General features: G+C 41.5%; 5 protein-coding genes and 4 long non-coding RNA genes across 22 annotated transcripts in view; 7 read left to right on the top strand and 2 right to left on the bottom strand.

Annotated features, from left to right (window-relative positions):
• Positions 1-5,981, top strand: part of mfsd1 (major facilitator superfamily domain containing 1) — a 9,419-nt gene extending 3,438 nt beyond the window's left edge. Inside the window, exons 9-15 of the mRNA XM_076099905.1 lie at positions 1-22; positions 938-994; positions 1,310-1,466; positions 1,950-2,047; positions 2,176-2,288; positions 2,420-2,467; positions 2,695-5,981. The exon at positions 1-22 is cut by the window's left edge and continues 90 nt beyond it. Of these exons, the coding sequence (XP_075956020.1) occupies positions 1-22; positions 938-994; positions 1,310-1,466; positions 1,950-2,047; positions 2,176-2,288; positions 2,420-2,467; positions 2,695-2,765 (566 nt within the window). The 3' untranslated portion in view covers positions 2,766-5,981. The remainder of the gene's footprint in view (positions 23-937; positions 995-1,309; positions 1,467-1,949; positions 2,048-2,175; positions 2,289-2,419; positions 2,468-2,694) is intronic.
• A 14,843-nt stretch (positions 5,982-20,824) lies between these two features.
• Positions 20,825-22,299, top strand: LOC142959680 (uncharacterized). The gene is made up of 4 exons (XR_012956235.1): positions 20,825-20,948; positions 21,067-21,099; positions 21,381-21,555; positions 22,249-22,299. It is a non-coding gene; the product is annotated as an uncharacterized LOC142959680 (long non-coding RNA).
• Positions 22,300-27,467: 5,168 nt separating this feature from the next.
• On the top strand, positions 27,468-29,347 carry LOC142959624 (uncharacterized). Of its 2 annotated transcripts, XR_012956229.1 has the most exons (4): positions 27,468-27,885; positions 28,004-28,036; positions 28,318-28,492; positions 29,186-29,347. It is a non-coding gene; the product is annotated as an uncharacterized LOC142959624 (long non-coding RNA). The 2 variants fall into 2 exon arrangements; XR_012956228.1 differs by having other exon boundaries at positions 27,468-28,036.
• Positions 29,348-54,763: 25,416 nt separating this feature from the next.
• On the top strand, positions 54,764-56,426 carry LOC142959661 (uncharacterized). Its single transcript, XR_012956231.1, has 3 exons — positions 54,764-55,559; positions 55,769-56,090; positions 56,372-56,426. It is a non-coding gene; the product is annotated as an uncharacterized LOC142959661 (long non-coding RNA).
• A 13,156-nt stretch (positions 56,427-69,582) lies between these two features.
• LOC142959665 (uncharacterized) lies at positions 69,583-71,234 on the top strand. Of its 2 annotated transcripts, XR_012956234.1 has the most exons (4): positions 69,583-69,696; positions 69,815-69,847; positions 70,129-70,303; positions 70,997-71,234. It is a non-coding gene; the product is annotated as an uncharacterized LOC142959665 (long non-coding RNA). The 2 variants fall into 2 exon arrangements; XR_012956233.1 differs by having other exon boundaries at positions 69,644-69,847.
• A 9,052-nt stretch (positions 71,235-80,286) lies between these two features.
• LOC142958954 (P2Y purinoceptor 3-like) lies at positions 80,287-81,276 on the bottom strand. The gene has a single exon (XM_076100022.1). It carries the CDS (start codon positions 81,274-81,276, stop codon positions 80,287-80,289), a length of 990 nt encoding a protein of 329 aa, XP_075956137.1.
• A 623-nt stretch (positions 81,277-81,899) lies between these two features.
• Positions 81,900-265,741, top strand: schip1 (schwannomin interacting protein 1). Of its 3 annotated transcripts, none has more exons than XM_076100927.1 (15): positions 81,900-81,922; positions 82,174-82,267; positions 88,675-88,742; positions 89,287-89,373; positions 90,359-90,500; positions 138,667-138,698; positions 138,943-138,999; positions 139,379-139,514; positions 232,054-232,857; positions 256,654-256,772; positions 258,352-258,469; positions 259,121-259,318; positions 263,556-263,679; positions 264,336-264,429; positions 265,686-265,741. In XM_076100927.1, the coding sequence occupies exons 1-15, from the start codon at positions 81,900-81,902 to the stop codon at positions 265,735-265,737; spliced, it is 2,148 nt and encodes a 715-aa protein (XP_075957042.1). In that variant the 3' UTR covers positions 265,738-265,741. The 3 variants fall into 3 exon arrangements, with proteins under 3 accessions (XP_075957042.1, XP_075957041.1, XP_075957043.1); XM_076100926.1 differs by having other exon boundaries at positions 138,667-138,731; XM_076100928.1 differs by lacking the exons at positions 81,900-81,922; positions 82,174-82,267; positions 88,675-88,742; ... (3 more) ...; positions 138,943-138,999; positions 139,379-139,514 and having other exon boundaries at positions 232,072-232,582; positions 232,661-232,857.
• A 1,713-nt stretch (positions 265,742-267,454) lies between these two features.
• il12a (interleukin 12a) lies at positions 267,455-270,017 on the top strand. The gene is made up of 7 exons (XM_076100600.1): positions 267,455-267,599; positions 268,488-268,633; positions 268,756-268,842; positions 269,169-269,210; positions 269,451-269,594; positions 269,680-269,721; positions 269,853-270,017. Exons 1-7 carry the CDS (start codon positions 267,455-267,457, stop codon positions 269,991-269,993), a joined length of 747 nt encoding a protein of 248 aa, XP_075956715.1. The 3' UTR covers positions 269,994-270,017.
• A 3,106-nt stretch (positions 270,018-273,123) lies between these two features.
• On the bottom strand, positions 273,124-286,993 carry LOC142959012 (uncharacterized). Of its 10 annotated transcripts, none has more exons than XM_076100121.1 (18): positions 286,531-286,984; positions 285,261-285,360; positions 283,894-283,925; positions 281,836-281,865; positions 281,541-281,603; positions 280,932-280,967; positions 280,785-280,820; positions 280,556-280,597; positions 280,402-280,463; positions 280,201-280,253; positions 279,879-280,105; positions 279,303-279,562; positions 277,676-277,801; positions 276,252-276,387; positions 275,952-275,999; positions 275,783-275,854; positions 275,326-275,601; positions 273,124-274,426 (listed from the first exon to the last, which is right to left on the bottom strand). In XM_076100121.1, exons 1-18 carry the CDS (start codon positions 286,646-286,648, stop codon positions 274,398-274,400), a joined length of 1,746 nt encoding a protein of 581 aa, XP_075956236.1. In that variant the 5' UTR covers positions 286,649-286,984; the 3' UTR covers positions 273,124-274,397. The 10 variants fall into 10 exon arrangements, with proteins under 10 accessions (XP_075956236.1, XP_075956235.1, XP_075956234.1 ...); XM_076100120.1 differs by having other exon boundaries at positions 275,326-275,616; positions 280,932-280,964; XM_076100119.1 differs by having other exon boundaries at positions 275,326-275,616; positions 286,531-286,982.
• Between the last annotated feature and the right edge of the window lie 1,365 nt (positions 286,994-288,358).

Here is a 288,358-nt window from a genome sequence, read left to right as displayed (position 1 = left end):
TCCCCTTTATCGGACTGGGACAGTGAGTATTGCATCAGGGCCACCTCACACACACACACACACACACACTCACGTCCCTCTAGTGGTCCTCACACATCTTTACATCACTTAAGTAATACACCCAGAACATTGGAATTTCTTTAAATTTGGCAGAGGCGCCCACCTGGACTAAAGGATAACGTGATTAGAATGTGTTGGTCACTGTGAGCTCACAAAACATGTTTTTGGCCATAACTCAAATGTCTGATGGGATGAAGCGATGACATTTTGGACAGACGTGGATACAAACATCGGTGTTTGGCGGAGGGATACAACCACGAGGCGGTAATCGTAGCTTCTCTACAAACCTTTACTCTGACAGAGAAAACTGAGATATGTTTTAATCACATACTAATTCTGAAAATAGGGGCTTTGTATTATAAAACGATGGAACACAATTTTTGGTTTAGTGCTGCTTGATGACAATATCTTGACAATTACTTGAAAAGAAAAAAATGTATTCGCCTCAAGATGGTGTCATGCTTAAATTGTGTGGTATGGATGAAATGGAGAACCTCCATTAAATCAGCACGATGCCTGTGTCTGAGGAAAGGCTCACAATGCCGCGTTGTCATCGAACCACCAAGAGAGGGGGAGGGAGTCCGACATGGAAAGAGGTCTGACAAATGGGTTTGCAGTGAAAGAAACCGATTTGAAGCTGTCACAACCTGCATTTCCTTCTCTGAAAGGCACTCTCAAATCACTTAGCGGCTGACATGGTTTGTCCACTGAGGGCTTACAGAGCAAACACTTGTTATGCAAATTGGGCAGAAAAACAATGTATGGAAGACCGAGAGCGCCCTGCTCCAGGAGTCCACTCGATTCGTCCTGCTGTTGTGGTCACATCGGTATGACGCCTGAGCAGCCCTCTGTACAGTGACCTTGTCTTTTATTACAGGGTGTTCTTCATTGAAAAATTCAACTTCTCCCCAGCTGAAGCCAGAGCTGTTAACAGGTAACTCGCAGTCCATTAAGACCAATCTACCTTAAGGCACTGACACCACTATAGTCTGCTGATGCATTTCCTTTGTGGGCTGCATTTTCTTATTCTAATGGATGACTTGTTCAGCTACCTGATACTGGGAACATGTTAGAAGACTACTAAAATCCCACACGACGTGAACTAAATAACACACAAAGACTGGCTGTTTTTCAGATACATTTTCTTAAGTTTGATTTCGGTCGTTAAGCAGCTAATTTTACGGTATGACGTTTAGATTTATACATTCCAGTCCTTAAGAAATGACCGGCCCTTCTCCGTCTTTCCCAGCATTGTGTACATCATCTCAGCCCCTGCATCTCCACTTCTGGGCTTCATGGTTGATAAGACGGGGAAGAATGTGATTTGGGTAATGATTGCCGTGGTCAGCACACTCGTCGCTCACATGATGCTGGCCTTCACCTTCTGGAACCCATGGATTGCCATGGTAATGCCCCCCGGCAACCCTCTCAGAATACTCCAACACAATCTAGTTTTGTACATTTAGAAACAGCTGTGGGATGAGGGAATTGTAATGTCAGGATGTTCACTGGAGCTGTTAGGTTAATGGTGGGTGTGGATACAAGTTCCTTTAAAAAAAAACAGGTGAATTTAAAGTTGTGAATTTTCTGTCCTCCGCTGTGTAGACACCTAACTTGTTTTAATGTAGAGTGTACTTACAGCCTTCCTTGTTAGACGTAATAGTTTGCATATAAATAAATGAAAACACTGGTTTTATTTCTATTTAATTTAAAAAGTACTAGTGTATTAAAATCTGTCTGGATAGCAGTGGGAGTTAAATCTGTAATTGAACACATGGTGTTGCTTTGAGAATGGAGTGGATGTATTTTTCTGTCGTACCCAGGAATTCCGGGACAGCCTTGAGTTGTTTAAAGCAATGTCCGCCTGTGTGTTTTCTCTTGTTTTCCAGTCCCTGCTGGGTGTCTCCTACTCCCTTCTGGCCTGTGCCCTTTGGCCCATGGTGGCCTTTGTGGTACCCGAGCATCAGCTGGGGACAGCCTATGGCTTGTATGTACCTCTACTGGCAATGTTATGACTGATCTCCTACACAGTCCCGCTTAAAACAAACACTTGTTATGACTGATTATTGTTGTGTTGTTAAACGCTCTGGTTGATCGTCTGCCTTCGTCCACCAGCATGCAGTCCATCCAGAACCTGGGCCTGGCGCTCATTGCCATGGGAGCAGGAGCCATCCTAGACACAAGAGGATACCTGGTTTTGGAAGTCTTTTTCTGCATCTGCATCTGCTGTCAGTATTTTCTGTCTGTCTGTGTGTGTTTTTGAGATAGCAGCCTTTCCAGCTCCTGTTAGGCACCTTTTGAGTGACAATGTCAGTGCTTTTCCTCATTGTCTTCCCCCCCCCCCCATTATTTCTTGCAGTTGCACTGATGGCAGTGGTGATGCTGTACTTTGTGGATTACCTCAGAGGTAAGAGAAGACTGAAACCTTGAACTCTTCGTCCCTTCTGTCACTCCTCTCTGCTTCCTGTCTCCGTACTGTCTTACGTTTTGTTTTTTCCCCAATATACATACCGCTCTTCTTCCTTTTCTCCCGCGGCGTCTCTTCACTTTACTTTGTCACTCTTCAGCCAACTCCTGTCCGTACCACCCGTCTCACTCGCTTCTTAATCTCTCCGTCTCCCTCGCTTGCTCCAGGAGGAGATTTGAACCTGTCGGCCGCAGCCAGAGCCAAGCTCCAGAAAGAAGCCACTTCAGACTCGGAGTGAGCAGCACTGACCCTTCACCCTCCATCACTGCATCTCCACCCACTTACTCAACACTAAGACCAGCATCTCAGAAAAGTAATGAACAACCCACTCGTATAAGCAAGTGGTACAGGCATATTTTGGAACACTTGTGAGAGCTCCTGCACTAATTGACTCGAGATGTGTCCTTAGCTGAACCTGCTGCAGTCAATCTACTGAAATTGGTAGATTTTTTTTTTTATTCTGTTCTAATCTGTGTCTCCGGCTAAATAAAGATAAATGATTTAAAAGATTGAACAAGATTCAACTAGTTACAGTCAAGTGATTTGTTACACATTTCCTTTTACTGTATTAAAACTCCTAGGTTTAGGGTTCAGGAGTGTAAAGAATTGATGAGTTACATTTTCATGGATATGTTGCCTGATTGGGCTTTGATTTATTCTTGAGGGGTTGTTCCAGCAAAACTGCTCATGGCCCTTCTTTTAATAAGTTACAGTGTGTTTATCATCGTCAGTCAATGTTGATCTATTTCCAAGTATTCAAATTTAAAGAGAACGATTTATTGTTATGGCTCATCTGGTCGATTTAATGGTTCTACCTAACGTATTGCAAACAATAGTAATGTGAACTAAAAGGGAACTCATTCTCAGGGCTGCTTTGAAACAAGACTTGTTCCTGAAACAAGACTTGTTGTTTGTCTGCAATATGATGGAGGAAACGCGTGCAACATCAGCAGACCGAGTGGGTACATTAATTTAGGTCGCATGTCCATAACACACCACCTGTGGTTGGTTTATTTTGTGTTTGACAGATAAAACGAAACCACATATTCTCTCTGTGGCCACGAATACTTTCTGTTCTCATTATTGGCATGAGAGTAAACGCAGTGAGCAGGAATTGATGCTACCTCTGTTTCTGTCTCTATCTCTGTCCCTCTATTCATTTATGTGTGTAATCCTATGTTCCTATGTTGTATATGGCTTATGCTGTGTGGAAATACAGACTGATATTTTCCAGATGAGGATTATAAGGGAACACACGAAGGCCACCCCCAAGAGCTGTCAATCAACTGCCACTGGGCGGGACTGCACTACAGACTCCTCCCAGTGCTGGCACCTGTGGCGCTTCCCATCAGATCTGACCACCTGGTCCCGGTTATTACATAACCAACCTTGTACTAATAGCTTATTATGTCCTTATCAGGACACTGACAAATGACACATCTCAGTTTGGACTCCACAGTTTCTCATATTGGCTTCATCTCCTCCAATATTCACTCTCCACTGTGTGTTTTTATTCCCCTCCGCCTGTGCGTGTCAAAGTCTCGTCAGTTACTGAAGAAAGTTAAGATGTTTCCAAAATGTTTTAAACAAAAAGATGAGACTCGTATCCTGTAGAAAGGTGCCTATTGATGATAAATAGCGCTTGATTTTATGACACGCTAATTCAACACACTATATAAGATTCATCTATTGATTTACTTGTTCTAAATGTAAATAGGGTAATTTTGTGGATGTTTTTATATGTTTGTTTTCACAAATTGTTTCCAGAAGTGCTCCGTTGCCGTATTGCAGAGAACTCAGCAGTTGATGTACATATCAGTTGTCAGCATTCGTAATAATTGCCAACCAAAATCCTCCTTACTGGGCTTTCCTTAGTGAGTACTTATTCAATTTTAATTATATGCGTCATTGACCTTCTATGGTGCAAAATGTCAAATAAAGAGCATAGCTCTTTATTTTTTAAGTCTTTATTGCTTAATTCTTTTATTTCTTAATTCCTTTATCTGCTCTTCGCTGGTTTTGGGGGTGCATAAAAATGTATTTTATGTTGCGTCATGAAATGGTACATTACGATAATGATAAAAAAGATAAGAAATGTAGAAAGGCTTTAGAATGCAGTTCCCTGTGAAATGATATTAGCAGTTTCAACTTTTTACAAACTGTTTTATAAAATGTGACCTTTTTTAAAGAATCAGTTCCACTTATGAATTATGTTTTATAGACTATCTTTTACTCGTTTATCAAGCTCAGGTAATTAACTTGTTGTAAGCACTGCCCCCAAGTTGTCGCTTGCTTCATCTGGACGGTGAGACGAAAAATGAATGCACTGTTTAACCCTCACCATCCCAGTGATGTAGTAAAACATTTGTCTCCCTGTGTTCTTATCGCGGACTCTGGCTCATACTCACTACCTCAGGTGGGACAATGTCATCAAAATGTTAAGAGTAACTTAACACCCCCTGAAAATCAAGTTCAACTTCCCACTTTGTTGCGGTGATGTAGAAGTGTACTCTAGGATGTGTCCGTACACTGTGACATCACTGTTTGCTGGTTACAGGTGCAAAAGAGCACACTTCCTGAGAATACCTATAAGTGATGTGGGGCATTGGCTAAATGGAGTTGAACCACAGAGAGTAGAACTCTGCTTTCCATTGTGGTGTTAAGTTGCTCTTTAGAGGCCAGCACGTGTAAGAAGACCGTTGTGTGTGATTGCACATTCAAATGATCACACTGTCATACAGCCAGAATCCTGCTGCGCTCCTCACCGGTCGCTCATCTGCACTATGGTGGTCTTTGCTTAACTGACAATGCTTGTGTTAAATTACCAAGTGTTACCTGTTATTGAGCTGTCTACAAGAAATGACATGATGGAGAAATTACAGAAGATCTATTGTACAATCAAAGACAGAACGGTTCAAAAAATGTCTTTTTGTAGAACCTAATCACATTTGATACAAGATTATTAATGGAACAATGACATCTAATTAAACACACATTTTCGAAAGTGTATAAAATCTCTTTTACTAACTTTTTCTTTGGAGTGTTCAGGGTGAACACTGGTATTTCTCAAGGCTGGATGCACACACACACACACACACACACACACACACACACACACACACACACTCACACACAAATGCAAGCACTTTCCAAAAGCTTTTGCATGTGGGTCTGCACAGCATGTTTTACCAGTTTGGGGATATGAGCTGGTCAGTCCTGTCTCCTAAAAATTACGTTCCCCCAAAACTAGAATGCATTCTCAATTACGTTTGACCATAAACGTATTTTCTCCCTGATTACGTTTGTGTTTGACGTAGCATTTTAGTTTTGGGGGAACGTAATTTTTAGGAGACAGGGTTGCAGTGTGTGTGTGCATACCTGTGCACTGCTGCTTTGTTTTGATTGTTAGTGTTTAGTTATTGGTACTTTAAATAAATGTCTATTTATTACTTTCCACTCGTCTTGTCTCCCTGTTGTTGCAGCCTTGGAGCCGGGTTGTGACAAATCCATAAGTGACTTTTATCATGAGTCAGTGGGTGCTAATAACAATGTGCCAACACAGTCTATATGCGCTGTTTAATAATGAATTTATTATTTCATACATAAGAATATTTGCAACATTCAACATGTAACAGTCACTGACTTGATCTTTCTATTTTTACTTATTGCAACCTATAAAACCTGAGGAATTGGCAAAAGGAACTAACTGACACTGTAAATACTGAGCCTGCAATGATACTGTGGCCAGAAGTGACTTTAAGAAGTGACCCTTAAGGGCTCGTTAAACTCTTTGAAATCTGAGATTACAGAGTTGAATAAGTCTAAATAAATGTTCTTTATTTCATAACATTTTAGAAGCTCTCTTTCTCACACACACTCACAAATGCATACAGGCAGTTTCCAAAAACTTTTGTGAGCATGTGGGCCTTCACAACATGTTTTACCAGTTTGTGAATATGATCTGGTGGACCTCCCAACACACATTCTGTGTGTTCTATTGAGCTGCTCAGCTGGTTATACGGTGATGAAGCTGAAATACTGCGATCAGAGAATTTTGAAATAGGATGTTTTTTTATTTATTTATTGTTAATCTATCTGTTACTATGTTGATTAGTGTTATGGTTTTACAACTGGCAACTTTACTGTTAACTTCTGTAAAACTGTCTAATTCAGCTGAATGTAAAGAGCTCCTTCCCCACGGCTGGTTCGGAGGTCTAACCAGAAGAAACAGAAGAAACAGAAGAAACAGGAGAAACAGGACAAACAGAAGAAACAGAAGAAACAGGAGAAACAGGAGAAACAGAGGAAACAGGAGAAACAGGAGAAACAGGACAAACAGAAGAAACAGAAGAAACAGGAGAAACAGAAGAAACAGAAGAAACAGGAGAAACAGGACAAACAGAAGAAACAGGAGAAACAGGAGAAACAGGAGAAACAGAGGAAACAGGAGAAACAGGAGAAACAGGAGAGGCTTGTTAACCCACATTGAGGTTCTATAAAACCAAGCTGTTCAGCTGAGAGGTATTGTGGTGAAGACTCTTGTTTCTGCAGAGAAAGGTAACGTAGTGTCTCTTCTGAATTTTTAAAAATGTGACTTTATGTTTAAATAAAAATCTATTTAAAACTGAGATGTTAAATAAAGAGTAAAAATGTGAAACATTGTAAATGTCAATGAATATTCATGTTATTTCATCCACCTCTTGAGAACTTATTTTGATGATGCAAAATTGTATTCATATCCTAAATGTAAACAACTTTCCTTACAGGTTTGAAGGTCCCGTATCTACCATCATGATGAAATTGGTAATGTATTATGTATTTGGTTTTTGTCAATGCAGATTTACATGTTCTGTATGCAGTATGCTATATTCTGTGATTGTAACCCTCTTGTTTTCTTTAATAGTTAAGTGTTGCCATTTTGGCCGGATTCTGCTTTGGTAGGCTCATCTTAATCACTGTAATGGTCAAGATCAAATGTACACATGTTGACTATTCTATAATCAGAAATATGCACTGTCACAGTAAACTCTGTTTTTCTTAAATTTCCTTTACCAGCAAGCAGCTGGGCTATGCCACCTCCAACGCCTGGTAAGAGATTATTTTCAGTGTCAATCCTGATATTTAATGTACAGACCAAACCATTAATTGTTTCGCTTTGTATAGAAAGGTCATTCATTGTTTTGTTTTTTATAACTCCATTCTCCATGGCCTTAATACTATCCCACCCATATTCAAAAGCAGATTCTACCTTTTTGTTTTTACATTTATTTCATCTCTCTTTTAATTTGACCGATCACAACATGTGCAATTACTGAAAGATGTCAAATGTCTTGTTGATAATTTGTCTAAATTCAAAAACCTTGGTCCAGTTTGCTGGACAGGCTGGTATAACGGAGATGACCCCAGTGGACGTGGAGACTCGGAGCATTTGACAATCCTGAAGTTTGAAAACCCAGGAGAAATCTGTGATATTCCTCTGGATTTTGAGGCTCGTACCTCTGACACAAATACCGCAGCCGCCCTCACAGGAGATGTCTTCTCTTTGTAAGTTGACTTATAGGGAAATACTTTAAAATGTTGCTAACAACCACCAAATAATAAATCCATACTTCTCAACATTAAAACTTACAGGGATGGGTCAAATGCAGAGACAAATTTCCCCCTTAACGGGATCAATATAGTATCATAAATTAAAAAATGTAATTCAATTAAAACATCAAGATGTAGTACCTGGAGCTGCTGCTTAAACAGTGAATAGGAACTAGATGCACATTTACATTAGATAAGATGTCATTTTAATGAACCCCACGAGGAAAGGCTAATAGGCACATAATGTCTAAAGGTTGTAGCTGAGCCTTACTTTATTCTGGTGCTAACAGCTTTATTTGAGATAACATGCTTTGTGTTCTGGAGAGTAACAAACAATTATAACCCAATTTATTGGTCTTCCTTATTCATGGTTACGTTCTTTTAATTTTGTTGCCTATCTAAGATATTTTTAATTTGAAAAGAACCTACACCTGGCATCACGAACAAAATGAGAAATGATAGATATATTTCATTTGTATTTGCCCAGCAGTACTTTCATAAGCTAGATCATGTTTTTAACATAGATCAACAATAATTTATGTCTTCAACATTTTGCATCACTAAATTGAAGTTCTTGTTTTATTTCAATATGGTTTCCTTGCTTTAAATTGTATATTGATTCACTTACTGCTTGGAATCATATTTCAGCTTGAGTCCAACCAAGGGACTCGTTTGCCTCAATCATCAGCAGGTCCCTGGGACGACGTGCCATGACTACGAAGTCCGGTTCTTGTGCCCATGCTAGGAAGGCCCGACAGCGCTTCGTAGACTCTACAGCAAACACTGCGATGGATAAGAAGAGACAACGTTCAAATTGTGATCATTTGAATTTTTGTCAGTTTTTTCTTTCATGTTATATTTTATTCTTATTTTGCCAGGTGGAGGAAGTGTAATAGGCCTTTTTTGCATTAAACGTTTAGACTTGTAGGAAAAGCAAAGCTTAATCGATGATGGATCTGTTCTACACCAGGACCCTGAAGCCTGTGAAGCGTAATGGAGCTCAGCCATAGTTTATTCTATTATTTAAGCTTCTGCTTCTACCATGCCAAAACGTCTTGTGGAAAAAGGCCCATTATGTGATTTATCAGTCTATGTATTCTCTTTTCTTTCTAGTGATTATGAAATCATTGTCTTGTATTGTAAGAAATCAATCAACAGTAAAAAGCAATAAAACTGCCAATGAACAGCAAATCCATTTTGTCATGAAGTTTTACTCAACAACTCTGCCCATCTTATTAGGAATTTATTAACAAGTTATGATTTGGTGTGTTTAGAACAGATGGTGGGAGCAGTTATGATATACAGACAGTAGGATGTATAGCAGTGCAACACTAATGTTAGATGTAAGAAAAACATACAGTATGTCAGTGAATCTGTATTTCTTATCAACACACCCGTGCACTAACAGGCACAGTTATAACTGTAAATACTTTAAATAAGCAAACATTTCCACCATCTGCTGTGTTAAAACCTTGTGTACTTTGGGTGTTTCGCTAATGCTTGCACTGCATCGATATTTGTGCCCTTTAGTGGAATTCCGCTTAAAGTATGCTCGTCTGTCTTCCAGTAAGACCATGTTTCAGTAGGCAAAAGAAAAGACATGGAAGAGGAGGGAAGGAGTGAACTGAAGCTGGGGGAATTTCCCTCTTAAGTAAATAAGTAATAAAAAAAATAAGTAAAATGAAATCTGAACTGAACAGAAGTACAACCAAAGTGTTGAAGTTCAGCACATTATGGTGTTCCATTAACATACCAATATTCCATGGCTGTGAAGGTCTATTTATAGACCAGGGGATGATGAAGTGAAATACTGTGCCACACAGGGAACCAAGCTCATGTTCTCTTCCCGTTTGTTCCCGTTCTCTCTCTACCTACTTCTCTTTCTTTCCCTCCCTCTGTGACTTTATCTTCTTTCTCACCATCTTCTTTCTCTTCCTCTTCGTCATCCTCTATTATCATGAGCATATACAGAATATTGTACATTAACCTCCTTTCACATAGTTTAGTTGCTTTGCAGTGAAATTATGTTAGATTCAAGGGGTTACGGATAAGTCCTTCAATTCCATTTCTTTCTGATTTGACAAAATTTAAGCATTTGACAAAAGGGTTTATGGAACTGTTCATTGTTATGAGTCAACACAGCTGAAGAGTGACAGCCTTAACAAGAGAGGGTAAAGCCCCATCCGGCATATATCACTAAGTCAACTGGATCAAGACTGAAGGGTGTCCATCGGAAAAGCAGGAGGAAAATATGCACACTGACACTGGCAATACATTAGTTGTTTAGTTTTTTTTTTTTAAGAAAGTCCAGAGGGGTTTGTTAAAGCTACACTTTATAATTAAAGTAACTCTTCCACTTCATCTGTAGTCTTTCTTCCACCTTATTCACCATCTTTCTTGTCCTCTCTACTCTCAGCTCCCAGAAAACTGCTCGACCCATCTGTCATCACTTGCCCACAGGAGTGTCCTGAAATGATGCCCTTCATTCAGCTGTCTGCTTCTCCACATTGTTCCTGTTTGAACAAGAAATTGTCACACTTTTAAAAAATCTTTAGGTGTTTTAACATTCACATGACTGACTGCTGTTCTGGGTGTTTCTTGTATTGTTACCACCATGGAGGTTATATTTGGACCCCTCTTCAATTATCTTCTATTTGCTCCACACCTGTGGCCTCTTTATAGAAACCACACAATATTAATATTTAGTTTTCCAGGAGATTGTATCATATAGTATACAATAGTATGATGCTTTATGATGCAGATGCTGTTTTATGGTCTTTTTTTAGAGACTCTGACCCTCTGCAAACGACGGAGGGCAGCGATTCCCCCAAATGTTTGTCACTTCTGGCCACAGTATCATTGCAGGCTCAGTATTTACAGTGTCAGTTAGTTCATTTTGCCAATTCCTCAGATTTTATAGGTTGCAATAAGTAAAAATAGAAAGATCAAGTCAGTGACTGTTACATGTTGAATGTTACAAATATTATGTATGAAATAATAAATTCATTATTAAACAGCGCATATAGACTGTGTTGGCACATTGTTATTAGCACCCACTGACTCATGATAAAAGTCACTTATGGATTTGTCACAACCCGGCTCCAAGGCTGCAACAACAGGGAGACAAGACGAGTGGAAAGTAATAAATAGACATTTATTTAAAGTACCAATAACTAAACAAGCAAACAATCAAAACAAAGCAGCAGCCGTGTCAGTGAAGAAGAATCAGAGAGGAGAGGAGCACCAGCCAAAGAAGAGGGGCAGCCTTTATAGCTGGCACCAAACCAGGCTCAGGGATCACCCATCAGTGGCCGATCAACATCCTGAAAGACAAACTGACAGGAAACAGGACACAGACCCCTGGTGGAAGGGAGGGGTCGTCACAGATTGTTGAGACCTCTGACGGATGCTCTCTACCCTCCAGACCTGTTTGTGCTGCCTGCTGATCTGCACGTGTGTTCATCTTGTATATTAGGTGAGGTGATTAAGCTGACAGACGTGAAAGACTTCCCCTTCCACCTGTGGCTCATCTTCATCATTTGTGTGTGCTACTATGTTGCTATGTTCCCCTTTATTGGACTGGGACAGTGAGTATTGCATCAGGGCCACCTCACACTTACACACACACACACACACACATACACACACACACACACACACTCACAAACTCACTTCCCTCTAGTGGTCCTCACATATCTTTACATCACTTAAGTAATACACCCAGAACATTGTCTCGTCAGTCAGTGCCTCCGGTTCTTCTAATCATATTTTTAGCACATATCAGTTGTACATTGTATGCACTGTGTTTAACCCTCACCATTCCAGTGATGTAGTAAAACATTTGTCTCCCTGTGTTCTTATCACAGACTGTGGCTCATACTCACTACCTCAGTTGGGAAAATGTTATCAAAATGTTAAGAGTAACTTAAAATCATGATTTTTATGACCTCCCAAAGTTCAACTTCCCACTTTGTTGCGGTGATGTAGAAGTGTACTCTAGGATGTGTCCGTACACTGTGACATCACTGTTTGCTGGTTACAGGTGCAAAAGAGCACACTTCCTGAGAATACCTATAAGTGATGTGGGGCATTGGCTAAATGGAGTTGAACCACAGAGAGTAGAACTCTGCTTTCCATTGTGGTGTTAAGTTGCTCTTTAGAGGCCAGCACGTGTAAGAAGACCGTTGTGTGTGATTGCACATTCAAATGATCACACTGTCATACAGCCAGAATCCTGCTGCGCTCCTCACCGGTCGCTCATCTGCACTATGGTGGTCTTTGCTTAACTGACAATGCTTGTGTTAAATTACCAAGTGTTACCTGTTATTGAGCTGTCTACAAGAAATGACACGACTGAGAAATTACAGAAGATCTATTGTACAATCAAAGACAGAACGGTTAAAAAAAATGTCTTTTTGTAGAACCTAATCACATTTGATACAAGATTATTAATGGAACAATGACATCTAATTAAACACATTTTTTAAAGCCTATAAAATCTCTTTTACTAACTTTTTTTTCTGCAGTGTTTTCTTCTCCCCTCCAACACCGATAGTAATATGTTTTCTTATCAGCCCTTTACAACAGGCTGTGACTGATTCATCCTTTGGGTTATTTTTAATATTATAGTGTTGGTATTGGCTGTAGAAATGATAAAGATGGAGACATTATTATTCCTGCAGGATTGAAAGGCAACAGAGTAAATTTAGAGGGTGACCTCGCTAGACAAGCACCCATGTCTGCTTTTGTCTTACGCAACTGGTACTTCTCAAGGCTGGGTGCACAGGTATGCACACACACACACACACACACAGACACACAGACACATACACACACACACACACACACACACACACACACACGCACACAAATGCAAGCACTTTACAAAAGCTTTTGCATGTGGGCCTGCACAGCATGTTTTACCAGTTTGGGGATATGAGCTGGTGGACGCCCCAACGCATATTCTGTGCTCTTTTAAAGGTAACAAAGTTAAAATGCTGCAATCAGAGAATTTTGAAATATGATATTCATCCATCCACCTATCTCTCTCAATTCAGTTCAGTTCAATGCAGTTTAATTCTATGTGACTTTATTGGCATTAAAGTTAGTAAAAAAACAATGTTGCCAATGTATCAAACACAAAAGTAAACAATATCAACATAAAAATTAACAGAACAATAACAAAACATTACGACTAATATAATAATGATATATTTAAGGCCTGGGACCCTGGTCACAACACACAGAGGCATTAAAGTGACCAGAGAAGAATGGTGGCGTTGCACATCTCGTCTCCAACTGTTGTTTTATCATTTATTTACTTTATTCAGTCTCAACAAAAACAATGCAAACTTCCGAGTGCTCTCTCATGATGCCCGGCTCCTCAGAGCGCACGTAGTCCAGCGTCCACAATACAGTCAGACTATGACAGGCTGGTGTTACTGTCTCTCTGACCTTATTGTGTGCCACAGCCACCAGAGCTCCAGCCTACTACTGATCAACAGGGTGAAGGATAACAACAATTAACAGCTGTGCCAATTAAACTCAACCAGGCACTGTTCCCCTGGACTACTCCCACACATCTCTCCCCTGAGCACAGATCATGCCCACTACCACAATCTTTCTCAGTCTTTTGAATGGGGCATTGTGTAATGCTTTCTGTGGGTGAGGTCTGCAGCACGTAATTCCAGTGAGTGTGAGGGTTTACCAGTCACAGTATAGTAATAGCTTCCAAAACCACGTCTGAGTGGAGAAACAGGAGAAACAGGACAAACAGAAGAAACAGGAGAAACAGGAGAAACAGGAGAAACAGGAGAAACAGAAGAAACAGAAGAAACAGGAGAAACAGGAGAAACAGAAGAAACAGGAGAAACAGGGGAAACAGGAGAGGCTTGTTAACCCACATTGAGGTTCTATAAAACCAAGCTGTTCAGCTGAGAGGTATTGTGGTGAAGACTCTTGTTTCTGCAGAGAAAGGTAACGTAGTGTCTCTTCTGAACTTAAGTTTTAGAATGTATTCTAATTTCAAAGATACTCTTATTGAACAATGTGTCTTTATAAAGTGTCATTTAAAAAAATGTTGACTTAATGTTTAATGAAAATGTATTTAAAACTTATTTTTGAACTTATTTTGATGATGCAAAATTCTATTCATATCCTAAATGTAAACAACTTTCCTTACAGGTTTGAAGGTCCCGTATCTACCATCATGATGAAATTGGTAATGTATTATGTTTTTCTTTTTTGTCAATGCAGATTTACATGTTCTGTATGCAGTATGCTATATTCTGTGATTGTAACCCTCTTGTTTTCTTTAATAGTTAAGTGTTGCCATTTTGGCCGGATTCTGCTTTGGTAGGCTCATCTTAATCACTGTAATGGTCAAGATCAAATGTACACATGTTGACTATTCTATAAACAGAAATATGCACTGTCACAGTAAACTCTGTATTTCTTAAATTTCCTTTACCAGCAAGCAGCTGGGCTATGCCACCTCCAACGCCTGGTAAGAGATTATTTTCAGTGTCAATCCTGATATTTAATGTACAGACCAAACCATTAATTGATTCGCTTTGGATAGAAAGGTCATTCATTGTTTTGTTTTTTATAACTCCATTCTCCATGGCCTTAATACTATCCCACCCATATTCATAAGCAGATTCTACCTTTTTGTTTTTACATTTATTTCATCTCTCTTTTAATTTGACCGATCACAACATGTGCAATTACTGAAAGATGTCAAATGTCTTGTTGATAATTTGTCTAAATTCAAAAACCTTGGTCCAGTTTGCTGGACAGGCTGGTATAACGGAGATGACCCCAGTGGACGTGGAGACGTGGAGCATTTGAGACACCTGAAGAGAGAATACCCAGGAGAAATCTGTGATATTCCTCTGGATTTTGAGGCTCGTACCTCTGACACAAATACCGCAGCCGCCCTCACAGGAGATGTCTTCTCTTTGTAAGTTGACTTATAGGGAAATACTTTAAAATGTTGCTAACAACCACCAAATAATAAATCCATACTTCTCAACATTAAAACTTACAGGGATGGGTCAAATGCAGAGACAAATTTCCCCCTTAACGGGATCAATATAGTATCATAAATTAAAAAATGTAATTCAATTAAAACATCAAGATGTAGTACCTGGAGCTGCTGCTTAAACAGTGAATAGGAACTAGATGCACATTTACATTAGATAAGATGTAATTTTAATGAACCCCACGAGGAAAGGCTAATAGGCACATAATGTCTAAAGGTTGTAGCTGAGCCTTACTTTATTCTGGTGCTAACAGCTTTATTTGAGATAACATGCTTTGTGTTCTGGAGAGTAACAAACAATTATAACCCAATTTATTGGTCTTCCTTATTCATGGTTACGTTCTTTTAATTTTGTTGGCTAAGATATTTTTAATTTGAAAAGAACCTACACCTGGCATCACGAACAAAATGAGAAATGATAGATATATTTCATTTGTATTTGCCCAGCAGTACTTTCATTAGCTAGATCATGTTTTTAACATAGATCAACAATAATTTATGTCTTCAACATTGTGCATCACTAAAATGAAGTTCTTGTTCTATTTCAATATGGTTTCCTTGCTTTAAATTGTATATTGATTCATTTACTGCTTGGAATCATATTTCAGCTTGAGTCCAACCAAGGGACTCGTTTGCCTCAATCATCAGCAGGACTCTGAGACGTGCCATGACTACGAAGTCCGGTTCTTGTGCCCATGCTAGGAAGGCCCGACAGCGCTTCGTAGACTCTACAGCAAACACTGCGATGGATAAGAAGAGACAACATTCAAATTGTGATCATTTGAATTTTTGTCAGATTTTTCTTTCATGTTATATTTTATTCTTATTTTGCCAGGTGGAGGAAGTGTAATAGGTCTTTTTTGCATTAAACGTTTAGACTTGTAGGAAAAGCAAAGCTTAATCGATGATGGATCTGTTCTACACCAGGACCCTGAAGCCTGTGAAGCGTAATGGAGCTCAGCCATAGTTTATTCTATTATTTAAGCTTCTGCTTCTACCATGCCAAAACGTCTTGTGGAAAAAGGCCCATTATGTGCTTTATCAGTCTTTGTATTCTCTTTTCTTTCTTGTGATTATGAAATCATTGTCTTGTATTGTAAGAAATCAACCAACAGTAAAAAGCAATAAAACTGCCAATGAACAGCAAATCCATTTTGTCATGAAGTTTTACTCAACAACTCTGCCCATCGTATTAGGAATTTATTAACAAGTTATGATTTGGTGTGTTTAGAACAGATGGTGGGAGCAGTTATGATGATCATGTTCTCTTCCTGTTCGTTCCCGTTCTCTCTCTACCTACTTCTCTTTCTTTCCCTCCCTCTGTGACTTTATCTTCTTTCTCACCATCTTCTTTCTCACCATCTTCTTTCTCTTCCTCTTCGTCATCCTCTTTTATCATGAGCATATACAGAATATTATACACTAACCTCCTTTCACATAGTTTAGTTGCTTTGCAGTGAAATTATGTTAGATTCATGGGGTTACGGATAAGTCCTTCAATTCCATTTCTTTCTGATTTAAGCATTTGACAAAAGGGTTTATGGAACTGTTGATTGTTATGAGTCAACACAGCTGAAGAGTGACAGCCTTAACAAGAGAGGGTAAAGCCCCATCCGGCATATATCGCTAAGTCAAGCTGGATCAAGACTGAAGGGTGTCCATCGGAAAAGCAGGAGGAAAATATGCACACTGACACTGGCAATACATTAGTTGTTTAGTTTTTTTTTTATTTTAAGAAAGTCCAGAGGGGTTTGTTAAAGCTAAACTGTATAATTAAACACAAGCAACTCTTCCACTTCATCTGTAGTCTTTCTTCCACCTTATTCACCATCTTTCTTGTCCTCTCTACTCTCAGCTCCCAGAAAACTGCTCGACCCATCTGTCATCACTTGCCCACAGGAGTGTCCTGAAATGATGCCCTTCATTCAGCTGTCTGCTTCTCCACATTGTTCCTGTTTGAACAAGAAATTGTCACACTTTTTTAAAAATCTTTAAAACCTTCACATGATTGACTGCTGTTCTGGGTGTTTCTTGTATTGTTACCACCATGGAGGTTATATTTGGACCCCTCTTCAATTATCTTCTATTTGCTCCACACCTGTGGCCTCTTTATAGAAACCACACAATATTAATATTTAGTTTTCCAGGAGATTGTATCATATAGTATACAATTGGATGATGCTTTATGATGCAGATGCTGTTTTATGGTCTTTTTTTTAGAGACTCTGACCCTCTGTAAACGACGGAGGGCAGCGATTCCCCCAAATGTTTCACTTCTGGCCTCAGTATCATTGCAGGCTCAGTATTTACAGTGTCAGTTAGTTCATTTTGCCAATTCCTCAGATTTTATAGGTTACAATAAGTACAAATAGAAAGATCAAGTCAGTGACTGTTACATGTTGAATGTTGCAAATATTCTTATGTATGAAATAATAAATTCATTATTAAACACCGCATATAGACTGTGTTGGCACATTGTTATTAGCACCCACTGACTCATGATAAAAGTCACTTATGGATTTGTCACAACCCGGCTCCAAGGCTGCAACAACAGGGAGACAAGACGAGTGGAAAGTAATAAATAGACATTTATTTAAAGTACCAATAACTAAACAAACTAACAATCAAAACAAAGCAGCAGCCGTGTCAGTGAAGAAGAATCAGAGAGGAGAGGAGCACCAGCCAAAGAAGAGGGGCAGCCTTTATAGCTGGCACCAAACCAGGCTCAGGGATCACCCATCAGTGGCCGATCAACATCCTGAAAGACAAACTGACAGGAAACAGGACACAGACCCCTGGTGGAAGGGAGGGGTCGTCACAGATTGTTGAGACCTCTGACGGATGCTCTCTACCCTCCAGACCTGTTTGTGCTGCCTGCTGATCTGCACGTGTGTTCATCTTGTATATTAGGTGAGGTGATTAAGCTGACAGACGTGAAAGACTTCCCCTTCCACCTGTGGCTCATCTTCATCATTTGTGTGTGCTACTATGTTGCCATGTTCCCCTTTATTGGACTGGGACAGTGAGTATTGCATCAGGGCCACCTCACACCACACACACACACACACACACACACACACACACACACACACACACACACACACACACACACTCACTTCCCTCTAGTGGTCCTCACATATCTTTACATCACTTAAGTAATACACCCAGAACATTGTCTCGTCAGTCAGTGCCTCCGGTTCTTCTTATCATATTTTTAGCACATATCAGTTGTACATTGTATGCACTGTGTTTAACCCTCACCATTCCAGTGATGTAGTAAAACATTTGTCTCCCTGTGTTCTTATCACAGACTGTGGCTCATACTCACTACCTCAGTTGGGAAAATGTTATCAAAATGTTAAGAGTAACTTAAAATCATGATTTTTATGACCTCCCAAAGTTCAACTTCCCACTTTGTTGCGGTGATGTAGAAGTGTACTCTAGGATGTGTCCGTACACTGTGACATCACTGTTTGCTGGTTACAGGTGCAAAAGAGCACACTTCCTGAGAATACCTATAAGTGATGTGGGGCATTGGCTAAATGGAGTTGAACCACAGAGAGTAGAACTCTGCTTTCCATTGTGGTGTTAAGTTGCTCTTTAGAGGCCAGCACGTGTAAGAAGACCGTTGTGTGTGATTGCACATTCAAATGATCACACTGTCATACAGCCAGAATCCTGCTGCGCTCCTCACCGGTCGCTCATCTGCACTATGGCGGTCTTTGCTTAACTGACAATGCTTGTGTTAAATTACCAAGTGTTACCTGTTATTGAGCTGTCTACAAGAAATGACACGATGGAGAAATTACAGAAGATCTATTGTACAATCAAAGACAGAACGGTTCAAAAAATGTCTTTTTGTAGAACCTAATCACATTTGATACAAGATTATTAATGGAACAACGACATCTAATTAAACACACATTTTCGAAAGTGTATAAAATCTCTTTTACTAACTTTTTCTTTGGAGTGTTCAGGGTGAACACTGGTATTTCTCAAGGCTGGATGCACACACACACACACACACACACACACACACACACACACTCACACACACACAAATGCAAGCACTTTCCAAAAGCTTTTGCATGTGGGTCTGCACAGCATGTTTTACCAGTTTGGGGATATGAGCTGGTCAGTCCTGTCTCCTAAAAATTACGTTCCCCCAAAACTAGAATGCATTCTCAATTACGTTTGACCATAAACGTATTTTCTCCCTGATTACGTTTGTGTTTGACGTAGCATTTTAGTTTTGGGGGAACGTAATTTTTAGGAGACAGGGTTGCAGTGTGTGTGTGCATACCTGTGCACTGCTGCATTGTTTTGATTGTTAGTGTTTAGTTATTGGTACTTTAAATAAATGTCTATTTATTACTTTCCACTCGTCTTGTCTCCCTGTTGTTGCAGCCTTGGAGCCGGGTTGTGACAAATCCATAAGTGACTTTTATCATGAGTCAGTGGGTGCTAATAACAATGTGCCAACACAGTCTATATGCGCTGTTTAATAATGAATTTATTATTTCATACATAAGAATATTTGCAACATTCAACATGTAACAGTCACTGACTTGATCTTTCTATTTTTACTTATTGCAACCTATAAAACCTGAGGAATTGGCAAAAGGAACTAACTGACACTGTAAATACTGAGCCTGCAATGATACTGAGGCCAGAAGTGACTTTAAGAAGTGACCCTTAAGGGCTCGTTAAACTCTTTGAAATCTGAGATTACAGAGTTGAATAAGTCTAAATAAATGTTCTTTATTTCATAACATTTTAGAAGCTCTCTTTCTCACACACACTCACAAATGCATACAGGCAGTTTCCAAAAACTTTTGTGAGCATGTGGGCCTTCACAACATGTTTTACCAGTTTGTGAATATGATCTGGTGGACCTCCCAACACACATTCTGTGTGTTCTATTGAGCTGCTCAGCTGGTTATACGGTGATGAAGCTGAAATACTGCGATCAGAGAATTTTGAAATAGGATGTTTTTTTATTTATTTATTGTTAATCTATCTGTTACTATGTTGATTAGTGTTATGGTTTTACAACTGGCAACTTTACTGTTAACTTCTGTAAAACTGTCTAATTCAGCTGAATGTAAAGAGCTCCTTCCCCACGGCTGGTTCGGAGGTCTAACCAGAAGAAACAGAAGAAACAGAAGAAACAGGAGAAACAGGACAAACAGAAGAAACAGAAGAAACAGGAGAAACAGAAGAAACAGGAGAAACAGGACAAACAGAAGAAACAGAAGAAACAGAAGAAACAGGAGAAACAGGAGAAACAGGAGAAACAGGAGAAACAGAAGAAACAGGAGAGGCTTGTTAACCCACATTGAGGTTCTATAAAACCAAGCTGTTCAGCTGAGAGGTATTGTGGTGAAGACTCTTGTTTCTGCAGAGAAAGGTAACGTAGTGTCTCTTCTGAATTTTTAAAAATGTGACTTTATGTTTAAATAAAAATCTATTTAAAACTGAGATGTTAAATAAAGAGTAAAAATGTGAAACATTGTAAATGTCAATGAATATTCATGTTATTTCATCCACCTCTTGAGAACTTATTTTGATGATGCAAAATTGTATTCATATCCTAAATGTAAACAACTTTCCTTACAGGTTTGAAGGTCCCGTATCTACCATCATGATGAAATTGGTAATGTATTATGTTTTTGGTTTTTGTCAATGCAGATTTACATGTTCTGTATGCAGTATGCTATATTCTGTGATTGTAACCCTCTTGTTTTCTTTAATAGTTAAGTGTTGCCATTTTGGCCGGATTCTGCTTTGGTAGGCTCATCTTAATCACTGTAATGGTCAAGATCAAATGTACACATGTTGACTATTCTATAAACAGAAATATGCACTGTCACAGTAAACTCTGTTTTTCTTAAATTTCCTTTACCAGCAAGCAGCTGGGCTATGCCACCTCCAACGCCTGGTAAGAGATTATTTTCAGTGTCAATCCTGATATTTAATGTACAGACCAAACCATTAATTGTTTCGCTTTGTATAGAAAGGTCATTCATTGTTTTGTTTTTTATAACTCCATTCTCCATGGCCTTAATACTATCCCACCCATATTCAAAAGCAGATTCTACCTTTTTGTTTTTACATTTATTTCATCTCTCTTTTAATTTGACCGATCACAACATGTGCAATTACTGAAAGATGTCAAATGTCTTGTTGATAATTTGTCTAAATTCAAAAACCTTGGTCCAGTTTGCTGGACAGGCTGGTATAACGGAGATGACCCCAGTGGACGTGGAGACTCGGAGCATTTGACAATCCTGAAGTTTGAAAACCCAGGAGAAATCTGTGATATTCCTCTGGATTTTGAGGCTCGTACCTCTGACACAAATACCGCAGCCGCCCTCACAGGAGATGTCTTCTCTTTGTAAGTTGACTTATAGGGAAATACTTTAAAATGTTGCTAACAACCACCAAATAATAAATCCATACTTCTCAACATTAAAACTTACAGGGATGGGTCAAATGCAGAGACAAATTTCCCCCTTAACGGGATCAATATAGTATCATAAATTAAAAAATGTAATTAAATTAAAACATCAAGATGTAGTACCTGGAGCTGCTGCTTAAACAGTGAATAGGAACTAGATGCACATTTACATTAGATAAGATGTCATTTTAATGAACCCCACGAGGAAAGGCTAATAGGCACATAATGTCTAAAGGTTGTAGCTGAGCCTTACTTTATTCTGGTGCTAACAGCTTTATTTGAGATAACATGCTTTGTGTTCTGGAGAGTAAGAAACAATTATAACCCAATTTATTGGTCTTCCTTATTTATGGTTACGTTCTTTTAATTTTGTTGCCTATCTAAGATATTTTTAATTTGAAAAGAACCTACACCTGGCATCACGAACAAAATGAGAAATGATAGATATATTTCATTTGTATTTGCCCAGCAGTACTTTCATAAGCTAGATCATGTTTTTAACATAGATCAACAATAATTTATGTCTTCAACATTTTGCATCACTAAAATGAAGTTCTTGTTTTATTTCAATATGGTTTCCTTGCTTTAAATTGTATATTGATTCACTTACTGCTTGGAATCATATTTCAGCTTGAGTCCAACCAAGGGACTCGTTTGCCTCAATCATCAGCAGGTCCCTGGGACGACGTGCCGTGACTACGAAGTCCGGTTCTTGTGCCCATGCTAGGAAGGCCCGACAGCGCTTCGTAGACTCTACAGCAAACACTGCGATGGATAAGAAGAGACAACGTTCAAATTGTGATCATTTGAATTTTTGTCAGTTTTTTCTTTCATGTTATATTTTATTCTTATTTTGCCAGGTGGAGGAAGTATAATAGGCCTTTTTTGCATTAAACATTTCGACTTGTAGGAAAAGCAAAGCTTAATCGATGATGGATCTGTTCTACACCAGGACCCTGAAGCCTGTGAAGCGTAATGGAGCTCAGCCATAGTTTATTCTATTATTTAAGCTTCTGCTTCTACCATGCCAAAACGTCTTGTGGAAAAAGGCCCATTATGTGCTTTATCAGTCTTTGTATTCTCTTTTCTTTCTAGTGATTATGAAATCATTGTCTTGTATTGTAAGAAATCAATCAACAGTAAAAAGCAATAAAACTGCCAATGAACAGCAAATCCATTTTGTCATGAAGTTTTACTCAACAACTCTGCCCATCTTATTAGGAATTTATTAACAAGTTATGATTTGGTGTGTTTAGAACAGATGGTGGGAGCAGTTATGATATACAGACAGTAGGATGTATAGCAGTGCAACACTAATGTTAGATGTAAGAAAAACATACAGTATGTCAGTGAATCTGTATTTCTTATCAACACACCCGTGCACTAACAGGCACAGTTATAACTGTAAATACTTTAAATAAGAAAACATTTCCACCATCTGCTGTGTTAAAACCTTGTGTACTTTGGGTGTTTCGCTAATGCTTGCACTGCATCGATATTTGTGCCCTTTAGTGGAATTCCGCTTAAAGTATGCTCGTCTGTCTTCCAGTAAGACCATGTTTCAGTAGGCAAAAGAAAAGACATGGAAGAGGAGGGAAGGAGTGAACTGAAGCTGGGGGAATTTCCCTCTTAAGTAAATAAGTAATAAAAAAAATAAGTAAAATGAAATCTGAACTGAACAGAAGTACAACCAAAGTGTTGAAGTTCAGCACATTATGGTGTTCCATTAACATACCAATATTCCATGGCTGTGAAGGCCTATTTATAGACCAGGGGATGATGAAGTGAAATACTGTGCCACACAGGGAACCAAGCTCATGTTCTCTTCCCGTTTGTTCCCGTTCTCTCTCTACCTACTTCTCTTTCTTTCCCTCCCTCTGTGACTTTATCTTCTTTCTCACCATCTTCTTTCTCTTCCTCTTCGTCATCCTCTATTATCATGAGCATATACAGAATATTGTACATTAACCTCCTTTCACATAGTTTAGTTGCTTTGCAGTGAAATTATGTTAGATTCAAGGGGTTACGGATAAGTCCTTCAATTCCATTTCTTTCTGATTTAAGCATTTGACAAAAGGGTTTATGGAACTGTTCATTGTTATGAGTCAACACAGCTGAAGAGTGACAGCCTTAACAAGAGAGGGTAAAGCCCCATCCGGCATATATCGCTAAGTCAACTGGATCAAGACTGAAGGGTGTCCATCGGAAAAGCAGGAGGAAAATATGCACACCGACACTGGCAATACATTAGTTGTTTAGTTTTTTTTTTTTAAGAAAGTCCAGAGGGGTTTGTTAAAGCTACACTTTATAATTAAAGTAACTCTTCCACTTCATCTGTAGTCTTTCTTCCACCTTATTCACCATCTTTCTTGTCCTCTCTACTCTCAGCTCCCAGAAAACTGCTCGACCCATCTGTCATCACTTGCCCACAGGAGTGTCCTGAAATGATGCCCTTCATTCAGCTGTCTGCTTCTCCACATTGTTCCTGTTTGAACAAGAAATTGTCACACTTTTAAAAAATCTTTAGGTGTTTTAAAATTCACATGACTGACTGCTGTTCTGGGTGTTTCTTGTATTGTTACCACCATGGAGGTTATATTTGGACCCCTCTTCAATTATCTTCTATTTGCTCCACACCTGTGGCCTCTTTATAGAAACCACACAATATTAATATTTAGCTTTCCAGGAGATTGTATCATATAGTATACAATAGTATGATGCTTTATGATGCAGATGCTGTTTTATGGTCTTTTTTTAGAGACTCTGACCCTCTGCAAACGACGGAGGGCAGCGATTCCCCCAAATGTTTGTCACTTCTGGCCACAGTATCATTGCAGGCTCAGTATTTACAGTGTCAGTTAGTTCATTTTGCCAATTCCTCAGATTTTATAGGTTGCAATAAGTAAAAATAGAAAGATCAAGTCAGTGACTGTTACATGTTGAATGTTACAAATATTATGTATGAAATAATAAATTCATTATTAAACAGCGCATATAGACTGTGTTGGCACATTGTTATTAGCACCCACTGACTCATGATAAAAGTCACTTATGGATTTGTCACAACCCGGCTCCAAGGCTGCAACAACAGGGAGATAAGACGAGTGGAAAGTAATAAATAGACATTTATTTAAAGTACCAATAACTAAACAAGCAAACAATCAAAACAAAGCAGCAGCCGTGTCAGTGAAGAAGAATCAGAGAGGAGAGGAGCACCAGCCAAAGAAGAGGGGCAGCCTTTATAGCTGGCACCAAACCAGGCTCAGGGATCACCCATCAGTGGCCGATCAACATCCTGAAAGACAAACTGACAGGAAACAGGACACAGACCCCTGGTGGAAGGGAGGGGTCGTCACAGATTGTTGAGACCTCTGACGGATGCTCTCTACCCTCCAGACCTGTTTGTGCTGCCTGCTGATCTGCACGTGTGTTCATCTTGTATATTAGGTGAGGTGATTAAGCTGACAGACGTGAAAGACTTCCCCTTCCACCTGTGGCTCATCTTCATCATTTGTGTGTGCTACTATGTTGCTATGTTCCCCTTTATTGGACTGGGACAGTGAGTATTGCATCAGGGCCACCTCACACTTACACACACACACACACACACACACACACACACACACACACACACACTCACAAACTCACTTCCCTCTAGTGGTCCTCACATATCTTTACATCACTTAAGTAATACACCCAGAACATTGTCTCGTCAGTCAGTGCCTCCGGTTCTTCTAATCATATTTTTAGCACATATCAGTTGTACATTGTATGCACTGTGTTTAACCCTCACCATTCCAGTGATGTAGTAAAACATTTGTCTCCCTGTGTTCTTATCACAGACTGTGGCTCATACTCACTACCTCAGTTGGGAAAATGTTATCAAAATGTTAAGAGTAACTTAAAATCATGATTTTTATGACCTCCCAAAGTTCAACTTCCCACTTTGTTGCGGTGATGTAGAAGTGTACTCTAGGATGTGTCCGTACACTGTGACATCACTGTTTGCTGGTTACAGGTGCAAAAGAGCACACTTCCTGAGAATACCTATAAGTGATGTGGGGCATTGGCTAAATGGAGTTGAACCACAGAGAGTAGAACTCTGCTTTCCATTGTGGTGTTAAGTTGCTCTTTAAAGGCCAGCACGTGTAAGAAGACCGTTGTGTGTGATTGCACATTCAAATGATCACACTGTCATACAGCCAGAATCCTGCTGCGCTCCTCACCGGTCGCTCATCTGCACTATGGCGGTCTTTGCTTAACTGACAATGCTTGTGTTAAATTACCAAGTGTTACCTGTTATTGAGCTGTCTACAAGAAATGACATGATGGAGAAATTACAGAAGATCTATTGTACAATCAAAGACAGAACGGTTCAAAAAATGTCTTTTTGTAGAACCTAATCACATTTGATACAAGATTATTAATGGAACAACGACATCTAATTAAACACACATTTTCGAAAGTGTATAAAATCTCTTTTACTAACTTTTTCTTTGGAGTGTTCAGGGTGAACACTGGTATTTCTCAAGGCTGGATGCACACACACACACACACACACACTCACACACACACAAATGCAAGCACTTTCCAAAAGCTTTTGCATGTGGGCCTGCACAGCATGTTTTACCAGTTTGGGGATATGAGCTGGTCAGTCCTGTCTCCTAAAAATTACGTTCCCCCAAAACTAGAATGCATTCTCAATTACGTTTGACCATAAACGTATTTTCTCCCTGATTACGTTTGTGTTTGACATAGCATTTTAGTTTTGGGGGAACGTAATTTTTAGGAGACAGGGTTGCAGTGTGTGTGTGCATACCTGTGCACTGCTGCTTTGTTTTGATTGTTAGTGTTTAGTTATTGGTACTTTAAATAAATGTCTATTTATTACTTTCCACTCGTCTTGTCTCCCTGTTGTTGCAGCCTTGGAGCCGGGTTGTGACAAATCCATAAGTGACTTTTATCATGAGTCAGTGGGTGCTAATAACAATGTGCCAACACAGTCTATATGCGCTGTTTAATAATGAATTTATTATTTCATACATAAGAATATTTGCAACATTCAACATGTAACAGTCACTGACTTGATCTTTCTATTTTTACTTATTGCAACCTATAAAACCTGAGGAATTGGCAAAAGGAACTAACTGACACTGTAAATACTGAGCCTGCAATGATACTGTGGCCAGAAGTGACTTTAAGAAGTGACCCTTAAGGGCTCGTTAAACTCTTTGAAATCTGAGATTACAGAGTTGAATAAGTCTAAATAAATGTTCTTTATTTCATAACATTTTAGAAGCTCTCTTTCTCACACACACTCACAAATGCATACAGGCAGTTTCCAAAAACTTTTGTGAGCATGTGGGCCTTCACAACATGTTTTACCAGTTTGTGAATATGATCTGGTGGACCTCCCAACACACATTCTGTGTGTTCTATTGAGCTGCTCAGCTGGTTATACGGTGATGAAGCTGAAATACTGCGATCAGAGAATTTTGAAATTTTGAAATTTTGAAATTTATTGTTAATCTATCTGTTACTATGTTGATTAGTGTTATGGTTTTACAACTGGCAACTTTACTGTTAACTTCTGTAAAACTGTCTAATTCAGCTGAATGTAAAGAGCTCCTTCCCCACGGCTGGTTCGGAGGTCTAACCAGAAGAAACAGAAGAAACAGAAGAAACAGGAGAAACAGAAGAAACAGAAGAAACAGGAGAAACAGGAGAAACAGGAGAAACAGAAGAAACAGGAGAAACAGGAGAAACAGGAGAAACAGAATAAACATGAGAAACAGGAGAGGCTTGTTAACCCACATTGAGGTTCTATAAAACCAAGCTGTTCAGCTGAGAGGTATTGTGGTGAAGACTCTTGTTTCTGCAGAGAAAGGTAACGTAGTGTCTCTTCTGAATTTTTAAAAATGTGACTTTATGTTTAAATAAAAATCTATTTAAAACTGAGATGTTAAATAAAGAGTAAAAATGTGAAACATTGTAAATGTCAATGAATATTCATGTTATTTCATCCACCTCTTGAGAACTTATTTTGATGATGCAAAATTCTATTCATATCCTAAATGTAAACAACTTTCCTTACAGGTTTGAAGGTCCCGTATCTACCATCATGATGAAACTGGTAATGTATTATGTATTTGGTTTTTGTCAATGCAGATTTACATGTTCTGTATGCAGTATGCTATATTCTGTGATTGTAACCCTCTTGTTTTCTTTAATAGTTAAGTGTTGCCATTTTGGCCGGATTCTGCTTTGGTAGGCTCATCTTAATCACTGTAATGGTCAAGATCAAATGTACACATGTTGACTATTCTATAATCAGAAATATGCACTGTCACAGTAAACTCTGTATTTCTTAAATTTCCTTTACCAGCAAGCAGCTGGGCTATGCCACCTCCAACGCCTGGTAAGAGATTATTTTCAGTGTCAATCCTGATATTTAATGTACAGACCAAACCATTAATTGTTTCGCTTTGTATAGAAAGGTCATTCATTGTTTTGTTTTTTATAACTCCATTCTCCATGGCCTTAATACTATCCCACCCATATTCAAAAGCAGATTCTACCTTTTTGTTTTTACATTTATTTCATCTCTCTTTTAATTTGACCGATCACAACATGTGCAATTACTGAAAGATGTCAAATGTCTTGTTGATAATTTGTCTAAATTCAAAAACCTTGGTCCAGTTTGCTGGACAGGCTGGTATAACGGAGATGACCCCAGTGGACGTGGAGACTCGGAGCATTTGACAATCCTGAAGTTTGAAAACCCAGGAGAAATCTGTGATATTCCTCTGGATTTTGAGGCTCGTACCTCTGACACAAATACCGCAGCCGCCCTCACAGGAGATGTCTTCTCTTTGTAAGTTGACTTATAGGGAAATACTTTAAAATGTTGCTAACAACCACCAAATAATAAATCCATACTTCTCAACATTAAAACTTACAGGGATGGGTCAAATGCAGAGACAAATTTCCCCCTTAACGGGATCAATATAGTATCATAAATTAAAAAATGTAATTAAATTAAAACATCAAGATGTAGTACCTGGAGCTGCTGCTTAAACAGTGAATAGGAACTAGATGCACATTTACATTAGATAAGATGTCATTTTAATGAACCCCACGAGGAAAGGCTAATAGGCACATAATGTCTAAAGGTTGTAGCTGAGCCTTACTTTATTCTGGTGCTAACAGCTTTATTTGAGATAACATGCTTTGTGTTCTGGAGAGTAAGAAACAATTATAACCCAATTTATTGGTCTTCCTTATTCATGGTTACGTTCTTTTAATTTTGTTGCCTATCTAAGATATTTTTAATTTGAAAAGAACCTACACCTGGCATCACGAACAAAATGAGAAATGATAGATATATTTCATTTGTATTTGCCCAGCAGTACTTTCATTAGCTAGATCATGTTTTTAACATAGATCAACAATAATTTATGTCTTCAACATTTTGCATCACTAAAATGAAGTTCTTGTTTTATTTCAATATGGTTTCCTTGCTTTAAATTGTATATTGATTCACTTACTGCTTGGAATCATATTTCAGCTTGAGTCCAACCAAGGGACTCGTTTGCCTCAATCATCAGCAGGACTCTGAGACGTGCCATGACTACGAAGTCCGGTTCTTGTGCCCATGCTAGGAAGGCCCGACAGCGCTTCGTAGACTCTACAGCAAACACTGCGATGGATAAGAAGAGACAACATTCAAATTGTGATCATTTGAATTTTTGTCAGTTTTTTCTTTCATGTTATATTTTATTCTTATTTTGCCAGGTGGAGGAAGTATAATAGGCCTTTTTTGCATTAAACATTTCGACTTGTAGGAAAAGCAAAGCTTAATCGATGATGGATCTGTTCTACACCAGGACCCTGAAGCCTGTGAAGCGTAATGGAGCTCAGCCATAGTTTATTCTATTATTTAAGCTTCTGCTTCTACCATGCCAAAACGTCTTGTGGAAAAAGGCCCATTATGTGCTTTATCAGTCTATGTATTCTCTTTTCTTTCTAGTGATTATGAAATCATTGTCTTGTATTGTAAGAAATCAACCAACAGTAAAAAGCAATAAAACTGCCAATGAACAGCAAATCCATTTTGTCATGAAGTTTTACTCAACAACTCTGCCCATCGTATTAGGAATTTATTAACACGTTATGATTTGGTGTGTTTAGAACAGATGGTGGGAGCAGTTATGATATACAGACAGTAGGATGTATAGCAGTGCAACACTAATGTTAGATGTAAGAAAAACATACAGTATGTCAGTGAATCTGTATTTCTTATCAACACACCCGTGCACTAACAGGCACAGTTATAACTGTAAATACTTTAAATAAGCAAACATTTCCACCATCTGCTGTGTTAAAACCTTGTGTACTTTGGGTGTTTCGCTAATGCTTGCACTGCATCGATATTTGTGCCCTTTAGTGGAATTCCGCTTAAAGTATGCTCGTCTGTCTTCCAGTAAGACCATGTTTCAGTAGGCAAAAGAAAAGACATGGAAGAGGAGGGAAGGAGTGAACTGAAGCTGGGGGAATTTCCCTCTTAAATAAGTAAAATGAAATCTGAACTGAACAGAAGTACAACCAAAGTGTTGAAGTTCAGCACATTATGGTGTTCCATTAACATACCAATATTCCATGGCTGTGAAGGTCTATTTATAGACCAGGGGATGATGAAGTGAAATACTGTGCCACACAGGGAACCAAGCTCATGTTCTCTTCCCGTTTGTTCCCGTTCTCTCTCTACCTACTTCTCTTTCTTTCCCTCCCTCTGTGACTTTTTCTTCTTTCTCTTCCTCTCCGTCATCCTCTTTTATCATGAGCATATACAGAATATTATACATTAACCTCCTTTCACATAGTTTAGTTGCTTTGCAGTGAAATTATGTTAGATTCATGGGGTTACGGATAAGTCCTTCAATTCCATTTCTTTCTGATTTAAGCATTTGACAAAAGGGTTTATGGAACTGTTCATTGTTATGAGTCAACACAGCTGAAGAGTGACAGCCTTAACAAGAGAGGGTAAAGCCCCATCCGGCATATATCACTAAGTCAAGCTGGATCAAGACTGAAGGGTGTCCATCGGAAAAGCAGGAGGAAAATATGCACACTGACACTGGCAATACATTAGTTGTTTAGTTTTTTTTTTTTGTTTTAAGAAAGTCCAGAGGGGTTTGTTAAAGCTACACTTTATAATTAAAGTAACTCTTCCACTTCATCTGTAGTCTTTCTTCCACCTTATTCACCATCTTTCTTGTCCTCTCTACTCTCAGCTCCCAGAAAACTGCTCGACCCATCTGTCATCACTTGCCCACAGGAGTGTCCTGAAATGATGCCCTTCATTCAGCTGTCTGCTTCTCCACATTGTTCCTGTTTGAACAAGAAATTGTCACACTTTTTTAAAAATCTTTAAAACCTTCACATGACTGACTGCTGTTCTGGGTGTTTCTTGTATTGTTACCACCATGGAGGTTATATTTGGACCCCTCTTCAATTATCTTCTATTTGCTCCACACCTGTGGCCTCTTTATAGAAACCACACAATATTAATATTTAGTTTTCCAGGAGATTGTATCATATAGTATACAATTGGATGATGCTTTATGATGCAGATGCTGTTTTATGGTCTTTTTTTAGAGACTCTGACCCTCTGCAAACGACGGAGGGCAGCGATTCCCCCAAATGTTTGTCACTTCTGGCCACAGTATCATTGCAGGCTCAGTATTTACAGTGTCAGTTAGTTCATTTTGCCAATTCCTCAGATTTTATAGGTTGCAATAAGTAAAAATAGAAAGATCAAGTCAGTGACTGTTACATGTTGAATGTTACAAATATTATGTATGAAATAATAAATTCATTATTAAACAGCGCATATAGACTGTGTTGGCACATTGTTATTAGCACCCACTGACTCATGATAAAAGTCACTTATGGATTTGTCACAACCCGGCTCCAAGGCTGCAACAACAGGGAGACAAGACGAGTGGAAAGTAATAAATAGACATTTATTTAAAGTACCAATAACTAAACACTAACAATCAAAACAAAGCAGCAGCCGTGTCAGTGAAGAAGAATCAGAGAGGAGAGGAGCACCAGCCAAAGAAGAGGGGCAGCCTTTATAGCTGGCACCAAACCAGGCTCAGGGATCACCCATCAGTGGCCGATCAACATCCTGAAAGACAAACTGACAGGAAACAGGACACAGACCCCTGGTGGAAGGGAGGGGTCGTCACAGATTGTTGAGACCTCTGACGGATGCTCTCTACCCTCCAGACCTGTTTGTGCTGCCTGCTGATCTGCACGTGTGTTCATCTTGTATATTAGGTGAGGTGATTAAGCTGACAGACGTGAAAGACTTCCCCTTCCACCTGTGGCTCATCTTCATCATTTGTGTGTGCTACTATGTTGCTATGTTCCCCTTTATTGGACTGGGACAGTGAGTATTGCATCAGGGCCACCTCACACCACACACACACACACACACACACACACACACACACACACACACACACTCACAAACTCACTTCCCTCTAGTGGTCCTCACATATCTTTACATCACTTAAGTAATACACCCAGAACATTGTCTCGTCAGTCAGTGCCTCCGGTTCTTCTTATCATATTTTTAGCACATATCAGTTGTACATTGTATGCACTGTGTTTAACCCTCACCATTCCAGTGATGTAGTAAAACATTTGTCTCCCTGTGTTCTTATCACAGACTGTGGCTCATACTCACTACCTCAGTTGGGAAAATGTCATCAAAATGTTAAGAGTAACTTAAAATCATGATTTTTATGACCTCCCAAAGTTCAACTTCCCACTTTGTTGCGGTGATGTAGAAGTGTACTCTAGGATGTGTCCGTACACTGTGACATCACTGTTTGCTGGTTACAGGTGCAAAAGAGCACACTTCCTGAGAATACCTATAAGTGATGTGGGGCATTGGCTAAATGGAGTTGAACCACAGAGAGTAGAACTCTGCTTTCCATTGTGGTGTTAAGTTGCTCTTTAGAGGCCAGCACGTGTAAGAAGACCGTTGTGTGTGTGATTGCACATTCAAATGATCACACTGTCATACAGCCAGAATCCTGCTGCGCTCCTCACCGGTCGCTCATCTGCACTATGGCGGTCTTTGGTTAACTGACAATGCTTGTGTTAAATTACCAAGTGTTACCTGTTATTGAGCTGTCTACAAGAAATGACACGACTGAGAAATTACAGAAGATCTATTGTACAATCAAAGACAGAACGGTTAAAAAAAATGTCTTTTTGTAGAACCTAATCACATTTGATACAAGATTATTAATGGAACAATGACATCTAATTAAACACATTTTTTAAAGCCTATAAAATCTCTTTTACTAACTTTTTTTTCTGCAGTGTTTTCTTCTCCCCTCCAACACCGATAGTAATATGTTTTCTTATCAGCCCTTTACAACAGGCTGTGACTGATTCATCCTTTGGGTTATTTTTAATATTATAGTGTTGGTATTGGCTGTAGAAATGATAAAGATGGAGACATTATTATTCCTGCAGGATTGAAAGGCAACAGAGTAAATTTAGAGGGTGACCTCGCTAGACAAGCACCCATGTCTGCTTTTGTCTTACGCAACTGGTACTTCTCAAGGCTGGGTGCACAGGTATGCACACACACACACACACACACAGACACACAGACACACACACACACACACACACACACACACACACACACACACACACACACACACACACGCACACAAATGCAAGCACTTTACAAAAGCTTTTGCATGTGGGCCTGCACAGCATGTTTTACCAGTTTGGGGATATGAGCTGGTGGACGCCCCAACGCATATTCTGTGCTCTTTTAAAGGTAACAAAGTTAAAATGCTGCAATCAGAGAATTTTGAAATATGATATTCATCCATCCACCTATCTCTCTCAATTCAGTTCAGTTCAATGCAGTTTAATTCTATGTGACTTTATTGGCATTAAAGTTAGTAAAAAAACAATGTTGCCAATGTATCAAACACAAAAGTAAACAATATCAACATAAAAATTAACAGAACAATAACAAAACATTACGACTAATATAATAATGATATATTTAAGGCCTGGGACCCTGGTCACAACACACAGAGGCATTAAAGTGACCAGAGAAGAATGGTGGCGTTGCACATCTCGTCTCCAACTGTTGTTTTATCATTTATTTACTTTATTCAGTCTCAACAAAAACAATGCAAACTTCCGAGTGCTCTCTCATGCTGCCCGGCTCCTCAGAGCGCACGTAGTCCAGCGTCCACAATACAGTCAGACTATGACAGGCTGGTGTTACTGTCTCTCTGACCTTATTGTGTGCCACAGCCACCAGAGCTCCAGCCTACTACTGATCAACAGGGTGAAGGATAACAACAATTAACAGCTGTGCCAATTAAACTCAACCAGGCACTGTTCCCCTGGACTACTCCCACACATCTCTCCCCTGAGCACAGATCATGCCCACTACCACAATCTTTCTCAGTCTTTTGAATGGGGCATTGTGTAATGCTTTCTGTGGGTGAGGTCTGCAGCACGTAATTCCAGTGAGTGTGAGGGTTTACCAGTCACAGTATAGTAATAGCTTCCAAAACCACGTCTGAGTGGAGAAACAGGACAAACAGGACAAACAGAAGAAACAGGAGAAACAGGAGAAACAGGAGAAACAGGAGAAACAGAAGAAACAGAAGAAACAGGAGAAACAGAAGAAACAGAAGAAACAGGAGAAACAGGAGAAACAGAAGAAACAGAAGAAACAGGAGAAACAGGAGAAACAGAAGAAACAGGAGAAACAGGAGAGGCTTGTTAACCCACATTGAGGTTCTATAAAACCAAGCTGTTCAGCTGAGAGGTATTGTGGTGAAGACTCTTGTTTCTGCAGAGAAAGGTAACGTAGTGTCTCTTCTGAACTTAAGTTTTAGAATGTATTCTAATTTCAAAGATACTCTTATTGAACAATGTGTCTTTATAAAGTGTCATTTAAAAAAATGTTGACTTAATGTTTAATGAAAATGTATTTAAAACTTATTTTTGAACTTATTTTGATGATGCAAAATTGTATTCATATCCTAAATGTAAACAACTTTCCTTACAGGTTTGAAGGTCCCGTATCTACCATCATGATGAAACTGGTAATGTATTATGTTTTTCTTTTTTGTCAATGCAGATTTACATGTTCTGTATGCAGTATGCTATATTCTGTGATTGTAACCCTCTTGTTTTCTTTAATAGTTAAGTGTTGCCATTTTGGCCGGATTCTGCTTTGGTAGGCTCATCTTAATCACTGTAATGGTCAAGATCAAATGTACACATGTTGACTATTCTATAAACAGAAATATGCACTGTCACAGTAAACTCTGTATTTCTTAAATTTCCTTTACCAGCAAGCAGCTGGGCTATGCCACCTCCAACGCCTGGTAAGAGATTATTTTCAGTGTCAATCCTGATATTTAATGTACAGACCAAACCATTAATTGTTTCGCTTTGTATAGAAAGGTCATTCATTGTTTTGTTTCTTATAACTCCATTCTCCATGGCCTTAATACTATCCCACCCATATTCAAAAGCAGATTCTACCTTTTTGTTTTTACATTTATTTCATCTCTCTTTTAATTTGACCGATCACAACATGTGCAATTACTGAAAGATGTCAAATGTCTTGTTGATAATTTGTCTAAATTCAAAAACCTTGGTCCAGTTTGCTGGACAGGCTGGTATAACGGAGATGACCCCAGTGGACGTGGAGACTCGGAGCATTTGACAATCCTGAAGTTTGAAAACCCAGGAGAAATCTGTGATATTCCTCTGGCTTTTGAGGCTCGTACCTCTGACACAAATACCGCAGCCGCCCTCACAGGAGATGTCTTCTCTTTGTAAGTTGACTTATAGGGAAATACTTTAAAATGTTGCTAACAACCACCAAATAATAAATCCATACTTCTCAACATTAAAACTTACAGGGATGGGTCAAATGCAGAGACAAATTTCCCCCTTAACGGGATCAATATAGTATCATAAATTAAAAAATGTAATTAAATTAAAACATCAAGATGTAGTACCTGGAGCTGCTGCTTAAACAGTGAATAGGAACTAGATGCACATTTACATTAGATAAGATGTCATTTTAATGAACCCCACGAGGAAAGGCTAATAGGCACATAATGTCTAAAGGTTGTAGCTGAGCCTTACTTTATTCTGGTGCTAACAGCTTTATTTGAGATAACATGCTTTGTGTTCTGGAGAGTAACAAACAATTATAACCCAATTTATTGGTCTTCCTTATTTATGGTTACGTTCTTTTAATTTTGTTGCCTATCTAAGATATTTTTAATTTGAAAAGAACCTACACCTGGCATCACGAACAAAATGAGAAATGATAGATATATTTCATTTGTATTTGCCCAGCAGTACTTTCATAAGCTAGATCATGTTTTTAACATAGATCAACAATAATTTATGTCTTCAACATTTTGCATCACTAAAATGAAGTTCTTGTTTCAATATGGTTTCCTTGCTTTAAATTGTATATTGATTCACTTACTGCTTGGAATCATATTTCAGCTTGAGTCCAACCAAGGGACTCGTTTGCCTCAATCATCAGCAGGACTCTGAGACGTGCCATGACTACGAAGTCCGGTTCTTGTGCCCATGCTAGGAAGGCCCGACAGCGCTTCGTAGACTCTACAGCAAACACTGCGATGGATAAGAAGAGACAACGTTCAAATTGTGATCATTTGAATTTTTGTCAGATTTTTCTTTCATGTTATATTTTATTCTTATTTTGCCAGGTGGAGGAAGTATAATAGGCCTTTTTTGCATTAAACATTTCGACTTGTAGGAAAAGCAAAGCTTAATCGATGATGGATCTGTTCTACACCAGGACCCTGAAGCCTGTGAAGCGTAATGGAGCTCAGCCATAGTTTATTCTATTATTTAAGCTTCTGCTTCTACCATGCCAAAACGTCTTGTGGAAAAAGGCCCATTATGTGCTTTATCAGTCTATGTATTCTCTTTTCTTTCTAGTGATTATGAAATCATTGTCTTGTATTGTAAGAAATCAATCAACAGTAAAAAGCAATAAAACTGCCAATGAACAGCAAATCCATTTTGTCATGAAGTTTTACTCAACAACTCTGCCCATCGTATTAGGAATTTATTAACACGTTATGATTTGGTGTGTTTAGAACAGATGGTGGGAGCAGTTATGATATACAGACAGTAGGATGTATAGCAGTGCAACACTAATGTTAGATGTAAGAAAAACATACAGTATGTCAGTGAATCTGTATTTCTTATCAACACACCCGTGCACTAACAGCCACAGTTATAACTGTAAATACTTTAAATAAGAAAACATTTCCACCATCTGCTGTGTTAAAACCTTGTGTACTTTGGGTGTTTCGCTAATGCTTGCACTGCATCGATATTTGTGCCCTTTAGTGGAATTCCGCTTAAAGTATGCTCGTCTGTCTTCCAGTAAGACCATGTTTCAGTAGGCAAAAGAAAAGACATGGAAGAGGAGGGAAGGAGTGAACTGAAGCTGGGGAATTTCCCTCTTAAATAAGTAAAATGAAATCTGAACTGAACAGAAGTACAACCAAAGTGTTGAAGTTCAGCACATTATGGTGTTCCATTAACATACCAATATTCCATGGCTGTGAAGGTCTATTTATAGACCAGGGGATGATGAAGTGAAATACTGTGCCACACAGGGAACCAAGCTCATGTTCTCTTCCCGTTTGTTCCCGTTCTCTCTCTACCTACTTCTCTTTCTTTCCCTCCCTCTGTGACTTTTTCTTCTTTCTCTTCCTCTCCGTCATCCTCTTTTATCATGAGCATATACAGAATATTGTACATTAACCTCCTTTCACATAGTTTAGTTGCTTTGCAGTGAAATTATGTTAGATTCATGGGGTTACGGATAAGTCCTTCAATTCCATTTCTTTCTGATTTAAGCATTTGACAAAAGGGTTTATGGAACTGTTCATTGTTATGAGTCAACACAGCTGAAGAGTGACAGCCTTAACAAGAGAGGGTAAAGCCCCATCCGGCATATATCACTAAGTCAAGCTGGATCAAGACTGAAGGGTGTCCATCGGAAAAGCAGGAGGAAAATATGCACACTGACACTGGCAATACATTAGTTGTTTAGTTTTTTTTTTTTGTTTTAAGAAAGTCCAGAGGGGTTTGTTAAAGCTACACTTTATAATTAAAGTAACTCTTCCACTTCATCTGTAGTCTTTCTTCCACCTTATTCACCATCTTTCTTGTCCTCTCTACTCTCAGCTCCCAGAAAACTGCTCGACCCATCTGTCATCACTTGCCCACAGGAGTGTCCTGAAATGATGCCCTTCATTCAGCTGTCTGCTTCTCCACATTGTTCCTGTTTGAACAAGAAATTGTCACACTTTTTTAAAAATCTTTAAAACCTTCACATGACTGACTGCTGTTCTGGGTGTTTCTTGTATTGTTACCACCATGGAGGTTATATTTGGACCCCTCTTCAATTATCTTCTATTTGCTCCACACCTGTGGCCTCTTTATAGAAACCACACAATATTAATATTTAGTTTTCCAGGAGATTGTATCATATAGTATACAATTGGATGATGCTTTATGATGCAGATGCTGTTTTATGGTCTTTTTTTAGAGACTCTGACCCTCTGCAAACGACGGAGGGCAGCGATTCCCCCAAATGTTTGTCACTTCTGGCCACAGTATCATTGCAGGCTCAGTATTTACAGTGTCAGTTAGTTCATTTTGCCAATTCCTCAGATTTTATAGGTTGCAATAAGTAAAAATAGAAAGATCAAGTCAGTGACTGTTACATGTTGAATGTTACAAATATTATGTATGAAATAATAAATTCATTATTAAACAGCGCATATAGACTGTGTTGGCACATTGTTATTAGCACCCACTGACTCATGATAAAAGTCACTTATGGATTTGTCACAACCCGGCTCCAAGGCTGCAACAACAGGGAGACAAGACGAGTGGAAAGTAATAAATAGACATTTATTTAAAGTACCAATAACTAAACACTAACAATCAAAACAAAGCAGCAGCCGTGTCAGTGAAGAAGAATCAGAGAGGAGAGGAGCACCAGCCAAAGAAGAGGGGCAGCCTTTATAGCTGGCACCAAACCAGGCTCAGGGATCACCCATCAGTGGCCGATCAACATCCTGAAAGACAAACTGACAGGAAACAGGACACAGACCCCTGGTGGAAGGGAGGGGTCGTCACAGATTGTTGAGACCTCTGACGGATGCTCTCTACCCTCCAGACCTGTTTGTGCTGCCTGCTGATCTGCACGTGTGTTCATCTTGTATATTAGGTGAGGTGATTAAGCTGACAGACGTGAAAGACTTCCCCTTCCACCTGTGGCTCATCTTCATCATTTGTGTGTGCTACTATGTTGCCATGTTCCCCTTTATTGGACTGGGACAGTGAGTATTGCATCAGGGCCACCTCACACCACACACACACACACACACACACACACACAAACTCACAAACTCACTTCCCCTCTAGTGGTCCTCACATATCTTTACATCACTTAAGTAATACACCCAGAACATTGTCTCGTCAGTCAGTGCCTCCGGTTCTTCTTATCATATTTTTAGCACATATCAGTTGTACATTGTATGCACTGTGTTTAACCCTCACCATTCCAGTGATGTAGTAAAACATTTGTCTCCCTGTGTTCTTATCACAGACTGTGGCTCATACTCACTACCTCAGTTGGGAAAATGTTATCAAAATGTTAAGAGTAACTTAAAATCATGATTTTTATGACCTCCCAAAGTTCAACTTCCCACTTTGTTGTGGTGATGTAGAAGTGTACTCTAGGATGTGTCCGTACACTGTGACATCACTGTTTGCTGGTTACAGGTGCAAAAGAGCACACTTCCTGAGAATACCTATAAGTGATGTGGGGCATTGGCTAAATGGAGTTGAACCACAGAGAGTAGAACTCTGCTTTCCATTGTGGTGTTAAGTTGTTCTTTAGAGGCCAGCACGTGTAAGAAGACCGTTGTGTGTGATTGCACATTCAAATGATCACACTGTCATACAGCCAGAATCCTGCTGCGCTCCTTACCGGTCGCTCATCTGCACTATGGCGGTCTTTGCTTAACTGACAATGCTTGTGTTAAATTACCAAGTGTTACCTGTTATTGAGCTGTCTACAAGAAATGACACGACTGAGAAATTACAGAAGATCTATTGTACAATCAAAGACAGAACGGTTAAAAAAAATGTCTTTTTGTAGAACCTAATCACATTTGATACAAGATTATTAATGGAACAATGACATCTAATTAAACACATTTTTTAAAGCCTATAAAATGTCTTTTACTAACTTTTTTTTCTGCAGTGTTTTCTTCTCCCCTCCAACACCGATAGTAATATGTTTTCTTATCAGCCCTTTACAACAGGCTGTGACGGATTCATCCTTTGGGTTATTTTTAATATTATAGTGTTGGTATTGGCTGTAGAAATGATAAAGATGGAGACATTATTATTCCTGCAGGATTGAAAGGCAACAGAGTAAATTTAGAGGGTGACCTCGCTAGACAAGCACCCATGTCTGCTTTTGTCTTACGCAACTGGTACTTCTCAAGGCTGGGTGCACAGGTATGCACACACACACACACACACAGACACACACACACACACACACACACACACACACACACGCACACAAATGCAAGCACTTTACAAAAGCTTTTGCATGTGGGCCTGCACAGCATGTTTTACCAGTTTGGGGATATGAGCTGGTGGACGCCCCAACGCATATTCTGTGCTCTTTTAAAGGTAACAAAGTTAAAATGCTGCAATCAGAGAATTTTGAAATATGATATTCATCCATCCACCTATCTCTCTCAATTCAGTTCAGTTCAATGCAGTTTAATTCTATGTGACTTTATTGGCATTAAAGTTAGTAAAAAAACAATGTTGCCAATGTATCAAACACAAAAGTAAACAATATCAACATAAAAATTAACAGAACAATAACAAAACATTACGACTAATATAATAATGATATATTTAAGGCCTGGGACCCTGGTCACAACACACAGAGGCATTAAAGTGACCAGAGAAGAATGGTGGCGTTGCACATCTCGTCTCCAACTGTTGTTTTATCATTTATTTACTTTATTCAGTCTCAACAAAAACAATGCAAACTTCCGAGTGCTCTCTCATGATGCCCGGCTCCTCAGAGCGCACGTAGTCCAGCGTCCACAATACAGTCAGACTATGACAGGCTGGTGTTACTGTCTCTCTGACCTTATTGTGTGCCACAGCCACCAGAGCTCCAGCCTACTACTGATCAACAGGGTGAAGGATAACAACAATTAACAGCTGTGCCAATTAAACTCAACCAGGCACTGTTCCCCTGGACTACTCCCACACATCTCTCCCCTGAGCACAGATCATGCCCACTACCACAATCTTTCTCAGTCTTTTGAATGGGGCATTGTGTAATGCTTTCTGTGGGTGAGGTCTGCAGCACGTAATTCCAGTGAGTGTGAGGGTTTACCAGTCACAGTATAGTAATAGCTTCCAAAACCACGTCTGAGTGGAGAAACAGGAGAAACAGGACAAACAGAAGAAACAGGAGAAACAGGAGAAACAGGAGAAACAGAAGAAACAGGAGAAACAGGAGAAACAGAAGAAACAGGAGAAACAGGGGAAACAGGAGAGGCTTGTTAACCCACATTGAGGTTCTATAAAACCAAGCTGTTCAGCTGAGAGGTATTGTGGTGAAGACTCTTGTTTCTGCAGAGAAAGGTAACGTAGTGTCTCTTCTGAACTTAAGTTTTAGAATGTATTCTAATTTCAAAGATACTCTTATTGAACAATGTGTCTTTATAAAGTGTCATTTAAAAAAATGTTGACTTAATGTTTAATGAAAATGTATTTAAAACTTATTTTTGAACTTATTTTGATGATGCAAAATTCTATTCATATCCTAAATGTAAACAACTTTCCTTACAGGTTTGAAGGTCCCGTATCTACCATCATGATGAAACTGGTAATGTATTATGTTTTTCTTTTTTGTCAATGCAGATTTACATGTTCTGTATGCAGTATGCTATATTCTGTGATTGTAACCCTCTTGTTTTCTTTAATAGTTAAGTGTTGCCATTTTGGCCGGATTCTGCTTTGGTAGGCTCATCTTAATAACTGTAATGGTCAAGATCAAATGTACACATGTTGACTATTCTATAATCAGAAATATGCACTGTCACAGTAAACTCTGTATTTCTTAAATTTCCTTTACCAGCAAGCAGCTGGGCTATGCCACCTCCAACGCCTGGTAAGAGATTATTTTCAGTGTCAATCCTGATATTTAATGTACAGACCAAACCATTAATTGTTTCGCTTTGTATAGAAAGGTCATTCATTGTTTTGTTTTTTATAACTCCATTCTCCATGGCCTTAATACTATCCCACCCATATTCATAAGCAGATTCTACCTTTTTGTTTTTACATTTATTTCATCTCTCTTTTAATTTGACCGATCACAACATGTGCAATTACTGAAAGATGTCAAATGTCTTGTTGATAATTTGTCTAAATTCAAAAACCTTGGTCCAGTTTGCTGGACAGGCTGGTATAACGGAGATGACCCCAGTGGACGTGGAGACTCGGAGCATTTGACAATCCTGAAGTTTGAAAACCCAGGAGAAATCTGTGATATTCCTCTGGCTTTTGAGGCTCGTACCTCTGACACAAATACCGCAGCCGCCCTCACAGGAGATGTCTTCTCTTTGTAAGTTGACTTATAGGGAAATACTTTAAAATGTTGCTAACAACCACCAAATAATAAATCCATACTTCTCAACATTAAAACTTACAGGGATGGGTCAAATGCAGAGACAAATTTCCCCCTTAACGGGATCAATATAGTATCATAAATTAAAAAATGTAATTAAATTAAAACATCATGATGTAGTACCTGGAGCTGCTGCTTAAACAGTGAATAGGAACTAGATGCACATTTACATTAGATAAGATGTCATTTTAATGAACCCCACGAGGAAAGGCTAATAGGCACATAATGTCTAAAGGTTGTAGCTGAGCCTTACTTTATTCTGGTGCTAACAGCTTTATTTGAGATAACATGCTTTGTGTTCTGGAGAGTAACAAACAATTATAACCCAATTTATTGGTCTTCCTTATTCATGGTTACGTTCTTTTAATTTTGTTGGCTAAGATATTTTTAATTTGAAAAGAACCTACACCTGGCATCACGAACAAAATGAGAAATGATAGATATATTTCATTTGTATTTGCCCAGCAGTACTTTCATTAGCTAGATCATGTTTTTAACATAGATCAACAATAATTTATGTCTTCAACATTGTGCATCACTAAAATGAAGTTCTTGTTCTATTTCAATATGGTTTCCTTGCTTTAAATTGTATATTGATTCATTTACTGCTTGGAATCATATTTCAGCTTGAGTCCAACCAAGGGACTCGTTTGCCTCAATCATCAGCAGGACTCTGAGACGTGCCATGACTACGAAGTCCGGTTCTTGTGCCCATGCTAGGAAGGCCCGACAGCGCTTCGTAGACTCTACAGCAAACACTGCGATGGATAAGAAGAGACAACATTCAAATTGTGATCATTTGAATTTTTGTCAGATTTTTCTTTCATGTTATATTTTATTCTTATTTTGCCAGGTGGAGGAAGTGTAATAGGCCTTTTTTGCATTAAACGTTTAGACTTGTAGGAAAAGCAAAGCTTAATCGATGATGGATCTGTTCTACACCAGGACCCTGAAGCCTGTGAAGCGTAATGGAGCTCAGCCATAGTTTATTCTATTATTTAAGCTTCTGCTTCTACCATGCCAAAACGTCTTGTGGAAAAAGGCCCATTATGTGCTTTATCAGTCTATGTATTCTCTTTTCTTTCTAGTGATTATGAAATCATTGTCTTGTATTGTAAGAAATCAATCAACAGTAAAAAGCAATAAAACTGCCAATGAACAGCAAATCCATTTTGTCATGAAGTTTTACTCAACAACTCTGCCCATCGTATTAGGAATTTATTAACACGTTATGATTTGGTGTGTTTAGAACAGATGGTGGGAGCAGTTATGATGATCATGTTCTCTTCCTGTTCGTTCCCGTTCTCTCTCTACCTACTTCTCTTTCTTTCCCTCCCTCTGTGACTTTATCTTCTTTCTCACCATCTTCTTTCTCACCATCTTCTTTCTCTTCCTCTTCGTCATCCTCTTTTATCATGAGCATATACAGAATATTATACACTAACCTCCTTTCACATAGTTTAGTTGCTTTGCAGTGAAATTATGTTAGATTCATGGGGTTACGGATAAGTCCTTCAATTCCATTTCTTTCTGATTTAAGCATTTGACAAAAGGGTTTATGGAACTGTTGATTGTTATGAGTCAACACAGCTGAAGAGTGACAGCCTTAACAAGAGAGGGTAAAGCCCCATCCGGCATATATCGCTAAGTCAAGCTGGATCAAGACTGAAGGGTGTCCATCGGAAAAGCAGGAGGAAAATATGCACACTGACACTGGCAATACATTAGTTGTTTAGTTTTTTTTTTATTTTAAGAAAGTCCAGAGGGGTTTGTTAAAGCTACACTGTATAATTAAACACAAGCAACTCTTCCACTTCATCTGTAGTCTTTCTTCCACCTTATTCACCATCTTTCTTGTCCTCTCTACTCTCAGCTCCCAGAAAACTGCTCGACCCATCTGTCATCACTTGCCCACAGGAGTGTCCTGAAATGATGCCCTTCATTCAGCTGTCTGCTTCTCCACATTGTTCCTGTTTGAACAAGAAATTGTCACACTTTTTTAAAAATCTTTAAAACCTTCACATGACTGACTGCTGTTCTGGGTGTTTCTTGTATTGTTACCACCATGGAGGTTATATTTGGACCCCTCTTCAATTATCTTCTATTTGCTCCACACCTGTGGCCTCTTTATAGAAACCACACAATATTAATATTTAGTTTTCCAGGAGATTGTATCATATAGTATACAATTGGATGATGCTTTATGATGCAGATGCTGTTTTATGGTCTTTTTTTTAGAGACTCTGACCCTCTGTAAACGACGGAGGGCAGCGATTCCCCCAAATGTTTCACTTCTGGCCTCAGTATCATTGCAGGCTCAGTATTTACAGTGTCAGTTAGTTCATTTTGCCAATTCCTCAGATTTTATAGGTTGCAATAAGTACAAATAGAAAGATCAAGTCAGTGACTGTTACATGTTGAATGTTGCAAATATTCTTATGTATGAAATAATAAATTCATTATTAAACACCGCATATAGACTGTGTTGGCACATTGTTATTAGCACCCACTGACTCATGATAAAAGTCACTTATGGATTTGTCACAACCCGGCTCCAAGGCTGCAACAACAGGGAGACAAGACGAGTGGAAAGTAATAAATAGACATTTATTTAAAGTACCAATAACTAAACAAACTAACAATCAAAACAAAGCAGCAGCCGTGTCAGTGAAGAAGAATCAGAGAGGAGAGGAGCACCAGCCAAAGAAGAGGGGCAGCCTTTATAGCTGGCACCAAACCAGGCTCAGGGATCACCCATCAGTGGCCGATCAACATCCTGAAAGACAAACTGACAGGAAACAGGACACAGACCCCTGGTGGAAGGGAGGGGTCGTCACAGATTGTTGAGACCTCTGACGGATGCTCTCTACCCTCCAGACCTGTTTGTGCTGCCTGCTGATCTGCACGTGTGTTCATCTTGTATATTAGGTGAGGTGATTAAGCTGACAGACGTGAAAGACTTCCCCTTCCACCTGTGGCTCATCTTCATCATTTGTGTGTGCTACTATGTTGCCATGTTCCCCTTTATTGGACTGGGACAGTGAGTATTGCATCAGGGCCACCTCACACTTACACACACACACACACACACACACACACACACACACACACACACTCACAAACTCACTTCCCTCTAGTGGTCCTCACATATCTTTACATCACTTAAGTAATACACCCAGAACATTGTCTCGTCAGTCAGTGCCTCCGGTTCTTCTTATCATATTTTTAGCACATATCAGTTGTACATTGTATGCACTGTGTTTAACCCTCACCATTCCAGTGATGTAGTAAAACATTTGTCTCCCTGTGTTCTTATCACAGACTGTGGCTCATACTCACTACCTCAGTTGGGAAAATGTCATCAAAATGTTAAGAGTAACTTAAAATCATGATTTTTATGACCTCCCAATGTTCAACTTCCCACTTTGTTGCGGTGATGTAGAAGTGTACTCTAGGATGTGTCCGTACACTGTGACATCACTGTTTGCTGGTTACAGGTGCAAAAGAGCACACTTCCTGAGAATACCTATAAGTGATGTGGGGCATTGGCTAAATGGAGTTGAACCACAGAGAGTAGAACTCTGCTTTCCATTGTGGTGTTAAGTTGCTCTTTAGAGGCCAGCACGTGTAAGAAGACCGTTGTGTGTGATTGCACATTCAAATGATCACACTGTCATACAGCCAGAATCCTGCTGCGCTCCTCACCGGTCGCTCATCTGCACTATGGCGGTCTTTGCTTAACTGACAATGCTCGTGTTAAATTACCAAGTGTTACCTGTTATTGAGCTGTCTACAAGAAATGACATGATGGAGAAATTACAGAAGATCTATTGTACAATCAAAGACAGAACGGTTCAAAAAATGTATTTTTGTAGAACCTAATCACATTTGATACAAGATTATTAATGGAACAATGACATCTAATTAAACACACATTTTCTAAAGTGTATAAAATCTCTTTTACTAACTTTTTCTTTGGAGTGTTCAGGGTGAACACTGGTATTTCTCAAGGCTGGATGCACAGGTATGCACACACACACACACACACACACACACACACACACGCACACACACACACACACACGCACACACACACACACACACACAAATGCAAGCACTTTCCAAAAGCTTTTGCATGTGGGTCTGCACAGCATGTTTTACCAGTTTGGGGATATGAGCTGGTCAGTCCTGTCTCCTAAAAATTACGTTCTCCCAAAACTAGAATGCATTCTCAATTACGTTTGACCATAAACGTATTTTCTCCCTGATTACGTTTGTGTTTGACGTAGCATTTTAGTTTTGGGGGAACGTCATTTTTAGGAGACAGGGTTGCAGTGTGTGTGTGCATACCTGTGAACTGCTGCTTTGTTTTGATTGTTAGTTTGTTTAGTTATTGGTACTTTAAATAAATGTCTATTCATTACTTTCCACTCGTCTTGTCTCCCTGTTGTTGCAGCCTTGGAGCCGGGTTGTGACAAATCCATAAGTGACTTTTATCATGAGTCAGTGGGTGCTAATAACAATGTGCCAACACAGTCTATATGCGCTGTTTAATAATGAATTTATTATTTCATACATAAGAATATTTGCAACATTCAACATGTAACAGTCACTGACTTGATCTTTCTATTTTTACTTATTGCAACCTATAAAACCTGAGGAATTGGCAAAATGAACTAACTGACACTGTAAATACTGAGCCTGCAATGATACTGAGGCCAGAAGTGACAAACATTTGGGGGAATCGCTGCCCTCCGTCATTTGCAGAGGGTTAGAGTCTCTAAAAAAAGACCATAAAACAGCATCTGCATCATAAAGCATCATACTATTGTATACTATATGATACAATCTCCTGGAAAACGAAATATTAATATTGTGTGGTTTCTATAAAGAGGCCACAGGTGTGGAGCAAATAGAAGATAATTGAAGAGGGGTCCAAATATAACCTCCATGGTGGTAACAATACAAGAAACACCCAGAACAGCAGTCAGTCATGTGAAGGTTAAAACACCTAAAGATTTTTAAAAGTACGACAATTTCTTGTTCAAACAGGAACAATGTGGAGAAGCAGACAGCTGAATGAAGGGCATCATTTCAGGACACTCCTGTGGGCAAGTGATGACAGATGGGTCGAGCAGTTTTCTGGGAGCTGAGAGTAGAGAGGACAAGAAAGATGGTGAATAAGGTGGAAGAAAGACTACAGATGAAGTGGAAGAGTTACTTGTGTTTAATTATAAAGTGTAGCTTTAACAAACCCCTCTGGACTTCTTTAAAAAAAAAAAAAAACTAAACAACTAATGTATTGCCAGTGTCAGTGTGCATATTTTCCTCCTGCTTTTCCGATGGACACCCTTCAGTCTTGATCCAGCTTGACTTAGTGATATATGCCGGATGGGGCTTTACCCTCTCTTGTTAAGGCTGTCACTCTTCAGCTGTGTTGACTCATAACAATTAACACTTCCATAAACCCTTTTTGTCAAATGCTTAAATCAGAAAGAAATGGAATTGAAGGACTTATCCGTAACCCCATGAATCTAACATAATTTCACTGCAAAGCAACTAAACTATGTGAAAGGAGGTTAGTGTATAATATTCTGTATATGCTCATGATAAAAGAGGACGGAGAGGAAGAGAAAGAAGATGGTGAGAAAGAAGATAAAGTCACAGAGGGAGGGAAAGAAAGAGAAGTAGAGAATGAGTTAGAGAGAGAACGGGAAGAGAACATGAGCTTGGTTCCCTGTGTGGCACAGTATTTCACTTCATCATCCCCTGGTCTATAAATAGGCCTTCACAGCCATGGAATATTGGTAGATTAATGGAACACCATAATGTGCTGAACTTCAACACTTTGGTTGTACTTCTGTTCAGTTCAGATTTCATTTTACTTATTTAAGAGGGAAATTCCCCCAGCTTCAGTTCACTCCTTCCCTCCTCTTCCATGTCTTTTCTTTTGCCTACTGAAACATGGTCTTACTGGAAGACAGACGAGCATACTTTAAGCGGAATTCCACTAAAGGGCACAAATATCGATGCAGTGCAAGCATTAGCGAAACACCCAAAGTACACAAGGTTTTAACACAACAGATGGTGGAAATGTTTTCTTATTTAAAGTATTTACAGTTATAACTGTGGCTGTTAGTGCACGGGTGTGTTGATAAGAAATACAGATTCACTGACATACTGTATGTTTTTCTTACATCTAACATTAGTGTTGCACTGCTATACATCCTACTGTCTGTATATCATAACTGCTCCCACCATCTGTTCTAAACACACCAAATCATAACTTGTTAATAAATTCCTAATAAGATGGGCAGAGTTGTTGAGTAAAACTTCATGACAAAATGGATTTGCTGTTCATTGGCAGTTTTATTGCTTTTTACTGTTGATTGATTTCTTACAATACAAGACAATGATTTCATAATCACTAGAAAGAAAAGAGAATACATAGACTGATAAAGCACATAATGGGCCTTTTTCCACAAGACGTTTTGGCATGGTAGAAGCAGAAGCTTAAATAATAGAATAAACTATGGCTGAGCTCCATTACGCTTCACAGGCTTCAGGGTCCTGGTGTAGAACAGATCCATCATCGATTAAGCTTTGCTTTTCCTACAAGTCGAAATGTTTAATGCAAAAAAGGCCTATTACACTTCCTCCACCTGGCAAAATAAGAATAAAATATAACTGAATGAAAAAATGAAAGAAAAAACTGACAAAAATTCAAATGATCACAATTTGAACGTTGTCTCTTCTTATCCATCGCAGTGTTTGCTGTAGAGTCTACGAAGCGCTGTCGGGCCTTCCTAGCATGGGCACAAGAACCGGACTTCGTAGTCACGGCACGTCGTCCCAGGGACCTGCTGATGATTGAAGCAAACGAGTCCCTGGGTTGGACTCAAGCTGAAATATGATTCCAAGCAGTAAGTGAATCAATATACAATTTAAAGCAAGGAAACCATATTGAAATAAAACAAGAACTTCATTTTAGTGATGCAAAATGTTGAAGACATAAATTATTGTTGATCTATGTTAAAAACATGATCTAGCTTATGAAAGTACTGCTGGGCAAATACAAATGAAATATATCTATCATTTCTCATTTTGTTCGTGATGCCAGGTGTAGGTTCTTTTCAAATTAAAAATATCTTAGATAGGCAACAAAATTAAAAGAACGTAACCATGAATAAGGAAGACCAATAAATTGGGTTATAATTGTTTCTTACTCTCCAGAACACAAAGCATGTTATCTCAAATAAAGCTGTTAGCACCAGAATAAAGTAAGGCTCAGCTACAACCTTTAGACATTATGTGCCTATTAGCCTTTCCTCGTGGGGTTCATTAAAATTACATCTTATCTAATGTAAATGTGCATCTAGTTCCTATTCACTGTTTAAGCAGCAGCTCCAGGTACTACATCTTGATGTTTTAATTGAATTACATTTTTTAATTTATGATACTATATTGATCCCGTTAAGGGGGAAATTTGTCTCTGCATTTGACCCATCCCTGTAAGTTTTAATGTTGAGAAGTATGGATTTATTATTTGGTGGTTGTTAGCAACATTTTAAAGTATTTCCCTATAAGTCAACTTACAAAGAGAAGACATCTCCTGTGAGGGCGGCTGCGGTATTTGTGTCAGAGGTACGAGCCTCAAAATCCAGAGGAATATCACAGATTTCTCCTGGGTATTCTCTCTTCAGGTGTCTCAAATGCTCCACGTCTCCACGTCCACTGGGGTCATCTCCGTTATACCAGCCTGTCCAGCAAACTGGACCAAGGTTTTTGAATTTAGACAAATTATCAACAAGACATTTGACATCTTTCAGTAATTGCACATGTTGTGATCGGTCAAATTAAAAGAGAGATGAAATAAATGTAAAAACAAAAAGGTAGAATCTGCTTTTGAATATGGGTGGGATAGTATTAAGGCCATGGAGAATGGAGTTATAAAAAACAAAACAATGAATGACCTTTCTATACAAAGCGAAACAATTAATGGTTTGGTCTGTACATTAAATATCAGGATTGACACTGAAAATAATCTCTTACCAGGCGTTGGAGGTGGCATAGCCCAGCTGCTTGCTGGTAAAGGAAATTTAAGAAATACAGAGTTTACTGTGACAGTGCATATTTCTGTTTATAGAATAGTCAACATGTGTACATTTGATCTTGACCATTACAGTGATTAAGATGAGCCTACCAAAGCAGAATCCGGCCAAAATGGCAACACTTAACTATTAAAGAAAACAAGAGGGTTACAATCACAGAATATAGCATACTGCATACAGAACATGTAAATCTGCATTGACAAAAACCAAAAACATAATACATTACCAGTTTCATCATGATGGTAGATACGGGACCTTCAAACCTGTAAGGAAAGTTGTTTACATTTAGGATATGAATAAAATTTTGCATCATCAAAATAAGTTCAAAAATAAGTTTTAAATACATTTTCATTAAACATTAAGTCAACATTTTTTTAAATGACACTTTATAAAGACACATTGTTCAATAAGAGTATCTGTGAAATTAGAATACATTCTAAAACTTAAGTTCAGAAGAGACACTACGTTACCTTTCTCTGCAGAAACAAGAGTCTTCACCACAATACCTCTCAGCTGAACAGCTTGGTTTTATAGAACCTCAATGTGGGTTAACAAGCCTCTCCTGTTTCTCCTGTTTATTCTGTTTCTCCTGTTTCTCCTGTTTCTTCTGTTTCTTCTGTTTCTTCTGTTTCTCCTGTTTCTTCTGTTTCTTCTGTTTCTTCTGTTTCTCCTGTTTCTCCTGTTTATTCTGTTTCTCCTGTTTCTCCTGTTTCTTCTGTTTCTTCTGTTTCTCCTGTTTCTCCTGTTTATTCTGTTTCTCCTGTTTCTCCTGTTTCTTCTGTTTCTTCTGTTTCTTCTGTTTCTCCTGTTTCTTCTGTTTGTCCTGTTTCTCCTGTTTCTCCACTCAGACGTGGTTTTGGAAGCTATTACTATACTGTGACTGGTAAACCCTCACACTCACTGGAATTACGTGCTGCAGACCTCACCCACAGAAAGCATTACACAATGCCACATTCAAAAGACTGAGAAAGATTGTGGTAGTGGGCATGATCTGTGCTCAGGGGAGAGATGTGTGGGAGTAGTCCAGGGGAACAGTGCCTGGGTGAGTTTAATTGGCACAGCTGTTAATTGTTGTTATCCTTCACCCTGTTGATCAGTAGTAGGCTGGAGCTCTGGTGGCTGTGGCACACAATAAGGTCAGAGAGACAGTAACACCAGCCTGTCATAGTCTGACTGTATTGTGGACGCTGGACTACGTGCGCTCCGAGGAGCCGGGCATCATGAGAGAGCACTCGGAAGTTTGCATTGTTTTTGTTGAGACTGAATAAAGTAAATAAATGATAAAACAACAGTTGGAGACGAGATGTGCAACGCCACCATTCTTCTCTGGTCACTTTAATGCCTCTGTGTGTTGTGACCAGGGTCCCAGGCCTTAAATATATCATTATTATATTAGTCGTAATGTTTTGTTATTGTTCTGTTCATTTTTATGTTGATATTGTTTACTTTTGTGTTTGATACATTGGCAACATTGTTTTTTTACTAACTTTAATGCCAATAAAGTCACATAGAATTAAACTGCATTGAACTGAACTGAATTGAGAGAGATAGGTGGATGGATCAATATCATATTTCAAAATTCTCTGATTGCAGCATTTTAACTTTCTTATCATTAAAAGAGCACAGAATATGCGTTGGGGCGTCCACCAGCTCATATCCCCAAACTGGTAAAACATGCTGTGCAGGCCCACATGCAAAAGCTTTTGTAAAGTGCTTGCATTTGTGTGCGTGTGTGTGTGTGTGTGTGTGTGTGTGTGTGTGCATACCTGTGCACCCAGCCTTGAGAAGTACCAGTTGCGTAAGACAAAAGCAGACATGGGTGCTTGTCTAGCAAGGTCACCCTCTAAATTTACTCTGTTGCCTTTCAATCCTGCAGGAATAATAATGTCTCCATCGTTATCATTTCTACAGCCAATACCAACACTATAATATTAAAAATAACCCAAAGGATGAATCCGTCACAGCCTGTTGTAAAGGGCTGATAAGAAAACATATTACTATCGGTGTTGGAGGGGAGAAGAAAACACTGCAGAAAAAAAAGTTAGTAAAAGAGATTTTATAGGCTTTAAAAAATGTGTGTTTAATTAGATGTCATTGTTCCATTAATAATCTTGTATCAAATGTGATTAGGTTCTACAAAAATACATTTTTTTAACCTTTCTGTCTTTGATTGTACAATAGATCTTCTGTAATTTCTCCATCATGTCATTTCTTGTAGACAGCTCAATAACAGGTAACACTTGGTAATTTAACACGAGCATTGTCAGTTAAGCAAAGACCGCCATAGTGCAGATGAGCGACCGGTGAGGAGCGCAGCAGGATTCTGGCTGTATGACAGTGTGATCATTTGAATGTGCAATCACACACAACGGTCTTCTTACACGTGCTGGCCTCTAAAGAGCAACTTAACACCACAATGGAAAGCAGAGTTCTACTCTCTGTGGTTCAACTCCATTTAGCCAATGCCCCACATCACTTATAGGTATTCTCAGGAAGTGTGCTCTTTTGCACCTGTAACCAGCAAACAGTGATGTCACAGTGTACGGACACATCCTAGAGTACACTTCTACATCACCGCAACAAAGTGGGAAGTTGAACTTTGGGAGGTCATAAAAATCATGATTTTAAGTTACTCTTAACATTTTGATGACATTTTCCCAACTGAAGTAATGAGTATGAGCCACAGTCTGCGATAAGAACACAGGGAGACAAATGTTTTACTACATTTCTGGAATGGTGAGGGTTAAACACAGTGCATACAATGTACAACTGATATGTGCTAAAAATATGATAAGAAGAACCGGAGGCACTGACTGACGAGACAATGTTCTGGGTGTATTACTTAAGTGATGTAAAGATATGTGAGGACCACTAGAGGGAAGTGAGTGTGTGTGTGTGTGTGTGTGTGTGTGTGTGTGTGTGTGTGTGTGTGTGTGTGTGTGTGTGTGTGTGTGTGTGTGAGGTGGCCCTGATGCAATACTCACTGTCCCAGTCCAATAAAGGGGAACATGGCAACATAGTAGCACACACAAATGATGAAGATGAGCCACAGGTGGAAGGGGAAGTCTTTCACGTCTGTCAGCTTAATCACCTCACCTAATATACAAGATGAACACACGTGCAGATCAGCAGGCAGCACAAACAGGTCTGGAGGGTAGAGAGCATCCGTCAGAGGTCTCAACAATCTGTGACGACCCCTCCCTTCCACCAGGGGTCTGTGTCCTGTTTCCTGTCAGTTTGTCTTTCAGGATGTTGATCGGCCACTGATGGGTGATCCCTGAGCCTGGTTTGGTGCCAGCTATAAAGGCTGCCCCTCTTCTTTGGCTGGTGCTCCTCTCCTCTCTGATTCTTCTTTTGATTCTCTCTGATTCTTTCTGATTACCAAGTGTTACCTGTTATTGAGCTGTCTACAAGAAATGACATGATGGAGAAATTACAGAAGATCTATTGTACAATCAAAGACAGAACGGTTCAAAAAATGTCTTTTTGTAGAACCTAATCACATTTGATACAAGATTATTAATGGAACAATGACATCTAATTAAACACACATTTTCTAAAGTGTATAAAATCTCTTTTACTAACTTTTTCTTTGGAGTGTTCAGGGTGAACACTGGTATTTCTCAAGGCTGGATGCACAGGTACACACACACACACACACACACACACACACACACACACACACACACACAAATGCAAGCACTTTCCAAAAGCTTTTGCATGTGGGTCTGCACAGCATGTTTTACCAGTTTGGGGATATGAGCTGGTCAGTCCTGTCTCCTAAAAATTACGTTCCCCCAAAACTAGAATGCATTCTCAATTACGTTTGACCATAAACGTATTTTCTCCCTGATTACGTTTGTGTTTGACGTAGCATTTTAGTTTTGGGGGAACGTAATTTTTAGGAGACAGGGTTGCAGTGTGTGTGTGCATACCTGTGCACTGCTGCTTTGTTTTGATTGTTAGTGTTTAGTTATTGGTACTTTAAATAAATGTCTATTTATTACTTTCCACTCGTCTTGTCTCCCTGTTGTTGCAGCCTTGGAGCCGGGTTGTGACAAATCCATAAGTGACTTTTATCATGAGTCAGTGGGTGCTAATAACAATGTGCCAACACAGTCTATATGCGGTGTTTAATAATGAATTTATTATTTCATACATAAGAATATTTGCAACATTCAACATGTAACAGTCACTGACTTGATCTTTCTATTTTTACTTATTGCAACCTATAAAACCTGAGGAATTGGCAAAAGGAACTAACTGACACTGTAAATACTGAGCCTGCAATGATACTGTGGCCAGAAGTGACTTTAAGAAGTGACCCTTAAGGGCTCGTTAAACTCTTTGAAATCTGAGATTACAGAGTTGAATAAGTCTAAATAAATGTTCTTTATTTCATAACATTTTAGAAGCTCTCTTTCTCACACACACTCACAAATGCATACAGGCAGTTTCCAAAAACTTTTGTGAGCATGTGGGCCTTCACAACATGTTTTACCAGTTTGTGAATATGATCTGGTGGACCTCCCAACACACATTCTGTGTGTTATATTGAGCTGCTCAGCTGGTTATATGGTGATGAAGCTGAAATACTGCGATCAGAGAATTTTGAAATAGGATGTTTTTTTATTTATTTATTGTTAATCTATCTGTTACTATGTTGATTAGTGTTATGGTTTTACAACTGGCAACTTTACTGTTAACTTCTGTAAAACTGTCTAATTCAGCTGAATGTAAAGAGCTCCTTCCCCACGGCTGGTTCGGAGGTCTAACCAGAAGAAACAGAAGAAACAGGAGAAACAGGACAAACAGAAGAAACAGAAGAAACAGGAGAAACAGAAGAAACAGGAGAAACAGGAGAGGCTTGTTAACCCACATTGAGGTTCTATAAAACCAAGCTGTTCAGCTGAGAGGTATTGTGGTGAAGACTCTTGTTTCTGCAGAGAAAGGTAACGTAGTGTCTCTTCTGAATTTTTAAAAATGTGACTTTATGTTTAAATAAAAATCTATTTAAAACTGAGATGTTAAATAAAGAGTAAAAATGTGAAACATTGTAAATGTCAATGAATATTCATGTTATTTCATCCACCTCTTGAGAACTTATTTTGATGATGCAAAATTCTATTCATATCCTAAATGTAAACAACTTTCCTTACAGGTTTGAAGGTCCCGTATCTACCATCATGATGAAATTGGTAATGTATTATGTATTTGGTTTTTGTCAATGCAGATTTACATGTTCTGTATGCAGTATGCTATATTCTGTGATTGTAACCCTCTTGTTTTCTTTAATAGTTAAGTGTTGCCATTTTGGCCGGATTCTGCTTTGGTAGGCTCATCTTAATCACTGTAATGGTCAAGATCAAATGTACACATGTTGACTATTCTATAATCAGAAATATGCACTGTCACAGTAAACTCTGTATTTCTTAAATTTCCTTTACCAGCAAGCAGCTGGGCTATGCCACCTCCAACGCCTGGTAAGAGATTATTTTCAGTGTCAATCCTGATATTTAATGTACAGACCAAACCATTAATTGTTTCGCTTTGTATAGAAAGGTCATTCATTGTTTTGTTTCTTATAACTCCATTCTCCATGGCCTTAATACTATCCCACCCATATTCAAAAGCAGATTCTACCTTTTTGTTTTTACATTTATTTCATCTCTCTTTTAATTTGACCGATCACAACATGTGCAATTACTGAAAGATGTCAAATGTCTTGTTGATAATTTGTCTAAATTCAAAAACCTTGGTCCAGTTTGCTGGACAGGCTGGTATAACGGAGATGACCCCAGTGGACGTGGAGACTCGGAGCATTTGACAATCCTGAAGAGAGAATACCCAGGAGAAATCTGTGATATTCCTCTGGATTTTGAGGCTCGTACCTCTGACACAAATACCGCAGCCGCCCTCACAGGAGATGTCTTCTCTTTGTAAGTTGACTTATAGGGAAATACTTTAAAATGTTGCTAACAACCACCAAATAATAAATCCATACTTCTCAACATTAAAACTTACAGGGATGGGTCAAATGCAGAGACAAATTTCCCCCTTAACGGGATCAATATAGTATCATAAATTAAAAAATGTAATTAAATTAAAACATCAAGATGTAGTACCTGGAGCTGCTGCTTAAACAGTGAATAGGAACTAGATGCACATTTACATTAGATAAGATGTCATTTTAATGAACCCCACGAGGAAAGGCTAATAGGCACATAATGTCTAAAGGTTGTAGCTGAGCCTTACTTTATTCTGGTGCTGACAGCTTTATTTGAGATAACATGCTTTGTGTTCTGGAGAGTAACAAACAATTATAACCCAATTTATTGGTCTTCCTTATTTATGGTTACGTTCTTTTAATTTTGTTGGCTAAGATATTTTTAATTTGAAAAGAACCTACACCTGGCATCACGAACAAAATGAGAAATGATAGATATATTTCATTTGTATTTGCCCAGCAGTACTTTCATAAGCTAGATCATGTTTTTAACATAGATCAACAATAATTTATGTCTTCAACATTTTGCATCACTAAAATGAAGTTCTTGTTTTATTTCAATATGGTTTCCTTGCTTTAAATTGTATATTGATTCACTTACTGCTTGGAATCATATTTCAGCTTGAGTCCAACCAAGGGACTCGTTTGCCTCAATCATCAGCAGGTCCCTGGGACGACGTGCCATGACTACGAAGTCCGGTTCTTGTGCCCATGCTAGGAAGGCCCGACAGCGCTTCGTAGACTCTACAGCAAACACTGCGATGGATAAGAAGAGACAACGTTCAAATTGTGATCATTTGAATTTTTGTCAGATTTTTCTTTCATGTTATATTTTATTCTTATTTTGCCAGGTGGAGGAAGTGTAATAGGCCTTTTTTGCATTAAACATTTCGACTTGTAGGAAAAGCAAAGCTTAATCGATGATGGATCTGTTCTACACCAGGACCCTGAAGCCTGTGAAGCGTAATGGAGCTCAGCCATAGTTTATTCTATTATTTAAGCTTCTGCTTCTACCATGCCAAAACGTCTTGTGGAAAAAGGCCCATTATGTGCTTTATCAGTCTTTGTATTCTCTTTTCTTTCTAGTGATTATGAAATCATTGTCTTGTATTGTAAGAAATCAACCAACAGTAAAAAGCAATAAAACTGCCAATGAACAGCAAATCCATTTTGTCATGAAGTTTTACTCAACAACTCTGCCCATCGTATTAGGAATTTATTAACACGTTATGATTTGGTGTGTTTAGAACAGATGGTGGGAGCAGTTATGATGATCATGTTCTCTTCCTGTTCGTTCCCGTTCTCTCTCTACCTACTTCTCTTTCTTTCCCTCCCTCTGTGACTTTATCTTCTTTCTCACCATCTTCTTTCTCACCATCTTCTTTCTCTTCCTCTTCGTCATCCTCTTTTATCATGAGCATATACAGAATATTATACACTAACCTCCTTTCACATAGTTTAGTTGCTTTGCAGTGAAATTATGTTAGATTCAAGGGGTTACGGATAAGTCCTTCAATTCCATTTCTTTCTGATTTAAGCATTTGACAAAAGGGTTTATGGAACTGTTCATTGTTATGAGTCAACACAGCTGAAGAGTGACAGCCTTAACAAGAGAGGGTAAAGCCCCATCCGGCATATATCGCTAAGTCAAGCTGGATCAAGACTGAAGGGTGTCCATCGGAAAAGCAGGAGGAAAATATGCACACTGACACTGGCAATACATTAGTTGTTTAGTTTTTTTTTTATTTTAAGAAAGTCCAGAGGGGTTTGTTAAAGCTAAACTGTATAATTAAACACAAGCAACTCTTCCACTTCATCTGTCGTCTTTCTTCCACCTTATTCACCATCTTTCTTGTCCTCTCTACTCTCAGCTCCCAGAAAACTGCTCGACCCATCTGTCATCACTTGCCCACAGGAGTGTCCTGAAATGATGCCCTTCATTCAGCTGTCTGCTTCTCCACATTGTTCCTGTTTGAACAAGACATTGTCACACTTTTTTAAAAATCTTTAAAACCTTCACATGATTGACTGCTGTTCTGGGTGTTTCTTGTATTGTTACCACCATGGAGGTTATATTTGGACCCCTCTTCAATTATCTTCTATTTGCTCCACACCTGTGGCCTCTTTATAGAAACCACACAATATTAATATTTAGTTTTCCAGGAGATTGTATCATATAGTATACAATAGTATGATGCTTTATGATGCAGATGCTGTTTTATGGTCTTTTTTTAGAGACTCTAACCCTCTGTAAACGACGGAGGGCAGCGATTCCCCCAAATGTTTGTCACTTCTGGCCACAGTATCATTGCAGGCTCAGTATTTACAGTGTCAGTTAGTTCATTTTGCCAATTCCTCAGATTTTATAGGTTACAATAAGTAAAAATAGAAAGATCAAGTCAGTGACTGTTACATGTTGAATGTTGCAAATATTCTTATGTATGAAATAATAAATTCATTATTAAACACCGCATATAGACTGTGTTGGCACATTGTTATTAGCACCCACTGACTCATGATAAAAGTCACTTATGGATTTGTCACAACCCGGCTCCAAGGCCGCAACAACAGGGAGACAAGACGAGTGGAAAGTAATAAATAGACATTTATTTAAAGTACCAATAACTAAACAAGCAAACAATCAAAACAAAGCAGCAGCCGTGTCAGTGAAGAAGAATCAGAGAGGAGAGGAGCACCAGCCAAAGAAGAGGGGCAGCCTTTATAGCTGGCACCAAACCAGGCTCAGGGATCACCCATCAGTGGCCGATCAACATCCTGAAAGACAAACTGACAGGAAACAGGACACAGACCCCTGGTGGAAGGGAGGGGTCGTCACAGATTGTTGAGACCTCTGACGGATGCTCTCTACCCTCCAGACCTGTTTGTGCTGCCTGCTGATCTGCACGTGTGTTCATCTTGTATATTAGGTGAGGTGATTAAGCTGACAGAAGTGAAAGACTTCCCCTTCCACCTGTGGCTCATCTTCATCATTTGTGTGTGCTACTATGTTGCCATGTTCCCCTTTATTGGACTGGGACAGTGAGTATTGCATCAGGGCAACCTCACACACACACACACATACACACACACACACACACACACACACACACACACACACACACACACACACACACACACTCACTTCCCTCTAGTGGTCCTCACATATCTTTACATCACTTAAGTAATACACCCAGAACATTGTCTCGTCAGTCAGTGCCTCCAGTTCTTCTTATCATATTTTTAGCACATATCAGTTGAACATTGTATGCACTGTGTTTAACCCTCACCATTCCAGAAATGTAGTAAAACATTTGTCTCCCTGTGTTCTTATCACAGACTGTGGCTCATACTCACTACCTCAGTTGGGAAAATGTCATCAAAATGTTAAGAGTAACTTAAAATCATGATTTTTATGACCTCCCAAAGTTCAACTTCCCACTTTGTTGTGGTGATGTAGAAGTGTACTCTAGGATGTGTCCGTACACTGTGACATCACTGTTTGCTGGTTACAGGTGCAAAAGAGCACACTTCCTGAGAATACCTATAAGTGATGTGGGGCATTGGCTAAATGGAGTTGAACCACAGAGAGTAGAACTCTGCTTTCCATTGTGGTGTTAAGTTGCTCTTTAGAGGCCAGCACGTGTAAGAAGACCGTTGTGTGTGATTGCACATTCAAATGATCACACTGTCATACAGCCAGAATCCTGCTGCGCTCCTCACCGGTCGCTCATCTGCACTATGGCGGTCTTTGCTTAACTGACAATGCTTGTGTTAAATTACCAAGTGTTACCTGTTATTGAGCTGTCTACAAGAAATGACATGATGGAGAAATTACAGAAGATCTATTGTACAATCAAAGACAGAACGGTTCAAAAAATGTCTTTTTGTAGAACCTAATCACATTTGATACAAGATTATTAATGGAACAACGACATCTAATTAAACACACATTTTCGAAAGTGTATAAAATCTCTTTTACTAACTTTTTCTTTGGAGTGTTCAGGGTGAACACTGGTATTTCTCAAGGCTGGATGCACACACACACACACACACACACACACACACACACACACACACACTCACACACACACAAATGCAAGCACTTTCCAAAAGCTTTTGCATGTGGGTCTGCACAGCATGTTTTACCAGTTTGGGGATATGAGCTGGTCAGTCCTGTCTCCTAAAAATTACGTTCCCCCAAAACTAGAATGCATTCTCAATTACGTTTGACCATAAACGTATTTTCTCCCTGATTACGTTTGTGTTTGACGTAGCATTTTAGTTTTGGGGGAACGTAATTTTTAGGAGACAGGGTTGCAGTGTGTGTGTGCATACCTGTGCACTGCTGCTTTGTTTTGATTGTTAGTGTTTAGTTATTGGTACTTTAAATAAATGTCTATTTATTACTTTCCACTCGTCTTATCTCCCTGTTGTTGCAGCCTTGGAGCCGGGTTGTGACAAATCCATAAGTGACTTTTATCATGAGTCAGTGGGTGCTAATAACAATGTGCCAACACAGTCTATATGCGCTGTTTAATAATGAATTTATTATTTCATACATAAGAATATTTGCAACATTCAACATGTAACAGTCACTGACTTGATCTTTCTATTTTTACTTATTGCAACCTATAAAACCTGAGGAATTGGCAAAAGGAACTAACTGACACTGTAAATACTGAGCCTGCAATGATACTGTGGCCAGAAGTGACTTTAAGAAGTGACCCTTAAGGGCTCGTTAAACTCTTTGAAATCTGAGATTACAGAGTTGAATAAGTCTAAATAAATGTTCTTTATTTCATAACATTTTAGAAGCTCTCTTTCTCACACACACTCACAAATGCATACAGGCAGTTTCCAAAAACTTTTGTGAGCATGTGGGCCTTCACAACATGTTTTACCAGTTTGTGAATATGATCTGGTGGACCTCCCAACACACATTCTGTGTGTTCTATTGAGCTGCTCAGCTGGTTATACGGTGATGAAGCTGAAATACTGCGATCAGAGAATTTTGAAATTTTGAAATTTTGAAATTTATTGTTAATCTATCTGTTACTATGTTGATTAGTGTTATGGTTTTACAACTGGCAACTTTACTGTTAACTTCTGTAAAACTGTCTAATTCAGCTGAATGTAAAGAGCTCCTTCCCCACGGCTGGTTCGGAGGTCTAACCAGAAGAAACAGAAGAAACAGAAGAAACAGAAGAAACAGGAGAAACAGGACAAACAGAAGAAAGAGAAGAAACAGGAGAAACAGGAGAAACAGGAGAAACAGAAGAAACAGGAGAAACAGGAGAGGCTTGTTAACCCACATTGAGGTTCTATAAAACCAAGCTGTTCAGCTGAGAGGTACTGTGGTGAAGACTCTTGTTTCTGCAGAGAAAGGTAACGTAGTGTCTCTTCTGAATTTTTAAAAATGTGACTTTATGTTTAAATAAAATTCTATTTAAAACTGAGATGTTAAATAAAGAGTAAAAATGTGAAACATTGTAAATGTCAATGAATATTCATGTTATTTCATCCACCTCTTGAGAACTTATTTTGATGATGCAAAATTCTATTCATATCCTAAATGTAAACAACTTTCCTTACAGGTTTGAAGGTCCCGTATCTACCATCATGATGAAATTGGTAATGTATTATGTTTTTGGTTTTTGTCAATGCAGATTTACATGTTCTGTATGCAGTATGCTATATTCTGTGATTGTAACCCTCTTGTTTTCTTTAATAGTTAAGTGTTGCCATTTTGGCCGGATTCTGCTTTGGTAGGCTCATCTCAATAACTGTAATGGTCAAGATCAAATGTACACATGTTGACTATTCTATAATCAGAAATATGCACTGTCACAGTAAACTCTGTATTTCTTAAATTTCCTTTACCAGCAAGCAGCTGGGCTATGCCACCTCCAACGCCTGGTAAGAGATTATTTTCAGTGTCAATCCTGATATTTAATGTACAGACCAAACCATTAATTGTTTCGCTTTGTATAGAAAGGTCATTCATTGTTTTGTTTTTTATAACTCCATTCTCCATGGCCTTAATACTATCCCACCCATATTCAAAAGCAGATTCTACCTTTTTGTTTTTACATTTATTTCATCTCTCTTTTAATTTGACCGATCACAACATGTGCAATTACTGAAAGATGTCAAATGTCTTGTTGATAATTTGTCTAAATTCAAAAACCTTGGTCCAGTTTGCTGGACAGGCTGGTATAACGGAGATGACCCCAGTGGACGTGGAGACTCGGAGCATTTGACAATCCTGAAGAGAGAATACCCAGGAGAAATCTGTGATATTCCTCTGGATTTTGAGGCTCGTACCTCTGACACAAATACCGCAGCCGCCCTCACAGGAGATGTCTTCTCTTTGTAAGTTGACTTATAGGGAAATACTTTAAAATGTTGCTAACAACCACCAAATAATAAATCCATACTTCTCAACATTAAAACTTACAGGGATGGGTCAAATGCAGAGACAAATTTCCCCCTTAACGGGATCAATATAGTATCATAAATTAAAAAATGTAATTAAATTAAAACATCAAGATGTAGTACCTGGAGCTGCTGCTTAAACAGTGAATAGGAACTAGATGCACATTTACATTAGATAAGATGTCATTTTAATGAACCCCACGAGGAAAGGCTAATAGGCACATAATGTCTAAAGGTTGTATCTGAGCCTTACTTTATTCTGGTGCTAACAGCTTTATTTGAGATAACATGCTTTGTGTTCTGGAGAGTAAGAAACAATTATAACCCAATTTATTGGTCTTCCTTATTTATGGTTACGTTCTTTTAATTTTGTTGCCTATCTAAGATATTTTTAATTTGAAAAGAACCTACACCTGGCATCACGAACAAAATGAGAAATGATAGATATATTTCATTTGTATTTGCCCAGCAGTACTTTCATAAGCTAGATCATGTTTTTAACATAGATCAACAATAATTTATGTCTTCAACATTTTGCATCACTAAAATGAAGTTCTTGTTTTATTTCAATATGGTTTCCTTGCTTTAAATTGTATATTGATTCACTTACTGCTTGGAATCATATTTCAGCTTGAGTCCAACCAAGGGACTCGTTTGCCTCAATCATCAGCAGGACTCTGAGACGTGCCATGACTACGAAGTCCGGTTCTTGTGCCCATGCTAGGAAGGCCCGACAGCGCTTCGTAGACTCTACAGCAAACACTGCGATGGATAAGAAGAGACAACGTTCAAATTGTGATCATTTGAATTTTTGTCAGTTTTTTCTTTCATGTTATATTTTATTCTTATTTTGCCAGGTGGAGGAAGTATAATAGGCCTTTTTTGCATTAAACATTTCGACTTGTAGGAAAAGCAAAGCTTAATCGATGATGGATCTGTTCTACACCAGGACCCTGAAGCCTGTGAAGCGTAATGGAGCTCAGCCATAGTTTATTCTATTATTTAAGCTTCTGCTTCTACCATGCCAAAACGTCTTGTGGAAAAAGGCCCATTATGTGCTTTATCAGTCTTTGTATTCTCTTTTCTTTCTAGTGATTATGAAATCATTGTCTTGTATTGTAAGAAATCAATCAACAGTAAAAAGCAATAAAACTGCCAATGAACAGCAAATCCATTTTGTCATGAAGTTTTACTCAACAACTCTGCCCATCGTATTAGGAATTTATTAACAAGTTATGATTTGGTGTGTTTAGAACAGATGGTGGGAGCAGTTATGATATACAGACAGTAGGATGTATAGCAGTGCAACACTAATGTTAGATGTAAGAAAAACATACAGTATGTCAGTGAATCTGTATTTCTTATCAACACACCCGTGCACTAACAGGCACAGTTATAACTGTAAATACTTTAAATAAGCAAACATTTCCACCATCTGTTGTGTTAAAACCTTGTGTACTTTGGGTGTTTCGCTAATGCTTGCACTGCATCGATATTTGTGCCCTTTAGTGGAATTCCGCTTAAAGTATGCTCGTCTGTCTTCCAGTAAGACCATGTTTCAGTAGGCAAAAGAAAAGACATGGAAGAGGAGGGAAGGAGTGAACTGAAGCTGGGGGAATTTCCCTCTTAAGTAAATAAGTAATAAAAAAAATAAGTAAAATGAAATCTGAACTGAACAGAAGTACAACCAAAGTGTTGAAGTTCAGCACATTATGGTGTTCCATTAACATACCAATATTCCATGGCTGTGAAGGTCTATTTATAGACCAGGGGATGATGAAGTGAAATACTGTGCCACACAGGGAACCAAGCTCATGTTCTCTTCCCGTTCTCTCTCTACCTACTTCTCTTTCTTTCCCTCCCTCTGTGACTTTATCTTCTTTCTCACCATCTTCTTTCTCTTCCTCTTCGTCATCCTCTATTATCATGAGCATATACAGAATATTATACACTAACCTCCTTTCACATAGTTTAGTTGCTTTGCAGTGAAATTATGTTAGATTCAAGGGGTTACGGATAAGTTCTTCAATTCCATTTCTTTCTGATTTAAGCATTTGACAAAAGGGTTTATGGAACTGTTCATTGTTATGAGTCAAGACAGCTGAAGAGTGACAGCCTTAACAAGAGAGGGTAAAGCCCCATCCGGCATATATCACTAAGTCAACTGGATCAAGACTGAAGGGTGTCCATCGGAAAAGCAGGAGGAAAATATGCACACTGACACTGGCAATACATTAGTTGTTTAGTTTTTTTTTTTTAAGAAAGTCCAGAGGGGTTTGTTAAAGCTACACTTTATAATTAAAGTAACTCTTCCACTTCATCTGTAGTCTTTCTTCCACCTTATTCACCATCTTTCTTGTCCTCTCTACTCTCAGCTCCCAGAAAACTGCTCGACCCATCTGTCATCACTTGCCCACAGGAGTGTCCTGAAATGATGCCCTTCATTCAGCTGTCTGCTTCTCCACATTGTTCCTGTTTGAACAAGAAATTGTCGTACTTTTAAAAAATCTTTAGGTGTTTTAACATTCACATGACTGACTGCTGTTCTGGGTGTTTCTTGTATTGTTACCACCATGGAGGTTATATTTGGACCCCTCTTCAATTATCTTCTATTTGCTCCACACCTGTGGCCTCTTTATAGAAACCACACAATATTAATATTTAGCTTTCCAGGAGATTGTATCATATAGTATACAATAGTATGATGCTTTATGATGCAGATGCTGTTTTATGGTCTTTTTTTAGAGACTCTGACCCTCTGCAAACGACGGAGGGCAGCGATTCCCCCAAATGTTTGTCACTTCTGGCCACAGTATCATTGCAGGCTCAGTATTTACAGTGTCAGTTAGTTCATTTTGCCAATTCCTCAGATTTTATAGGTTGCAATAAGTAAAAATAGAAAGATCAAGTCAGTGACTGTTACATGTTGAATGTTACAAATATTATGTATGAAATAATAAATTCATTATTAAACAGCGCATATAGACTGTGTTGGCACATTGTTATTAGCACCCACTGACTCATGATAAAAGTCACTTATGGATTTGTCACAACCCGGCTCCAAGGCCGCAACAACAGGGAGACAAGACGAGTGGAAAGTAATAAATAGACATTTATTTAAAGTACCAATAACTAAACAAGCAAACAATCAAAACAAAGCAGCAGCCGTGTCAGTGAAGAAGAATCAGAGAGGAGAGGAGCACCAGCCAAAGAAGAGGGGCAGCCTTTATAGCTGGCACCAAACCAGGCTCAGGGATCACCCATCAGTGGCCGATCAACATCCTGAAAGACAAACTGACAGGAAACAGGACACAGACCCCTGGTGGAAGGGAGGGGTCGTCACAGATTGTTGAGACCTCTGACGGATGCTCTCTACCCTCCAGACCTGTTTGTGCTGCCTGCTGATCTGCACGTGTGTTCATCTTGTATATTAGGTGAGGTGATTAAGCTGACAGACGTGAAAGACTTCCCCTTCCACCTGTGGCTCATCTTCATCATTTGTGTGTGCTACTATGTTGCTATGTTCCCCTTTATTGGACTGGGACAGTGAGTATTGCATCAGGGCCACCTCACACTTACACACACACACACACACACACACACACACACACACACACACACACACTCACAAACTCACTTCCCTCTAGTGGTCCTCACATATCTTTACATCACTTAAGTAATACACCCAGAACATTGTCTCGTCAGTCAGTGCCTCCGGTTCTTCTTATCATATTTTTAGCACATATCAGTTGTACATTGTATGCACCGTGTTTAACCCTCACCATTCCAGTGATGTAGTAAAACATTTGTCTCCCTGTGTTCTTATCACAGACTGTGGCTCATACTCACTACCTCAGTTGGGAAAATGTTATCAAAATGTTAAGAGTAACTTAAAATCATGATTTTTATGACCTCCCAAAGTTCAACTTCCCACTTTGTTGCGGTGATGTAGAAGTGTACTCTAGGATGTGTCCGTACACTGTGACATCACTGTTTGCTGGTTACAGGTGCAAAAGAGCACACTTCCTGAGAATACCTATAAGTGATGTGGGGCATTGGCTAAATGGAGTTGAACCACAGAGAGTAGAACTCTGCTTTCCATTGTGGTGTTAAGTTGCTCTTTAAAGGCCAGCACGTGTAAGAAGACCGTTGTGTGTGATTGCACATTCAAATGATCACACTGTCATACAGCCAGAATCCTGCTGCGCTCCTCACCGGTCGCTCATCTGCACTATGGCGGTCTTTGCTTAACTGACAATGCTTGTGTTAAATTACCAAGTGTTACCTGTTATTGAGCTGTCTACAAGAAATGACATGATGGAGAAATTACAGAAGATCTATTGTACAATCAAAGACAGAACGGTTCAAAAAATGTCTTTTTGTAGAACCTAATCACATTTGATACAAGATTATTAATGGAACAACGACATCTAATTAAACACACATTTTCGAAAGTGTATAAAATCTCTTTTACTAACTTTTTCTTTGGAGTGTTCAGGGTGAACACTGGTATTTCTCAAGGCTGGATGCACACACACACACACACACACACACACACACACACACACACACACACACACACACACACACACTCACACACACACAAATGCAAGCACTTTCCAAAAGCTTTTGCATGTGGGCCTGCACAGCATGTTTTACCAGTTTGGGGATATGAGCTGGTCAGTCCTGTCTCCTAAAAATTACGTTCCCCCAAAACTAGAATGCATTCTCAATTACGTTTGACCATAAACGTATTTTCTCCCTGATTACGTTTGTGTTTGACATAGCATTTTAGTTTTGGGGGAACGTAATTTTTAGGAGACAGGGTTGCAGTGTGTGTGTGCATACCTGTGCACTGCTGCTTTGTTTTGATTGTTAGTGTTTAGTTATTGGTACTTTAAATAAATGTCTATTTATTACTTTCCACTCGTCTTGTCTCCCTGTTGTTGCAGCCTTGGAGCCGGGTTGTGACAAATCCATAAGTGACTTTTATCATGAGTCAGTGGGTGCTAATAACAATGTGCCAACACAGTCTATATGCGCTGTTTAATAATGAATTTATTATTTCATACATAAGAATATTTGCAACATTCAACATGTAACAGTCACTGACTTGATCTTTCTATTTTTACTTATTGCAACCTATAAAACCTGAGGAATTGGCAAAAGGAACTAACTGACACTGTAAATACTGAGCCTGCAATGATACTGAGGCCAGAAGTGACTTTAAGAAGTGACCCTTAAGGGCTCGTTAAACTCTTTGAAATCTGAGATTACAGAGTTGAATAAGTCTAAATAAATGTTCTTTATTTCATAACATTTTAGAAGCTCTCTTTCTCACACACACTCACAAATGCATACAGGCAGTTTCCAAAAACTTTTGTGAGCATGTGGGCCTTCACAACATGTTTTACCAGTTTGTGAATATGATCTGGTGGACCTCCCAACACACATTCTGTGTGTTCTATTGAGCTGCTCAGCTGGTTATACGGTGATGAAGCTGAAATACTGCGATCAGAGAATTTTGAAATTTTGAAATTTTGAAATTTATTGTTAATCTATCTGTTACTATGTTGATTAGTGTTATGGTTTTACAACTGGCAACTTTACTGTTAACTTCTGTAAAACTGTCTAATTCAGCTGAATGTAAAGAGCTCCTTCCCCACGGCTGGTTCGGAGGTCTAACCAGAAGAAACAGAAGAAACAGAAGAAACAGGAGAAACAGGACAAACAGAAGAAACAGAAGAAACAGAAGAAACAGGAGAAACAGGAGAAACAGGAGAAACAGAAGAAACAGAAGAAACAGAAGAAACAGGAGAAACAGGAGAAACAGGAGAAACAGAATAAACAGGAGAAACAGGAGAAACAGGAGAAACAGGAGAAACAGAATAAACAGGAGAAACAGGAGAAACAGAAGAAACAGGAGAAACAGGAGAAACAGGAGAAACAGAAGAAACAGAAGAAACAGAAGAAACAGGAGAAACAGGAGAAACAGGAGAAACAGAATAAACAGGAGAAACAGGAGAAACAGAAGAAACAGGAGAAACAGGAGAAACAGGAGAAACAGAATAAACAGGAGAAACAGGAGAAACAGAATAAACAGGAGAAACAGGAGAAACAGAATAAACAGGAGAAACAGGAGAAACAGGAGAAACAGAAGAAACAGGAGAAACAGGAGAGGCTTGTTAACCCACATTGAGGTTCTATAAAACCAAGCTGTTCAGCTGAGAGGTATTGTGGTGAAGACTCTTGTTTCTGCAGAGAAAGGTAACGTAGTGTCTCTTCTGAATTTTTAAAAATGTGACTTTATGTTTAAATAAAAATCTATTTAAAACTGAGATGTTAAATAAAGAGTAAAAATGTGAAACATTGTAAATGTCAATGAATATTCATGTTATTTCATCCACCTCTTGAGAACTTATTTTGATGATGCAAAATTCTATTCATATCCTAAATGTAAACAACTTTCCTTACAGGTTTGAAGGTCCCGTATCTACCATCATGATGAAACTGGTAATGTATTATGTATTTGTTTTTTGTCAATGCAGATTTACATGTTCTGTATGCAGTATGCTATATTCTGTGATTGTAACCCTCTTGTTTTCTTTAATAGTTAAGTGTTGCCATTTTGGCCGGATTCTGCTTTGGTAGGCTCATCTTAATCACTGTAATGGTCAAGATCAAATGTACACATGTTGACTATTCTATAATCAGAAATATGCACTGTCACAGTAAACTCTGTATTTCTTAAATTTCCTTTACCAGCAAGCAGCTGGGCTATGCCACCTCCAACGCCTGGTAAGAGATTATTTTCAGTGTCAATCCTGATATTTAATGTACAGACCAAACCATTAATTGTTTCGCTTTGTATAGAAAGGTCATTCATTGTTTTGTTTTTTATAACTCCATTCTCCATGGCCTTAATACTATCCCACCCATATTCAAAAGCAGATTCTACCTTTTTGTTTTTACATTTATTTCATCTCTCTTTTAATTTGACCGATCACAACATGTGCAATTACTGAAAGATGTCAAATGTCTTGTTGATAATTTGTCTAAATTCAAAAACCTTGGTCCAGTTTGCTGGACAGGCTGGTATAACGGAGATGACCCCAGTGGACGTGGAGACTCGGAGCATTTGACAATCCTGAAGTTTGAAAACCCAGGAGAAATCTGTGATATTCCTCTGGATTTTGAGGCTCGTACCTCTGACACAAATACCGCAGCCGCCCTCACAGGAGATGTCTTCTCTTTGTAAGTTGACTTATAGGGAAATACTTTAAAATGTTGCTAACAACCACCAAATAATAAATCCATACTTCTCAACATTAAAACTTACAGGGATGGGTCAAATGCAGAGACAAATTTCCCCCTTAACGGGATCAATATAGTATCATAAATTAAAAAATGTAATTAAATTAAAACATCAAGATGTAGTACCTGGAGCTGCTGCTTAAACAGTGAATAGGAACTAGATGCACATTTACATTAGATAAGATGTCATTTTAATGAACCCCACGAGGAAAGGCTAATAGGCACATAATGTCTAAAGGTTGTAGCTGAGCCTTACTTTATTCTGGTGCTAACAGCTTTATTTGAGATAACATGCTTTGTGTTCTGGAGAGTAAGAAACAATTATAACCCAATTTATTGGTCTTCCTTATTCATGGTTACGTTCTTTTAATTTTGTTGCCTATCTAAGATATTTTTAATTTGAAAAGAACCTACACCTGGCATCACGAACAAAATGAGAAATGATAGATATATTTCATTTGTATTTGCCCAGCAGTACTTTCATTAGCTAGATCATGTTTTTAACATAGATCAACAATAATTTATGTCTTCAACATTGTGCATCACTAAAATGAAGTTCTTGTTTTATTTCAATATGGTTTCCTTGCTTTAAATTGTATATTGATTCACTTACTGCTTGGAATCATATTTCAGCTTGAGTCCAACCAAGGGACTCGTTTGCCTCAATCATCAGCAGGACTCTGAGACGTGCCATGACTACGAAGTCCGGTTCTTGTGCCCATGCTAGGAAGGCCCGACAGCGCTTCGTAGACTCTACAGCAAACACTGCGATGGATAAGAAGAGACAACGTTCAAATTGTGATCATTTGAATTTTTGTCAGTTTTTTCTTTCATGTTATATTTTATTCTTATTTTGCCAGGTGGAGGAAGTATAATAGGCCTGTTTTGCATTAAACATTTCGACTTGTAGGAAAAGCAAAGCTTAATCGATGATGGATCTGTTCTACACCAGGACCCTGAAGCCTGTGAAGCGTAATGGAGCTCAGCCATAGTTTATTCTATTATTTAAGCTTCTGCTTCTACCATGCCAAAACGTCTTGTGGAAAAAGGCCCATTATGTGCTTTATCAGTCTATGTATTCTCTTTTCTTTCTAGTGATTATGAAATCATTGTCTTGTATTGTAAGAAATCAATCAACAGTAAAAAGCAATAAAACTGCCAATGAACAGCAAATCCATTTTGTCATGAAGTTTTACTCAACAACTCTGCCCATCGCATTAGGAATTTATTAACAAGTTATGATTTGGTGTGTTTAGAACAGATGGTGGGAGCAGTTATGATATACAGACAGTAGGATGTATAGCAGTGCAACACTAATGTTAGATGTAAGAAAAACATACAGTATGTCAGTGAATCTGTATTTCTTATCAACACACCCGTGCACTAACAGGCACAGTTATAACTGTAAATACTTTAAATAAGCAAACATTTCCACCATCTGCTGTGTTAAAACCTTGTGTACTTTGGGTGTTTCGCTAATGCTTGCACTGCATCGATATTTGTGCCCTTTAGTGGAATTCCGCTTAAAGTATGCTCGTCTGTCTTCCAGTAAGACCATGTTTCAGTAGGCAAAAGAAAAGACATGGAAGAGGAGGGAAGGAGTGAACTGAAGCTGGGGGAATTTCCCTCTTAAGTAAATAAGTAATAAAAAAAATAAGTAAAATGAAATCTGAACTGAACAGAAGTACAACCAAAGTGTTGAAGTTCAGCACATTATGGTGTTCCATTAACATACCAATATTCCATGGCTGTGAAGGCCTATTTATAGACCAGGGGATGATGAAGTGAAATACTGTGCCACACAGGGAACCAAGCTCATGTTCTCTTCCCGTTTGTTCCCGTTCTCTCTCTACCTACTTCTCTTTCTTTCCCTCCCTCTGTGACTTTATCTTCTTTCTCACCATCTTCTTTCTCTTCCTCTTCGTCATCCTCTATTATCATGAGCATATACAGAATATTGTACATTAACCTCCTTTCACATAGTTTAGTTGCTTTGCAGTGAAATTATGTTAGATTCAAGGGGTTACGGATAAGTCCTTCAATTCCATTTCTTTCTGATTTAAGCATTTGACAAAAGGGTTTATGGAACTGTTCATTGTTATGAGTCAACACAGCTGAAGAGTGACAGCCTTAACAAGAGAGGGTAAAGCCCCATCCGGCATATATCGCTAAGTCAACTGGATCAAGACTGAAGGGTGTCCATCGGAAAAGCAGGAGGAAAATATGCACACTGACACTGGCAATACATTAGTTGTTTAGTTTTTTTTTTTTAAGAAAGTCCAGAGGGGTTTGTTAAAGCTACACTTTATAATTAAAGTAACTCTTCCACTTCATCTGTAGTCTTTCTTCCACCTTATTCACCATCTTTCTTGTCCTCTCTACTCTCAGCTCCCAGAAAACTGCTCGACCCATCTGTCATCACTTGCCCACAGGAGTGTCCTGAAATGATGCCCTTCATTCAGCTGTCTGCTTCTCCACATTGTTCCTGTTTGAACAAGAAATTGTCGTACTTTTAAAAAATCTTTAGGTGTTTTAACATTCACATGACTGACTGCTGTTCTGGGTGTTTCTTGTATTGTTACCACCATGGAGGTTATATTTGGACCCCTCTTCAATTATCTTCTATTTGCTCCACACCTGTGGCCTCTTTATAGAAACCACACAATATTAATATTTAGCTTTCCAGGAGATTGTATCATATAGTATACAATAGTATGATGCTTTATGATGCAGATGCTGTTTTATGGTCTTTTTTTAGAGACTCTGACCCTCTGCAAACGACGGAGGGCAGCGATTCCCCCAAATGTTTGTCACTTCTGGCCACAGTATCATTGCAGGCTCAGTATTTACAGTGTCAGTTAGTTCATTTTGCCAATTCCTCAGATTTTATAGGTTGCAATAAGTAAAAATAGAAAGATCAAGTCAGTGACTGTTACATGTTGAATGTTACAAATATTATGTATGAAATAATAAATTCATTATTAAACAGCGCATATAGACTGTGTTGGCACATTGTTATTAGCACCCACTGACTCATGATAAAAGTCACTTATGGATTTGTCACAACCCGGCTCCAAGGCTGCAACAACAGGGAGATAAGACGAGTGGAAAGTAATAAATAGACATTTATTTAAAGTACCAATAACTAAACAAGCAAACAATCAAAACAAAGCAGCAGCCGTGTCAGTGAAGAAGAATCAGAGAGGAGAGGAGCACCAGCCAAAGAAGAGGGGCAGCCTTTATAGCTGGCACCAAACCAGGCTCAGGGATCACCCATCAGTGGCCGATCAACATCCTGAAAGACAAACTGACAGGAAACAGGACACAGACCCCTGGTGGAAGGGAGGGGTCGTCACAGATTGTTGAGACCTCTGACGGATGCTCTCTACCCTCCAGACCTGTTTGTGCTGCCTGCTGATCTGCACGTGTGTTCATCTTGTATATTAGGTGAGGTGATTAAGCTGACAGACGTGAAAGACTTCCCCTTCCACCTGTGGCTCATCTTCATCATTTGTGTGTGCTACTATGTTGCTATGTTCCCCTTTATTGGACTGGGACAGTGAGTATTGCATCAGGGCCACCTCACACTTACACACACACACACACACACACACACACACACACACACACACACACTCACAAACTCACTTCCCTCTAGTGGTCCTCACATATCTTTACATCACTTAAGTAATACACCCAGAACATTGTCTCGTCAGTCAGTGCCTCCGGTTCTTCTAATCATATTTTTAGCACATATCAGTTGTACATTGTATGCACTGTGTTTAACCCTGACCATTCCAGTGATGTAGTAAAACATTTGTCTCCCTGTGTTCTTATCACAGACTGTGGCTCATACTCACTACCTCAGTTGGGAAAATGTTATCAAAATGTTAAGAGTAACTTAAAATCATGATTTTTATGACCTCCCAAAGTTCAACTTCCCACTTTGTTGCGGTGATGTAGAAGTGTACTCTAGGATGTGTCCGTACACTGTGACATCACTGTTTGCTGGTTACAGGTGCAAAAGAGCACACTTCCTGAGAATACCTATAAGTGATGTGGGGCATTGGCTAAATGGAGTTGAACCACAGAGAGTAGAACTCTGCTTTCCATTGTGGTGTTAAGTTGCTCTTTAAAGGCCAGCACGTGTAAGAAGACCGTTGTGTGTGATTGCACATTCAAATGATCACACTGTCATACAGCCAGAATCCTGCTGCGCTCCTCACCGGTCGCTCATCTGCACTATGGCGGTCTTTGCTTAACTGACAATGCTTGTGTTAAATTACCAAGTGTTACCTGTTATTGAGCTGTCTACAAGAAATGACATGATGGAGAAATTACAGAAGATCTATTGTACAATCAAAGACAGAACCGTTCAAAAAATGTCTTTTTGTAGAACCTAATCACATTTGATACAAGATTATTAATGGAACAATGACATCTAATTAAACACACATTTTCGAAAGTGTATAAAATCTCTTTTACTAACTTTTTCTTTGGAGTGTTCAGGGTGAACACTGGTATTTCTCAAGGCTGGATGCACACACACACACACACACACACACACACACACACACACACACACACACACACACACACACACACTCACACACACACAAATGCAAGCACTTTCCAAAAGCTTTTGCATGTGGGCCTGCACAGCATGTTTTACCAGTTTGGGGATATGAGCTGGTCAGTCCTGTCTCCTAAAAATTACGTTCCCCCAAAACTAGAATGCATTCTCAATTACGTTTGACCATAAACGTATTTTCTCCCTGATTACGTTTGTGTTTGACATAGCATTTTAGTTTTGGGGGAACGTAATTTTTAGGAGACAGGGTTGCAGTGTGTGTGTGCATACCTGTGCACTGCTGCTTTGTTTTGATTGTTAGTGTTTAGTTATTGGTACTTTAAATAAATGTCTATTTATTACTTTCCACTCGTCTTGTCTCCCTGTTGTTGCAGCCTTGGAGCCGGGTTGTGACAAATCCATAAGTGACTTTTATCATGAGTCAGTGGGTGCTAATAACAATGTGCCAACACAGTCTATATGCGCTGTTTAATAATGAATTTATTATTTCATACATAAGAATATTTGCAACATTCAACATGTAACAGTCACTGACTTGATCTTTCTATTTTTACTTATTGCAACCTATAAAACCTGAGGAATTGGCAAAAGGAACTAACTGACACTGTAAATACTGAGCCTGCAATGATACTGTGGCCAGAAGTGACTTTAAGAAGTGACCCTTAAGGGCTCGTTAAACTCTTTGAAATCTGAGATTACAGAGTTGAATAAGTCTAAATAAATGTTCTTTATTTCATAACATTTTAGAAGCTCTCTTTCTCACACACACTCACAAATGCATACAGGCAGTTTCCAAAAACTTTTGTGAGCATGTGGGCCTTCACAACATGTTTTACCAGTTTGTGAATATGATCTGGTGGACCTCCCAACACACATTCTGTGTGTTCTATTGAGCTGCTCAGCTGGTTATACGGTGATGAAGCTGAAATACTGCGATCAGAGAATTTTGAAATAGGATGTTTTTTTTAAAATGTATTGTTAATCTATCTGTTACTATGTTGATCAGTGTTATGGTTTTACAACTGGCAACTTTACTGTTAACTTCTGTAAAACTGTCTAATTCAGCTGAATGTAAAGAGCTCCTTCCCCACGGCTGGTTCGGAGGTCTAACCAGAAGAAACAGAAGAAACAGAAGAAACAGAAGAAACAGGAGAAACAGGACAAACAGAAGAAACAGAAGAAACAGGAGAAAAAGGACAAACAGAAGAAACAGAAGAAACAGGAGAAACAGGAGAAACAGAAGAAACAGAAAAAACAGGAGAAACAGAAGAAACAGGAGAAACAGGACAAACAGAAGAAACAGAAGAAACAGGAGAAACAGGAGAAACAGAATAAACAGGAGAAACAGGAGAGGCTTGTTAACCCACATTGAGGTTCTATAAAACCAAGCTGTTCAGCTGAGAGGTATTGTGGTGAAGACTCTTGTTTCTGCAGAGAAAGGTAACGTAGTGTCTCTTCTGAATTTTTAAAAATGTGACTTTATGTTTAAATAAAAATGTATTTAAAACTGAGATGTTAAATAAAGAGTAAAAATGTGAAACATTGTAAATGTCAATGAATATTCATGTTATTTCATCCACCTCTTGAGAACTTATTTTGATGATGCAAAATTCTATTCATATCCTAAATGTAAACAACTTTCCTTACAGGTTTGAAGGTCCCGTATCTACCATCATGATGAAACTGGTAATGTATTATGTTTTTGGTTTTTGTCAATGCAGATTTACATGTTCTGTATGCAGTATGCTATATTCTGTGATTGTAACCCTCTTGTTTTCTTTAATAGTTAAGTGTTGCCATTTTGGCCGGATTCTGCTTTGGTAGGCTCATCTTAATAACTGCAATAGTGAAGATCAAATGTACACATTATGACTATTCTATAATCAGAAATATGCACTGTAACAGTAAACTCTGTTTTTCCTAAATTACCTTTACCAGCAAGCAACTGGGCTACTCCCGCCCCCACAACTCCAACGCCTGGTAAGAGATTATTTTCAGTGGCAATCCTGATATTTAAAGCATTCATTGGTTCAATTTGTATAGAAAGGTCATTCATTGTTTTGTTTTTTGTTTTTTTTATAACTCCATTCTCCATGGCCTTAATACTATCCCACCCATATTCATAAGCAGATTCTACCTTTTTGTTTTTACATTTATTTCATCTCTCTTTTAATTTGACCGATCACAACATGTGCAATTACTGAAAGATGTCAAATGTCTTGTTGTTAATTTGTCTAAATTCAAAAACCTTGGTCCAGTTTGCTGGACAGGCTGGTATAACAGAGATGACCCCAGTGGAAATGGAGACTCGGAGCTTTTGACACACCTGTGGACAGAATACCCAGGAGAAATCTGTGATATTCCTCTGGATTTTGAGGCTCGTACCTCTGACACAAATACCACAGCCATCCTCACAGGAGATGTCTTCTATATGTAAGTTGACTTATAGGGAAATACTTTAAAATGTTGCTAACAACCACCAAATAATAAATCCATACTTCTCAACATTAAAGCTCATAGGGATGGGTCAAATGCAGAGACAAATTCCCCCCTTAATGGGATCAATATAGTATAATAAATTAAAAAATTAAATTAAATTAAAACATCAAGATGTAGTACCTGGAGCTGCTGCTTAAACAGTGAATAGGAACTAGATGCACATTTACATTAGATAAGATGTAATTTTAATGAACCCCACGAGGAAAGGCTAATAGGCACATAATGTCTAAAGGTAGATCATGTTTTTAACATAGATCAACAATAATTTATTTCTTCAACATTGTGCATCACTAAAATTAAGTTCTTGTTTTATTTCAATATGGTTTCCTTGCTTTAAATATTATATTGATTCACTTACTGCTTGGAATCATATTTCAGCTTGAGTCCAATCCACGGACTCGTTTGCCTCAATCATCAGCAGGACTCTGAGACGTGCCATGACTACGAAGTCCGGTTCTTGTGCCCATGCTAGGAAGGCCCGACAGCGCTTCGTAGACTCTACAGCAAACACTGCGATAGATAAGAAGAGACAACGTTCAAATTGTGATCATTTGAATTTTTGTTAGTTTTTTCTTTCATGTTATATTTTATTCTTATTTTGCCAGGTGGAGGAAGTGTAATAGGTCTTTTTTGCATTAAACGTTTAGACTTGTAGGAAAAGCAAAGCTTAATCGATGATGGATCTGTTCTACACCAGGACCCTGAAGCCTGTGAAGCGTAATGGAGCTCAGCCATAGTTTATTCTATTATTTAAGCTTCTGCTTCTACCATGCCAAAACGTCTTGTGGAAAAAGGCCCATTATGTGCTTTATCAGTCTTTGTATTCTCTTTTCTTTCTAGTGATTATGAAATCATTGTCTTGTATTGTAAGAAATCAACCAACAGTAAAAAGCAATAAAACTGCCAATGAACAGCAAATCCATTTTGTCATGAAGTTTTACTCAACAACTCTGCCCATCTTATTAGGAATTTATTAACACGTTATGATTTGGTGTGTTTAGAACAGATGGTGGGAGCAGTTATGATATACAGACAGTAGGATGTATAGCAGTGCAACACTAATGTTAGATGTAAGAAAAACATACAGTATGTCAGTGAATCTGTATTTCTTATCAACACACCCGTGCACTAACAGGCACAGTTATAACTGTAAATACTTTAAATAAGAAAACATTTCCACCATCTGCTGTGTTAAAACCTTGTGTACTTTGGGTGTTTCGCTAATGCTTGCACTGCATCGATATTTGTGCCCTTTAGTGGAATTGCGCTTAAAGTATGCTTGTCTGTCTTCCAGTAAGACCATGTTTCAGTAGGCAAAAGAAAAGACATGGAAGAGGAGGGAAGGAGTGAACTGAAGCTGGGGGAATTTCCCTCTTAAGTAAATAAGTAATAAAAAAAATAAGTAAAATGAAATCTGAACTGAACAGAAGTACAACCAAAGTGTTGAAGTTCAGCACATTATGGTGTTCCATTAACATACCAATATTCCATGGCTGTGAAGGTCTATTTATAGACCAGGGGATGATGAAGTGAAATACTGTGCCACACAGGGAACCAAGCTCATGTTCTCTTCCTGTTCTCTCTCTTACTCATTCTCTACTTCTCTTTCTTTCCCTCCCTCAGCGGCTTTTTCTTCTTTCTCACTGTCTTCTCTCTCTTCCTCTCCGTCCTCTATTATCATGAGCATATACAGAATATTATACACTAACCTCCTTTCATAGTTTAGTTACCAAACAGTGAAATTATGTTAGATTCAAGGGGTTACGGATAAGTTCTTGAATTCCATTTCTTTCTGATTTAAGCATTTGACAAAAAGGGTTTATGGAACTGTTCATTGTTATGAGGCAACACAACGAAGAGTGACAGCCTTAACAAGAGAGGGTAAAGCCCCATCCGGCATATATCGCTAAGTCAAGCTGGATCAAGACTGAAGGGTATCCATCGGAAAAGCAGGAGGAAAATATGCACACTGACACTGGCAATACATTAGTTGTTTAGTTTTTTTTTTTTTTTTTAAAGAAGTCCAGAGGGGTTTGTTAAAGCTACACTTTATAATTAAAGTAACTCTTCCACTTCATCTGTAGTCTTTCTTCCACCTTATTCACCATCTTTCTTGTCCTCTCTACTCTCAGCTCCCAGAAAACTGCTCGACCCATCTGTCATCACTTGCCCACAGGAGTGTCCTGAAATGATGCCCTTCATTCAGCTGTCTGCTTCTCCACATTGTTCCTGTTTGAACAAGAAATTGTCGTACTTTTAAAAATCTTTAGGTGTTTTAACCTTCACATGACTGACTGCTGTTCTGGGTGTTTCTTGTATTGTTACCACCATGGAGGTTATATTTGGACCCCTCTTCAATTATCTTCTATTTGCTCCACACCTGTGGCCTCTTTATAGAAACCACACAATATTAATATTTAGTTTTCCAGGAGATTGTATCATATAGTATACAATTGGATGATGCTTTATGGTGCAGATGCTGTTTTATGGTCTTTTTTTAGAGACTCTAACCCTCTGCAAACGACAGAGGGCAGCAATTCCCTCAAATGTTTGTCACTTCTGGCCTCAGTATCATTGCAGGCTCAGTATTTACAGTGTCAGTTAGTTCATTTTGCCAATTCCTCAGATTTTATAGGTTGCAATAAGTAAAACCAAAAATATCAATTGAGTGACTGTTACCTGTTGATACCTGTTGTAAATACATATTCTTATATATGAAATAATAAATAAATTATTAAACACCCCATATAGACTGTTGGCACATTGTTATTAGCACCCACTGACTCATGATAAATGTCACTTATGGATTAATGAGAACTCTGATGGATGCTCTCTACCCTCCATACCTGTTTGTGGTGCCTGCATCCACCAGACACACGATGGGCTGCACTCTTTTCCTCCTCCACACCCAGGCCCGAAGCTTCTGGCGGTGCCGACCACAGCCCAGAAAGTAGAGGAGAGGATTTGCGCAACAGTTGAAGCTGACCACAGGCTTCAACACTTTGAAGGAGATCATGACCACGTTGAGAAGATGACAGTCTCCGGGCAGGTAGACCCTCACAAACAAGTAGACGGTCCGAGCAATGTGATAAGGCACAAAACACATCACAAACATGAGACACACGACCAAGAGTGTGGAAATAGACTTGTTGTGCATACGGGCCGTCCTTGCGTTCGAAATGCGGTTCGCGGCCCTACAATAAAGCACCGTCATCGTGGAGCAGGAACAGGTGATGACTACGAGGAATGGAATCAGAAAACCAACTGTGGCTAAAAACAGCCCGTAGGGGAAGTACACCTTAAATTCCCCCGGGTTGGTCATTTCAAAGCACACAGTCATGTTGTTGATGACGCCCGTGTGCGCAAAGACCAGTGTCGGTAAAAGCTCCGCTGTGGCCAGGACCCAAACCGAGCCTGACGCGAAGAGGGCGAGCTTTTTGGTCCTGAGACGCACAGCGGCGATGGGGAAGCACACTCCGAGGAACCGGTGCACGCTGACGCATGTGAGAAACATCATGCTGCAGTGGAGGTTGACGAAGAAGAAAAACCTGACGCTTTTGCAGACGACGTTGCCGAAGGGCCACAGCTCGCCCATGGCATTGCTGATGATGAGAGGGGGCAAGGCCAGCACGTAGAGGAGGTCCGCCACGGCGAGGTTGGTCATGTAGATGACCGTGCTGCTCCAGCGGCGCGTCCGACCGCACACGCACCACAGCAGGGCACCGTTTAAAGTCAGGCCCAGCAGAAACACAAGGCTGTAGGACACTGGCAGGAGGATCCTTTGGTAGTAGTTAGTCACTGGACAGATTTGGAAGTCCTCCATTCAAAAGTTTGATAATTAGGAGGCCTTGTCACTTTACTTAAATGACGTAAATGAATATACCAGTTCTACAATCTGCAGCTCACCTAACTGCTGTGTGTACGGATGACTGTGTGCTCCTTTTATATGCATGTTTGTTCAACGTGTGCGTCCCTCCTGTTCCCAGCCCACACCCGTGTGATGTAAACCAATATAGCGCCATATCTAGGGCATGCGCAAATAGATTGGCGCACCGTGAGGCATTTCATGAGCCCGCAATAATGGACTAGATACCGTAGTATGCGATTGCCCTTCCCCAGAGAGAAGGCGTGCAGAATAATCAATGCTGTGATTAGACCCGATATAGCAAGTTAAATGACACCATCAACACACACACACACACACACACACACACACACACACACACACACACACACACACACACACACACACACAAACGCACACGCGCGCACGCATGGGCGCTGTATAAAAACGCGCACACGCTCAGCATCCCATTGGCTGCGAGAATTTTCCAAGTGTGGTCTCTCTCCGGCTGCTCCCGACTAAAAGTGTTCATCTCTGTCTGACAGTGAAGCGAGAGAGAGAGAGAGAGAGAGAGAGAGAGCGAAAGAGAGAGAGCGCTCGTCATGCTAAGGAACGGCACGTACAGGTTAGTGTCACATCCATCGACTGATCCGTGTCATTCATGTCAACAGTGTTTATTTAGGACAAACGAGAAGCTCCAGTACAGGCTGCTCCGACATGCACTGATGGGTGATAGACATCCTGCATAGCGTTACTCCTCTGCAGCCGCACAGGGATGAGTATAGGCTACAGGCTGTTCACATACCGGCTTATAGCGTGTTTCATTTTCGTTGGAGTTCTTTTTGTGTGTCCTAACTTGGTGCGGTGTCCTTCCAGAAGCATGTACCAGGGAGAGGAGGCGAGGCTGCGCAGCGGGAGTCTGGCTGTGGCTCGGGAGAGGAAACACCTTGCTCTGTGCATTAACAACCAGGTAACTCAGGAGAGAGCAGCAAGACAGTCGTTCTTACTGTAAACTGGATTATGTCATTACCTGCTGGGAGGGTATTGCGAATGGGTGACGGTATCTTCTCTTTTGGCGAGGGAGCATTTCAGCAATGATGTAATTCACTTTCTGATCTTTTTTTAGGAGCAGTGTGTAGTTTACGCTTATACTGCTCATAAGCAAAGTCTCTAAGCGGGAAAATAAGTTAATTGACTGTAAAAACATTACATTTATAGAGAACTATGATTCTTTGCAATATGACAACATTTAGGCAACTATTCCCTATTAATACAACATATATCAGCAACGGACAGTGGAACCCAAATCTCTCCCCTATACCTTCATGTGTTATTATTAACTGCTTTGAATATTGATCCCCTTATTCACCCATTCAAATGGCACAATTGACTGAATTCAATTTGGCTTGGGGAATTCCTTTTTCCTGTTGGCTTTAATTAAGGCCTTTGAAAGATTTATGTCTTGGCAGCAGCTGAAAAGGTCTCATTAAAATACTACATACTGTACCTCCCGCTACAAATGACTTCACAATCAGCAGGGAGTATTGAGGGTAAAGCTGAGCTGAAACGACTGAGGTGGCATGCCTTCCTCCTCAAGATGAGGCCAGAGCTCATGTAAAGGAATAATGCATGTTTTAGAACCTCAGGTTTGAGGAGAGCATGTTGCTGTAATTTACTTGATAATGTAAATCAGTTTTGCTGGAATCTAACAGAAGTCGATATGTTTTCTTTATGTGCTTGGGTGAGTATAGGTGCACAAGTTCACCTGGTTGTATTGAGCTTCTGAATATTTAATACTATGTGATGTAGTGTTGCGCATTATCGGCGGCTGGGGATATTGAGCGCATGAGCTCTGAAAGCACTGTTCCATCACAGCTTCCGACTTACTCTGCAATATATTATGATGGTGCAACCCTGTCTCACTGTCTCTCTGTCTCTTTCTTGTCCATTGCATGTTCACTGGAACTTTCTCATTTTGACTCCAGATTTGTTCCAATCCGTTTACACTGCATCACTTGACAGTTGAATTTCATTATCGCTCTCCAAAAATGACTTTTCCAAATTGATACAGCATTAACTCCATGAGACGCCATGTCAGAGGAGGTTCATATGAGAAGAAGCTTGATGAAGAACTAACCAGTAATTGGCGTGTGAAATATGAATGAGGATAGAAATGCAGGTTATTGGATATGGAGGCTGCTCCACATGCTGCATCTGTGTGAGTGATTCAGATTCATTGCCGAGGTGTGAACCCCCTGAGAAACCCATTAATCCATCCAGCTATTACTCCATAATCAATGGGACAGCTGCATTTTACGGCCACAAGGCCTTGTTGTTAACCATTTTACACAGAGCTTATTTAAACAGCATGCCAACGGGGGGTCACGTTTAATGGGATTAGGCATGAAATATACAGTACAGGTGATATTGTTGACACAGCACTTGCAAGTGGAATCTTGAAATCATTAATCAGTATCATGCATGAAGCCCATTGTTCCTAATTCAGTCAACATGCGGTAAACAGTTTATTAATGAGCAGAAATCCAGCACACAGAGCTGTCATCCAGTCCCTGTACAGGGCAGCACCAGTTCCCCCCACACTAACCGTGGGAGTCAGATACAGCGCTCTGTAATATATAGAGTGAGAGATGTGCATAGAGGGAGTGTGGCGCCGGGGAAGGGTGTCATATTTCAGAAGTGCATTATTGTCTCTCCCCCCAGTGGGATAGAGAGAGCTGTGCTGAGTGCTGTTTGCGCCAGCTCACTCAAACGCTCCGCGATTGAGTCGTAATAACCCGTGCTGGAGCAAGATGAGCCTTCACAATGTCAGATGTCTCTTGTCTCCACGGTCATGTGATGGAGCGACATACATCCTCTGTGTTTGTGTGTGTGTGTGTGTGTGTGTGTGTGTGTGGGTGTGTTTGTACGTGTTTGTGTGTGTACACTCTGGTTCAATGCTTTAGAAAAAAAATAAAATGGGCTATTTTAAAATGTACCATAACTCCTACAAACATACACAAAGATGCATGCATGGATTCACACATGCGCACCTGCAAACACTCCTGCCATTTAAAAATAATAATAAAAATGTTTACATCCCCATCCCATTACCACGTCTTGGAAGGCTGGTTTGGTCTAAATGAGAGAGCTTACTCAATCACTGAAGGAAGCCCCCTCAACGAATGTGTGCGTGTGCGCTCTCACTCCCTCGCCATATGTTAGTCAGAGCAGCTCTTCATTGGCAAATCGTAGCAGGGGGAATCGTCCCAAACGTTCCCATTTTGCATTTTGATAGACTATGTAGTCATTTTCTCACTCTCACACCTCCTTCATCTCTACTCGTCACACCCCACCCATCTTCTGCATTTCTCGCGATGTCTTTTTCTTCTTCCTCATCTCCCCAATTTAGAATAAACATATGGCCTCCTTTTTCTTGTTATTGATAGCCCCTCGCTCCCCTCATTTTACATCCCAGATATGCTCTTTCCAACCTCTTTAAATGCCTGACATTCTTCACTGCGCCACCATCGGTTCAACACATGTAGAATTAAAGACTCATGTTGAATATTCAGTGTGCATTAGTGATTAATCAGTGATCCAAAAACCTGCAGAAATCATCATTCACAAAGCAGAAATACCAAAGCTTCTCAAATGTGAAGATTTGATGCCTTTCTCTATTTCTATATCATCGAATACTTTGCAGTTATAGACTATTGGTTGGACAAAACAAGCACTTTAAAGACGTCACCTTAAGCTCTGGGAACTGTGCATTGTGCAACATTTGTTGAATTTACTGGACGAAACCATTGATGGAAAAAAAAAAAGTGCCACTTGTGCAGCCCTAGTGTGTGTGCTCATATTGGGTCTTCTACGAGAGCCATTTCTTTTGAATCATATAAACCTGTGCATGGCTCTAACAGAAATGGGCCTGTCTCGATTAAATTAACCTCACCTCTGTATATGTGCACGATGTAAGCGTCCTTGGTGCCACTGTTCCTTATCTGTGCCTCATAGGTCCGTTTATTAGGTCATTATAGGTCAGGTATTGATGGCTGTGTAACTGCAGCAGTCTGGGTATATGAGAATGTATAGGTCTGTAAACGCTGTTGACTGATGAGTATGAATCTGCTTTCTCACTGCAGCTCTTAGTCAATAAAATGTTATCACTTTTGATTCTTTGTCAATTTACGTCTCACAACCTGAGTGTCTTTTTCTCTGTCTCCTGCTCCCTCTCTACTCAAATATGATTGAAAGGTTTGAGCAAAATTACATAAATCCATCCATTTCTCTCAGTAAAAAGTACTTTTTTTTACCCCATAGCCATAACACTAAGAGAAAATAGCATTTCAAATCATGTAATCACATGAGCACATCAGTAACACCTCCATCTCTCAGCGGGCTCTTTTTGTACTCGGGGCTCAGTCGGAAGAGTAAATGTTGACTTCCATATTACTCCTTGCACGCACAGCGCATGTAAATTGATTTCCGATGTTACGATTAACAAGCATCTCGAACAGCTCTTCTCCTGATTGGACATTTCCCTGGGCTGATCGGACAGTCGAGCGGCGGCCAAACAGCCAATAGTCTGATGCAGATGTTTCAGCGCATCAGCATGCTGCAATCAAACCCTCTGAGATCAGATTGATGTGTGTGTGTGTGTGTTCTCTCAGTGCACTCAGGTGTGTGTGTGCTGTGTTCATGTGGGTGGGAGTTTATCTCACTGAGCGACCACACTAGTCTGAAGGGCACAAAGAGCAAACCATCTCACAGACACACAAGGGAAAAAGCTTGTGTGTGTGGGGGTGTGGGTGTAGTTGTGTGTGTGTGGACATCCAACTATGCCTGCCATCGATCTCTGTGATAGAACTAGGACTCTGAGAAATTATGATTTTAATAACTCATCAATTAGAGGGCAGCATACCTTCTGCTATGCGTTGTTGTTTTCTCTACCGTTTCCTTCCTGTTTTCCTTCCTTCTCTCATTTTTCAGTAACATTATGCATATTACTGTCTACCTTCACCTTCCCTAGCCTTTCAGTCTATTGATTGCCCTTATTTTATATTGGAAATAATGCGATTAAGCTGTTTACATGCCCAGCAGAATAGGATTCTGTTAATATACCGTTTATGCTATCGTGTACTCAGCTATTGATTTAACAGATTGTCATGCACCCTGTATCTGCAATAATGCATTTCTCCTGTCACAATCTGCAGTTGCATTGCTCCCTTAGTGTTTGTATTGCTCTCATATAACTTTAGTGAATTGTATCCGGTCCAGAGACCCGATACATTATGATTGGTTGTAAACACACAAAAGATAGTAGGCTAATAGTAAATTCATTGTAAACAATAATAGCAGCTGCAAAAAAAGGACCAACGCAAGGCAGCCTACATCAAGCAAGTGTTGCAATCCCTGAAAACGACATAACTTTTTTTGTCCCCATTGAGGCAGTTGGTTATACAATAGTGGGATACATATATTTAGCACACATTAAACCATATGGCACATAAATACAACACTAAGACAAAAAAAAAGAGCAAAAACAGTGAGTTAGAAAAATATAAAAAAATATATAAAAGTATTCGTTATACGTTTGTCCCCATAGAGTTAAGGAGGGTGCTGGCAGAAGGTATAAAGGAGTGAATGGATATATATGAATTGTGTTGATATCTGCTCTGTGTGTTGTTATCCGAGCTTCTCCTTGCTTTGCTAGACGCGGGCCGGCCGCGCACGCTTTTAGTGCATGTTAGTAGCCTACATGTGAGCGTGCCCCAGCGGTTAGCTCACAGCCGCTGCTCTACGGCTCATCAACATGTTTAAGGCTCATACGGTGCTTACAGAGCCGTCAGTGCACACTATGGCGAAAGTGCTGACAGAGCTAACCGTGTTTACCTGAGGGGGTATCCAGAAACTCTATGGAAGCGGAGAATAGGTACAAGGCTCCTAGACGACGCCAATGGTCGGGACAGAATGCCCAGCTGTACTTGCATGCACTGGATGCACGCGCGGCCGGCCCGGCTGTGTCAACAAAGCAAGGAGAAGCTCAGATAACAACATACACACAGATGGAGTGTGACTTTATTCTCTGCTCAGGTATATATTGCTCCACTATAGCTTTTCATAGCAAATAGTTGTTTGCTGCTATTAATGTTCAGAATGTTAAATACTGCACCGTTTAAACCTGCATCACTTCATTTGTTTTTTGACTCAGGCTACTGGGGTGCAGCAGTTCTAAAGTTTATATGGCGAACTTGATAGCACATAGTTGCTTATTATACATCCAGCAGACAAGGCAACATTAGCATTCATTTGGTGTCATGTTTCTGGCATCTCGATGAATGTAACTTAAGTCCAGTTATCACTCTTTTTGATCTGTTTTGGAAATCGCTGACCCCTAAGGAAAATCGCTAAATGTTTCACTACCATAGTCGCTTGCAGAGAGGGACTGTAAGGGCCCCCCCTTGGTTATTCAAAATAATTATATTTAAAAATTTGTATCAATTAAAATCAAAAGCTAAACATAATGTTTCCTAGGATAGAAACCCTTCATCTGTGTTGGAATGTAAAGGGTTAAATTAGTAATCCCCTGTGACACTTATCAAAAGAAAAGGGTTTGCCTTCAGCTCTGACCTTGGTGGTCGAGTTATAGATTTAACGTTACAGAGGTCCGAGCAGCAGTGAATTATTGAGACTAATTTCAGAAGGCAGTAAAAATGGCCAAGCCTATCGTCACTCTGAGCGAGCTGAATTTATCGTTACACCCTTAAGACACAAGAGACACTTCAGCACGAGAACACAAACATGGACAAATACTCGCAGCTTGCACCCTGCTAGCTAACATACAGATATATTGAATACTAGAGATGCATTGGAGCTGCCTGGTTGCTTTGGGAGCACATCCATCTGTCTAGTCCCCATTGAGCTGTATGGCAGTCGCCCCAGAGCCACCTGAGAATCGACCTCACCCCCTGGGTTGCAGCCGATGTCTGGCTGGTTGGCACCTGCAGAGCCAACGCATGCTGTTATGCATCAGCAATAGGATACACACACACACACACACACACACACAATTGTTTTTCCTGCCACCATGTGATTAGTAGTGCCTATATGTTGACAGACCCAGACAAGCTGCCACTCTTACGGTTGATAAACAGACAACAGAAAGGAATCATAAAAAGCAGCAGTTTTCCTCTGTTTAGGTTTTGTTATGTCACTTTGCCAAACAGACAGTACGCTTGGAAGGAGGACAGATTACACATACGTGAAATGCATCTGATTTGTTATTGTGTGTTATCGAAGCACAGCTCCTCTTGTGTCATATGCCTGGCGGAGAAAATTAAAAACCTTGTTGACATATTGGTGCTTTTCACTGTGCAGGAAGAAGTGAAGAGGTGTCATCGCTACTGTAATCACAGTGGAGGGCAAGCAGCTCCCAAGGTGGAGAGGTAAGACACTACACAATATTGTCCCTACTTTTCCATGAAAGACTCCTCATATTTTATAAACAGCGTTCAATCTACAATGAGGATGATACACTCTATTTTAAAGCCCTTGTTCTATTGTACTGTGCATATACATTTATACATTCCTGTTACATTCAATGTATTCATTTGCAATGCTGTCTAACTCAAATTTATATTACTTTATTTCATTAATGTTTATATTTTAGCCCTATATTTCATATATATATATTTTTTATACATATTTAATGAGCATTGTTGGAGGGAGCCTGAGAGCCGCGATTTTCATTGAACTAGTGCTAATTGTTGTGCATATGATAGTAAAGAATTTGAAACTTGATCACGCAAGACACTTGTTCTGCCATAACAAGGCCGCACTCTTGAACATAAACTCTACCGTGACATCCTCTTACTCTACCAAAAGAAGTGCTTATTAGGCTGTAACTTTTTTGGGGCTTTCAATGTGAGATGTAAACAGCCTTTGCTGTTTTTGTCATCATATTTCTGTTCATCCCTCTTATTGTCGTAGAAGCCACCCTCGTAAGAGTGAGGAAGCAGATGACAATAGCCCTCGTCGTCGTGAGCAGCAACAGCAGCTGGAGATAAAGGCTATCGTGTGAGTATCACCTGTGACTCATCTCTCTATCTGTATTTATTTTTCTGCATTTTGAGTCAATTTCACGTTGAGTGTCACCCATGTTACCTATGACCTCAAAAGTGAATTGTTTTCACTGTGTGGGAGGGATACATTCATGTGTGGGAGGGGTCAGAGTGCACTGAACCCTCGTAGCCTGCCACCTAGCACCATTTTATTTAAACACGGGGCCACGATTTTATAGGTTTAACAGGGAAGGACTGCTCACGCCTCAGGGTTTGACTTCCTTGAAAGTCGAGGATAGAGAAGAGAACGTTTCTGTGTAGAATCAACATGATGATAGAAAGGTGAGGCGGATAGCAAAAAACTCTCAGGAAAAACTTACACAGAGGGCAGAGGAACCGGAAACACGGACAGATGGACGGAGCAAGGGGAGGATAAAAGTGGAGAAAATAGGGATTGAAAAAGAAGAGGGCAAAGGTATTGGTTTTGGAGCTAGGAGTTATGGCTTAATTCAATTTGTTCCATTCGGCTCAGCTGTCTCTCTGCTCCACTGGAGGTGAATGTGTTTCTCCATCGGGTAATTGATCCTACACTTCATCCTGGACCCGGGTGTTGGGGTGACTGCAGGGATAAAAGAAAGTGGAAAGAGAGAGAGAGAGAGACAGAGAGAGCGATCTGTGGAGGGTGAAAACGGCGGGGAGAGGTCGGAAAAGTGTGTGAGCTGTGTAAGACCTACACGGAGAAAAGAAAAGAAACGTTGAGGACAGGGAAATGAAGAATTAATAAATGAAAAGATGTTTCGGAAGAAAAAAACGAGAAGTTGAGAGAGAAATGGGATATGGTGCACATTGACACCATTTACCCCCCCCCATCCATGCAGAAAATGAACATGACTTTTAAAAACCCTGGCCGCCCAAAATGACTCCTCCCACGTGGCCGCTGTAATTACGTTATGAGATGTAGATGTCGCTGATGTACATATTTTGTCCGTGTATGTCACCAGGATCCAGCGGGCCTGGCGTGCCAGCACCTCCCGCACAGGGAGCTGGCAGGGACAAGGCAAGAACCGCGGCAACCACCGTCAGGGTGAGATGGTGCCTTCTGAGAGCCTGCGGGACCCCGTGATGACCACCAATATTTCTCCGGTAAGCCCGCGTGAAGAAAATCCGACAGACAGCCATCTGGTGCAACATGGGAATGAGGCAGGTGGCGAGAGATCTAGACATCTTTACGTTGTCTGAGTTATCAGCTGTGATCTGTTGTTTCTGCAGAGGACGAAAAATGAATGGGTGAGTGGATGCATTGATGGATAGACCAATAAAGGAGAGCGCAAAGGAGGGAGCAAGGGAGGAGTGTTTACCTCTAGTGTCATCTGGGGGACCGCAGGGGTCGTATTGGTGGAGGTGGATTGGATGCCAGCTGGCACTATGCCCGGATCTCTAATTAGCCATTAATTAGGTTTTCAAAGCTGGTTGATTGATTAATGAAGTGGCTCTGCCCTTGTCCTCCCCCCCATCTCACCACCCACCCACCTCCTCACCCCTTCCTTCTCTGGAGGGAGCGTAGGGGAGAATTAAACAGTGCTCACAGGGCATGGCAGCCAAACAAATGCCAGAGGGAAAAAAAATGACTGTATGAGCAGCAGATAAACAGTGAGAAGAGAAGGGGAGAGACAGAAACAGAGTCAAGGGGGAAAGGCAGAGGCAGAGATAAGGAGATGAATGCGGAGATGCGAAAAAGATGCCTTCAGATCGCCTCAAGTTCTAAGTGACAGACAAGGACACGCAGACACAAACACGCACAGTCTGTTCTGCTGGTTTCTCCGTCTGTGTAGTATTCACACAAGCTACCCGCGCACTCCTGCCCACGCTCTTTGCAGAGACTCGGCACAGAAAACTATGATGTCATGTCTGCATACTCACTAGTGTGTGTGTGGGATTTCTCCCACTCTCTTTTTAAACAGCGCCAGAGGAAAGCAAGATTCCCTAAGCAAACAGATGGGCTGGTGTCCTGGTGAGAGACTGTGTGTGTGTGCTTTGTTTTTAGCTTGTTTGTTCTGCTTGAAAGAGTTTGTTGTTCATTAGCACAGCAGCAAATGTCTTCCTAATTAGAAAGATACAGTAACTTAAAAGCCAAGATGACAAAGAACCCCTCCTCCTCTCCTCCATCTCTACCCTATTAACGTCCTTTTTTTTTCAACATAATCTTTATTGGACATGTAAAATGATATATCTGCCACACATCCAATCACTTCAACGCAGTAGTTACTTGTAGGTGGGTATAGTGTGGCTTCTATACTCCTCTCCAACCCCCACCTTAAAGGAGCAGTGTGTTGGATTAAAGGGGATTTAATGCCATAAATGGAATATAATATTCGACTAAAACTCTGTTTTCATAAGCGTATAATCACCTGAAACAAAGAACTGCGGTGTTTTTGTTACCTTAGAATGAGCCGTTTGTATTTACACAGGGAGCAGGTTCTCTTTACAGAGTCTGCCATGTTGCACCGCCATGTTTCTACAGGAGCCCAGAATGCTCAAACCAAAAACTGTCTCTAGCGAATTTTTTTCTAGCGTTTTTATGCCACCTGAAGTTCACCGTAGTTCTCCAACTCGCTTGGAGAGGGAGGGGTGAGTGGAGGGTCGTTAAGATGGTTGCAATGTGCAAGTACAATTTCACAACCAATTTAGTTAAATATAAATTTGTAGTATTTGACTTGATTTTTACCATTTCATGCTACTTTAGATTATAACTACACTACATTTCATCAGCTATAGTTCAACGTTACTTCTTTACTAAGATTTTACATATAAAACATTATGATACGCTAATAACATATGATGCACGGTCATAGATTAAACATCAAAACACCATAGTTTAAAGTAGTTTAAAGACGTATTATGAAAAACTCACTTTTTCAAATACATGTGGGTATCTGCAGTACATACCACACACAATAAGAATTATTGTCTTATGAAATAAGACAACCCAGTCAGTTTTTTATTGGCTGTCTTAATCAGAAAGCATGTGATTCAACAAGCCATTCGTATTTGGCTCCCCTTCCTTTGTCACATAGAGTCCAATTAGAATATAGCGCCCCCCATCTCAGTATCTCCACCCACAAACCTGTTTTCTTTTGGGAATGTAAAACATGTCAAATAACGTGTGATGTACTGCAATTCATTTTTACTTGTATAGTGAGATTTGTTTGAGTGAGAGTAGCTCCTGTAATTTGGTGCAGTTTTGGAGGAAATGTAATTACTTAACAGTCAATGTTTTATTATCAGCATACAATTTAATTTCAATTTTCCATGAAAACAAAGTTATTAAAATGTTTGTGTGTATGCTGTCAATTATAGTTCTTAGAAAGCGTCTCAACAGACTATTATGTACCTTTTCTCTTTCCCGCACTCTGTTCTCATTCACACTGTATCACTCTCCTGTGCCTGTTGTGCTTTCTGAAGGACAGACATTCATCAGTGGAAGGCCAGAGTGCCACATTGTGTGTGTGTGTGTGTGTGTGTGTGTGTGTGTGTGTGTGTGTGTGTGTGTGTGTGTGTACCCATGTGAGCTCATGTGAGCTTATGTGAGGACCTTGGTCCTGACCTGTAGGGGGGGGGGGCGTTCAAACATACGTCATGCATATTTCATGGGACTCATATTGAACACCACACACATAGGCTTGTGTGTGTGTGTGTGTGTGTGTTTGTTTTTCCTCCCTCATCTACTCAAATATAGAAGAACATCCTCAAACCACACTCTGTCTCTCATAACACCTTGCAGAATTCAACTCTGATTATATCAATGTCAAGGTGTCTCTTATGTCTTCCTACATGTATCAAACATATATTGCAGTTGTCCAGCAATGGTGGGTTCAAGCCAGCCGTAGCCCTAGACCCAAATTAATTATTAATACACAGTGGGGCCAGGACCTACAGCTCCTGCTCTGGTCAATGCATGGCCCGTTGATAATAAATCAATAGATCGGACTGTTCTGAGCATCACTGCTGGCTGACCTGCGGGGCTGCTGTGTAGATGTGTGTTGGGTTGTTGCAAAACATAGAAAAACAATATGGACTATATTTGAGCATTTAATGCCATAAAATCCCCTCAGAAAGGTAATTGTGTGATATGTGACGGTGAAATTCTAAATTAAAGGAATGGTTGATATATTTGGGAAATGTGTGAATTGGCTTTCCTGACAAAAGTTCGATGAGAAGATTTTAGACCACTTTGCATTAGAAATGAAGTTAGCTAGTTTAACATGGTGAAGGCCAATCGCTAAGGGCAGTACTCATAGCCATGTTTCTAACTTACCTCCGGGCTAAACTTAACATTCTGCATGTCCACTTATCGAGGTGAATTTGAAAAAGATACCTGATAACTGATCGGCTGCAGTTTTGAATACAGATGAGGTCTTGGACACAGCAAAGAGCCTGTCGTTTTTTATTAGTTTAAATGTAGATTATGGTTTGACACCGGGCACAGTTTTCTCTGTATTTAGCTTTGAAACGATATGCTCTTTTTGTCGGGTGATGTGAATATGTGCTTGAGTGTAGTTAATTTGCATGTAAGCATCCGTACGTGCTGACTCTGTTGTTTGAGTGGATCCCTATGATTCACAGTGTGGCCCTCTGGGATGCCTTGGTGAGTTTTATTCTGAGACACAAGCCAGTGATCAAAGCTAAAGTATTGCGATGAGAATGAAAATGAGATGCTTCAGTACTGTGTCTGTCATTACAATCACTAATGAAATATTTTCAGTGACGGATGGTTAAGAGATGAGAAGGGCTGTCTTTGGAAAAGAGAAAAAAAAACACATTACATCATCTATGCTTGGTCGGCGCTTGTGCAAATGTGTGTGTCCGTGGCTGTGTTTGTTTGCTAACAGTGTTGGTTGACATTGATCTGTTCCTATCTGTGTGACATGTTTGCACTTTTCTCTCCTCCTTTTCTGGGGCCCAGGCGGAGGGAAAGTGTGAGTGTAAGCATTCCTGCTGCCTGCGTGGGAGATCATTCTCTCATCTCTCACCGCCAAGAATCTGACAAACTCGTAGTGACGGCTTCATCCATGCCTCCACATCTACCCCGCGTAATCCCTTTTTCCCGTCCTCATTCCTTGTCATCTCCCGCCTTCCCTCCCACTGCCTCTTGATGCACATACACACATCCATGTTCCCAAACACACACACACACACACACACACCAGACCCCCCGATTCAGCAGACAGATGCTAACAGATTACTTGTTTTATTGGTGTCAGTTGGTGTCTCATGTGAAATGAATTTATATACCTCTGCCTGCCCTGGAGTTGACATCGATCGGGCTTAACTCATTTAATAGCCATACCATTTGCCTATTAGCTTATTTACTGTCAAAGCAGGCTCAGGCTCAGGCTCAGCCGGCTCCTTGAGAGACAGTAACTCTTGCATTTGTATTCGTTGGGGAAGAGCAACATTTAAACTCAAGTACACACACAGACATGGACTTAACTCAGCTGCACAAGCTTATATTAGAAATAAACCAAATTGTCCTTTTTTTATAGTATATTTTATCATATTTTGGGAAGAGGATGTTTTCTAATGTGATCCTGTCTTAGTTTGCTGCTGTTTGCTGTTAATGCAAACTTAACAATTCCATATTGTGTCAGTGTTGTATAACGGCAGATATAATATAGTATATACTACTCTGTAATGGATACATTTACACACTTAGAATATGAATACTAACAGTGACTAAGAGGGGCAGGACTTCGCAAACTGTCAACAGTTTCTTGTTTGTGTATTAAAGAGAAATTCCATGCTAAAGATTGTTTTTGTATGTTCCCATGAACATGATATCTCAGGAACACCTGGATGGAACCTTACAACCTTAAAAAAAATGTCTTTGCCATAACTAATTACACCCGAACGTCTTCTCGGATGAAATGATAAAGTGATTATAATTTGGACTTGACTAGTTGGCGGAGGCATACAACTGAAAGGCTGGAATTCCAGTTCTCCTCATAATTTGCTTGTACGTGTCTGTGATGAAGACTCTGTGGTTTATGTTGTACAAGGACCCTGCGCCATGTATAACTGTTGTAACGCTGGCTGCATGTGTCCCCGTGTATCTCGCGGTGGACAGATATCGTCATATACATGAACGAGATTTATATTCCTCTTCAGTGGCAGTAAACAAAACGCATGGGCCCGCCAATAACTGTGCTACTGTATATTCCGCTTAACAAGATTTTTAGAGCTGACAAACAGTAACGTTAACCGTGATAAACAGTTTGACTGCGGCTATGTACTAACACTCCCCCATAGACAAACACACAGTGGGAGAGCGTCTAAAATGCCGATGGCTCCGCTGCAACACAGATACCCACACGTTGACCCTGTGTTGCATTTGTTTTAGATAAACTGTGATGGAGGGTTTTAGCTGAATTTCAGGGTGTAGTTACCCGTTAAGATTTCTAAACTCAATGCTTCCTACACAGATGTTTCCCCTTAAAAGCCTTCCAGTGGCTTAAAGGGCAGAAGCTCTTTCTCTTCTGCCATGCCTTTAATGCGAAAAATGTGCAGGAAATGTTATTTGCAGCAGCTGAGTGAGCAAAACAACTGCAAAGTAATTTATTTCTCTGCATATTTGTGGGTATGACTATAGACTATTGCACTGAAGGAACTAGTGCTGTGGAAATCCACATTGTACATGTGAGTCATTAACAGCTTCAGTGTTATTTACATCTTTTATTCGTTCATGCTGTCTGTCCCCCGAGCTATTGGAACTTTTTGATAACACCTTTGTATTTGAGAATTATCAGCATGTGAGAATCAACATAGACGTCGTGTACGTACCCCAGCATACACATAATCTGATACCTAGAAAGTGTGCTGCAAAATAGCCATTGATTTTGTGAAAGCCCATTGGGAAGATATCTTAGAGATGTATCATGTCTATGTGGTAGAGAGGGAAAATAGATGGATGGCTATAAAAGCTGAACAGCAGAGGTGAGAGAATATAGAGAAGATGTAGTGGATTTTTGAGTGATTATGAGGATAATAACTCTGCATTAGAGCCTCCATGAGCCTCCATTTGCTGTGTGGGTGCACAGCAAATCCATTTGGAGTGTATGCGCAGGCGCAGGCATGTCTGTCAAAGTGTCTAATTCCTTCTCCATCGCTGTCTCTGTCCAAACTGCGCCAGATTAGATTAGTGTTGACCATTACATCTGTGGGCCTGCAAAGAAACACACACTTACATGCTCACATCAACTCGTGTACACAAATATTAGCACACCGACAGTCCTCAGTGGCACATAAAGAGCATCTTATGACCCCTTCATAAAGAAATCAATAAAAAGCTGTTACACAAATGGAGAAGAGCTGACAGGTTGAAAAGAGTAGAGGGCGAGATAGATCTTGGTCAAGGTTCTGAGGGGAAGATGGAAAGAATATGGAGTGAAAAGGGAGCGAGCATTTGAGCTCAATTTAGTCTTCACAGTTTATGGGATTTACTGTTGTTTTTTGCGAGCACAGGATCCTGAATCACTTGATTTGATATTTACAGCAGGCTGTACAATGAGAGCAATAGTTGACAGATGGTGTATGGGGATTTGATTGGATGCCGTAACTCACTGCAGCCTCCCTCTGAGCTTCTAATTGCTTATTTATCTAGAAAACATGCCATTTAACTGACATTACTTAAACTAAACAAGCATATAGCATGCTCACATATGCTCACAGACATGGATGTGACTCATACACACACACACACACACAGACTATAACGAAACATAAATCTGCGTGTCTCCAAGCCATCTGCAGCAGTAATAACAATCTGGTACCTGAGGCAATATGCTCTACTGTTCTATTACAGCACACTTCTCTCTGCACACACACTTTCCCCGACCAGTTATGCCCACTACTCTCTTTTTCCCCCATTCTGCAGTATCCAGTTTTTCTCTCCGGAGCCTTTCCTCCTCCATCTCTTTTCAGTCTCTTGATTTCTCTCCCCCCCCCCCCCCCCCACTTGCTCCCTTCCGCACAGGGCTCGTCCCCCTCTTTAGCCCATCTCATGCGCATAGGTTCAGTCCTCATGGCCAGTGAGTCTTCCATAATGAGATCCCTGGAGGAGAGAGGAGTAGCGTAAAGAGCGGAGGAGGGCAGCAGCAGGGAGGAGACGCGTTAAGGGTTGATCTCCTCTCTGACCTGCTCAGATGAAACCTCTGGAATAGTTAACCCCGCTCTCTAACTCTAACTGCTCACCATCACTGTGCCCCTTCTCTCCATCTCCCTCACTCCTGCCGTCTACCAGTACTGTCAATTAATCAGATCAGAGCTATTATAATCCTCCTTCTGACGATACCCCTGCTGCGGTACACTTTGTGATGAGGAGGAGCAAGGGCTGAGTGAAGATGCAGAGACATAAGTTAGTAGCAATCCTCGAGGAGGAGAGGGTAGCTGCATTGTAGAGTAAAATCAAAAGTGTGTGCATGATGTAAAAGGAGGGTGGGGGAAGCCATAAAGGGAAGGAGAAAATGAAGTCCAGGCTGTAAGTTACATGTATTACCATGGTGTGCAGCAGGTCCATAAGGTATTCTCTTCTTCTTCTACTTCTGATTTAATCACTGACACCTTGCTCGCCACACGCAGAGTCCTTAGAGAGGAAGAAAGCTCATAAGACGATTCTACAAAACACACGTTCGCTTCCACACCTGTACTTGGGGGATTGCCAGCTACAGAGCTCATTTTAAGTTTGTCCGTCCTCTTTATATATTAATATTCTCTCTTCCGTTATTCAAATTCAGTTACGACCATCCACAGATTACTCCTCTTTCCATCAACCATAAGGAGGCTAAGTAGAAAGGAGTGATGAGTCGGTCAATGGCTGTTAAACTAGAGGCACCTCCCTGATACCATAAAGTCCAGGCTGTGACAGCTATAGCTGCTGATTGTCTCATTAGTCTGTGCCCTAACGGAGAGCCAAGCTTCTCATCACTGCTCTAACAGCGCAGTAACAGTTTAAGCAGGAGGAGTTCGATTAATGAAATGTTCTCTGGCCATTTAAGGAGACATCATTTTTGGCAATGTGGTGGTGGTTGTGCTTACACAGACATTGTCCTTACATTCCCTTTGTTTATCTAGCTACCAGTCTATCTTCCACGTGTATGTCGGCCTGTGTTTCCATCTGTTTCTCTCTCTGTTTGTCTGTGTCTGAGGCACACCTAAGGTCTTTAAAGAGATTATACTAAATAAGCATTCAAATGAGTATTTCAGTGGTCAGTGTGCTGTTGTGTCAGCTGCTGGATTCCCTGCTGTAACAAGCCTCGTGTCTCTCTCCTCTTTGCAAGGAGCTGCTGAATGGGCTGTTAGTTCGTCTTTTGGCTTTATTTTTAGATAGACATTGTGGATGTTCTGTGCCCATTGTCACAAATTACCCACCGGAATTATTTCTGAAGAAATATTGGAATTAATCAATGCCGTTGCACAGTCTTTCTACAATAGTTAGGTTAAATAGTGTGACAGGGGTTTGCTTTTTCTTCAAGCAGCTGCAGGGCTCAGTTGATTTTCATTCGACGTTTTCCAGTCTGATCTCCTATTCAAAACTGACCTGGTGAGATTACGCCTGCTTCTGCAAAGCTAACCTTTAACCACTCAGTCAAGTTGAATGTGCATGCATGTGTGTTGTCATATTGGATACGTGTGTTAAGTATGCCAGTGGAGGCTCTGGATGTCCTTTGGGTGGATTTCTCAAAGGCACATTTGATCTCTGTCTGCCCTTTCTCATGTCTTTTTGATCTACGAGTCAGGGTTGTAGGAGGAGGTGTTGTCCTCTGGTTTGATGCACATGAAGAGTCGGAGTACTTCACTGCATCACAAAGAACAGAACATAACACAATAAAGGAGTAAAAGGTGCTATGGGCCCAATGCCAGGTACTCCTCTATAGTGCGCTCTAGTGCACATGTTAGTGTGTTACCTAAAAACAGTGCATGTGTTGTTGGATGTGTGTTGGGGAATCTTCCCTGCCAAGATCCTCCTGCTTTGAAGTCTTTGTCTATCATAGATTATTTAATATTTGAAGTCACTGTGAGAACACGTGTATTTGCATATACACATATTACATCAACTATGAAAGTAGTGTACAGGCGTGTGTATGCGTGTGGACAGCGTGTGTGTGCCACGTACAGAGCACCTGTCTAGTTGCCCCTCTGGCAGTTTGAATATTGGTCCAATGTGTCCTCATAATCTTCTACCATCACCATGGTAACAGTGAACTTGCACAGAATGTCCTCATACTTATTCAAATGCCATCCTGTAGCTCTCTAACCTGTTAAAAACAACCCAGCCGAACAGGTGAGAACTGTCAGTCTCCGCTCTGAGTTATGTAACCTCAACTCACCACCAGTTGGTCCAAAGCACAAGATGTATGTGTGCCAAGTGTTTTCCATATAAATCAATGTCTGCTTTAAAGCTGTGGCTTATCTCACATTACCTCATGGCCATGTCGGTGAGTTTAAATTAGAACTTCAATTCTTGTTTATCCATTTATAATCCTATAATCCATGCTCTATGTTACTGTTTTTCAAAACTGCATTGTTAAATACCTGTGCAAGCTTCAAGCAGACCCAGCAGCATTTCACCTTCATGTGTTTGCTTGTTTATTTTGTTTGTTTACACATTACAAATGGTGGAAATGCTTTGGGAAATTAAGAGGGAAGATGAACGCTGCCGCTTTCTGGTCTGAGCTGAACAGGCAGCAGGATCCTTAGCAGGATCCTTATATGTCTTTCCTACGCCCTGCAAAAGCAACGGAAGTCCCCATTGTTTTCTTCCTTCTGTTTTAGTCTGACCTGAGTCTTCCCCCAAGCCTTACCTCTTGCATTTGTTCATTTTCCTCATTTTGAGATAAAATAAACTCTCCTCATCTCTCTCCTCTCCTCTTCTATCTGCCTTTCTTTACTCCCCTCTCCTACGCCTTAGCAGCTCCTTCCTAAAAACAGGTGTCATATTTTCTTTGCAATTGATAACTTCTTTTACATTTCATTTTCTGAAACAAATTGGATATGTTGTGCAATTCAGTAAAAAAGTTGTGTGTTAAAATAACAAATTATGCATTGAAATTAGTTTTGCCTTATCTGTTATTTGCTAATCCATCTGGGATGAGTGTCAGCACTTCTAAATCTGATGGTGGATTACCAGGGTAATAATGGGCTGTGAGATTGACAAGCAGACCAGTGCAGCACCTGCATTTGGGGATTGTACCACTTAATTAGCATGCCAACCCTCACCTATCAGTAGAGAGCTTGGCTCAGTGACCGAAAGCATGAGATTGTGGATAAAAGCAACCAAAATGAGTTCCCCTCGCAGGGTGTCTGGGCTGATCCTTTGGGGCAGCGTGAAGAGCTCAGATATTTGGACGTAACTCAGAGTGGAACTGATGCTCCTTTGCATTTAAAAGAGCCAGTTGAAGTGGTTCAGGTATCTGATCAGGATGCCTCCGACAGGGAGGGGACCCTGGGGCAAACCCAGAGTATGCTAGAGGAATTATACTGTACATCCCATCTGGCTTGGGGACACTCTGGCATCCCTCAGGGTGAGCAGGAGGAAGCAGCTAGGGAGAGGGGCATCTGAGATACTTTGCTCAGCCTGCTCCCACCGTGACACGGATAAGCAGGAGAAAATAGACGAAGTGAGAAAACAGTATCACCTTATCCTCACAACTTGTGAGGTAATAACGTTGGCTGGGATCCCTCACATTTCAAATGATTGGGTGTGGTGATTGTCACTCGTTGTCTTGAATAGATTATCCTAATCTTGGAATGTGAAACGCAACATGATCGTGTTCATGAAGCAATTTCAAAAGGCCCGATCAGTAATGGCAAGCGGGAAACACTTTGGGTCTATAGCCACTGTGAATGGTTAATGACTACCCATGAGTTACTGTTCTATCTCTGTGAACTTAATGGTGTGTGTGTGTCTGTGTGTGAGGGAGGTTTACGATACTGTTTACAGTAAAACATTTACTTTCGAGAATGATATCATGCATCAGCTCCAAATGTTCCTAAATACCTTTGCAGTTGCATTAGGTTTTTAATGTTCATTAATCCAAATTTTGCCTTATTTATTGTACATATATTTGCACTGCAGCTGTCTTTAAAAAACAACAACATCTATAATCACATACATGCACGTTTCTTACAAAGGCAGGCAGAAATATTTAAAAAAATCTGATTTTTTGAATTTGCTCTTTTGCTGTTGTGGGTGTATTTAGTAGTTATTCAGCAAAGGTATGGTGGTATATTGTGTGTTATTTCAAAACGACATGTGTTTTAGCTGCTCCAGTAACACTCTCACTGCACCTCGTCTCATCATTCTCACCCTGAGTGCACTTTGGAACTTTGAGATCATGTGCAAAGCTATATTACAAAGCAAGCAGGGGTGTGTATGCATATGTATGCAGGACACACAGAGAGAGAAACAGAGAGTCTAACACAGGCTTACCACTTCTTTTGTAGTTTAAGCACAAAAAATGTACACAGTGCATCAATTGTATGTATTCAATTCAGAAGTTGGCTCAGAGTCGTAAGAGACTAAGTTGGCAGGAGGATGAGGAGATAAAAAGCTTAGGTGAAGAATGGGGGGTTTGACTCTTTAAAACTGTAATATGCAGCTTTCAGGAAGAAAAATGACTCATAATATAATTTAGCTTTCTCTAATGGTCTCATGGGTCCTTGTTAAATGAGTCGACAATGAGGGAATGACGCCCTTATTAAATACTGTATGGTAGCACCGTTACAGCATAGCAGCTAATTAATAACCCCAGATGGCATTTTGGGGATCCAATTTTTCTTTTGCTGGAGTTTTATTTACTCCGCATTGAAGACAGTTAGTTAATTTCTAGAAGCTAAAAATGTCTCCTCATAAATTTTACTTCTTTTAATTTGTGCGATGGTTAACCATCCCAGGCTGCACAAAAGTGTAGGAATACCATTTAAAATATCGACGGAGGAAGAATTAATGCATTGGCTTATGTGCTCAGTTTTATTTACCTCCCATCTTACGATCTCTGTATATTTGTACATCTCGTCCTCTTTCTCTCACGCTGTGTGTTGACTGTTAAGTATTTTGGGGTGACAGACAAGCCAATTCTTTTCTTTGCGTGTGAGGCATATAAATATCCATTTTCTTTTAGTCTTATTCTCTTTTCCTGGTTCATTGTTCGATTTATATAAAAGTATATATAAAAAAACGTTTTGTGCTAAAGGAGATATTGTTGTTTGACAAAAGTGACATCTGCACTCACAAAATGACTAGCCTAGTAGATTCATACCTTAAGAATTTAAGTTTTTTTCTTTTAAGAAACGATAACCTATATAGCATAACTTCATAAAAGAGATTTTCTAAATATTGCAAATGTGAGAGTTTCATGTGTAGACATCCATTTTCCTACTCTATATCATATTCTGTTTTTCATACCCTCCATTTTTTCTCTCTCTCTTTCCTACTTTATTCTTTTTTTTCACCTCTCTACACTCCAAACAAAGTACGAGACCGTATTAAAGCATTTCTGGTGCCTTGTGCACATTTCACAGTGGCACTGCAGAATACTTGTGTACGGAGCATACACCTTTACACAGACGCTATATGTAGCCTACATCAGCTAGAGCTCAAGAAGAACAAGGAGCAGATCTGTGATTTCACGTCTTGAAATTTTTGCACCAACAAAAGTGCTAATTACCTTCTCATTAACATGACAAAGTGTGTGTGTGGTCTAATGAAAAAATCAATGTCAAACCTTCATCACCTCTGGCATCGGCAGTTTGTCTCTGACACAAAGAGCACAACTTCACATACACCAAAGCAGATGCCTCACAATGTCTCACTTCCTAAAATGAGACTGATGCATCATGTGAACTAATTAGCGGTACTGCAGAGCTTGTTTCATTGCATCTTAAAGTCGATCAGTAAAAGAACAGTTCAACATTACGGGCAATATGCGTATTGACTTTCTTGCTGAGAGTTAGATGAGAACATCAACACCTCAAGTCTCTGAAGTCTATACGGTAAAAGTGAGGCTCCCGCCAGCAGCTAGCTAGTTAGCTTAGCCTAGCACAAAGACTGGAAACGGGGAATCAGCTAGCCTGGTTCTGTCAGAGGCTGCCAAAATCTGTGTAACATCACCTCTAAAGCTAACTAATTGTCACGCCATATCTTGTTTGTTTAATCCGTACAAAAACCAAAGTCTTTTTACACATTGGTATTTGTACATGCTAAGCTAAGCCTGCTGCCAGTATCATATTTACTGTATAGACATGAGAGTGTTATCAAACTTATCATCTAACTCTCAACAATAAAGCAAATAATGTTATTTCCCAACATGTCAAACTATTCCCTTTGACGCCACCATCTACATCGACGGACGACATACAGCATGATGGAAGTTCAGAATATGAAAACACACGTCTGTCATTTTTAAAATCTCAGCGTCTACGTGTAGCGAAACGCACTTGAGCGAGATTACGATAATTCAGCAGCCTGTTGGAAGGAGCTTGGCTGTATCAGTGACAGCGGGGCTGGTGGCTGTAGTAGCATGCGTAGAGGCTCTGTAATGGTTATATTTAGCTCCTTATCTCCCAGACGGCTCTCTCAGCACACAGTCGCCTGGCACAGCAGCCTGTTCTGGTGAGAACGGTGGAAACTGGGAACAGCTAATGCCATTCTGGCCCAGACAAAACTACATCCTCAATAATAATATTTTGTTTGGACAAATAGTTTGCTCTGTATTTCTTGTCCATACATGTATGATAGTATTCTTTTTGCAGTGGTTGTCAGTTTTATTTTCCCGCAGCATCACTTGTAGCATAAGAAATACCGATTTTTTTCAATTCCTATGAGCTTTCCCCTCACCTGTGTTGTCTCTTTACCTTCTGTCATTCTCTCCCAGAGCTGTTTCCCTCAGTAATCCGCCTTGCAGAATGAGAGTCGGAAAAAGTGTTTGTGTGTGTGTTTTCTTTTTTTTGTGACAGTGTGTGATGTTCCTTTTTGATCCCTCTGAGTGTTTGAAGCTGCATTACATCAGATTCTCTATACTGTCTCTGAAGCCCTGCTGCCATTGTGTGTCTGTGTGTGAGGAGGATGGGCTGAGGCACTGATTCTCCCATGCATCCTGTATAAACATGAGAAACTCACACAAGAAGTCTGACTTCTATATACTCAAAGGATTGCACAAAACACGTGCATGGATGCACGCTGCACACTTTCACACAGGTGTGGAGATGACATCAGTATATTCTGCTGCTGACACACTGGGTCTTTCTCTTCTGCATTATAGATGAGGAAGCTGTGAACAGCTTGTTTGCTTTCTAAATTAAGTTTATTTCTCTCTCTCTCTCTCTCTCTGAGAGTTGTTGCATGTTGGCTCTTTACACCTCAAGATGAGCCAAAAGCTTGTGCACGTCAGCGTTTGTGTTTTATTTATTTATTTATTTTGCATGTTTGCACACGAGTGTCCACAAGTGTAAGGAGGCTCTCTGCTGGTATTTGGTGTGAGCAGCTCTCATCTTTAATGCATGCTGCCCTGTGTATATGGAAGTAACACCCTCTAAGCTAGAGGATTTCTTGCTGGATAGCCTCAAGCCTTGCAGCTAGTCACTAAGAACACACTCACACGCATACACACACAACTCCTTTAAAATAATCTACAGTGCAAGCCTGGAACACCTGTGATCTCTCTGACATTGAGGCGCCCAAAACACGAGAAGTATGTTTTGGGACATGTTTGACATTGACTCATGCTTGTTGCTATCTCATCAACAAACCTATAGGTCCAACAAGGATCCAGCCTTCAAAAATCCCTTCAGAAACCCAGCTGTGCCATTATGCCCATGTCAATGATCATTTTCCTCCATTCTCCCACTGCTTACTGTCTCTCAGTCTCTGTTCCCATATCTCAGGGTCTCCACAGATCACAAGATGTCAGCCAAAGATAAACAAAATGGGGATAGGAAAGTGGGTAAAGAAGAGTGTTTGCTTCTTGTCAGAAATAATGATCAATGACATTGTGCATATTTCTTTCTGTACTCCTGATTTGGTTTATGTCAGAACAACATAATACTATATTCTGAATTAACAAAAAGCAGACATACAACAAAGTGCAGAGCCATTTTAGTGACATTAATTCAAAACCAATCAAAGTGTTATATAATATATAGTGTTCCACTCCACAGTGTCTGTTACTTTAAGTAACTGTGGAACTGCAAGCACGAGCACACTGTGAATAATGGAATATTAAGTTGACTATCTTATCTAATTTCTTATATAGACTGTGGCATAAACAGTACAAACAGCCTTCTTAGAGTGTCTTGTGTTTTACTACAAGAGGGATTAGTGTGGGTAGATTGGCTTTGGTGTTTCCAACTATCAGCCATTCTGCCTTATTGACTCTGGTCTTTGTCTGTTTGTGTTACTCTGTCCGGCTCTTGCTGAGGTCAGGGTGGGTGGATCAGACGTTCTTGCACCTTTTGTGTAACCTTTAGTCTGGCTGGACACTACTGTCCTTTCAATTCCTCTCTGGTTTAATTTTCTCGTGGTCAGATTTTGACAGAGCTGGGTCGGAGGCCATTGATTCACAGAGAGACAAAGAGGAAGTGCAGGGAAGACAACAGAGTTGCTGCACTTTTTGCTGGTGCAAGTCATGCTCACACACAAACACACTTATATATCCACTTTGCTTTTACAAGAAAGACTTCCGCTACAAAGCATGCATGCACTATACACATACAAACAAACACAAATGAGAGCAGAGCGTCTCTGCTTGGCTGGACGGCAGTGATTGTCCTGTGAATGCCTCTGGGCTTGTCTCTTTCTTCTGCTGAGGTTGATTTCTAACCTTGGATGCTCACATGCTAACCTCATGGACACACACACACACACACACTCAGAGGCATAACATGGTCTATGTCATCCACAAAACATGATTAGGGTGTGTGATGTCTCTCTCTTGGAAGACTGTCGCCTATGCTGGACAGCCTATTCCCAAGCAGGCACCCCGACTACCCTGAATGTCGAGCAGAAATGACCAATCAGTCTCCCATCATCTCTTTGCCTCCTGCCCTTCTTGCCTCCCTCCTTCACTCTCATTCCCTTGTTCATGTAGTCTGCCAGTGTGGCACCCAGGGGATGTAGGGGGGGGGGGGGGGGCGAGCCAGGGGTCAGACCTCCCTTCTCTCCTTTTCTGTTCCTCTCCAACTTTCTGTCCACCCTGTCCAGCGGGACTGAGGGCCGCTGACTGACATTTATCTCCGCGGATAGGGAGGAGGCTTTCAGCCCGGGAAATGGCTTTGTGTGTGTGCATGTGTGGATGAAGATGTGGCCTTTGGCGCTGAGTAGAATCATTTTTGCTGCTCGTCCGCTAATGTGTGAAAGATGCAGTTTGTAAGACTTCATACACTGAACTGCTTCTAAAATGTATCAGGAGGAAAGATCTATTGGGAAAATCCCATTACCAAAGATTGGATTCTTTTAGCACTTTCAAAATCGAAAGTCTCTACCAAACGGGGCTTTCAAGGGTCTGTGACTTTGAAGAGGCAGAAATCTCAAAGGCTGATATCTCAACACCCGGGCAAAAAAAGGGAAGAACCTTCGGCATTGCCAGATATCAATAGAGGTAAGTGAGAAAGAGGTTTTCAGAGCTTTCAACTGGATCTCATGGTCTTCATCATTTATAATATATGAGGACTTGTTATTATTCATTAACATTCACACCAATTCCATTTATCTAATGAGGACCATGATATGTGTTTGCGAGCTCTGAAAAAGTAAGTGTACGGTGAGGTTATCTTTTCACACACATACACACATCCCAAGGTCAAGAATGAACTTAAATGCTGAATTGTTTTTGTTTTTTGAATATGGGTGAAGCAAACCCCTTTTATAGTCACTTTAGCAGGAAAAAAAAGACAATTTGGGTCTTGCAACCTGTTTAATTGTTTGGAACAAATGCAGTGTGGAGCCAAAAACTCGCATTTGTCACATGATGCAAATAGTCAATTTCACACGTTATTTAGCTTTAAAAAAGATGGCGCAAGGGACATTTTATGCCCAAACAAATATCCTCTGGGTGCAGCTGACAAGATGAAGTTTTGAGGTTAGCATAAAAACTGTTGGGATTTATTCAGAGCACTTTTATGGGTTCTCGTCTGTGTTGGCTTAAAGTTTAATCGTGAAAGTTAATTCTTGGCATTTGGAAATAGTAGTTGGACGAGCACAATTCCAAATCAAGGTTCACTTACTGTCTTTTCCCGTAGCTTTCAACCACATCAGAAGGTCTTCATCGGTGGATATAATTTGCTCAGTAATCATGGCGACGGATCTGTTGAAATGTGAGCTCAGTAATGTGTAAAAGCTCCAAAAAAACAGACATATTTTTGTCAAACTGTTTTTTCCAAGTCAAGAATGGCCTTTATGTCTTTATGCAGTCTTTATGCAGTATTTATGCCTGTCAAAAAATCATGTAAGTTTCCCCAAGAGGCACTGGAACTGGATTTAATTGTTTTCCTTATTTTATTGTTAAGTACTTTAAATGGACGTACCTCTCAGCAACACTCAGGTCCGGGCTTTGCAAGGATTTTGTGTAGGCCTTCTACTGAATTTTGAAATGCTATTGTTCACAGTGACTGCCTCTTAAAAGCATCACGCGTTTAGCATCTGTGATACAGAGGAGACTCTTTCTAGATGCAGTTACTTCGCTCATTATAGCAGTGTGGCAGAGTTTGTCCACGCTGCGATAACACAATGGCTGTTTGTCTTCTCAAAGGTTAACCACAGTGATGCTCTCATACCAGCAGATGGTAAGCCTCCCACCTACTGTAGCTATCACTTCTAACTGCCACAGCACACAGTCCCTGCCCTGCTTCTCAGGGGTTGTATTAATGGGCTGATTGCGATTCTGTTCCCGCTCTGCTCTCATTGCTTTTATCAGTGGACTTTTATCTCCACCCCCTCACAACCTCCATCCTCCACCCTTCATCCTCCCACCTCGACCCAGCAGTCAGATATCACAGCCTGCCCCTGAGCCCTGCAAGCTGCCTCGGTGGCCAGCTGCTCGCTCCCCCCTCCCCCCCCCCCCAACACACACACACCCACCACACCACTGCCCCTCCACCTCTCTCATCAAATGAACCATTTCCCTTCCGGGGATGAGTTAGATGGACAATGTTATGGGACACAAGCTATAGTGTTTTGATATGCATTCCTGTCCTTGTGTGCAGGCAGGTGTGAGTGAGTTAAAAGGGAGGATGAGAAGGATGTTGTAAATGCTTTGTTTACAGTAGAGATAAAGGGAAGGATGGCTTTATCAGTGAGTAGTTCTGCAGGCAGCTCATGTCTTAGAGCCATTCAATTAGATCTGGCCAATTTTCTCACTTGCCTTCCTTATCCTCCCTTTTGCATTTCTCGATCTCTTATCTCATTCACAATAAGTTGCGCGCGCACACACACACACACCATTTTCAGCTGTTGCCTGTTAGGGATGACCCCTATAGCTTGTTAGGAGTGTGGTTAAAGCAGAGTGTGAGTCTGTGCACACACATTCACACGGTCATTCACACTTCACATTCACACGCCTGTAATGTGTAAATATGTCAGCTGCATAAAAGTGGGCAATTTAAAGGCTGCCGGTTGGTTCACGAGACTGATATGTAAATCAGGTCACATTGACAAGGACGTGTGCATGCTTGGACATGTGTGTGTGTGTGTGTGTGTGTGTGTGTGTGTGTGTTTGAATATCTGCTGACATAGGCTGTGTGCCCTCCAGCACTTCTTTGCTTACCCAACCCTTATTAAAGCAGTAAATATGGCCGTGACATAAATTTAACGTCATGATTTAATTTCTCTCTCGCCCTTTCTCTCTTTGAGTCTCTCTACTCTCACACTCCCTATTTATGTGTGTGTGTGCGTGTGTGTGTGTGTGTGTGTGTGTGTGTGTGGTCATTAATATAGCATTAATGTTGCCTTCTAATTAGCCAAGATTTTGCTAGCGGACATCATTTGATGCATTCTGTTTCAGGGTGCTTCTCGATCTTTTGAAATATATGCCCACCTTCCCATTCATCATCAATCTAGTTTAGAGTTTGTGATATATTGTAGCCCGTGTGAGTTTTTATGAGTGTGTGTAATTGGAGTTTTATGTAGATGTTCTTGGGCTATTAAAGAGCCAAACATGCTCCAGGTGTTGTTATGCACACTGCTCCCCTATTAAAGGCACTTTGGAAGGCTACACCACAATATGATACAACAGGATGCGCACTCAGAAGATAACACAGCGTACCTACGAAGGAACGCACTGCATCATCTAGTGCACAGCACTGCAAAAGTGGAAACTACAGCCGATAAAAAAACTGGCAGATTTGTTGGAAAGATAATTTATTTCCTCCTTAATTTGGAGTTCAGCACATTTCATTTATATGAGGTTTAACTGCTTCAAGTAAAACCCACATCACATGATCCTTTTCCTTATGACACGTATACGACTCTGGAGGAAAACTTTAAGTTCATGCAGTAATTTAGTTCATTTTTCATGCTAAATATTTGGCGCATCCCACATGGGATTAGGAGATACAGCCAAAAGAAAGACATCAATTATCATTTTACGTACTTTATACATTCATGTATGTACAAATAGTGCTCAGAATAGCTTAAAAAGGACAGAAAAAGCTTCTAAAACGTTTAATCCCAAATAAAAAAAATGTTCTTCATCTCCCTGCCTCATGTTAAATTCGCACTCCACCAATTTTCCACATTAAGATCAGTTTAATCCATACCAGGAGTACTTTTAACCCCATGAAAACAGTTGTACATAATCATCTGTGATTCTTAAGGAAGCGATGTCATCAGGGTTATCCTGCCTTGGGCAGCCATACACTTACATCTGTCACAGGATGCAAATAGCTGATTCCACACATTAATAAGCGCTAAGAAGATGGAGCAAGAGGCAGTTTATGAACAAAACAATGTTATCATCTGGGGGGTCAAAGGTCAGCGTCACTGTGGCCTCAAGTCCGTCCAATTCTCGTAATACCGGGGGGGGGACGTCTGGAGTGTATTATTGCAAATGTGGCACAAGCGTCCGCTTGGACTCGAGGTTTGACTGATTCGATTTTGGTGGTCAATGGTCAAGGTCACTGTGACCTCACAAAACAATTCTTTCTCCATACCTCAAGAATTCATAAGCCGATTATGCCAATATCCCACCAATGTTTAACAGGATGAAATGATGAAGTGATGACATTTTGGATAGACATGGATGTAAACTGAAACTTCACTGATTGGCGGAGGCATACGTATAACCGCACAGCGGTAAATCTAGTTTCTATTATATAGCCTCCAGAGTAATGTCAATCTCGTAAAAATTGGCCGTTGTTCCCCTTTAACGATCCAGTTTCAAGGTTGTCCAGGCAAGCATTTGTGAAACAAATCCTCTCTCTACATGAATTTTTCTGATGAAAAGCCACTTTGATCATGACAAGTATTTACTCCAACATTTATGAGCCCAATAAAGTCATATCAAGCCACGGAACTGTCCTGAACAACATCGTTCTCGTAGTTTAGCAGACATTATGGCACATGTTATTAGTGGTTATGGTGCAAGGAATTGGCCTGGTAAAGGGAAGTAAGGTGATTGGGCTGGGAGAAAGGGGGGGGTGTTGAAGCAGATGACAGAAGATGGGACTGACACAAAGGGTTTGAAAGGAGATTCGAAGGAAATTTCTTTATGTTATAACTGATCTGACAATATAATCGTCATACTTAAAACCCCAGGTTGTACTTTTAATTGTGGGGAATTGTGTGGAACACCTGAGCACTTCCTCCTGCCTCCGTCTCTGTATCATAAATCTGAACTTCCATGCGTATCCTTGGTGAATAGCTGTGAAGGAGGTTTCTCCGACTTGTGAAGGATATATTTGGGGCAGTGCAGAGAAAAAATGGGATGGAATAGCACAAAGGAAAGAGCACTCTGCCGTCTCTCTTAACACCGCTCCTACTTTTCCTTTAGTCTGAGATTGAGGGAGACAGTGAAAGAGAGCATTAGTAAGAGTGTGAAAGGATGAGTGGGTGAAAGCTGAACACCTCAAGGCTCCAGACGGGAACATGGTTTTCATCATCCAGCTGATAGAAAGAACGGATTGACGTTTTGCAATTGTTCTGTTGAATAAAATTATATACTGCAAAAATGAGAATGCCCCTGCTTCGTACAAAAGACACAAGGTTAGAATGACTTTCTGTAGAGGATGCCTTCTAGAATTAACTTAAACCATGTCAGTTTGTCCTTTTAAATTGTTGAACGTCTCCTATTGAGTTACTCGTTTTAGATATTGCCTCTTCATCGTATCGGCCTGCTTTTCTTTCTTTTTTTGCTCATGCTCGCGAGTCTTCATATCCCCTCCTCTCTCCCCGGCCTTCGGTTACCTGGGAAACTGTTTCTGAATATTTTTCCTTCGGTGGTGATAGAATGAGACAAATGTAGTTAACTCCTTTCCTGTAGGTTGTGATGTAAAATGTAAATATAAATGTAAAGTGTATTCCATATGATAGTTTTATAAAGTCAACTCCACTTTTCTTTTTTTTATAGCTCCACCATTCAATTCAAGGGAAATGCTTCGGACGTTATATATTCCTCTAATATTAAGTTTGACAGATTGGGTGTCTTAAAAGCTCGCATTTAAAATAAGTCAGTGGTTTGTGTAAGCCTTGGCTGCACAGCTCAGGTTAGTCCACCTTCATGGTGATCTTATGGTGTGATCAAAATACCATGCATTTACTGTAACACAGCATGTGCTACCTTTCAACGCTGAGTTAACAATGACAGATCAGTTACATATTGCCAACGTGGATAATAATTATTAAGTATAATTATGTTACCTACAAAAGACTGTTGGACATAATCAGTTGGGAGTGTGTGATCATTATCAACAATTATTGGGTGTACTGTATGACAGGGACAGTTGGCATTTATTGGGTGTACTGTATGACAGGGACAGTTGGCATTTTCTATGATCCACACATGACATTAGGCTGGGAGGTTCTTCAGCTGCTGATGGTAAAACCACTAAATTGTGTCGGTAGTATAGTAGTAGTCGCATGTATAATATAGTATATAGTGTGAAAACAGGTTGCGGCCTAACAGCAACTTCACTACTTCAAATTCCAAGTGCCTTTGCTGTTCAGAACATGAAATAGTACAGCTTGCGTTCTTTAGTTGCACACCTCGGTGTTCAAATGAGATGTCCACACTTTGCAGTGTTCCTTACTGAGTCGTGCAGCAGGAGGGAAGGAAGAAAAAGACGAGCAGGTACTTACCCCGAGCGAACCCATTTAGACTGGATTGAAAGAGCCATGTGAGACCGGGAGTTACAATTTAAAGAACTGCCTGAACTTAACTTCCATCAAACACCTGTAAGCAATTCAATCCACAACGGGCACATGCAAACTGTTTACTACCCACTTAGTTTTATTTTCTTTTGTACATAATCTCATGCATTATTACTAATTCACTGCCATTTACTGCACACCAACAACAGAGCACCGAGACAGGTTTCCCGCCCTGTATCTTAGATTGTATCGCACTTTTCTCTACAAATAGCGGCGCCGCAATGCAGTGTTAGCCAGATCTTTATGTCTGCCTGCTTGCCGCTCAGTGTGTGTCTGTGTGTGTGTGTGTGTGTGTGTGTGTGTCTCTCTGCATACCTGGCAGGGCCCCAGTGTGTGCTAGCTAAGCCCTGTCACCCCTTCCCACAGCGAGTCAAAATCCTTTTCACTGCTCGCTGCTTTTCTTTTCCATGCTCCCCAGGCTGCATGAGCATCCAGGAGGGACAGCAGGCAGAGAATATTTAAACCCTAATGCTGTGGTGCATGTGTGTGTGTGTGTGTGTGTGTGTGTGTGTGTGCGTATGTTCCCTTGTTTTCAGGCACACTCTATGTGTAGCTGCATGACTTTCTACCAGCAGAGTGTATTCAAAAGCTGAGACATCGCTGTAGGCAGGCTTTCTCTATCCAACACTCCCGTCACAAGGCCCCCCCCCCCCCCCCGCTGCTGCTTTTACAGGGTTAGAGATGCCACCATCACCTTTCCTCTGTGTTTGTGTGGCTGTCTGCTTCACACTGAGAATGGCAGAGTGATTGGACAAAGAAGGAGAGAGCAATATCTATGATTACTTTCAGTCCAGATTTTTTTTTAATTGAGGTGATGGCAGCAATAGTTTTACTTGGAACACCTTAGCCCATCTCCAGTTTACTGAGTATGAATTTTTGCTGGCTGGCTTTCCTATTGACCATCATTGCACTCTCTCAGCCTCCACCTCATTAACTCTAGCATCATGCTGCATGACTAATAGACTAATATTACACTGATAACAATCCTGTTTGTGGTGGTAATTGTGTGAGGCAATTTCCATCTATATTAGCTCATCTGTCCTGGACTGATAAGAAGCAGGGAAACCTTTCCCAGCAGGCTAGAATTAGTCATTAGATCAACAAATATCAGGTCTTGTCCCTCTATTCTATTGCATGTCTGTCCGTCCTGGTGAAGGGATCCAACCTCAGTTGCTTTTCCCCAGGTTTCTCCATTTATTCCCTGTTAAAAGTTTTTTTGGGGGAGTTTTCCTTATCTGAAGCACGGAGTGAAAAGGGCAGAGGCTGCTGTATGCTGTGCAGATTGTAGAACCCCTCTGAGGCAGATTTGTGATAGTGGGCTATATGAATGAAATTGACTTGACTTGACTTGCCACTCCTAGTGGATTGCAGAAATATGTTAGGTGCAGATGGGATGTGTTGGGCAGCTGGCACTCGGTCAGATATACTATAGCTCAGTGTCAGTTTTTCGAAGAGTGGAAAATGAAACGGTGCAAGTAACTCTTCGCCAACCACTTATAGGTGGAGAAGTAGTAATCAAACTTCATTGATTATCCATTGTTTGTGCATGTTTGTAATTATTTGTTTCTTCTGTGTTGGCTTCCCTGTGTGTACCCCTACAGTATATATTACACATAGTCCATTGATCCTTTGATAATAAGAATATTCATTAGAGCACCTTTGAGGTTAGAGTATACGTCTCATGAGAATTAACAGCCTACTGTTAGTCTAAAACAATCTTCTAGGTTGAAAGTATACCTTTATATTTAAGACATTTGGATTCTATCAAGCAATAAAGCATCTTCTGTGGCACACACACACACACAATTGGTTATCTCCTATAGGATGGAAACATATGTCCAACGGGACACGTGGATGGTAAATATTAAAATCAAATTGTCTCACAAAATTGCTCTTGTGTATTCACAATGTCCAAGAGTGCCTGCAAATTCCTCTCTCACTAACTCTCTCTCTCACACACACAAACACACACACACACACACACACACACACATTCATACATGCTGCTCAATCATACATTGAGATAAGCAGTGGAGCTTATCAGTGAGGACCACGGGCTAATACATGGTAGCCAAGTAACCTGCCTGCTCCCTAGGAGGAGACAATGACATTCACAGAGCACACACCACACAGATATGCATGCTCTTCACCGTGAACACAATGAAGCCGATATACAATGTAGTCAGACATGCATTAGAGTAATGACCCACTCACTGACACAGACAAAGATGCATCTCCATTCCAAATTCATATTCCTGTTCAGGATTTATCCAAATTAGGGCTGCAAGTGTTCCAAGAATTGCCTTTATTGGCTTTCGCCCTCCTCCATAACAGAATATTGCAATATTGACATTCACCAATGCGGTAATTATACCAGAGATTACTTTTTCTATGTGCTACTGAGCCACTTACACATTGCAGGTGGCGTTGGCAAAGTGCCAGTAATCATAATGAAGAGAGGTTGAGAAGGTGAGATGGGTTGAGCTGAGTTCAGAATTAAATGGCCATTTCAGGCCTTTGCATACGTCTCCTTCTCCCACACTCCCTCTCAACACTGTTTAATAAGCCCTGAGCAATAAATTACAGAGATTCTGTGTGTGCAGTACTTCTACCCATAAACCTGCATACATCTTAATGGCCCAGTCAGCACTTCTAAATATTAAAGGGATCATGTTGAGGCTTCTGTATTGTACTTATATCACCTTAGATCCTCAGGTGGGGCCCTTCTGGCAGTTCCAAAGTCGAATCTAAAAACCAAAGGTGACCGTGCTTATGGCTCCTATTTGCAAAAGCAGGTCTTCTGAACTTGTGCTGCACAAATGAGGTCAATACATCATGACCTCATGCTGGAATGGCGACAGCATATAAAACGAATGTCAGATCATAAAACAGATGTAGTGCATCTTAGCATATAAATTACTGACTGCTGACCACTCCAGAGGGTGGGTGTTTCCATCCCATGCAGACGACACTCTCCTGTGAACCTGTAAAGTAAACCATGATACACCATTTTCTCTGGTATTTTTTTGTTAACTCAAACTACATGTTTTCATTCTGTCCCATCATGTCATATTTTAGTTAACATTTTCGTACTAGATAATAAACGACACAGGCAATAGTACGGTGCGTAGATTTGCGGTCTTCTCATATTTTGCACCATCAGATTAGCCTTGAAACGAATGATTTAATTCAACATCTGCAGTCATAATCCCTGTAATGCATATCAGACAAATCAACACCGTGACATTTATTATTCATTCATAGCGACTTTGCAGTAATTGGATATTCAGTACGAATGTGCAGTTGTGCACATGCCAGCTCCAAGAGGGTTGCTATCCAGAGCGCTAAACTCTCAGTGCAGCTACAATAGAGACGCACACGGGAAGACTGGGACTTGAAACATGGCATAGGTTCTGCTGGAGCTGTTACTGCATATATGTGAGCATGTGTAAGTATGCGTGTGTCCCCTCCACCTGTGAGTTGTTGAATAGAAAGATATCGTACTGGGAGTGAGATGGGCTTTCCAGCGGCTGGGTTGTGGCCCATTGAACATCCCCTCTCCCCCCCAGCCAGCTCATCTCTCCTCTCTCCATCTGTCCTATTTTGTTTCCCTGTCTTCCATTTACCCCCTCTCTCCACACCACTCTCCCTCTTTTCTCTCTGAACCCTTTCCTTTCAGCCAACTCTATGCCCATCTTTAACTTTTTTCTTACATCATCTTTTTGCAATCCTTCACATTGTCCCCTCCTTACAGTACCTAAATGATACCTTTTTGTGTCCTTTTTCCCCCTCTTTGCATCCTCTGCACTTCAATTGTACTCTTTTCTCTCCCTACTTCTCTTTCTACCTTCACGCCTCTCCTTTTCTTACATGCTACAATGTCTTTCTTTCTGCTCCTGATTCCTTTAGTGAATACCACCTCAATCCCCCTTTCTTGGTCTTTCTGTTTTGTCCCCGTTCTTCCCCCTCCCCATCACTATTTTGCACGTGGTTTTGTGCCTTTTCTTCTCTCTATCCAAACTTGTGACCATTTATCCCCTCAGCCTTCTCCTTTCTCCACCCTCACCTGTGAAAATAAACCCTTGATGTGAACCCAGCTGGGTAATATATCACTGGGCAAAGAAAAAAAATATTCTCAGTTTTGAGAAACATTACTGAGGCTCTGAAGCATCTGGCATCACCTCTTATTATAGCTTAATACCTCTAAATACAGGCAGCCGTACCTTATTGTTGAATGTTGTTGGGGCTGTATGTGTGGAAGCAAATAATAGCTATAAAAATTGGAATCCTATGAGCAAGCAGCCTGAGAGAAAGACCTGTAGGCACTTATCAGGGCTGAAATTTCCTTGCTTTGTTCCCCCCCGTCTCCCTCTGTGTGGTGGCCTTGTAGCTCTGCTTTCATCTTCTTCCGCCCTGAACATCAGTCAGTCACCAGCAACCCAACCTGTCACCTGTCTCCATTTCCCTCACATCACTTTTTTCCCCTCAGCTGGTCGTTCATCTTACCTCCCATCTCTCACACCCATCCTCCCAGTCTGTCCAAACTCTCCTGTCCTATTTCACGATGTTCAATTCCTCCCTCACATTCATCTTAAGTATACTAGGAAGACAAACATATCTTATCCTTATTTAAATATGTATCTCTTATCTTAATTAAAATGTCTAGTATGTCTGCACCTTCTAAATCTGATTTGTTAAAAGATAACCATTGACAATAGATGTGGGTGTTTGCTGTTTCATTCATCCATAATAGATTATTAATCGTTTGAATTAGCTGCAAAATTGGAAAATAATGTATTTTATATAAACTTCACCTTGAAATGAGGCTAATGAGACGTGACGTGTAAGAAGGGTGCAAAAAAAAAGCTATCCATCAGGGGGGGGTGGAGGGAAACAGGAGCAGAGTTGTTTGGGGTGAAAGGAGTGATGGGTGGAGATGTGAAGAAAGAGAAATGAGGGCAGGACAGGCAGACAGGTGGGAAGACAGAGAGGTCTGGTGATGGGCAGAGGGCAATCTCTGCGAAGACACAGAGAGGCCAGAGAGACAAAGGGAGAGGGATGAGGGGGGAAGAAAGAGATTGCTGTTTTAAGGAGATTCGCTTTCAGATGGAGCAGATGAGACAGAAAGCAAGAGAGAGCGAGTGATGACGAGAAAGTCACAGCTTTAAGGGTGGGGGAAGAGAACATGTGAGTGTTTGAAGAGACCGTAAATGCTTACAGGGTTTGTTTTAGCCCCGTCTGATTGACAAGGCTGTTTGCTGGCTGCAGTGTCCACAGTGCAGGATGTGGAAAGTGCTGATCAATTTAATGTCACCCTTGGAGAAAAAACCTAGCATGCTCCATAAAACCACTGCTCAGGTTATTAGTGACCCCACACTCATGAAATTGACAAAAGCGTTGATATACTACTAATTACAACAAATTGAATGATGCAGAATGTGTTGTTTTTCTCTGTATCTGTGTCTTGATTTATCAGATTGTGCGCCGGTGCAACTATGTTGTTCTGGTTGGGAGAAACTCGACCTGTTTATGAGGCACCATAGCACAGGATTTATATTGAGGGATAAACGAAACGCCAGCAGGAATGAGGGCGATGTGGGTGCAGGCAAGATGGATGGGAAGGTGAAGCGGTGGAAAGAGAGGGTCAGTAATTACGCAGCGGTCCACTTTCAAACATTACCAAAACTCAATATTTACTTTGTACTGACTGCCTGACATCAGAGTAAAAACAAATGCGGATTTCAGTCTGTGCCAGCTTTTGATTCTGAGAGAGATAAATGTATCAGCAGAGAAATCCATTTTACTACTTCTCCTCCCGCAGCTTATCGCCATCAGTGTTTTTTTTTTTTTTAGCTTTTCTTGGCAAAGCAGCAAAGTGCACGTTTATGTGCAAGGACACATGAACCACAACTCGACAAATGAAGCAATGCCCAGAGAGAGGGTCCACTCTTTTGAAATGATGGCGTTGGTTAAAATGATAGTGTCGTTAATAATTGCCTTGACACACTGCTGTGTGCGCTGCTGTTTTTATACGTTGATTCTTTGAGGGCGATATGGGGTTAAACCTGTTGACAGCATGTTCAAAATAAACTTGACCTCACTTAGTCAGACCGAATACCCTCCCCGTCTTTTCTGCCTTTCAACTTGTCTTGGACTTTTTTTCAGCTTTGTTTTCAGCCCTCCCTTCATCTCGAACATCTCTCCTCGCCGTTAGGTTGTCTTGGTCTTCTTTGGAGTGTTGCTATAGTTACTGATCTGAGAGAAAAAGGCTGCTGGTGTGAAGCAGCAGGGGGCCGTTCGACCGAGAGATTTAAATGAAAGTCAGGTTAGGACCTTCTGCAGTGCCACATGTGGCAGCCGGGCTAAACGCGCCTTTTAGGTCATCTTTTTTTTCCGATGCTTTTTCTTTCTCTTTCTTGAATTTATATTTTCATCGTTCTTTGCTCTGTCTTGCTCAGACTCCCTTTCATGTAATTTTTCTTGATGACAATCTCTCCTTTTCCACTTCCCCACCTTTGTCTCACCCTGACTCTGTCTCTCTGCACTGCCCCAGTCCCTCTCCGTTTCCCTGACTCACTGACTCACGGTTTTCCTCGATTAGCATTCACCCAGGGTGGCTAGACTCCACGATGTGTCATGTGTCACCTCACCAAAAGGCAAACAATGAAAAATGAAATGTCTGGAGAAACCCGGCAGTGCCGCTGCATGCGAGAGAGGAGGTGGAGGAGCAATAAGGAGGGGAAGAAGATGAGGAGAAAAAGGCCGAGATTGAGCCAGACAAACAGATGTGCTTTGTATTGGAGGGGCACAGACAAGTTTGGTCATCCATATGTATGGAGAGAGTTAGACGGACTGACTGGAACGTGCTGACTGCACGTGTGGAGTGAATAACTGCTCTTTTTCTCTGCTCCCCGTAAAAAAGGTCCCTGCTGAGATGTGCTGTGATTGCATGCATCAACGTGTTCCTGCACATCTGTGTGAGTCAGTGGATAGGCGTGTTTTTGCACTGTGTGTATGTGTGTGTGTGTGTGTGTGTATGTGTGTGTGTTCATGACAGACTTTGGATTTAAGATTAAAGGGTAAATCTGTATTTTTATATATTCAAATATAATCAAAACATTTGGCTTTCATACATGAAAAAAACACACTTCTGTGTTTCTCATTTTGTCATAATTAAAAATGCAGGCATTACTTATGAAAATGAATGTCATCAGACAACACAATATAACAAACCCATCAGTCAGTGTTGGAGCGGTCTTTTGTTTAAAATGTTGGTGATGTTGCTCCCCTTTTGTTTGCATCCAAGATTGTGCTTTCGAGATCAGAAATACTTGGTGCACTGGTTTAAGTGTAAAGGTTAAGGTTAGGTACGTGGCAGAGAGGCTTAATATTAGGATGAAAACATGAGTGGCCAGAATTTTCTACATTTTAAAGTTAAATGCATCAATTTGCTGCACTTTAAGAGAAAAAAATAAGGTGGTAGGTCTAAAATAACTTTGTTCGCTTTTTAGCCATTTTGTGCTCTGGCAGTGGTGAAATGTAACAAAGTATATTTTGGCTACTCGAGTACTTATGATGTATTATTAAGAAGCTGCAACATAAGAGAGAGAGGGCGCAGCGAGCACTCCACAGCCCCGGGAAGTGGGAGGGGTGCTGTAAAGCTCACTGATGGAGCAGCAATCCACTTTAAATACAATAAAAAGCACGACAGTTTGAGCTGTTATGATGGCCAATGTTAAAAAAAAAAAGACATCAACAAGTTAAAACATAGTGAAAAAAATGATTAATTGTTGCCAAAAGTTGCAACACATTATACTGAACATGATCAGACCCAGCTTGTCCATGCTAACCGCCGGTACATATGCCAGTGCCCAGTGTACTGTCAGAACCAGTTTTCTTATTACAACAGCACTGATGTAGAGAAGGAGCAGGTGCACTAATGGTGAGCGTTTGCCTCTTTTTTCCCTTTCTTCACTGCTGTTAGCTAAACAATAGCTGGCAGTTAAAATCCCTGAACAGTTCCGTCGTCTCTCAAGGTATTCATGAAATGCACGGGCAGCCATGAATATGAAATGCATGTATTATTCACTGTGACTGTGATCTAGTCCTGTGTCTGATGTGAACCTCATGCCTGTCTCTCTACAGTAAAATACCGCTGACAGGCCCACTCCTTTTTCATTTGCTGGAGAAATATAGTCTGCTCGAGGAGGGTCCTAACTCTTTTTTTCCACTGCTTTGCTTGTAGGCAGGTATACATTATACTAATGCGCACTACACACACATACACACTCATAGTGCACGCAGCAGTCAGCAATCCTCCAGCCGTCCGTCTTTAAACTCTCAAAAGCAAGCATGCACTCAAGGTCTCTCTTTTTCTTACACACACCACACCACACCCTACATAGGGAGGTGTAAGACATAGTGTGATACAGAGTCGGTCTAAGTGTGTGTGTGTCATGTGACGTAACTCAGGAGCAGGGTTAGTGACAGAGGGGGAGAGTGAGGGAGGGATGGAGGCAAACACCTTCCCTGGGGCCGAAAGATCATTCCATCTTCCTCTGAGGGTCTTGAAAGACCTGCAGCACCTGATCCAGCAGGTCCCCCACTCAAACACAGAAACAAGTGTGCTCCTCCCATACTGTCCTGGACCCTGTATGGTCAGTGTGCTAAATTGTGGCCAAATTGTTGTTGGGATAGTCAGTGGTAGAGTCTATAATGTGAATCCCTTGATATTAAATGTAAGTTTCTATAGTTTGGCAGCGTCTTTCCCGGTTCACTATGCTGATAACGATACAGCGCCAGTTCACCACCGCATGCAAATTCCACCAAGTGCAACGCCAAAGACACCAATCAGAGTTTTGACGAGAGGCGGGAAGACATTTGAGGGAGGCGAACCCCTCGAATTTCTACAGGAAAAAACCCTGCACACTCTATAGTGTATTGAGACCCCTGTTAACTGTTACACCGCCGAACGGCATGCTGGGTACTGCTCGCTCTCTGTCACTCGCTACAGTTCATTCAAGAACAGATAATGAAAGAGGAACCAACGGAAGCGCAGTGTCGAGTGTTTGGATGAGTGTTTGGATGAGCGGTATTGCAGCAATATCGGAGGCCAAGAAATCGTGTATTGTAATGTCATGTATCTGACAGCACCACTCTCAACAGGAGAGATACATTCAGTCGGGAGTTAACAACACTGGAAAGGAGAAAAAAAATGTATAATGAGAATATTCTGTTAAAGTGCCCCCTCCCCCCTACACATGCCACATGCACTCATACACACACATGCACTCATACACACACACACACAGACCTTCAGTGGTTACCTTGGTAGACAGGTGGTGGGGCCACTACCTGTTGCTAAGCAATTACCAAGTCCATTACCCATGCAACATGCCTGTAATGTGAATTTATAATAAAATAATAAAAAACTAAATGTTCACATGCTGTTTGGGCAGAATAAATACAGTAGCTATGAAGTGTAAATGTACCCAAGAAGATTTTTCAAACCGCCTTGAGAGGTGGGAGGAACCTTTGGCAGTTACTAAACAGGTGCATTATTGCCTGCAATTTTCAAGTTCATCTTAATATATGACTTGATGCTATTTGTACAGTATATGCTGGTCCGTGAAGTGATCCCCTCCTAGGCCTTTCATTTGTCCACAGTGGTCTCTTCAAATATTTTTCTATAATGTTTCAAGAGTGTTTTATGTTTTTTTTGTCAGAGCAAGAGAATTAAGAAGTGAGATTTATTGCCATGTGTCCGCATCCAATTCCAGAGCGTTACTTCATTGTGTGCTGGTGTGTGTGCACATGTTGTCATGTGCCCATTCTCGACGCATTCAGCCTGATATACGACTGGCTAAATGCAGCAGCGTGTGTTGGCTGTAAATAACCGGCAAGCTATTAGAAAAGGTTGGACAACTGTAGCTGGCGAAATATACTGCAGGCTCAGGCACACGAGGTATGTGCACAAGAACCACCTCGATCGCGAGCATTCACTCTCACAGGTACGTAGACAGATGGTCAGCTGGACAGACTCAAGCTGTTAAACAGCCCCACCCCTCCTCTCTCACTCAGCCAGGGGGAGAGTGGATGTGGTTTGATAGCCACTTGGAGTTATACCCTCCCATAACAGTCAGGTTATGCGGGAACCCACTTTTGCCTCCTAATGCAGAAATGATTGGTACTCTGATGCAATTACCTCTCCCCTGTATTCTATTAAAATCCTTGCACTCGGAAAAAAATAAAATAAAAATGTTGAGGGAAAAGGCGGCGCTTACCCTTTTTAACTGCTGCCTCCTGCTCTCCCACCTCATTCTGCTGTCACGTTCATTGCAACTTTCTTGAAGAGAAGGGTAATCAAGGTTGACCTTCCCATGAACGAACCCACACATAGATGTGCTTATGTGCAGAAATGATAGCATGTATGCACAAAATATACATTTACAAACCACAAAATGTAATTCCAAGTGCTTTTGTTTTATTGCTGAACAATTTCTTCTCTGTTTCGGGTGGTTAAATGTTCTAATATATGTTTTCACAGTATAGCAAAGATATGAATCGTACTAGTCGAGACAGTTGGTTGTTCTCTCTTTAAAACCCCCCTTATCTTAACTACATCCCGCAGTTTGTTTTCATCAGGTTTTTTTTTGTTATTTTTTCCTATATTTCACACACACAAATAGACTCATTTGCAAGAACAATTGTAGGTAAGCTACCATTCTTTAGATTGCCGCTAAAGACTCTTTAGTGACTCTGAGAGGACAAGTTCAGGGTTCCAATGTGTTCTGGAAAATCTGGAAAACAGTCGACCAATTTCTCCGCTCCTTAAAAACACATGGAAAATTAAAGAAAAAGTTAAACGTCCTGGAAAATAATTGCAATATTCTTGTATTTTCCTCTTGCTGAGAAAGAACTATAGGCAGTCTATCAGAACTCCCCAAAACAGATATCATCACCCTCTGAAAGGGCTAAGTTATGTTCAGGATCATATTATTGTTCAAATGGTAGTTTATGGATGAGTGTAGTTTGGCGTCACATGGTAGCACATTGTGTGACATTACATAATGTTGCTTTCTTCCTAACCTGTTTTAAACGGTTGAATAATGTTAGACTGGTTTGCATGTTTGTTTTGTTGCTTACGTTGATGTTCTTGCTAGTTAGTTTTGCATGCAAAGGTTTAAGGTTTGTGATGCAACTCTGGCGAGGAGCAATGGTTTCAAATGTGTGTTGGGCATTGTTGAGAGAGTTGGATAATGCTGAATGGGAAGCTGTGGTCAAAACAGGGAATGAGAGCCCAAACGGTACTTTTGTATTTTGCCAGCATTGTCTCTGCAAATGCGATGCTGTATTGCGATGCTGTATTGTTAAGGTAAAATGGACCGTAACATGACATGAAATGTTGAACATTGTTGTTGTGGCTGCTCACACTAGGTGTGATAAGCCTCGTGAAAGACTCCAACTGTGATACACTCAGGCTAGATGTGTCAGTAGGCAAAATGTTAGGCTACTATTTGTGTTATTGAAGTTCAGGTGGAAATGGTTCATATAGTTCATGAACGAAAGGGGATGTATTGGTGTATGCTGCGATCCCTGCATGTCATACCAGCTACATCAAAACTAAACATTTCTGAAAAAGACTCTAGAGAACAGTGGGAATCCTGAAGTTGTTTCTTCTCCGGGAGCATTCACAGGAGATCTAAATTCTGGATGTTTGCAGGTGCTGGGAGGCAAATGATGGTACATTTGGACAGAGCCATTTGGACTGTTTCCAGTCTTTTTGCTAAGTTAAGTTAGCAAGACGCTGGCTGCAGCTTCATACTTTGTGTACAGACATGAGAGTGGTATCATTATTCTCATCTAACTGTTCCCGAAAGTCTAACTATTCCTTTTGGTATCTCTATAATACATGTATACCATCCTCCGTTAGGGAGTGCGATTCCTTTTTTATCCATTGTTAACTTTTTATTATCGAACTATTGTGTATTGTCAGCTACAGACTGTAATTGATTTCAGTTTATTACTATTGCATTTTGGCATGACCTTTTCCTTTAGGACACTCAGCCTGTACATTCTGGCAGGGGGACAGACAATGGAAATCAGCCTTGCGGCTTTAATTGGGTGCATTTACATTTTAATTTAAAGTGTTCATCAATTGTCCCTCTCGAACAAATAAAAACTAAACTAAAACTAAACTAAACTTCTAGTTTTACAGCTCTTACTTGAATGCACTTACAAAGTCAATTTCATCATTTTCTAAGCATGCAGAGTAAACCTATCTGCAGGGTTTGATGTGACAGCACTTGGCTCTCCCACGTTATTGTGTGCGTGTGTGTGTGTGTGTGTGTGTGTGTGTGTGTGTGTGTTTTGTCAGACAACAATCATACCTCACCAGATTTGACTGCATCAGATCTTTTTTCACACTGTTCAAACATCTCTATCTTTCAAAACTTTGCGTCGTTGCTCCTCTTCATTGTCCCCTATGTCTCTTTCCCCTTATTTCTAACACACATCCACTTATCCGGCTTCTCACTCACTCTCTCTCTCTCTCTCTCTCTCTCTCTCTCTCTCTCTCTCTCTCTCTCTCTCTCTCTCTCTCTCTCTGGGTAGGTGCCCAGTCATAGTGGAAAGGTGATTTATAGTGTATGGCTGTTGGCTCTAAATGGGATGTTTTATTCAGTGGTGGGAGGAAGTTACTGCCTTATACTACTCTCCACAACCTTGCATTAAAACACACAACACAAGCACACATACACGTATGCGCAGTGCACACACACACACACACACACACACACACACACACACACACACACACGCAACCTAAAAGGATGATTTACCCTCTTACATTCAGAAACGAAATTAGACAAGGACACACAGACAGACTGGCGGAGATGGATAGAATGACCGGCACGTATGCAACTGACAAAGAACCAAACACAGAAGGAAGAATAATGGCAACTTCTGTAGTAACTGGAGTTGTGTGTGAGTGTGTGTTCAAAGTCAAGGTCACCCCAGTGGGCTGCATTTCTCTCCCTGTTGTCGGCTCACCTGCTGACAGCTACGCACGTAACGCACACAGTTGAGAGCAGCAGAAATGGAAATTCTTCTCTCTGTCGGACTGTCTTTGTGGCTGTCTGTCTTTTTGTTTGTATTTGCTTGTGTATCCACATGTGTCGGTTCAAGCGAGTCAAAATGCAAGCTTGCGGATGTGTGTTTGTTTGTGTGTGAGTTCATGCCGGTGTGAATAATGCAATGAGAATAACGGTGTGAATATTCATGAGCTGTGTACCAGTGACAGTTACCCATGTACCTGTCACTCAGCGTCTCGGTTGGGAGTTTGAATACTACACACACACACACACACACACACAAATCCTTAAAAATATGCTTTTTATTGTATGATGCCTCTATATTGGGATATTTGTACATATCTCTATTTTTTCACATTATGCCTTCATGTTTACGCAAGCCTGTTTTGTATTAATGCGGCGTGTTTGCTTGGGGTGCTGGAAGGACTGATTTATTTATTGCATCTGTCCCTAAGAGTCATCATGTAAGCAGGATAGACTCCAGCTTGTCTCCGATGTGTGTTTATGACCTGAAGTTGGCGCTTTCGTGGCAGTGCTCCCAAACTCTCTGCTTTAATTCTCGACCTGCAGGAGAGACAGGGTGCGCTAAACATAACTTATTCCTCAAGTCTTCCACGAATACATTAATTGAACCTGCGTGTAAATGTGGGTGGACTCCTGTGTGAGTGCGTCGATGCACTTTTCACACACACAAACACATATATCCCCGGAACTAATTTCAACTTTACTCTCCCTCTGAGATCCGGAGAGCAAAGACAAGCCATGCAATAGCTCAGCGTGGAGTCGTAAACACGGCAGGTGAAATGGGGCTCTGAGAGCACACAGCTCTCCCCGAGCGCCTCAAGAATATTCAAAGATAGTTTTCATTTTCCACTAGATTAGCTCCGGGTGATGGCCACTCGCTAGAAGAACAGACAGGGCGACGGGAAAATACAAAATGAAGGGGAGCCGTGCTGGGGAGGGAATATGTGTTTGTGGTTATTAACATTCCTCAGTCCTTCATTGAGGCGCAGAGTAAGCAGATGGTTTACAAGAGAATTTACAATGTTTTTTCCGCTGCCATCTTACATGGGGGATAACTTGCTGTTGTTGTTTTTTTTTCTCTCGTCTCATTTGTCTGCCTGTGCAGCATTACAGTGTATTTACCAATGTGCATTGCCTGTGCTCTTGTTTTCATATCCTCTGAAGGGCAGAATAACACCGTATGACACATGCTGGAAAGAATTGCAGAAAGTCAGGGTTAAAAAACAGACAAGGATTTCACGGTTTTCTAAAATAATGGGGAGAGGGGACAGAGTGTCATAAAGAAAGTGAACAAAGTGAGTGAATTTCTGAGGGAACGCTGAAGAGAGGGTATGAAGATTGGATGTTTGGAAAGTAGGGGTATAGGAGCCTTGGTTTCCTCTCTAAACTCTAAAGTTCACCTTTGCTGGAGGAAAAATATTTCCTACAGTTTTGAGTCCCCCTATGCTTGAATGTCTTTGTGTGTCTCCCTCTCTGTTTTCCATATGTCCTCTGTCACTTTCTCCCTTCCCTGTACGCCTAACAGCTAAAGCATGTTTTTAATGGTTGTATATGTACAGGCTAGTGCATTCTCTGTAGTTTGTGTACGCCTTCTCCAGCATTGTTCCGGCCTTTCCTGTAGTGATGAATCTAGTTACAGTGTAGCCGTAGGGTCGGATAGCAGAGAGACAATCCCACTGTCGAAGCGACTAGCAGCCTACTATTCTTAGCTCAGGCAATCACAGCACCTCATTATTACTCGGTGGGGTGGAGGCATGCAACTCATCATCTCTCATCATCTGTACAGCCTCGGGCAATAAATGCACACGAGATTTTGCACATGCACACACAATGGCCCAGTTGCTTTCCACATATTGTATCAGATATGTTTAGTGTTCTTGCACTGCTGAAATAAAAGGCGAGGGGAAAGGGGAGATTTTTCAGTACTAAATATACCACCGGTATCAATGCTGATAAAGCTCTTTAGTTCTCATACTGTGCAGCGGAAAATGTGTTTATGTGTTTCAAACACTCTGACGGATACTTGTATTGTCCTCTAGGGTAATACTCATCTGCTGTGAGGGTAGATATCTTGGGATTATTGAAAATAATTATCATATAGATGTGTTATAAAAGAAAGGACCCTTTGGCCAGGTGGCCAGGGGTTGCCAAGCGAAAGTAACAAAATCAAAGTTATTTTGTTGTCATCCTAGTTTTAGTGATGTTTTTGACATTTGCACAAAAGATGAAACTGGTCCCCAGATAGACCCGAGGTAGTGAAATACTGGCACTTAGAGTTTAATGTTGCCATATATTGCTTTTTGATGGAATTGTGTCGTGGTACTAAAGTCAAATGTATTTGTTTTACGAAATTCAATTATTGAAATTTATGATTCCAAGCAAGTCATAAAAAATGAACAATATAATAAAAACATAATTGCACTGAATGTCTTTAGTTGGTGCTGTTTTTGTTTACTCTTAGTCATATTTTACAAGTTGTTTTTTTGTTTTGTTTTTTCCCACCCAATACTCGTCGAATGTAAAGACTTAAGGACATATCTTGAATACGATACGATGAATCTCAATCCTTAATTCCTTTCTCAGAAAAATGCTCTTATTAATATTGCATTATGGAATTGGTGCACATATGTCTGTAAGAACAATAATGAAAGCAAAGAGGTGAACCCTGTCAGATGACATCACTGACGGGTCCGGCTGCTGCATCTAAGCTCGGTGTGCTGATCTGTAGAGATTGGGATCTGAGACTTTTTACCCACTTTCTGTGTAGAGCTATCGCTCTCTGCATTTTAGCACTGCAGGATTTAGACAGCAATACTTTTTTTTAGATAATAAAAAAAAGTCGTTGATTCTGTTTCTCTGAACTACTCAGATAAATCCAGACAGAGATAATGAGAAAGAGAGCCGGGAGGAAGGAGAGGCCCAGCTCCCCTCCTCCCTTCCCTCCTCCCCTCCTCCCTGCTCCCACTGTCATGCCTGTGTGTGTTGTGGGTATGTTGGACAGGCGGAATGGCTTGTTTATGGGCAGATTAATTGCTTTTATGGCCTTGTTTCTCCCTGTGAATGGTGCTGGGTGTTTTAATATACACCCACGCTGACTGCCTGCCTGCCTCGCCAACCTGCCATGCCATTCCTGCTGCTGCTTTTTAGAGCATAGCCAAGCTTTAGCTAGAGCCTAACATCACTGCATGGCCCTGCACAGGTTGATTTCATTGGTGTGTGTATATATATATGTGTGTGTGTGTGTGGCTGTGCACTTAGCCCTCCTAAGAGGCCCAGCACAGGTGGATGGTTCCACTCGAGGCCCACAGGGCCGAGGGCGGCCAGCAGTTAACCGGACCGTGACTTTAATCATCTCCCGCTGAGCTGAGGAGAGGTAAGCCAGGCTTGCAGAGTGTTAAGCTACGGTCATAAGACACAAAGATTCTTCAAAAGACTTTCAGGGAAGGAGATAGTGCTAGCTTTGAGAAGAGGTGTGAGGGACCATTTAGTAAAGAGTTTGAAGGAGTTAAGACTAGGTAAGCGCTTTTCACGTTGTATCTTTACATGGATCAATCAAAAATCAAGCACAAGCTCCCCCCCTCGTTGTTCTCTGCCCTTCCCTTCCCTACTTCATCACCTCTAATTATGCATTACTTATCACGCTCTCTCTATATTTTCAACCCTTTTTCTCTCCTTTAGTTGTCACCCCTGTTTCTCTCTTCCTCTCTCATTCTTCCTCTTCCTCACACATTAATCAGGTCTGCAGTCTTTCTCTTTATTCTTGCTTTCTACTTCATTAAGCCTGAAACAGAGTTGGACAACCGCTAATGGACAATCTCAGTTCCAACTCACAACTCAAGCCAGGCTATAATGCTCTGTGTGTGTGTGTGTGTGTGTAAGACAGGGAGTTCTTGTGAGTAGTGTGTGAACCTGTGCACATCTAGTTCCATCACAAAGAGTTTAAAGAAAAGATAAAGGTGTTATGTGTCTGTTTGATCGGTCATCTGTGTGTGGTTTTTAGAGTTGGAGGAAAAACTAGGCAGCCATTGAGTCATGATGACCTATCACACGTGTATAGGCTCACGCCAACAATGTCAGTACTCGCAAAGGGCACAACACAGCCAGTGTAAACAAATGTAAAAAAAATGTCTGTGGCTTTGGACTGAGCTTAGCCCCATCTGGGAAAATTGCTCACGTGTCATTACTCGCGTGTCTTGGCCTGGGCTTGGAGACTAAAACCTTTAATCAGAAAGCCTGCATTATTAATCTGATTTTAAAATACCTGGGCTTTTATCTATCAGGGAAACACATTTTCACACCAATGCGTCAAATATTAAAGTTAGGTCAATGCTCCTGAGCCTCAAACTATGACGTACGTACCCCTCGAGCATCAGTTTAGGATGTGTCACTGACGGCGTATCAATACGCTCGTTACATGCATAGTGTCTTAACAGGAAGTCCGGTATAGGCAACAAAACCACTTAGTTAGGTGAAGGAAAAGAGTGTGGTTGACATTAATTGACGAAGGACTCGCATCACTTCCAAGTGACTAACGACTCACGTGATTAGCGAGTGACAAACGAGTCATGTGGCCAACGACTGACTTCACAAAATGTCAACTTCACTTTTAGTTTTGCAGGGGACACGTTCTGTGGTCTCCTCGTTAAAAGTCCTGTTTTTCCACATAAAAGTATATCACTTCCACTAAAAAGCCCCCTGGGGACGCGTCTTCCTTAGTCTGCATTTCTTTTACTACGCTATTTTACTTTTTCCACAGCTGCCTTTACAATCTTATTAAGCAACAATGGCGATCCCTCCGTTTGAGCAGAATGCCTAATAAAAGAGACTTTATAGTTGCATACATTTACCCTCAGCTCTTTGCATATATTGCCCCCCACCCAGCAGTGCAGTCGTTTGCGCATTGATGTTCTGCTCGGCTGCCCGTAGAGGACAGGTAGTATTGAGTGGCGTTGTAAAAGGAGCTGCTTTACTGTGTGTTTGTTCTGGCATGTTAACGGCTGGCTTTACAGCTCTGATTATGGCCCACCAGGGAAGCTGGATATGCTACACAGTGAAAAGGATGTATGTGCATTACCTCAGGGCGTGCATGCCTTCACAGTGACGATCAAAAATATCATCTTATGGGCGACATTGTTCTCTCCTGATCGCGAAAAGTTTGGGTTTGAACTTCTCAGTTATACCATAATGTCAATATGTGAAAAGACATAACTTTTAAATATGAATCTGCTGCAGTATGTGTTGCATTAATACACATAGTTATTCATTATTTGTATTACTATTATTTGTTCTGTTTGCTGCCCCTCTTGCACTGAAAGTCTTGCTGTGCTTTGGCTGCTTTACGGCTGTGCCCCTGCGTCACCGGCATTAATTCCTGTTGCATAGTTGTACTTTACCAAAAAAAAACACGCTTGAGACTTAAAAGCATGGTCGACAGACATTTTATTACTCCATGTTTTATTCACACAACCAGGAAAATGCATGGGATCATTATGACACACACAAACACCTGCACACGTACACACACACTCACACACGTTGTGCACACAATTATATTTCTCCCTGGTCGTCACACTACGGATGGTCACTCTGTTGCCTGGACAACCAGGGACCTCTGAAATATGTATGTGTGTGTAAGTGTTGAGCCCTGGCATCTCCTCTGGTCTCCTGCAGCAGGCATTGCCCACAGACTGCCATGTCTCCATTAAGCTTCCTCCTCTGAATACATTCAGCTATTATGTTTATGTTAAGCACAGGAAACTCACAGAAACGCACATTAGCTTGTCAATTATTCGTTTCTCTACTGCACGGCGTAATGGTGCCTTTTCTCCATGGCTCTGTATTGGCTTATGGGACTATCTTTAGGTTTTCTCCCTGCTCCATTTCCTCTCTCTCAGTACGCAGCTCCCCTCTTCTCTGTCTCTGACACCGTCAGTCATTAGCCTAACCCTCAGAGCAGAAAGAAGGACTCTGTGCGTGCGTATGGGGCAGTGCAATAGAAAGAGAGAGTGCCAGTCAGCTACGATTGCAGGGTCACTGAGGGACGACATTGCCAGTGTCTGGCCACAGAATCCCAAGGGACACGGGCAAATCTAAACACACACATGCAGGTGCCAGAAGACACAGTATCTGGTCAGGAATGGCTCCAGATAACAGCACCTGTCCTCAGTTGTTGCTATCACACACACACACACACACACACACACACACACAGCACACGGTGTACTGTCAGGTTCTGTGTCCCCGTGGCAGAAGAGAGCGATGAGGATGTGAGGGTGATGGCAGAGATGGCGCCGGCTGGCTGGCTGGGCCAAAGAACCCCAGGGAGGCTTGACTGATAGAGGCTGCCTCCAAGCCCTCTGGATAGCTTGTGTGTGTGTGTGTGTGTGTGTGTGTGTGTGTGTGTGTGTGTGTGTGTGTGTGTGTGTGCGCGAGAGATAGGGGGTCTATGCAGTATGGCAGATGGTTTGATGGTGTTTAAACCAGTTAGGTTACCATCAGCCAGGTCATGACAGTTTTCAGTAGCCTCAAGGTTATGCTACTATTGGGTTAGGAGTTCCTGGTTGTTGTCTCAACAGAGCTGCACAGAAATAATTCATGCCTGTAAGGAAAAATAATCTTTATTTTTGCTGATTGACTTTGTTTGCTCGATGTTGGCTGACATATTGTTGTTAGTCCCAGGCACTGAACAAAAAGGTGTTGGTGAGGATAATTAAGTACATTTACTCAAGCACTGTACTTCAGTACAAATGTGAGCCACTTTACTTCATTTTTTCCCCATTTTATTCTTCATTGTTTTTATTCCATTCATTCATCTTCTACTTTGGTATTGTAAGCAGGTGGAACTGACGTTGAGGGATGGTTGGTGAGGTCATTTGCAGAGACATATTGTACTTTTACACTACAATTATCTGACTCCTGCAGTTGCCACAGTACTTACAGTAACAATGTACATAGACCGTTAAAACATTGCATACATGACACTAACCTACAGTGTAAAATAGGTAGAATTTGCTCCACATGCAACTAAAGCAGTATGCAATTGTATTCCAACTGTATTGACTTTGATAGTGTTTTATCTTCTTTTTTCCTTGTTTAACTTTCATGTGTGACTTTGTGCACGGCCGCAAACCATCATGACATCTGTGCAATGAGTGGAATTATGTGGTTAGTTATAGGTTAGTAAATGCATACTGTATGTGTTCCTTTGTGTTCCGTATGAATGTCTATGCCTTCTGGAGACTGTGTACCAGAGTTAATTGAGTTCAGCTGGAAAACAAACACAGCTGGCCAATGTTCTGCAGTGCTGGAAGACGATATAGAGTGACGACCCAGGATCTGTTGCTGGCACTTCACATCGGGAAGCTCATCAAGCGTTGAAGAGGAAAACCAACTTAGAACGAGAGACTGTTGAAGGAGCACAAGAGAAACAAGAAGAGATGAGATCAAGAAGCAGCCGCAACAAAACAAGCAGGGGAATATATCGTGTTTGTCGTTTGGGAGAGAAGGAGAAGATAGTGACCTTACAGAGCAACTGAGTAGAAAATGTAGTGCGGCGATGAGGGAAAAAGATTATGACTTTGTGTTTTATAGGCTCTTTAGAAGTGCGGATTTGTCTGCTCTCTTTGTCTGTCACTCTGTCCCCGGAGAAGAGTTAAGGGGGCATTTAGAGGAGCAGGAGAGCTATTTAAATCATGTGTGTGAGTTTTAGAATGTGTGTCTAGATCAGTTGGAGGTGCAAGGGACAGATTTACGCCCCATGTACAGGAGAGATGAAGGTCATTTCCCAGGCAGGCCATTTCGCTCTCTCTCTTCTGTTTCTGTGGCTGGCTGGCTGGCGTTGGTCCAGTTTCATTTCTTCACAGCCCACAGGCTTGTTCTTTTACCTCCATATCCTTTATTCTCGCCGCCAACGAAGAACCTGCTTTCGTATTCTCTTTCTCCTTTGCTCCCTGGCCGACTCTGAATCGAATCACTTTCTGTCTCTCTGCAAAGTGCTGTGTCTTTATCTTTCCCCTGCCCTTTGTCCCCGACAGCTGAGGTATCTAACCTCTCAGAGCCCCCCCTCCCCCCCCCTCCCCTCCTGTCTCCTGTGTTGTCTCTCCCTCATACAATAACACTGCATTTTGAATCTTGTTGTAGGAGCATTTAGTCTTCCTTCACAAGCTAGATGAGTCTCACAAGTTGATCATCCGGTGAGAAACGAGGCCACTTTGTGTGACTGAAATGCTCAAAATGAGTTGCATGACATGAACGAAGATGAGATCAGTGTTAACCATTTGCACCTGAACATCATATACAGGGATCCTGATCCAAATTTATTTTGCCGTCATACAGTGTAAAGAAGGTGGCCACATGTATTAATCAGCACATATAAAAAAATAAAAAAGAACATTTATCCTGTGTCTGTACCAACAATAGAGCCTTTAATGAATCAAACTGCTCATTTCAGCCAGAAACACTCCAAAGAACTGTTCTCTGTTTTTTTAAAAAGTCATTCTTTATAGTCATTATAGTCCTTATAGTCCTTATAGTCATAGTTATTATAAAAAATGTGATGTGCACCTAGGTTTTAAAGCATTATAATGACATAACAATACAATAAGACAGCAGTGACACCAATTGTAAGACAATAAAAATGATAAAAGAAACAACGATGAGGCAGTAAAAACAAAAACACTGTAAAAACAATATAAAAACAATAAGCAGTATAAAAACCCTGAGATCATATCAGATGTGATGCAGCGTAACAGGGAAATAAAAGGCAGAGAGGGCAGCTGTGAATGTGCGTGAGCTAGTCCATGTCCAGCACATCAACAGCTGTACAGATAAAAAGGCAACCCATCAGTGATTTCGTCCTCATAGCAGAGATCTGAAGATAAGAGCTGAGATTCTTTGCACAGAGAGTGGTCAGGACAGTCTGAAATGGTTTTGTCCTTCCTAAAGACCTGCCTGTTGTAAATATCCCACTGAGCTTGACTCGACCCATCTGTCCTGCTTGACACATCAACAAGCCTGTCAAGCCTTTTATTGATGGCCGTGTGTGTATACGGCCATCAGTGCAAAAGAATAAAACTATTTCTATTGGATGTATAAAAAAATATGTCAGGCAAATGAATCATTTCTAGGATTTGAGGATATTCAGGGCTTAGCCTGGACCTCTGTCGGGTCGTGCACTCCTGCTGTTTGGAGCTGTGACAGGGCGAAGGCAGCAGCCATAGGGGCCTGCTGGTTTCTCATCCAAACCCTGCATGCTCTCTAACCCCTAAGACCTCCCGAACCACTATTGGTCCACGGTGCTCCATTATGTCTCTCCCTATCCCTGCCCTCCTCTCCATGAAGGACGCCAGTACATTTGTCACAGTGTAATTGAATCATCATAGTTTTTCCTTTTCCATCTCTCTTAATTCTGTGTGTTCTCATCGCTTCCTCGCGCCTGTCTTATTTATTTTCATATTAGTTTTGGGGAAATGGAGTGAAGGAGAATAGACTGATGAAAGAGAAAAGGTGGAGGCATAGAGGGGGTGAAGGGGGTGAAGGAGGGACGGATTACAGGCGAGGGCTCGTGGTTTGTATTTGGAAGTCAGTAGCTCTATTTCCTCTGTTGTTGTACTGTGGGTTCAAGGTCTCAGCATCAGCATCTCTCTCTCTCTCTTCCTCCCTGCCTCCTTCTCTCTCTGCTCTGCCTGACTCTACCATAAATCCACCAACACACATATTTGCACACACACACACACACATATATATACACACACACCAATCAATACAAGCCTGCTTGGCACTGCCAAAGCCCAAAATGACTATAGATTTTCTGACAACTCCGCCACTAAATTATGCAAACCTTTGGTTTATGTTCCGGTACTTTTTTTGGCATTCCTACACAAGATAGGGATGGGCTTTTCCACTGAGGCAGGGATGTAATGATACCGGTGTGGATAACGAAAAAAAAAAAAAGGCCTTCAGTTTGGTACACAATAATTTCAAAATGTATTGCTATAGATTGTGAAATCAATACCGTGTATTAAGACCGTTGTAAATATCCTGCTGAAGTCGGGTTTTTATTTAAGTGGTGAATCATGCGCTCGGAATATCAGTGTTAGAATTTCTGTTTAGCAAGCACACACATGCACATATCACACATATCATACACACACATAATCTATGACAGACACAGTGATACAAAGGTAAAGGAAACATTGATCCAGTGAAGATTCCATCCTCAAAGTGCCGATTCATGAAGTTCAGGGCCGGGTAAAATCTTGAATGCAGATAATATTTTCTATCTATCTATTATCACAAAGCTAAAGTCGGCATCCACAATAGAGTTTAATGCGAAATATTGTAAAACACATGTGACGAAGACGAGAAAGCCATTTTTACTGCGGTTTGACAAACTCTCCATACACAAATCCAAATTATTTGACATTTTTCCCTTTATATTTTCAAAACTTTACAAACATTCTCATCAATTAAATCCTATTTTCTTTTTTTTACCTGAAAAGATACATACATCAACACAAAATGCCAACAGATAATTATTAAGTCTTGTAATAATACGGCAAGCTATAATATCATAATAATGTAATATTATCTGCAGCAGTAATGTTATTTTCAACATGTTTTTGCTCAAATTTACTGTATTTGAAATCTTGCTATTTGCCGTGTGTGTTTTGTTTTAAGTAAAAAAGTAATTATAATGAGATTTGACGTAATCTCTAGCTTGACACTTTATTTCACTTGATAACTTTTTTCGTACTTATTTTAAGGGAACACGATATAATGAGCTAGTGTGGAGGGGATCATTTAAGGTCAGCTGTTGATAGAGAGACCAGTATATCGATGGAGATGCTTCTGTGTGTAAGGTGGTGCTCATGTGTGCATGAATGTGTTTGTGCCAATTTGTGTGCGCTTGTTTCTGAGATGGACTAATAGTTTGCCTGGCCAGCCCGTGGCAGGGCCATCAGTAACTCTAAGTGGAAATTGAAAGGATCGGCTCATTCATTCTTCCAGCAACTCCATTACCCAGAACCTAACAATCCCACACACACAATCATCCCTCCTCGTTTATACTTGGCTCATCTCTCCATCACCATCCAAGTCTTTATTCACTCAATACAAAGCAATCTTAGTGTCTTTTAAATTCATTCTTCTGTCTTTATTTCTCTTACTTTTGCTCTTACTTGTCACCCTCTCTGCCTTGCCTCTCTCAGAATTCCAAAATGGCCATTTTTTTGAGTCGGTTTAAACTGCCCTGACTGGATGTGTATTTGCAAGATTGATGGACTGTATAAGAGAGAGACAGCTTTTCTGTCCAGGATAGCGTTAAGGCGGATTTGGAAAGGCTGAGGTGACACTGACTCTCAAAGCAGAAGAAAGTACGGTGGGGGGGGGTGCAGAATTCACATCCGAGCCACAGTTACGCTTTCACAGATCCTCTTTTCATCAGAGAGACATCGAGTGGGAAAGATAAACAGAAAGAGATGAAAAACAGCTTCTTGATGCAATCATTGATCACTAGTCAAAGTCCTTGATTCTGTCTAATGAGCTGCTTGTTCCTTCTGGGAGGGAGCGTAATGTGAAAAACACTGCCTGCCACAGTGAAATTGGGAAAACAGCCCAACAAGATAGACCTTTTATTTAAAAAAAAAAAAGATGTTTGTGTGTTTTTCGATAGTAACGTTGTGTTTAGCTGACAACCCAGTAAGACAGTGATTCAATTAGACACATGTATATGTGCTCATTTACACTTCAATCGGGTACTTTCTCTGTGACCCAAGGGGGAAGAATATACATCGTTATATCATGAATACTAAACACCTAAGAGCGACACGCCAAAAAACCACTTCAGTGGTAGTGGTGGTGCTTCTAGATGTAATATATTTCTTCGTGTGAGTCTCTTTAAAGGCCAATCTGCCATCTAATAGATGCAATATATTATTTTTATGCATGCTTCATAATGCAGTAATGGCGCAATCAAACCAAAAAAAAAATCGAATAAAAGTGGGAAATTTTGCAGGGTTCACTCGTCGCTCGTCACCAGAAGGTTAAACACACACACACACACGCACACACACACACACACACACACACACACAAATACACTGTGATGTAGCTGTGAGCTGCTCTGTGCCCTGATGTGACCCTCTTGGCTCATCAGGAAGAACTGCTCCACTTAAACTTTGTTGCTCCCTTGTAATTGAATTAGTCTGCTCAATTATGTAGAGGCAGGCCTGTCCTCATTACGCGCCACTATTAAAGCTTGAGGATGGAGCCGAGGGGAGAGGAGCAGCAGACGAGGAGAGTAGAATGAAGCTAAAAGTCATTTAAGTGAAAGTGTAAAGTTTGATCGCTCTAATCTTCAACGTGTTTGACACATCTGTGCAACAACTGTGCCATAGTTTGTGAATTATGTCCAGCTCTATGGTCTCTGGCTTGCCTGTCTGTCTATGTTTGACTTTCCTCTTGGTGCTTGTGGGCCAAATGCCTTGAAAAATGCTGAACCAGCAAATTGCTGCACTAACTTCACAGGAAAAACGTCTAACTGAGCCATTTTCCGCCAAAACACTTGCTGCAGGGGTCCCTGAGCTCAGCACAATGATCCCACATCTGGCAAACATCGAATCATATTTGCACACACACACACACACACACACACACACTCAGTAGGGCTATTGCCTTAATCTCCCTGTGTCTGCACTAAAGCCACATATCTGAGATTTCAACTGCTTTCTAATTTCTGTCTCTTTGTCCCTCTTTGTGTCCCTCCACCTGTCTCTATCTCAAACAGGAGCAGCTGAAGAGCCTCCAGAGTGGCTTCAAGCATGTTGATGATAGGGGTGTCCAGCTGCAGAGGTGGGTTAACACACACACACACACAGACACACACAAACAGAGAATAAACACAACCCAGAGAGAGAATGAGCAGCCTGCTCTAGTGCTGCTGTAAATGCCCATCTCCCTGCAGATGGGACCAAGCCATCGTTGTTTAATTACTGATAACCCAGACTGAGATTGGACTTGTGTCTGTCCTCTGATTGCCCTCTACACCGCTTCCCCTTCTCAGGAATCAACTGACCATGGACCTAGACAACATGCCGCCCATTGAGACCAAGGTGTTGATGTGAGTATTTCCTTTCTCTACAGCTGAAAAGGAGCAAATTTGAACGTTTATTTTTAAGTATGTCTAATAAATAAATAAAAATCCTCCCAACCTGTGATGGCACGAATCTGACTGGTTGATGATTAAGAGGACAGGAAAATAGCATGCCTGCTATTTCTTGGTGACTTTTTTCCAATCTTCACATTTCTCTGTGAAATAATGTATAAAAGTGATTCAATTGAAACATTACAGAGTTATGTAATTATGTGTTATGTATGCATGGGTATTATAGTAGGAATCGGTTGGGACTGAGATAAGTTTTTCCAATTCAGAACTGCGTCACATCGTAAAGCTTGAGTGATCATCCATGCCTTCTCCATCTCTCCATCGCTACATGTAGTATCCAGCGGGCCTGGCGTGACTTCCTCCAGAGACAGGAAGCGGAAAAGAGGAGCCCCTCCCCTCCCTCCCTCTCCTCCTCTGACAAGATGAGCATGTCCATCAGCATGACGACCCTGTCAGATGGGAGCACCCCGGTAAGTAATGCTTATGTCAGAAATATTCCCCATTACAAATTCAAGGCATTCATACAGTGACTGGCGGTTTGTCCGGAGGCTGTGTGTGTGTGTGTGTGTGTGTGTGTGTGTGTGTGTGTGTGTGTGTGTGTGTGTGAGGCTACGTGTCTTTGAACAGTTGAACAAAAAGGTTTGCTAATGTTGCTGTTTCAGTGGTCTTTAACTGTCTCAGTCAGGCTCTGTACGCACCATATGTGTCACATATCAGATGTTACTGAGGTGAGAATATGGGGCAGTGCGTACAGTCCCATTGCTGTCCAGCAGGGGGCAATATCTCTCAGCTAATGTCTTCAGTGTGCAGACTCACATCCATCCTCTTCTCTGGGAGCAGAGAGTAAATATACAAGGATTTGGTCCGACATTCACACACTTTCTCTCACAGCGGCAACACGCCGGTAATTAAAATCCGTGGAACAGCTATTCTCATTCAGCGCATCTTCCCCTCATTCAACCAGCCCACAATAAATCCTCAAGATGTTCTAGTCATTATAACTCTGCACTGACGTCGTCTGCCGCCTTCTAGCTGAATAGCAAGCGTGTGTGTACACTTCTCAACTAATCTCCGGGCCTGAAGTCAACAGGCAGGTTAAATCTCAGAGACAGCTGGGAGAGTTCTGTGTGTGGGCACACTTAGGTGGCACTTGTCCACACAATCACAGAAAAGCTTTCACACAGACTGTTTGATTTGGATTCTTGTGGATAAAAAGCGGGTCAGGTGAGAAGAGCATTCGGAGTGGTGTGCAACTGCAATGAATGTGTGCACCCTTCAAGGCTTGTAGCTTTACAGTAACGCGTGATGTGAGCAGCTGACTGGTCAGTATTCAGTTCAAGAAGGTTGTGAATAAAGTCAGAAGGCAGCCTATTATTTATTCCATACACGCACACACTTACAGCACACACATAGTAAACACAGCTTGTGTTTGAGATCCTTTGGGATGGCTGGGAAATGCTTAGATCTTCTAAATAGGCAGATGATCTTCACTGAGAGAAAGAGAGAGAGAGTGCGTGTGTGCCTAAGGTCAAGGGAGATAGAGGAGAGCGGTAGAGAGGAAAGGAAGATGAAAAACAGACGTTGGCTCACTGGTTGAATGTGCTGACGCTGTAGATCCGCTCTCTGTGGGAGCAGGAGGCTCAGCATCTCCTCTCATACAAGTTAACTTAACTGTGTCTCGCTTCATACACTGTGTCTCTGTCCTTTTTCCTCTCTTCATTTGATTGTCTTTTCTGTAGAGTAATACATTTGGTGGATGTGACAGCTCCACCCTGTTTGAATTTCTAACAGTTTTGTTTCTGTCGACCCAGCGGTACATTCTCAATCCACAGCAGGCAGGGTCTACACATTCATAGTTGCACATACACACTCACACACACACACACACACACACGCAAGAAAGGAGACAGGGTGATGTGCCAGCCATCTCTAAAGTGATTGAATTTGTAACCTTTGTGCCTTTTACATCCGTCTTTGACAAAACCATGCTGCATGACACTGCAGCATGTGTGTGAATACATTTGTGTGTGTGTGTGTGTGTGTGTGTGTGTGTGTGTGTGTGTGTGTGTGCTTGACCCCGCTTGCGTGTGTGTAGTGTGCATCAGTGTACGTAACCACGTCTTTGTGTGTTGCTATAAGCAAGCTATTTTTTCATCCTCGTGTGTTTTCAGGGGGGACGGCTGTTATGCTCTCAGCAGCGTATGACTGATATATAGTTGACATGTGACTCGTTACTGTGTGAATTATCTTTCACGTTGCATCTCAGCTCACTCATTGCCATGGCAATCCTGCAAAATAGAGCAGCACTGGATATCTCTCTTCGTGATCGATCCCTCTGCTCCATGGCAACACCACAGAGGGAGGCAGAAATTATAGGTTTCATTAAAGAGGAACCTAACAAAACTCTGGATTTTATGCCCAGATATGAATCAGCTGTCTACATTTTATTGTTTCATAATACTGCACCGCATCAACACACGGCCCGCCGACCACCTACAAGTACACACACATGCACACGCACAAGGGAGAGTGAACACACACACACACACACAGACACAGGCGCATGGACACACAGGCCACTACAGCTTTAATTTCAGACTGTCTAGATGATAGATGTATTTTTATAACCAGACATCAATCAATAGTGTTTGGGGACTGGCTGAATGTTTTTCTAGCAGGATTGGCACTAAATTATTTGAGAAATGAAGATGAAAACAAACATCCAGCAAAGACCTAATCCCATACAAGATGTTTGTTTTATTATTTGTTAAAACTTTGAGGTGTTTTAATCCCGAGTTTCAGAATAAAGTCTAGTTTCCTGCCTCGCTTCATGGCTTAATGGTGGCCTGCGTTTTGGGAATGAGAGCTGTCCATTGCCTCAGTGCTGAACTGTGATCTATGATGTAGTAGCCACGTGTTGCCACTAGAGGGAGATCCTGCATCACTTCTTTTTTTTGTTATTTCTTGGGAGTGACTGGACCAAATGTAGCAAACAAACATTTTGACATTTTTTTGGGAAAGCAACAACCTCAAGATAGCCAAAGTATCATAACTATAGTCATGTGATGCCTGCTGTGTGCATTTCAATATGTTAAACAGGGCACAGGATTCTTTGATTTTAAATTTCTACTAATTTTAGAGTTCTTCGGGCATTTAAGTATATATGGGTTTCACAATCCTACAAATATCCAATCTTGATGCATAAAAGTGGGTTAAAATCACAGAGAGCTATGTCAGGTTAACAAGGTATAATGAAGGTACACAATATGTATTTACTTTGTTGACTGTCTTCCTGCATATGCATATGCAGTATGTATGTGTATATATATATACAGTATCACATGTATGTGTGTGTTGGCTGGTGAAGGGCACACAGGGGCAGCTTAGTCCATCTGGCCTGCTAAGGTGCAGTGAGTCGGGCCGAGCAGAGCAGCACTGCCTTCCCCATCTGCCAGCTGTCATGTTTCTCCTTCTCTGCCCTCTCCATCAATGCTCTCTTAATGTTCCCCTCCTCCCTCTCTTTTTTTTTTTGTCATGCTATAGTTTATTTTTGCCTCCGCCTTTCATATTTAATGTCTTTCTCTTTTTCTCGTCTCTTTCTCTATGCTTCGCTCAGAACCTCCCTGCATTGTTCTCGTTGTGGCTCTCGCTCCCTGTTTCAGTCTCTGTCCCTTTATCACTTGCGAACCCCCCCCCTACTGTTCTCTTGACTTTATCAGGTCATGCAGCTGCAGCTATGGAAGCCGGGCAGGGGAGGCAAAAAAAAAAAGGTTAGGCAAAGTCTGGGGAATGTCCGTGCAGGGACTGTATCTCTGCTCGTTGTGTACATAGAGCAGGAGTTGATTCCACAGAGATTAGAGACGTTCAGCAATGTTTCATATCTATTCAGGTCTCCAGGTTAACTTCTCGGTCTTATTGGAGCTGTCCTGACATAAACCACTGACTCAAATTTGTCATTACACAAAGCATTCAGCAGATTACTGAACCTGCAGCCTGCACCGACTATACCCCGTGTCAAAGCATTTAACCTCTCACATTCATTCTTGCCCATCTAATCAAATGCAGGGTCCAAATCGTTGCCCTGTCACCGAGCTTCCATTATTTCATTCATCATAGGGTTTTTTTCTATTCACTGTACAAGCCAACCTTTCATTACTATAGATGGAAGAAAGCAGGAAAGGTCACATATAGTATCAACCCAGTCGAATGGTTATTGCATTAGGGCCGCAGCATTGTTATTGTATGAATGAGTCCCCCTCAGGCTCACCGTGTCCCCATTATGTTGTCTTTACTGTACATTAACCTCATGGTTCACCGTTCACTCATAGGTAGACAAAGACAGCTCACCAGGGTTGAATTACTCAACCACTTTAATGGAACTTTTTGTTCGTTTATAGTCTTTGTTAAATATTGTTGAGCTTATTTTAAGGTAAATGTATACACAATGTATATTAAATAGGACAGTATGTAACATTTGGCACCAAGGCACTGGTGTTATTCGTACTTTTTAATGTTTCGTTGCCGTTCATTGTCATGCTCCCTCTGTCGGGCTGAGCTCCTGCAACTGCACACACACATGGACACAAACACAGACACACACGAAGCACCAGCAGATAGGCCGCTGTGGTGAAGTGAAGGACACTCCAGTTGACGGTAACTACGCTTATTACTGTACATGCAATAAACTATTTGAGAGTAAAAAGCCAATACTTTATCACTACATCTGTGAACATGTAAAACGAAAGTGACATGTTACATTTGTTTCCAATGAGCTATTAATGGCTTTATATGGTGACTTTGTTGTAAACATATATAAATTAGAAATAACTTCTAATTCAGTTTTAGTTCATTTGTTTTTTAAATCTTTTTAAAAACAATTATTTGGTCATAAGCACCACTTTAATGAAATAAATGTATCACTTGGTCAGCGAACATTAACCGGTCCTTTGATGCTGCAGATAATGGAGAGCATTCTGTATAAACCTTCAGCTTGCTGAACACAAGGACATGCCTTGCCGTGTACTTGACATTGTGTCAAGAACCACACAATTATTCTTAATTATTACACGATTGCCAGCTATCAAGCCAGTGGTCTACTGCACACTGACAACCTTCCAAGAAAGGGTATTTCCCAAAAGCCTTTCCCCTCTTCTCTTCCACCACGGACCAGAACATCCCTGTGATGATTTATGGTAATTATGCAAATGCAACATAAGGCTTTGGATATTAATGCTAACCCCCTCCACCTCGTCACTGGAGGGTGGGTGTAACTGTATCCAATGCTTTTACAATCCTGTTACTCTAATACCAGGGACAATGCAAAAAAGCCTAGGTCAGGCGATTAAGGGTTCCCTTGAATTACTTTCGGTTTATTGAAGCCTCGTGGAGGCTATTCACATGTTTAATCGGTTGTCTTCATTCATTAGGTGCAAATTGATTGAATAGGCAGCCTACACATGAGTTTAGACCCCTTTCTCAATTCCTCGGGAGTGATGCTGAGATTTAATAATTTACATAATCCCTCTTGTCATAATCTGTCACCTAGAAGAGATGCACAGTAAGGTAGCGGTGCAGGTGTGGGTGTGCTGGCTCTCCACTGTGTCTACGGGTGGAGTGACAGCCCTGGCAGGATGTAAGAGGACTCGCTGTGACACACCAGCCAAGGTATTGATTGACAGTATCATTAGTGATCTCTCACCACTCCATCACCAGTTTATGTGGAGAGAGTCTAGATTTAGAAGCTACAGAATTTACATTCTCTTGTGACCGCAACCAACTAAACGAAAACAAACTAAAATCAATATTAGCCTTTTTTTTGCATGCACTCCAGCTCTTGGTTTCTCTGTAAATGCCTGCAGACATGTGAAGGACATTTATATGACTCTTATAATTATGTATTATGGAGATGGAGCTCGACGTCTGACTCTCTGCTAATCACCTGCCGGCGGCATGTCAAGTCAAACATGGGCCCTTTCACACCTGGGACATGTCATGTGATACACTCTCTGAGGTGTATAATACACATTACGCGTGACATGCTGGACGTGACGTGTATGTGTATAGGTGTGTGTGTGTGTGTGTGTGTGTGTGTGTGTGTGTGTGTGTGTGTGTGTGTGTGTGTGTGAGAAGATGGAGATGGAACTAAATGCACACTGACTCTTAACTAACCCTGGAGCTTGTCTTTCATGTATGAAGAAAAGCCATTCGAAACGAATGCTGCGTCACTCCAAAAAAAACGTTTTATTTTGCTTTGGAATCTGCAGCTTTTAACAAATGATAGCAGTCCTTGCTGTCGTATTTGCATTTTCAAGTAGAATCCACAGGGGGTCACTGTTCTGCGTGGTTTGGATTGCCCAGCAAAATTCCGGGGAGTAGTCCAGGTGCAGTAAAACCCCGGGTTTAAATGCATCCAAGCTCTGCTCATGAGGGTCTTCCTCTCCTTCATTATTGGACGGTAATACAGTATCAATCTTGTTTAATAGGATGCAGATTCCGAAAATCTGGTCCAAATTGTTGGAACCGCAGGGACCCTTGTTGAGGACACTCTCAGTCAGCAAACACTCTTCTTTTTCCATGTCATGAGGGCCTCTCCTTTCAAAGATAATCACCCATTATCAACATATTTCCCATTAAAAAGAGAGGTGAGCTGCTGTTTTGTATTTTGCTGGCTTCTCTCTCTCTCGCTCTCTCGCTCTCTCTCTCTCTGTCTCTTTCTCTCTCTCCCTCTCTCTCTCTCTCTCTCTCTCTCTCTCTCTCTCTCTCTCTCTCTCTCTCTCTTTCCCTCTCTCCTATCTTTCTTCCTCTGCCTTGTCTCTTTGAGCCTTTTAATTTCACAACACCTCAATTAAATATTAAAGTGTTTCAGGATTACGTCAGACTTGTGAACAAGCTGCTGGGTTTTTCCAGTCTTCTATCTATACATTTCCTCCTTCCCTTTTTTCTTTTTTTTCCATTTCAGTTGTAAATTGCTTCACTGGAATCATATGTAAATACATTTGTATTGCCAAAGCATGCATAAATGAAGACCGTACACAGACAATGATAATTATAACTGTAAACAATGCTGGATCAAACCCTTTTTGGGGCCATGAGTAGGACTCCCAGCATTGCACTCCAATGACTGCATTGTATGGTCGACGTACAGCAAGTCACCCGTGTAAAAATGTGCAGAAACGTTTTTCTGTGACTTGTTAATTGTAAATATGACAATATATTTTTCTTGGTAACAGCTTTAAGTTTGTTTTGCAAAGTGTATCATCCACAACATCCACACCAACAATATGCAATAATGAAAATCACTGAAATAATGAGAGCAAATTTACCTGGGAAAAGTCATACGTACGTATACAATCTGTTCAGTACATTGTCTTTCTCATGGAAGATGCAAATATAAAAACAAGACTTCACATCTTTATTTTACTCATTTGCTAGGCCCTGAAGAGGTGCTCGGTTAGCTTGTACTTTGAGCAGTTAATTTTAATTCATAATGAAATTGCAGTGTAAATCCTAAACACATGTTTTAATATATTACATTTATAAAAACAACAAAGTGCCCGATGTTGTACTGGTCTGTATGTAGCATTAAAGCAATGCAGGTTGTTTCCATGCTTCATTCTATCTTTTTTTTTTGTCTTTAAGTCTAATTCTCTCTCTCGCTCCCTTTTTCTAATACCAAGAGTGCTTTCTGTCTTCTCCGATCCCACAACCACCACCACCACCACATTATCTCATTGATCTGTACTTGCCCAGCAACACGGCCATAATTGATCATTAATGTTTGATTGTGGATGGTGGTGATACGAAGAGCATTCGATAGATACAATTATGAATCATCTTAGCGCTGGAATCTATAGATCGGGGCTTTGCAGAGGTAATCAACGACAGATTAGCCGCATGCTGCAAAGTGTCAATCTTTACTGCGAAGACAGTTCCCATGTAAGATTTCTGAACTATAAGTGGGTCATTCAGTTGATGGATACAAGACACAATTCGCTGATCAATGCTCGTAAGCATGAAGCACATTTCTCCAGAATACACAATGGGTAGGGGGATGAAGAGAAGAATCATGGGCCATCAAACCAAGAGATGAAATCCAGTCAGTCCAATTAAAGTATTTTTTTTTCTTCATCAGTTTGATCAGTAAGTTTGTAAAATGATGGATCACATGCACATTAAACCTGCTTGTTTTTGTTTGTTGGCATAAAAAGTTAATTGCTAAAAGTGTTTGGATTGGATTTGAATGAAAATTAGAAGAAAAGAGGGTTATTTGGCGTGATAGAAATATTGATTTTAGGTAAAAACATTATTTGAAACTGGCATGCTTTTGCAACTGCAACAATTGTCTCGGTATTATTTAATTTACTGAGGACAATTTAGTTTGTTTAAATTTATTAATAGCCATTTTGTATGTAAAAGCTGTTGGTCGTCCACAAACAGTAGATATCTCATGTTGGAACGTGATATTTATCACATCAGGCTCTGCATGTTGTCAAAATTGAACAACGAAAAACCCTGCTCCATGTGTTAAAACATGTCTAAACATCTCACCTGAGTAGAGAAGATGGTAAAAACTGCTTCTTGCGCCGGTGAAACAAGCGCTGCCTCCCTATAAAGCAGTGCTAGTGTGACAATGTTTTATTAATAGAGCTCAAGCTCTCAGCCTCACACTTTAACTCGGGCATTCGCGCAAACTTGCATGCATGCGTGCAGAGGCACATGGGAAGTAAAGGGGTAAGGGAGAGTGTATCGCATCTCATCAATTTGTATGTGACAAGATTTTGCACATACTGTATACCTCAAGAGCTGTGAGATGTGTGGGCGTGTGTGACACTGGGTGTAAGGGAACAGCCTGCAGCACTGTGTATATCCAGCCTCATTTACCAGATTATACTCCTCCATTATCAGCAGGATCATTATCCTCTCTCCTCGCTGCCTCACTTCTTCTGGGGCTCGGTGTGGCACACCAAAAATATCAACACGCATGTCTCACTCGCTCACACCCAGCCAGAATGCTTATTATTCTGCACCCTTTTTACATGTGAAAAAAAAAAGACAGTCGCTGCGTGTGCCTGGAAACATATAGGTGCGACGTTTTGTTGTTTTGTTGCCACGGTATTCCTGTACGGTTAAATAAAACAAACAAAACACGGATAAAGTAGCGTGGCTGTTTGTGTATGCACTATGTCCTGCCTTTGCACCGAAGACTTGCAGGCCACAGTTGATGCTGCATCAGTGTGCATCACTTGGTATGGCGATGCTGAGATAGACATCGAAGATCAGATTAAGGTTTCGATACGGCAACCAGTCGAAAACCACTCACTCCATGCACACATATTGCACTGTTGAGCATGATAGAATGCAGTTTACGTTGCACATCAAGGTCATATGTGCTCATGAAAGAACACATTTGTCTATGTACACTGGCGGGGATAACAGGAAATGGAGCATTAACCATTCTCTGGCTTGGAAAAGATCAGTGAAGGGAGTAAACCAAATGATTTTTACTACTGCTCTTGTATTTCTTTCTTTAAATGTGTATACCCCAGCATTTTTCCAGTTACTTGTCAGAATGACAGCCTTCCCCCACTCGTTGTTCTGAGATTTTCACTGCCTGGTCTTAAGTTGTACTCTGAGAGGCTCGCTACGTTGTTGTTAAACTTGAATAAGCACGGCTTATTACAGCCCGGTGAGATCCCACTAATAGTCACAGTGGCTGCTGGGGCATGCAGCGTTAGGTTACACCGAACCGACTCATGGGAATATCAAAGACGACGCACATGCATCGTCGGTGTTTGTGTGTGTGTGTGTGTGTGTGTGTGTGTGTGTGTGTGTGTGTGTGTGTTTCTGCAAGCTCAGATTAGACCATCTAAGATGTGATTTTTATTAAAATACATCAAGGGGACATACACTGCCATCGCCGCGACATGCTTTGCCATCTTCTAATTGGTTAATTCACCAAACTTGTCTGGGCATGTGAAATCATTTTAACTTAAAAAGCTGAAAAATAAATAGATAAGCGAAAAGTGAATTTTACTGCAGACTTTAAGTATAAAATGTATTTGGTTCAATTGTTACTTCCAATCTTTCAGCATTCAGCTAAATTCCACTCACACACAACTATTTCAATTCTCTGTTTTCAATTACTTTCATTTTTCAAGGCAATTGATTGCCTTCATTTTTCCAAGTAGTAGTAGAAGTAGTAGGTTTTATCTGCGTTATCAGCGTAATGAACATGTAATCTGTTGCAGAAGGAGAGAGGGGGATTTTGTTTCTCGTTTATTGGTTTGGCATTTAGATACTGGAGAAATCCCGAGAAGAAGAACGGAATGGAATGTATTGAACAGAAGGGAGATAAAACAAGGGGAGAAAGAGCCTATTCTCCTTCCCACTGAGTGGTCTAGTCTCCAGAGAGAAATATACTGATTTGTGATTAATGAAAAGATGGCGAAGAGGCTTCCTCTCTCCCTCTCTTTCTTTCTCCCCCTTCCCTTTCTCTCTCTAACCTGACTCTCTCACGCAGAAAATCCATCTCGGTAATGATGTCTGTGTGTAGGGAATGATTATGGAGCAGATAAAGAGAGAAATCAGCCAATAAAAGGAACACAAAAACATTCGACAGTATTATCATCACACAACCACTCTGCAGGCGAATCAAGATAGCGCGTTATCATGAAGTAAACACCTGACCTCTTGCAAAACACAAAGTCACAACGTTCTCCTGTGTTACTTTCTATCCACTTTTACAACAAGTTTGCATCATAGTTGCCAATTTAGCAGGGCGGTAACATAGCAGTAAACTTTAAAGTGCCTTGCCAGCAGGTGCTAAAGGGTGCCTTGTGCATCAGGATCAGAAGCAGAGGGGCGCGACAGAGCGTCGGTATTTTACGCTGGGGATTGAGAACGAGCTGGCCTTGCAGGGTCTGTACTTAAATGATGCAGTATACAGGGTGTGTTTTGATTCAAAGAAAATAGTCAACATACAGATGGGGCAAATGAGGGGGATCCTGAGCTGTGTGGAACTCGTTCATGCCTCATTAAACCAGTAAACTGTTATCAGCTGTGTAGTCCTTATCGTCACATCCAAAACACATCAGCACAGCACACATCCCTGTGCTCCAACGTTACACGCCATCACTTTGGCCTCCCTGTCTAGCCGTTGATAAACATAAAGGCAAAGGGAACGAGGGAGGTGGATGTTGAAGAGGGAAATTTGTCTTTCAAACTGTTCCTGCGAGTAATAAGCGGGGAACTGTGGCAGGAAAAGAAAAGTGAAAAAAAAAAAAAAAAGTGAAATAGACGAGTTGTGAGATGTGCAGAGAAGGAAAAGGGGTGAGCAAAAGTACCATCATGAAAGCCACCTGGAAGTTGAGGTGCAGCGCTGCACCTGACTGTCACAAGGGAGACTTCAGAGCAACTGTCGAACAAGCCGTCATTCACCGAAAATTACTCAGGGAGGGCAAGCTGTTGTTAGTATGTCAAATGTGGGGAAAGGAAAATGGAGGTTTAAAAGGAAAAGATGGTAATTAGGAAAAGAAACCGCATTTTCCCATGAAATGCAGGATGCCGACAAGACAAGCTTTGATTTTATGTAGAAATGTATTCAGTTCACGGTTGTAAGGCGAAAGGTATGTGCAAAGGGGTAAGAGGAAGAAGAGAACCAAACAATCGCAGGAATTTGTCCAGGAGACCATCGTGTCTCGTACTTAACTAACTGGCATGTCACGTGACTCGTTTATCACTTGCTAGTCACGTCGTTAGTCGGTGAAGTTAATGTCAACCGCACTCTTTTCCTATGGAAAAGCTGCGGTATTTGATGCATTTGGGTGAGAATGTGTTGACCCAAAATATGTCCTATGGTATGGCTCCTAGGTAGCACCATCCTTAGCTGGTGCTCAAATCACCTCAAAAGGCTGAAAGGAGCCGGAAACTGAGCACAAAGCCTTTCCTGGATTTGCACGCAATCTAGTTTCCTCTTGTTGTTTCAGCCCTTTCGTTCAGTAAACACGGAGTTCATGTCTGTTGGAGAAGACAGTGACAATATTTGAACCTGTACAACAAGCTTTTCTTTGTGTTTAAGCTCCCTCTTCTCCAATATGTCGGGGAAAATGCTGCCTCCCAACATATTTAGTATACTGTCACTGATATAAACTGGAACAAAGAAACACCTCTCAGTAGAATGCGGTACAATTCAGCAGTACCACCAAAGAAACAAAACACATCCTGCAAGATGAGCGTAATGTTAGATCAGCGCCTCTAAAAAACAGATTCTACAAGAAATGAACATTATAACCGTAGAAGAATTTTGGCTAAGTGTACCGTATAAACTGGCAGCTCGCTGTAGAGTTTATAGTATTTGTCAGAATTGAGCTTTTTAAAAATGTATCAAGTATTCAGGTTGTGTTTGTCTCTGTATTCAGTAACATAGTACATGTTGCCTCAAACACAGATGACGGTTTCCCCTCGCTGTATACTGAATGACAGCAGACGTACTGTCCCAGACTAAAATGTCTACATATTCACATCAAGTGTCAAGGAAACAATGCATGCAAAGAATGCCTGACAGCTCTGATACGACAACACTTTTCCCCTCACATAGAGCTCCGCAGTCTCAAAATCAGTCATTCAGAGAGTTCACGAACTCTGAAAAAAAATAATAATACTAGAAAGAGGGAGAGAGAACAAAGCGATGTGGTTTGTGAGGAAGAGAGTACGAGAGAGAAGACGGCGCACGTGAGGGAAGAAGAGAGGTCTTTCCAAGAACTCTCACAATCCCGCACAACTCCTCAGCCGCTTCCCACTCCTGTGGGTTTCGCTTAGAAAGGCGATCACATTTGCTATCGAGATGAAGTCATTTTAACAGCTTTGTAGTAAGCAGATCTCCCCCGAGACTAGAAGAGGTAGAAAGTTCAGCAGGTACGAGCAAGGAGAAGCTAACTACTGTAGTTTCCAGACAGAGAAGTTTTCCGGTTGCAGCCATGTTTTATTAATTGTAGTTCTGGAAACAAATATCTTGCAAAATATCACCACTATAGGTTCCTTTCTGTCCTACAGTTGTGTTATTTATGCATTGTCTCTCTAACTCTTTGCACACCAGCTGTTTTTCTCTTGAATGTGGATAAATATTTCATTGGGTGATTTCCATTCTTCAGTAGGCAGCTGTCCCCCTGCCATAAAGGCTGGCATATGGAAAGGACCTGAGTCTCTCTGGCACAGTAAATGTATTCAAATCACTAAACATCAGTCACAATACACTTCCATACCACCGTCCCTTATTTGCATATGTTTCAGAGTCTTTTACAAATTCAATATTGTGCTCTTACAAGTATCATTTTGAATGGAGGAGCAGCCTATGCCTGCGTAATGCATCGCAGAAATCCTTGTTCAACACAGCTGTGTTGGGTTTCCAATACAAATCCTTCTTGTACAGTGAATGAAGGCAGCATGGTCGGCACAGCCACCATGTTTTAGTCAACAGCTGTAATTAAATGACAAACGGCCACGCAGACTCGTTGGTTGAGCAGGGCTTTATTTGATATATTTCTGCTGTCAAGGCAGATACGAAGAGTCTGGTGGTACAAACGTGCAGTAGGAGTGTCTTGCCGGGGGGACATAAATACTGACATTTGATGAAATCACATCGTAAAGAATGTCTTATTTTAGTGAAGTGCATTCAAATCACGCTTGTGTTAACTTCAGATGCATTTTTTCTCAACAAGATAGCATGTAACCTGAATTATGCTTTTGATTTGTTACGATTATATTGAAAGAAGATGTGGATAACTTGCAACACTAACCATACTTCATCATATTACAATATAGAACATGTTCTTCTGATGTTCATTATTGTTGAAACTGTTTCGAGAGGTGTTGATATATGATCGTCTTGGAGGATGTAGTTTGTGATGCTGTCGAGTTGTATTGCGTTTTACTGAGAGGTGCTTCTGCTATTTAGCCCACCACCATTGATATAAATGGAGTGGACCAACATTATGACCTTCAAAATGTAAGATATATTGCAGAACTGGTGTATTAAACTGCATTGGTTTTAGCTAGGTGTACCTAATAAACTGAGTGTATGTCCAAGACTTGAGAAACTAGAAACAAATACAGGCTGAGAGGGAGATTAAAAGAGTTTGACAGATAGAAAACTTTCTAATTTCAAGGCAAGCGGACACATATTTCATCTTTCTTGTCTTTGTAAGTGTGAGGCCAGACTGGCGTCAGCTTGTGTGAATGCTGTATGCCTGCATGTGCTATTAAATAGAACCCACTGGACCGTGATTCCACAAGGCTGGCCCCAATGCAGCCAGTGTCATGCCAGTTATGCACTAAGATTAGCTAATTCACTTTTCGTTAAGGCAGATTGCTCTGCGCAAAAGCACATTTTGTTCTGTCCAGCGCTCTGTTCTCTCTCTATGTAACGATGGAAAGTCTGTCTGCAATGCTGTGGTTCAGAGTTCTACATGGACTGGAGCCAGGATGAGGAGAGGATTCTAACTTATAGAATAAGTTATAAGTTGATATATGATTGTACGAAATCTATGTATCCAAGGCTTGTATCATATGCTTTACCTATACTGTGTATTATCGTCTGATTTGTTGTTAGAAAAATGGAATACAACTACATACCTTTCCTCAATGTGTTAAATTTGAAAGCAACAGCAAAGGGATTTTGCAATAAGGATCCGCCTTAAACACAGTAAACAGGTGTCCCTAACAGTTTGAAACTGTAACTGCAAGGTTTTTTTTCCCGTAAACAACTGTCATATCAGTGAACCGGTGTTCATCTCTGCACAGCTAATAATCCTGTGGGAGAGAACGGATGGCATGGTTGTTTGGATCCATTTCAGCGAGCAGACCGCATGGGCTTAAATGGTCGGCGTGGGCGAAGGAAATCAACAGGACATAGAGGAAAGTCTGTATTACCTTGCTGTCAGCACTAATGCATTTGTTTTAAAGTGGTTTCGTTCACAAGTAGCTAAGGTCTTGTCTTTTTTTGAGCATGTGATGACGCGTGGGTGTGTCCTGTATGTGTCTGTGCATCCCAGGCCCCTCACCCCAGAGCTTGGTCCCAGCCAACACATGTCCCTTTGATCAGCGCTGAGTCCTCCATCTGAGCTCGTTCAGCTTTGTCTTCTGCCCTCCTCTCTATCTCCAATGGAAAACAGCTGGACATATCATGGGGAACAATACAATTCCTTATCCCAAAAGGCTTGCTATCATAGCTGTTTGTGCTCATCGAGTGCTCCTTTGTAGCGGCTGATGTACACCCGGTTCCCAGCTACAGTACTTATCCATGGTTTAGTGCTGTCCATCAACCGAGACTGTGTTATGTGAGGTAGCAGTGTCTCTGGGCGCTTTAGTAACACAGATGTTCATCTGACAGATAAAGACAAAGAGTCTGCTATGGCTTCCTACACAGTGTATGGAATTGTAGACCATTGTCTGTCGTAAAAAACAAAAAAAAAACGATTTACTGTATAAAACCTAGCTGTTGACTAAGATGAAAATGAATGGCAAAAGAGGGCTCCCACACATTCTGCTTGTTTCTCCACCGAACCCATGATCACTCTGTATAGCTACAGTGGAAGTGAGAAGGGTGGAAAGAAAATGTGAGTTATGAAATCTGCAATGAATAGTCTCAATGACACCACTAGCTGCCAGATCGCATAATTTAACTCAATCCATCACTAAAGAAAGACGTTCGACTCTTCCCCTGCAACTGGAATAAGAAGATCCCAGCTACTCTGTTCGATTTTAATACTGAAGCCATCGATTCACAGGCTGCTATCTCCCCACAGCCTTAATTACATGGTATCTCATGTTCTATCTGCCCTCCCGTCCGAGCCTGGTCATCATTCAGTATGAGATGAGTGAGATGAGCCCATTCTAATTAAATAAGAGAGTGAGACGAAGAGAGATTACAATACCAGTGTGTGCAATAGGACCTGGGCAGAATAATGTCTACATTTGGCTGTCACAGGGTTTATGAACGGCTTAGATGTGGAACCACAGCTCAATTAATTAATAAGATGACTGGCAAAAGGTATGAAACCCACCTCATTAGAGACATCTGCACCAACCAAGTGTACAGTAAATAAAAACAAATGTGCAGTTTGATACACAAGGGTAAATCCCACTCTCCGTATCATTTCAGGTTGAAACTTTTATTTCAGGTTGCTTTAGTTTCTAGTTATTTGAGCATCACGTCATGTCTACCTCTATCTACGCTATCACCTTCCCTGCTCCTTTGGGCTTTGTTCCCTGAGCTGAAGACAGAGAAGACCATCACGGCTCTGCCACAGACAGTTTCACAGCGTTTGACTTCACAGGGCTGAAACCAACCTCGGATAAGAGGATTATGGGACTGAGGACGACTGAACAGGACGTTTAGTGCCGGCGCCCGTAAACAGTCCGATCAGCAGCTAAGGGTTATTAGGCAGCTCCCAGACTTAAAGACGGTCCCTGTCTGTAATTTACTGTCCTCAACTTCTCCCATCCTCCTCTTTGGCCTCTCTTTCTTGGCATCCTCCCAATTCTGCTTGACTTATTGGGAAATTGTATGTCCTGGCTTTATTTTACACTGATTTACTTACCTTCTTCCTGTTATATTTTTGCACCTTTTCTGTCTAATTTATTTGGTTCCATCTCCCTCTTCTGTTATTTTGCTTCGTCCTTCCTTAATCCTCAGAGTTGTCGGTAACTCATCAATGTATCAGCATGGGAGTAATATCGCAGCTTGCATTCATCATAAACTTTTCTAAACTACTATCTGGTTGGTGGTAATACCGCATATGCCTCTGTGTGTGTGTATGTGTGTGTTTATGGAGGCTATTTCCCCTACTCTTTTTAGTGCCGTCGATTTAAAGCCAAGAAAATATATGTTCAGCTCTCCTGCCTTAATGTGTGTGGAATGGCTGAGTGCTGTAAAAAAAAAAGAGTCGTAATTGCACCGCATCTGAAAGGAGCGGGCAAAGTGACGATCCCCCAAGGACCCCCCCCCCCCCCCCCCCCCTCCCCTCCCAATACAAGAGGAGATAATTACTCAGGGAAAGACAGAGAGGCACAGTCACCACCTTGTTGTCCTTATGGAGCATCAGTCATACAGCCTGGATGGATGACGTCGTAAAACTGTGATATCCAAAGAAACAGAAACAGAGGGTTTCACTTCAGGTTTGTGTCTGTTTACCATATGAGGTGTAATGTCTGATTAACTTGATGGTGCTGCTCCCTATTCTCAGTTGCAGAATGACTTTTAACGGCAGCTGGTCTTAATGTCACAGAGAAACCAGCATGATAATTTGCCTTCAGGGAGCGAGGACACTTTGGTGCCTGGCTCGCTTTTTCCCATTGTCACGTTTTTACTTGTATAAGCATTTTAAAATAATTGCTTCAGAGCGTGGTTTTATCGCAGTTGCACTGGAAATATTTGAATACAGTTTTAGTAACATGACCTTTTGCATGAATGCTCCATCAGCAATCCCCTGCCTCAAATACACAGTACAGTGCAGATCTGCACATGCCAAAGAAGGCTATTGAACATCAATTCTTTTTGACTTTTTGAATGAAATGTGTAGCATTCAATTACCAAAGGTTAGATGTAAAGTCTGGTTTACATATTATATTATACTAAAGGGACATAAGATTCAAAAGATGATTATATTTCATAACAGAAATACTAACAGAGTTCCTTCATCAAAAATCTACTTAAGTGGATGCAGCAGAATGGCTCATGCCATTTCTAATATATTTAAAAATATAATCATCAGCTAATTATTTAGTAGTATTACTTGTAACTATAGCTGTCAAAATACACGATTTGTAAAAAGTAACACTATATCTCTCTCTGAAATGGTGGCATAGAGGTATGAAGCAGGATAGAATTGTAAAGATTGTACTTTAGTAAAGGTAGCTGGTTACTTCCCACTGCTTTGGCATGACCGTGGTGTCTGAGCAGCTATCTGTATAACCTTTTACTACATGGTGTTACCGATGTGATGCTGAGTTCTCTGACTTAACATATTAGTGAATCAGTCTAGTTACGTTAAGCTTAGTACTCTGGAAAACACAACTCTGTCAACTTATTATTACAACTTATTAAGCCAAGCGCCTCCATTACTACATCATGTTGATGGTGACAACACATTAACTTAAATGCATTAACACAAAGACGAATGTCAAAATCAGAGCTTGGAAACCAATCCGACAATAATGTAATGAGTTCGTCTATTTGTTAAGAGGAAAGAGAGAGAGACGAATGAGAGGGTACCGCCAATTGTGGATGAATAAAGATATAGAGTAAAACTGGTCAATAGATGAGAGAATGTCTGCTCCAATCTTTCATATCCATCCATGTTAAGCATGGAGACAAATATCCTGTTTCACAGATAAATTGTTTCATTCTGCACACACACACACACACACACACACACACACACGCGCACACACACACACACACACACACCATTATAGATTATTCAGTATATATTTAACAAAAAAAAGAAAGAAATCAAAGCCTTAAACGGTTTCTTTTAATGCTTTAACAGTGATTTATTTATTTTTATATTTGTACATGTGATCAAATACTCACAATATTTAAGCAAAGCTTTTAAAATCAAAACATTGTGCTGTCTTGTCTGTAATGTTCTTTGCATACACAACAGCTCCAGTCATTTTTAAGCTCTCGTACGCACTCAGTCAGACCCCCGCAAGCCAATTACTTGCTCAGCAGGGGGGCAAAGGTATTCATTTCCCATTCTGGTGGCATTTGTGGCTCCAATCATCTTTCACTTGTAGCATTTCTTTGTAATTCGGACAAGATATAAGGGATTTAGAGTAGGCCTGTTAAGTCCAACAAACAGTAATATCACCACCGTCACCTCTGGCCTTCAACCCCACAGTGTTCTGTCTAAGTGTCAGATTCTAACAGCTGCCATGTTAAGTGCACTGATGTGGACTGTGCTGTTGAAATGACGTCATAGCTGGCCTTAGCCTTCACTGAGCATTACTGTGAGTGTCGCATGTTAAACCAGCCTTGTTGTAAGGTCCTCTGCCCACAGTTTGTTAGTCTTGTTGACAAACACATACTGTAGAAACAGCCTTACTTTATTCTTCCTGCCCTTTATGTGAAGTAATACTCCCTGTATAATAAAGACTAAAATGCTTTTCTACACTAAAAAAACGTCAGCTGTGGCAGAAAATTATTTCTCCTCAGCCAAAGAAACCCAATTTCATTTGTATTGTCATATTTCCAGCAAATGAATTGAGTTCTTAAAAAAAAGTTATAATCCTTATTGCTACAGGCAGAAAAATAATTGAGTCAGGGAGAGGTCAACACACAACCATGCACTAAAAAAGATAAAGGCACACACACACAAACTAGCTTTGGACACAAGTGTGAACATTTTCACAGACCAGCACACAAACACATAACTCTGAACACAAAAATACACATTATTATTCAAATAAATAGATATACACATATGATTAATACGTTGTCAAAATTGTTGATTTAATTTTCTGTGAGTCAGTTAATATGTATACATACAAACATGCACATCTGCAAACTATACGATTAAAATAAAAAAATACTCATAACTGTAGGATACTACAAGGGTCTTACGAAGACACATCGTGCATTATGAGATCAAAGAGTACCAGGGAACCGACAAGCTATCTGGAGTATACATATTTATTGCTATGGTCTTACTTTGTAATATCTGTGTAAAGACATGAATAATCATCCAGTGACGGCCCCCGGTTGACTGTGTTGCCAGGGGAAATCAAGCTGAACCGCACCCAGCAGGGTCCCTTCCATTCCATTAGCTAAAGTACAGGTAGATCAGCCCTGTCTGCCCGACTCCCGCTGTCACATCAACAGAGGCAGATGTGTGTTTGCGCGCAGAAGTGTGTGTGTGTGCACGCTTATTTGGTGGGAATACTGGGACAGCTATGGTCGCGCTATGCTGCCTGCATACACCTACCTGATATGCAGCCATTAATCATTGAGCAAGCCCTAGAAATACCTCTTAAAAGGGATTTCTCTCATGCGAGAGTGCGTGGCTGTAATGAAGCAAAAGAAGTAGCCCTTTGGTCTTCTCTCTCTGTCTTTTCTACTTCTTCGTTCTTCCTTTGTTGTAGGGGAGAAAAGACGGCTGTTATTGAAGCTTTTACCCTTGCCTCATGTCTCTGATGAACACTCTCTCAGACCTGATAAAAAAAAAACACTTTGATTGAGGATGTCAGCTGCCAATAGTTATGGATATTTCCCTTTTGTTTGTTACCATTTGTGTGTATGTGCATGTGTGTTTTAAACGTGTGTGCTTGCATGCATTTCTGCCGGTGCTCGTCCATATGCTTGATTGCAGTCGGTCTGTCTGTCAGCCAGGTTTCAGTCATTAGGATCGTATCCAAATCACAGCAAGCTGAACCTCTCATCTCCCATTTAGCCTGATGGACACCCGCTCGGGGAACCACAGAGGGGAGACACGTCCCGCTCTGTCTGTCCTTCTCACTCACTCTCTCTGTTTGTTTGAGCGTGCATGACTCTACGTGCCTGTACTCGAACAGCTGAAGGGCACTGAGTGTAGACGTGTATTTTCTCTTCATTAAAATGAAAACAATATTGCAATACTATACTCTGAGTCTATTTTAGCAACATTGGCCGCGGGTATTAAAATTGAGCAGATAAAAAGTTATGCCAGTGGAGCCTGATTGGTACCATCCAGCGTCATCAATGCCCGGTTTGCCTCTATACCACTCAGCTGATGTCCCATGACTGTATGGCACAGTATTTAATGAGCTGTGGGCGTAATTACAGAAAGATGAGTAGAGAGAGAATAGGTCAGCTGTACATCTTCTGGAATGGCAGTGGTAATAAAGCAGCTTAGATAGCTACCAGCATGGAACTTCATTCAAAATGTACCTGGTTTGAAGCCTGACATTTCACACATTAAGTGAAGGTACAGTATAATAAAAAGGGGTCAATTTAATTTCCAGCTTAAAGGTGGTTTTTAAAGTTGAGCGTGAATCTCTTTTTTTACACTGAATCATTGTTTCCGCATGCATAAAGGTCAGCCTTAAAGGAATAGCCAGGAGACGGTTTGCTTAGCTTAGCAGAAAGACTGGAGACAGGGAAACATCTATAGCCTGGACAAGAAATAGCCCTCTGTAAAACTACAACTTTTTACACTTTGTTTTTTGTGAGGATTAAAGAAACAAGATATGACATATTAATTAGTGACCTATAGAGGTGCTACTAGGCAAATTTCATTACCTTTGGACAGAGCCAGTCTAGCTGTGTTTCCAGCTTTACAGTGTTAATGCTAAGCTATGCAAACTGTCTCTTGACTACAGCTTCATACTTGGCAGACAGACACGACATGTGGTATTGATCTTCTCATCTAACTCTCTATTTCCCAAAATGTATTCTTCAAAAACGAGGTGGGATGCTTTTGGGTAATAGGGTCCAGATTATTCCCATTTAGTTCAGTCGTGAGAATACTTGGTAAGAACATGCTGAATGTCCCCCGTCATAGTATAACTCATCTGAAAACAGAAATCAGTAGAATCCCCCTCATTCCATTCATCAGCCCGCCCCTATCAAAGATAGCACAGAGCCGAACACGCTGATCTGACATCAGCATAATTCATAAAGCTCTGCAGGCGTATCAGTGTCAAGCATATGCCAATGCTGTTTAATTACTAGACAGAGATAATCCACAGGTAATTACTCCTTTTTATTAATTTCCATTTTTAATGCCCCTATACCCATTGGTTTACTTTGTCGCAGCTGCTGAGGGGCTGCGGTGGAAGACATCATGTATTAAGGGAGGAATCATTTCAAACCTAGTGTATTCCCATTGCATGGAGAAGAGCCATTAGACTGATGAAAATAATATGGTAATTTGGCAAAACTTCAGGCTCCAATACATTTTATATCCAGCTGCAACATTGTTGGCGCTGTGCCTCGAGCACTTATACAGCCAAATAATAAGCTCTGTTGTGTATCGTATGCTTCTTTTTCTTTCTTTACCTTCTGATGCCTCCGTCTGCCTTTTCTATGTTGAAAGGCATTTGTCCAGCTGTGTTGGTCACATGCCCTACCAGCCAGTCTGCAGTGATTTTTGGGGCTTGACCTTCTCAATGCACACAGAGAAAAGAATGCTGTGAGCTAAAACAAACGAGAAAACTGCGAAGACAAGACAATGGCAGACTCGTGAAAAACTGAGAAAGATGAAGGAACAGGAAGACAATAAAGTAATGTAAGGGAGAAAAGGTTGTGTAGGAGAGGTGGGGAGCCGGATCATTATGCTTCACCACAGTACCTTCCTCGGACATCGTTCTCCCTCTTCCAATTAAACCCTCCAAAAACAGATCTCTGTAGATGGGAGGGAGGCACTCATCTAAGACCCAGAATGTCTCCCACTGGTCCAGTTTCCCTGGATAAGCAGTGGATCAGTGCAACCGCAGCAGTGCTGCGTCTGAGAGACTGGGACCTGCTTTGTCAAGTTGAGGAAGCTCCAGCTGTTCTGTTTCTATATGGAACTGAGGACGCATCCTTTACCAGAATAAAATGAGCTCGCCTGGAGAGAACAAGAGTTTGTAGATTCATAGCAGGCACTTTCAGCACAAGCCAAATGGTTTTCTGATGTAATCAGGCCTCACATCACATGAGACATGGCTACCCTATGCCCTTTGTCTCACACACACACACACACACACACAGACACAGACACAGCACACATGAGGAAACAAACAGACCTATTAGCCTCAGGTGCACATACAAACACTACTGTAGCTGTACTATAGCACCTCCCTTATCCTCTTCCTCCAATTAAGCATATGCTCTTCCTCTTTACACACATAAATAAATGCAGTACACGTGTGTCTTCGAAATGTTAAACTACGCACTACAATCTTCAGCGGCCATTTTTCTTTATTTTATTTAGAGTATCAACCATTTCCTTCTCTTGCATCATGTGTGGGCAAAATTGGACAATGACTTCGCTCTGTGTTTGATGACTCATCCTAATCATCCCCAATACCCAACCATTCTTTTCTTTCATCTCCAGGCTTTTCCCATGAATCAGTGGGTCTGCATAATGTCATAATCATTGGCTCTAAGCAGGATATTTGAAACTTTCCTTCGTTGTCCTGAAACCTACAAAATGAATTATAATGCAGTTGGATTTGATCAGCTGTTGACTTGAGTTTCCTAAATGTGTTGAGCTCCACTGGCTGAGAAATGGGAGTGTACTGTGTGTGTGTGTGTGTGTGTGTGTGTGTGTGTGTGTGTGTGTGTGTGTGTGTGTGTGTGAGAGAGAGAGAGAGAGATAAAGAAGGTGATCACATCAAGCAGCTCTGCGATGTGTGTGGAGACAGTAAGAGTGTTGCTAGGATGCACATCTCTCTCTAAAGGAAATGACAGCAGCAATCAATTAACAGCAGCAATCAATTAATCCTCCATGAAGTCAAGACAAGAGTCATGAGCACTCCTACACACACACACACACACACACATGTGTACACACATGTTGTAGCACACACACACACACGTATATATAGCAGTGATATATATTTCACACTGTCCTTTGTGCAGAAAGGTAACCAAGACCAGATAAAAGTATTTAACAGTTTCTACCTGACCTTTGCCACTGAAAGCTTCCGATTGTGTAAGTGTGATGTGTGTGTGTGTGTGTGTGTGTGTGCGTGTGTGTGCGTGTATGTATGTGTGTGTGCTCGTTCATATACAAGAGCATCATCAAGCTAGGGAAGCTGCTTATATCAAACGTTGGACTGCAGGAGCGAACACCCACATAGTAACACAATTAGCGCAGAGTTTATGCAGTAAGTTATTGGCCTTATTGAACCACAAAACAGAATGAATCTAAAAGCCAGACAGCTCTAGTGGCTTATGAATAATGATTTCTCAGCGAGGTAATGTGATTTATCTTTGCATACTTTTAGCTAGAGTCTACTTTTTCTTCATTGGTGAATTGATTCCCAAGGTTGAGAGACAGCAGGATGATCGTACTCTGGGGGTTTGTTTAAACTCCTTTTTCTTTATTAACCACGGTGTAAGTGGGAGGGATTGAAAGAGGCAGAGAGAGAGAGAGAGAGAGAGAGAGAGAGAGAGAGGATGAGGGACCTTGACATAGGATGTGATGGCACAGTGCTTTGTCTCCTTTTCTTTTCCTACCCTCTAAGCTTCATCCCATTTAATACCTTGCCCACAGTGTATCACATTATCTCTGCAGCCATTCCTCTTCATCAGTAGGTCGACTGTTGATGCCTTTTGACCACACGAAGCATCAGTCTGGCCAGACAGAGACAGAAAAAGGAAGTAGATGGACAAAGATGTAGTTTGAGTTGCATTGTGTTGAACCAATGGTTGCCATTGTTGGGGCTTTGTGACAGCCAGGGAAGCCTTGTCAAAGAAATAGGATTCTGTATCTCTTCTGACAATGACAGACAGACACACTACAACTGAAGCACAAGGGCTTTATATCCATACGCATTGGGGGAAAGAATACTGCGCAGTGTATTTTGGGACTGATTCCATGGAGGTGTATGTATACATTGGAATAGACCATAAGATAAACAGTGGATATAATAAGAGCTTGTTCACCAGCGTATCTTCCCAAGAGTACGGTTCCCCTTATACATGACAGAAATATCAAAGACCTGTTTGATCTCACCGCCGGCTTTTCACCCTCCGAAACAAATCGACACGGTTCAGGGCTTTTTTCTTCTTCTTCTGAATAGCTGCTTGTTGGAGTTTTGATGATGAAATGTTGCAGTCTGTTCAATCCCTCGTGCTCTGAATTTCTCAGCTCCTCCTTTCAAGTGTTCCTTCTTTTACCAGCTCTCTCTCTCTCTCTTTCTCTCTCCCAAGTCTTCTTCTTCATGGTTCAAGATCTCAGCTCATGTGCATGTACGTCTATTTGCATCTGGTTGTGCTTCAGGCTGGCAGTTTGTGTATGGACGAGAAAGCAGAGGCATTGAAGAGGAGGAAAGAGGACAGCGTAAACAGATAAAAGTAACGATTGAGCGCAATCGAGAGCAATATGCCAGCCTGGTTAATTCCAAATGTTTGCTATCAAACCCCCATCCAATCTTATTGCCACACTCTCCCACTGTTACAGGCTCTTAACCATTCCGTCTGGTCCAACCTACTCTCATTGTGCCTAATGTCCACCAATTAGGCCCAGGCTCATTTTGGACTGGGCATGTCTGATTATTTGTCATTTGTCCCATCAGAGCTGTGTTGCTGGACTCATAACCGCTACTTAATTGGCTAGGAGACAGAACACTGGGTCTATATAGGTGCTTAGGCTAGCTGCTGACTGATGATGATAGCTAGTGAGGGACTGAGAAAGCCTATCTTTGGGGTAATGGAGACTGAATGAATGGTGCCCTGCAGATGCCTTATGTTTTCTATTTAGCCCACATAAGCCCTTGTGTCTAGACTAGAGGTGTGCTGAGTACATGTCGGTGTCTACACTCCATGATTAAACCTAAACATGTTGGCCACAGTGGGCTGCATGAAACTGGAGAGTCAATGTATTTTTGGACAGGACAGACAGAGAGCAACTCTCCAGACAGATACATGAACACAAACCTTCTGTAAACAGGACAGAAGTAAAGAGGAGTACAGAGCGAAATGGTCATGTTGCCATTTAAATGCCTTGTGGACAAAACTGGGCGAGGAAACACTCCACAAATGTGTCCTTGAGCAAGGCATCCACTGAAAGGTACCCTGTGGAGTTTTGTTGGACACGAACACAGTCGGTGTCACTAACCGAAACGCATTGTGTGTGTCATTGAATGCTTCATGAGCAGAATAAAGCATGAAGTTCATCAAATAATTGCTTCATAACAACACTAGCAAAATTCCAAATGGCACCTTAAACTCCCAGTGGACAGTTGTGGTTGCTTCGGTTGTGAATATATGTGACTGCATGAATGTGAAGTGCAATGCTGGAAAGAAGATAAGTGCGCAGCCAACTTTCCATGGGTAAATAATTGTTTAAACAAACAGAGGGGCAGTGTTTTGTCAATGTGGACAGATGGACAACACCTCAGCAGAAAAGACAGCGAAATGCAAACAGATAAACACTCAGGCTGAAAAGACCCAATGGATCAACCTCTGAATAACTGGATCTAGTTCAACGGACAAGTGGAAAGAGGAAAGTAGTGGAGGGGTAGGGGTAGGGGTAGAGGGGGGGGGGGAGGGACATGGCTGTTTCTAGAAATAGCCGATATGTGAGAAAAGAGGAAAGCAACGGTGGAGAACAAGGGGTCATAACTGCTACAGCTTGTATGAAGTCAGACTGAATCTGTTAATTTCACACCTCGCTTCCACGTCCACTCTCGACACTTAGGCTTCTTCATCAGACAAGCCCTGTTTTATTACATGACCATATTATCCTGGCCCCATTCCCATGTACTGTAACCATAACAACCAGGGAGTAATCATTTGTTCTGGTATTCCACCCTTTTTGCACAGTCTGCTCTCTATTTGATTAGAGGCCATTGTTTCCTTATTTTTTTCTCCCTAATTTGGAGAGTCCAGCTCCCCGATACTTCAGTCCTTCTTTCAGCTAAAGCCAAAGGATGCACTCACATCTGCAATGGAGTGCTGCAGGAATGAGTCCTAAAACCGGGAAGTGAGTCTGCATTTTTGCAGTTCCAGTTCCCTTATCTCAAAGTCGATGGGTTTGTTGAATGCCTTTTTGGTTAGATGCCTGAAATAAGGAAATAAGGCTTGTGTTAACACAAGCTTTTACGTGTCTTAAAAAAGGCGGTTGCTAACAAGTGGTTGAATGAGACTACAAAACGTAATCTCAGACGAGTCAGCCTTCGCAGCCTCGTTGTGATTTATGGGACCATGGTGTAGTTTGTTTATAGCCTAAAATTAGCTTCTTACTTCTGGCGATGGCAAAAATCATAAAAGTGGTGTTTTGTTTGTGAAGATGATCTTGCTGAACGAATCGTTTCAGTATCATAAACATGTGTTTGCCACAAGGATTATTTTCTGCAATAATCCAAAATCCAAAGGAAAATCCCATTGGCGTTTTGTCGAGGGAACCACGGCGATGCTAACATCCGGGGTTGGCCTGCAAGAATATGTCATTCTGCAGCACTTTAGAAGCAAATCATGTTTGAGACCTCCAGATCCTTGATTGAATTAGATCAGCGTGTTTTGGCCTTGAGAGGATTTCTCCACATGCATTTTGTACGAGACTGTAATCGGCACTGTTACTATCACGGCTGCTGTTCAGGAGAGAGGATTATTAGTGCGGATTACAAGCAACTTTTTAAGAGATTCATAAAAAGTTTTTAAAAAGCATCATATACCACCCACAGTGTGAGCATACATATGCCAGAGGGGGGGAAAAATGATAAAACAGCAAAAAAACTAAAAATGAATAAGAAATTGTGCTTTTGGCATCCCCCCCCCCCCCCCCCCCCTCTAATATATGATAGCTTTGATCAAATATGAATTGCATGAAGTTCATGAAGGTTTTTTCTTGCAATTGTTACCATCTTTGTTCTGACCCTTATCCTTTGTTTTTTCCTCCATATTTTGGAGAGTGGAGCTCCCATGTACTGTAGTTTTTTCTGCTAAAGCAAAAGGATGTGAAAAAGCCTCAGGCCCCCTCTGATCCACAAGGTGTTATTGTACCACCTTATTTTTTTCAACGGACATGAAAGAGCTTATCTCGCTCTGACCAACATATAGGTGTCGAGAGTGCAGCAACAAAGAAGGAGATGAATCCTGGTGCAAGGGTGGCAAATGCCATCAATGCACCCTCACCAGGTTAGTCAGCCTTGCCGTTTATCCACTACACCGGTATAAAAGAGGACAGCTCCAACGGCAAACAGAGGAATTATAACCAAGCACCAAGTTGTCTCTGTGTGTGTCACTGCTCACACTGTCAGAACCAGACTCTTGCTTTGTGTCTGTGCGTGTGCTTCTGTGGGTGTATGTGTGCCGTGAATGGAGACTCTTGCCATTGTGGTATTCACGCACTTCCATGGGACAGAAAGAGGCATTAAATGGGTGAGAGGGAGAGCCTGGAATACAGAGAGAAGAAAAGAGAAATGGAAATAGATAAGAGGCATAGGCAACAAAAGAAAAGACACAGAGAGACAGACATGGAGTAAAGGAAAGCTGTGCGAGTAATACCAAGAGCCACTCTTATGGAACTAAAAAGCCAAAAGGTCAGCCTGTCGGTTTGAGAGAAGCATTTCTCAGGACTCCACGGCTTGAACTTGCCCACCTTGTTGTCTCTTCTTGTTTTTTACCACCCTCTGTTTCCCATCCCTTCCAGAAAGCAAGGGGCAGTTGGTTTAGGATGGAGACACCTGTACTATCCTCCGGACAACCTCAAGGGGAGCAATGAAGTCGATAGAAGGGGGGTGTTGCAGTATAAGCGGGGTGGAGCTCAGAACATAATATAAGGGGGTTAAAGCCATATTGTACTGGCAAACAGCAACATGTATCTTTCTTCCTCTTTAAACTTTCTTATTTAAAGAGTTACATCTGCCAGACGGGATGCTACATATCTTTTTGATTTCTCGCTCTCTCTCGCTCTCTCCCCCCCCCCCCCCCCCTTTCTCTCTGTGCCTCTCTGTTCAATGGTGATGTCATTGATGCAGGGATAAATATGTTGCTTTTAAGACCGGCTCACTGCTGAGGGACAGTCCGCAGTGCAGAGAGGCAGAGGAGGCAGACTGGAGGGAGGCTTAGCAGAATGAAACAGCGTGAGATAGACAGACGGACGGAGCAACTTAGTTTTTACCACGCTCCGCTCTAATGGCGCATACTCGCTGTGGTGCGTGACAGACAAGTAGAGAGAGGGTGAGTGGCAGAGAGATGGAATAGCGTCCTGTCAGTTCATGTTTTAAATATGGCTCACTGCTCAGTCACAAATCAATGGGCTAAGCCTTAGTGAAATCAGATCCTGTGGTACAGATTTAAATAATGATCTACAACATTTCCATACGCACAAACACACACACACACACACAACTATGCACAGCCACGCCCTCCATGTGCGCACAGGCATTCAGAAACTTCAGCAACACAGAGAAAAGGCTGGCTGGGTTTGGACGCGTGCTGATGTCTTGCAGTAGAGGTGATTTATAGTCTGCCAGCTCATCCCTAGATGAATTCTCCCGTGAATCATTGCACCTGCAGTGGTGATGGCAGACAGGGATGTGTCACTACCTGCTCCTTTTGTTTGAACCTATGTGACTTTGTTTAGGTTTTTCTATTTTTTTCCTACTCCGCTTTTGTCTTCCCTCGACAGTAAATTCTGTGTATACAACTTTTGTTTTTTCTTTCTTACAATTTCAAGTCATGTGCCCGACCTACGGCAGGCTGCTGGATGATGAAGATGTGGAGTGAATAAAGCAAGAGAGGCTCTACAGATGTCCCGCACTGACAATAGTTCTACACATCTTCCAAAACACGTTATTTGCATTGCTCAGTCCCTCCATGCCAATGTGTGAGCGAGCTTCCTGGTTCCCAAGAGGGATGACTATTGTTATCTTAGGCTCACTAAACTCAAATAACAGCATAAAAACAAACACAGACTGGTCATGTTGCACATTAAAACAGTTCAGGTCAGTGTCTGTGACTCACTTTGTTGAGTTACGAATATTGACGGCACTTGGGATGAAGGACATCTGATATATATTTTTAGTTGCGAGAGGGACTCTATAAAGCCTCCCAGAGCTGAAAAGCAAAGAAAGGGTGGGAAATATCTGCCAGGATAGTCCTCGCATCTCTTGAAAATATACTCTGTATTTTCAGAGAAGCTCACCTGGGAGTCCCGAGGTGTGCTGTTTTTTTTTTTTAAAGCACCGTACAGATTGCAAATGAATGGACTTAGTCCTCATCTCGGTTTGGTGTTGGTTCCACTTCATTTAGGTTAACAAATAGAAGAAGACAGACATGAGACTAAAGTACTTCAGGGATGAGGGCTATAATTCATTGTCCATCACAGTCTCAAAACAATATTTTCCTTGCTATCAGCAGCACGCCACTGTCCAATCTTCCTGCTCTACTCTCTGTCTTCTTGGGGACTGCCGTCTGACAGGCTCATATTAAATAAAACCGTCCTTTTGATGGTTGGCAACCAGAAGGACCAATGACAACCTGTGATGTGTCAATAATATAAAGTTCAATTAGCTTTACCCTCACAAGCTACAACCTTAAATCCATTTTATACTTTCCACATCTGCATGGTCACAAGGGTCGATGTGACGTCAATTTCATCTTCTTTCCATGTCCATGATGGTACAAACATCTGTGCACACATCAATGTATGCAGACATCCAATGTAAACAGATCCATACGTATAACAATGTATTAGTACTTTTACACTCACCTAATGTGAGATATCTAAATGGACTGGAGTATCTTTGTATTGTTACTTATAGAAGTAAGTAAAGGACCGGAGTGCTTCTTTCACCCCTGTAATGTGCATACTCTGTATGTGCACAGATATAGTGGTGCACACATGTGTTTCTGGCCCATATGTTGTAGTTCTTACAGCCAAGTGTGAGTTTGGAACATTTGTTCCCTTGTCTTGCAGCGCAGCTCCTCTCTGCTACCTATTTGCTGTGTCGTCAGCTGCTGTGTCCCCATCCTCGTGTGCGTGTAAGTGCTGAGTTGCATTAGTTTAAGCCCAGATAGACCACAGGCCTGCACACATATTCGTTTCGAAAAACGCAGACGCAGCTCAACTTGGACACTCTTGTCAGAGTTCGTAAGGAGTGGGACGCTGAGGAATTTGCTGAAGGATTTTCTGCCTCTCTGTCTTTAATCACGATGCTAATTAAAGTTTACTGGCTAATTGTGGCTGAGATAGTGTTTCTGTATGCTGCCGATTTCTCTGCGCTAGGGCCTGGCTAATTACAGAGCTAATGGTCTATTGGTCTGCTCTGCTGTGGACACAACTCTAATGCATGAACAGTAAAGTGATGGATTACAGTCCCTGTTCATCAGTCTTGGTCCCGCCGGAGCTTCCCAGGACGTTCAAGCTTTCGCTCCGGCCCTGTAATGAAAGTGGAGCGCTGAAATTCACCTTGTCACTCTGCCTCGGCGGTCAATAGTTTTTATTTCATGCCAGCTCATAAGATGTCTTATCAACCTGTAGTCCTATGTGCAGCTAATCCACACACACACATGTGCTTGCATGTGACAGCAGAGTCCTTTCATGCATTCACTCCTCTCCAGTCAGGTTATAACATTAACAGCTGGTATCCTGAGGCTATAGGTGTGTGTAATATTTGCATTCACCAGCCATAACAATGATTAACAGGGTTAATTGGGCAAAGTGAGGCTCTGATTATGCTGCTGGATGTCAAGGAGCTGCTGGAAAGCTGTCAGAGGCCTGCCGGAGTGCCGCGCTCTACTTAGACATCATGCCCGACTTCTGTCAGTGCAAATCCCAGCAGATCAAGTCAGGCACAGCTCTTCCAATGAAGATTGTTTCTGTGGGGCTTTGGTTTAGCAATTGTCGGTATCACCTTGCCGGTGGAGTGTCAGATCTGAAATGCTGGAGTTTTTGTGTGTGCAGTATCATGCAGTAAGCTTGCCTGCTAAGGACATACATCCAGATGTTGTTGAGAGGCCAGCGGCCCGTGAGAAACAGCGTAAAAGAGATGGACCTGCCATGGCCATAAAGTACAAACACACCAACTCACACTCCTAAATTCCTTCTTCATCTTCATGCATGGTGGAGCTCAGCAAGGTAACAAGGCTTTCAACAGGCATTCCGGAGAAACGAAAAGCACAAAACGCCCTTTGAAATCCTTTCATTCAACACATACAGTCTGATATTTAAAAAAACTGATGTGTTGCATGTGGAATTCATGCAAAACTCTGAGGTTATTCAGTTTGTTCCCCTCAAAAGGCACAGGGACAGCACTCTCAGAAGGCAAGCCCATTATAAACACAGCTTTCTTTGAATGCTCCTCTGTGTATGTGTGTCAGCTTGTGTGTGTCAGCGTGCCCGTGTCCTTTGCCTTTGTAATCGGATCTCTGTGATGTCTTGACTGTTTGTCAGACGCAACCAAAGCCCTCTCTTAGGCAACAAATGATAAACACAAGGGTAAAGAGAAAATGGAGAGAGAGAGAGACCTATTTGAATTAAGGGATTCCTCTTTCTTCGCTGCATGCTTTGAAGCTCGGGAGAAGCCATGGTGATCGGATCAAGGATGCTGTAAGGAATGGGATAACGGATGGGAGGGGAGTGGTGGGAATGAGATTTTCCTCTCTGAGATTCCTTCACTTGTGCACACTGACAGCGACACTAAGCTCATCATCATGACACTACAGCATGCGTTCGTGTATGCATGTGTGCGTTCAGAGCTGATACTTGATATTGCCGAACATTAGACAGACCCACAGACCCGCTGAGGCACGCACATTTGCTATTAGAAAGTAGCAAATCATGTTTGAGTCCTCATCCACCGTGTCAGATCCTTGATTGAATTAGATCAGCGTGTTTTGGCCTTAAGAGGATTTCTCCACATGCATTTTGTATGAGACTGTAATCGGCACTGTTACTATCACGAGAGAGGATTAGGATCAGGAGAGAGGATTATTAGTGCGGATTACAAGAAACTATTTAAAAGAGATTCTTTAAAAAAAAAAAAAAAACATCATATACCACCCACAGTGTGAGCATACATTGCTGCCAGAGGGAGAGAAATTATTAAACAGCAACAACAAAAACTACAGAAGAAATTCTGCGATATGCATCTTTTCCCTTCTCTGATATAGCTTTTGAGATTTTTCTTGCAATTTCCTCCCAGTTACTTTCTATACGCGTTTCCACTATCCACTGTTAAGTACGTGTCTGTGCCCTTACTGCAGTGCCCTGCCTCGCCCCGCTGCCTGACGTATTGATCAGGACAGGCTCAAGCTCTCTGCATTGTAGTTCCCCTGGAGCCCAGATGCTCCACACAGCTCTGTGCATGGTCTAGAAGTGTGCGCTGAATTGAATAATTTGTCACGACCTTGAGTATTAACCAAAAAGGTGCACACATGCTGCAGATGAGATGAGTACATTTACCTCTGCAAATAAGCTTGCACAAATCAGCTTTGATTCAAACTAGTGTTTATATTATAGTGGTTTTTTTTCTCCTTTTGGCTTTTATCTTTTACCAGACTGTCTGTCTTTAATTCTCCGGTTAGACTGCAAGAGCAGAAGCGAGTTTATCTCCCTCTCCCGCTCCCTCGCTCTGTCTGATCCCCGTGGTGAGTGTGTACCTGCCTCCTGTCTCTCTGTGTGCCTTGAACTGTGCTTTGGAGTAATTACCTGGAGAGGCAGAGAAATGAGAGGGAACACCTGACCTTTAAGTCTTTATCAGCCCGCAGACCCCGAGGGGACGACACAAACGCACGTCGTCACATCATACACAAATGCAATTCAGATCTGTCTGGCATGCAATTCAGATAAACACACACTCACACAAATGGTGGCGAAAAACAATAATGAGACACACAAATAGAAGTCTGTCTCAACAGAGCTCATACGTACACACACACACACACACACACACACACAATCATTTTCTCCTGGAAACAAATGGCAGTGTGTTCAGTGGTGACAGGCCATCTCTGTGAGGGATTCGGTCACATCAGCCAGGCTCATATGGCAGGCCATAATTACACCGACGCACATAATTGATCATGTAATCAATTAATTAATGGGGGACCCACTTGTTAGTGGCCCATGAAGCCCATTTCCCTTCACGGGTCATTAAAATGATGGAGGACTAGAAGCAAGGTTATAAAAGAATATACTAGTGCATAAGCAATGGCAACAATAAGGTGGAGGAATAAGAAAGGAGCGAAGCGGGTGTACAGTATGAGTGTGCGTTTGTAAATGCCTGGAAATGAGTATCCATTGCTCTTAAAGAGACCCATAAATACAGAAAGCTCACACATGCACAAAAAAACTGCAGATGCACACAAATACCACACACACAAGGAGTACCGTGTCTACTCCCTCCGCACACATGTCTACAACTTTATGGAGTAATTGTCTGCATCTGCACATGGCCTATTTCTCCCTTCGTCCCACTTGTTTCTTCTCTTCCACTCCCTCTCAGCCTTTTTACATTATCTTACTCTGAATAGCCAGCTCTTTTAGCCAGCTCATTTTTCAGTTCCACCAAGTCGTATCCATACGGCACCCGTCTGTATACACAAGCACATACACACACACACACACACACCAGTCAGAGAGAGGCAGGTGTGTGAATGTGTTGACAAATGGAAATTAATGAGGAAGAAATTGTCTGGTTATTCAAATACAAAGACTTGGCTTTGTAGCGGTAAATGTGGGCAGACATTGGATGAAGACATGGAGAAGGAGAGAGAGCTGTAAGAAACTCAGATTTATATTTTCACAAGGATTTCAACAGACCATCCCATGTGTCAGATAGTTTCCCTGGGGGGGGGACGGAGGAGGGGGGGTTTGATTTCTTTCTAGCTGAAGAGAAGAAGGGAATTGTCTGCCCATACCTGCCTATCTTGTTTTGATGTTACTTAACACTGGCTGCAGAGAGCAGAGTCGACTGAAGCAGTGATTTAACACATGACTGCTGTCTCACTTCATCAGTGTCCTGTCATCTCCCGTAACCGTCCCGTGTACCCACAATCCCACCTCCTATTGCTTTATCGTCCACTCTAGAACCCTGACTTGTAGCGATAGTTGTACAGTATGTTTCTGTCCAGCTCCCTGAGGCTTGAACCTTAAAAACGTGAATTTACATTTTGTGATTTCCAACAGTAAAGTTAAATAGAAAACACTGAAAACTTTTGACACTGGAAATCCATACTTGATATGATGATGTCAGCAAGTGTCACTTTTTTTGTAATTGGTCCAATAGTCATCAGTAATTTATTAGTAATAGGCTAAAAGAGCTTCTGTTTGTCTACTGTCTACTTTTCCATATCACCACCTGGGAAACCAACGTGAAAGACTGAAGATAGACTGAAAGTTCATCTCCCCAAAGATCCGTTTAGCTGTTGTGGAGCTTTCAATCGTATCACATGATCTTCCTCAGCAGATTAAGATGGAAATGTAGATGTTACAATTTAAATATTTCTTGAGCACTTCACGGACTCCTCTTCCACGTTGCCTTAAAAGTTGAGAGTGAACGTATATTCATAACCCTGGAAACAGCTGACAGAACAATCTCCTCATGAGGTTCATTGAATAGCTCTTCTGGAGCTTTCCGTCGTATCACATCGGGCAAACTCCATCTGCTGGAGGAGATCGCATGATACAATCGAAAGCTCCAGTACAGCATTGGACCCTGACATTTCTAAACAAAGTGGCTTTAAATAGTAACAAAACACTCATCTCCTACACAAATATGAAAATGAACAGCAATGGCAGGTATCAGGATTCGTGATAGGCTAGCACCCCCAGTTGTATATTAATAGCTCAAATACATTTTTTACTCTTTAAGTAGAAAGTTGTTCAAGCGCAAAAAATCTAAACTGAGCTCTACAATATAATTTAAATAACTTGCTTCTATTTTCAATTGTGCCTAAATTGTTTTTGACTGTGCTCTCATGCACATATTCTACCCTCGCTGAGCCATCCATAGATCATTATTGAATTAATGTGGGTTGAAATGTTGGTTGTACTGTATGCGTATTTTCATGCATCTGAATGAGATGAATTTCTTCGACAACCATGCCTTAAAATATGTTTTGTAGCTTTGTAGAATAAGTATTAATCAAACAAGCTGACAGAAGTAAGCAAAGCAAGAATTATTTAAACCGTGTGCACTAGTATGGCTGTATCATTCTCCAATTTGTTCTGTTGACCAGAATCATATACGTTTTATAGACTTTGCTGCTATAATGACCCAGTTTCTCCACGGGGGATCATTAAACTTTCATCTTATCTGAACTTCTCTTGGAGCAAAACCTCAAGGCTCTCCTGAGCTCCCTCCAAAAGCGCACCAGCACACAGCAGCAGCAGTCAGCCACAATGGCTGAAAAACACCTTTATAGTGTGCTACATTAACATCCCTGTCAGTGGAGACAGATGACAGCCAAGACTGGGAAAGAAAAGGAAAAAAGAGAAAGAGAGATGGAAGTCATTATAACTAGAAATAGAGCTGAATGAGTAATGACCTATCAACTCACAGCCACTAAGTCAAACAGGGAGGAAGTTCAGGTTAACGGATGCGTGGAAGGGTTATTTGCTCATTTGAGTGTAAACACAAAGAAATCCAGAGTGCTTCGCCTGCCTTCTGTATGGCTGTTGTCACATTGATTCATGGAAAATTCATCCTGCTTATATACAGTCGATTTGTAATAACATTATCTCCGGGCTAAATAAATATGTCATCCACCATTTCAGTATTGACTAGTTAAGTGTGTGTGCGTGTTTGTTTTGCACACCTTAAAGACTAAGTTAATTGCCCCTCAGAGACCTCGGGGCTTTTGATAAAGCTGGAATATGTATAAGACATTGTGAGCATGAGAAAGAGCAAGGAGGAATCACTTACAAAGCGCACATGACCTTATTTATGGAGAGGAGAGGAGGGGAGACACAAAACAGCATTAGACAGTGTCTTGCATGTTAAGGTAAAGTGCCTGAAGAAAAGAAAGAGAGAACAAGAGAAAAAAGGCTAACTTTGAGAAGATAGGAGCTGTGAAGAGCTGAGAGGTTGTGGATATCAAACAAAACACAATAAAGATATTGAAGGCTGAATAAGCCAACTATCACCCATTGAGATCAGTGATTCCCATTAAAGCCTGCAGCAGATGCTCCTTGTTAATCCGTGACTGGACAGCACAGCACATGACAAGTATTGACGGTGCAGCAATACAGCTCTAATTTACCACACTGGACATTACGTCAAGCACAAAATGATTATCACGTGTAGTGCTTTCATTATTAAAAGCCCACATATCAAACACACATGCACGAGTAAATGAGGTGGGGAGGATTATGAGTGTAATCAATCAGCATGACTTTCCTCTTTATGAGCGTGTGTGTTTGTGTGTGTGTGTATGCTGTGATCAGTGTACTGTGATGACAGAGGTGTTGCTGCTGACATTTAGACTCAGATGAAAAGCAAACTCTGAGGTAGTTTCCTCCTCCAGTGCTAATTTTAGTGTAAAGCGAATAAAGTAGTTGCTGTATGATGAAGCAGTGGACGTGTGTGTGTTTGGTCTTAGAGGATGACAATTTCATGCACTGATGTTCATGATAGGCACAAGGGAAGGGCAGTGGTCTGTGTTAAAGCGGAGGGGTGGAGGAAATGAATTAAGAGGATAGTAGAAAGGGCTGATGGGATTTCATGCTGTGAATTATGCAAACACTTGTTACCCCTCCACACCTGACACTCCCAGCTTCTTTTACAGTGTTCTCTCATTTCAGAGCCCACTGGACACAGTGGTTGGCTCGTTGCACAAAACAGACAGCTGCTTTAACAGCTAACAACAATGCTATCTGCATGGATTTGCACCTTTTATCGTATTGAAGCAACTGCATTATCCTGTTTGATATGATTTGTTGAGCCATCATTGTTATTATTTTGATATGTGTTTCTATATGACTGTATCATGGGATGGGATATTCTGGTATATTAACTACACAGAGCACCAGGTGATATCAGTCAGTCTTTATTATCACCATTCTGATGAAACAGCTCGGCGCTGTTAATATGCCCGACTTACAAAGGCTTTTATCATACACTGCCTTTTCTCTTTACTCCACCGAAGAATGTATCAAGAACTTCTTTTTGATCACCAGTGTTTTCATCCTCAACTGTCAGTCTCACCTCAGGTCCCTAATCTCAGATGAGATATTTGACAGTGCAGTACATAAACAGTTTTGACGTGATTTTTAGAAACTCAGATAGAGAAGTAAAGCCAGCGAAAGGACAGATTTTCAACGGTCGCTCTAATGGACAAATACTGAGTCACTGAACCCACTGACCAGCAGGGTTCACCAGCTGTCTTGAGTTTTACCGAGGATTTTTGTCTCTGTTTATCTGGTGATTCTTGCGGTTTATGGACTTTTGATAGAGTGGCTGCTTCAATTAGGTTAATATACACCACCTTTAATCTATTGGGTCTATTGGGATTATTGGGTATAGTGCGCCTTACAAGTTGCTAGCGGCTAGTCTACTTGCTGGCATCATCATGTTTCCAAACATTTCAGCAACAACATGGCTGTGTTTGAGAACTGTAATCTGGTTTACTTACGATTGGAGGGCAACATCCACCGGCTGGAGAATAAAATCTAGAGAAAAGGAAAAGTTCATCAATAGCTTTTGGTAGCTTTAGCCCAGTCCACACATATCACGTACTGTATGTGCTGCACGCATCCCTTGCTCTGTCAGCCTCCTCCCAGCTATCCCAGGCCGCAGTCTCGGACTATGCCGTTACCCTTCCATAGCAGGGACCGACCGGTGCTGGAGCAGGTGTCGAACCAGATGTTTGAGTGGAGAGCCCGGTAGATGTGGATAAGGGACTATCTGATGTGCATGAGGCTGATGTGATGGTGTCTAGCATCACAGCTGCTGTAGCGGTGGAGCAGTGTTGGACTCCGAACCCAACCATCTTATCATCTTTACATTGGCTGCCCATAAAGTTCAGGCTTAACTTTTGGTTTTCATTTTCACACACAGAGACCTGCATGGCATCCGTGTGTATATCTGATCTGCTTCATCCTTATGTCAACAGTAGGTCTCTTAGGTCTTCTGACCAGGGCCTACTGGTTGTCCCTGGAGCTTGACCAAAAACCAAAGGTATCCGTGTCGTTACAGTGGTGGCTCCAACACTGTGGAAGGCTCTTATGATCTATATAGCATTCGATCCGTGGTCTCCGTTGACACTTTTAAAAAGCAGCTGAAGACTTTCTTATTTAAATTTGGCTTTGTGTCACCACGAGCTGTCTCGTGTAAATTGTGTGTATTTCTAAGGTCTGTTCTTTGTTATGTTTTATTCCATGTTTTTACGTTTTTATGGTCTTAGTTTAAATATTTTTAATTCTTGTAAATCAACGTTCCCTGAGTTTCCCTCGGTTAAATCTTTAAGTGTTTGTTCTTGACATTTCTGTAAAGTGGGCACTTTAGTAGGTCACATTGTGTCCCATCTGTACTGGAATAATTTTACAATTGAGAATAATGTATAAGAATAATGTTATTGTAACCCTTAATAAAATCAAGGTACCTGGAATATTTCAACCTGGAGAACAAAGACTTTCACATCACGGAGGGCTCATTTATGCGCAGCGAATACTATTTAATTACAAACAAATTAACTGAAAATAATGACAATTACTCAGGGACTGAGAGTGGATTGTTTGTTTTTGTTAAACCTCAAGACCATATTACAGGGGTTAATTATGTAACAATGTTATACTTGCATCAGTTGACACTAGCAGATATGTTTCTCTATGCATAATAACATCACCAAATGTTTGCTTGGGTGAATTTTGCCATCCTCATAACCCCACCCTCAGTGTTAGCAGATGAGAATAAAAGCTTGTCTCAGGTGTCTCATTATCAACTGTCCTCCTCCCTGAGGGTCAAAGTTCATGAGAACACTCTGAGCCAGCTCTGGGATTCACAGCATCAATGTTGAAATGGCGTCATATAAGCAGGCTAGCGTCTACACGGGCCGTTAATGGTAACATATCAAACACGCATGAGCAAAAAGAAACAAGCAATCAAACATGACTCTCCTCAGCTAATAGGCAAAGTCTCTCTAGGCCTTGAATGGCCTTGGGAGCCGAGTTAAAGGTTGGAGGAAAAGGTTTGTATGTTAATGAGTCTATTTGCAGAAAAGGGCAGGGGTCAGAGGGGCCTCATGCTGTTTAACATTACCAGCAGTCCCCACCATGAGTCAAGATGTCAATGCTCCACCATCCTCTAATCACCTGTAGGGAGACCATTAGAGCTGGCATGTGTATGTATGTACGTGTGGTTAAAGAGGGAGGGTTTCCTGTCTAATTTGTAATGTACATTTTCCGCTATGTTTCTATATGTTTATATGTCCTGGGTTTTTGTATCCATATATCTCTATTTTAGTTTTTTTACGTGTTGGTTTGTTTGTTTTTCTGTCCATCTATTTCCATCATCTCAGTGTGAGGGTCTAAGTCTTTGAACTTCACGCCTCTATGTGCCCGCATGCATGTTAGTGTGTCTGTGTGTTGGTTATCATCGACAGAGCACAGCATGTAATGAGGGAGATGGGAGGAAAATAAATTTAGTGGCTTTGAAAATCATTTCATCTCATCTTTTTTATTACCTCTCATTTCCATCCATTTATTGTGTGGGAGAGAGGAAGACAATTTGAATCATTACACCCCAGTGTCAACATTAGTTTGTCTTCCTTTATGCTTCTGTTCAGCCTTATTCATTCCTCTCCCCACAGCTGTGCACCGCGAGGTCTGTTTTTAACATAAGGACAATTGCAGTGAAAATATAATTCAGTTCATGGAAAATGTGTTTGCTTTCTGGTGAAAACGCAATGAGTAAATTGCAAAGCAGCCACAAATGTTTAGCATATGTATTCCTGCTTCGTCTTCGTCCACCTCCTCCAAAGCACATAACTCCCCATCTCTCTGTCTTGTTGTTAATTGGTTTGACATTTCCTTCCTCTGACCTAAAGAGAAACTGTCATTTGATGAGCCGACCAATAAGAGTAGTGGAATGTAGTGTGTGTGTGTGTGTGTGTGTGTGTGTGTGTGTGTGTGTGTGTGTGTGTGTGTGTGTGTGTGTGTGTGTGTGTGTGTGTGTGTGTGTGTGTGTGTGTGTGTGTGTGTGTGTGTGTGTGTGTGTGTGTGAGAGATTGTTCCAGATTGTTCTAATTTCCTCTTTCTCTTTTCACTTCCATCAGATAGGCTGGTGAAGAACAGTGCACTTCCTGTGCTAGCGCCCCACCATGCTTTATTGGGGCCTCTTTGACAATAACGCAGTGTTAGATGCAGTTGGCAGGGTCAGATGTTAGCTGTCGGAATGAGGCACTGTGGGATTCCATCAATTCAAAGTACACTAATTGTCTGCAGAGACACATCCTCCCCCTCATGCAACATGCGTGTGCCAGTTTAAGCACTAAGCAGACACTCTCGATGAAGGTGTTTGTTTGAAGTCCTAAACGAATGCGGCAGTATTAGACTGTGTAAGCAAGTAAATAGAAGAACGAAGCCTCAGATCAGCCATTGAAATCCTTAATCATCATGTAGTTCAGTGTAATAAAACAAATCTCAACAGCTCAACACATGTTGAGCCATAGTTGCACATTTTATTTTCTTCCTGCATTTAAATCCGGAGAGATTAAGGATGGAGGATTCTTTTTATGCGTAGTTATAATGCGGCTGGTGGGCTGCAGGAGAATTTCTCTTAATTAAAGCTGTTCTGTGTGTGAGGTCAGAGCCTACAACATTAGGACCATTACCTAAAGGAGCTGAGAATCAATGCAGTGGGAGAGGGGCATCCTTCTTTTTCTTTAACTCTATCGATTCTCGTTTACCTCCACCCACTCAGCCACCCTCCACTGCCACTGTGCAGTCCGATGAGGACAAGCATGCACAAAGCGACAGGACGGGAATTAATGGACTTTGCGAGCACGTATATGTCTCTGCGTGTGGGTGGATGGGCGTTTAGTACAGAAACTCAAGTGTTATTTATTTTTGTTAATCCTTACATTTCTGTTTCTTAGTCTGCCTCCATCACCTAATTTTTCATGAGACACATCACCTGCTCCTGTTCACTGCCGGTTCCCTCACATTGAACCCACTCTCTGGCTGTCGCACAGCGGGATGGGAGGAAACGGTATATGAAAGTATGTACCGTGTGTTTAGCCTCAAGCCCTTCTCTTGATCTATCCTGCACTCCATGTTCACTCTTCCCCCAACGCCTCTACCAAGCTGTCTACAGTATTTCTGCATTTCTTTTTTGCAGTAAAAACGGGACTAAAAGTCGCTTTTCTACATTTTTGTTTTTCTCTTTTCATTTATCAAACACATATCACACCAGTCTCAGAAATGACACGTTTTTCATTAGCTCCATCCCCCTCTCTCTTTAACTCTCTTGGTATAACATACTGTGAGGTGCAGCGGTTAAGGGAGTGGGCAGGAGCCTGGGCCTTTAACTTGTCTCTTGGTATGTTATATTAGACATGTTTTACAGCTGTCTAGTTTGGTCAACAACACCTCCATCTTCCTCACAACAAAGACACTGTTAAACCCAGCAAGTAATAACAAATACTGCAGTTCTAAGTATACATGTTTCTTCTATATTAATCTAGCTGTGGTGGCCATCCATAGCAGCAATTTTGCATGTCATTTCTCAGTGTCCCAATAGATAATAATACAACAAACAATCACAATAGCAGCAGTTTTCCATAAATCGTGGCACGCGTGTTCAAATAAAAAGCTGGTAAACTGCAGCACCTACCCACAAACTCTGTTTATGGTAAAGGAGGAGTAAGGTTGATGAGTCCCTTCATGCAGTTTAGTGTGTATTTTTTTTCCCTTTAGATCATATGATTGATGATCACACAGCATCAGTATGATATTATGAGTATCATCGCTCATGCAGGCAAACTGACAGTGAAAAGGGGCTGCTGGGGCTTGTGTCCGCCCAGAATAAGAGCAATGATATCAATATTCTTCACACACACTAAACTGTGTGTTTGTGAACATGTGTATGCGTTTGCCCCTACAAGGTTATAGGAGAGTAGTGCATATACATTAGTCCTGGACCTGATCATGTAGTCAACATCACTGCGATCGAGAGTCCTCAGACTATTACAGCACCTTTTTCTTTGGCTGGGACAATAATGGGCATTATTCAGGCCACGATCATCAAATCTGACTTTTAAATTGTATACAAACAGACATCACACATTCAGTGACATCTCTTCTCCTCTGTATGCCCTCAAATGCTTCCCGTTCTATTTTTCTCTGTTGTGTTGTCTCTCCAGGGAGGAATCTTATGAAAGGTCCACAGCCCAGGGACATGCTCGGTTAATAGCCCCCCTAAATGAAGTCATCTATAATGTTACAGCCCTTCCACACACACACACACACACACACACACAGAGATGCACTCACACGTGCACACACATGTTTGCCTCGGGACATATTGGAAGCGGAGTCCATTGGGATGGGGGTGTAGAATGGTGAATTTGACTGGATAAAAGAGAAAATGATTGAATGAGTGACCTTGGAGTGTTAACAGAGGCAGACAGATTGAGTTTGTTTAAAGGTTGGACGGGGTGACAGACAAGCTGGGGTTTAGCAGGGGGAGAAGAGTGGCAGGCGATGGACAGGAGTAATGGTAAAAGTCCTTCAAGAGAAGAAAGAGATTGTGGGAGAGACGTTGTGAAGGAAGGGTGATGGAGGTAAAGTGCACTTCTACTTCTGAAGGAACAAACCTATTTTTAAGGTTCACATGCATATTCATTTAGATTTGTTTGAAACAGTCATTAAATCAAGATGCAAAATTTGCATCACGAATGCATGAAACAATCTAGAGATGAGATATTTTTGGAATTCGTTTCTCAGGAAACTTGCTCTGTAAGTCTAAATTTGTCTCATTGTTTCGTAACTTTGCAAATGAATATCAAAGCCGGCCGCACAAACAAGGCTTCAAGCAGAGCAGAGTTCTGTGGGCGTTGTTCCAGCATTGCAGCTGCGTTACGTCACCGAGAGACGTTCCTGGTCCTTCTCTGAATATTTCACACCGCCTTTTGCTCCCGGGCTCCCTCCGAGAGAAAGGAAACCATAATAAATTGTGCTCTGCCACATCGCCCTACTTCCCACTACCCTTCTCTCTCTACCTTCCTCCTTCTCTGCATATCTCTTTCTGTCCCTGCCTCTCTATTCTCACCCACGCAGTTTCAGTTTGTTTTTTTCCCCCCAACCTCTGGCTCTCAGTGTCTGTCCCTCGATTCCCCATCTCTGCTCCCACCTTCTCTCTTCTTCCCAGTCAGAGCCGTAATGGGTCTGAAAGATGTACAGTATGTGATGTAATCCAAACAGACTGCAGATCTGTGTCAGGGAATGCCGCTCCCTCCACTCCTGCCAGCTGCCCCCATCCACCTGCACCCACACCCATCCTGCAGTCAGACACATGGAGGCATCCCCCTCTGTGGCGCTGTGTCTCTCTGGATCTGCTGCGCTTGTGTTTCACCTTTTAATAGAAGCTGTCTATTGAATCTGCCAGCCTATCCCAGGCCAGGACCCTTTGATACCCATCTAGCATTCACCACATTAGACCACGCTATATTTCTTCTTTTGGGGTGTGGCGTCAGCTATCAGAAGACATAGTCATTAAAAGTAATTGAAAGATCATCAAGATTATATCGTCCTGTTTTACAATGACATACAGCAGTCTTTTGGCTGTTTTTTGTGTGTTGTTTAAGCGTGGGGCAAAAGGTTATCCTCTACATTGTGGATGAAAGCGCTGCTTTTAATATTGTTGCCAACCATGACAGCTTTAATATTTCAGATGTATTAGAAATGAATGGCAGATGGTTGCATGTATGACCTTGTGAACTGTGGCTGTCCTCGGGGCTGCAGACAGGTGCTCGGCTGATCAAAGGCTTCCTAAACGCAGTGAACTTTTATACCTGAATATGTCAGCCGTCTCCTCTTGCCGTCACCCTCCTACTAACTTTCTGTCCCTCTCAGAGGAGGAAGCGAGTGTGTCTTGTCAAAGAGCGGCAGCGCTTTTATCTGTTCAAATAAAGATAGGGGAAAAAGGGTGGGGGAGAAGGAGGGATATGATATGGAAAGAAAAATGTGTTTACGCAGCGACCAGGAGGATCACTAAAGAGAGAAGGAGAAACCAGTGGAGAGGTAATGCAAAGGGAAGAGCTGGGAGAAAGAATGTAGATATAAAAATAAAAAGAAACACTGACAGCAAGGAGTGTTATATTGCTTCTCTCCCTCTGCACACGCTCTCTCTTCACTTCCTCTCAATTTTAGAGGTGTGAAAGGACTTACCCTGTAAAAGTATCCGCTGTGACATCTTTGCATCTCAGGTGATTGAATGACTTGCATCAAGACAGGTCTTCCCTTCCTTTTTGAATCCTTGTCCCTATATTGCTTGTCTCTTTCTTTTGAAATATCAATCAGTTTCCCTCCGCCCTGAAAATGTTGATACCTGTGACTTTTTAGCAAGATGAGAGGGATTTCTGAAAGGTTACGTGAGCACAAGTTTACCTTCTCTTCTGCGTTCCTCTCTCTGTTCTGTGCTCCACCCAAATGCACATCTCACATTTTGTTCTTTGTAGCAGAGCTAAAATGAACCACTGATGCATTGTCATTAATTAATCCGGCAGCAAAAATACATTCATACTTACATTATGTAAAATGTTGTCTGTCATCATTGGTTGCCAAAACTGAATTAAATGTATTCCTTCTTTCACAGCATTCCCCTTTTCTCGCCATTCAATATTAACTCCTTGTATCAGTGGCTTACAAGCGTTTGCATCTGCTATTAGCCGGGTGAACTGCAGTACAGCCTAAATATTTAGACCATGCTCTGTGAATATGGGACAATGTTGTCCATTATTTTTGAATTTCTTGCAGGCCATGAAACCATAATGCCTCAATAATCGAGCACAGGCTCAAGTGTATGCAAACGGACACAATGCACGGACTTTGATGCAGGGCATGAACTAACAGGCGCAATGAATAATAGGGCATGTATATACTATAAGCTCAGTCATTAGCAGCTTGGCACATACAGACTAAAAGAGCCCCACACAGTGTTTGTGATACTCACATGTACACATCCTGTCCTTTGCTCAAAGAACAAGAACCCCCATGAATGCTGTGTAGGCGCAGCACAACTGCAGTTCTGCGCAGATTTGGGTCAAGTGCTGGACGGTGGCCGTATGTGGAGTTGAGTTGCGGCTTTTTAACAGATTGGATTTATCCTCTCATCTGCACTTAGTTCACATAATGCTTTGAGCGAGTGGATTAAGCAGAGTAAACCATTAGAAGAACGGTGAGAGAGCTGGACTACTCCTTTCAGGAACGTTTCTGAACAGTTGCCCAGCAGGCATAAGCTTTTGGCTGGCAAAATTTGGCATGGCGGTTTGTAATGTTTTATTGTTTGTACTTGAAATGACAATGGTCTTGTGCACCAGTCTACCTCCTATTTGAATACAAAAAATGTATCAAGAATAATAATAAAAAAATATATATATATACATACACACACATACTATATTTACACTGTGCATTTGCACAGTAATGCTTCGTGAAACCATGTCCGTCTGTAATCTGTTACCCGTAACAAATTGGAGCTGTTTTTGATATGGAGATGCAGCAAATGAGGTGGAGTTTTCTGAAAGTGCAGTAAACAGTTGCCGGAATAGCTTGTTTACTGCATTCATGAGTGTTCAGTGAGCCCTGCACTTTAGTGCACTCTGTCTCAAATTGTTTAGCTTTCCTCTCCTATTTATCCAGCATTATTTGTACTTTCAAACTGTGATGAAGTGTTAACATCTGATTTGTCTAGGTTTGGCTGTACTGGTATTGTCTCGTGGGTTGTTCTATCAAGCTCACGGGTAATTGTTTCACTTGTGTTGCAGCACCCAAGTTCAGTTATTGTATCACGTCGGAAGGAGTGAATCAATGTGACAGCATCACTTTGATTCACCTTGGCAGACAAGTGCAAGGGATACAGCCTTCTATCTATCTATTATTTTAAACATAGTGGTTGTCGACAGGGACACATACAAAAAAAACTGTTTCCTGGTAACTAAAGCTATGCCTTATCTTGTCTCTTTTACACTTGTTTCTTTTTATTTCTCAAAAATAGACCAGTACAATATATTTTTCAAGTTTCTACCAGTAAAGAAAAGTGTTCATATGCCCATATAATTCTGTCATTTCTCAAAGTCTCAACCTGTGCAGTAACACATACAGAAGCTTTTTGCCTCTCATCTGGATTTACATTCTGATCTTAGATCAGAAACTAAGATTCAGCTGCTTTCCTTGGTTTCATATTATCATAAAATATGTATTTCAGGATTTGCGGGCTAGTTTTAGGTCAAGTGATTTAAGTAATTTCCTTCTGATACGTCCCTGTAGTCCCATCAGCACAGCAACACCATGTCACGTACATTCTAGTCTGACCTTTAAACTTGCCACAGGCAAGAAACCCTATTAATGCATTTTAATTAAGACATTTTCATCTCCAGAATGTACCCACACACACATACACACACACACACAGTCCTACATTCACACCTAAATCATAATGCTGAATGAGATATTCATGACACCTACTGTACACGCTCTCACAACCACACCAATCATCTCCCTAAGTTCTTCCTGGCAGGACACTAGTCTGTGTGATAAACACTAATGCTATCGCCAATCAGTAATAGATAAATCAATGCTGCACTCTGCCAATCAGAACGCTGCTTGTGCCCAAACTGATACAGCAGCCGCTCATCTCTTCAGTAACGATCGCCTTTGGACTGACAGAATTGATGTAACGTTATAATGTTGATGCTGGATTTATTGATTTCCTGTGTATCACAGGCAGGAGAGACGTAGGGGAAGAGGAAACGAAAGGGGGAAGAGGGGGAATTTTGGGAGGAAACCAGAAAGAGGGATTTCATCTTGTATCATCATTTAGAACTTCCCAAACCCCTGTGACATTGCAATAAGGAGCTGTGCTTGTGCCAGAGTTCAAATCAAGTCTTCGTGCTGTTTGATGGGTGGTGGAAAATAAGAGTGAGAGGAGAGGAAGTCAGTCAAAACAGTGCAGATCAGTTCTTGCTCCTTTTTTTTTTTGGCAGAACATAAGCAGCTTGTCTTCAGGTAAAGATACAACCGGAGGATACTAACAAAGAAAAAAAAAATTCTTGAGAACTTTCCAAGTAAAGCTGCACAGAGCAGAGTCTTTTGAACCGATATTGATACTCAGCGTTTCAACGTGGTGGACTCTTGTTTCCAATACAAGTCCTTGAACTGATCAGAAAGCTTTAAATTCACTACACTGTGCTGCAGGACTTGAAAGGAAAATATGAATAGTGTCAGTACCGTAGTGTGTGACTGGTATAATGTGTCTGCACCAGTTAATAAGCAGGTCAAATTCTGTCTGCACCCAGTGTGCGTGGTGAATTACTCGGAAATTGCTCACAGACCGGCTGCAGTGGCTACAAGCTGGAATACAGTTTCCTGGGAAACCACTCCTCGTCTACACTATGATATTGAGTCTAGCTCGTACCATGCTGTTACATGTCTGTCTTCTATTAGTCCCTGCGCCCTCTCTGTGTCCTGTAAAAACCAAACCAGATATTCACAAATTCCATCTAACGAGATGCTTTTCATGTACTGTCAGTTGGTATTATTTTCTAGAAACAAATCTACGATATGGGACTATTATTGTGTGTATTTGGCAATTCAATACAAAATCTCAGAGCCCTCGCATCAATTTAATTCAATTTGTTTTGCATAGCCCAAAATCTAAAATTTGCCTCAGAGGGCTTTACAATCCGTACACATGCAACATCCTCTGTCCTGGGACCCCCACATTGGTACAGGAAAAACTCCCCCCAAAAAGCCTTTAACAAGAAGGAAAAAAAGGAAGAAACCCTTTTCCTCGGTATCTCAACTCTCTTTTTTGACACAGTATCCTCCTTGAGTCTGCAGATAGAATGTATGCAGACTTGTGTACTCGTTTGCCTTCCATGCTTTTTCACAGTTTACCTTTAAATGTAACTCGCCCACCCCTCATATGAACGGCAGCTGGTTATCCTGCTTAATTCTGAGCCAAAATACACATGGCCTGCCAAAACTAATCAGCAACAAGTACACAGACGTACTCAGTAACCCTTTGCATTCTCCCATGATAGTAGGACATGATTGCCTGCAAAAAAAAAAATTTCATTTCCTCCTCATTTCCCTGTTCATGAGGAGTTTCAAGTTGGTGGCAGACAGTGTCATCCCACATCTCATGCTAGAAATGTAGAGCAAAAGCTTCAGTTGTACAACTACAGAAAAAAGATTCGTTGTTCATAATTCAAATTCTTTATGTTGCAGAGATGTTGCAACGCATGTGTTTGTGTTTTTAAATACCAAATGGAAAACAGATGGACAGAATGTGAGCTATTGCATGAGCTCTTTTGTGAATAGTGTGCCAAAGCAAGAATTCATGTCTTTAATTACGATTGGTATCAGGATATTTAATATTGTTACATTTCATCAGCACTAACGCCTATGTATATGTGTGTATGGCTTTCATTTTGTTTGCATGAAAAAGTGAGTTTCTTTTAAGTTTTTCATCATTCTGCAGAGGAGCTATGAATAGTAGCATGTTTCCCCTTTGCTTGTTCCTCTTCTATTCCAAGCCAAACGCTGCATTGACAGAGACAAACTTCGCTATTGATCTGCTGAATGCCGCCCCTCCCCTCATATCCCACAGGAAAATTAAAGCAGCATAGAAAAGCTTATTTCCCCCTTCCTCCCTGCTTCTCTGCTTGGGCCTCTCTGCACTGCTGCCCCAGACAGCCCTGCAGTAATTCAGAACTTTTGACACTTTATGCCGTTGTCTTTTGCTCTCTGTGTGTCTGTGTGTGTTAGCGGCGCTAATGTGCGGGGCGTGAGTCTTTTACAACATGTTCAATATCACACCACAGGGCCTCACAACCGAGACAACAACTCTAACCATGCAAGGAGAGAGAGAGAGAGAGAGATAGAGAGATGTGAGGAGAGATGCCACTGAACCATCAGCGCAGAGTAAAACCATTTGTCTTCCTCTTCCCATCTTCGCAACACCCCCTACAGCCTATAAAACATACCACACACAAACGTACCCACGCACACTAACGGAGAAACATTATATCTTCCAATTTCCACATTAAACATCCCTCAGAGGCTGAACCGCTCAGATTTCTAGACACACACCATTCTTCCCAAGCTATGCTCCAATAACCAAACCAACAGGGCTGGAAAGTGGAGACATTTATACAATTTCCGGACCTTGTGTTACCGTACATATTTGTAATTTCCCTGTGAGTGCAAAGTGGTAACTCCAAGTCCAAAACATGTAATGTTTCTTTCAAATAAGCCAGAGCTTTTAGTTATGATTTGCTTGGAAGCATTTGGATAGCAAAACATTTTCACCATAGGGTTTCAGTGACACTCCAAAATAATTTAATTGTATTTTACATGTTATACCTAATTGGTCTATTGAAAGAAAGTGATAATAAATGATTGTAAAACATTGACAGCTCTTGCCGAATTTCAGATTCAAGAGGCTTGGCGCTCAGTGGACATGGTCATAGTTCCTGAGCAGATTAATGTTTTCAATACAGACAGACCCAGTGAGAGTTTGACAGGCAGGCGGACTAGGGGGAGATGTGTGCTAATATTTGCCCAGTTATCCATTGATCCATGCGGATGAGTGTTGAGGCTTTGTAGATTAGGTGGCCTGCCTCAGGGCTCTGTGGAAAGCAGCAGGATACACTCACACATCAGACCGTCTTAACTGGTCTCTGCTTAGAGGAGGATGTAATCTCACTGTCATGAACCCGAGTAATAAAGGTTTTAAAACATTGGAAAGTTGTTGGAGTGACTGGATGATTAACAGTGACTCCCAGATGGTTCTTGGTAACCAATCCACCCTGTATTCAATTGATCCGCATGTATAAGATGTTTCGCGGTGCTTCAAGGCTCAGCTCTGTTGTGCAGTGGTGTGATTTAGCAAACTGACTAATGTCTCCAGTGGTTTTTGTGTAAATGCTAATAAACACTGATCATTTGACAAGTCGGGCTGATTACTCTTCATCTAATAGTGCTAAAGCTACCCAGGGGGTAAATTATCATGGGAGGTAATGTGATTATTGTGTTTCCCACTTCGTGATATTGCTTTCACCAAAGGGGGTTTCTAGTATTGATGTTGTGTCAAAAGCACTGTCTTGTTTTTTTGTTTTTGTTTTTACACAGGATCACTTGCCCGAGTAATAAACATTTTTTTTCCGAGCTCAAAAAGGAACACAATGCCGGGGCGAAGGTCAAGTGTGCACTGGCGAATACGGCCTATAGGGAGGGGCACAAACTGATAATATATAAGATGGCAGCCTGGTAAGCATTGGAGAAGGACACCGCTAAGGGGCTTGGTCACCTTTTTTCCTCTGTGCGTGTGTGTGTGTGTGTGTGTGTGTGTGTGTGTGTGTGTGTGTGTGTGCAGGATGTAAAAGCAGGACAGACGCTGAGTACCTCTCAGCTTTCCTCATTCGCATGTGTTCCCCAGAGATGCATACAGGCTTGTTTTAGAGTGCGGAAAAAGAAGCGAGAGCAAGGGAATCAGCTGAAAAAAAAGCATGCCTTTTTTTTTTTTAACCCTTCAGTGTAAGGTGACTTACCTATGTAAGCAGAAAAAAGTGCCTCGTGTGTGTTCAGCCTCTTAGCTGACTACATGTGATCAGTCCAACTGCAGCCGATTCTTCGATTTCCGTCCTTTCCTCCATTCCTTCCCTCATTCCTTTTCTCTCTGTCGCTCACCATCCTGTCTTCACTTCTTCGGCTCTACCTGCCTGCCAGATTTCCTCTTCTGTCGCCCACCTGAGCCCAACACCTGCGTGAGCAGTGAGTTCCAGGAAAGGGAGCCAGGCTGCCATCGCAAGCAGTCTGTCACGAGTTCTCTCCCGCTGGGTAGATACCTCACACAGCCTGCCTGCCTCCCCTCTGGAGAGCCAGAGCTACTCCAGAGGTTATGTTTCTAGAGGGGGCTTTTTTCTGCACACTCTTCATTGGGGAAGCTTGGGACTTACTTATCTATCTCTACTGTACTACTACTACTACTACTACACACATTCAAACACAGCTGGGTGCACACAGCTGCAGACACAGACACACATTGTAGTCATGGCATAACTGCTCACGAGTGTGGGCTGCTTTGTGCTTGTGAGTGGTGATAACCCTCTCCTCGCCACCAGATGGCCTGCTCTCACTCACCAGTGTAATGATCTGGCAGCCAATCACGGGCCATGTAATATTCATGAATGAAAACAACGCTGGATGGTTGAGTAAAGTGTTTGGCGGAGAACAGACATTATGTTTGATTCTCACATTTATTCAAATTTGGAGCATTGTTCCCACATTTTATGGTGTTTAGTGTGTAACGCAGCCCATGATGAAGGCGTGCTCATCGGTTTGTAAAGTGTAAACAAAAGTTGGATGCACTTGTCAAATTGGGCTGCGTCCTCAGCTAAGTAAGCAACATTATGCAAGATTCTTCCTAAAATGACATTGTTTATTGTTAGATAATAGCCTTTTGTAAGTTGTTGTTTTTTTGATAAAGACCATAATGCCTCTTACAGGAAATCATAACAGAACAAATCTGGACAAATAAAAATCATCAGTCTGAGCTGTACTAATCTGGTGCACATAGCAAACATTATACTAGCTGAACATGAGCTTGTTAACATTGTCATTGGGAGCATGTTAGCATTTAGCTCGAAAGCACAGCTTTACACAGAACTGCTAGCTTAGCTGTAGAAAAATGCCATCAGCGATTCGAAATCCCATGCACAAGATGGTCAATTCGTTGTGTTGTCCAACCAATTGTCCTCCATACAAAGCTATTACATTTTCCAGTTAGTTACCAACATATATAACGGAGAAAGAATTCAAATCCTTCCGTTTCAGAAATTAGAACCAGCTAATGCTAATTATTTTTTCTGATTAATCGATGAATCAAATAATCCCTCCAGCATAATGCATTCGGCCCAATTGTTCTGTACTAACAATTATCATGGTCATTTGTTTTTGTTTTCCTAGATTTCATTTAAAACATGTTCAAACCCAGCAGATAGCAAAGCAGAGCAACGTGACACTGCTTTGTTGTTGGTGGCAGCCAATTAACTTCATACACTCCCCCCACACAGTCACACAAATACGGATAAATAATACGCAAACATACCCGCACAAAGGCACACATAAACAACATAAAGAACATAAAGCTGGAGTGTTATCTGTGATATGCAATTAGGGGAATATTTACCATTGTGCAGTAATGACTGGAGTATTAATATATTAGTATGCACAAGCTGTCTGTGATTTGCTCTGGAACACAACCTTGCATTGTTAAACCGAGAGAGAATAAAGTGTCTGCCGCAGTTATTTTCTCTCTCTTTCTTCTCTGTCCAAATAGCATCTCCTGTCCTTTTTTCTGCTTTCTATTTTCATCACATTTCTTTTTTTTTCATTTTCAATTTCATTGCTCCATCTAATCAAACCTTCCTTTATGTTGCTGTTGTCTTGCTGAAAGATTTTCTTTCACAGTTCCGAGTATAAGAATTTTTTTTTAATAGAAATTATTCAGTATTACCTGAAACAGATATGTGTTTCTCTACAACACCCTAGTATATAAATAAAAGCTGAAGTAGTTTATCAAAAGTAGTCAGTCACGACTTTTGTCTTTCATGTCAGGAACCACTTTGTGAGAGTAGAATATTTTTGGAGTCAACCTTTTTACCTCTTTTCATCCAACCTTCTTCCTCCCCTTGCTCCCTCGCTCTCCCAGGTGTAATGACTCATCTAATGTGTTGAATTCCAGCTTTCAACCATGCCACTGGCCTCGCAATCACAAAGTGAGGCAAGCCTGGACCTAATCTGTGCACTGCTGCCAGTAATCTCCTTCAAACCAGGAAAGAATGGCGCTACAAGACCGAGAGAGGGAGAGCGCGATCAGTTACTCAAAGGCACAACAAGAGAAAAAATAGAGAAAAACAGGGAACGAGAGCATCTACGTTTAAACAGAGACACAGAGACTTTGACCTACAGGGGGACAAAACAGATGTTGAGACAGAGTTTAGGCTCTAAAGAAAGTGCGCATGCACGTGTCAGTCCCAAGTCTACTTGTTATTTTTCATGCTCATCATGCGTTTAACTTCAAGTGCACGATGAAAGTGACTCCTCTTCTAAGTAAATCACAGAAATTCAGGGATCACTTTGAAGACCCACATCTTTTTTTCTCTGTCCCTCTTTCTCTTCCACAGACATACACATGCACACACAAATTCCATCTCTCTCTCTCTCTCTCTCTGCCCCTTCAGTGAGTCATTGGTGATGTGTCAGAGCCAGATCGATATTGGGTGTCTCCTCCACCGATAGAAATGCAGGCGTAGAAACCCTTTGGAAAGGAGGAGAAAGTTAGGCTATGGAAACATGTTCTATCTTGACTGCTAATGTTACCATTGACTCATTTCTCTGGGGGAGGCAACCCTAAATCACAAACAAGACTCTCAAGTGAAAATCAGAATATTGGGACTCTCCTGTGAAGGCCATTTATCTTGAAAATGTCAGGAGCTAAGAAAAACATGTTTTACACCTGATAATTATGCATTTTGACATTTGTTCTGTTTTGGTTTTAAAATAATGTTTATGAGCCCCAGGTAAGAGAATGTTCTCAGCTAATTCTATGAGCATCACGTCCTCGTACCAAAATGACAAAATAGGTTGTTTTTCATTGACTTACCAATAGACCCATTGGAGCATTTTCTGATGCCCCTGTAAAGAGGACAACATTATTTGCCAGTGGCTTACAAAAGGATTGAGGTGACCAATAGAGAAGGCATTCATAAGAACATTTGTGTGTGTGTGTGCCTTGATTGTGTGGGAAGACATACATTCAGTCTGTTTAACCACAGTAGCCCGTTCACGCCTTTGTTTCATATCTTCTCATACTCTTGGCTGATTGCACTGGAAAATGACGAAAGATCCAACGAAAGATCGATACAACATTCATTTAGTCAGTCCATCCCTCTGCCAACCCAGTGGTACATCTCCTACTAGAACAAAAGCAGTTTATTGGTTTCCCCCAATGTGTCTGCATGTGTCTGTGTCCTCTGCAGTGGATTTTCCAGTACTGAAAGGTGGACAGTAATACACTACTGAGGATGAGTTCAGGCGGTTGTAGGAGGCCTGGAGCCAACAGTTCTCCAATCCATGTTCTTTCACAACAAACCTGCTTCCACGTGTATCTACTTACCTTAGTATGATTTATTCTTTTGATCATATCTGTGGGCATATGGATATTACAAACCATCTCTTGAAATCTTGTCCAATGATGACTTTTTGTTGTAATTCAATATCCTGACTAGGTGTGCTGTTTTCATTCCCCTGATCTGATTATTTGATGAATGTTGCTGCTTTTCAGGGCCATTTTAGTTGAGCAGTGAAATATATCTCTTACATAAATAAAAAAGTATCCATTGAATTCATAAATTACATTCAAGAGTTTTGTTCCTATGCAACTATCAATAGAACTTTTAACTGTGCAAAAACTTTGACTTAATTTTAAAGGAACTAATTGGGTTGTATGCCTCCACACACTGCTGTTCACCAGGTTCTACTGCAATGAGAACAGATCAGACAATTATCCCGAAAAGGAAATGCAAATGAGCTGCTGGTTATGCGCACGAGATCCGTTCAATTCATATCCCATCTACCGTATGTATTGATATTCAAAAATGTTTACAATACAAGATGATCATATTGGAAAGTGTATTCTCAATTTGTACCAAAAACATTTACTTTCACTTATTTCCCACTGCTTAAAATAATTACAAAAAGCCTTGCAGAAGACAATGATGCCAGTGCCATTTTGTCATTATCTTAATGCCCTTAACAACATGTTCTACTGTTGTAGGCTTTATAACCAGTTGTTTGACCTGATTTTTCTCACCCAGAAAACACTCCAATCATATACTCCGTGTGTCACCTGAAGTGACACAGAGGAGGTCAGTTTTCACATTCATGCCTGAATAGATGACGGCTCAACAGAAAAGCCTGAACATGGTGGACTGCATGATATATTCTTTACTTTTAATCATCAGAATAGGTTTAAAGGGACTCCTATCATCCCACTTGCTGTTTGGTTCAAAAGGAGAAAAAGAAGCAGCCATATTTCAACTGATGTTGAAAAGGACACTGGACTCAGGGATCGCCCCTGTTTCTCTATTCTACTGGTGTCCAGAGTGTCTGTCTCCAGTGCTGCTGCACCACCACAGCCCTCTAAAACCGCATTACAGTCTAGTGTTTGATGGGAGAGGCTGAGAGACACAGAGCTTTATTCACAGAGTGTAAGAAAAGGGCGTGTTTGAGGTTTAGACTGTGGAACGAGAACTTGGCAGAGTGCATGAAGAAAACAATGGATGGATATGGTTTGCCTCACATGATTCAGATGTGAATGTTTATCAGTAGCCCTTTCAGAGTTAGATGAGAATCTGAGAAACCTTTTTTTAGACAGTCATCCGTGTGTCACATGCTTCACGGAGCTGTTAAGGCAAAAACACGTCATCTGATACGGAGGTCATATCACACTGGGATCCAATTCATTTGACCTTCTCTTTACACTCACTTTCAGCTGCTTTTTATCGTATTCTTACTCTACCTGCACAACATGCACACGCACGCACACATACACATCTTCACCTACCACACCTCTCATTTCTGCAGTGCTGGCTGGGCTGAACCGCACGCCATTGATCTGTTCTAGTGATTGATTGCAGTGGCTGTAGGGTTTCTGTCACTTTTTTCACCTTCAAGTGAGCACTCATTTGCACATCACTATGCTTTTGTGCATGAGTGTACACACAGCACACTACAGTATACTATGTTTTTCTGTGCAATAGTGCAACTTACCCTGCACAAACAAGCTGTTGGGTGGTAAAACAGCTTACTGCGACTTGTGTCGTTTGCATTATACACAGAGTAACTTAATGTGTATTATGTGAGCTGTAGAGCTTTGCTGGGAACTGATAGATAATTAAGACACAAGAAAAAATGAAGAACAAAAGTGCTGCTCTTCTTCTTCCCAAATGTTGTTGTGCCATGCTGATGAATGCTGTAAGCTGGAGGGCAGCGCACATGGCTTCAGCAGGATAGCTTCATGTCACACTTATTACAACCACAGAAAGATAAAATGCTATTTGTTCCTTGTTTATGGGAAAACAGAGGGCAGGGGAATGTGAATGTAGCAGAAGGGTGAATGTTGATGCAATGTTTTTCACACACATGTTAAAGATTCCTGATATTACACAACTGCCTTCCTCTGTGCGCTGATAATCTCACAGCTGCAACAGCGTGAGAAAAAAAGTGAAAACATTTTGTTCGTCGAAACTTTAAATAATTCTGGGATATTAGGTTGTTTTAAGGTTCTGCATTAGCATTCGGTTCAGATTTCATATAAGGGTATTAACTTGTTTGATTTTTTTTTTAAGGTTAGAAAACAAATCAATTTAAAGCTTTTGTTAAAGATTTGAGGCGAAGAGTGCTGCATCATGGACATGCAAAACTATGATCTTCTATCTATATAGCCACGGTGTCAATCAATATTGACCTTTCAGCCTTTTCCACAACAGTTACTCCGTGGCTCCAGGCCACCCAGGACCTGACTCGCATGAACTCATCAAACAACTCCCCGTCGCTTTGCCTTTCTGTCCCTCTGACTCGCTCCCTTTTCATGCCTCCTCTATCCTCTCATCTCCGTGATTGATGTTGCACTGAGTTCTCTCTATGACTCTCTCTCTCTCTCTCTCTTCAGGGCTTATCCTCTTTCTAAAAGCACGATAACAGCAAAATAGTCTTTTTATGTTTCCTCTTGCGTTTTATCTGACTGTCTCCGTATGGCTGCCACCGAGTTCAGGTTGTTTATTAGGGCTTTAAAATATGCTCATACCGATTAAAAATGAATGTAATCTAATTTGTGAATTTCACGGTCAAATGCAGGATAATTAGTTTATTTCAGATGTGTCTAAGTTTGTGTTGGCCATCACTGTTTTACCTTCTTTCTGTTCTGATTTAATGTTGCGTCAATGTAATGTCCCTTCTCCGTTTATCCATTACTGTACATTCTCAGTACCACTGATCAATTCCAAAAATGTCCTAGGTTATATAAGGATTGTGTGTTCAAGTAACTATTCAAGTCCAGTATCAATTGGGCTTTACTCAAAACTGTTTGTTTATTGTCTTAGCTTTACCATCAGATATACAATATATAGTCCTACAGTGGCATTGTCTCATTGTGCCTAATGTAGTCAGGCTTCCATCTGCCCTCCCTCCTTCCTCTTTCTCCCCTTTATCAGGGCTAATAATAATGACATACAATTAGCACTTTGTAATTACCTCATCACCCAGAGAGTCCTGATGTTGATTGGCTCGCCAAAAAATGTGCATGCGTGTATATGTGTTGGGCGAATGTGAAATCTCACACTGATTTGGAATTTCGTCTCTGGTGGCAGCCCTTTCTCTCCCACTTACAGCACAGTTTTGTGTATTCTGCGTCACTAAGGGAGGGTAGCGCACTCAAATGGTACCAACCAAAACCTCCGTGGAACCCAAAGGGGGCCAGACAAAGCTATTCTGCCTCCACAGGCACTGCTGTTTACTTATACACAGGCATACACACTCATGTGTTCTTGCCAGTTGATCATTAACTGCTCTTCCCATCAGGCCTGACAAAGTGGCCAAATCTCTGAGATGTAGTGAGGCAGGCATTCTCATTCACAAGTATCACAAACTCTCACACACACACACACACACAGAATAAATCTGGTCAAGGTGTTGTTTGTGCACATTTGTGTGATTACATGTGCACACAGTCTCTCAGTCTGCATGTTCTCACCTCCTCCCTGCATCAATCAATGTCCACCCTCTAATGAGGACGAAGGAACAGACTCATTAAAGCACCTCATTCTCCCAGCAATAGAGCCGAGTGAAGGAATGAGTGCTAGAGGGAGAGAGAAAAACTCTGAGATAGTGGTAATGAAATAGAGAGAAACAGATTAACATATGGAGAGGAGAAAAGGGTGTGACAGAGGCACTGCTGGCGAGAGAAGAACCCGAGATACCACTGCTAGTTAGAGGGGGAGAGGATAGACGGAGACATGAAGAGATGGAGCGAAAGACAGACAGAGGGAGGGATAGAGGATGCCTGGAAGGCGATGGAGAGAGGGGCTGGTTGAGGTCCACATGGATGGTAGTTTCATTTGTACAGGCCTCCTCCGTGGCAAATGGAGAAATTGCCCAGATTTCCTCTTTTTATTTGCTGTGTTTCTGATGCGGAGCCAATCTGTCTGCCTGGCCAAAACTCAAAAGACCCATATTTACTCTGTTCCCTCTCTGTTCCCTTCTCTCCCTCTCTCTCCCTCTCTCTCTCTCTCCCTCTCTCTCGCTCTCCCTCTATCTTTCTCTCTTCAGTTGTCTGTGCTCCTCTTGCTCCGTGAGTCAGAGGCTTGTTGAAAGCTATACTCTAAGCCCCTCATGCTCAATGTAGGCATGAGGTTTTCAGCTGGTTTCTTACGATCCCATCAACCACATTGTGTCACATTGTTGTACCCTATTTTCCTGTTTGTAACCACATCAAATCTGCTCCTAAACTAAGAGCACCTTTCATATTGTCTTCCTTATTCATATGTTAAAGTAATATTTAACTTCCCTGCCTTTCTAGCTGTTATAAAATGTTTTTTGTCTTTCACGTTGCCCTTCTCAAGACCTCTGAATTGCCCCACATTTGGAGTGGTGTTGTGTTATAAGTGACAGGTGCTGTATGTGTTTGTGTGCATAGAGGGGGAGTGGATAGGAGGTGAATACACACTGATCTGGACGGATGGCATTGGGCCAAATGCCCTGTGGAAGACAGAAACACTGTGCTAGAGGATTAACCACTGTTTAAGCCCTTGTGTCTGGGGCTGCTGCGTGTGTGTGTGTGTGTGTGTGTGTGTGTGTGTGTGTGTGTGTGTGTGTGTGTGTGTGTGTGCGTGTGCGTGTGTGTATGTATGTGCCTGGACGTCTGTGTGTTGACATGCATATGTACGCTTGCAAGCCGATGCGTCCGTGCAGCAATGTCTGCTGCCAGCAGATTAGCACGGAGAATGAAAACAATGGCCAAGCTTTGAGACAAGAGAAGCAAAAAGAGAAATGAGAAGAAAGAGAGAAGAGTAAAATGTAGAAATGATGAAGGGAGGAGGAGAAATTATATCGGACTAATATCGGGAAAGGACTGGATGAATAGGGGGGTTATTAAAAAGTTCTAACTCCCACAGGCTCCGCCCTCTACTGGACTCTATGGGTAATACTTCCCTCAAATCACGAGCACGCTTTTGCCCACTGAAATAAGCATAGCAGTCAAATCAGGGCATGCCTAAAGAAATATCTGCACACCTCACAGTATATATGGCAGTACTCATCGCTGCTACTTGGATGGAGTCACCGTTTAAAAAACCTCGTCAGTGCCTTTATGTCCCTTGCCCTCTGGCCAAGACAGATCTTCACGACTCCTGCTGCGAGTGTCTCTGCATGGACCACGGAGAGGGTGGTTTCAGCACCCACCAGATTGCATGGCCTACCGAGCGCTGTCCAAGATTCAATATTAGCAGCGGTGGGATTACTTCCCACCCTTCAATGTGGTGCCTGGCTGCGATGAGAGCAAGCAGGAGCTTGAGATCGACGCCATTGAAGTCCCACTGCTTGCTATGGTTCTCCCTGGCACAGCAGAACAATCCGCCCCTGGGCGTGTACGCCTTTGCAACACATGCCATGGCCAAGAAAGCTGCTTTAGGCCTTTCCACCGTTCCATCTCATCACTCCCCCTCCTATCAGATTCTGGCGCCCCAGCCCTAGATCGTCCCCCAGTCCTAAGGGGGCTTTTTCTCAGAAGACGGGTTCAATAGGCGCACTGCCCAATCCGCACCGTGCTCACCAGGCTTGGATCCTGAGTGGCAAGAGCGGGATCTACCGTTGCGTGGTACAGGGCAAATTGGTCTGGATGGTCGGGATTCCAACGATTGTGCGAGAAACGTATAGGCTAGATCCCCTCTCCTGTGCATCTGGTTCTATTCTCGGCTGGATGCCTTTTGTCTTTTTGGAAAGGGAGACAAAGTTACATTTGCTTTGCCCAGTTTGTATGTTTGTATGTTATGTTAAGCGCACGACACCCATCAGACACATGACCAGCTGTTTGTCTGTTTTAGGCATGCTGTGGCCCTAACCAAGAAACGCCTGGTTAAATGGCCTTGTGAGTGTATCTCCCAAGCCTATAGTCAGGAAGAGACCCTCCCGCCATGGTCTGCGCACACTCTATACGCAGCGTAGCAGTTTCAGTGGATTTGTTTGGTTCTATCTGCATGTCCCCGAGCTCCTTGATGACCCTGGTAATGTGGTGTTGTTCATCAGGGTGTCTACCGCTTGTTTTTTTTGTTAGGCCATGGCTCTACCCAGTTTTAGTTGCATACTACCAGGGGAAGAAGTAGTTGGGCTCCGGCGACTACCCTTCAGTCAGTCAAGCTCAGTATGGCTGGGTTAATCTTATGTCACGGCAGGGCGTGCCTTCATCGGGCTTCACCCACTTTACTCATAGAGTTAGAAGGCAGGTTATGATAATGTAACCCTAGTTCTATATGCACAGGCAGAGCCCTCTACCAAGGAAGCCCTGACGCTCCTATGCCCCTCGCTGAAGAGGGTGTAGAATAGCTTAGTAGTGTTTGCTTATAGAACTAGGGTTACAATATCCTACATTTCTGTACCTCTCAACACGGAGTAAATGAGGTTAAGAAAAGTTTGATATGATTAAAAAAAATGGAATGAGGAAACTCGAGAGGCTAAAATATGTATCAGTAATGCAGGCTGAGCTTAAGATGGAAGTGTGTGTGTTAGATGGATGGACAGATGAAAGTAAAAACAAACTTCAGATTTAGGCTCACTTATCTTTGAGGCAGCAGTTTGAGTGCCTGGAGCTTCCCTCTTGCTTCCCCTCTCTCTCTCTCTGTTTCAACCCCATACCAAGGAGCCTGTTAATTCTTTGGGATCCAATATGCTCATCGCTGTTATGCATGCGTGCACACACAGATGTCTGCTTAAACATTCATAAATTCACAGTGTGAAGCTGTACATGTGTGATAGATTTGTCTGTACACAAATTGCACACACAAACAACCATAGACACACACACACACCGTGTTGCCACCATCCATCAGGGCCGTCCCCAGTGTGAAACTTGGCTCATGCTGACCTGTTGGCAGTGGACCAGGCTGTCCCCATGTCAAACACGCACGCTCACTCACTGCTTGCACACAAGTATAAACTCGCTAATGCACACACATACACACATGGAGTAGTTGACACACACACACACACACGGCTGCTGGCAGGCCTCAGTTTTTTTGACAGGCTGACAGAGGGCTGCTGGCTCTACATTCACACAACTGTGCAACCCACTGGCCTTCAAGTCCATCAATCTCTGTAACATAAAACATAAGCACACATATAAGCCCACTGGCATACAGTATGCATGAAGAGGAGAGGAGAGGCGAGTTGAGCACTGTACTAGTGGTAAATATGGATTAATAAATATTGTGATAAAGTGTTTATACATTACATAAAATAACACCAAGTTACCGCTCTTCTACAAATGCTTTGTAACAGCTCTCATACGCTACCTTGATTGAGCTTGATTCAATTAATTACAGGTCTGACAGATCTCTGGGTTGCTTCCAGATGTCTAAATTGCCAACCATATCTCAACTTCTATTGAGCAATATTTAGAGAAAGCAATTCAGTCACCTTTCTATGGGGGGGGGGCTTAGGTTGTGAACATCTTCTAACTGTCCCACAGCTTTAGAGCCCATGAAATGAATACAGCTATCAGGACTGCTGTACAGTAAATTGAACAACTGAAATAACAGATTTTAAATCACAGCAACGCTGCACATTGACTGCATTTCTTCGGAAGAATGATGTGTTGGGAGTTTTCCATACAGGTTTATAAAAGGTTTAATTCATCATTTGGTCCCTCTGGTACTTGAGGTTGCAAGGATTTGGTGCTTAAGGTGGTTTATGCTTTGAACCTTGATGGAGGATTAAGTGGAAAAAAGCTGAAAGCTTCATGGCAGCATGATTTTGAATGCACCGCAAAAATGAAAAAGTAAATACTAAAACTAAAGAGATGGCTTTACATGTAACAAAACATTTGACATCCAGGACTAATGAAGCTGTTATATTGACTGAAAGTGGCGTAGTGTGAATGGATGGACCAGTGACAGATATTGGTTTGGGCACATAACTCTAAACCCCAACAGAAGATGGGAGAAGCCAGTGTCAGAGCGATAATGAAATGGCCATTCAGTCCGGGTATCAGGCAATCAGCAGGAAATATAGACCTGCACTTTGTTTGTGTGTTTGTTTGGTCAGGTCATTAGCATCAGGTTTTCTTTACAAGGAGTGTGCAGGAGAGGAATTCTATCTCAGAGGCCAGAGGTCCGATGTAAGCCACATTATAAATGTACTGGAGATAAACATTGCTGATGTTTCTGGCACCCTCTGGCCACATTGCATTTCCTCTTTTTACTGCACAGCTGATATTTTGTCTCACTGTTAGAAAACCCTGAAATCACCCTGAGCCGTGCATATAATTAAAATGTATTCCTTTATCCCCCCCCTCCCTGTCTAGTGTGTGTGTGTGTGTGTGTGTAATGTATGTGCACGTATGTGTGTATACTGCAGTCACTGCATGACTGACTAAACAGCAGGACATTTCAGGATCTATGGGGTCTTGAATGGCATGCTTACAGTATCCTACAGACACACACACACATGCTCACACACAAAAATGACAGGTGTCCCACCTTGGCCGCTCCCCATGTAGGGGTAGAACCAGGTTAGTGGCTCCCTCATTATGTGCCATTACTGTCTAGCTGTTTGGAGGTGAGTCTGGCACTGAAGCAGAGCAGAGGAAAAGCCAGGAAGTGGCAGCCGTCAGAAGTCAGACAAAAGACCGTGGAAAGGAAATCCTGCTTCATTTTGTGGAGAATATGTGGCGGCGAAGCTCTTTCTGCCCATTGTTGTGGTCAGTGTTCCTTGTTTACTCTCGAGCTTTGTTGTTGATGTTGATTTTTGGACAAACTCTTGGCTGGAGAACAGTCAGTCAGCTTCTTTATGCTATGTATTTGATGGGCTGACTGTGAGCAGCTGGGCAGCATGATAGAGCAGAAGGAGAGACACTGATTAACTGAAATGAGAGACAATGGAATCCTGCCTTGAAGTACATGAAATATACCATTTAAGCATTTAAACACTTGCATCCTGAATGCATTTTGTTGTTTGTGATGATCAACATAGTTGAATGAGCAATATAATAACACGCTGTTTGAAATACCAGGAGCTTCAACTGTTTCTTACCATGTTCTAAAAAAATCATTGAATAGACAATAAAGAAAAAAAGGATGGAAAATGGAGGGGCTAAATCAATCATATGTCACGTGTTTAGCAAAGCAAGGCGGTGGACAAAGAGGTGGAGAAGTGATGGCGCTGATGAAGGAGTGTTATTGCTTCAAGAAGTGACAAGAGTTGAAGGTGTGTTTAGGTGAGGATGAAAGTGTTCCTTAAAAAGGGAAATGGAGGATAAAAGACAACTGTGACAAAAGCCGTGACAACTTAAATTGTTGATGTAATTGCTGGACTGAACATTGAGGAGATAGCATTTTAGAGCAGGTGACACACGGACAGAGAAAGAGGAACACGTAAGGCAGACAAATGGCGGTTTGCCGGAAGATTCAGAAACAAGAATGAGTTCATGTGGACCTTACACTGGAAGATGTTTATGTCACATTAAAGGCAACTTACTGGCAACAATTATTATTATTTATTTCATACCATATAACTGTAAAACTAAATACTGTAGTTAAAGTATACTGTTGTTTAGATGATGTAAAATAAGATAAAGGACAACTGAAGAGGTAACTTGACAAAAAGCAGAAAATGTGTACAGTAATGATAATACAAACCAGTAATACAATTAATTAAACATATCTGTTTTAAATAAAACCAATAATTTGAGTGGGCCATATACTCATCTGATTATTTATCCAAGATCGCGTCATGTGAATGTTAAATTGAATGCTCCCATCCACCTGTTTTATGTGCTTTTTCAAAAATGTCTCAAGTGGAAAAAAAAGCAACAATATCACGAAACAGTTTTTACACTTGGCTGAGTTGGAAAGGTTGAAAGGAACAGAAAATCCCATACAGGCTGATGGAAACAGATTGAGATTACACCTTCTTCTTCTGCAGCTGTAGACAAAGCTTTCATGCCATGCTGCACATCATTGTTATATGCTTCCACTCCACCGCAAAGCCCCGAAAAATAAAATGAAAAAAAAAAACAGTAGAGTGAGGAGGTGTACTGTATGTAACAACAATGACAAAACAGGGACCCTTGTTGCATGTCATCTCTCTATCGCCATATCAGCTGATACAAAATAGTGGGTACACACATGAACAATAGAGACAAAAAGAAAAATATGCATTTATTTCATCTTGAATACATTCTTATGAAGTTTGTTATATAAACACACATTGATTCACATTTTACCACAAAATGTAAGTTTCACTTTCACAACATTTTAATGGAAATGTATAATACCTTAAAGAGATCAAAACACCATGTCCACTCTGGGTTTTCTCTCCAAAACTATATATTTTCACACACACACACACTGACAAAATACATTCAACAGCACTTTTTTATACAGGTCTTTCACTGCAGATCAATAATTAGAACTGGGTGTGGTTGTAAATAGCAGATGAGAAATAAGAAAACAGTTTTTTGCCCTATTAATACAGAAGCATAAGGATTGAAAAGGGTGTGGGATGTAGTAAAGGTAGAACAAAGTGATCGACAGAGGGGGAGTGAGAGGGAGAGATCCCCCCCCCTCTGCACTATTAAAGGTGAATACCAATGCTCTGTGGTCCAGATCAAAGGGCTGGCCTCCTCTTATCCTTCTCCTCATCTCCCTTTCCTCGCTCTTCCTCATTCCTTCCCTCACTCACTCTGTCCTCCCCTTCTACTTTCTCACAGAGTTGTTTTTTTTCTGTTGCCCAGCCCTCTGTCTCATCTGTGTCTCTGCTCTGACACTTTTCACCTCCCCACATTCATCACCACTCACCCTTCTCTCCTCCTCAATTCTGCTTCTTCTTCTTCTGGTCACTTCTCCATTCTGCCCGCCCTCCTTCCCACCCCTGAATGCCCTCTGTTTTCTCTCTTTACTCTCATGGGTTGTGTGAGGAATGATCCGCACCCGAGCTTTCTCCACCGGGTACCTCAAGCCTTTCTCTCTCGCTCTCTCTCTCTCAGCTGTATGTGAGGGATTGTGTACATTCAGTAGCCCAGCTATCTCTAAATAGCCCATAAATCATTGAGGCCTGGCATGGTGGGGAGAGAGGGCCAACCAGGGCAGAACTATTAACACAGCTGAACCACACTCGTCATTGTCCCCCTCTCTTTCACTCTGCTTCTGTCCCTCACTCGCCCCCACCCTGACTCTCCCCCATCTACCCTTCTCCTCTGTCTCACATCAGCAGCAATTCTGCTTCTGAAAGATGAGAAGACTTGCCTTCATGTGTTGACAATGATAACAAAAATCTTTGTTGGTGTTTAACTTATCTTATCTGCAGAAAATCTTTCAAGCAAAAATGCCAAATATGAATGGGTTCCGGCTTCACAAAGGTGGGGATTTTGCAGGTTGTCTTCGTTTGATATCATTCTAAATGAAATACCTTTTTCAGACAGTGTGCAAAATACCAGAATACAAGTAAAGGGTCCAGTGTCACTATCCGTCTTACATGTTAAAGTATGTTTTTCCTGGAACTGACCCGTCACCTATAATCCTCTCAATATCAACTCAGGACCTGATCTAACCAATTATTAAAATACCTGTACCCATACCTGTACCAGTAACAGGCTGGCCGTTTATGGACTTATGTTATTATAGGAGTTAATAAGAGGACCAAAATCACCCGTATTTTTCGAACTGGTTAAGCAGTTAAAAAAATGAAATTTGATTTATTACAAGAACATTTTAATGTATTTATTTAAAAAAAAGGACAGATTCATTGTTAGTGAATAAGCTGCTGTCAGTTTACACTTGCAGTACAAAACAGCTCAGCTTCTACAATGTCATTTTCCACTTTGAACCAAAAAATGGTCCTCCTCTCCAAGCCACTCGGTGAGACGTGTCTCACTGCGAGGAAGCCAACATGTTGAGCTCCAGTCAGCCAACAGATGGATTATCCTCCGTCACTGTGATGCATGGCTTTCATTTACCAGTTTGCTGAATGTGTTCTGTATGCACTCATTGGTATTCATTGCTCCTAAATGCCTCTCTATATGATGGCCATTTTATTAGGCTACAATGCTAACGTGGGGTTCTCGCCGCCTAGCTAATCCCTGTGTGGGCGGGGGATGGGGAGCCATAATGCCAGCCTGTTATTGAGCCGTAATCCCTAACACTATCCCTCCCTCCATTTACCACATTAAAAAGAGAAAGAGGCAAATAAATAATTGAGGCTGTTCGCTTGTATGAACAAGATCATCTCAACAGGTGCTCCTGAAAATCGAATGTATAACATTTGGCTCTTTCAGTCAGTGTTATTCATCTGTTTTATTTCTTGGTAAGTACCTCTCCAAAACACCTTCAAGCAAGAAGCCTGCTACTGTGGCGCACAATCCCATAACTCCCAACTGTTTGAGTAGTTTAAGTTTGTGACCCATGAAATAAATAAAGAGAAACTGAGGGCAGAACACCTCAAGTAATTGTGATTCTTTTTATCTCTTCAGCTTTCCAAACAGATGCTCTGCTTGTCCGCTTGGGACAGACATACTAATACATTGGTCCGGATGTGTCAGTGGCATGCAAATGCATATTCAGTCAAATACACTCACACAGTATACATGCATCCTCAGATATTTCTGTGTCTGTTCTCTCTCTCTTTCCTCCCTCTCTCTTTCTTTCACGCTCATAAGTGCACAACCATATTAAAACTCTTACATCGAGTCATGGGAGTATGATTGGGAACAGGAAGAGAAAGATTACTGATATTGTTTAATTTCCCTCGGGTAAACTTCGTTAGACGAGCCCAGAAGCATATGGCCGCCTGCCTGTTGCATAACATGTGCGTATGTAGAGCAACTTGCATTTGTTTGTTTTTAAGATGCGTGTTTGAGTGTATTTTCTTTTTAATTCAGATAGTTATTTATTTGTCAGACTTTTTGCCAAGCTCCCTCCATTATCTATGGTTCTGTAAATGTTCATCGTTCAGCTTTTCATTCCCTGTTCGACGGACGTGTCAGACAGTTTCTTTGCAACTGCTCCTTGTGTACTGTACTGAACCTGCCAGCCCGTGCCTCGCTGCCACCTGTGTCTTCCTGTACCGCTTGTGTCCCGTAGGACTCGGATGATTGATATCTCAGGCAGTTTACTGGCCACCTCTAAGGACCTTACGCTACTCAGGTCTTGTCCCTTTGGTCCAAGGATGACTGATTTGTCAAGCAGCTCCTTCAAACGTCTTCTTTTTTTTTTGCACCCCGCAGGGTCTCTTGTGACCACTTGAATAGAAACTGCTCTCAACTTAACTCACAATATGGATGATGAATGTTATATAGTCTCTCTTTTTTCTTTCTCTTTCTTTGGCTCACTTTTTATTGTCGTGATTTCCCTCTCTCCCTTGCCATCTCAGTCTCTACATCTCTTATTAGTTTTTGATGGAAGGAACTGGCATGCAGAGTTATGAGCTGTCTCAGAAATAGTTGCTAGTTCTGCAACCTGTCAAAGAAACTTATCTAGACACATTAACACGAGCGGGGACCTTTTTAAGACTGTATCTGTGTGTGTTTGTTTGTGTAAGAGAGAGATATCATGTTCTTGCTTGTACTTTGGGCTGTCAGTTTCAGTATGTGCATGCACAAACATTCATGTGCATGTATAATTGGATGTAAATGAGGAAGGGTTGGGCAGAACATGTTTTGTTTTTTGACAGCCTTGGTATCACTGGCATACCAATCTGATGGCATAGTACCTCGAAACAGGCAGATCTGTCCATCATTTCCCATTTACAGATCTCCAGGGAGGAGGGAGGGGAGGGGAGGGTGACTCTGGTAGAGGTGTATAAAAGCACAAAAGTAAACTAGTGTTTTAAAAGCACTGCAAATGGAGTTCGGAAGACAGGGATGCGAAGGTTAGTGGGTTCAATGAAAAAAAGCAGGGATGGGCAGGAACATAGAGGGTCAATGCTTACTGTCTTCCTTGTTGAAAACCTACGCCCAGATTCTTTATAGTAGAGGGCTCTGAAGATGCTCTGCAGGTGGAGTACCGTGTCTGAGTCATAGATAAGCAGCAGACTGGAGGTGGGTCCGCGGGAATAATGCTGTCTCCCGTATTCAGAGTTAAAGACAGTAGACACAAAGATGGACCTGCTCATTAAACACGACACACACTCTCTGTTGTCCTTTTCCCTTTTCTTTTTCAACCTTTAATCTACTTCCACAGATTGACAACATCAGCTTTCACACCGCTGCTGCTGCTGCTGCTGCTGCTGCTGCCTCCTCCTGCTCGCACCGTAACAACGAGGAAATACTTTTGTGTTGAATTCTCACAGTTCTGCTGTTGACGCTGCGGAGGAGAGTCAGTCAGGAATAACACTAGACCGATACAGTAGGGAAGCCTTTTTGGCAGAGAGATTTACGAGTATGCACACACATATACGCACAGGCACTCCCCATCTGAATCTATTATTATGTTGTCTAGAATACACACGCACACAGGCATGCATATATATATATATATATGCATAAGATATATACATTTGAAGAGGGACTGACTGCGAATTGCAGTCCTCCATTATAAACCTCAAATAAACTTGGGTTTAACTTCAATATGTGTGTCTCTCAATTTAACTAGCAGCTGCCCTGTACATGTCACCCTGCTCTCTCCACACACCCCTGACAAGTGATGCAGATCTCCCAATAACCACACACACACACACACACACGCACACACACACACACACACACACAGACACCAACACAAGCACTGACCAACATACACACCACCTTTTCTTAAAGTGTCCACTAGACAGTGGGTGTTAGCCAGCAGCAGTTTAAAGGAAATTAATGAGCTCTTATAATGAATGCATCACCAACCTGTAGTGCTGTTGCCTATGGGAAGGCTACAGAAACACACATACACTCGTGGGCACACACATCACAGCCCACTGGGAGGACTAGACTAACACACAGAAATGGGGACTGCTCAATCACTATGGTTACACAGATGGGGCTCCAGAGAGAGGCCGGCCAGCACCGAGGCTGGAGGCAAATGACGCACACGCACACACACACACACACACACACACACACACACTGTATATTGTCACGTTTGCTGGACGGCGTCCCTGTTCCACTCACTCCCTCCTCGATCGTTAGAATTTGTGAATGAGAGTTTATGTGTTGGCAGTATTTGATAATGCACTTTAAATTCTCACATTACATTGTCACAATTATTATTATGCTAATTTGGATTGACCCAGAACCAACAATATCACATACAATTTGTGACCTTTAACCTTCTGGTGGTATTTTTTATTTTTTTCATTTTTATCTTTGTTGTTTTAACACATGCATTTTACCATGAAAACCGTGAATGATTCAGTGATATGATTTAGCTCATGCCTTTCTTTCATTCATATCCTAACTTGTGCTTTTTTTCTCTGAAGTGTCCCACTGTCCGTCCCTGCCTTGTATGTCTCTGTGTATTTCACTCAGCCTTTAGGCCCTACAGAATATGACCTGAGGCCGCATGGCAGACAGAAACTCTTTTCTCTTCACATTCCAAAGTTTTATTGTTCCATTTCTCATCAGGGAATTGTAGTAGAGATAGCATTAAAGTGACCGATATCGTTTGTATGTGCTCCATATCTGCTGGGACAGGCAGAGAATATATCATTTTAACCAAGGGAATGGGGGTGGGGGGGAAGATGGTTTAGGACTTTCCTTTTCTGTTTTCACTCACATACTGTATCACATCACAGACCATAACTCCTCTCACTTCTGCGCTCTCTTGTCTCTTTCTCTTCTCTGTCCCTCCATTCCGCTTTCCCATCTCTCCTCCTGTCCCTGGGCCGATCCCCAAAGGGACATACGTTGTCATCCCTCCCATCTCTGAGGGCTCTGCAGCCTGACAACCCAGCAGCTTGTTGTCCCCCGGGGGCCTGAGGGTGCAGCCGGAGCAAGAGCAGAGATACATATAGGCCTGAGGAGTGAAATGGGAGATGGGAAGAGATCTTGCTGTGACTGTGGCCCCGGAATGGAGTCCAAGATGGAGCATGTGGTGTGCAAGCACACATGTATCTGCGTAGAAATGCTGTTTACACATCGGCATGGCAGTAAGATCCTACTGTGTGTGAGCTGAGGTCACCCAGTATGTGTCCCTCAGTGAGTCGCTGCTTCAGACACATGGTTTGCTATTCTTAGCATGGAGACTAGACACTGAAATATTAGCCACTCTGTTTATTGGGCTGCAGCTACACCTGTCTGCACTGGGACAGAGGCAGACACACACACACACACACAAAGAGAGAGAGAGCCTTGACACATGTATATTCTGGTGAACTGCATCGTTTTTTAGATAGATTCTTTTCATCTGCCACTATCTACTCATCTATTCTCATTAAATTCCTCTCAGTAGCTATCAACCACTTTATTCTTCCCTAATTCATTTCATTCCTTTATTTATCCTTCTACACATCCATGCATCTTTCCTGTCATTAACTTCGGTATTCGTTCATCATCATTGTCCCTTATCCTTGTGTCAAGATGAGTGATAAATTAAAGAGAAAGGGCAGTGTGTCTTAGTGAAGTGCTTCTTGGCATATGTTATACAAGTCTCTGAACTCTACTGGAGGGAATGATTATTCTAAAAGGTATCCCCTCATTTGGTATGTTTAGGGTTTTGATGTGTTTCAGAGAACTTAGTCATCCCCCACGCTCTGTGAGTAGATATATCTGCATTTGCTATGTTTCTCCATTCACTGATGCAGGTTTTCTGTTTGTATTTTCAGGGTCTTTGAAGGTGGGGTTATGCTCGAAATGAACGAGTCGATTCAATGTATCGCCTGCTTACTTCTTAAGGCAAAAGTTTTGCAAGTGTACATAAAAAAAAAATTTAAAAAAGACAGAGTAGACTCTTTTCACGGCAGACATTCTGACTTGTTGAAGCAGAAAGGGCACAGGTGGACTTGATAACATTATTGATGGCTGCATTTTAGGGCTCTGGTTTTGTTACACGCTCACTTACTGACATGGCTGACTGTGACACGTAACAAGTAAAAATGACAAAGACGCAGGGGTGAGGAGGGTTTCTTATTTGAGTGTTAAAGCTCAATTAAAAGGAATGGTGAATTATCCTACATGTTAAGTCATCATAAATGTTTCCTAAAGCACCAATAGTGATGGCCACTGCACGTTGTTACATATTAATGTTAGCTTTCTATATATCTTTGTTGTGGTATAGGATTGCATCGACTGTTGATAGAACATTTTATCTCAATCGCCTACCCCCTGCCAGGATCCTGCCTGTCCCTACATCACCTATCCATCCTTACATCCCTCTTTTCACCCATCACTGCATCCATCCTTACATCCCTCTTTTCACCCATCACTGCATCCATCCTTACAAATAACCTTCTACTAATCTCTTATATCTTCATGGGGCCTTTAAGCCATGCATGTTTCCCTCATAGATCCATCTGTGCATTTACTGTATCTCCAGTTTGTAGCGAGCAGGAGGACAGGATGGCAATGACAGTTAGAGACCCTGCAGCAGATCAAATTAGTCTGTCTACTTGGGACCGGACCAAGGGGAAGGTGTGGCCTTGTCGTCGGCACGAGGCATGGGGACCGGCTTGAGCTGCCAGACAAAACCAGTCAAGTGCAAAACTAATCTACCTATCCATTTGTCTGAGAGCAGCAGAGACAGGCGGAGGTGGTATAACTGTGCTCGGTGTTATAAGTATTGCTTTTTTTGTTTCTCACGGCTATGGAGGCCAGAATTCACGGCCCGATTTTACAGCGCTCTGTCTGTCTCCAAGCTGTTTTAGATCGCAGAGACATGCTGATAATTGAATGAAAAACAGTTCCTGCATAAGTAGGTGTTGTGTCTGAATGTGTGTGTGTGTGTGTGTGTGTGTGTGTGTGTGTGTGTGTGTGTGTGTGTGTGTGTGCGTGTGTGTGTGTGTGTGTGTGTGTGTGGGGGGGGGGTTTAAAACCTGGCTGCATTTTATGAGCAATAAGCTGTTGTTTGTGATCCTCTGTGGATGCATGGATAATGTGTATCTTAGTCAGCAGCCTGGTGGCCTGTATATTATCAAACTGTGCTCGGGGTAATCGACTGAAAGGAGATGAGACAGAAGAATAGAGGTGAAAGATGAAGCTGTATTTGGGAATAACATACATTGATGTAGCCATCAAAATCCAGAACATCGTGTCTCTATCTAATATGAACTTGAGTTTATACTTTAACACCTTCAGGATGATGAAAAAGCGTCGCACAAGTGAACAAAAATGTATAATATCTTTGCATTATTTAAGCATTTCTCTCCTTCTCTTTGTCCTTCTGACCAAAGCACCCAGGTAGTTAAAATGTTAATGAGTTGGATCAGTATAATAATGTCACCAGAGCGAGCCTCATCAATCATGGTTTCATATGGGGTACCATAATGCTGACGTGAATACAGAATCAATGCAAATTAAGAGTCATTATGCCCAGAGCTTTAAGAAACGCTGTGGCTTTCTGTAGTTTGTACTGTATAATGTTCTTCTCATCCTTGCTACCCTTTTATACTTAACAATTTTTCATTCTTTCCTTCTTTTAAACTTCTTCTGCTGAATTCCTTTGAATGTGCTTCTCTCCAGGCATTTCCTTCTCGCTGCAACTTTCTGTCGTTTCTTTCTTCAGTTTCTGTCTTTCTGACAAGGAGACAGGTGTTGTTCCACGCGCATTACAGTAGACACAAGCTTGCACACCCACACACACAGACACGCTAGCAGTGGTGCTGCAGTATCATTCTTTGTTACTATGACAATGCTGTCGCTCCAATCTAGATGTTAGTTTAGATCGGTTGAGCAGTGATGGCAGACCATACTGCGTCCTCTTTACTGTTGCTTTGAGTGACTGTGTGTGTGTGTGTGTGTGTGTGTGTGTGTGTTTACACAGTCACATTGAGGGGACTCAGCCTCCTTTTACGGACAAAATACAAGTCATAACAAAGTAAATCATTAGATTTTAGGTTGAAGTCTTGTTTGAAGGTTGGAGTAAGATTAAGCAGGTTTAGGTCAAATTTAGGATTATGCAAGTAGCGGTTATGGTTACAGAAGCATATCAGAAAATAAATTATAATTTTTTTAACAGAATTCAGATTTCCTGTAAGCTAAAGCGTTGAGAATGGATTTGGACTAGGCTGCCTCAGCTTTTCGGGCTGACGGCCGGACTACAGTAGAGTGTGGCAGCCCAATGTGCTTCTGTGCTCCGCTCCCCCTGGACTAGGGTCCAGGGGGAGCTATTTTGGCGATGCTCTTACACCAAGAAATTCTGGCAAGACCTTTGCTGATTTGTTATTGATCAGATCTTTCAAGACTGAACATTATTATGGGAAAATGTGGTTGCGTTTCTTCAAAAACCAAGAAAAGAAGACATCATTTTTTATAATAAATTTGATTGTGATGTTGGCAAAATCTTTTATAAATACAACAATGAAAAATGTATTTTGTTGTTTTCTTGAGGAATCTACAGCAACATGTGAAACTATTTTCTAATTCAACTAACAAAAAGGCTATTAGGACAGCTAATATCTGAACGTTTTATATTATTTTAACGTGATATACTCCTGGCTCTTTTGTTATTGTTTTGTTTGTATAACCCCTGTATACCGAATCTGTATTATGTTCTTTTGGTTAATAAAAAAAGAAACTAGAGACAAGTAGCCACTGGTGTAAATGTGAGGTTGATACTCAGTAAAAAGGCATGAAATAACAGCAGCAGCGATGCAGTTAGTGTGTGTGTACTGGTATTTCACTAGCTGTTAGCTAGTCCAAAACAATAAAACCAAGCAAAATGTTTTCCCCCAGTGTCTCTCACTTGTGGCCCCTATTAACCCGGGGCCGGTAAAGAGTAGTGAGTGAGGAGTCAGCAGTAAGCAGTAAATCAATGGCAGCATCAAACAGGCAATAACAGGCGTTCAAAGAAAATGCAAGTCACTCAAACCTTGAGAGGTCCTTGGCCATGCAGCCATTAACAAGCACCTAAAATATTATGACGTTTGAGTGAACGTGCCTCACTGACGAGCTCATGGTCACCGCTCTGCACTGCGCTCATAGCAGTCGCAGCTAAAAACAATGTGCCGACCAATGGCGTCATCGTGGAAGCGTGGCGCCCACCCTCTGGTTCCCACTACAGGTTAACGCTGTAGCTGTGTCATCACTGTTGCTATTGTTTGCACTGTTAACGCTATTAGCACTGTTTTCTGCGGGCCGTCGCCATGTTGAGAGCCATGTGGAGGCACGAGATATGCTCTGCATTTTGAATTTAGCACCTTTAAAACTGGTGGCTGTAACAAAAACCTATATGATCATTTGATTATCGAGGAGTATCCGCATTGAATTCCCATTTGAAATGTGTGTGTGTGTAGGTGTCTGTGTGTGTGTGTGTGGAGAAGTGCATGTGTGTTTGCACACTTGACAGAACAAGAGCACGAAGCAATATCTGTGACAGCTGTTTGTGACCTTTTTATTTTACTTTCTTTTTTCAGTGTCAGTGCACTCAGTTATCTTTTTTGGCTTTTTTTGTTAACTCTGATGTGTTCTCAAGTAATCTCCAAAAACACAGGCAGATAACCAGCGGGTCAACCCACTTCACATCTATATACTGTTATAGAAGATTTCATTCATATGGCCAACCCCCTTTTACTTTTCTGTAAACGCATGCATCTACACACATACATGGGCACTTCCTCTGTCGTCCGTGGAAACACTACATACCTACAAAAACAAACATAGATAAACATTTCATTTTTGGTCGCTATAGTTTCCATTAAGCATGTGCGTCTGAGGTCAGCAGTTCACGCTGGCTGTGTTCTCTAATCTAATCACATTCTGATGAACATCCATAATCCAGATTTGTCACTGCTTTAAGTTAGTTTGTTACACACTAATCTGTCCCAGGAGCATTACTGATCCTAATATTGTGCTGTGATGACCCTCCTTACTGTCTTTCGTCGTTTTATTTGTGTGCGTGTGCCATGTTAGACGGTTCATCTTAATGCTTCCGTCCCATTTCCTTTTCCTCTCAGCCTGTGCTCACTGCAGGTTGGGATGACTCACCTGACTTCCCATCCAGCAGACTTCCAGTAAACCAAACAGCTTAGTCACATAAGTGCGCACGCATATGTGTGTAAAAGCGTTTCATTTAATTCCGTACGTGCCCCTTCACATTTGCGTGTCACATGTATACTATGCAGCAGACCTCATCTATTCCTAGTTAGTGTGTGATCGATAGCTGGTTGTTGTGATGCCGTGTCAGACCAGGGGAACAGTGACATTTCAGCGGACAGGGATTACTCGGTTGACCTTATTGCTGTGATTAGAATTCAGCCCCAGCTCCCCGAGAGATGACCTCACCTTGTTCACACTACGCCGGGATGCTGGAGGTCATTCAAAACTCGTTCTTCTCCTCCACTCCTCTTTCTCTCTCTTTTCCTTACCTCCGCTGCTCACTTCTGAAATATTCTAACGTATCTTTTTATTTTATTTATTTTATTTTTTTTACTTTTTCGACCTCTTTCTATTTTCCATCAGCATGACTGCATCTTGCGTTTGAATTATTGCCGCATCCATCTTTACATGTTTACTGAACCCTCGCTACACTGTCATCTCAAGATTATGTATCACACAATTTGCAACTTCTGTTATAGCTCTTGCTTTTGTATGTGTGTGTGTGTGTGTGTGTGTGTGTGTGTGTGTGTGTGTGTGTGTGTGTGTGTGTGTGGAGAAGTGCATGTGTGTTTGCACACTTGACAGAACAAGAGCATGAAGCAATATCTGTGACAGTTTGTGACCTTCTTTTACTTTCTTTTTTCAACAAGTCAGTGCACTCAGTTCTTTTTTGTGTCTTTTTTAGTTAACTCTGATGTGTTCTCAAGTAATCTCCAAAACACATGCAGAGAGACACATACAGAAAGAAGTATGCCATATCCCTTCTCCATATTGTTCATTTTTCAGTGTTGCACATGAGCTGCGAATAGAGAAGAACTGTAAGAGGGAAAAGAGAGAGTGAGGGTGTCCTCCATCAACTCTACTCTTTTTCCTGGTTGCTCCCTCTTTCTAGTTATTACATACTATTTAGACTGCGATGTCTGAGTGTAGCAGGTAGAGCCTGAAAGACAAAGTAAAAAGGGAGCATTACATCTGGGCAAAGATGATTGCATAGTGTTCATCGCATCATTTGGCCTGAAAAGCAATATATGTTGATTTTTCAGCAACTGAGTTTCTGGAAAGACATATTGTTGTTTTGTTTTTCAAATGTTTTTATGCTTATAGCACCAGCCAAATTCCAATCACCTTCATTGTATTGGGAAGCAGCAGAAATGTAAAAACGATATGCAAGGGTAGATATCACTATAGGTACGTGAAAGAATATGTGTTTTTGTAATGTGGGAGAACTAAATCAAAATGGCCAGTGAGGCTGCATCTCCTGAACTGAGCTTAATAGTAATGGCTGTTTCTTACAGATGCAGTATGTGTCATTTACAACTCATTTACAAATCCTATAGTCATCTGAGGGGTTCCAAGAAAGGCACTGTGTGTGTGTTCTCTCTGCAGGTAAGATTGCACTGCAGTGCCATTACACACAGTGATCCATTGGGGTTGCCATGACTAAATCATGCACAAGCAACACCAGGCTGCTTCAAAATAACCACACGTGATATCATTCATTTTAACTGTAATTCATGTCATTTAATTTTACTGCAGATTAAGTAACTGAGCATGCATTTATTGTGTGGATCACTGTGATGCGCCGATAAAATAATGACCAGACTTTGAATGATAAATTTGACTTTAAAAGCCAAATCTTCTGCCTCTAGCTGCACAGTTGTTTTGCCATCTGTGTGCACATCTGACTCTGCAGAAAACCAAACACTTAACTGTTCAAGAAGCTCATCTGCATTCTGCTTGCTTGGTAAGCCATGTTGCACATGTGCCATTTGTGCCGTTTTCATCCAAATTTAGTGCAAATTTCAAAGGACTTTCCAAACAGATCTGATGTTTTCATCAGCTGCAATATTTCATCTTTCCAGTGGAGCTGAAGCTTCAGTTTAATTCACATGCTTCATGTACTATGTACTCGAGAATTATTTGTCTTGATTAGCCTGTTTCCGCTGCACGTTTGTCCAGTTTTGCTTTAAACAATATACCAACTTTTCCACCTCAGCAAAGTGTAAAAACGTTTTCTCACCCTCAAATTCCGTCTGTTTTTATGGGCATTTTCAATTTGCCCATAAAAAGACGAGTGGGAACGCACTTCATGTGATTATTACAGCTGCTTTAAAACAGTTTAAATCATGTAATGTGGCTGTTTCAGAGGATAATCATTGATTACCACATACTCAGATTTATAGTCCACTCTCCGAAAACCTCTTGCACTTATTGTGTTGAATGTATATGAACAAACTTGGACACAACCTCTCAGCGCAGGCTACCAGAATGAAAAGCCAGACGTGTCCCTCCTTCTCATGCACAAATGTATCAGCCTCTCTGTGCATTTGCGTACGCACAGCGGCTTGTTTGTTTATGCTCACTCAATTAAATGTATTCTGATGGCATGTCCACTCATACCGAGCCGTGATTCTTGTCTGAGGGGCCTAGCGGTCGAACGGCAGTGCAGGGTTGTCATCGTCAATGCAGAACTACCGGGTGACTGGCACACATATCAGGGATATGGCCCAGAGTGGCACAGTAACTGCAGGGGTATATAATGGAGCGCCGGCAGCAGGTGAGGGTGCAGGATTGTGGATTTAGTGGCAGCGTTTCGGTTCCGCTGGGAGACTGGTGGGAGACATGCAAACCTTTCACACCTGTTTGATGTCCGCTCTGCTTATCAGAGAATTTTTTCCAGCTAACAGGACACAGCCAGCCTTTCGCTATGCAGAGGAGAGGAGAGGAGAGGAGGAACCCATTAGTTAGTACATTGGATTCCAGGTAGGGATAATGGTATAATGGTGACACTAGTGAGAGTGGAGGAGCGATGGCAGTGAAAATAGAGATGGAGTGGTGGAGGGTTGGATTGCGATGGGGGAGCATTTCGGGCCTTGAGAATTCCTCTGTAGCCTCCCGCCGCTGCCAGTTTAGTGATAACATGCATGAGTAGACCTTAGGTGAAAGAAGATGGGAAGATGTGGAGAGAGGGAGGATGGGAAAAGCAGGGCAAAATTGACAGATTGAAAGGAGCAAAGTGGTCTGAAAGCCTTCCACATCCTCCCTCCCCTCCGTTCCTCACAGGGGGGCCTGCTAAGGATGTTAGTGTCCATTAAAATGTACAGCATGTTTACATAAAACTAACACAACCAGTGCTGTCTTTACCTCCTGCCTTATCTCACCCTCCTACCAACACAAATAGCAGCAAACCATAATTCAGTTTATTACCTGAAGAACAAGCAGCATGCATTCAAATGTGAATTAACATACACTTTAAGCTTTAATCCCCCATTCCAAGTGACATTGTCTTGAAGTTTCTCTCATAAACTCCCAGTGAAATGCCTCGTCCGTAAATTGCAACAATGAGGATACATTTAAGTGCTGCAAATGGGAAACTCTTTTACATCACTTGCAGTGCTGGCTAGCATTCTGTTAAATGAAGCACAAAGTTGCAAAGTCATGCACACAGATTGTGCATGCACACTTTTCACCTCTCATACTGTATTGATGTGCTACCCTATTGTTTAGCTTTTGAATGATTCAACACACTCTATTGCAAGGTCCGTTTGCTCTCTGATTCCTTTTGTCAGGGTGGTTTTCTCAATATTTGGCTGATGATCCCTCCCCCTGCCTCTGCCAGGGAGCTGTGGGCTTGATGCCCTCATGCCTATTTACTCCCAGCACCCTCCAAGCCTGCATAGAGCATCAGAGATGGCACATACAGCCTGGAGGAGAGAGATGAAGAGAGGCGGTGAATGTAGAAAAGACTAGAAAGGGAGAAGAATAGGGCCAGTGACTATGGAAAAAGACATGCAAGTGTTTCATTGACAAGCTCTGATGAAGGAGAACTGTGTCAAATGAAAGGGAGCCCATGAGTAGTTCTGAGGGGGGGGGGGTGTGCTCATCATGATGGAGGTGATAAGGTCCCCTCCAGGTTTACGCTGTGTCAAAATGGCCGAGGTAACATCCTCGCTCTTCAGTTCCTGCAGGCTTTTGGCACTGACAGAGCATGCACCTCTGCAGGAGTGGCTGCTTACCATTATGGCACTCTCCACAGTTCAGGCTGGATTGCCTTTTGTACATTATTGCTTTTCAGTCGAGAAAATGTTCAAACCCCCAGAGTGAGGTTTTCTGCAGGTGCCATTGGATGAATTAGTCCTATTTTAGAAGAATAAATCCTTCGCACCGCTCTGGCTCAGCATCATTTTAGTCACAAATATTTTAATTCTGCTGGATTTCATTCAAAGCATTTCTCTGATCATCTGCCTTGCCAATCCACCTGCCCATTGGTTAACATAGCAGAGGTACAATGGCGAGGCCAATGCAAGTGGGTCACTGCAGAATGGTTTTATTAACAAATGACGGATGTAATTACAGAAACCAAACCATTGTTTCATAGAAACTCTGGAAATCTATTCATTGATTCTCCTGTTATCCATGCTCTGTGGTCATGGATTAGCTCTAATTATCACTGTTGTATTATATAATCCACTTCAAAAAGAAGGCTATTATGATTTAAACTGCTATAATCTGATCTCATTTCCTCCACTGTCTCCTCAATTACTTTATAATTTAGCTAATCTCTGAATGTGTCTTATATCGGCTTCGAAATGGGGAGTGTGAATATACGGCAGTACTGATTAGGAGTCAGTTAGGTTTTCAAGACTTACAGAATTATTCGTTGTACTAAATGCCAACGTTACCTTATCGTATATAAGAGAGACAAGAAAAGGGGGAAACTGATAAATGCTGTGTGGTTGATATGCAATTGTGATAAAGATTGTTCAAATCTAAAAGCCTGGTGAAAACCACTGTTGCAAAGATCATAATTTATCCAGTTAGAGATACTGAGTAATAGACACTGACATGAAAAGCAACGTGGCAATTAAATTTGACTTTGAAGTCAAGGATATATTACTCTATCATACACTCTTTAAGTCGGAAAGCCACTCTATTGTTTACTATTGTTGTGATGGAGTATGATTATTCTTTGCGGGATGCTGCGTGTTCTGCGCCGAAGCTGTCCCAGTTAAGAGCAAACTTACGGGTGAATTAAATGATTATGATTATGGGGGAAGAAGAGAGGTTAAACAAGGGTAAGTATTGATGTGGCAACCCCAAGATGGAGAGAGCTAATGTTACCTGCGGCTATTTCCTTAAAGTGAAATAACATAACATGAACTCACTTAACGTGACTAAATGTAATGTGACTAAAACTTGAATACATTACCTGATAATCAAATGCCAGAGCCACGTCAGATAGATGGTCATCGGCAATGGTGGTTGTTTCACAATGAAAACTTGGAAAAAGTTCCCATGATCCCACGCTACTTCACGGCATCATCAAATTCCGTCTTTTGGTATTGTTTTGATTGAGAGACATCCAGCGGCAGAAATGACATACTATGCGTTTAACAACTCATCCAGGATTTTCAGATTTACATATTACAGGAATATTTGCACATATTATCCTGTAAGGCAGCAAAACCAGTAGTTATAGTGTGTATTACTGTATATTTAATTCTGCATGTAGGGAGAAAGAGAAAGGAGGACAGTGAATGCGTTTGTGCACACTATTAGGCTCGGGCTAATTAGATTACCATGCTTTTTTAGGAACTGAGAAAACAATTAGATAGGCTATTCTGCTACTCACCAAGCAAATATACTATGATATTAGAGAAGCTACAATACAATTAATGTAAATTGAAAAGATAGGAAAAAAATTGAACCTAAGTCTGGAAAATTACTGAAGAATAATTTACTCGATAAAATATACAGCAAATAAGTAAGGCAACATACCCACGCAGTAATGGGAAGCACATATTCTCTGTAATTACTGTGGCAAACAAACAGGTTTGCAAGTTGTGCACTGCACACCCTAATGATTGAATATAAAGATTGGTCAGTTCCAGTCAGCTCATGATTATACCAGATATAACTGACTCAAACCAAATACATGTCAGATAAGGAAACTCTTAGTTTGATAGACTGTACTCTGAAGATTAACACTCACAAACAGACATTTATCAGAAATGCAGAGAAAGTTCTTGATAGTGTATGACAATCCTTTATTATGTCTTTAATTTATGCAATTAGAGGGTAAAATATTACCTACTTTAACTGCCCGATCTCATTCCCACAGCATTAAATACTAAATACCGATGCTTTGTCACACCCCAAACACCGGACTTTCAACCAGGATACCAGTGGTACCTTAGTGTCGTTTAGGGGTACGTCAGTGTCAACGTGTTTTCCGTACTACGTACTAGTTTAAGTAGTTATTTTAAGCCCAATCATGATGTTTTTCTTAACCTGACTAAACGGTTTGTTTGCATAATCCTAAGGAAGTGTTTGTGTTTGAATTCACAACGTTAATCACATGTTTACTGCGACCGTGCGCTGGGATACTCACTGCGTTAATGTGACGCCAACGGGTCTGATAAAGCGTCAGTGTCTGATGAGTTGGAATTAGAACAGGTTGACTTAAAATACCTTTGAAACTCTAAAATGGGAATACTGGTATACATTATAAATATGTGTCATGTGTAAATGTGTGTTTATGAGAGTATGTACTGGCTATAATTTGTACCACAGTATATATTATGGACAGCCATGCCCACAAGTGACAGCATGTATCGTAGCAGCAGGCCAACCTTGGAAATTATGTTCATATTTGATGATTCTGCAAGGCATAATTTAACTCCAGCGACCAGTGCAGGCAGTAGTGTGGCCTTTATGTAGTGAGCCAGAAGCTAAGGGCGTAGAGGTCGGGGTGGTGGTTGGGCTTTTGGCACGTCCGACTTTCATGCCAGCGACAAAGATTTGCATTCCATCTTTTGTTTTAATTGCCTAACCAAATTGCAGTTGCCCTTGCAGGAAGTTGTTTAAAGATGCATGGGCATTGAATATAATCAAGGATTTTGCAGGATCATCCCGCATCAACGATCTGTGTGGGGATAGGGTTGCCATGTACTCAGCTGCTCTCCAATCTCATGACACACAGCAACAAGATTGCTGCTGGAGTCATTCACACAGCACGACACAGTTATTCTGTTGCTGCTTGGTCCCTCTCTCTTGCCGTCTTTGCAATGATGAGTTATGAGGCGCCGTCGGAGTGTGATGCAGTAGTATCTCACACCTGGCAGTCCAGGAGGGATCAATAATTGATCTAGACAGTGTGCCACCACCTGCCAGGATCCCTCAGGGTTCACATGCGCACACATGTATTACCAGAAAACAGAGGCGCACACACACACGCACACACACACACACACGTCTTTTTCTCCAATTACTGTAATGATCCAAACACAAACAACATGAGGAAATGGAGTTGTCACTCAGTCACATCACAGCTGATCAGATGTCAGATTTTGCTTAACCTCAGCAACACTCTGGAGACCTGCCAGACTACATGGCTGCCTCTGAGGTCAAACTGTGCAAGCTGTAGATCATCAGTGGCTGTGTTGATGCTGGGCTGGTACTGAAACCCGGAGACTACTTCCATGCCCTTTTTTCCAAACAACTTAAGAGGTGGAATCTTTTCACACAGTCTCCTCTTTTCATAGCAACCATCAACCCCTTTTTTCTATCTTATTCAGGCTTTCCGGGTTTAATTTGCTCCTTAAATCAACTGGATGTTTAGTCGTATATGAGAGAAGGTGGAAAACAGCAGGTGCGAGGCCTGCTCAAAACACCAGAGAAGGGATCCAATTTGGTGTGGGCAGTAAATTGCGTGGACATCTGTGCACTGCACGGCGCGGAGCTGAGCACAGGGCAGGGTAGATACATATCTCTGCCGGGCTGTACTGCTGACAGGGCACAGAAACAGCCGTGGAGGGGTGCCAGGCAGAGAGAGAGAGAGAGAGAGAGACTTGGGATAGGGACCTGACACACTCTCAGAGTCTCCATCTCTATATCTGACTCTTTAACCAACGTGGATGTTTTCTGCCGTGTTGCAGAAGTAATACGGTGTAGGGAAACTTCAGGAGTAGTTCAGAAGGGGGAAAAAGTCTGACCTAAAATCCATCCAGTCTGTGAGAGATGTAAGTTTGAAATTAATACAAAACTGTTACAAATCTCACCATGATCGTCATATAAACCTTCAGGTCTCTCCCTTGTAATCCATGAAAATGGTCTTCACGCGTAACTTTCTTGTACTTGTCTGGTTGTAACATAACAACAACCTCCTTCATCGCAGACTGCTTCAAACTGCGGTGAGTAAAGCAGCAACTAGAGCCATGACTCGTGTGGCTCATACACAGCAATAACATCACACGGTCCCGGACCTGAACCTCCCCTAAGCCCCAAAGGACGCGTCTCCTGGCAGGGCTAATTGAACAGATTACAAACCTACCTTTCTTTCCCTCTAATTGGCATTAGTGTGCCGTGAACCAAATGGGTCTGGACTACGTCTTGGCCCTGCACCCTTGCAGGCGATTAATATCTCTTTTCACAGCAGTCACTCTGGTTATAACTTCTTGAAGAACTAGGCTGACTTTCTCCAGTTCAGCTGGTTCCAGTCTCCCCCAGGAGTTTTGGTCCCTAAAGCCTCAAGATCTTTGATTGGATTTAACATTTTTCTTATAGATTTCACAGCTGCTAACTGTTACAAAAAAAAAGGCTTCTGCTTTTTAATTTTCTCCGCTATATGTATTCATATGTGTTTACGCCGTATTGGTTTTGATTAATTGTGCTTGTGATGATCGTAGCTGTAGACTCAGAAACTATCATTTTCATCAGCGCGAGCATGGCCGTAATCACTCTGATTTCTGTAGTGATTCAGTCAACATTATCATTAGCAACATTTTCATCTTCCTCGACTTCTTCATCACTGTAATTCTCTTCCTCCTCCCCCTCAGTAATACAATTGCCTCCTCCTTCATCATATTTATCGCTGTTTGTTTCCCACTCTGACTTTCTTTATGGTTATGGCCATATGTACATATTCTGGTCTTTTCGGTAATTGCTAGTTTGGAATCAAGGCTTCTTGATGAATGCTTGGCTGTGTGAAATGCTGTCTTCCACATTTAGCCTCTATAAACCACGCAAGATTAAGTAAATTTGGTAAGTCTGAGTCTCTCGTCATTGGGCAACAAGCTGTACACTTCAGACACTATACTGCAGACGTGCGTCCCATTTAAATGAAACTAATAGCTGTGATTGCTTGTATATGCATTGGACAAGATGTTGCTCTCACAATTCATTTCACACTTCGTTAGCGAGTGTTGGCTGATATACAGTATGGAAGGGAAGATCGATATATTACAGCCAGGTATTAGTGGTGCAATCCAATACAAGCGCTTGGGTTCACCAGATTGTGTAAAAATAATTACAAAAAAAACATAATACAAAGGTGCATGGTGGTCGTTATGCATCATAGCACAGTAATGCATATCAGACCCCAAAATGATGTGCTGGTGTTTGCACACACACATGCATACAGTTGCCTTGGAGATGAAGATCACCCAGAAATTAAAATACATACACTCCCTTTTGTTTCGCTCCTCTTCACTCGGTCACTGATTGGAATGAAGTAAATCATCATTTCGTTTTAGAAGGAGATTGATGGCCCCGTCTTAATGGTTTGGCGACCGTTTCTATTTGGAACGACAGGTCAGTCGGCCAGTTAAGGAGCCATCCTCTATTGTGGCCATCTGACATCTCTATTCATCATCAAACAGTCTGCCTCCTGCTGCTGCGGTCTCGAGGCGCAGACTGCTTTGTGTGGCACTTTGTATGCATGTTGCAGCAAATGGGGGGGGGGAAAGGGTGTACGTCCGCGTAGGGTTGGCGAAATGTTACAATCGAGTTATACTGTGATTTATGTCCTTTTATTGCAATATCTCTGGGTGTATTAAGTCATTGTGGGTAATGCTGCTCACAATGACTGTTTTATGGCAATATTGAATTTTTGAATGTGGAAGTTCCTTTTATTCGTAGAAAGGTAATAAACCTTAAGTTCTGTTTGGTGTCTATCCTGTCCCCAACAGCACAAAAAAGTACTTCTCACTGTTTTGTCACATCAATATTTTACACGTTTTATGAGAATTGTTGAGAATATAAATATATATATATATATATAAAGAGAGAGACTGGCTTATAGAACAAATTAAGCCCTGCAGTACTATAGAAGATGTACTGCAGTACAACATTGTCAGGAAAACTTTGCCAGCTTTTCTAGTCTGTTGTAGAAATCTTCTACAGACAAGATTGAGCAAGATAAAACACAAAGAAACCCGCTGTGTTTCCCATTTTCCTTTACATGAAGGCATCTTTCTTAGAGCCTAGCACATATATGACTCTTCCTGGCTTTAGGTAATAAATGCTAAGGAGTATGTGCAGACGCAAGGGAGTCGTTTAAGTGGTACAAGTGTTTTTAGGGGATACCTTTAAAAGGTATGCGTGAAGTATAAAGACTTCTTTCATGACAGCCAGGATTGGGTATTTTTTTATCTGAAGAAGACATGACATGCTTGAGAGACCTGGGTGTTGAGTCTACTGTCTGGCCTCTCGTGGCTCCGTGTCTCTCATAACCAGGCCAGATTTTCCCATCTGCAGGTCTGGTCTTGTACCATAGTCATGTTTGGTACGCCTCATTTTCTGTCGTCTGGTTCGGCCCCAGTCTTGTTTCAAGGTGAGCTCTTCCCCTCGGCCCCTGAAAAGAGAGAGGAAGAGGGAAAAGTGAGAGGGAGAATCCTCCAAGGTCACTTTCGGTGTCTCTCCGTTAGAGTTGGTGAGTTCCTGACAAGGCAGAGACAGTTTCAATTTCTCACAAACTGTCAAGAGCTCCCTGTTTTTTTAAACACGTGTGAGACAGATATAAGCAGAGGAAGATGTTCCCTGACTTTTTGGTATTATCGGAGGGCCATTCTTTTCTCCAGCCTTATCTCTCTCTGTCAGTAATGGGCCTTCAGTGATTCCTGCCAGATAGCTGCTGTGGATGGACTGTTAGGCACACAGATAGAGCAAAGCTTTTGCAGATACTGTGGATCTTCACCTCGCTGTTTTTCCACATGTTTCTGCCCCTCGGTGATTGGTAAATCCCATTGAATGGCAGTTTGACAGACACCGCACCTCTGCCTCTCGGTAGATTTGGGGGGGGGGGATGCCTGAAGTAATGCACGGTGAACTTTCTTTGACCGCCTTCTCAATCAAAAGTAAAGTCATCTTCTTCCTCCAGGTGCCAATAAGACGTGGGTTTAAGAGCTTCGATGTAACATTTCCTGGACATCTTCATGTGGCGCTCCTGACTTTGAGCTGGTTGCTGCTTTTATTATTTCATGGAACAATTCGCTGCGGGGAAGGATGCCACGTCAAAAAATATTTTCATTTAGCGTTGACACTAACGGGAAATGCAAACTTCAAAGAAAGCACACTGTGTGTGCGTGTGTGCGTGCGTGCGTGCGTGCGTGTGTGTGTGTGTGTTGTGTGTGTGCATGTATGTGTGCAAGAGTGCCATAAACAATATTGGCCTCCTGTTGACAAGTTAATGATCAGTTAATTGCCTGGTGAGCATATGAATTTAAAGTCCTCCCTTTCTCTCCAAGATGAAAAAAACAAAGTAGCTTATCCTCCTTAAAGGCATTCAGTAGGCTACAAGTCTTTTCTTCACTATGACCGATTAATGTTTGGGGAATTGGGGAGAAAAAGCAGAGGGGAGGAGTGGTAGGGCTGATAAGAGAGTTGAAAGCAGTGGCGACGGGGGCTGAGAGTAGCAGCAATAGGCTGGACTCCTGCTGTCTTCTCTTTGGGGAGATCCCCACTAGCGCTCTGCCTACTGTAGTGTAGGGAGAGGCTCAGCCAGGGGTCTTTGAAGTACGGCTCTGTTATTACATGGACTGGTTTGTCCTTTGTGCTGCTTTTATACAATCAACGCATAATATCTGAAGACGGCTCCCATCCCTCAAACGACTACAAAACTAGGCTGAGCCGGGCCGGCCGCGCAGAGCAGAGAACGATTCCCAAACACGTCACTTGAAGCACAACGCGGCACTTTTGTATTTCCAAATGTTTGGCTTACCACTCGAGAGACGCAGATCCACTTTTTAATCATAGTGCTTGTTATACAAATGCTTTGGAGTATGTTTTACTCCTACTGTGGATGAGATTCGTTTGTCACTAACATTTAACTTGATCTCCATTTTGAAATATGTAAATTACCAGCTGTTGTAAGAGGAAACAGAATGCAACATGAAGATATCATGCCATGTTGGTGTTAACCCCTCTTCAGTTCTGACACTGCAGCTGCCATCTGTGTGTGTGTGCGTGTGTGCGTGTGTGCGTGTGTGTGTGTGTGTGTGTGTGTGTGTGGGGACTGGCGACAGTCTGTGTATGTAATGTATGTATGCAATATGTTATTTGTATTGTTTTAACAGCAGACGCTGTATGTTTCCAAGACAAATTTCCTTCGGGACAAAAAGTCTATCTTATCTTACAATATATTGGCAACAAATCTGTTACTTAATGAATTCTCTGCAGACCGACTAATCCGTTCTTTATGAAGTTAATAATGTTTTTTTTTTCCAACATGTCGAGATGGGTTTATAATGGTCATTTTGCAAAGCTGTAGTTTGTGGTGCTTGTAGCCTACTGGGCTGAATTAGTGAGGTTTGATATTCCGCCAAACTCAATTACAAAGCTCTAGAAAGTATCGGCTAGATATAGGCAGAATGCCAGTGGTGTTGAAGTTAACCTTTAATGGTGTATAGATTGTGAGCTCCTCATGCACTGTTGGGGACTTAGGCAGCTCTGTTAATCTAATATGGAAGTCTCCAAGCAATATGTGATATTTGATGTGTAGGTGCCCTTTATGCTGCAGAACGTTTTTATGTTGTACAATTAAAAGTGGTATTTTTAATATTACACTGAGTCTAGATTGTGCTTAGCTTTAAATGTAACCTGCCTTTGTGAACACTTGCAGTGGGGACTCCACAGCGTTATATGAGTGACACCATCTCAACCCAAACCGAGCATTACAGCGGTCACAATGTGGCTGGATTTATCGCAAGGGATGTTGCATTGGATTGCATTATACAGGTGTACCAAACTCTGATGAAAAGTAGAGCCGTTTGTTTTATATGTGAGGCAAAATGGATACAACAGGCATCTCTCAAGTTCTTTTATTTTTATGTGATAGAAAATTGATTTTGAAACATTCTAAATTCAGAACAGCATAAGTATGTTTACTAAATCATCTAGATAGTTGCTCTCTCTATTGCTCTCACTCCCTCTCTTTGCAAGGTCAGTGGGTGCAGAAGGTTGGGCTTTAGTTGTGTTCTGTCGTCACTTTCCCTCGAGCTGCGTGCTGCGACAGAGAGACGGGTCTTATTATAGAGAGAGAGAGCCTCTACCAACACAGAGCCTGTGCCAGCCAGGGAGCAGCGGCGTGCTTGTTTTGCGCTTAGTTGTAAGTCTCGCTTCTTAGGTAATAACGGAGTGATAAACGCCGCCTGGTTGTGTGAAAAAAGCGCTGAAACGTGCCCACAACATAAGGAGACGCACTTTACTCAGAGCCTATTTATTTGTCCAGTTGACGTGGTGGGAGCGAGAGAGCGCCTGCAGTCTGGGACTGGCTGGGGCCGGGCATCTCTCTGCGTGCGCCGGGGAGGGGAGGAAAAGAAGCGGCGTTGACCTGCTGGGATTTTAAGACATCTGCGGTATTTTGTCCAATCAGGACAGGCAGGACCCAAGACTCCGGTTGTCTTCCTCTGTGGACAGGCTACACACTCAGAGCGATGACTGTACTGAATGATCCACCGGCTCTCTGTCATTTCTCCACCGAAGCCAGCCCCACCAACACCCGCCCTTAAAATAAAGCTGCTGGGAAACAAGTGAGCACCACCACCGTTGTCTAACAGCTGGGATTCACACTTTACAATGTCTTGAGACGCGACGGGGAAGCTGCAAAGATGATGACAGTGAGTATCGGCTCGTTTAAATGGCGCTGATATTGCATCCAGGCTACTTTTAGCTGAGTAGCTTTGAACCGGTGACTTTAATATTGGCCCGATAATAGCGTAACGAGAGGGGGATATAGGCGTTTCTGTCACCGCTGTTGCCGGGGGGATATCACGTTCCTCCAGGGACTTTTTGGGAACATTACATCATATGAGTAGCCTATGAATAACAAATTGAAGAAACGCGTGCGTGTTATCCAAATTATTATAACAATGTGTCTTTCCAGTCAAATGTCAACCCTTAAAATAGCCTACACGATAGCCTATATCATGCAACTGTCATGCGTGCAGCAATGCCACTTGGAGTACACGCTCGACGCACGCAAAGACTGGGCGTATATGCGATGATGCCACCATCTAGAGAACGACGGGCAGAGTTGTGAGGTATAGTCTGTGACATAAATTAAACGCCCCCTAGACACCCGCCCGGCTGCGGGGTGGGGACCGGTGCAGCTGTCAATTTGCATGTATTTCGTGGCCAAATCCAGCCTGTACGGTCTCCCTGCGCTTCGGTTAATCCCACAGCGGATCAGCTTCACCGCTCCTCTCTCTCTCTCTCTCTCGCTCGCTCGCTCGCTCGCTCGCTCGCTCGCGCGCTCTCTCATACACACACACAGACACACTTTAAATGATTAGGCCTACATTATTTTAATCGGACTCATGTGACCGTCATGTATTGACGCGATAATATCTGGGAACCAAGCGCTGTTTTGATGCCGCACAAATCGGGATAACACTTCCAGAAGAAGAAGAAAAAAAAGGATCGGTGACCGAGATTTGAAACGCGATCGAAGCTCTGACACTCCGCTTCTATTCAGCGCTCGTCCTGTACTTGGAGAGGAAAACTCCACCCGGTTCCTGAATCCGGGTTTTAAAGCACTTATAAAGGGGCGACAAAGCCAAGATGACAGGCTGGTTCACACACCACAGGGACTGGTGACTGTGTGGTGATCCAGCGCGTTTGATGAGCACATCGGTAAGGGTTCTCCGATGTGCCGATACATTGATACCAGGTCTATTGTATGATCCATAATCATTTTTTTTTTTAAGGCTATGCATTCATTTACAAATGTGCATAATGGTGATTCGGGCTGTTTCGCTGTAAAATACTAGATATAAGCGATTTCAGAGTATTAGGCCATAAGTAGGCTGGTAATGTTGTGTGCCCTTAAGTCCTCCCCTTTCAGTTGTAGACCTACTGGGGCTCCTGGAGTTTTTTCATGTTAAAAAAAACCCCACATCTTGTTGGAAATGATGCCCAGGAAGAGAATATGGGATTCTGCATGTTATTACTGTCTAGACTGAGGGACAACAAGCAGAACAGTAATCAAACATCCTGGCACTGGTCTAATTCCTGGGTGGGTTATTAATAATGACTCTCAACTCTGCCTCTGAACACCCTGGAGGTCCCAACACCCCAGTGGCAATTCAATATGTTACCGAGGCCGTTCGAATAACATTGAAAATAGTTCTGTCTAACGACACCTTGCCAAGGCAAAACATGGCTTTTGTGGCCCCGTTTGTGCAGCTAGCGCAATCTTTATCCCTGTTAGACTTTTTATGGAGAAATGCAAACTCCCCATCATAGAGTGGCTTAGGTCTCTACACCGCATCAGCAATTTGTGTATCTAGTCTCCAAGTTGCTGAGTCTTTTTTGCTCAGTGCTTTACCCAACATAGATATTTTCTGCATTGTGCTTTGACGTCAACAGCCGGCACAGGTGTGGTTTAGTGGCCATACAGTAACTCAGGAAAGCTTATTATAATTAGGATAATATTGTAGTACGGCAGTTTTTCCCTCTTGAGTCTGGTGCAAAACGACTGTAAGTCCTCTGAAGCAGCAATTAGCAATCTTCATAATGAATTCCTTTTCCAGAACAACTCAGTATGTGGATCACGTAGGAATATGTCGTTAATTTGTCTTTGCCCTGAGAGAAATTTTGCAGCTCCTTGCTTTTCATTAACTTTTAAAAGTGGCGTGAGGCACTATGATAATGCGCTCCTGTGGAGAAAAGACTGATATCTCTGCAAGACAAGGCTCAGGTCAGGTGGAGATTTGTGGAGGGTTGTAAACAACGTGGACATTTTCATTAGCTGTGAACTAATCAGCGAGCTGGTGATTGGGGCTCTCTGCGGGAGCAACACAGTCAAGGTTAGACAACAACTCTGGACTCATCTGTCCGTGTCACAGTTTGGTGTGTATTGACATGTCAGTGTCAATTGATCTCACCCCTCACAACACCCGTGTTTTGTTCCTGTGGTGCTGCAGATGTAGCAGTGGGTGGTGGGATATCATTCTGACACATCCAGCCACACGGACTCCGCGTTCGCTGTGTGTGTCAGGTATCGCACAAGCCCACACACACACACACACACACACATGTACACATTCGCCAGAGGAATGTAGGATCAGTTAGCATAGTCGAGTAAGACTGAGAAGCTTTGGAGCAGTACAGTTGTTGAGGAGACGACTAGACAACAAGTCCAAGAGAGACCGTGACTGCAAAATTCTGTGCAGAGAGGAAGTTCCTGCAGGACAGGAAGTGCTTTGTAGTTGGTCTCAAAACACCAAATTAATATAATAATCGACACACTTCCCGAAATTCTCTTATCATTTTCCTCGTCTCTTTCCTCCTTTCCTCTCTTTTCTTTCTCTCGCTCTTTGCACATGCCTTTCCTCTGTTTCACTCTTGTTCTCTGTTCCTTTGTCGTTGCAGGATTACCGGGAGGATGGCATGGACCTGGGGAGCGATGCCTCCAGTCGCTCCAGCTCAGAGTCCAACTCCAACAAGGTTACACCTTGCTCCCCTTGTCTTGACCTGGCCACTTTGGAGGACTACAAATCCTCTCCCTCTCTAGAGCTGGTCACCTTAGAGAACTACGAGGAGGACGAGGACTACCAAGAGTATAAGAAGAAGGTGATAGAGGAGTGGGAGAGCGAGTATGGAGAAGACTACACCTCTCCACAGCCTCCTGGTCAAGAGGAAGGCGGAGGAGGCCTTGTGGGGGTTGACGGCCTTGGCGAAGGCTATAGGAAGGCGGTGAACAGTCGCAGCCTCGCTGAAGAATTCCAGGATGTGAAGACCATCCCACCCCTTCCGGCCTCTGGCGGACACACTGCCACCTCAGTTGCAGCCGTCCCTCAGGAACTGAAACGGAACGGCAATCTGATTTTGCCCAGGAGCCACCAGCTCCATTCCCCCGGTGCACCACAGGAGGGCACAGGGACTCCCAAGCCCCGCCACCGTAGCTCCAGTCAAGCCAGGGGGAGCCGCAGCACTAGCGGGGGTGCTGGTGGTGGTGGAGGCGGAGGAGGCAGTGGAGGCAGTGGAGGCAGTGGAGGGACTGGGGGACGGATGGGGGGATACAAAGAGGAGGAGGGTGTAGAGGAGGAGCCTCTGCCCACCATGGACTGGGCAGCCCTGGAGAGACACCTGGCTGGGCTGCAGTGCAGAGAGCAGGAGAACCAGAACCTCAACCACAACCAGAACCACAACATGGGCAAGACCAACTACACCTCGGTAAGTGTCTAAGGATTTCGTTGTTTCTTTATGTTCTTGTGGGTTTTTCTGCTTGTGTGTGTGTCAAAGGTTATCATCTCACACAGAGTTTTCCCATGCTCTGGTGGGCATAATCCAACATGTTTATGTGTCATATGGACCCTGGAAATATTGGGTTAGCTGAAGTAAGGAAGAGGGATTAGTCAGCTAAGCACTAAACTATGTAGTCCAGCTATTAACCTGACCACCGTGGAACTCTGGGCTACATATGGACACTGATTCAACAGTGCAAGCAGTAACTGTTATTAGTTAATGACTTTGGACAGATAATTACTACAGCAAATATTTGTTGCTGGCCTTTCAGTCTTGTATCTGTTAAATCTAATTTAATAAAATCGGTGGCTGTGGCTATGTGGTTTTTCTACCAGAAGAGGTCAGTGTTGCATTGGCATTCTGCAGAGAGCTGCTGCAGGCCTTTCATGCCACACCAGCAGCTCCAGCACGAAAGGCTGTTATGATTCACTTGCAATCTCATGACATCACACTTTAAATCGCAGTCCCAGCCAGAGTTTTATGGTTTATTGTCGGTCTGTGGGTCCAAGAGGGTGTAGCTTTAAAAATGTGTTGAGAGGAGCGGGAGAAAATTGTTTACAGCAGCCACAGTTTCAGTGCAGACACTTAGCTCTTGTGTCACTGCCTCAAACTAAAGTGAGGGCAAATGTGTGTTTGAGAAATGGGGATTGGTGCTCTCTTTTGGTATGCAAGCACCAAGACCTTTTCCTCAGTGCACACAGACAATGGCTGCAGCCAGTGCCTTTTGTGAGTGTGTTGCGTGTGTTGTGTGTCTTTGTTTGTCTGTCCTGGAGGCCCCCTCTGTCTCCCTAAGGCATGTCAGGAATGCAGCGGGAGAAGTGGGGGGATGAGAGGAAGGAAAGAGCGAGGAAAGGACAGGAAGATGGTATCTTTAGGACCAGGCAGTTCGGGGTCACATAGCTTACGTGTTTGAGTCAATGTTCATTACCTGCTGCTGTCCATCTTAAATAAGAAGGTCACCTCCTAGCTCGCTTTAGTCTGGGGAAAATCTGCTCTCTCTCTCTCTCTCTCTCTCTCTCTCTCTCTCTCTCTCTCTCTCTCTCCACAGTAGGCTGTGATATAATTGATGGGTGGAAGAAAATCTCTTGAAAGAGAGCCTCTGTCTCCACATGCAGCCACTATCTTCTGCACACACACACACACACACACACACACACAAATGCACCCATTCACAGACATGCTCTTTACCACATGTGGTGTCTCACACACACTAGGCCTGGTGTGGATGATAGCCTGGTCCTGATGCTGATAAAGTGCCACAGCTCCAGCTGTCTCTCCGATTACAAGTTTTAAAAAAAAAAAACAATCCTGACAAAAACCAGGCCTCACATTTTTGATGGCCTGAGTAGATAAGAAATTAGAATTAGACGTGTAATCCCTCCTAAGCTGGAAGCAGAAGAGATAAACCAGAGAAGACTGGAGGCACACGCTTATACCCTGGACAATCCCACTCTTAAAATCACATGTGGGCTGTTGCTACTTCTATAGAGGAATGCCCAATCATATGGATCATATCAATACAATCCGTCACTGAATATCTGACGTGTAATTTGACCTTTTGGTTTGTTTAGTCCTATCTCTGAGCTTCCACATGTGGTATAAGAGGACAATGCAAACCTGCTAGCAAGAGCACACAAGTAGATGATTTAGGATCTGAGACATTCCTATAAAGTAATCCCCAGTGTCTGTCTATGGCAGGGGGCATCTGAGTTTCTTACTTCTGAAATGTGAAGGATTTAACAGACACCCGGGAAGGAAAAGTGGGCCGGTGCTTTTAAAATGTTGTTAAATATTTAGACATCCGCTCAGGCGGGACCCACTAGCGAGATGATGCGTGTGTTCATGTATGGAGGGGTCTGTCTGGGATGTTGCTGGGGTCCAGAGGGACAGAGATATTCATGCTTCAGTAGAGCTTCAAAAGCATCTGTGCTTTCAGACAGACGGGACACAGTGAAGCTCAAAGCTAATAATCTGAAGTGGTAGCCATGTGCCTGGAGACGGGTTTAGCTGGTCTCCAGTCAGATGCAGTAACTACAGAACACCACATACACACTTATTGTACATAAGAACATGTTAAAATATCGATCAGTTCAAATGAACTTTAAACCAGACAGATAGGATAAACATACACAGTCACTAGCATTTAGACCTCTTCCTGCACTCTGGTTGTCCTGTACACATTTCCATGTCAACCATGTCTGCTCAAAGACAGGGTTGAGTCATAGTACGGGAGAGTTTGTAGGTCTTTGAAAAGTTCATTTAGCTACTTTCAAAGGAAAAGTTTGACATTTTGTAAAATGCGCCTAAAGCTAGCCAGCAGTGAGTTAAGTTAGCGTAGCATAAAGACTGGAAACAGCAAGCCTGGCTCTGTCCAAAGGTGAAAAAATCCACCTACCAGCACCTCTAAAGCTCCATAATTAGCAATTTATATCATTTTTGTTTAATCCAACCAAAAGCCAAACAGGACAAGTTCTGCTGTTACAGAGTCCTGTCACTTTTACAATTAAGCCAAATGTCAAACTATTCCTTTGCATTTGACTTTGAAACACGAACCTAGAGTGCCATTGGTTTTTCATCATGCGATGACATGTTTCGTCTACCTGTAGATTAACACTGGCAAATCTGTGCCACAAAAACCCTCACTTATCCTGCATGTTATTTCATTGTTGTGCAAATGCACCAGTCACATTGGTGCTGGTGTGTTTAGTTAGGGCGTGGTCCTTTCTGGCTTCTGTAATCTCCGCGTCCGCCTGCAGGCTTTGGGGTCAGGGGGATCCCTGAGGATGAGGGGCACGCTGGCCTGTTTGTAATTTATTTCTGATGAACTCTGGAGTCGCGTGGCAGGGAGTGGCCCACAGGGACCTCAAGTACACTACCCCTAACCCTCCATTTAGCCCCGCACCCCTGAAAGGCAAACAATAATATTATTCTCCTGAGCCGGTCTTGAGGTGATAAAGGCAGGAGGGTCAGTCTACATTTATTGCTGTCTACACTCAGGAATTTACCTGTGTGTTAAATCCATGCCTACCGGCTACTTCTTTTTCAATCTCAGAGCGCACACACCTAGATTTACTCACACAATTTAAAAACACCCCATGGGCAAACTGTGGTGAGAAAGATGGGGCCTGTGCTGGGACCTGCAGCACCACTCCTACTTTAAAAGTGTAGTGAATATATATATATCTCACACACACACACATACACACTGATCTATATCCATCCACTAATTGTACACATCTGGATCCGTTGACTATGAAAACTGTTGAATGTCCTCTGTAACTCTGGAGGAGGTTTAAGTCAGAGATGATGTACAATTTTGAACCAAAACCTTTTGTTAAAAAAGACTGCACGCATTATAATAACTTCATCTGCTGCATCAATTTTGACTATATTTTTGAATTAGTCTTTACGAGCCTCCCAACTTTATGTAAATGCAATGTGAGATTATTTAATTAAAGTAATTAGAAATGACTTACAATAAAGCCACATAGTTTACATGACGTGATTGCCATAATTACATCTGCCTTGTAAAAATTTGGACAACTTTTTAATTTATAATCTCTGCTGTTAGAACAGATGTGATGATTTTTTGGTTTTTCCAGCTATCAGAGGATGTAAAAGGTCGATGAACATCTATGTATTTGGGAAGTGCTGCTCAAGCACACTGTATAAACAGTAAAAAATGTCAAGAGCCGGGCGGAATTGTAGAAATATGGAGTACTCTGCCCCAGAAAAGAGGTTAGAGAAAAGAGCAAAGGCAGAGAGAGGTTGGACTGTTTCTGTCTCTCTAGACACTGCTCTCTGTGATTATGAACAAGTTCAGCAGTTGAACTGTGCTGGCCGACCTCCACTAAGCACCTAACTACTACCTTCACCCTGTACTCAGACTGTGCCACGTAGAGCCAGAGAGGGCGAGGTTAGGAGGAGAAAGAAATAGTTTTGTTGAGTTTGAGAAGTCAGTGCAGTTATTTTGGAAATAAATAGGCTGCAAAGAAGGCAAGTCTGAATATGGAGAGCAGCAGATTGATGGGATCAAAAGGAAACTGTGGAGGAAGAGGGAGGTGAGAGAAGGTTTGTGGGGTCAGAGGTATGGTTTGAATGAAGGCGGTAGCTAGCATGAACGGGCGGAAAGTTGGAGGAGTCGATAGTCAGTGACGTATATATGGGTAGGGAGTGGGAGGAGGTTTCAGAGATGGGGGGCAGGGCTTTAGCCAGGTGTGGAGAGCGCCCATGAGGCTCCGGTGAACCACAGTTCATTGTGTGTGTGTGTGTGTGTGTGTGTGTCAGTGAGTGTGTGCATGTATGTGCCGGTACCAGCTGAAACACGCCCGGCCCTCTGCACATTGCAGCTCACACACATACATTCTCCTCACACACACACGGACTTCACCGTCTCTGCTTCAGAGTCAAGTTTTCTGTCTCCTTTTAGTCTACACACACACATGCACACTCTCACCTCACTGATTCAAAGGATATCTTTTTTTGTCTCATGGTATCCTGACAGTCTGCTGCTGTGGGTAGATGTTTTTTCTTCTTCTTGTTTTTATAAGTGGCGTGTTTTTCATCTCAGCTTAACCTTGGATTCCTCACAGCAAGTCGGGCACTTAACTCAGGTAAAGCAACATCTGAAATGTGTAGAAGTCTGCTTTCTGTCAGGTTTGTCAGACCCCTTTCAACATTAAATGTACATGTGATGTGTAGTCAAACCAGGGCTAGTTCAGATTCAAAGTTAGATCAATCGTTCTGAACTCCTGATTTAATTATATAATGGATCATTCCTCTGCTGTGACATGTTGTCTTTTGAGTTTGTATGAAACAGAAAAGTTAAATATGTCGAGAATGGAACATAAAGTAGAGCCAGCTGCACATCTGTCCATGCATCTCAGTTTCCTCGGAACTAACGTTCTGTGTGACCCTTTAACAAAGAGCAGGTTCATGCTGGAAGGACTCTGACCATATGTGGGTTGCTACATCTTGGTAGCCCTCTATTTTTTTCCCCTTTCTGGCAAAGAAAGAATATCAACAAATATGCAGTCCATGTGTGTTTGAATCCTGTCTTAAATACGCAAATCTTCATTCTGTACAACTGCTTTGAAAGTCCCTTTACTTTGATGTGCAGAAAAAGGTTTTTTGACACACTAAGCCAAGCTCAAATAACATGAAAGAGGCCAACTGATTGCCTCTGGATGCCTCATGTCACCTCAGGTCTTCTGTTAAAAGCTACTCTTGCACACACCACAGACCAGAACTGACTGGCGACTGCTTAAACAGTCTGCACATGCACGTGCATGGAGGAAACAAGGAGGACGTCGAATCCAAAAACTCTTGGCATTGCATTCCTCTGCTTGAGGAGTAAAAGATTTGAACAAACTACCGTAAAGATTCAGAGCATTAATATAGCAACAAGCAACTATCAGCTAAAGATATAGTGGAGTAATGTCTACCTGAGCAGAGGATGAAGTTGAGAATGAAGTTGCTCTCCCTCTGTGTGTGTTGTTATCCGAGCCTCTGTGTGTTGACATAGCCAGGCCGGACGTGCAATGCTTTTAGTGCATGTTTGTGTATGTTAGCGTGCCCCACTGGTTAGCTCATGGCCCCTGCTCTGCACTGCTCTCATACGACCTAGCACCCATCCTCATGTTACCCCTCAGGTAAACACTGTTCGCTCTGTCAGCACTTTTTTACGTAGTTTGCACCGTTAGCTGCGAGCCGCCGGCTCAGCCGTCGCCATGTTGCCAGCCGTGGAGGGGCAAAAGAAACGCTCCCAATCAAACGCGCATAGCACCGTCAAATTGGTAAAAACAGTTCGTCGACAGGCTGAACAGCCAATTAGTTGGCTCTATCACTGTCGGTGATTTAACATGCTCAATCAGCCAAATGTGCCAGATGGCCAACTGTCTGCTTTTTGTGTCAGGTAGCAATGATACAGTAGTGTTTGATGTTGAAGGGTATTCATCACTAAGGACCCCGTGGCCTTCAGCTGTATTGGAAAGGAAAGTTTGACAAGTCAGGGCGGTCTGCTATGCCATGTTTCGTCTAGATAGGGTACGCACCTGCACATGCTCATGTAAACTTTTAGATAGACCAGCTGGCTCACAAAACACAACGCCCAAGAAATACTAAAGGTTATTAAGTTCGAGTCTCATAGACCGCCTCGGCAGGAGTACTAAACTGCTCTTATCTGGTGCCAAAGTACAGTTTAATCAGCTGCCTGATGATGTTTTCCTCATCTGCACATGTAAACAAACACATGCAAACCTATGTGTATTGTGAATATGATGCTATAGGTGTAGATTAACTGACAAAGACAGATGCGCTTACTATGTGGTCTGTTGAGGTGGAAGGGTACTAAGTATTTCACCTACACTAGTGTGATGATTCAGAGTCATGTCATCAGGCAAGCCAGCTGCATTGTGGGTAAATCAGATAAATATGCTGCTATGATTGGAGATAAAATAACAGTGTTTTAGGTGGAAAGGCACAGCCTACAGCTACACATTCCTCCCCTGTTTGTCTGGTTCATCTTGATAGAACTCACACAAACACACCCTTCCTCTGATTCACTCAAACCATGATTCACCAAGGCCATGTGTTGTACCCGGTTATATCCTGTCTGGCGTGGAAGTCAGCTTAGGCTCGTACCACGTCTAAAACTCATTTTTGTACCCAGTTGCCAATCTCCACCTTCTCCTCTTTCTCTTCTCTCCTTCCCCCTTTCTTCCAGACATCCCCTGTTGTTCACTGCCATTCCCACTCCTGTTCCCCGCTAATTGTCCTCTTCCTCAAGCTGTCAGGAAGCATTATAGCCTAATGTTCTCACACAGCCAAAGCACAGCAGGAGAATATACCCCCCCCCCCCCCCCCCCCCTCCTGCCTGGGTCCCCCTCTCCACCCTATATAAAAACTATCAAAGAGGGGCGCAGGCTGTGAGTGGCAGAGCGTGCTGTGGAGGAAATGGGGATTTATGTAGCAGTGAGGAGACGGCCTCTAATGTTATAGCTTCGTGTCAGTCCTCATTCTGCACAGTCACTGCAGAGCAGAGCCCAATACACACACACACAAACACACACACACACAGGTGCACAGGCCAGCTTTTAAAGTAAGAACGGGACCGAAGGAGATAAAAAACGGTTTATTGCAAGAAGGCAACAAAAACAGAGAGTGAGAGCTAGAAATTGAGAAAGAGAGAAAGAGGGTTTATGTTTTCCAAGCAGTGAAGGATTTTAAGCTCTTATCCATCACCTCTCCTGTCTCTTTTTTGGAAGGAATAAAGGGTTTAGTCAGACACGCACACACTGGCCTGTGTTTGTGATGTGTGTGCTTGCGTGGATTGCTCGTTTGGGTGGAGCTGAAACATGAAACACTGGTCTTCTCTGCTCCTAATTACAGAGTGTGGGGTTTTTATGTGTGAGTGTGTGTGTGTGTGTGTGTGTGTGTGTGTGCGTGTGTTTGGGTGCGTGCTTGTGAGAGGTAGAAACGTGGGTTGTGAACTTGCTGTGTTTATAACGGGCTAAAAATACAAGCCATGTTTAAATCACGTCTGCACACCCACACAGACCCCAACGAACCAAGAGTATTTTTGTCTTCATGATTCTGACTGTTATATAAGCTTTCTGTGATGTGTGTGTGTGTGTGTGTGTGTGTGTGTGTGTGTGTGTGTGTGTGTGTGTGTGTGTGTGTGTGTGTGTGTGTGTGTGTGTGTGTGTGTGTGTGTGTGTGTGCGTGTGTGTGTGTGTGTGTGTGTGTGTGTGTGTGTGTGTGTGTGTGTCCGTGTCCGTGTCCGTGTCCGTAACAGACAGGGGGAGAGAGAGCAAGAGAGGGAATTTGTGCCAGGTCATGCAGAGAGCTTCATCTGTTACTGTAGAGCACAGCACATTTTGATCACCTCACATTCTCATAACACCAGAATAATCATTCCATCAGGCTGAAGTAGGGCTGCAGCTAATGATGATTCGTCTGTCAAATGTCAGAAAATTGTAAAAATATAGCCTGTGATGACATCTTCATGATGCTTGTTTTGTCCAACCAACAGTCGAAAATCCCCAAATATAAAATGAACTATCATGTGGATAGAGTGCTTACAGCGCATGCCATACAACGTACAAGAAGAAGAAGTGTCTAAGCTGCTAAATATTCACTGTGGCTCACTACTTCTGTTTTCCTAATAAACTGTGTCATTGCACATGTGTAATTGGTGGTCAGCTAGTCATTCCCTCAGTTGGTATACACATTTTTTGTGACGCATTTAAAAAGGTGAAGCAAATATTAATGCAGCCTGGTGGTCACAGCATGCTCAGTCTTTCCACCACCAACTGTAGGCATGCAGTCCTCATTAGAACAACCTCTGGTGGCGGATCATAAGACTGAGCGCACACACACACACACACATATGCACTCCCTGGCCTTCCACATCAGTTCCTCCCAGTCAGAGGGAGCTCATTACCGCCAGAATCTGGCCCTCACACTGAGCCAACCTGCTTTGCTATGCATTGTTTTTCCACTGGCGCAAAATGAGGGAAGAAAGAGGAAGGTTTGTGGAAGAAAAGAAAGCAAATGTAGTAACACCGAAAGGCCAGAGAAGAAAGGAAGAAGGGGTAGATGGCAAGGGCGCTAAAAAGAGAGAGGGCGAGCTGTTTGTCAGACGAAGGGAGGAGGCGTCACAGCTTGACTGAGAATCCTGTCTGTTTTTTTATATTCCAGTTTATTTGAAAGAAATGTGCAATCAGTTGATATTTTATGGCAGTATGTTTTTCTAGGGCAAGACTAATTTGACCAATTCTAAATGCCAAATATGTTCTTCTGTATATCAAAGTAAGTTACTCCTCTCAGGTTGCCAGTTTTCTTCATGGTGACATAACACATTTTGATAATGATTTAAGGAAAAAATTATTTTTATTTATTCCTTTATTTATTGAAACAGGAAGGAGAACGTTTTTGATTAGTGCTCCTCTTGTGTTACGCACCTATAGTTTGTGCCAGTACAGGTGTTTGAACTGTAAATACTGAGTATGCTAAATGCATTTTATCTGCATTGAAAATGTTTTGAGAGACTTTTTTGTGGGACTCAAATTTTTGCATCCGTTTTTTAGTAGAAGGTGCAACATGTAAATCCAATGGATTACCTTACTGAATACAAACATTGCCTTGTAACTTGTATTCAGTCACTGACTACGTTTCAAAGTAATCTGACCCAACCCTGTTCACCACCCACAGTACCATTTCCATCTTTCTCAGAGTACAGTAGAGTGAACCACCATGTTATTCACTCTGTTATCGGTGACTTATGATTAGGTATTCATTATTTCTGTTTGCAGCTACAAGTATGCCCTCGGCAGAGTTAAACACACAGAGCCCCACATGAGTGTTGTTTTGATTTGTGGGATGAGAGGAGGAAAACGAGGATGAGACGAGCCGCTCCAGTGCTCGATGTACACTACAACACACCCTCACAGCGAGAGTGACACGCATAGCAGCAATTTTCCTGCTCCGTGCAGGAATAAATTACATACTGTCGGAAGTTTGGCATTAGAGTCGGCATACAGCTATATTTTAGCAGAAAGACGTGTAATATTGTGGGCAGTGTGTGGGAGGCCGAACTGCAGTCTGTTTGTCTGTCTCCAGTTAATAATCTTAGTTCTGAATCTTCTTTGTGCTTATTTAGGCCACGTATTTAATCTGTTTTTATTTTTATTTTGAGTGCTATTTAAACTGGCTAAATAATTGTACTCACATCATCACTATACATTATTCAGTATGGGTAGTGTCAGGCGTTCTTTTTCTTCTCTGGTGTGGACACAGAGAGGCTGTCTCGGTCTCCACCTGTGCTATGACTCAGATTGTAACCGTGACAACCGTGTGAAGGTCAGCGCGGGGGGGGGATGTAGTGACTGCTGTCATGGTGATAAAGGAGAGAAAAGGGGGTTGCTCTGGCTTCCTGTATCCAAGCACCGTTGTTGGGCATCAAAGTTGTGGTTCTACGTTGTTGTTCGTGTGCATGTGCGTGGACTTGCTTCTGTCTGCATGTACATCAGAAAGACAAATCAGTAGCATTTGTATTCTAAAGGGGAGATGCATCAGGCTGTAATGCATCTGAAGCTGTAAAGATAATAATAATATTGTCCGTTACAGGAATGGTGTAAGGGGGGGTTTAGTTGGACGATCCCACAAGCACTTTTTAAAATCACACAAACAACTTAAGAGAAACTCTGTTCAAGTGTATACTTGCAACCAAATTTAAGAAACTCCCTATTAAATTACTGCTCTTGGGATCCGCAGTTGCAGTGTGTTAAATGTGATTGAGCTGTGTAGTCCAACAAAACGTCACTACAAGTCACCACTTATTAAACTTCTTGAGATTGTGATTTTCTTCAAGCACTTGTCGGTCTCTAGAGGGCAGACAGCAAAGCAATCAACAGCAACCACCCTTATTTTACCAAATCAATGTATCAGGTTCTAATGGCTAATGTAGTGGAAAACACACAACGTAACATACGCAGCGGAAACACAGCAACACAGGAATTGAAAAGGAGAAAAGAGTTTAGGATCCCTTGACTTGCTATGTTGACTCCTTTCACCAGCGTCTTTAATCTCTCTGCTATTTCTCGCTTGGCTTCTCTGTTCTTCCCCTACTTACTGTATGCCTGTAAACTCAGCATAAGTTTATGAGTGCTTTTTACGACGCCCAGTTTGTCGCTTTCACTGTAAGAAAAACAAGTTTATCACCGGTCAATGTCACGCACAGATGATTATATCCAAGGTCAGTGTGACAGGATGGACACTGTTCACAGTCTGCCCCAGATGGGCACCACGCAGAAGGCCAAACCAGAGCCAGTGAAGTGCAGCAGAGAGATCAGAGCGGGGAGCTCATCGATTCACTTCCAGGTCATTAAACTTAAGATTGGTCCTATCGGGAAAAGCAGCGTCACCCACCAAAGATCAATATCAGATAGAGAGATCTGGCCAGAGAGGAGGGGTGAGAGAACAGGAGGCTTGCTAACCTGCTAAGTAAAACATAAAAGCTGAAACAGATGTATGATTTCATTATTTGTTTATTGTAAATTGAATATCATTTTGTTTCAGGCTGTTCTATAAAATGTTTGATTCGTAATTTTGATCTGTATAAATAAAACTGACTTAACTAAATGATTAATCGGTTAATTGCTAAACATTCTACAGAATATGCGATGACGCCCCAGAGCAAAAATCTCACAAAGCATGGCACATGTTTGCATCGCAGTGAGATCAAGAAAAGCAGAAAACAAAGAGACTAATGCGAAGAGGTCAGGATAGAGGAATGGATGGAGAGATTGAGAAGGGAGAGATTATTTGAGTAGGTTGGCCTGCGTGTGGATTAAAAACCGTCCATCTGCTGTTTGAGATTATAATCCAACAAAGAGACAAACAGAATGAGGGGAAAATGTACAAACCATGCAACGCCCACGTACTATGTGTTTTACACTGTGAGGCTAAGATGACACAAACACATCAGTGAGTGATCTTTTCCTAAATGAAACTGTTAAAACTGGCTAAATGTTTTAAATGCCATCTTTTGGTTCTTGACATCTTCCAAGACTTTGATAACCTTCCCTGTTCAGTCTGAGTCGTAAGTATTGCAGCATCCTATCTTTGTTGACCGTTTATGCAGCACCGGTTAAGATTAAGCGAAAGGTTAAGGAAGAAAGTCACTCCTCTGCCCTTCTCTTCCTCTCTCTCTCTGTCTGGCATTGCTCCAGATGAAACAGCAGAATGACATTCAGACCCTGACCCACACCAACCTAACTCTCCCTCACTTTTCCACCGTCCCCACTCCCCACTGGCCCACTCTGTATACACTCGGCCCAACAGCTCCTCCCCCTTTTCAGTCCGAACCAGACAGAGAAAGGCGACCGGGATTGCACACTGCTTTTCCCTGCTCCCCTCCCTCCCTCTTTTTCTCTCCCGGTTCTCACACCCCTCCTCCAGTCTCTCGTTCCCCTCCCTCTTTTGGCTTTGGGGAAGCAGCGATCAGACCCTGTCCCTCTCTCCTACCATAAAGACAGACCAGCAAACGATCAGAAAACATAGACAGAAAGCAAGAGGGTGAAGACCAAACTGAAGGACAGGCAAGCAGGAGAATTGATCTCTTTAGTTTGGATCGAGGACTTGGTAGGATCCTCTCCTTTGGAATACCGCTGCAGGGCTGGGAAACACATCCCAGTCCCGCTCTTGTTCCACCAGCTCAGCCAACTTCGCTCTAGGATGCTGTGAAAGATGGTCCACCAGGAAAACTGTTCGTACCAGGTAGTTCTCAGACCTACATGAAACTTCATATTCATTTAGTTTAATTGCCATTTTGACAGACGCACGCTGACGTTGATTTTGTTGTTTATTAACTCTGCTGATTGCATGAATATCGTGTTTTATCTCCTCAGTTCAGTTTATATGAAATCCTTGAATGTCACGTTGAAACTGCGACATTGTTGCACATGTGTAGGACTTGTGAGTCATTGTGTAGGAGTACTTCTCTGTTTTTTGTGGTTACGTGATTGTGTTGTGAATCTGATGGCTGGCTGGTTGCTAAGGGAGCACTTGACTCAAGGGAATAATGTCCTACCTCCCCTCCACCTCTTCTTCATCTAACCTCATCAATCCATGCCAAGGAGGCATGAGGTATGCAAGTTTATAGTGTCGTGACTGAACTCTGTGTGTGCGCAATTGTGAGAGAGGGAATTTAAATGTGAATGGTTGATTGCAGGGGTTGTGTTAATGTGTGCATGCATGTTTATGATTCTGTGTGATTCTCGTGGGACATGTGACAGCAGTGTCCCACTTTATCTAGCGAGGAATGAAGGAGTCGTGATTAAAGAAATGCAAGTGCATCACGGCTGTACATCTGCTTTTCTATAACCAGTTCTGCTGCTTGGGAAGAAAGTCTGCAATGCAGTGGAGATGGAGAGTGGGAACAAGCAGAGAGGTAGATGAAAGGCAAAAGACATGAGCTGAATGTGTCGGGGGAGGCATTGAGGGGGAAAGATGGAGCTTCTTTGATGTGGAAAAGCAAGTGTCAAAGCAGGGAGCGATGCACTAAAAGCTGCAGAGGAAGTGATGAGAAGGCAAGATGAGGATCATTGAGATGATGGGCCTTGTAGGTCCTGGTTTTAGAAAGACGAAAGGTCCAAATTTCTATCCTCCAACATTTCCTCTGGGTTTAAATGGAGTTAGGTTTAAGTGTTTTTGGTGTATGGATTGGAAAAATGTGATGTACTGCAGTTTTCCCTGTAGTCTTGTTGTTTCAGCTTAGCTAGAGGACTTTGAGGTGTGTGCTAACAAGTGTAAGTGCTCACCTCTTTGGCGTTATCAATGTTTGTAAATGCTGATTTCTTGTCAGCTCCGTGTGCATCCTCTTACTGCTTGATATTAGGTTTAGGAATTAATAAACTACCCTTTGGTCTCAGGTTTAGGATTTCTTTCTCTTAGAAAACCTCAAAAAGACTCAAATCATCTGATAAAACATTTGTATTAATCTTGGTTAATACAAATGTTCTTCTTTGGCTGTTTGTGTTTGCATGTCAGCAGAGTAGATGTGTTCTTGTGTGGGTGAGGGATCAGTTGTGTAACAGGATAAGGAATTCCTGCCATGTTTGTTGGTAGATAAAAGCTAGATGCAGTGACAGAATCATGGCAAGATGCAGGAGAGAGCGGTAGATAACCAGAGAAAAGTGATGCTGAAGGGCTAGTGGAGACAGCTGATGAAAGGCAGAGATGAAACAATAAAAGAAGTATTGACAGGCTGAGCAAAACGAAGGGAGAGGTGGGTAGAAAGAGAGAAATGAGCGCGGCGTACGGCTTTCTGAGGCAACTGAGATGATACACGATCGGGAGGACGGAAATATAATCAGTTTGATATAAGAAATGAAAATTTAGGGGGAGAAAAATGTTTATTGACTACGATGGGATTGAAAGAGGAGGCTGAGATGGTTTCAATGCAAGGGATGCACTAAAAAAGAGAGATGGAGCGAAAAAAAAATAAAGAATGAGAGTGGTAAGCAGAACAGAGGGCTTGGGCTCTGATAACAGCGACTCTCCAGAGGCCCCTCAATTAGACTGGTAACCTGGCAACCAGCAGGCAGACAGCGCCCCTCACACACATATAACACACACACACACACACACACACACACACACACAGGGATGTAAAGAAGCAAAGTACACAGAGGAATCAGAGAGGAGATGGAACGAGTGAGGGGTTTAATGAAGGGTTCAAATGGACAAGGAGTAATCAGATTAAGTGGAAAAAGAGGGCAGTAGGCAGGGTGTTGTCCCTGTATTTCTGTTTGTCTCATGGGACTGTCCATGTCTTTGGGCGATCTCTGTTTTGGTTATCAGCGTCATTGTTGTTGCTTCTGCTTTGAATAAGATGTGGTCCTCGTCTTTTTCTCCTCGGCTGAAGGCGAAGAGGAGAGAAAAGACAAGAGGGCGGCAGTGAAAAGTCTGTCTTCCCCTGTTTGCCCGGCATATCTGTGGTGAGCTATCACTTAATGTCAGAAACCATCATCTAATGAAGTCACAAGCTGACCCTGAGAGAGCCAATAAAGGAACCATTTGACCCGTAGTTTACCAAACCCATCTTTCCATTTAAACCATTTAAACCAAGGCCCAAAAGAGCAAAACAAATGCTCATCATTGGATCACAAGAATAACAAATCACCTACTGTAGCCGTCCCCTACATCCTGATGCATGTAAAAGTAAAGGGTGTTTACTAGAACCCGTCCTCTTTTCAGATGTTCATGTAAATCTATAAATGGCGCAGTGCCGTATTGCTGTCAGCAGCCGTACCAGCAGGCCGAAGGGTGATGGTGAGATTTATCAGCTTGCTCACAGTGTGTCATCTCGGTCCGTAGGAATACTGTCAGCTTGCCAAGGCCTCAGGAACTCTGAGTGGACGTTGAATCTATGTGTGTTTATGTTATGCATATTGTCTTCAAGCTCATGCGGTTTTTCATGTGTGATTGGAGAGGGGTGAAGGAGAGCTCTGGTGTTGGTGTCACAGTGTATGAGGTGTGGCCTCATGAATTATAAATGAGAACTAGCAGTACAGTAGATACCACTGATGGATCATGCGAGAATAACAGAATTGATCAATGAGGCCAGATAATAAAGCCAAATTGTATAATTACAGGCATGATAAATGAGTCTAGTTTTACAGGAAGTAGTTGTAGCACGTAGCTCCCCCTAAAACCACAAATTGTTATGTGGAAATTAAACAAACAAAATGCACCTTGGTGAAGGTATTTTTTTCACTTTGGACAAAGCCAATCTAGCGGTTTCCATGTCTCTCGTCATAATGCTAAGCTATCTGAACAGGTCCCATCTCCAGCTCTGAAGTTATGCACGGACATATAGATGTATGAAACAAATGTACACTCTTACAAAGACGTTGGACTATTCCTTTAACCGGTCATACAGTAATTAATCAGGATAGACAAAACAGAGCCAACACAATAAAGTCAAAATCATGAACTAATATATTAAAAAAATATACTATTGTTACATCTAATGTGAGAACGTATCATGATATTGACTTTAGGTCATATTGTCGTATTGAGTGTACACACAGATGAAAAAAAAAAGGCACAAGAGTAGATTAGAAGTGTATTCGTTGCTATTTTTAAGGTGTGTCACTGTGTGTGTAATGTGTTTTTGCACAGCGATGTGTGGCTGCACTATATCACACCGTAGATATGCAGAAAGCCTGTTTTTCATAATATTCTATTCAATCTTCCCAAACTTCAGCCCCCTCAAACACCGGCCTCTGTGTGAGTTTGCCAACTTCCCGATGGGCAGCCCCGCGCTCCTTTTCGCAGCCCAATTTGTTTGGAACACAGAGCATCGCCATGGAGAAATTCTCACCGCGTTGCTATGGTAGCAGCTCCAGTTCTTTTCCTCCTTTTTCCAAAACAAGATCAGATCAGAGAGTCTGTCGCACATTCCTTGCGCAGTTGTCAGTACATGTGATTTGGTGTTATAATATCACATTATCGTATGCATAGCCACTCAGGATAGAGAAGCCCATAAACAAACATGGGGTGAGGCTGATACAGAGAGCGAGTTCATCACGAGTTTAGGTGCACGCGTATCAAAGAACATGCACGCACACACAGTGCCACTGGCCTTGGATCCCAGGCTTACAGGAGGTGCCAGGAACCTTCTCTCCCACAGTCACCCTCTGTTCACTTGGAACAATACGCCATTCTGTGTGTCTCCCTCTTTCTAGCTGTCTCTCTCTCTCTCTGATTTGCTCGCTCTCTCAGCTGACCCAACAGTGAAGCATCGGAGGAATTAACCTGTGTGCCAGTACCATCCCCAGTCTTTGCCCTTGAACTGGGATCGAGCGTGCGCGTGTTAGCGGATGTTTGTAAATTCCCATTTCTGGTTTACTATGCGTCGGTAACACAGGTCCCTCTCCGCCTCCTATCCACTTTGAATCAGCACTGACTTCACCTTCACTATGAAGTCAGCCTCAGTAATGAGAATCAGCGGGGCAGACTCTGCCCCACCCTTCAGCTGCAAACAGGCCGCCCTTGCTCACAACTAACACCGGTTTTATTGGCCTGTGTGTATGCGTATGTGTGTCTCTGTAGTGTCCCCAGCAGCAGCAGTCCAGTGTGGGTGGATGCAGGAGACAGCCAGACAATTCCCTGTACTCTACCCATAATCCTTATGGATCAACACCGAATCAAACGCGCATCCTATTTTTTCATTCAACCCCTGAGCGTGTGTGTGTAATATATATATATATATATATATATATATTCAAATTTTCTTAACAAACTGGTTTCATATTAGTTGCCGAAATACAATACAAATGGTCAATCAATCTAAAAAGTAATCATCAGTTGCAGTCCTACACAAAGTGCATACCATTTAATCACTGCGGAGAAGAAATGTGATCCCCTGCTTTATTGTTCTGTGTAACCAGCTGATGGTTTGAGTGAAGTCATGTTTCCCTGCAGTGTGATTCTGCTGCCATATGTGGACACATTATTCTGTCTGGGCGGCTATGACAAATATATGAGTCACGGGTCGATAACGCCTCTCTAAGATGAGATCATTACACACCGTGGAGAGCTCGGATTGAAAACGTAAGTCCCTGATACAAGGCACAAGAAATCTCAGTGTGTCTGAGTGAGTGACTTTGTGTGTGAATGTGTTTGTGTGCCAGACTAATGGGCCATTGTGCTCTGTCAGGGTTTATTTAGCTGGCCGGGGCTGCTGGCTTTGGAGTCCAGACAGGGCACTATTTTTACCTTAGCAGGAAGGGAGCACACTACCTCCTCTGTTACATAAACGCACACTTTTACATTTCGTTTCGCCTCAAATATGTAGGCTAATCTACATTTCAAGTCAATCTCTCTTTCACAAACATACGCAGAAGTGTAAGTCATTCTAGATACGAGGGTTTGGAAGCTTAAAAGAAAAGAAAAAAAATCAAAAAGGAGTCCTGGGTGTACCAGAGGGAGAAACAATATATAGAGAGAGAGATAGTGTCTAGGAGAGACTCCAACAACACTAGGATTCATCTAAACACACATACATGGGCACGCTTAACACAAGTACATTGCCATAAACACACACACACACACTGTGGCCATCCCACGGCTGAGGTGTCTCTTTTCAAACTGGTTGTGAGCAGCTGCTGTCCTCACGTCAGGGCGTGAAAACGGAAAAGATACACCAGTGTGAGTTTCTCCCTCTCTGCTCGCTCTGGCTGTGAGAGGCCGCCCTGACCAGAGGGTGGAAGGTGGGGAGGGTCTAAAGGGGCCTTACCTCTGACCATTGTGCTTTCACAGTCCTGTGGGAGAGGCTGCGGATAGAGTGGAGTAGTCAGAAAGTGCAGGGAAGTGAAAGAGAAACAGTGTCACAACATGTAAGAGAAAGATGAGGAGAAGTCACCAGTAGAGAAGTAGATTCCTTTTATTTTTTTTGTGTGTGTCAGACCATAGCAAGGGGAGCTGGCTGGGAATATGATGTGTACTGACTGGACTCAACCTCAGGAGTCGGTCTGGACTAACCTAGTGACTGGGGAGTAGAGAGGAAAAGACAGGAAGACAAGGAGGGAGGGAAGGATGAGGGAGGCGCTGGATAATATGGATGAATGTGGAGGAGTGGATGATGTCATCGGGCAAACGTCCAGCCTCTACCTCAATGATGACTACAAAGAGGTAAAGGAATTTAAACTAATGCATGCGGAGGGCTTCTGGAAAAATCAGTGTGGTCAATAGAGGTGGAATGTTTTAGGTCATACAGTACATGTGTCAAGTACATCTATGTTTACATTCACAGTGTCTGCCAAGTATGTGAACACACACACATTTACAGCTACTTTTGTTCGACATTTTGGGAAATACACTCATTCCCTTTCCGCTCTTGTACCACTCTTATGTCTGTGCCTTAAATATGAAGCCACAGCCAGCAGCCGATTAGCGTAGCTCAGCAAAAAGACTCAAAGCAGGAGGAAACAGCTAGCTTGACTCTGTCCAGAGATAACAAAATGTGTCTACCAACACATCTTAAGCTGACTCGTTAATACAGTATAGCTGGTTTATTCAATGCATACCATTGGCAGATTTTGTCTCTTTTAGGCAGAGCCAAACTAGCTGTGTACCCCTGTTCCCAGTCTTAATGCTAAGCTAAGGCAAACTGAAGATATAAGAGTGGTATCGATCTTCTCATCTAACTCTCTGCAAGGGAATAAGCGTATTTCTCAATATTCATTAGAAGGGCTCTGTGTGTTGTGTGTCGCTATGGGAGGCTGACGTAATGCTTGAGGTTTGGGTATTTAACTGCTTAGATATTTGGGGCAAAGATGACATAATGGTGTGAGTAAACCAGGCTTTTATCCTTAAATCTGCTTCAGTTTTGGGGATTCCTACACTGAATCTTTTCCCACAAATCCATAGTGTGGCCTCCTTGCAGAGAGAAAGCTCAAATGTCACTTGGAGATATTGTCCTGTCTAAACCTACTTCATGCTCTCCATCTCTCCCCCCTCCCTTTGTCATTCTACCCCCTTTTTTCTTTTTTTTTTATCCCACCATAACCCTCCCCCAACTTGTTTTACCCCCACACACACACACACATGTACAGCCTTCTACCACTTGCTGCGTTCTTCTCTTTGACTCTGAGTGACAGGAGCAGCCTTGCACTGACCTGAGGCTGAACTGCATGAGGGGTCATAGGTCAGGTCCCTTATCTGGGATATAATATTGCAGAGCCTAAACAGACTGAGATAGCACAAGATGTAGACTTTGAGTCGGACATTTCCCCTTTATTTCCAGTCTTTGTGCTAAGCTAAGCTCAGCTGCTGCTGTCTGTAGCTACATATTTAGCATATAAGAGAGTGATAAAAATGTCCCTGTCTTACTCAACGAAAGAAAACCAATGTGTGTATTTCCCCACTATATGTTTGAAGAGAATTCAGACTATATTCTCTGAAATATGTAGAATAGATGCAGTTTGAGTCTCATCTAAGCCTACAAGAACATTTGTGAGAACTGTGGAGCTATTCAGCACAGTCAGAACACAATCACACCCACAGGAGACACAGTGACCTTGTATCTGTTTGTAGAGCTGTGAGCTCAGCAGGCCTGGTAAACATATCAGAGCTTTCTCAATTCTTCCAAACACACATGGCGTGCTTTTCATCGTCGCTTTACTGAAATAGCCCGTACCCAAGACCTTGTATGTGTGTGTGTGTGTGTGTGTGTGTGTGTGTGTGTGTGTGTGTGTGTGTGTGTGTGTGTGTGTGTGTGTGTGTGTGTGTGTGTGTGTGTGTGTTTGAACAGTGGGTTCTTGTCTCCAACCAGGGAGTGACGTATTGGCCAGTGAAAAGCCACCATTGTGCAAAACAAAAGGGAGAGCCCTTAGTGAGGAATGGAGGGAAATACAAGAAATTAAAAAGACGTATTAATAAATTAAGAGGTGACACATTTGGAAGGACTTGTCCTTTTGGCTTAGGACAGAAATCTGCGGGCATGCAGACACACACATCCACATTTATACCCATCTCAGATCTTAACCACTTAACAATGTCTGGCCACAAGAGCCAACAATTTAGGGGAAGATGCTCTTTGTTAGCACAGATAATTCAATTTATCTCCCCCCTCTAATAAAGATTTTCAGGAAAGATTTGAGGGCTCAAAACCAGCACTGTGTCCTCCATTGCCAGGTCCTAATTATCCTATAGGTCTCTGGATGAATGGTTGTAGAGCAGAGTGGAGAAAATGTCTCTGTCAATGAGGGGTTTTCAGTAGAGGAAATTGCTTGCTGAATTTCAGGAAAAACACAAATTAGCCCAATTGTGTTCCTCCCAATCTAATTTGGGTGGTGACGGCTCTGGAGCTCAAGGCCAGGAAATAAGGGAGGTGGTTAGAGCTGTCACTCACTCTGTCTCTCTCTCTCTGCTGCCCTTCCCAAATACGTCTTAAAATGTTAACAATGCAATGGATACGGCAATTTTCCATGTCATCATCATGTGGAAACTGGATTCTGCCTTTGTAGGATTTTATAAGAAGCTGTGAAAATTACCCAGTAGGGCACACAAAGGATTACAATAATATCATATTCATACACATTTGTGTGAGTGAGCCAATCAAAGGAGCAGAAAGGTTGTTTGTTTCTGGTGACGTGCAAGGTTTGCCTTTCTTTCACCCCAACCTGAAATAAAAAAAAAACTTCGAATATGAAAACGATGAAAATGACAGGATTTGATTGTTTCCTGCACTAAAGACGCTCTGAGAACTCATCAACTTTACTTCCACTGAAGGAAGTACATTTTGAGATGTACATGAAAGCATGCGTCAAATTGAAAAAGACACAATGATAAGGTAGTTTTGATATGGATGCTACAAGAATTGTGTAGAAAAGTAAGGAGAGGCATGAGCCTATATTTATTACTCATTTCTCACCTCCACCCCTCAGTGGCGTATTCCACACCTTTTGTAAATGTTTTGTAGGGCTTCCATGGTAATTGTTTTACCACACACAGCCCACCCACACACCCACACACACACTCAGGCAACGCAAACAGTCATTTTTAAAGAAAAAATGCAACAAAAAAAATGTCTTCAATGTGAGGAGTTGCTGCTTTTCTCTGTTTTATATAATTATAAACTACATATCTTTGGGTTTTTGATATTTGTCAGACAAAATAGACATATAGAAATGTCACTTTGGGAAGAAAAACTGTTTTTTTTTTACATTTTATTGACTAAAGGATTAATCAAGGAATCAAGAGAATAATCAGCAGATGTATCAATAAATTTAACGAATAGTTAGTTGTGGCCCTTGTGTGATTGACCAATTACCAATCTAATCAATGATAGATGCAAAACATTTCACCCTGACTTTCTTACATTATGTAAAGAGCTAGAACAAGAGTGAAGAGTGAGATTCATATTTAGCGCTATGATGAAGCATCGCTCTTATGTGCAAAAGGTTGTCCTTGTGTTTATATAATGTTTGCTTAAAATCACAAACATTATCCAAATTTAATTACACGTTAGTTTGTCATTGAGGGCTGTTGAGTTTACCAGCGGCAGTAGATGAAAGGTTAATTTCTAATCATTGCAGCAGCATATTCTCTGCGTTCTGTCTCATATATTTAAACGACCCTCAACTCTGATCACTGGCTGCAAGTACTTCCAGTGAGGAAATGTACTTGTTTTATGGGCGGGGGGGGGGGGGGTTGACCACTTTATGGCTTTTTACGTCAGCACAACCCTCTAGCAGAGAGTATGTGTGGCCTTCCTGTTTTTTTTTTTTTTAAACTGAAACTTTTTTCAGCCCTCACCTCAGGAGGGCAGCAAATGATTAACAATGCTCGGTGAACCTGCTGCTTCAGATTGTTGTGGCAGCTGTTCTGTTGAGTAACATGATTGACAGTGTGTCAGCTGTGTTGTACATGTACATAAATGTTTGTCTGCACTGTACCACGCAGGCTGCTGTTGCGCCTTAGAAGCAATGACTTGAAACTCTCAAGTGTGTTCATCTTGACTCCCCAGGCTATCTTTCAAACACACACACACACAAAGGAGCAGTGCCAGGTCCACTACTTGCCAGTGTGTGCGCTGGCAGTGCCAAGTGCGTCTTGCGGGCTCTTGTGTGGAGTGGGATTATGTTAATTTGTCCTTGGTGGAGCCACTCTCACCAAGGCCTGCACACACATTTCAGGAGAGACAGACAGCGAGAGGAAAGGAGGGAGCGAAGGAGTTGAGAAAACGAGTGGGAGAAAGGTGAAGCTGCGATAAGCAGTTTGGAGAGGGAAGAACAAAACGAACAGCAGAGAGACAGAAGAACAAAACAGTAGAGGCCTGAGGCTGACGGAGAGAAAAGGAGATGAGTGGAATTGGGGATAATGAGGAAGGGAGAGAAAGAAAGACAAACGTCTGGTGAGTCTGAATCAGGTGGGTAAAGAATGGGAATGTGAGGAACAGAGATAGACGAGAAAGTACACCTTGTGTGGGGGAGTAAGTGGAGCGGGGGGGGGGGGGTAATGTGAAAGAGACAGATCCATAGAGGAAGGATTGCTCACCAACTTCCCACCGCAAGTCTACTCTCTTTTGTCGTTTTATTTTACAGTGAAAGAGGTACAGACCAGAAATATGTGGGGAGGGAGAGACAGAGAGGGAAATATGAGGTTCCTGGCCACCCCCTGGGGTCAGCTCACAATATAATGTGAGAGATAACAAGATGGTTAACAAGTTACAAAAGAATTAGAATAAAGACATTGTGATTGGTAAAATGATGCTTAATAATACAGAATTGGTGAATAATCATATAAACATGGAGGCCTGGTGTGACTCAGAGTTTATTAATCTAATGCTCTAATACTTGCTTGCAGCAGTAGCATCTGCACACAGTGTCACAGAGAATTGAACTCTTCCCGTTTCGATTAGAAACAGTCCGTGTCAGTTGTTTGCTCCTCAGTTCGATGTGTTTACCTGCTATCAGCACAGACGAGACATCCTACGGAGGCTGGTGTGAGAGAGAGTGTGTGAAGTGCTGCCAAAGCTGAAGCAGCGCTGAGTTAGGAATTCAGGATTGTGAGGAGGCCAAGCGAGAGCGACGCTGGAAATGTGTAATGTTAGGATACTTGCAGATTTAAGAATGTGTGAAACGGCTATTACTGCTATTCCTCTGGAGTTTACCATAAGTAAACTTGATCCTGTGGGAATCCTTTATGAGAAGACCTACTTTGTGTGTGTGTGTATGTGTTTGTGTGTGGAGGGGGGGATAGAGGCTCACTAGTTGTTCTCTAGGACAACAGCACCACCTGCTTGTGACTTCTGGTAATGTCAACTTGTAATGATCCCAACTTAGATATTTCACACTTTCTTTTTTCAGTACATCAGCTGACTCCACACTTTGTATCAGACCTTGTTAGGATGACACTGAAGCTCTTACTGCAAATTAAGAGGAGGCTGCTGCTATTAATATACTTGTACCCGTGATTTGGACTGTCAAAGTGTTCAGTGTAGCCGTGCATATAGTCGTGTGGCGGTGGGGTGTACTATATATAAGTACCTGGGCCTGAGGTGCCATGACAACAAGCATCCCCACTGCTGAAGAGTATTTGAGGAAGACACCTAATCCCCACCAGCCCGACCCTGACCTCTGACCTCACTTGTAATAATGACATAAGTCATCAAAAAGATGGTAAACTGACATTGTGTTTCTCCTGTTACAGGCCCAAAAGAATGAGAGGGAGTCCATCAGGCAGAAGTTGGCCCTCGGCAGTTTCTTTGACGATGGGCCGGGCATCTACACCAGCTGCAGTAAGAGCGGCAAACCCAGCCTGTCCTCACGGTAAGACCTCCGTCATATTACTTCATTCTTAAACAATAAACGTGTGACTGGTGGTTTTTCTAGTATTTTTTTTTTTTTTGTGGCTTGTAGTTTAATGTTAAAGATACATAAGCTGTGTACAACAGTTCAAAGAAATGGAAGGCAAATCTAAAAGGTACATTCACGGGTACCAGTAAAGAGACGACAAACAGGAAGGAAGAGAATGACAGTAAGCAGAGAGGATTAGTGCAGCGTGAATGAGCCACACACAGTCAGCCTTTGTGGCTCTCACTTCCCAATAGACCCACACACGCAGATGCTACTACCACCTCCTACATTGTACGTTACTGGAACTCGATGTTCTGTAAACTCTCTGCTTTTTTTATTCTTGTGATTTGAATCACGTGGATTTCTCAATATTGTTGCAAAGTGTTAATGACTGATTGTGATGCTTAATGCCTCATCAATGATTATATGTCATGGAATGACAGTGATGTGTAAACATGTGTTACACTTTTACTGATACTGGATTTTTGAGGCTGATACCATTATCAATATTTGAGAATTAAAAAATCAGATAACAACATATCGGCCAATAGTCTTATTTCTTTTACATGAAACGTTTTCATAAGGATCTCTTGAATTTCTTTTTTAAAGAATTGCGGAAAAGTATTGCCTGCAAGTCATAAAATGTATTATAATAATAGCCTTGCTCCTATGTGTTTTGTGTATAATTACACAATTATAAAGATTTGTGAACAACATATGGACTGAAGCAGTTAAAAGATGAACTTCTCAAACAAACTATATGGTGGGACTCTTAAATTACCTCAAACACATCTTTGGTAATTCTGTACTGCAATTTCTTTCTACTTATCAGCTGACATATTTTCCAATAATAATGCTAATATAGAAGCAATAAGCTAATATTGGCAGATATATAAGTCAGGCTTTACACTGTAAAGGCATCGCATTATATTAGCTGCTAGTTGTCAGAAAAGTGAGTCAACGCTTTCACAATCTGTTAAGTTTGAGGTGTTGGATGCTGCCTCTCCCGAATAAAACAATCGACCACTAAGGTCCCATTTTAATTTGGACTGATTGGATCTATGCTGTGTAATCAATCAGCTCTGTTTGTAATTACTGCATTGAAAAGGCAGATTATTGATCCACAGTGGGCTGGATCTACACCTAGTGATATTCTGCTGCCCCGTGGCAACAAAAACAACCCCACAGTGCAGGCAGATTGGATCAGATCTACCGGAGGTCTTCAATCCATATTGAAGACAAGAGGGGAGATGATTAGAAACCCAACCCACTCCTTAATTTTGAAGGCAGCTCGCATCTGTTCGGATCTTCTTTCCATTTTCCTTAATTTTCTTTTCTCTCTTTATCATATGATGTAGTACACACAGTTCAGGGTGCATACTCATCACAGGTCACTTGTATTAGCAGCATTGCTGTTGACATTGCTGTCTGTTTAGGCCTTGGTTCTAGTCAATTACTGCAGAAAGAGCCAACATTTGACTGCCTTGACTCTAATCTGCATTTATGCTAATATTAACATGTTGTTTGAATCTATCTCTGTCTCTCCCTGCAGGCTGCAGAGTGGGATGAACCTACAGATCTGTTTTGTCAATGACAGCGGCAGCGACAAGGACAGCGATGCAGACGACAGCAAGACAGAGACCAGTCTGGACACACCTCTGTCCCCCATGGTACGCACCGATGTTCACCTGTGCACTTTGAAGCAGGCAGAATTATAATAGTATTTCACCAGGATTAAAGAATTAAAGAAAATGATTTACATCTTTAAATGACTATGAAATGTGTATTATGATGTACAGGGTTGATAGTGTCAACGTGTTAAGAAGTGAGATTGAGACAGATCGAGAATGGAAGCGGTGAAGCGCGTGAGATATTCATGATGAATCAGAGAGATAGCTGGCGGTTAAGTTTCTCTATGAATGTCTTTGCTCACGTTTTCTGGCCTGTTAACCAATTTATGGGCAGCAAATGGGAGGTGAATTGGAACACGCTCGGCGTGGCCATGGATGACTGGCCACATTAACCTCCCGTCAGCCTGAGACACATTTAACAGAACGAGAGGGAGAAAGAGAAGATTATCGTCTCTTTACATGTTCATCCGTGCTCTCCTCACATCCCATTTGATGTAAAACGACGTTCCTGTCAGTGTGTAAAATCTAAATGCCAAGAATACATAAACATTAATTATCTGACCTGGTCTTTCTTATCTTTCCTTTTCTCCCTCATTTCTTATTCTGTCCGTTGCCTCTTTCATATTTTCTTCCACCTTGCCATACTGATCTTTTCTCGCTCTTCCTCCTTCCACCACGTCCTCCCTGCAGTCCAAGCAGAGTTCGTCCTACTCGGACAGGGACACCACAGAGGACGACTCTGAGTCTCTGGAGGACATGGACTTCGTAAGTCGACAGAAGAAGCTGCAGGCGGAGGCGAAGCTGGCCCTGGCTATGGCCAAACCAATGGCCAAGATGCAAGTGGAGGTGGAGAAACAGAATCGCAAGAAGTCACCAGTGGCCGACCTGGTCAGTACGAGAATGACAGAGCTATGCTTCCTTTCACCGTGAAGTTTTACATTAACAAGGACAACTTTTACAAAAAAGGAAACACCTGTCTAATTGTCTATATGATTCCCATATTCTTATACATTTCAGAATGTATGTAAATGTAATGGCCTGGACCAAGAGCTATGTAGTTTTATACAGATGTGGTTAGCACGCAAATACAACACAAAATCGAATTGCTCCAGAAACAAGAGATCCGCTGATTTATTGGAGTTATAAAAGTAGAGTTACTCCGAAAAAAAGACAAGGGCTTCAAGCTTTTGGTTTTACTTTAAAGCAGCTATAATCAGTATTTTCATGTGAACAATGGATCATCACATGACTACTTCTATATGGAAGGGGTTTCTTGTAGTGATGAACTCACAGATAATCATTACCCAACTCTGCTGTTCCCCTCAGCTCTACAGCATCTACTTTATAGCAACTTTCAATTCATTGTTCAGGTTTTCTGGCCCACGACTTTACTCTTTTGGTTCATTCGCGTCGCTCTCGTCAGTGTTGTTTTTGGCAGACAAGCAGCTGTTTTCAGCAAAAAAAATGTGCCATAAGCTACCTGCTCAGCACCAAACTACAGACAAACAAAGTTAGTGACTAGCTGGTAAAGAAAGTGGAACATTTATCAGGATAAATCAATTATTTTTCTTTTTCATGGAATGTAGGCCTGTGACATGTGATGCAGCTGAGAAATCAGCCGGCACACTTGGTATTTATGAACTGTTGTTTCCTAACACCTCTACCTGCTCCTGATGACGATTTTAAAGCAAAACCAAAAGCTTGAAACAGCAGGTATTGAGCCTTTTGTTGCTTTAGCTTTGTATAAAACTCATACACTCAAGCTGATCCTTTAAGAAGAAGGCTTTGAAATTAACCCCGGAGAAATCATAAAGTCATATATGTCCACCGCTAAGATGAGTAAGATAGCTAATTGGAGCAGAGAGCCACCAGATATGATGTCTAACACATACAATAAAATGCTTTTGCTTTTTACGTTTTTTGAACAAAATGTCAGACATATTATGGTCAACATGTGACATTCAATTTCTTATTATCATTTATTAGTCAAATGACATGAGAATAGATGGGTGGGTTGTATAACATATGAGTAGTATATGAGTGCTGAACATGTCACGTACAGTATATTTTGTGATGATGTCACCTCCTCTGTTGCCTCTCTCCCTCTGCCTCCATTGAGAGGAAGGAAGGTGATGACGAGCCTGTTCATCATTATTTCATCCCTTAATAGCTGCCTCACTGCCTCTTCTGGAGCATACACATTAACACACTCACACACCCACACTGTCAGACTTACACACACTATATTTACACCCGGACTTGCAGGCAGAACCGCTTTACTTATTCAGAGAAGGAGGGGGCAGCTCGGCCAGATCCATCTATAATTCATACGCCGGAAAGCATTGACGTCGGTGTTCAGGGATGTAGCAGTGCTCAGCAGTCAGAAGACATCACTGTCACATCCAGACCGAACACACGATGAATATTAAGATGTGTTAAGGCCACAGCCGTCTGCCATGTCCGCAACACTAGAGATCTATTAAACTGTAATAGATCAGTGATCGCTAACAAGGGGGTACTTCGCAATGGCCTGGTGTGTGTGGGAGCGTTGTGGAGTAGCTCAACTAATGTAAAAAAAAAATAGAAATTATGAATTGATTGAAAAAATATACCAATCTTAATAGGAATATACCTTTCACTGAGTCAGTTGACAACTAGTTGGCAAGGGAGCAGTTTATATAGTTAGCTAGAAGTAAAGGATAAATGGTTTTAAAGTAGGCTAAGGGGGTAAACATTTTAAATGATAAAAGTAACAGTAATAGTTAATCACACTTAACCGAAAAACAGTTGATACAGACAGCTAAACGTAATGGATAAATAGTTCAAATTGTTAGCTTAGAGTTAAGGGTTAAAGGTTCAATTGGATAACTAAAAGTAGTGTATTAAGAGTTGAAATAATTATCGATAGGAAATGGCGACATTTGACATAATTAGCTAGAAGCAGTGGATAAATTGTTGACATAATTAGCTGTAAGTGATGGATAAATGGTTGAAAGAGCCCCCTTCTGCCCCTTATAGTAAACATGCACAATGGATTTGTATGACAAAATTGTTATAAAAATCTACTTCTAACAACCACATTAAAATGAACGCATGTGGAACATGACAGGTGGTGATAAGGGGCACTTGAGCTCATCTATCTGATAAAGACAACGGGGGTCCAAGAACAATCCGTCTGCTGTTATACGGCTGCCAGTTGGTTTCATTCAGTTCCAGCTAAACTGGATTGTCCTGCCCGCTTGTCAAGAGCAAACAATGGGAATTCGGCCAGCACAGTAAGCCTGCATCCAACTGTCTGTCTGTGTGCTGGGAGTGTGTGTGTGTGTGTGTGTTTCCTCAATCTGTACACACAGAAACGCTGAGAGAAAGCAAGAAAGTCATCGAGAGAAGGGAGGGGGAGAGATTTAGGTTCTCCTGTTCAACCTCAATATTCTCGACCAAATTCATTCAGAGATAAGTGTACTGTAGTTCCTCAAGCTGATATTGAGTAATTGTTGGTGGTTAGTTTGCTAGTATTGAGCACTCATTCGGTCATTTGACATATGATCACAGAAACTCACACATCAGTCAGCGGTCTGGCCTGTTGAGTTGGAACTAACACCAGTCTACAAGCTTCCCCACGCACTTTGTCTTTGACATCACATCTCTCTCTCTATGTCACTCTTCAGTCTCCACCTTTGTCTAGTCGCAGAAACTGAAACTGACATGCAGTGACCTCAAGTACAGTTGCATCAGTGCCAATGTGAAAGTGAAAGAATGCAGAGAAACTAGTTCGAAGAGCCAGTCAGACGCTCCTCGCATGCAAACACTTAAGAGTGTGGCACATGCAAAGAGAGAGCGCACACATTTTTCTCACCGACTGTTTGTCAAGATTGGAGATGAAGTGGGAGGGAGAGAGAAAATGGGTGTTGGAGGGGAAAGGAGAAAGAATGCAGAACGGTTGGATGGGAGTGTTGACACGAGGGAGAGTCTGGTAAACAAAAAGCTCATTATCTGCCCATTGTGCCTGAGAGAGCACACGTGATACGTTTTATTACATATTGTGGCTACACTCTCAAGTTGATTGAGAACCTGAAGCAACTGCTGGTGGCAATTTACACTCATTAACACATTCACAAAGCCAGCTCAGGTAATAGTCATGCAATAATTGGCACAAATACAAGTCTAAAACTTCCACTGCCCTTTGCATTTTACAGAAGCCTTTCATTTTCACTCATAGAGAAAAAGGGTGGAATTTCTCACCCTTTATTGTCCCTCCACCTTCGTCTGTGATTACATAACATATGTGTCACTGCTGTTGGTGAGTGGGCAGATTTGGGAATTTTCATAGTTCCAGTGGAGAAGAAAATCATACTTGTACTTGGACTGTACATTGTGGGGTAAAAGCGTTCAGTGGGCTCTCAGGAAAAAGCAGTTGCTGGACTCTGCTGGATAGTGAAAACTTCACACAGTCGCTGAGTTTATCTGCTGTGTACTCATATAAAACACAGTCTCCCGATGCAAGAGTGGTGAACACCTCAAGAAGATAGTGATTCATCATCAGGGGCATTATCAGGAGAAACTGGAAAGCTGTCGTTTTTTTTTTTTCACACAAAAAAAGCATCAAAGCAAAAAGCAACTAACCACATGAGTTCAAGCAGCAGATTGAAGTTGAACTTTGTGTCAGTCAACCAAAGGAGCTGACTCTTCCAGTGCTCTCATACTGACCAGATTTCCAGCATGCTAATTTGTCTTTTTCAATGAACGTATTAATTGTTTGTCAACAGGTTGTTGACAGAAAACAACCTGTTGACAATGTCGATGCAGTAAAAGACATTTCTGAATTCAGTCCAATTTGTATTCTGATTGTTATTTATGTAATGATGTCTATGAATAGGGCAATGAATTTACAACAATATACAGTATCTTTTTGTTCTAGGAATGAAATTGTTTGATACATGTCTTTAAAGGTAATTGCATAAGTATCTAAAAAAATAGTTATACAGCAGCACATTATTTATAAGCTTAACCTTGTTTCGACCTCCAAATAGAGAAAGCACAGTGTTTAACATGTTTTTTTCCGTGTGTGTGTGTGTGTGTGTGTGTGTGTGTGTGTGTGTGTGTCTGTGTCTGTGTGTTTCGGCAGCTTCCACACATGCCTCACATCAGTGAGTGTCTAATGAAAAGAAGCCTGAAGCCCACCGACTTGAGAGATATGACGCTGGGGCAGCTCCAAGTTATAGTCAACGACCTGCACTCCCAGATTGAGAGTGAGTTGACCACAAACACACACACAGTACAGTACACACACACACACACACACACACAAACACACTGACCTCTACTTTCAATTGCTGAAATGAGCAAGAGAGCAAATGGGGAAAAACATGCACATGCATACTGACCCACGTTAGTCAGTTCACAGAACTGTACCAGTTAACAGCTTCCCCTGAGCATTTACTGTCACCGCACTGTACAGATCATTGATCCTGCTACTCAGGGATGAATAATCTCATCTAACATAAAACAGCTCCAAAAATCCCCATGAGTCCAACATCATGAGCTACTTTTAACTTGCAATACAGACTTTCCCCTCATATCTCTTTTCGGTTCTTACTATTTTCTATCAAAGCTGAAGGGACAATAGCTAAATCATGTGATATGAGAACAACCACAACCACCGAGGTGTTGTCTGTCAATGCTTCTAATGTATTTGATGACTTTGTGAGGTCATTTTATGAACCCATAACGGGAGATTTCAGACAGTTGCACACTCTCCACAGTATATCTTGTAGATGTAATGTCCATCTATTGATGTCACTGATGTTTGAAGTATTTCCATATTGTAAATATGATGTGGACAAATTGAGTCTGTAGCCTTACATGATTTTTTTTGTACTATTCCTCATATTATCTACAACTCCAGGTCTGAATGAGGAGCTTGTACAGTTGCTGCTGATTCGGGATGAACTACACATGGAGCAAGATGCCATGCTGGTTGACATAGAGGACCTCACCAGGTGATGACGCACTTAATGGCAAACGTGTTCCCTGGGTTTACCATGATCGTTTTTACTCATATGGTGTATTAGAGAGAGAAAACAAAACGTAATTTAAAGAATAAGATTGAAAGGAAATAGTCTATACTTTTGTTATTGTCAAGAAGCCTCGTGAAAAAATAAGAAACAAACGATATTAGTCCTTTCTGTTTCTCCTATCCTGTCTGTGGCTCTCGGCCTCAAGCCCAGTTGTTCCCACTGGAGATGTAAATAATAAAATATACAAATGTGTAGTTTCATTAACAAAAGAATGCGATGGGATTTCTTAAAACAGCTGGACACTGTAGTTTTTAGGAGTACTCCACCGATTCAGCATTGCACTCTTATAAAGTTGCCAGACTCATGAAGTACAGTTTTCTTTCTTATCAAAGAAATCAATGCTGCAGAAAGATATTGTATATTTTATTCCACGCATTTTTCTTCCTTGAAATGTCGTCTTGAACCACTAACAAAGGTGCAGAGCAGGGATCAGGATTGGGCTACAGAGATCTCACTACTTTCTCCACACCCCCAGAATTTTTTTTTTCATTTCCAAACTTGTAGTCTTCAAACCCTATCGATGCTGACTCAAGTGACATCACTCGAAGCTATTTATCAGAGCTACAGAACATAATAAATAACAGTATGGCTCTCTCACCTGTTTTGTTTTATAGTTTAGTGTTGAATAGTTTTTGGAAAACAGCGGAAGTAATGGCACAAACAAATTAGCTACACTAAGCTTTAGCTACACAGACAATACTTGTGACTAGGATCCATTTATTATAAACAAGAAGGCGCTCTAAAATCTAAGGACAGTGAGTCTTAATCCTGGTCTTAATGAGGATATAGACTTCAAATGTTTTGTATAGGCTTCTGTCTTTTTCTTTGAGTCTGGGTCATGTGATTGCCTCCCATTAATTGTTTGTACTATACGCAGTAGGTGTGGCAAAACCTGTTTTGTTTGTTTGTTAAATGCCCTGACGAAGACCTACAGCGTTCAAAACATGTTGGCTTTTTCACTCCACTATAATACGGCTTCTTTTTTTTAAAATTCCCTCCTCGTTTTTCTAAGATGTTGGAGTGCCTTTCTGTTCATCCAAGAGCACCAGACACATTTTGACTTTGGTTGAGGACACAGAGCAACCAGTTATCTTGCTCTCCTAGAGTTAATTCATTGTTGGTTTTGATCTTTTCTTTGAAAAATATCACCCCACTTATGTTCCCTTTCTCCTTTGCAGGCATGCCGAGAGCCAGCAGAAACATTTGGCTGAGAGGACCCTATCCAAATAAGATGCCCGTACCCACTCCGCCCTGCTCCCCTCTGCCAAGCTAAGCTCCCGCTCCAAACCAGACTTTTCCCCTCTGGCCATTCCACCTCTGCCCCGTGTCGATCCAAATCCTGCCCGCTTGTCCCAAGTATTTTGCTCCTTGCTGCTTCCCCTTCTCCCCATGTCGACCTTCCTGTCCACCCCACTGACTCCAGTGGTAGCAGCAGCAATGAAGAAGGCCACCCTCTTTCGTTAGCTTCTGTGGTTTTCTCCCAGCGCTGAGGACGGATGAGCACTTCCTGCTTCCTGGGAGAAAAATAAATTGATTGTGTGTTGTCATGGATTCTGTCCCCAGCTTCCTGTGCAGTGATCGGCCTTGCTTCGCTATCGTTTCTTTCTACATTCGCCACTAAATTATAACTGTCAAATGCAAAAATTGTGGGAAAAAAATTAAATAATAGTGAAAAATTTAGTAGAAAGTAAGTCATGAGAAAAAGAAACAACATTGTATAAAAAAAATTTAAAAAAAACAGATGGAAACTAACTTCTTCAGACCATTTTAAGTTGGACAGTGATTTTCAAGTATTTCAAAGTCAACCTGTTTTTATTCTGCACAAATGGTAGTTTTCAACTGAGAAATGTTTATTTGAAGGTGCTAAAAGAGTGTAAAGGAAACATGCCTGCCTTGTAGTGGAGTCGTAGCTTTTGGTAATACGTTCACTCTAATTGCTCTTCAACATTTTGTGAATGTTGATTTTCTGACACGAGTCATTTTAAATGAATAAGTGTGTTAAAATCGTTTTCATCCTACTGTAATCAAAAACTTTATTTGAGGAAAGAAATGTTTATGTACAGATATGTAAAATAAAGAATAAACTTTGTTTCATATATGTTGGTTTGGTGTGCAGTAAGTTGAATTCATGTTGCTGCAAGACAACTGGATGAAGAGTTTTTGAAGAGAGCTTCCTCTTTCTAATGAACATAGGAAGTGTAATCAGTGGTCACAACTGCAGCGGGAATATAAAGCACCACCACATTACACGTAGCATGACTCATCTCCCTCTGTTTCGGTCTTGCCTCATCGTGACATTGTTTGTCTCTCACTCTCTCATCTCGGTTGTTTTTTTTTTACTGCTCTTAAAGGGACTAATTATAAATGTGGACAGCCCCTTTAAATTCATAATTAGGAATTTTTGTTGACTTATAATATACGATGAATGGTCAGTTGTGGGCCAAGGTTTAAATGCACAGAAACGATGGCTGGAAAGTTTAGTAATGAATACAATGTTATTTTTCATGTAAATTATGATAAATGAATTTCTGGGAAACTCCCCCCTCTCTCCGGGTGGGTCTTCTGCCTGATCATATACTGTATTTAAAGAGTAATTTTTAATCTTTGGTGGTCCTATGTTGAAACAAGTGAAAGGCCAGGAAACTCCAGTTTCAGAGAGTGAACTTTCTTTTGTGTGTTAAACACAACAAGTGGATCTCAGGTCCTGTAAACTGGGACTGGAGGGTGTAAAGAGAGTATGAAGTCATGCTTTATGCATCAATAATATTTCTATTTATTCTCGTTTGAGCATTGTGCAATTCTCAAATGCTGACAAAACTATACTTCAGATTAAAAGTTCATTTGTGACCTTGGAAACAGAAGTTGGCAAAACAATCTCCGCATTATATGTGTTTCGGAGCGTTCAATCATATCACATGATCTTCCTCTGCAAATTAATAAAGAAGAAATGAAACGTTTTTTAGCCTCTGAGAGCAGTCATAAGCCCAGTCATAAGCCCAGTCATAAGCCCACCGCCCACCCGCACTTGGAGGAAGAAATGACCCTCTTCTACAGTGACGTTAATCGGAGCATTGATGGATCATACTCCGTGGGTTGGACAGATAAGGGACAGAGGTCGTCAGGCAGGCAGGATCTTGCGGTATTTGTGTGAAACGTGCTGAATCAAACGATAATCATCCTGTGAATGAAACAGTGAGTAAGGGATCAAAATAAGCTGTCTGGTCCCATGATGCTGATGCAACTGGGTTCCCACATGATGCTGCTGCTGACAGGACCAGATGACCATCACCATGGAGCTAATTGTCGGCACCTCAGAGCTGCTTCCTGCAATTCTGCACTAATAATATATTTTAGCAATCAACTCAATATATGTATTTCCTTTGGGCAGTTGCAAAAGAAGATGATCTCAATAGTTCGTATAGGCCTATATGCACCCATGTGGAGTTAAAGGCTCTGCTCATCTATTAGCCAACCCCTATTCTAATTCATATCCAAACCACATACATTCAAACCCGTGAATTGCCTTGTATCTAAATTTAAACTATTGCATCACAGTTTGAGTTTACTTTTCCCCCGTAGTTGGTTTCTTTCAAAATCTAAGACAAACAATGGCACTTCCTGTTTTCATACAAGCAATGTTTGCTGGAAGATTGACAACGAGGAAATTACAGATGACGTTTTAGTTTTCTTTTTGCTGGCGCTCCTGCAGGACGGCGAAGGGAATCCCCCCCCCCCCCGAAAAAAAAACATGCATATAAATACAATCAGATATTTGAAGGCAGCAACACAGTGCTACTTATCAACCAGGCTCAACCAGAGATATCTATCTGATCCGAGAGATGACAGGCTTTCATTTCTGTAAGTCAGCGTGAAACACATGCGATTTTCCCATTATGGTTTTACTGTGTTTCAGTCATGAAACTCTACGCGTGGACCCTATGGACGCATGTGTTGATGCTTGTTATTCTCTTGTCATGCAGGCTTCGCCAGCTGTGTGCTGCTGCTGACCTTGAGCTGCCGCACATCTACAGGACTCCCGGTGCGCCCGCTGAGCACAGAAAAGTGCGGAGACTGTCCACTTCTCTTCAAGAACCTGCTGGTGAAAATCACAGAGCTTCTCAGCAGTGTGAGTACAATTCACAGCGCCATGTTTATTTAGTTGTACTGTGTTTTTATTCCTCTGTCTTTCTTATCCTCTGCCACACACCTCTGTGGTTTGTTAATAATTACCCTTATTTTGTATTACAGGATGTTTTTTGTTATGGCATGAAGGCTGATAGAATGATGGTTAGTCAAGCTGAGACAGTACTGGCCTGCGCACCCACTCTGACTCAGGTGACACTTGATGATTTCTCAGTGACAAAAATTCTGAATTATCAAATGCTTTTTATCAAATCTTTACTTTTTGTGTTATGAAAATATAGATTCCAATTATTCTTTTGTGCATATTTTTACATTTTACAATAGAGGATCAAATTGTTTTTGGGCGTATTTATGGAAACATAATTTCAGCTCATAGTTTCACCTCAGCTATCACTCATTTCTATTCAGCCATGTTGTATAATTAGGTTATATAATCAAGTATATGGTCCAAAGATGTGTATGGGCACCTTGACCAGTGAAACTAACTGCTCATATTTAAAATGTTTTTGACCCCACAGAACTCAAGCTGCTTGATGCAAAGAAATTCATCTTTCAGTGAGGTATGCTATTTCTCTTTAAACGTTTTTCTTAGAATTATCAGACATACTCTTTGTTATACAAGCTTATTAATAATAAGTCCAGTATCTATTTTACTTAAATAAAGCTTTACATTTGTTATTCATCTGCTATTCTACACATCAGAATTAGGATAGTTTACATTATACACCCATTGTATCCCTCTAATTTTATTATAAAGCAGAGAGATGACTGATGGGTGATTTGTCTTGTTTGAATGACAGAGTGAATGTCTGAGGAACATCAGGAAGGACTTGGCCTACTACGCTGCTGCTCTTCAGTCCTACATCGAATTCCCACTCAGAAGTCCCAAGCAAGAAATTGCACTTCTGAGTCCAACTCTGGAAATAATACAGAGCCTGGGGAAGGTATGTTTATCATGCATGTGTGGGAGGGTGAAAGACAGAATCTTCTGGGAAAGTTGCCTGATGAAATCTTCCTTGGTTTATACAGAGCTGCTCCCTGATGCTGAATGAGGAGAATGGCTCTTCAGAGGTATTTTTATATTCCTTGTTTTTCTTTGTTTCTTATTTACTCTTCATCGTTCTGTCTTTAAGAGGAAAACCCTATTGTTTTCTTTATTTTTGTGGGTGTTCAGGTTGTTTCCCTCTTGTGTTTTCTTTTAGGAGGTTGCTGCCCAGATGTGGGGAGATGACACCTTCAGTAACAGGCAGAAGATGTGTAAGATGATGAGGGGCTTCCATGTCCGAACCATCACCATCAACCGAGCTATGGGTTACATCGCCTCAGGAGACCACAGAAAGTAAACGTCCTGCAACCTCATCACCATCATCAACATCATTCCAACCCCAATATCTCTACTACTACTTTAATACTTTAATTTATCACAACTGAACAAGCCAGAACACTATTTATTTGAGATGAACGTATTTATTACATTTATGTATTTATTTATGTATTTATTTATGTATTTATCTATCTATTTATCTATGTATTTATTTATGCATTTATTTATGTATTTATTTATGCATTTATTTATGTATTTATTTATGCATTTATTTATTTAATGGCCTGTGGTGTTATTTATTGTTCTTTAAAATTAAGTCTTTTTTTGTATGAAATGCTGAAGTTGAAGTGATATTTGTATGGAACTGGGTGCAAATGAAAATGGAATTGATGACACATAAATTAAGTAAAAAGAAACTTTCTCTTGTTTTTTTTCAAGTCAGTCAACAGTTAGTCACAATTGCTCCACAATTCTTTGGCGAGACTCAATAGAAACAATTGCAAAAAAAGAACGAACTGGATTTTTGGTGGTAAGTTGTTTAAGGAAGTAACCCCATTCTCTGAATGTAAACATTGCATCATATCAGCATGGAAGACCCTAAAATATTCAACAATCCAGATGCATTTCCTGCAGCTTTTACCAAATAGTGTTGAGATGTCTGGAAACAGCGTCATTTGAAAATAGGTAAACCAAAAATAAAGCTGCGACTAATGAAAGGATGCTGACAACAATTAACTGAAATGTTTCCACAGGCAGCTTACAGTAGTTTGTTTTATTGCACAAACAGGAAAAGTTCAATTCAGCCCTGTATCTAAATGCTTGTGGATAGTTTTTGTTCCTCAATGTACACTTTTGTAACACACACACAAACAACATGTTTACCTAAGATGCATGTTCCAGTCACAGGTGGGCAGTAATGGATTCATAATTCAAGTTAAATATAATACACATTATTAGGGACTTTTGCAACTCCATTTAGTTTTACAGGTTCAGAGTTGTCAAATAAAACACAGATATAAACATACAAAAGCATACAAAAATGGATCAGAGTTTTGAAATAGTTAAACGATATGTACAGGACAAACAAAACAAAACAAAAAAGGTATGAGACACGAAATACCTCAGTACTTCAGTCCGTAATGCTTTATAAAGTCACATGCACATGATATAATGCCTTACTGTTATTGTCCTTCTGAGCATGTTAGCATGCTGATGTTCGCATTTACCTCAAAGCACCGCTGTGCCTAAATACAGCCTCACAGAGCCACTGGCATGGCTGTAGACTTGTTCGTTCAAAATTATGGCCGGTTGTCATTTGACAAGAAATGAATCAACTTATAATTTGAGGTTATGGTTATGTATTATGGTTATCTCTTGGATGGTGTTCATATGCATGTCTGAGGTTTATTGCCTTGCAGTGTTTGATGGACCAGTCATCCAGTTCCTCCACACTTTTCCACAGCTGGTACTCTGTGGCCTATCCCACTGGTCAAAGCAGATGTAACTTTGCCTCCCTTTCCTCCGCATGGGGTTGAAGACAAAAAGCCTCCAGGTGTATAACCCTCGAACTGAAAGAAAGCTAAGTTCTTGGGAACAAAAGAGGTATTTGGTCTGAGTATAGCCCCTCAACTGTCAACACTAAGCAGCAAATTACTGGGATGCGCAAACAGGGCGGTTAGTTCACACACTCTTAGCTGCAGTCTGTGCGAGCAGCAAAGCTGTCTTGAACCACAGCGCCTTCAGAGAGTAGCACTCAGAGGCTAAAAGGGACCCTTCAATAATTGTGCCCCAGTGGCAGTTCCCACTGCAGGTAGAAGGCACGCATCACCGGGCGCTGTCTTCTGGCCCCCTGCAAAAACTGCTTCCCGAGAAGGTTACCAAAAACCGGTCTGTAGCCAAAAACCTCAGTGCAGGAAGAAAAGGCTGCTGTTCAGCCCTCCTTAATCTGGAGATGCCCAACCTATTGTACCTGCCTCCTGAGACAGAGCCTCCCATGGGCCTTCATCATCCGAGTCATTTCTACATACTGCGGCACTGAGCGGCAACATGGGGCTACCAGAATGAACAACAACCGCTTCAGCATCACTCTCTGCAAAAAGAAAGGAATGAGTCTGACTTTGTCAAAATGTACTGTACTATGACATTTTTATGACATACTTAACTGTGAGCGCTTCTATTTTAACCGGCGCACCTTTTTCAGCCTTTACGGCACTTGTTCAGCGGTGCAAGAAACACGCCGACCAATGCGTCGTAAATCACGTCAGGTGATGCAACTCAGCCAATCAAATATGAGTATTCTGACATGTTTACTGACTCGAGTGAGATGTTCACATACCGTGACAACATACGAGGAAAGAGAAACAAAACTACGACAGTTACGTGAGTCACAGTAGTTATTTCACATGACGTTCTCCAAATAGAGAAAAGTGGTTAGGGAGACCAGAGTCTTTAACCAAGAATAGACATTCTTATAGGTTAATTCTTTCCACGGGCAATTTAAAACCAGTGTGTCACATGTTCAGAGACCTCAACAATTATTCAAAGCGGTAATGCGAAGCGATTACTCATTTTACTTGAAATGAGGGCTGCATTAAAGAATAAATTACATAACAGAAAGCTTTTGAAAAATGTTCATCTTAAAGTAAAGAAATTCATTTTAGAAAAATGAATTTCACTGAATTGCCCTGCAGCTTTAAATTCAGTTCATTCAGGTGTGAAGTGATGCTCACTAATTTCTCTTGTTAGAAGGTGAGAAAAATATAATAATGATTTTTGATTGACATCACTTCATTTTAGAAAAATGAATTTCTTTACTTTAAGATGCACATTTTTCAAAAGCTTTCTGTTATGTAATTTATTCTTTAATGCAACTAATATTCAACTAATACCACAAGATTTCTACATTCATCACAAGCCTTTCTGGTCATTCACTACGGTCATTTACAACTACTGACTAAGTCTGTACAATGCACCTGCTGCAGAAAACAACTTATTTGAGATCTATTTATTACATTTATTAATTTGAATGGCCTGTGATGTTATTGATGATTTATTGTTATTTAAAATTAAGTATTTTTTGGTTCGAAGTGCTGAAGTGGAAGTGATATATGTATGGAAATGGGTGCAAATGAAAATGGAACCGACAACACTTAAATTAAGTAAAAAGATTTATTCAGTCGACATTTGCTTTCATATTTACAATTACTCCACAATTCTTTGGAGAGACTCAAACATGATAGAAACAATTGCAAAAAAGAACAGACTGGATTTTTGGTGGTAAGTTGTTTAAGGAAGTAACCCCATTCTCTGAATGTAAACATTACTGCATCATATCAGCATGGAAGACCATCACATATTCAACAATCCAGATGCATTTCCTGCAGCTTTTACCAAATAGTGTTGAGATGTCTGGAAACAGCGTCATTTGAAAATAGGCAAAAGAGAAATAAAGCTTTGACTAATGCAGGGATGCTGAGAAAAATGAACTGAAATGTTTCCACAGGCAGCTGACGGTATAGTTTGTTTTTGTGAAATAAGCCTTAAAAACATGACTCGTAAAGCTATATGAATGCTGCCAGGCTGCAGAACACAGGTAGAAAAGTTCAATTCAACTGTGCATCCGAATGCTTGTGATTATTTTTTTTTTAACATTTATACTTAACAAGATGTGTGTTCCAGTCACAGCACAGTAATCGATTCATAATTCAAGTTAAAATAAACATAATTAAGGACGTCTTGCAACTCCATTTAGTACAGGTTCAGAGTTTTCAAATAAAACACAAACAGACATAAAACATAAAAAAACGACTTTAAAAAAATAGATCACAGGTTTGAAATAGTTGGTAAAAAAAAAGATATGTACAGGACGAATATAAAAACGTATGAAACACAAAATAGCTAAGTACTTCAGTCCGTCACGCTGTGGACAGTCACATGCACATGAACTCCCACAAACAAAAGTGAAACGATTAGATACACCATTTGGATTTTTCCAGGTTTTTTTGCAGTTTCAACACTGCATCACCTACATATACATTATGTTTCTGGCTATATAATTAGCTACTATATACCTCAATGACCTCGACCTCTTTTGGTCATTTTTTAAACTACTAATGCTAAGCATCAAATTCTGGCTATACAAGGGAAGCTTCAGGTGCAGCTTTTCTATTCTGTATTACAGAATCAAAGGACTACATTTTCAACAAAATAAGGGAAAATGCCCATCGAAGTTAAGAAAGTGTCCCTCTTCATGAAATGCGGCAATACAAAAACCCATCAATCAGTTAAATTTCCAGAAAATATTCAAAAGAGAAACACAAACTTGGAAGAACTAATGTTTTGTCTGCTTTGTTGTATTCCTGAGGTTTTTCTTCCTGATGATGGAGCAAAAAAAATTCAACAGTCCATTTGAGGCAAATCTCTTTCACTTAGCTGCTCGATTGTTCACCATGTCTGGAAAAAAAAACAAGAAAAACAAAAACATTAACACACAATTAAAGTGGCATGACTTATGAAAGAGGGTGGGGCTAAAATGCAGAGGGTGAGGATAACAGACACCAATGAAACAGGAACTCTTTGCTGAGTGCATTGATGACTTCCAACAATGTTTTGGGCAGATTGCACAATGTGTGCTGAAGATCTAACTATCTGTTTTATGGCAACAAAAAAAACTTGCTTTTTCGCTGCTACACCAACAGCGTTGCATGCAAAACTCAAGATTTTGACAACCTTTCATCAAATTACAGTATACCTCCAAGAGGCTTTTTTTGTACGTCCCCACATTGTACATCTGCCTACCAAATTTCATACATGTAGGTGAAACCTCAATGAGGGGCTTGAGTTGATCAACTTTGTAGGGGGCGCACTTGAGCCATTTTCCCACATCCAAACTCGAGACCCTTAAGTATCTGCGCTATGTGATCCTGAATCATTCCTGCCGACACATGATGGATGTAGCAGTGCAGTGCCCAGGATTTACTAAGAGGTGATGAAACGTGTCAAAGCTCCGCTCCCCCTGCAGAGAGAGTAGCCCTGACGTGCGGCGTTAAGACGTCTAGACCGCCGAGTCGGATGTTACGATTGTGTCACACCACATCACGACACCACTGCACGAGAGCCGTACAGGCAGTAACATCGTGGAGGTACTGAAAACTGAACCTGGACTAATGGGACATAAATGGGAAGGGCTGTGAACTGACAACTTTACTTAAAACACTTTATTTCATGATGTTTATATATCATATCGTGACACGTGTCGTATCGTGAGGTGCTTGTCAATACACAGCCCTAGTGTTTATGGTTATCCATCATTATTACATCTATTGTTAATATGCATGTCTGCAGTTAATTACCTTTCAGTGTTTGATGAACCTCAGTTGGCAAGTCATCCAGTTCCTCCAAACTTTTCCCCAGCTGGTACGCCGTGGCCTCTCCCGGCAGCCTTCTGCTCTTCCACACCACCAGCATCTTCAGCTTCTGCATGGTCACATCTTTCTCTGCTGCCTGGATGTCATCAAGCTCGCTGGAGTTCAAGTCTAAAATGATGGCCACCTGCTTCCACTCCTTCCCGAGCCGCTTGGCCAATTGCAGTAGCTGCTTCTCTGACATGTCCTGGTCCAGAGTCATCCCTGTTTTCACTCCATCTAGAAAAGGACGCACAACACGTAGAGGTGCTTTATTTCAGAATCATTTTAGACAGACAGGTGCATCTGGAAAGTAGATCAGGGGTGGACTGGTTTCTTTTGACTTGACTTGGGGCAAAACTAAGTGTGTGCCTGAAGTTAATTAGTAAAAGACTAGAAAAGTCACCTGACTCGTCCTGAAACCGAGGCCTTTTACAGGCCGTCTCTTCCTCTGAGGGGCTGCTGCTCCTCTGTCTGCCTATGAGAAGGATATATGGTGTGAGTCAACCTGTAAAAGCTGAAAGCATGTTGTGATGAAAAATCGAATCTAAAAACAAGAAAAACAAAAGGCTTACTGTTTGTCCTTTTCCTTGGCTTCTTTTCTGTGTTATCCACACAGTCACCTAGTAGTGTAGAGTAGAAAGACAAAGATCACCACTCTGGAGTAGAAACCAAAGTACACTCAAACTTGATAACACAAAAACATGCGGAGAAACCTTTTGGTTTCTTTGCAGAAAAAAATCTGCCAATGTTTCTTGTTACTATCAGCTGTCCGATAAACATAGAAATATGTGTGAAAAAGCGTTGACATCTGATTTTAACTTTCACCTGCAAATCAAGAGACATGTTCAGTGTGAGACTAAATGCAGTGGTACCTTCTCTGATGGTGCCGGACCATACGGTCTCCTCAGTGTTAATCTCTATGAGAGACAATTTAAAGGGAGGAGGCTGCTCAAAGAAAGCTTCAAAGTAGCCTTTCATCTTGATCACCGCAAGGGTGAATTTCAAATCCTGCACAAAGACACATAAATATATATATAATTAAAGTTACTGTACAGAACTTTTAAATGGTCTCAATGTACATCAGCAAGAAGATTGGCTATTTCTACATAGTTATTCTTAATGCTTGTCATCGGTGCCACCAGTCCGGATTCCGCGTGAAATCCGATGAAATCATGTACGTTCACCAGAAACTCCTTCAGCTCAGACTCCAACACTGAAAACATGCTGCTGGAGGCCCAGGCCGTATTGCTGGGCCCGCTGGAGGGAAGGCAGGCACGGGAGAACTAGAACCATGACGGCGCGGGGAAGACTGTCAGACCCTGCAGCAGTAAAATTCTCTTTTTCTACAGGTAATCTGGAGCTTTGTTTTATCCACGGGGACAGCCAAATTCAACACAACAAGAATGTTCCTCGTAGTAGCTTTAATCATAATTTAAAGGGACAGTGTGTAAGATTTGGTGGCATGAACTGGGGTGTTGCAGATTGCAACCAACTAAATACCTGTCTGCTCACCCCTCCCTTGTTCTCCCTAGAGAACTACGGTGGCCTTCAGGTTTGGAGAGTTATCTTTATCATTTTAATACAACTAGATGATACTATTATCAATACTCTGCTTGTCTACATGACTAGATCATTGCTTTTAAAAACATACATACAAATAAATTCAGAACAGCATTAGAATTTATATTTAAAATATATCACATATTGTTTATAGAGCAGCAACAGTTATGTTTATAACAACAAAGTCAACATATAAAATCATTAATATCTCACTGGAAACAAATGTAAAATGTTGACAAAATAAATGACACTTCCGAGTGAAGTTTATAAAGAATGAAGAACCTCCTGTCTTCTGTCCTCTTGGCTGCTTTGTCTTAGCGAGCAGAAACGTTTACCCCCCAAAATAAAATAAAACAGTTGCTGACAGTCCAATGGGATCCCTTAGTCTATTTAAAAAGATATTTGTGAGTATTATATGACTTACGATACTATGACTTTTTATGACATGCTATACTATGATTGTTTTTAGTTGACCTACTACTGTATGACTTTTTTATAGAATACTAAACTATGATTTTATTTCATACTATACTAGGCCTTTTTATGACACACTACACTGACTTTTATGACACTATACAATCACTTTTTGAGTATAATTCATTTGCCAAAAAAAGAGACAAACTGAACTGATTTTTTAAATTTTCTTTAGAATCATGAATTTTTGGCCTTGATAATCGTGTGGCGGGAATCTGACATTGTGACCGCCCTACACACACGTACAAACCAAGAGACGCACCTGAGGTTTGACATCGCCCTCTGGCTCGCACAGGAGACGATACGTCCCCTCATCCAGTTTACATGTGGGAGGCTTCTCTATCCGAATGTAGCGATTCTTGTAGCCCCGCACCTGTTTGCCAATATCCTGGTTTACATAGGGACAGCAGGAAGAAAGAGGCAGAAGACAAGTCACACCTTTGTAGTGTCATGAGCACGCTGAATGGTGATTACCTTCATTGAAATACACTGCCCATAGTCAGAGTCGAAAACCTGAAGGCGTCTCAGGAGAAAAAGACCTGGTCTGTGTGCATACTCATGGAAAACAATTGCTATATTTTAAGGAACTGTCATTTGTGCCTTATGATAAATTAAGTATAATTACCACCTGCACCCTCCCAAACACACATGCTCACACACACAACCACAAACCCACCTCCAGAGTTTCCTCAGCAGTACAGTGTTAGAAAATTACAAATAAATGATGATAATATCGTCATGTAGCTGTCCGAATTACGCGGTGCACTTCCAGTAATACAGTACACACACCAGTGGCATCGATACCTTTCCAATACATACCACTGACATTTTTTATCTGGAAATATCTGCAGAATATATCAGAAGGCGTTTTTCAGATTGTCAATGATCAGCCAGATGCTGAAACTACTGCTTTTCAACAATATAATATTGTATATCGTAGTATTTTTTCCATTGCAGTATGCTGCATAACCTCATCCAGAATCTGGAAATTTGGGGCCTATTCTAGAACTGTTCATAGCATTAGAGGCATTGCAGTTATAAAACTAAACATGAAGTGAAAGTTAGGTTTTGCTTTGACTATGTTCTCCTTTTCCCACACATCATTTACGGCATTTTGCTGGAGTTTTATACATTGAGCAGTTGTCCTGATTGAAAGTCACCATTGATTTAGGGAGACAATGGTTTCATGAATGGAATATTTCTTTGTATTGTTTTTCTTCGGCTCGGTCTGTATTTCCTTCCTTTGGGCTCTTGCACATCAAGGAAAACATTCCAAAATGAAAACACTAAATATACAGAGTCATGAACAGGTTGTTTTTCTGACAAACAAAACGTGGCTCACTTCAAGTCTTAAAAGGTGGATCTTTAACAGATTTAATTTCAATATGAGTAAGAAATTGTAATTCAGTGTGAAATATATTACCGTCGTAAGAAGCTTGGCATAAGATGTGCATTTAATAAAAAAGTGTGTGTGTGCATGAGTGTGTGTGTATTCACACATTGAGATCAACCTTGTGTGCACTTTATCCAGTACTGTAACTGCAGTATTTCATAACCTCACAGGAAAAGATACAGAAATGATGGCACAAGCAACTCTCGAGGTTAACCAAGGCCCTTTTTTCAATCATAACACCGACATGTAAAATTCCCCAACATGGATTAAAATGCCTGTTTGAAAGTGGAATCCTGCAACTACAGGACATTTCGGAGAATTTCAACACATTTCCAAAACAGCTGTCGTATTTCTATCAGTTTTTAAAATGCACCTAAAGACCGATGACAGCCTCGACAGTGCTGCACTCGTCAAGTGAGGAGAAGGAAAACTGCCAATCATCTGTTGAAGAGAAGAGATTAATTCAGAGCCACATGCAGTATTCAACAACGCTCACCTTGATGTCAGATGAGCTGTTGGTGGCCAGGTAGATGTGGAAGCTGTAGTTGTTGTTGTTGTTGTCACTGCACAGCTGCTTGTAGACCAGGACCACGCCGTGGTGCTCTACAGATTGGCTGGTCTGAATGATGGGACCCACGGGTGAAAGGGACGTCACATTCCACTTAACGTGGCTACCCGAGTGGTCCACTGTCGGCTCGATGAGTGCACGGTTGTCCTTTATGTGCAGGACACTGAATGTCATCTCATTTTCTGGATCTGTGTGACGATAATAAGGGAAAAGAAGATTTTATGTGTCGCCTAGAGCAGCTTTAAATCATTCATAAAAGATTATGATATGCACTAAAATGAACTATGTTGTGTAAAGATTTTAAGATGGGTCATAATTAATCAAGAATCGCACCTTTGCTTTTCAGAGAACCTCCAGACAACATCTTTAATGGTGATATTGAATGTTCATAACATTTTCTTAAGGGCCACGGATTCCCCGCAGGAGGCGGAGACCATAATTATGAATTATATATTGAACACAGGAGACATGCAGGAGCGTGACAGCCCTGATATTCATTCTCACCGGCAAGGCAGATGGAGTGAGGGAACTGAATGGACGTGAGGACAGAAGCGTCCTTATTGACTGTGTCCACGTTAAAGATGGGTCCAGCAAATTTCCAGGAGTCCCGGAGGAAGCCACCGAACTTGGACCAGGACAAGACTGAGTACCGCACTAGGACCGGCTCCGATGCTTCAAACACCAGGCCAGTGACTGAACACTGGTATGTGCCCTCCCCTTCAAGCTGCACCCTAAAACACACACAGAGTCAGTGACGCTGTACATATAGCATCAATATAAATGTGCACAGACCAGATGAGTGTCAGAGACGCACTGTCGTACTCACTGTAATCGTCCCTTAGAGATCCTCCTGGGGGTAACAAGCTCATTGCCGTGGCTCTGTTAATTAAACAAACCAACACAGTTTGTCTCTTTGTTTGGACAGTTATAAAATCATGGTAAATAAATCCGAAGAAAGTCAAGTATGATCAAGTATAATTACAAATAAAAGTATAAATAAATTTTTTCCAATGGTTTCTGAGCTCACCTGCTGGATGGCTTTGCATTTTTCACAGCATATTATGAACGGCCTCTCATTTGTCAGGACGTCTGAGAAAAAAAACCGTGATGTTATTTCCAGGATATGTGACACAATCTCCAGAACATTCGTTGTGCTGTAACATGCGTTATGATCTGCTTACCCTTCCCATTGGAGAAATCTGCTTTGCATCCAGAGACTGAATCTAGAGGGTGAAATAATAGTAATGAGTCCAATTTCATCACATGAAAATCAAATGTCAAGTGCTGCAAGCTTGTGTTAAACCTCTGGCAGACACTTTTTTGAGTTGTGAGTGCTGGCATTGGCCATTGGGATGTAAGACCTGTTGCTTAGTCTGACGAGGAAGCTCTTAATATTTTGTAGTGTCGCACCCTTTTTAGACTCCTCTGCATCAGCCGCTTCATTTTCTGCAAAGAACATAAAGGAGATAAAAATGTATCCCCATTCACTCTTTATCTTGTAAAATCCTTGGGTGAGAAACATTTTTCAAGGATTGATTATACGGTGTTGGTTCTTACCTTCCTCTCCTCCATCCTTCTCAGCACAGCCTTCTGCTGAAAGTCAAAATACGGGACAGAAGGTTGAGAAACAGGGAAATGAAAGGAATATGATCAGGCACACATACACAAGGCACAAGGTACACATACATACTCATAAAGACTACATGCATGCACATTGCCATGAATTAGGGAGCAAACTCACGTGCACACATAAACATATGGAACAGATGTAAAATGATTGTAATGTGATGTAAATATGAATGTTTTATTTAATTATGTCACATCTTTTTTAAGCAGAGAAGCCTAACCAGGGACAGGAGTCACAAATTAGCCATGGCTTGAAATCCTACAAACCATGTTATTGTCAGCTGTTACTATGTTTTTCCCATCATCCCTGACAAAAACATTGACATTTTGAAAAATACGCTTATTCACTTTCTTGCTGAGATGGATGTGAAGACCAGCACTCTAATGTCTGTCTGGTGAATATGAAGCTACCACCTGAGCAGGGCTAGCTGTCTCCTGGCTGCAGTTTCATATTTAACATACAGACATGAGAGTGATATAAGTGATTGAGCAAATTTCACAAAAACCTTCCGTTAAGGTAGTTCTAAGTGTGTCTCTCACCAGAATCCTCCTCCTCTTCATCTTCCTCCTCCGAGCTCTCTTCAGCGGATGTCCCGGTGTTTTCTGTTTGATGAATCAATTTGTAAAGGACATAGCAATGAGCTGACAATTCCCAATGTATGCTCGATTCATGCCGCAAAGGTTTAAATGTGAAGAGAGAAAAAAAACACTTTGTATATAAAAAAAGGAATTAAATGTCAGATTAAATGAGGTTTTCTGCAGATGAACATGTTTTGGTATGAGTTGTGGGAAAAACAAATGAGTTAAACTGTTGTGGTGTGATATTTGTGCTTACCTGAGCTGCTGTCACTTTCTGTCAGGTTACCTGTAACAGATTAGTAATTGTTTTGAGGTTAGTGCTGTTTGGTCTGTAAAAGCTGATGCAATGATGTCAAAATGTGATGAAAAGTCATTTTATATCCCATCTTATTGGCTATTGCTATTACTACATCATTCTCAAAATGTCCTGTTAACCATATCATCATCACCACTTGAAAAGTTTTGCTAGCATCATAAACATCCTCATCATTCTCTCGTTATTACATTGCTCAGCAGTAAAGTGTCTCGTGTCAATTTCACCTGAACAGGAAACATAACTCTGCAGTAAAAACAGAAACAAACAACACCCAATAATATGTAACGCCACTAGTCATATCCTACGATCTAATATAGTACTGTAAAACTGTTTTGTAAATATATTCTGCATCTTTACCGTCTCACGCAGAGGAAACCTCGGGTGCGGCTACATGCCCTGTTGCTAAACTCAACACTCACAACATATAAACTGTCCTTACATGAAGGAGATAATAATAGATAGACTGAAGTGTGAGAAATGTGTAAAGAGTTTTACATTTTGTCACCGGGGCTCTTCTTTTAACAGTGAGAGACCTCTACTTGCAGTTTACTTCTATGTTTGTGCAATGTGTGTTTTTTCATCCATATTACTCGTCAAAAAAGCCTCTCAGCATGTCTGACTTACACCCCCTGCTTTTACATATACATCATTCCTTAGCAGCTGAACGCTGGCACCCTGTGAAGAAGCCAGTGATCAGTGCCATACATTAACATTCTGGCACATTCATACAGATGGGTCCAGAGGAGCTGCTGCTGCTTCTCTTCCCAGCAGCAGTGAATGTCCATGGACCGGGCCATCTGGCTGAGTGCCTGGCTGGCTAATGGATGGAGCCCATCCTCTCTGGCCCACAGAGTTTTATCTTAGACTAACAAGCAGATGCTGCCATCACTGCTCCACTCACAACACCTCCCTCATCAATCTCTCTCTCCTCCGCTAAGCCCGATCTGTCTGCTTCACCTCTCTCTGCACTCTCCCGCCTCCATTTCTCTCTGCTTGTCCTCATATGCCTCCTATGGCCAATCTCTTTCTCTGCCGCTGCTGTCTCATCTGAGCCAGCAGGCATCCCTCTTCACTCTGGCATGGCCGCTTCCCTTCATCAGACTGACAAACAAGGTGGAGATAAAACACCCGCACAGATACACATGCATGTCCAAACACACAAACACACACACACTTGTTTACAGCCTCAAAGGTTTGGATGGTTTCATGGGTATTGCCTGCCATCTGCTGGTCTAAAAAGAAATATTAAAATAGCACAACCAAGGGCATAAAAAGGTGTGTGTGTGTGTGATTAAAACAATTAAGTTAAATTCATTAAGACACAGAGGGCCACCGACATAATGCTAAGCACCACATGCATTTCTTGGCTCGTGTTAACGTAGATAAAAATGATGCAAGTTTTAAAAATAGAGCACTCATATTGGATCGGTAATATGTATTGAGTTGGTGTATTATAAACAGTATCAGGAGAGACAAAGTCACATCACTGCATTCCTAATCATCACCAGTTGTATGACAATCTATTATTACCAGGTCGATTTTAGCCAATTGAATTTGAATATTCTTTTTGACGCCTGAAGAGATAAAAACTTGATAAATTTGGTAACAAAAGGCAAAAAAAAGGCAAACGTTAGTGATAAGGAGAACATTTTGTGTATTGGTGTGTGGTATTAAAAATAGCAAATGCAAAACTAGGGACACAAGTGATCATATATGACTGCGCATAAGTCCTGCGGCCCTTTAAGGCAAATTATATTGAAATCAGGGAGGCCAAACTGTCAGACGAGAGAAAGGTGGGAAGGGTTAAAGAAAAGAAGGACAACAAAAGCAGTGACGAATAATAGTTGGGGATGCACGCCTTTTAAATATTAAAAAGAAGCCAGAGGACAGACATAGCTGTAAACAAAACATGAAGCCATACGTGTGCTCTGTGACAAAGTGAAGTGAGATAGAGAAGAGTGAGAGGGAGGGAAAGAATGAAAATGGGTCGATGTTTACCTTTGTTTTCAAGTGCAGGGATATCTCCGTCTCTGTGGGGCACAGGAGATAACAGTCAGACCACCTCAAATTACACTCATGACAGTCTGGGAGGTGCGATGACAAGTACGGGACGGTTTAGAGGTTGAAAGTGCCTTGCATGCTCTTGTAGTTCACCACTTCTGCTTTCGAATAGGAACACAGGCAGTCGATTGCAGAAAAACAGGAAATGTGTACAGATGGCCTGCATCTCACTTTTTCACACATCTGACACCAACCCAATCCTGTTGAATTCACCTTTCCACCCAAACCCAAGGGCAGTGTAAATAGCACCGGAAGCCAGGCATGGAAAGATGCTGGCGGGGTACATTTGCCATTAAACTAAACTGTTTTGGACACTTTTTCATATTTCATAACTCAGACACAACAAAGGGGGTTGGACGGTTTATATTCAATGTATTCCTTTGTGTAATACCAGTGGTGTCATATTGTGATGATAGGATCATATGGTGTTCAATAATTCCAAGCACATTGTAATTAAAAACTAACAAAATTGGTAATTGAAAGTTTTGTTATGCACACGTGAAAGCATGTAAAGACTTTGGACACATTTTATTGCATGCAATTTTGCATCTGTTATATCTGTATTCATAAATCGTATCAACAACGTGACATTAAATGGACTTGTACCCGTACAGCGCTTTTCTAGTCCCATGACCACTCAAAGCGCTTCAACGCTAATTTCAACCACATCGCCCAGCCGTGCACAGCAGACATCAATACCAGTTCCTCCTGAATATTTAGCTCTCTAAATCTTTTTGACATGAGCTCGACTATCCAGGAAGGTAGTATATCAAACAAACAGTGAGCCAAGTCCAAGTGCAATGGTTCAGATGGTGTTTCTGAACTGGTGCAACCTGTTGACACATTCTGAGCTTCAACAAGATGCAACACGCCTGAGATCCGCCAGTGGGGAAAAAGACAGAGAGCCAACCCCACAAGAGCAACGAGTTCACCACCAGCAGGCGTAAAAAAGTAGGTCATATGTTGCCCCATGTGTGTCCCTGTTTCACTCCCTCAGTTGTATAAATACAGAACTGGGTGATCATAAGTAAAATGATGCATCAAGAGATTCGGGTTATTAACGCTGACCAAAGTGTGGTCTTTTATTTGCCGTCTGTTAATCCTGATAAGGCCCAGTGGTTTCCTTTGTTGTTAAACATCTGTCCAGGAAAGACTGTTTTCTCCTCTTCAAGGTCAACTCGCTCTGCCAAACAGTCAGTCGCACCTCAACAACACAGAGGCACATTAGTTGCCACGGTAATATCTCTTCCTCTGAGCAAGGTTTGCATTTTCGTCATTCAAATGTTTACAGACAATGAACGAACCGGCTGCATGACTTCTGAGGCTTTCTCCGCTCTCGCTTGTTTCTATCTTCCTCCCACAACATATGAGAACAGAATCCTGCGTGAGGGCGTCGGCCTGTGTCTGGACGAAAGATAAAAGACACAACCTTGACAACACGCCTCCTACAACCTCCCATGAACACAATGCAAAGAGACAAACGTAGATAAACGAGCGTCAGTTGGCCCGCATCTATTCCACAGGAGTACAAAAAAGAAACTCTTTAATCATTAACATTAATATTACACCTCACTGCTTTCAATATGTTTATAGTGGGTCATAAACCACAAACAAACGAATTCTGTATTGCTGCTACTTCTCAAATAAAGTTTCCTTTAAATTAAACTACTTACATGTCTCTCGTGGACATTTAATTCATATTTTTTTCTCAATACTATAAAGGTTGTATTACAAAGTGTATAAAGCGCTGCATGGTATTGTTTACTCGGGGACTTTCCAGTCCTCCTCAGCAGGCCGGTGATACCATGACAATGAGGACAATGACTCATCTGGATCACCTCACCTGTCTGTGGTTCACAATACAACTGTTAGTAAACATTGTTGTATATGTTGTAAATATTGTATTACAACTATTAAATGAATAATTTTCAAAGAAAGATTTCAAATAGGACAGCATGTTGGTAAAACACACGTGTGTCCCATGGTGTCTTTCATTGCGTCATCAACCATAATTAAAAACTGTAAGCAGGAAGCCATATTTGCGTGCTTGTTGGTAGGCCACTGTATGATGAGGTTACACTGACATAAAAAACATATGGTTATTTATCTCTCATATAACATTCCTATCGTAATTTCTGAGTGTATCCACCTTTAGTAAATAACTTGATCAAATAATCGCTTTATATCTGCATGTTTCGTTCGCTCCACACAGCATGTTGTTACATTGTTGTCAGTGAGTCATCTCAGTGTAACAACACAGCAGCGTGCAGCGTAGAGAAACACCGACAAAGGGATCCCGTCTGTCCGGTTACTTCCTCTTTGTATCGTGCGTTAAATTGCGCGTATTTATAACGAGGACGCAATCATTTTAGATTTGTTTCTTTTGCATAAAATGCACAAAGAGATGAGCACCGACTGCAACAAAAGACAACACTTCCTGTGTTGACACGACGCGATTTTTAGCGCTGCGTCCTCTGCAGGCTTTATGTTGTCTGAGCTGCACGCGATGAAACACGAACACCGACGTACAGCCAGAGGTCAACACTCGTCCGTTCAGCAACAAAACAGTCTTACCCGTCCTCCAGGTGACAAGCCGCTCCGCAGCTCGCCATCTCTGCCACCATCCTCTCTCCGTTGTAACCAAACTCCCGTTACACTTTATGTTCCTCCACCGCGTGCAGCGGCTGCGCATTCAAGCACCTGAAAGGCAACGTGATCCTATCATCGACTATCAAGTGTCTCGGTAAAGGCGATATGCGGTAATTGGCGCAGTAATGATCACCGGAACCCTTGTGGCTAAAGTATTCACATTACTTGTCACTTTGGGTGCAGCAAAACAACACATATGCTATACGTTTAACCGGAAAAAGGCGCTCAAAGTTTCCTAAAAATCTAAAATAAAAAGAAAACAGCCGTTTTGCAGAGCAGATGTGGATGTATTGTTTCCTCTCGCAAACACTGTGCATGTGTGCAAACAATTGGCTCAAAAAACACAGATCTTCACATCATGTTGTTTAACTTTGCGCTGTTCACAACAGGCGTTGCAGCTTTTAGGATCAGCGGTGCTGCGCAGTTACAGCGCAGTGCATGGAAGTGCATAAACGGACGTAGACTGTGGGCGGGGTGGCAGCATCCCGCCCTTAGCACGGGCTTTGTAAAGTCGTGATGGTGATTTACATCCGGGTTTTTACCACTTTTTCTCAGATATCAGAGCTACCAAGAATGAAATAGGTGGTCGAAGTAGATAAGATGATGTGTACTATTACAAATGATACAAGACTGAAATCAGCTGAATGTCTGGCCATGGTGTTTGTGGAATGATAACGGAGAATAGTGAAACCAATTCATATTTTAGACCCCATACATAATCCCTTTTTTGCATTAGACCTACTTCACACACTCAAAGGTTTATGCTTAAAGCAATTACATCCCAGTAAAGAACAGAAAAAAAGGAAGAGAGTTGGAAAATAAGTTATTTTGTCATCCCAGCATTGCAAATATAAGCTGTCTACAGTCATCTCAGACATATTTGTAAGTTGCACATTTTCTCCCACACATAAAAAGAGCAGGCAGTGCAACTAGGTCACTTTGAGCGGGAAAACATGCACATCAGATTACAGAGCTGTGCATTACCCAGAAGACACCAGCAGATGTCACATCAGACAACAAAACAAGTGCAGCTCAGCAGCAAAACCATGCCTCCCCCAAAAAATATCCTTACACTACTAGAGGACAAATCCAAACTAGATTCACGTGGCCTATTTGACACGAGGACTGAGCAGGATGTCGACACAGTATAAAGTTAAATTGAAAGGAATCAAGGTGTCCATCTGTGGCATAAGCTCACTGTCCATCAGAGAGAGCCAGAAAGGTATAGAGAGCTTTCTCAGCGTCTGAGATGTCCAGTGGGAGGAATGAGTGAAGGCTCAAGGGCTTTCATCTGATCTTCCACTCATTGATCTTTTCCTTTTCCCCTCTCTCCGTTCGCCGGTCCAACTTTCACAAATGGATATGTAGTTTGCAGCAGGGAGGGGGGGAGAGAGAGAGATAGAGACTAACAGGGACATTATCCAGGCCTCAAAGTCTAAAGGGAGCGATCAGGAGAGCTCCTCAGTGGAAAAAGAGACAGGACCACATCAGACTCAGAGAGCAGACGATACCCCCCAATGCCTCAGGAAATTAGAGGAGATAAGCGAGAGAAGGAGAGGAGAGGGGGAAAAGAGAAAAGGATGGGGAAGGTCAGGAGGAGAGGAGATGGTGGGATGAGAGGAGAGCAAGTGACAAGATTAGCTCAGAAAAGATGGGAAGGAGTCATTCAAATAACTTAAAGTAAGATTTTCAGAGCTGATGGAGGCTTGAGACTAGGACTTGATTTGGACTTGTTTAACAGGACTACGACTAA

Source organism: Anarhichas minor, unplaced genomic scaffold, assembly GCF_050575085.1.
Source record: "Anarhichas minor isolate MPS153535 unplaced genomic scaffold, ASM5057508v1 ptg000026l, whole genome shotgun sequence".
Classification (NCBI taxonomy): domain Eukaryota; kingdom Metazoa; phylum Chordata; class Actinopteri; order Perciformes; family Anarhichadidae; genus Anarhichas; species Anarhichas minor.
The sequence above is the reverse complement of the archived record's forward strand: the minus strand, read 5'-3'. Positions and strand labels throughout refer to the sequence as shown.

Bases quoted from the DNA above. Each gene is read 5' to 3' on its own strand.
- LOC142958954 (XM_076100022.1), bottom strand. From the start codon at position 81,276: ATGGAGGACTTCCAAATCTGTCCAGTGACTAACTACTACCAAAGGATC.
- schip1 (XM_076100926.1), top strand. From the start codon at position 81,900: ATGCTAAGGAACGGCACGTACAG. The intron at 82,268-88,674 runs GTAACTCAGGAG...TTCACTGTGCAG, and splicing joins CTCTGTGCATTAACAACCAG to GAAGAAGTGAAGAGGTGTCA. The intron at 139,000-139,378 runs GTGAGTATTTCC...CGCTACATGTAG, and splicing joins ATTGAGACCAAGGTGTTGAT to TATCCAGCGGGCCTGGCGTG.
- il12a (XM_076100600.1), top strand. From the start codon at position 267,455: ATGAAACGTTTTTTAGCCTCTGAGAGCAGTCATAAGCCCAGTCATAAG. The intron at 269,211-269,450 runs GTATGCTATTTC...TTTGAATGACAG, and splicing joins GAAATTCATCTTTCAGTGAG to AGTGAATGTCTGAGGAACAT. The intron at 269,722-269,852 runs GTATTTTTATAT...GTTTTCTTTTAG, and splicing joins AGGAGAATGGCTCTTCAGAG to GAGGTTGCTGCCCAGATGTG.
- LOC142959012 (XM_076100119.1), bottom strand. From the start codon at position 286,648: ATGCGCAGCCGCTGCACGCGGTGGAGGAACATAAAGTGTAACGGGAGT. The intron at 280,821-280,931 runs GTAAGAACCAAC...TGTTCTTTGCAG, and splicing joins GAAGGATGGAGGAGAGGAAG to AAAATGAAGCGGCTGATGCA. The intron at 280,254-280,401 runs GTGAGCTCAGAA...TTTAATTAACAG, and splicing joins AATGCAAAGCCATCCAGCAG to AGCCACGGCAATGAGCTTGT.